The sequence below is a fragment of the Melanotaenia boesemani genome, chromosome 21, assembly GCF_017639745.1.
Source record: "Melanotaenia boesemani isolate fMelBoe1 chromosome 21, fMelBoe1.pri, whole genome shotgun sequence".
In the NCBI taxonomy this organism is placed as follows: domain Eukaryota; kingdom Metazoa; phylum Chordata; class Actinopteri; order Atheriniformes; family Melanotaeniidae; genus Melanotaenia; species Melanotaenia boesemani.
Window position 1 is genome coordinate 4201275 of NC_055702.1, and position 243793 is coordinate 4445067.

The following is a 243793-nucleotide window of genomic DNA, read 5'->3' on the forward strand; positions in this document are numbered from 1 at the left end:
GCGAGATGACCCTCTGCAGAGTCATTTCCTGTATCTGCGTCACATTTTCTCCTCTGGTGCACATTTTAGTTTAACAGCAGGTCCTGAAGATTCGTTCCAATCCGTGAAGTGAATGTGAGATTAGGGTGATGATGGTGGATTACCTTCAACGTCAAGGATCACTGGATCAGACGGGCGGGAGGCAACGTCTATCTAAAAACAAACACTTTATCATCAATGTCAGGAGAATTAAACACGAAAAAACATTTGAGCTAAAATAAGTAAATGAAACGCCGTCAGCACTGATGTATAAGAGGGTCACCTTTATTGTCACAAAACACAACAGGAATGTACAAAAGCAGCAACCTTTGTAGTCGGGTTGATTTTTCTGACACGAAGCAGCAACTTTTCCTCTTCGTGCACAAAGTTGTGCCGTGTTTTGCTGTTTAGTTGGTCTTTAGTTATACTGACGGAGTAGTTATCATTCTTCACAAATCACGAACAACACTTATCCCACACAGCAAGCATCACTTTCAGACTGAAGGAACGGCGTTAGTCGATACACAACATCGTTCAGAGATCTCTCTATAAATGTTAGAGATGTTTTTTCTTTATTCACACAGAAGGGGCTTCACCCACTTTTGAACATAATACAAAAATCTATGTTACTGTACATTTTTTGTTTACTCTATCATACACTCACAGGTATACACAGAATTATTGACAAGAAATTGAGACCTCTGTTGAGCCAGCGTGCAGATTTCCAGGAATGTATACAGTTTGCATGCCATGTCTTTTTTTTTTCGTCATATAAAAATTTCACATAAAATCAATTTTGTAATATGATTTGGGTTTATATACATGATTTGAACATCCACAAATATTTTAACAATCACACATTCATCAAGAAACCATCAATAAACAGTTTAAACTGTATATTCTGAGTAGTGTACGCACACCATTGGTTATAATAGAGGAAAACAGCTACGAATGAGGCGTCCCGTCAGTGAGGTGATTGTTTCATGTGCTTTTCAGAAATGTGGCACTATTTTACCGTCCGGTCGGTCACGAGCGCCTCCTGGTCTCTACAACTAAGTGTGATCATGGTTCGTTTCATGGTTAGCAGGAAAAATAAAAAAATCTTTAACGCAGAAAAATAATAATTTACAGGATAAATGTGTTACATGCTTATGAATCCTCTTCAAGTATAAAAATACAAAAAAAGCTTGATTATATAAAACATAGATGACACTTTCTTTTTTACATGTTTCTTTTTAAAACAAAACTAAATGATCATATAATATACAATATATCTGTGAAGTGGCTCAGGTTCAACTATAACTGTATTTTTCTACGTCTGCATTAGCTTATATGCTACGTCTGAGCCTACAAATACATTCCGTATATATGCATCCACTATAAACTCATTTTGTTTCCTCCTGCAGTATAAACACACTGACAGATTCCCTCCAGCATCATGTCACACTGGATCATTTCTTCCAGATTTGTTTCACACAGCAACAGTTTAAGGTTTCACTCTCAGTATTTGTGTGTTTTAGTCCAGCTCACTGGTCAGAGTCCAGGTTTCTTTAAACCTTTATGATTAAAATAACATGTTGCAGACAAGTAAAACATTATTTGTGTCCCAGCTTCACACTCTAAACTGAATTAATCAGGCTTACCTGAGAGACACCAGAGAAAAAACTTGATGCATTAATCAGACTAGATCTGCATGTATAGTGAGTGTTTAATTGGACTAACACAAAGATAAATAACTCCTGCATGTATTTGTTTAAATTCAGAGGAGCCTGTTTAATCTGCACACACTGCAATCTGTCTAAGTGCAGATCAATGCAGCTAAATAGCCAAAAAAGCCACTTTCATTCACAAGTTTGTTTCTAAATTTGCTTCTAAATGTCAAAAATCTGACTTTTAAAGCAACACTTTTAACTTTCCAACAATAAAACCTGTAGTTGCCCTGCAGCATCCCGAGGCTGAGAAACGGTACTTTAGAAGCGGTTTTTCCAGTCCGAAACGTTACATCACAGCTGTGTTTTGCTTTAGGGCACCATGTCACACATCGATATCGTGCACCATGACTCATTTAGCAAAAAAATCCATGAGGATATTGTTGGAGGAAGTGAGGAAAAGAGAGAGAGTGACAGAGCAAGAGATAAGAGTCAACATCGGACTGACTTTTACTGGCTGGAGGGAGCTCAGAGAAGAGACGGGGTGCATTACGGACGTTGAATTAGCCGTCGTTAGGAAGCGACCAATACACTGACATGACCATCAGCCACAGATAATAAACTTATATTTAGTTAAATATGCAGCTGTAACATGGAGAAAGTTGGTCCTAATTTCACCTTTACGTCCATACAAAGTCCAGCTGGATCGTCACTATTTAGGTTTATATAAAAACTGGTTTGCTATCTGAATGTTTAAAATTTTTTTCATTGTCAAAAACAATTATTAAAAATGTAAAATGTTCAGCTGTGAGTTAAAAGACAGACGATAAAAGCCTGAAGATATTTTTCCAAATTCATTCCACCAGTGGATAAAACGTACTTTCTGTTGCCAACAAGATGCTCTAAAGGGGACATTAAATACTTTAAAATAAATTTTTAATTTTGTTTTCAGCCCAAACTCAAAGAAAACTTACGAAAGCTGGTATATATGCTACAACCTACCCACAGCAGAGAGAATAATACCAGCAGTCGAGCAGATTCCCTGCTGTCAGTGATGTGAGACGCAGTTTTGTAGCTACTATTCACTTTGTTCATGCTGCTGATTCTTGTCAAGTTTTGGCTGAATGTAAATTAACTTTAAAACATTCATTCTTAACTTGACTCAAATACAGACCTTTAAACTTCTTACAGATGTCTTTAAACACCTGCTAAGTGGGTCAAGATCATCCAGATGAGCAGGATGTAAATAATGAATAATTACTATTTAACTGATGTTAAGATCACAGCAGGAAAAGATTCCTCCGGTTTTATAGACGACATTAAAGCCTGTAAATCGAGGATGTGGATGTGGTGACAGTTGCTGCTCTGCCGCCACCTGTCTCCCTGGTCCTGCATCTATTCCAGTACCGTTCGTTTCTGACGACGTGCACAGCGCTCAAAGCAGGTTTATGCTCAGCTTTACGTGCAGTTTATGTTCATTTATGTTAAAAGAATTGTTTTCCAGATTCATTTTCACCAGGAGACCAAAAGATTCAACTTTCTCAGCTTAGAAAACTTTATAATTCATGGAGCTCATTAATATTTTTCTTTTTTATTTATCATTCTGGGTTATAAGGGATCTTTAGGTTTTGATTACCATGGTAACAGTCTAAGCCAGAGATGTCCTGGTGGGCTGATGTCCTGCAGGTTTTAGACGCTTCTGCACACCTGAATTAAATTACCAGGCCGTTAACAGGTTTGTGCAGAACTTGTCAGAAGTTTAAGTTGTGGAATCTGAATAACTTAAAGCAGCATATTTTCTAAAAGCAGCACAAACAGGAACAGATTTTAGTGTAAATTACATGAATGTGGCTTGAAAATCTCTTTATGTCCTCTTTGTTCCAACCTCCAACAGCAGCATGAATTTACATTTATTTTCTTCTGTCAGCTTGTTTTCATTTATTTAGTCTTTTCTGGCTCAAAAAACTAACAAAACAAAACAAACAAAAAAAAATCTTTAATCAACATTTCTGCATGAATCTGGTGTGAAACTGGAACACAGATATTGTTTGGTTGTTAGTCATGTTGGAAGATGGATTCACATGTTAGAGGTGACACGCTGCTACTACAGAGTGTAGGAATCCAACCCTTTTACACTACTACCCCACCCCCTTCCAGTTTAATATAATTTAGTGACCTCTAGCTGATAAAGTCAAAGACAAAATCTCACACCTTTGAGGTCTGAATAGGGATTTAGAAGTCCAAAACCGGAATGATCCAAGTACTCACTCCTCACGTAATTAGTCCAGATGAGACCTGAGAAGCAGAGAATGACAAAAGGCAAAGCAAGGGGGGAGAAAGGAAAGACTGGCCCACAGAGCAAAAAGATGTCAGAAGAAGCAGCGAAGGAAAACGTCAGCCAAACTGATGATCGGCTGGATCAATGGGTGGCGTGTCTGCTGTGACAAAAGCTCAGCGCTGCCCCGAAAAGCAAGCAGGGGGAGGATTTAAGAGCAAAGAAGGAAACAAAAAATTCAATGGAGACATGAAGCGGTGAAAGGGAGGGGGGAAAGAAAAAAAGATAAATCAAAATTTACTAACAGACAAATGTATTTCAAGTTTTTGTTAAATCTTTCATCTGAGTGAGTCACTGAAGCTGAACGCTGTCTCCCTGCACTACCGCTGCTCTGCGCTGCAACCTGATTGGCCGGCGGGGACGCTGGCTTTTGGTGCATCAGCGTGACTGTCGCTGAGCTGCAAACAGGCAATGATGCAGAGCTGTGCTGCTGTCAGAAAATCTGCCTTTATTCAGCTCCTCTTCCTCCTCCGTGTGACGCAGTGAAAACAGCAGAGGAGGAAGAGAACTAAATGACAGAGCAGGAAAAGAGGGAAGAAAAAAGAAAGATGAGAAAACAAGGAGATAAAAGGCGGTGACAAGGAATGGAGGAGGCAAGGAACAGAGGGATGATTAAAAAGAAATATAGAGAGAAAATGATTAAACAAGGAGATGAGAGCAGGAAAATGATGGGAGGAAGGAAACAAGAAGAGGTAACAGAACAGATGAGGAGAAAAGAAACCGAGGACGAAGAAGGTGAGGAACAAGGAGAGGAAAAAGCAAGATTATGGGAAGGGAAAGGAAACGAGTGGAGGAAAATAAAAACGATCAAAGTGCAAACCAAAAACAAATCGAGAAGAAACAAGAAGAAAAGGAACAGGTGAGGAGGAAAGGAAAGGATGAGGTGATGAGAAAGTCTGAAAAACAAACAGGAGTAAAAAGGAAAAGAGGAAACGAGGAGGAAGGAGGAGGGTTTTCTCTGAATGAGACTTTCTGACCGGATCTTTCTTCAAACTCGTCACCAGCAGCAGCAGCTGGAGTCTCTGCTGCTCCTCGCTGCACCAAATGATACCAAGTACAAATAAAGCAAATGGAAAAACAGCAAAGCCCGAGCGGCTGTTGCTCCTCTCTGCTGCCACCGCTGATGAGCGGCTGTGAACACAAGCAGGACCTTTCCTCCCTTCAAACTTCTAGAGTCTCTAATGGCTGCAGACGGTTTGCTGACACGGTGGCATCGCGGAGGTCAGCCGTGTTAATGTCTTTCTGTGCTTACAAACATGATCACAGCTGCATGTGTAAAACGTTCATTTATCTGATTGAGTCTTTTTACTGAAATGGGTCCAGATGTGTAAAATGTGGCGAGGATGATGGGTGGCCATGGATGTGTTTGTAGGAGCTCCACTCAGCAGCTCGGAGCGTCTGCAGGAGCAGACGAGACGAGTGCTGCTCCTCGTTTAACTCTGCTGGTTCGGGTTCACACGGGCAGCCTCTCGTGCTAAACCACATTTCCTGCTCTGATTGGACAGTTTATTTCTTAATAAATGTTCTGATGCAGAGGACAGGGTCAGAGATGAGGATTAAACAAATGGCCAGTGGGGAAAAAATCAGACTGTATGGAGCTTCTGAAGTTGAGTCTTTAAGATTAACCTGCTCAGATTGGGGTCGAGAACATCTGTTTTTATAAACCACCATCACTGGATGGATCATTTGCTTCTATTTTGTGAAAATTAACTACACTGTAATACACCTATTAGCTGATATTTCATTATCTTTGTCTAAAACACACGTTGGGGACGCCAACATATGTTATCTTGGGGTTCGTGGCTCAAAGTTTAGGAACCACTGGGCTAAGTGCTCCAGATAAAGCAGTGAGGGCTTGAATTCCTCCTGCAGCTGGACACAAACCAGCCAGATGTTTGGCATATGTTTCTGCTTTAACCTCAAACAGAAGATGCTGCTACATAGAAGAACTGCATTTCATTTGAGCCTGCAAAGCTGTTCAATTTACAACTTTGTGCCAGCTTGAAGTCAGATTTGTTGTTTGTCAATTGTTTTATTATTCAGTCAAAAATAGCTGAAGAGTCCATCATCATCCATCAGAGCAGACTTCCTTCTCCAACGTGCTCTTAGAAGCCATTTTGCCACATTTTTGCTGCCTTTCTCAGCTCCAGGTTTTTGTGCTATTTTGAGACATCCAGTCTGAAAATCTAATCCAGGATGTTGTTAAAGGCGTTTTTAGACCAAATAAGAAAATAATACACAGATTAAATGCTGAAGGAAAGCAGTACCTGGACAGATTATAAAAACCTTAAATAAAACGTATAAATCTCCTTCAGATAAAGTCAAACAGATGAGCTGCTACACACAGAGGTGCTAATAAATTTATATCCTTGCTGCCTTTCTTTGCTTTCAGTTTCTGCTCCACTTCATGCCTCTTTTTACCTTCTAACATCTTCAGGTAACCTTCCTCCTCCACCTCACTCTCTTCATCTTGCATATAAAGTTGTAGCATCATAGCTGTTAAAAGGCAGGTAAGCTAGCTTAACAGACTGGCCTTTTGGCTGGAATGTGATCTCTGGCTTCTCCACCGTACTAAAACTGTGACCGCTGCCTGCTAACCTTCATGTCTGAGGATGGGTGATGAGGAAGCAGCGTGCTGTAATTACTGGATGAACAGACAGAGATGAGGACGAGGATACATGGTTGGATCAGGGTGAAACATCATCGCTTTGACCTTGATATAAAGTCAATCCGTGGCTTTACTGAAGTCCATGTTGCACAGCGGGAGCAAAGGTCGTCTGAACAGGTCGAATAGTTATAATAAAGCTAGTTTTATTAGCCACAAGCACCACCGAGGCCTTAACCAGGAAATCAAAACATCAACAGACTTGTACGACAGAAATCTCTAAGTAAGCTAGGTTTGATCCAGTAACTCAAATGTTAAAGCACACATCAAGAACTGGTAAAATATTTCTGCAGGAAGCTCCCTCATCGTGTCTGCACAGTTTATCATCCTGCAGAAGCCGCGGGGAGGCGGAGCTTCCTTTGGAGTGACAGGAAAGAGGAGAGGCAGAGGCAAGCCGAGCGCTTTTAGAAGTGGAATACCTGCTGCTGGCCCTGGACTTTGGGGAAATCCTCTTTCTGCTTGCGGGTCTTGGGCCTCTCCAGGCTGCCCTGCTGAAGGTGCTTCAGTCGGGCTGCCACCGTCGGACCCTTTGTCGGTCCCGGAGAGTTGCTGCTGTTCTGTGGTAGCAAAGACAGACGTTTTACCAGGACTACAAAACATCTGAAACACAGTCAACATGTTGGTATAATCTGTTTGTCCATGTGCCTGGATAAAAAGCTGAACGAAGTGCATAAACCCATCAGATTTACACAAGCAAACCTAAAATTCACAGCCTGAAGGAAGCGTCAGATGTCTGGCAGGTTAACAAAATCACTTCACTGGATTTTTATGCATCTCGGACGTTTCCAGTCACATCCTAAAATCTGATATTTCAAACACATTTTGACTCAATTTGCAACTTTTTTCCCCACAGAGATTTAAAACGGTTTAAAAACAATATAAATAAGTTTCCATTGTTTTTTCAGATGTTGATTCTTTCAGAAAATCAGCAGTTATCTGTTGGATTAGAGAGAAATCCTCTGGTTTTCCATTTTAAGCAGAAAACTGACTTTCCTTTTTAGACCTGCTGCGACGACTCGTCGTTCTGCTGCTTGATTTGTTTGTAAAGTCTTTCCTACGATTTTCATTTATCCATTTACAACTTTAACAGGGACAAATGCACAAAAAAAGAATGTTTGTAATAAAATCCAAGGTGTTGAAAGCAGGAAGGAGCACAAACAACTATTATCTGTTTTCTCCAGTTAGAAACGTGGACGTAAAATTCAGTTTAATAAAGTTTTCTTTGTTTCTGCTCGTGCTGCATTTTCATTTACAGGAGTTTTACTTTCATCACTTATAAAGAAAGTCAGGGAGGTAAATATTTAAATGAATCCCACAGAGTGATTACAGTCTGATCGCTGGATGGAGGATGAACACAGGCTGGAAGATCGGTGGCCGTAGAGTCACAAGTCGGACAAACGGTGGAAGGATATTACTGATGCTGTGCCTCATTTCCTCATTAAAGACATCAATACTGTCTGTGATATCATTAGAGATATTTAAGAGGAAAATCATGATATCATGTGACCCACCTCTAATTACCACAACTAACTGTCAAACTGTGTGAAAGCCTCCAACTTATCAAGGTAGAGCAGGTACCATTACTGCATGAAAAACTTACATTTACCACAGATTTACTACAACTACTGCAGTTTTTTACCACTTCTCCTCCTGAATACAGTCCTGGCTGTGGAGCAAGAGGTTTTTCAATCAAAAGATAGAAGAAATCATGTTTCCTCACCCCCAGCAGGATCACAGTTGTTTATATGAGCATGCCATCCCAGAACCAAAACCACAGAGATGCTCGGAAAATATAGAACATCTGAGCAGAAAACTTTTATTAAAAAAAAGAAAATCTTTGTGAATAAGATGAGAAAAGAATTCATGAAAATGAGGATTTTGTCACACCTGGTTCAGGAAAAACAAACTGGAGCAGGATGCTTTCAGCTCGTTTGCTTCGATGTTTGTTTTCTTCCTTCAGCCTTTGATCCCTTACTGTCAGATGTATTTACATCCAGCCCCTGCTGCTGAATTTATCCTCCTACGAGGTTTTTACCTACAAACCTGACTCTCTTATGTTTTAGCCAGATTATCTCATCCTCTTCTAATTCTTTAAATGTGGAAATAAACAAGCAAAGTCCAAGGTATGTTGATTTTCACTGCTGGGATCCCCGTTCACCACTGCTCTGTGCTCTAAAAACAGGACTTGAATTTAAAACATCTGCATGTGAGGAAATGGATGCTTTCTGCCTGTAGCTCTGAACCTGAAACCCCCTCCTCCTGCTCCTCCATCTCCCTGCTGGTTATTCTGACATCTACCTGCATGGTGGCGTCATGTGACAATCCAGCAAAAACAAGACCTCTTTACTTTGCTGTATGTGTCAGATCACAGCCTGCAAATCAAAAGTAAAACCCTGTCAGCTTCAGTCTACACATCGCAGCAGCTCAGGTTAGCTTAGGCTTATTTTATGTTGAACAAAAACAGGCTGCAGGTAAAAGTGGCCAAAGCCTGAATTTTTTTTGCTCATGTCTGACTTTTGGAACCAGGCAATTTTAACATGTGTTCCTAAACCAGACACGAGTCATGTTTTATTAAAAAAAAAAAGAAAAAACATGGGTGAAATCCTCTTCTATATGTGGGTCACTTCAGGCCCGGAGACTGTTCATGCTTTAGTCACAAAAGTATTCTGTTCTCTGGAAAGGAAAGAAATCTGGTTTAACTGATCATTAAAACCTGCAGTGTGAACATATTCAGAGCTCAGAGAAGACGAAGTGAGAGGAGAGAAGCTGTTAAAAAGTTCTGCTCAGCATCTATGACAGCAGCTGCACAGCTCAAACATTTAAATTCTGTAAAGTTTTTACTTTTTTAAAAAGAAAAGACTGAAACATGAAATCTACACAAATATATCTGATCCCACCGGCTCGGTGCAGCTTTACTTTGGAAGTAAAGAGACATTCAACCTCATTTTCATCCAGTTACTCTGCAGGACTCGGGTCCAGACTCTCACCAGTCACTCCAAACTTTCACAGTTTTCCTGAAGCCACTCCTGCTTTCTGGAATAAAAACAGGTCCAGAACATTTTACATGACTCACGGTATTTCCTCTCAGAGGTTCCGGTGAAGAGATGAATGACTTATACATTAAACAACGTTTCCTCATATTTTTAAATCACTTTTTGAATACTTAAGACTTTATTACTGTGGTGAAATATTTTTTATTTACATTAAAAATAATGTTTCCACATCTTTTCCTTTATTTAAAAGGATCAGTAGAATAAACAGAGGATGTAAATAATAAAAAGTCGGCAGGACAGGAAGATTATTTCTGTTATGTAATATTTAAATGAGTTAGATTGTTTTAGCTTCATTTATTTATTTAATTCTTGCATGTTTAACCATTAAAACTGGAGGCTAGTTTTTGCTGTTTGCTTGTAAAATCTCAATCCTTTTAATCCCAGTCAGCAGCAGACATGTTTCAAGCCTCAGCTTCACATTCTGAGGCTAAAATGATGTAAAATGAATGTATGAATAGATATAGCAGCATAAAGGCCGACCAGAAGAAGAAAGCAGAATTTATTACTAACAGAACTTTGTAGAAATAACACACAGATCAACAGCGACCAAACCTTTTCTCATCTCATCGTTCTCTCAAGTCGAAACAAACACACAACAGAAACTATTTCCATGTTTACACTTTTCCTTATTTCCAGTCATCTCTGCTATTTTTTATCTACTATCCTCAGTTTATGTTCAGCTGTTGTAAAGTGCTTTATGAATAAAGTTAAGTTAGATTTACCAACTCAGCTGGTTTTTGGCACCACTGCGCATCACATTCTTGGTTTAATTCCAGCCATACGGGACCTTTATTATGAGCTTTTTCCTGATGTGGCCTCTAAACTCTGCACGTAAGACAACCTCCCTCAGTTCATGTTGTTACATCTCTTCTGAAAACACACTTTTATTCTTTGGCTTTCAGCCCAGTGTGAGACTGACTTTGCTTTTACTGTTTACTCTGATTGTATATTATTTAATTCCTCTCTGTTTTTAGTGTTTATATGGTTTATAGTTTGGTCAAGCATGTGTTGTACTATATGAATAAACTGTGGTATAATTTTCGTTCTTTCAGACACACATAGAACTTTCTGCTCACTGGTTGATCTTTGGCTGCTCCTGATTGGACGTTACCGTCAATCTAAGCTCTCTGATTGGTGGAAAGTTTGACAGGAAGTGGCTTCATCATCATTTCCAGGTCTAAATAGAGGTCTCTTAGCAACAGTGTTGACAGTGTTTTTTTATCATGTAGATGTGATAAATAATGCTGTTATCACGGATAGTTGTGGATTTATCATATAGTCTCTAAATAAACAACATTTTGCTGGATTTTAAACCTCCTGGACGGGATATAAAGGTAAGCTATGCATCACAATTTACCCCACACAGTTACACCACCGATCCTCACAAACTGTTTGCAATATAAGTGATAGCAGCGTCGTGGAGTTTTAAGGGTTAAATCTGATTTATGCCGACTATTTCAGCTTTACATCTGCTGTGACAAATACATCACAAATATTAGCTAATAAAGAACAATGCAAATGTTTAGCTTCTCATGTCATTAATGAAGCTTCTGTGTTTCCGTCGTACTATTTGGCAGCTGGAATCAATCTCATTTTTCTCAGAAGTGCATTTTTAAATGAGATTTTACTCTGATTTTCTTCAGAGTAAACCTGACAGGCAGTTTTCTCTCAGTACGTTTAAACTGCTGAACATAAACGTGTAAAAAAGATGATGAAAGCTGGTCTCTGAAATGATGCTGAGAAACTGCAGATTTATTTCTGTCTGGGAATAAAATGACTCATTTTTACAGCTGTGTTCCTTCTGCAGCACATCGTGAGGGTTTTATTTTCACTTCCAAGTTTCCGGTGTTCACACTCTTCATGTTAGTCGTTAGGAAAGTTTGAGCAGGAAGTAAACAGTAGTAAATAAAAAGGGAAAAGCCAGCGGAAGAAGAAGAAGTCCAGATTTGTGGCAGCAGGTTTTAAATTTACCTTTCTGCCGGAGGAGCCAAAAACACAGGGAGGGGTGGCCTTTGGTCGGCTGCTGTACTCTTTACTACGAGGGGGATCTTTTACTGGCGTTCTCTGAAATAACTGTGTGTGTTGAGGAGACGTTACAACAAAAACACACGAAAACAGAAATCTGCAGCTACACAGCCAACCATCCACCCCAACTCACCTGCAGCTCCGCTATGATCTTCTCCTCGTCGTCGTCTTGAACGGCTGAAGCTGCGATCACCGGGGGAGTTGAGGCAGGTCGGGGGGTGTCGGAGGGGGTCCGCCTCAGTTTCACCAGTGTTTTGGGCATGTCACCATCTTCTTCCATCTACAAAAGGCAAAACAGAAACAGTGAAACCTCAACAGCCTGAACAGAACGGCTGCTACATCATCAGATAACACTGTGGTTTCCAACCTGGGGTCTGGGACCCCCCAAGAGGGTCCCCTAAAAAGCATAGGGGGTATCCCAAGGCTTTGAACATTCAGAGCCTTTGTGATTATTGTCCACACATCGTCCCTATTTTAAGAAAAAAAAGTAAGGCTATATGTTGATAACTTAACTGTGGCTCTATTGAAGGACAGAATACAGAATTTATGGTGAAAATCTCACTTTTGAAGCATTAAACCAGGTGTGGTTTCAGTGCAGGGTGGGGCAGGGGTCTCAGTATTTGCATGAAGGGGGTCCTCAAGGAAAATAGGTTGTGAACCACTGAGATCACAGATTACACACCCGGATTTACTTAAAAACTATCAGAAAATTCAGCCGCAAGTATATTTTCACTGTTAAGTTGACTGAAATAAACCTTTTTTTATTGAACCCTTAAGCCGTTTTTTTGTGTAGTTCTGAGATGCATTCTTGCTTGGACCTGGTTCAGGTCTCTGCTGGATTTGTTCCCATTTCTTCAGGGCGTCTCTTTCGGTTCCTGCTCATCTGCTGTACACAGTTTTTTAGCCCTAACATATTTCAGGATGTACTTCACATGAACTAACTCCAAGTACAGTTCCCACAGGTTAAAATGAATAGTTCATGTTCAGAGTTCAAGTATGAACTTCATTTTATTTTTGAACTGGTTCAGTTCATTTCTGCTCTTTTTAGGTTAGAAGTGAAAACAAAAGACTGAACTTGATAGTGTTGTTTTAATAATAAAATAAATTTCAATCAACTCCATCATATAAACACATAAAGCTTCTAAGTGTTTAATGTAAAGCAGATCCACTAACTTCATGTCACGTTAAGTGTCTGATGCTGTTGTTTGTGTTAGTGGCTCCACAGTTCAGTCGCAGCTCGGAAACATGACCAGCGTTTTTCTGAAGCAACATAATCTGGGATCACATCCAAAGATGCTGTGGCACCTGTGGATAAACATCCTGAAAGAGCCTCACCTTCAGATTCTTGGTGGTGACGATAACTTCTCCGGTGCGGTTGGTGGTGAGACCGTGTGCTGATGGGAAGCTTCGCCGAGGGGGAGGTGGAGGCGGGGACTTGGAGGGTTTTTCTGTTCTGTACCTGGCTACGTTCAGGTCCACTGTACCAACAGATCACATGTTTAATCATGTTAAACGGAGCTTTTCTGCATGGATGATAACCAAATGTAGATCACTCACCCGACCCTCGATGAGAAGCAGCCCCCTCCATGCTGTTCAGTTTCTGGGCAGCCAGCTGCACTTTGCCAGGCTGCTGGTCCCCGCTGGGTGTGGTGGTGGCTGTGGTCCCAGTGCTTCCAGCTGCAGGAGAAGTAGCTGTGGTGGAGGTTACTGGGATGGTGATCTGGGGCTTGGGGGGTACCACCGGTTTGTTTATGTGCTTGGCAGCGAAGTCGAGGTCCGGGATGGCCTTCATCAGCTCAGCCTGGGTCTCCTCCAGCAGGCGGTTGATGTCCTGGGCGCTGAACTGGGTCAAGCTGGCACGTTTCTCCTCCCAGTCCCGCTCAGCCGCCTGACATGCACACAGATGTGGATAAATAAGATGCTGCAGAGAAGTACAGGGTGGTTTTAATATTATGGATGCATGGAACAATAAACCATCTGCTGGTGCGTGAAAAGCGGATTACCAGTCTAACTTCAGCAGACACGGACTTGTCAGCAGGACGCCGACTAGGCAGCTCATCCAGAACGCGATTTCTGAAGGTCATGGAGGGCGGGATGTCCTGCTCAGGGCCTGAGGCGTCTGCGTCTCCGGCAGACACGGGCATCCAGTTGGCCAGGCCGGAGCTGGAGCTCAGGTCGGTGAGGCTGAGAGGAGGACTGTTCAGGATGTCCAGGTCAGAGCTGCGACTCAGATCCTCGGCCTTCTTCTGGGGCTGGTTGGAGAGCTCTTCAGGGCCCTTCCACACACCCTCAGTGACTTGCCTGGATGAAAATAGAAGAATCGAAAGGCTACAACACAGACAGGACACTTTTAATATCCTGGACTGTCAGAAAGAATCAGGACGGGTTATGAAGCTTTTATAAAGATTTTCTTACGATTCTGCTAAAAATGCAGACTCATCACTAGTCCCATGGCATTGAAAACAGAAAAAATACATCAACATGTGTCATGAATCATAACATGGCTTTGTTGGAGGCTGGATGTGTGGTGTTTATAAAATTAACAACAAACCATTTTCCCACAGAGAACCAAAGGAGTCTGCAGAAAGTGAGAAAACAAAACCCTTTTAGGATTTACAGTAAAAACAATCAAACGAGTGACAAGTAGAGAGACTTCTGCTGACTCAGTCTGTATTTTTATATATTTTAAGGTTTTTTTTGCCACAACTTTAACCCTTTAATGCTGTTTCTGAGACCTTTTAGATCACTTTATGGTAAAAACTTTTAGTTTTTTTACATTTTGTTAAAGGGCCAAATAAAATAAAAAAAATCTTCCCGTGTCGGGCTTTAAAGGGTTAAGTTTATGACTTTTGGAAATTTATTAATGGAACACTGATGTATTCTGCACTAGTTTTGACTCTGTAAAAGAACATATTTAGAAAGTTTTTACTTTCATGCCCACATTTTTTCCTCTACATGCACAATTCATACATGAACACATCAGCATTTTGGTCTTTTTGTTTTTACACGTTTTTGTTCTTCAGTCAATATTTAATAGCTGGAAATTTTGCTCATTTGCTAAATGAATAAAAATTGCTGCTGTCAGTGGTCTAACTCAGGTGCTGCTGTGGCAGCTGAAGAGGAACATTTTGAAGCTTGTGAGGAGTCTTGTTAAGAACATGCTTTGATGGGAGAATCGTCTCTGAGGCTCGCTGTCTGGTGCAATCACCGACCGGGACATTTCACCGTGGAGCGCTTCAGAATATAAACGCTGGGAAGGAGACGTTAATGCTCCAGTCAGACATTATTGGGTTGACTTTCATACGATGTTACATTAATAAACCAGCTTTAATCACTTGGCAATAAGAGTTAAAATATTAAAACAAAAATGGTCAAATCTATTTGTCTTTTCAAGGTAAGAAAACAGTAATTTCTGAGTTTTCAGGGAGGTCCTGATATGTGGGTAGAAATGTGTTTTATATGCAGCTGCAGCAGCTTCAGCTCTGAGGCTACGTCGGCCAACTCCTCTCTACAACAAAGTAGGACTGAACTGTTTTTAAATTAAATTTGCAACTTAAAATGTTGGAATTAGAAAGTTTAAAGAGAGCGATTATTTTCATGTTACATGGCGCCTGATCAGGTTTCAAACCTCCACGGTTTTACAAATCCTCCAGCTTCAGCTGTAATTCCTGCTGCATTTCTTTTTCATAATTTTCACGTGACAGCTGCACTCAGCCGTGAAGTCAAACCTCATCATGGAAAAACTTTCCACAAATGACTGAAATGCTGTGACAAAACAAACTAAAGGCAGAAAACAGTCCAATTTCTGAAATGTCCTGATGAAGAAAGAAGAAGAAGAAAAAAAAAAAATCACGGTTTTGTAACGGTCCAATCGAAGTCCAGGACCTGAACCTGATTGCCAGGCTGTGGTGGGACCTTGAGCAACATTGTAAAGAAGTGGACTAAAAGTCCTCCAAAGCCACGTCACACTGACAATGACTCATAACGTCATACAGAAAAAGATCAGTTCAAGCTGCTGTTAGAGGTGCTTCTACTGGCTGTTTCAAACACAGCGTCTGCATTTTTACTTCGTTTTGAATAAATAATGACAATAAAATGTCATCTGTTTCTCTTCTGAATTTGTATTTATTTCATTTTAAGTATGATCCCAAATATTTTTTACATAACTATAACTAGAAAGTGAAAATGAGCAAATGATGGGCTATTTAAACATCACTCAGTCATTCAGCATGTACTTTAAATGTATACAGTTTTAAATCTTCAGGAGGGCTTTCCAGTACATAAAAAGAGCTGTGGACGTGTTGCATGAGTCAGGCTGGTTTAATCCCAACATGAGGTATTATCTGATAAAAGTGGGGGGCGTTTGATTTGAGTACCTGCGCAGCATGCTGAGGGCATCAGTCATAGTGTTGCAGCGCTTAAGCAAAGCTTCCAGGCGGTGAGGCTCCTCTTTCAGGAACTTGACAGCCTCCACCTCCACCCTCAGCACCACCCGCATCTTGCTCTGCAGGCTGGGGAACTGATCTGAGTTGGAGGGGAGGATACAGAGGGAAAGACACATGAGCCAACACACAATGTGTCAGAGGGAGGAGAGTATGAGGAAGAATGGAGGATGGAGAGTAATGGAGGCAAAGAGGATGGTGAAGGATATTACATGTGAGGAAACTTCTTAATTTTGGAAATAATATCTCAAATTAGTTCATAAGACTCACCTTTACAACTTGCAATCTACCTCACATCTAATTTAACATCTAAATATTAAAACTACAGAATAAAGTCCAGCAGCTGCTTCCTTCAAAAGTTCTTTATGAATCCAGAAAACCCTTAAAGAACAACTTCTTCATCCTCGCTGGGAAATGACAACATGCTTAATTCTCTTAGCGGCTCACAGCAGTGTTTCCCTCGTAGGATCCACTGGACATGGTATCTACAACTGTTCGGTCCACATTATAATGAGCCCCGCAGAGCCTCACATTCACTCATTAACATTCAGTGTATGGAGGGAAGGACAAAGGTCACAGCAGCAGGACAAGAGGCCAAAACTGAAACTTCATGAACAGCAAGTAAAGTGCAAGAGGACTCATAAATATTCATCTGTCATTCTGCATTACATTAATTAAACGGACATTCATGTGGTAGTTAAGCCGTTCTTGTACTGAACCATGACCTGAAACTACAGCAAAGAACTTTTACACAGTAATTAACACCTTTTCTTTGTAATTGTAGAATAGACTATCTAATTTAGTAATATTAAAATAAATATATATTCACAGCATCCTGCAGTGAGTGAGAGGTGCTTAAAAAGGCCTGAAGACAAAGAATACTCGATAAAAATGAAAAAAAGCACTATTATTGCTCTGTTGAGTAGAATATAAAAACAATTTTTGCTCCACTAACAAGGTATTCAGTGCCAAGTTAGGTCTGTAAATAATAAAAATTTTAAATATTATTTTTTAGATTAAAGTTCTAAAAATTTCAGAGGTGCTTTTTCAAAAAACAAAGTATAAAATCAAATGACTTATTTTGTGGATTCCTTTACCTTTTTAAGAACCTCAGCTGTGAAACAGCACAGCTTCTTATCAGGAAAATGAATTAAAAATACATTTTAGGAAAAAAATAACAACTGTTTTCAGACAGTTTAGCCAGTTGACATTTATTTGCTGTAAACTTTGCATCTCAGGTGGATTATTATCAGATCATCAGGCCTAATTCTTTGTTTATCTAATGCAGGCCTACAGCTGAGGTCGAGTAGCAGAGCTGCAGTGATTTAGTTTAGACAGAGAAGACTGATAACAGCTGAACAAATGAGTAAAAAGGAGCCACAGATAAGTTCAGAGGAAACTAAATCAAAGCTCTTGCGTGGACTACGGCAGTACCTACTTTTGAGCTCGGTGAGCGTCTCTCCCAGCATCCTCAGCTCTTTGCTCTTCTGCTCCACGTCGTGCTCCGTCACCAGCCCGTGGTTAACAGACGAGTTCCTCTGCAGCTCCTCCACAGACTTCTCCAGGTCGCTGTGCAGGACAAACATCATGATATGTTAACATTACGCCACAAAGCCTAATTTTCACCGCATATTTCTGTCAAGTCACAACAACTCTCCTCTCAGGCCCTAAACTGTAACATTAGATTTTACACAGCAGAACAGCTGATGAGGATGAGGAAGAACAGCCACTGTTGCACAACCATGCAGCTCTGTCTCTGAGGTGTGCCTTCTTATTTTTTGTTATGTTCTTTGGTGTGTGAAGGCTTTTAAATTTTGTTTTTAATGTGCATAATTTGCCTTCATCACGTACAGCCCTTTGTGTTGCTTTGTGCATGAAAAGTGCTCTATAAATAAAATTTGATTTGAATCAGCAATGCAACATAAATACATCTGCAACAAATAAATTCAAGTAGAAGTTTACAGCATATTACAATAAATGCTCACATCTGTGCTTTACCTGTTCCCCAGATCTCAACCTCAGACTAACCCTGAACCTGGACGCATGAGCATCCAGATCCAGCTTCATTAACTGGTATTTATAAAGACTGCTTCAAAACACACAATGTACTTGTATATAATTATCATCATCATCAGTTCATTTTAGAGTTCCTAACCCTGAGAACAGCCACAGCTGAGCAAAGTGCTGTACATCTAAGTTAGTAAAAGCAGTAAAATGTATAAAAATGAAGCATAAAACAATTAAAATAAATAAAATGTAATATGCCATAAAATAAAGAGATGAGTGTAAATAGATAACATATTAAAAACAATTCAAATGCAGTTAAAATTGGGCGCCTACATATTAAACCCCTTAAATCATTTAGTTTACAGAATTAGAAATTTCCTTCGCATTCGTCTTCTTTCTCGTCTACAAGATCTGCAACAGATTATTCTGGATTTACAGCACTGAGCTCTGAACTCACTGCAGCTGCTGGATGAGCAGCTCCTCCTGGTTCAGGTACTTGAGTCGCTCCTCCTCCACCAGGAGGCGCTGCCTCTGGAGCGGGTCCTCCTGCGTGCGCATGGCGTCCAGCATCATGAGGCTCAGCTCGGACTCCGTCTGCCTCAGCAGGGAGAGAACCGAGTCCTGGTTCTCCAGCTGGGAAACAAACTCGCGTCATTTTCAGCTCATGTTAATGCTAAAAACAAGAGGAACAACATCTGTCTGGTGGGAGGCTGAGAGGCTCCAGCTTTCTCAAGTCATCAGTCTTTAAAACTGGCAGAACACCTGAAATGTGCCCAGAGTGGTGCTGATGTGTTGGGGGCTCAGGACTGAAATCATGACGATAACGTAAACAGCTGATTACATAAAAACAATCTTTGCTATACAAAATGCAGCTTTAACTGCTTTGCATGAAGTCATATCCACTTCTGCTATTTGAATGTATGTGGCAGCCCTGTTCTGCGTGGAAATGGTGTCCTTCTCTCTGAGATGTTGCAGGAGTTGCTGTGATTGGTTAATTGCTTACAGCACATGAAGCCTGGGAAGACTGGACATTTAGCTCCGGTGTTCCAGGCTGCTCATTCTCTACTCCACCAGGACCTTGTTTTGTTTGGCTTTAAGCACAACTCTGGATCCCCCCATGCTTGCTCATCCACCTCGACACACCATAGAATTTCTTTTTATATAATTTACTTTTATAAGATTTATTTATTTGGCTTTTCCCCATGTTTGTTGTAAAAATGAGCCCTGTATTGAGAATGCATGCATGAGTAATATTTACTTTTACTTTCCCCATTAAGAATTTTATGAGCCTGTATTATTGCCTGTGTATTTAATATAAAGACAATATAAAAACTGTTTGTACTTAAGGTGGGTTGAGCTGTGTATATATGGGATCAATGTCTGTCTGATTTTTACTAATTACTAATTATTTTGTCATTATTATGCATGTTAATGCAGTTTTTTTTTTCTTCTTCAAAGTTGTTGCTCACTGGCTCTGAACACATAAAAACCACATGCAGAGGCTTGCAGTCCAATGTTTAGGTCCCCGAGCCGGATCTAAGACCTCTTCCTCCATGTCTCGTCCTGCTGCAGCGGTAAACACTAACAACAGAGCTAGTTTATTAAAATGAAGAGAAGTTTTCTGTCTGGCACTTAAAGAAGAAAAAGAACCAAGATTTCTATTTGTCCAATCAAACCCAGCTGGGTAGTAGTGAATATGAGTTTGGAGGTAAGACAGCAAAGGTAAGACATTTTATAAATATGTTTTTACAAACGTGAAGCATAAATCGGGCCTTTATTTGCCTCTGGTTCGGTGAATCTTGGTCACAGCGAAATTAAACTTATGGTTTTAGAATCTGTGAGATGAGAGCTTTCAGTAGAGGACTCGTTTCTCCGTGCTCATGCCATCGGGTGGACAAGAGGAGCCATCATCTGTGTTTACAAATTTTTTTCGGACTTTGTGTACCTGGTCTTTTAATTCTTTGTTGTCTTAACTGTGTTCGGTGAGATTCTGGACTTTCTGAGGACACCACACATGTTTATATTTACATTTACAGATCTGACGCTACACCCGTAAAACCAGATCTTTGCCCTTTAACTTCCGGTAGAGGAGGCTGCAGGTGCAGAGGTGAAGCTGAACAGTCAAGCTAAGAATAAGTTAGAGAATTTATAGGTCAGAAATCTGGATAATGAAGCAGTGAAGGTGCATGGATGGAAGTTATTGTGCATATTGTGAATATTTCTCTCTCCTCACCATCTAGAAGCTGTGAGATTCTCATCCTGCTTTCTGTCTGTTCACCTGATGCTGATATTCATCACATATTGTTCCTTCTGTGTTTAGAAGGAAGCAGCTTCACAGCTTTAAATTCATCCTGCTGACTTTTTACCTTTTAGTTAGTAAATCCTGAACATTTCATCCTTCTTTCTTATGAATATGTGATTTCATTATATTAATATTTAAGATGAGATTTACAAGAAATATTTTAAGTTACTGCGTAAAGAGGAAACTGCTGCTAAAAGCTTTCTGTTTAGTGTTTATAAACCAAAGGTTGGTGCATTTTCTTCACATAGCAGTGATGCTTTTCCTGATTTTCATTATTTGCCTCGCTAATGTCCAGTGAAATGGCTGATTTGCAAATACACCATCCACACCTGTGCATATAGTAGAAAACTAGAGTTTAAATTTCTTTTGTTAACATGGCAGCTTCCATATATGTGGAGCCGTGACAAGTAGACACAAATGGCTCATTTTAAGAAATAAAATAAACTATTTTAATAAAGTGATTAGATACCAATAGACACAGGTTTTAATGATATATTACATTTTTCTGTCATAAATCCACAAACAACATGCACCAGTTGCTTTCAGTTCCTGTTCATACACACCTGCATGTTGCGCAGCTGTGACAGCTGTTTGCGCAGGGCGTTGGTGTTCTGCTGCAGGCCCTGAAGGTGGAGCTGCATCTGCAGACGAGAAACTGCCACGGGCTGGTGGGGCCCTGAGGACGGAGGTGGCATCAGGGCCAGCGGAGCAGATGGTGTCAGAGCTGCCCGGCAGAGAATTTACAAGTCAGTGAACTCTTCGTTGGTTTTTCTTACAGGATGCATTTAGAGCAGATAGAAAATGTCCCAAAACATTTTAAACCAAGGTTTAAAATGAAGACTGTGACCTCCAGATGTTTGATCTGAAACATTCATCTGGGAGAAAACAAAGTGAATGGTGGAATGTTCATAGATTTGAATGGAGGACAAGTTCTTGCAGTGCTGAAGGTCAGGAGGAGAGATTACAGTAAACTTAATGATAAACAGCATGAGGGGGGGCAAACAGTCAGTAATGAAAAACTGCAGTATCTCATTATAACAAAGTCTCTAGACAACCAAAATGTATGAGAGCTTCCAAGTCAGATCATCCTCTGAGATGACGATGAGCTGTGCTCGGACAGTAATCAGGGTGTTAGGTCACACACATCATGCACAACAACACAAAGGAAACCAGTCAATAACAGAGAGGGTTTTAAGAGTTGCATTTCAAAATTCGTTTTATCCACTAAAAGTAAGGAGAGCAGTGAGACCTGGACTCATGCAACACCAACACACTGCAGACTAATGTGACCGCAGTACATCTCCTAGAAGCTCTAACAAGGAGAGCTGCAGCCACTGTGACGGCATCTGTGAACGGACAGTTTAATAAACAGCTGATCGAGGTGGTGTGGAAGTAAAAAAAATATATACAACAAATGTGGTAGATAAAGACACGGATACAGGTGCATGCACAACACCGCCCTGCCACGGACGCAGTTTCTCGTTAAGAATAAAACCACCGGGCCAAATGTGCCTAAAAACAAACACCCCTTCACAATTCGTGCAGAATGAACTGATCAGACTAAAACTAACTTTTTTCTTGTTCTTGTGGCCTCAGGAACAAACTTCTCACAGAGTATGTAACAGTCCTTAACAATTCTATTGCAACCGTTAGCGAGTATCAGACCCTTCTACAGACTGAAAAAAAAACAAACAAAAAAACAACTAGAACCTAAAAATCTGGCAACTTTTTTGGGTATTATTGGAGACTTGTGGAGACTGATGTCAAAGCATATATAGTTCATATTATTGTAAATGAGCAGAATATCCAGAGTGATGTGCTGTTATAGGCCTCCTGGATCCCCAAGCACTGACAGGAGGCCTGGTGTGATGAAAGAAGTACCCATGCTGTGAAACTGTGAAACGCATCCTTTTGGCAGAAGTGCTCATTTCAACACAACACCAGCCCTGCCAGCAATCCCTCAACAGCTATGCTTTTTTTTCTTTCTACAAAAGTATCAGTATTTTAGAAACAATATCGCAATATAATTTTTTGGCAATATCGCCCACCCGTAGCCCCCTAAACTCTGAATGACTCAGCATTTAATCTTTACATAAAAACTATGTTTCAGGCTTGAAACATGACTCATATCTTCTAGGATGTTTTGAGCTCTTCATGTCCTTCAGATCAGATTTCCTTTCTGGCCCAAGAGTAGAAAAAAACATCAATGAATTGCTTTGAGTTTTTATGCACAATAGATGAACTCAAGGAGCAAAACAGGTCAGCTGAAACCAACTTCTTTTAAATCAATTCCCAGCTTTGCTGTCTGCCGGCGCATTGGGCTGATTGAACTGAAGGACGTCAACGTCTCACTGCACTCATTGCCTCTCACTTTCTGCACTTTACTGTACAATTTATATTTTCTGTCAAGCACAAGGCCTATATATATATATATATATATATATATATATATATATATATATAGGCCTTTTCTTACAAATCTGTTTAAAATTAGTTGGGTTAACTACTGGTAAATAGATATTTTGCTAAACAAATGTCAATGTCATGGAAATTATCAGTGGAAATAGTCATGTTAATTGTTTAATAATTCAATGATTTACTCCCAATTAATTTAATAGTATGTAAAAATGTAATTTTTCTAATTTCCCCCTGGAATTATTCAGGGTTTTGTTTTATGTCATTCATCGACTTAAAAAAAAAAAAAAAAAAAAAAAAAAAAAAAACTTGTTACCAACGTTACCATGGCCAGGTTTTAAAGCAGCACTACATAATTCTGAGCTTGAAACTCTGTTTCTGACTCGCTTTTTCTGCTCTGTCCCTCCCCACATTCTGCCCTGCCTGAAGCATCTTGAACCATGGATCTGATCAGCTGGTCTCTCAATGCACTTCACCAAATTTAGTCAAACCGAAAAACGGGCGTAGGGGAGCCCGCTTGTGCTGGAGGAAATTTCGCGGCTGTATATGTGATGGATTCCTGGGGGGTGTGGAAAGTCATGTGTCTGTCGATTCTTTCCGTTGAGGATGCCGAGGACATCTGTACATTTGGATTCATGATATCTGGGTTTCTGCTGTTTGGAGCGGGCGGTTTTCTGGTGTATCGCAAAATTCGGACGCTGTCGGCAGCCACTGGCAAGCTGCTGGATTTCTGTGCCGGTGTGTGTTGAGGTACGAACAATCAGACTATAACGTTGCAGGAGCTTAATCATAAACTGGATGCTATTCTAGACCAGAACGGTAAGCTGGTTGCGGTTCCGGAGCTCGTACGCGGGGTGGACACCAACGTGGAGAAGTTGTCGGCTCGGCTAGGTGGAAATTGGAGGAATTAAGCAAAAGAAAAAGAGCAAAAGGCGAGTGAAAATGAGACTTTTACTGGCTGGAGAGCGCTCAGACAAGAGACAGGATGCCAGATCGAAGCTGAAATTAGCTGAAATTGTTAGGGGGCACCAAAATACAAATATTTGCCAAGGTTTTGCCACTTTAAAACCCAAAAGAACAGAAGCCCAAACTGGGGATTTATGATGAAAATTAAGCTTTACATTCAGGTTTTAAAACATCTATTTTCAGCACTAAATAGTGCAATAAATCAAACATAAAAATCTAATATGAAATACCCAATCCACCACCTTAATGCAACTCATTGATTCTTATTGGAAAAACACAGAACAGGGAAAAATGAAGGACAGCAGCTCTTCAAAATGGCACACACAGAGAGAGGAACATGGGGCTACAAATAAAGACCATGAGGGAGTTGGGTTTGGGCAGACAGGGGAACAGATAACCAAACACAGTAGCTACCTTTCTTTTTTTTAGTTCGTCCAGCTAAAACAAGAAGCATGAGCACCAGTTACACACAGCAAAGAGCAAAAGCCAGCATGTATGGTGTGAAGCAGCTCGCAAGGTCAGCCATTACGTTCACGAGGCACGTTAAAAATTATGCAGATAACAGCTGCTCTGCGAGAGGAAGAAGAGCCAATTTATGTGGCTATCAAACAGGCAGAGGGGTGGGGGTGACAGGCCATGAAAAGGAAGAGGCTTTTTCTTGGGGGGTGAGTGCTTACCATCAGTTCCTGAGCAGTCACTGGCCGACTCAATCTTCTCCCTGGAAGAGGCAAATGTTTAAGTACACCATCGACTTAGCTACCGAGGAGTTACTGATGTGTAGAGAAAAACGTAGAAATGTGGAGTTTATGCTCGTGTGTGTACCAAGGTGTCTGAAATTACTCGCTTGATAATTGAAAATCCATCTTCACTGACTGAAGCTGTTACATACAAATCCTCTTTTAAGATATTTCCTGAACAAGTTTCTTTTCTTCACCCAGATGGCAAAAACTACCCAAAATGCAATGCACCTTGATATTGCTGCTCTTTTTCCATTTCCATGTTTAGGTCATCTTTAATGGTTTCTACCAGGGATACACCAATTGTGAGATTCTGGACTGATAATCTGGTTAAAGGCTGAACAATTTTAAACTATTCTTGCTCTTTATCACACCCTCTTTGATTAAATGTAATTAGATTTTTTTTTGTTTAAAGTAGAACTGCTTGTAGAAACTCAAGCCTTTGAATCCCAGTCAGCGTCAGACATGATGTTTCCAGCCTCAGTTGTCAGATTATGAGGCTAAAATGATGTAAAATGAATGTATGAATAGATATAGCAGCATAAAGGCCAAACAGAAGAAGAAAGCAGAATTTATTACTACCAGAACCCTCAGGTCATCTGGATCCAGTTTCTTATCAGTTCCCAGAGTCAGAACCAGACATGGAGAAGCTGCATTCAGCTTCTATGCTCCACATGTCTGGAACAAACTCCCAGAAAACCTCAGAAACCTCAGATCAGCTGAAACACTCAGTTTATTTAAATCCAGGTTAAAGACCCACCTGTTCTCTGCTGCATTTCACTAGTTTTTATTTAGAGTCCAGATCTGCATCTGGTTCTTTTAAGCTGGAATTTTAAACTTGTTTTAATGCTGTTTTTATCCAGTGTTTTTCCTTTTTCCTTTTTCCAGCAGCCTTCAGGCTTCCCAGCAACAGGTTAGTTGGTTGGCTGCAGGTTTTGGTTCCTTGTGTTTCTAGCAGTAGATGGGGAGGTAGAGCATCCAGATATCAGGCTCCTCTTCGATGGAACCAGCTCTCTTTCAGTGTTTGGGATGCAGGCTGTCTTTCCTTTTTAAGAAAGTCTATAGTTTAGCTTAGCCTGTGTAAAGTCTGTCATATTTCTTTGCAGCATGTTGTAATCAGTTTTATTCTTTCAGCCTTTCTTTCTACTGCAGTTCTGCCATGTGACCATTATTATTAACCTCATTATTTCAGATGCAACCCTAGTGGAGTTAAACAGACTTTGGAACAAGTCAAGAACATAAAACATACTTTAAAGCGTTCAGTGACGAGGCTTTATTTCTTCATCAAAGGGATGCATCTATCCCTAAAAACAATTCCTAAAAACAATTTTCTCTCATGATTTGCACACCAACGTCGACAGAATGGACATTTTCCAAGAGAACTGGTTGGTGAGGAGGTGGTGCTTTTGTACTCGATCTCTTAACCAGGACATAACCGGCTCCGGATCAGGTTAGCCGTTCAGCCACGTTACCATGGTGATTTACCCCGGCAAGAAGTAAACCAGTGTTGTAGGTTGGAAAACCTCGTGTTAACCCCGAAGTTACCTCGATAAGAGGAAATCAAGCATCGTAGGGCATCTGGTGTGTTCTTCAATAAGACTTTATGCAGTTTTCAAGCTTTTTAAGTCAACCATTTATTACCTGCTTGATTTTTTTATTGCAGTTTGCCTCTTTATTCTTCTGTGTTAGGTTAATGTGATAAGGTTTTTTTCATTTTCATAATAATGGTCTTGTTTCTTTTTAATAGTTTAATATTTACATCCAAGCCTCAGACATGTACTCATCATTTGTGTTTGTGTGTCCATCTGTATCTGTTTACCTGAACTTCTCACCACCTGGTGACAAATTCATTCATTTCAGTTCATTTAGGACTCCCAGCTACACCAGCCAGCAGAGTTTGCTGCAGGTCTGAAGTTTTTCTGTTTTTGTTTATCTTTATTTTTTTTCCCGGTAAAATGTTCGAGAACCAACTCTCATTTATAAACATGATCTGGACATTGACAAGTTTTTAAATAAAACATCATGTACAGAACACTGAGCGACAAACTTTAACACTGTGTTTTTATGAATGAGTGTTTTTAGGTGCAGTATTTGTGTGTGTGTTTTATCTTACGGGCTTTCTGCTTCAGGTGCTCTGCTCAGAACTCTCTGCAGCAGTCCGGTCAGGCTGGCTATCTGCTTCTCCATGGCCTCCATACGCTCCCTGGATTCACACCAACGACGCATGAAAACACTGCGACTCATTTCACACAAATGTCACATAAAGCAAAACTGCTTCACTTAAAATTTTCTTTTCAGGTTAAAATAAAAGTTTAATTTCTCAGGTTTTGTGTGGGAAAAAACCTGCACACGTGTGAATGAGTGACACAGATGGAAGATGTTGTTTAGAGATTAACTGCTGACTCCCACTAACACGGATACAACCCTCCCAGCTTCTGCTGCAAAGACCACTTTTCCCGACGTCTAACAAGCATTGAGATTTGGTTAAAACGTGAAAGATGAAAAGACGTCTTTTTCATGACATGGAAAAGACAAGTGCAAGTTCATTGTCTATACGGGTGTTTCTTAATTCCAGTCCTCAAGCACTGCCCTGCATGTTTAAGATGTAAACGAATGGCTCATTTACAGGCTTGCAAAGAACTCAAGGAAGTTAATGAATATGATTCAGGTGTGTTAGATCACACACAAACAGTCTAACTTTTATATTTAGGCAAGTAGGATGCTTAAGCAGTATAAATAAATGTTTATATTATTAGGCTTTAAAATAACAAGTAACAAATGAAAATAATAACTATGAAAATACATCAAAGATTTATTAAAGTTATTAGTTTATCTCGCAATATGGAAATCCAGCCGAACACAGAGAAACAGCTGTTAAACACAAACTTAAGGGTAGGATGGATTTATAGGCAAGTTCTTAACCAATAAAATTTTTTAAATTACGTTTTCTAAAAATACCCTAAATATACAGAACTCCAACTACCCTGAATATAGAAACAATCATATAAAGCAATACGTTTCTTTTCTGGGAAAAGAAAAGAAAAAAAAACAAAAAACAAAAAAACAAAAAAACAGGAAATCATTACACGTCTTCTTACGTAAAATAAGCCTGGATTGTTGTCACACACTGTACTTAAAAACTGTTGCTCATTAAAAGATTACCAGCCGTTAACTTTTTCGTGTTGTTGGACAGAAAGGCAGGACGTCTCGATGGGTGGGATGAGATATTAGAAATAATTTCACATAAAAGGCTGTTTCTGTCTGTTCTGTAACTGTGCCAATTATTCTCCACAGCTGTCTTTAAAGGTAAAAAACTAAAAGTGACTGTGTATTGTGTTATTGGACCACAGTATTGGTTCAGTTGATGAAATGACTGTAATAGACTGTAATTAGAGTACAGAGTAAATCTACCATAAATGAGGTTAAGCTGAACGTTGTTGTATCAGGAACAGTAATTTCTCTGTTTTCTTCTGGACATTTACTGTGACCGACATATCTGGAGCTAAATCTAATCACTGCAATAGTAAATGTACATGAAACAGCTCCTACTGTACACAGATGATCAGAATTTTAATGTGCTGTTCAGTCCTACCTGGTTTCCGTTTCATTCCCCAGCAGAGGTGAGCCGAAGCCTCCTGCTCCTCCTCCTTCCCCTCCGGCCATCAGACAGAGCTGCTCTGCAGTCAGACCCAGTCCCGGGCCCTGGCCCCTGGCTTTAGGACTGTCTCCAAACACAGAGGAGGTGATGGAGTCCCTTCTCAAATTCTGCCTCCCGGGCGAGCCCCGAGTGGGCATGGTTCCTCCGTATGAATCCCTCAGGTCGGGTATCTTCTGTGGGGAGGAGGGTGGTGGCACCCGCAGCCCCATGGCCAACATAGAAGCAGCGTAGGCGTCGTTATAAAGTGGTCCCCCAGGCCTGTAGAGGGCGCCACTTTCCATCAGCTCTCCCTGTAAAGCAGCTGCAGAATAGGAGGTGAGAGTACGCACTGATCCAGGGCCACCACCTCCCCCGCCTCCACCTCTGCGGTATAAGGAGCCATACGGGTCGGCTCTGGCTGGCAGAGGAGAGTGAGGACCTCCAGCAAGACTCAGCCGACTCGGGTCCGGGCCCAGAGAATACGGATCCGCGTAGATCCCACCTCCCATCCGGTCATCTCCCCGCAGCAGCACCATGCTTCTGTGCCCCCCCACTTCATCATCGGGCTTCACATCCCTCCGCTCCAGGATGGCGCTAGAGGAGGTGGAGAAGGCCGGCTGGGTGTGATGGGGCTGGTGGAGCTGAGGCTGCTGGTGGGGAGAGGAGTGGTGGGACTGGGAGTGTGGGTGTGGCAGGGAGTGGGTGTGGTGGGGTGGCCCTGCGTAGGAAGAGGGTCTGCCGGTGCTGTAGAGCAGACGGGCACGGGACGGCGAGCCATGAGGAGGCGAGGCAGATGAGGACGAATGCTGGGAAGACATGGGAGGGTTGCTGAGGCGACGGCTAGGTGAAGAGTCCTGCGGAGCATACACCATCTCCCTCTGTCACAACAAGAAAGCACAGACACAGAGATGGACGTGAGTCTGTCAGCAGTCAGCAAACAGAAAATCACAGTGATGCATTTGAGGCCCTCAGGAAACAATAATTGTCCTTAAAAGGTGTTAGTACATTTGTTTAAAACCAACAAATTTAAGACAACTTCAACTTTTTCACACACTAAGAGAGAATACATGTAGGTCAAACAAGCATTTTAAGCACTTTTCCCTGTTTTTTTCTTTTTTATTAGCAAATTCTGGCTTTAAAATGAACTTCCCATGAGTTAAAATCAACCTAGATTGCAACTTAGATAAAAATTTAACTATTGTCAAAAAATATATATACATAACCTATAAAATATTATATACAACTCTACGGTGAGCTAATTATTAAATTAAGTCTTTACCTGTGTCTTTTATACATCATGATGAGATGTTTTCTGTCAAGATGATCAAACCTGCATGAATTCTATTGACACATATCACAAAGCCTGTTTGTCGGCTCACATAATCACCCAACAAACCCACTCATGATGCTGCAGCGTAGAAATCTGAGTTTATGTCCTTCAACTTTGTGATTTTCAAGGGCAAAACTGGGACCTTTGCAAGATTGTTGCCATGGCGATGGCTGTGGTCTGGGTTTGCGTTGGGTGTTAGTGTGAGTATTCTTTTCAATTTGCAAACATTGGTTAGCACTTTGTGCTAGTTGTGTATGAAAAGTGCTTCATAAATAAAATTGGATTAGAAGAGTTGTTTACTGCATCTTTAGTATCAGTGTGGGAAGTTTGAACAGGAAGTCAGGCTCGGAGGTTTGCCGGTTCCTACAAGCAACGACTGAATGCTGGATAATCGCAGCTGTTTTAACATCATGCTGCATTCCTCAGCTTTGCTTTTGAAAAAATCATAAATTTCTTACATTTTTAAAGTCTTTAATGTGCTCACAAAAAAAAAAAAAAACTGAAAAGGAGATTTTGTAAAAAGTAAAACATGTGAGAAGGTGCTGTTTCATGCAGCTTTCAGACGTTCATGGAGGCTGCTTCATGATTGACAGGAAAGACTCTAAACTGCCTCCTTAAGTGCGGTTTCAGTTGCACTTGATGGCTTATTGATGGTCTAAGCTTGAGGAATTATCTCTTGGCATCAGTCCTAAATGTCAGAGAGGAAGGCAACACAAAGCAGAACACAAGCAGAAATCAGCAGCAGAATCAGTTGGAGGCGGCCAGACGAGTCATAGATTAAACCGGAGAACACAAAGAAACACAACACTGTAATTGCTCATGACGCATGAGGCTTTCTCCCAGAGACGATGCAAATTGAAAAGCCAATATCTCCACATAATAACCCTGAAGACTCTTGCAACAACACCCTATGGACATCCTCTCAGCAGACCCTGGTGCCATAATTTTCCATTGTGTATCTTAGCAACAGCCTTGCATCAGCACCATCTTTAAACCACTCTGACAACACACAGACATTCCATTAATCCTCCAAGATCCCCTGAAGTCATGAGACGTCTAAAGCATGTGCACGAAAAGTTTATCCGACGTCATCGTTCACAACTGGCTCTTCTCCTGCTGAGGAAAATCTGCCAATCAATCTCACCCTCCACCATCTCCTGTCCTTCAGACACACTCTTAGATTGGTCTCAGCAGTCCTGGTCATGCTTTTGTGCTCTGCAATCAGGGAATAATCTTGGCTGTGCTGGCAAAAGTTCAAACCCCTCCTCCCTCACTGTGCACACACACACACCAACACTCACCTTGACAATAAAAGAAGCAGCCAAAGTACCTTACACACATAAAACGGTATGCTCCCGGTTCAATAAGGCTGTAAAACGCTCAGAAGATTTCAGAACATAACTGGAGAGTGTGACGGATCCCGTGGGAACAGCTGACCTCCAAAACATTAGCGGGCAGCTGAAAATCATTCACAGCGGCAGGCAGAGATGCAATCACACACAGGCATGTAAACAAAAAGCCTGAGGCTGTCTGACTGCAACAAACACCAAAGGTGTCAAAAAAAAGAAGGAAACCTTCGCTGTCGACAGCACTCACTTCATCTCAGCTGTTTAACATGTAGATTCAATTACACTGAACAACATATGTCTGTGTGCATGTGTGTAACATGATTTATCTAGTTTACTATCCATTCTGTTATGCTTCTTGCTGATTTCTCATTTTTATATTCCGTGTGATTAACTAAATCCAAGGTTATTAACATGAAAACTGACTGCTAAAGTTTATTTTACTGCAGCTGTAATTAAATTCATAAAACATTTAGAAGTTTACTAATCAAGCGTATAGCACATTTATTCTTCCAGCCGCTGAAATATTTCTGTAGCTCATCAGTAAGACAGCAACTGCTGTTACTCTGACAAAAAATATACATAATCTAAAAATTACCTTTTCATATACTTAAAAAAAACAAACTCTTAACATCTGGGTTTTGAACACAGTGAAAAAATAAATTCCAGTCACTTTATTGGTACCAGCTCCGATCAGCGTTGATGGGGACATAACATCCGGGTGCTTATGCCAATTTTCACTCAGGGTGAGCTGATTAGGATCAGCTCATCTTAAATAAGCCTGTTTACCAACCACAACGTCAAACAATGAACAAAAATAAACACACAGCTGTCAGCTCAACCTAAAACAACTAATGAGCCTAATTTACTCAGCTAGTCATCACCAGAACGTGTCCAAACATTCATTTTCATAACTTTATAAATTGTAAATTAGCCTGTTTCATATACAAAGTTCTCCATGGGCTTGCTCCTCCTCTTTTGAGCTTTAGGAGTGTGTTCATAGGAATTTTTGACCATTCCTTAAGAAGGACATTTATGAGGTCAGACACTGATGTTGGACGAGACGGCCTGGCTCTCAGCCTCACTCTAATTCATCCCAAAGGTCTTCTGTCGGGTTAAGGTCAGGACTAGTCAAGTTCATCCACACCAGACTCGCTCATTCATGTCTTTATGGACCTGCTTTGTGCACAGTCGTGGTGGAACAGGAAAGGGTCATTCCCAAACTGTTCCCACAAAGTCGGAAGCATGGAATTGTGCAAAATCTGTTGGTATGCTGAAGCATTCAGAGTTCCTTTCACTGGGACTAAGCCCAGCTCCTAACCCCCCCCCCAAAAAAATACCCAGCCATAATCCTCCTCCACCAAACTTTACACTTGGCACAATGCAGTCAGACAAGTACCGTTGTCCTGCCAACTGCTATACCCAGACTCTTCATCAGATCGCTGGATGGTGACTCCAGAGAACACGTCTCCACTGATCCAGTGCTGGTGTGCTCTACACTGCATCCCATGCTTTGCATTACTTTTGGTTATGTCTGGCTTGGATGCAGCTGCTCCACTGTGGAAACCCAATCCATGAAGCTCTGTTCACACTGTTCACGAGCAGATCTGAAGGCCACAGTTTGGAGGTCTGTAGCAATTGGCTCTGCAGAAAGTCTGCATGCCTCAGTGTTTGATTGTTATACACCTGTGGCCATTGAAGTAATTGGAACACCTGATTTAAATTATTTGGATGGGTGGGTGAATAATTTTGGCAATATAGTGTACCATAAGAATAAATAAAAATTTATGAAAAAAGAATCTCTGTTCTGGATCACAATGTTCATAACTGACGCCAAAAACTTTGATGTCTAAATTATCTGCTGTTATAAAAAAAAAACAAAACAGTGAATCTATGAAACAAATGTGCCAATATCACATTAACTTTGAACAACAGCTTCTAAACAACGCAAAGCTCTGAGGCACATTAAAAACACAACCGGACTTTTTGTACGCTAATATAACGGCTCAGAAACAAGAATGGCTCAAAATAAGAAAGTAAAATAAAACAGATGTCCGACTTACTTAAGACTGCTGTGCACAGAGAGGGTATGTCTAAGAGACTTTGGTTTCAGGCTACTTCATCTTTCTTCTAAATGCACCTAAAAACACTAAATGACAATAAAGACCTGCTATTTATTCTTAGCTGCCACCCCCCCACCTGAAAACACTCCCTCCCTCATTAGTTCCCGCGAGACTCGGGTCTCAATGCTACACTTTTGAATGATTTTTTTTTTTTTTAAAAAGAGATCCGATGGTGGTATCAGGGTGAAAGGAGAGTGAAAGGAGGTAGGATGCATTCAACAAGCAGTCATCAGCAGGTCCTTCGTGTCCATTTTAACATCTCTAAGCAGCATTTTAAGTTAGACTTCTGCTGCAACATTAAAAGTGAGCAACCATGACCTCAAGCCCCAACAAACTGGAGCACCAGCCTGTCATCTCACTCCAGTGTTTCCTGTTTCAGTCTGCTGGCATCCAGCCGACTCAGCAGTGAAGATGTGAAACGCTGGCGCTGGTCCAGGAGTGTTGGAAAAAGGTCACATGACTCAGAATAAGAACTGAGTCACATCACCTCATTCCTAGAGAGCAACTTGAGCTTGGAAGCATTAGAAAAAACGAACCAGTGTTTGTAAACTGATGAGGCGTTTAATGGGAATTAAATAAACGACGCAGACATGCACACACACTTACCCGCAGGTCTCCGTTTGCCAGGTGGGGGTTGTGGTGTCCAGGGTAGGTGCCATAGATTGGCTCTTTGCAGTAAATTTTAATTACGCAGCGGTCCTGAACGTCTCGCGGGTCCTCCAGCTCATAGAAGACGTTGCGGGTTTCATCTTTGATCAGCAGAGCCGTGCTGGGGGACCTGTACATCAACATTAACAGAAAAACAATCAAACAAAAACACTGATAAACAGTCTGTGCAAAGGGAATTTCAGCTGCTAATAGACTGTGATGTATATTCACTTATGGAGTGGGAGGAGAACTTGGAGGTCTTTTACTGAGATGCTGTAATGAGGTGATCGAGTGGACGTGGTTTGATATTGAACTCATCAGAAATGTAATAATCAGTGTAAAGAGCTGAGAGAGTCTGGCTGATTAGAACAATGTGAAGAGCAGATTTCATCAGGCAGTTTCAGAGTAGACTTTACAGATAACCTGTAATTAACATCTAAATGAAAATACTTAATCATTTTTTTACCCAACAGTTAGAAAATAGCTAGATAAAAGCCACAGCAGGATAAAAAGGGCATAGGTAAACCAGGAATAACACACCAAACTGACTGAAACCGACTGGAAGACACAGAGGACTAGGAGGACAAGGAAAGAAAACAAGGAGGAGGAGCAGAAGAAACCAAGTCGTATCTATACAGAGCGAGTAATAAGCAAAATGAACAGGTGCTCATCAGCAAACAGAAACCAGGTGGACAGAAAGTAAACTGAACTAAATACACAACAGGACAATCTCTACAACTCTTTCTCAATCCTGGTCCTCACAGACCCTGACCCTGCATGTTTTAGATCTTTCCATACTTTAACACACCTGACTGAAATGAATGGCGCATTAGCAGGTTTGCAAAGAAGTTGAACATTTCAATTAATCTGAATCGTGTGCTGGAGTTGGAAACATCTACAATATGCAGGGCAGGTGTTTCTGAGGACCAGGATTGAGGTAAAAACAAATAAAGAAATGGGGAAAAAGGTTGGAAGATTGAGAAATGAGGAAAGAATAAATGCATTTAAGAATGATCTTATCAAAGAAAATTGGAACAGTGTTTACAGCACAAGTGATGTAAATAAGGCCTATGAATGTTTTTTACAAAAATATCTATGGTTATATAATAAAAATTGCCCAAAAAAGATATGGGAGGATAATGATAATGCAAGATGCAACAATAAACCCTGGATCACAAAAGGAATATTAAAATCTTGTAAGAAGAAGAATAAACTTTACAGGGATTTTGTAAAATACCGGACAGAAAATACAGAAAAGCGATATAAGGCCTATAAAAATAAGTTAACAACTATAATGAGATATGCAAAGAAAGATTATTATACCAAAATGTTAATGGAAAATAAGAATAATATTAAAGGAATGTGGAAAGTGTTAAGGAATGTTATAGGTAGTAAAATGGTTCGTAGTCATCCTGCCTATTTAATTAATGAGCAGAATCAAGAAATAAGTGTTGCACAAATAGCAGATGAATTTAATTCATTTTTTGTTAATGTTGGCCCAAATCTTGCCAAAACGATATCACCACATAATGATAATGAAAAGGAAAGTTTGAAATGTGAAAGCAAAGTCATGCAATCAATATACCTTGGTAGGGTAAGTGAGAATGAAATTATTTCTGTTGTATCCAAATTACAAAGTAAACGTTCATGTGACAGTGATGGCTTAGATATGTTTATTGTTAAAGAGAGTGTACACTGCATTAGCAGACCATTAGTATATATATTTAATTTGTCCTTCAATACTGGTGTCTTTCCAGAAAAAATGAAGGTGGCTAAAATTATTCCACTTTTTAAATCAGGCAACAGGCAAAGCATCACAAATTATAGACCTATATCTTTACTTTCGCAGTTTTCAAAAATTTTGGAGAAGCTTTTTGTTAAAAAGTTGGACGCTTTTATTGAAAAACATTCTTTGATATATGACAATCAGTTTGGTTTTCGTAGTAATCGTTCAACAGCTTTGGCAATAATGAAAATTACAGAGGACATAACCACAGAACTGGACAACAAAAATCACACAGTGGGAGTTTTCATTGACCTTAAAAAGGCTTTCGACACTTTGGACCATCGTATACTGATTTCCAAATTACAGTCATATGGAATTAGAGGTATAGTGTTAAACTGGGTTATTAGTTATTTAGAAAACAGACAACAATATGTGGAGTATCTTGACCATAAATCTATGGTGAAAACAATTCTCTGTGGAGTCCCTCAAGGCTCTGTGCTTGGACCTAAACTTTTTACATTATATATTAATGACCTTTGTGATGTATCAAAAATTTTACGTTTTATTCTATTCGCAGATGATACAAATTTTTTTGTGTCAGGAAAGAACTTAAAACTACTAATGAAAATAATAGAACAAGAAATGGTACTACTTCAGAAATGGTTCAGTGAAAATAAATTGTCTTTAAATTTAAGTAAAACAAGGTTTATGCTGTTTACAAATCAAAAATGCCCTGAAAATATTGATTTAAGTTTAAATGGAATCAGTATAAAGAGGGTGTCTGAATTTAGATTTTTAGGAGTAGTTATTGATGAAAAATTAAAATGGAAGTCACACATAGCATTCGTTAAAAAGAAAATTTGTAAAAACATTGCTGTGTTGAGTAAGGTCAAGTTTATGTTAAATTATAAGGCAATGCGAATTCTCTACTGTTCTCTTATTTTGCCATACTTGATGTACTGTTTGGAAGTGTGGGGTAATTCCTATAGCACCAATCTAAGCCCTCTAATTGTCTTACAAAAGAGGGCAATACGAATAATTAATAAAACTGCTCCTAAAGAGTCGACAACAGGATTGTTTCTGAAGTCAGGACTGTTAAAATTGCAAGACTTGGTTGTGATGAAAACATTATTAGTAATATATAAAGCTAGACATTTCTTGTTGCCACTTGGACTACAAACGCTTTTTATCCTAAATGATGAATCAAGTAGACGATATTGTGACTTTCAACATCCTTTTGCAAGAACTACACTCAAACAAATGAGTGTTTCAGTGGTTGGTGTAAAACAATGGAACTCACTTAAAACAGATCTTAAATGTTGTTCAAATATTCTCCAATTTAAATATAAATATAAAGAGTACATAATTAAAATGTATGAAAAGAATTGTCTGAATGGTTAAGAAAATAGAGGCATCTGCTGGATGTATTTGTGTTTTAAGAATCTACTGTTGATGAGGCTGTCCTGTTCGTTTAGAAATGAGGATGGGGTAGGAGTTAATAAGATTAATTCTTCTTCCTACTCCAATTCTCTCTGTTTTTTGTTTTTTTGTGTTTTTTTTTTTTTTTCTCTCTTTCTATGGAATGTATTACAATTGTTGTATTTAAATTATTGTAATTATGAAATGTTTTGTTTTGAATTTGATGCATTAACGTGGGAAGAGGGGAAAGGAGAAGGGGGAAAGAAAGGAAAAAAAAAAAGGAGAAAAAAAAAGAAGAGAGAATAAATAAATAAAAGAAAAAAAAAAAAAAAAAAGAAAATACTGCTCTACAGAATAGAATAAGTATTTGGGAACTCAGATGAGAGGAGGTATGGTCTGCAGGGCCCTGCATAAGAACAACAGCAAGAGCCATTCTTGGCCTGGGCCCTGGACCCAGCCTGGCCCAGGGATGGAATGCAGGCTGCAAAGATAAACTGGGAACCGGCATGGGACGCAGGGTGGGGGGTGGTCTTGGAACTGCCATAAGGAGCTGGAGCTCCAAAGACCAATGCAGAACCAGATAATGGCTGTGGTCCAGGAGACGAAGGCCGTGGCCATGGAGCCAAAGACCACGGTCTTGGAGACCAAAGCCGTGGCCCCGAAGATGAAGCTAGGCCTTTATGAACCTTGCCTACTAACACTGAAGTGTATCCTCTTTTGTGATGAGTGTGGTGAGTCAGAATTAAGGCAAGATGGGATGACCCCTGGACGCCTCCCTGATGAGGTGTTCCAGGCACATCCCACCAGGAACAGCTGGAAAAAAAGGGCTGCAGCCCTGCAAACCGATCCCAGATAAGCATTAAAAAATGGATGGATGGTGATGAGAGGTCAACAGGCACTGACATCAAGATCAAAGACAAGTGTTCTAGACCTGCTCAAGGACTTCTAGATATGCCACCTTGTTGATCATCACATAAACTGAAACTGACTGGTGGGATGCTTTCTAGCAAGTCTTAAAGCTGAACAAAAGCCCACAATAAAATGTTCTTCATGGAAGAAGTATTCTTAGATAAGACAAGCAGGGGAAAAAAGGCTGAGGAGGAGTGGGAACAGGTCAGATGGAGGAATGAATCCTCTGAGCAAAGACCTCAACATTATGATGCAGTGCGGGATTATCTTAATAGAAAACAGAACAAAGAGCAGCCAACATCCAAAAATGGGCTTTGGAAAGTCCTTCAAGAAGTTTGGAGTACTATTCCTGAAGACTTCTTAAAGAAAAGACAAGAAAATTTTCTAAAGGCCCATTTATGCTTGATGCAAGAGATGGATACGCAGACGGACGGACAGTTTCACCCGTCTTCTGAGTCAGATATGCATGTAATCTGGTCCGTTTTCAGGCAGCTTAGCCAGCTTGACACAGAAGCCGGAGCATTACCACCAGAAATCACGGGGGCAGTGTTGAGCAGAATAGCCGACATGCAACCAGAGAAGAAGAGAAGCAGGAAGGAAACAAAAAAGCAGAAGAATGAAGGTGAGCACCAAAACTGTGTAAATTGAGTGAGCTTTTGAAGAAAGACTATGCGAGTGTTTAAGGCGTGTCGGGGGGTTGGAAACAACTTTATAGCGACGCATTACCGCTGCCAAACGGTGTCTGAAACTGACGTTGGTTCGCGGGAGTGAACTCTGAACTCAGCACTGCCCACTAGAAGAACTGACTTAACAACTCAAAAGTATGAGGACTGCCACGTATGACGTTTGAAACTGACCTCCCTAAGGAAGCATAAAAAGGCCTTAAGAGGGTTCAGACTGTGATGAAGAATAATGTTCACTTTCTATTCTATTAAAAAGGGTTGGAAATTGGAAAAATTTACAGAAACAAGGGGTGAGCCAAGACTTTTCGCACAGTGACTTACCTCCTTTGGGTTTTTCTCTTTATGTTTTTATTTTTATCCACATTCATTCTCGATGTTTACAGAGATTATCCTTTAATGTCTTTTAGTCTGGAGAGCTGTGCATTACTTAAAACACCCACACTGTGATTTACAATGCATGTTTTAAATGTTTTTAAATGTAAAAACTACTACTATTAATAACTGGTGTGCATGGACGTCAGTCATCTGTCGTCATACCTGAGCATGGCCATGGTGAGCCTCTGGGGGAACATGTGCACAATGAGGGCCCTCAGGGTGTCCAGGCTGGTCAGCTCATGGGTCAGATGCACCCGGCGAGTCTCCTCCCCAAGCTGGAGGAACAAGATCCCTGCATTTATGGATGGGGAGGAGCAATGAGGGAGATCCATGATGGCAGAAGGTGGGATGATGAAGTTAAAAGCATTAATGGGGGCAGAGTGCAGGGACAGATTTTACCTCAGAATATCATGTTTTTATGAGAAACAACTAAATGGTAGCTTCCTTTTTAATGATCCTCTTTAGTTTCATATAAAATGTTTAAGTGCAGTCGGCAAGAGTTCAAGATGTTTCACTGCTTTCCTCAAAACAATTGTAAACATTTGCAATTATACTAGAAATGCAATATAATTAATGTTTGACAGTACAACACTGTTCTGTTTGTGTCCTTTCAGCTGCAGACAAATTGCTGGGGCACGTAGAGCAGCAGAAAAGGCTGAAGTACAGAACAAAACAGCACCAATGACAACATACATGACACTGATTCATCAAGTCACAGTTTAAAATAAGGAGCTGGGCTGGAAAATAGTTTAAATAGAGCTTAATAAATAGAGAGTTTCACCAGGTAGAAGACAATTAGCTGAGTGTTTGGACAACGTGGGCTGGAAACAAAAGGAAAAACAAAAGGTTTAGTTTAGTTTGGTTCTATAGAACAAACTAATTCTTTCCAGAAAACACAATTAAGAAAAATGAAGGATACATTACAAAAACAGACGAAATAATTTAAAAAGTAATTTATGAGAAGCGACCTGTACATTCTTTAGCTCATCGTCCCCCAAAATAACACATTGGACTTTAAGAACTTTTAGTACTAAAGTCTTTTTTGCTGCAGTAAAAGTCCGACACAGTGCCAAGTATTCACTCTGTTTGAAACTTTCCCAAATCAGCTTCTTTAAAATAAGTTTTCTGTGGGTTTTGTGCGATTTGATCAAACATTTCGAAGCAGCATTGCACAGCATGATGCTGACACCGCCATGCTTCACTGTGGGGGTGTTAGGATGATGTGTTGGGTTTGTGAAGAAAAACACTCGTTTTAATCTCATCTGACCCAAAGTACCTTCGTTTATATTTCAAAAGTCTCCCAACACATCTATTGTTTCTCTTTTCTTTATGCAATGTCTTTTTTCCGTCCTTTCTTTCATAAAACCCAGTTTTATGGAGTCTGAGGCTGAAAATATAGTTGCTGTTAACTACATGTACGTGTTTCTCATGGCTGGCTCACATGTTTTGTGTTTGTTTGAAGCATCATTTGTGCATGTCTGATATTTAATATGCGAGTAACTGATAGGGGCAGACTCGGGAGCCATATGACTGTATTTGTAAATATGGCGGAAAGTTTCAGAGCTTTGTGTGTCAGTCATGGCTGGTGTTAAAGCGCTTTATAAACAAATTGATGATGATGATGTTATATGGTTGTAGTGGAATTTTATTCATCAAAGATCACACACTAAGTGAGAATCAAACAAAGTATTTTATTTTAAGAGCCGATCAGCAATGAGAATCCCACAGTCAAAGAGGTTTTGACTGCACGAGTCTGAACAGATACATTTGGGTTTGGTTTATATGAGCTGATCACATCAAGACAAATCATTAGTCCTCTGTTTCAAAGGAATGTTATCAGAAGATTGGAAGGGGAGGTAAATGGAGCTCACTCAGTTCTTATCTGGGTACAAGTCATCCTCCTTCCTTAGTAAATCACAAAACAAGACTTTGTAACAATACAAAGTGCAGACATGTATAAAATTTTCCATTACATGGTACATAACAATAAATCTTAAATGCTGAATCTTGGTAATAATAGTTCCAGAGAACATGTGAAACAGTCCTCACCTAAATACGTCCTAAGAAACAACACCTATCATCTTCACTTAAGCTACAAAAAAAGCAGCTTTAAGCTATTTCATGATGCTAAAAACCCAAACATGAGCTAACAACGGTTTGCAGCATCTTAAATTGTCATGATTGTTTTAACACTGGCTTGGAGAATGCGCCTGATGTGCTGGTTGCCATTTGTCCCGTTTATACCGTCTCTGTCCCCTCTGTCTCTGTCCCCTGCAGATGCATCGTCCTCCTCCACATATGCTGGAACGATGCAGTGGGGACGGAGATGATTTTGCTTCCTGACAAAGCCATTAATCTGAGATGACACATAGCTTGACAAGTCTATTAGGAAGAATTAGACAGCTATGTTTACATTCTATGCTCAACTCAGATGAGTAAAGTCCTGTAGAAGGACGCTGCTTAACGGCCAGAAAATCACTGATAGGTCGCCATTATCAAAGTGACGTTAACTCGAGACGGTGAAAACGTAGGCCTGTGATCATACAGGAGTCTTCACTAGAAGCAAACATGGAAGCTAAACTTTTACCGACTTCAGCTCATCTCAGAATGATCTACCTGCAGATTTTAGTGATGGGAAAGTTTAGACTATTTTTGATGAATCAGTGTGACTCAGATGCTGACATGACTACTAACAGTGAAGCCTAACATGCATGTGCTGCATCAGTCCCTTATTAATGCTCCACACTGTCGCTATAGAAGTTAAACATGTTCATAGTTTAAATTAATCTCTCATAAATTTTGTCCTCTCAGGCAGCAGTACAGACAACATAGATGCTGATTCCTGGTCTTAGACTCAGAAACAGAAAGTTTGAGCTAGAATCACAGCAGGGCCTCAACGATTGTCTGACAAAATTATCTGTAGTTTTGTTAAACAACGTTAATATTTAACTAACCTAAAACTGACATTAAATCTTGTGTAGTTTGCTTTTTTGTAATTATGTATGACCCCGGTTGGGTTCACAGCAACGTGACACGTTCAGTGAACGCAGCCTTAAAAAAAACCCCAAAACATGTCTTTGTTGACATTTAGTTTCGACTCGGCGTGAGGTCGATCCTTTTTAGTCGTCAGTGTGCAACTGTAGAGGAAACAGCCTTCAATTTCAGATTTTCTTTTATTTCCGCCGTTCCAGTATTATTTGTGTGTCAAACAGCAGCTATTCTAGTAAAAAACAGCTGGAAATCAAAGCTAGCCACATGTTTTCCTGAGTTTCTGAAATCTTTGAAATTCAAAAGAAATGTTCAGAACCATTTTTATAATGTAGTTTCCAGAAAGACGCCTCTTAAGTCCAGGTGGAAGTCCTGTAGCCCTTTAATCTGTTTTCTCTGAGAGAAATCCAGAGATAATATGTAGGATTTATTTATTCTTTACAGAGCAGAGGGGATGTAGTCAGAATGAGGCTTCTTGGTTACTTTACTTTGTCTCTACATTATTTTGTTATGTTGGCATCAAAATAAAGAAAAATGTAAAACTTAGACCTAAAAGGAGTGTTGATGTGATTTTAAACATATAAAATATTTGTAATGTAAAATCATTGTGATAATTGTAAAATGGTACCACGAAAACCCGTAATCGTGACCTCCCAAGCTACATCATCATTTTTCTCTCGTACATGAGATGAAAACCTGATTTTTGTGACTGTTTACGAGATGCAGTGATGGCTAGGGCTGCAACGGTTAGTCAACATTGTCGGCAATAGTTGACAATCAAAATAGTTGACAATGAATTTATCTGTCAAAAGAAAAAGAAAAACTACAGAGTGAGACATCGTCTTCTTTTTTCTATTTTTTTTAACTCTGCCTGGAGTTGCACATGCGCAATAAAGTCCGCCGGGGGAAAAATATGGCGGCAGACCAGGGAGCAAAAGGGCGGCAGAGAACGTCAAAAGTCTGAAATAACTTCACATTAAACTAAATAAATTAAATACATGTGAGATTTGTAAAATAGACCTTGTGTACCACGGAAGTATGTCTGCAACGCTCCAACATTTAAAGAGGAGGAACGTCGGACTTACTTAACAACCTCATGCAAGATTTCAAAGCTGAAATTGAAATAGGAGCCATTTAATAATTACGAGATCCATAATCCGATTGGTCAACTAGTTGTTTAAATAATCGACCATCAGAATAGTCATTAGTTTCAGCCCTACTGATGCCGTTTATTCTTTATTAATCCCAAATGGGAAATTAGCCGCTACATTTATCCCATCTCTAGTCACTTGAGAATGTAGGACTGAAACATGAATCTGGGCCCGGGGTGAAGTTGGGGGTTAAGCCCACAGTGGGCCACCTGTGTCGCCAGTCTGGAGACTTAATGGTTAGCTGTTAACATAATAATAAGTTAAAGCTGATTTAACCTCTTAAAGTCTTACTGTATTCGCCTGAAATGGGTTTTTATGGATGAAAGATGTGCTGTGGAACAACTATCTTACTGGACTACTTTCACTGGACCCTTGCTGATGTAACAGGAGTGTTTTTGTTGGAGTATCAACTGCTGCTAGAGTACAAAATGGCTTTAAAGATAAATAGGTAGGTACTTAGAAGGGAGACTGAGTAAAATACTTTGGTCATGTCCAGCCCACTGGGAGTGGTCTGGTACCTGGTGGAGCCATAAAAAAATCTTACTGGTGGCCAAACAGAGTGAAGCTCATGCTGATGATTGTTCTGAGGGGTCTGACCTGGCGCCCTTAGCTTGGCTTGGCTGGACGAGCGGGCCAGTGGCAGACTCTGACGCAGCCGGTTCATCCGGTTGAAGCCGATGGGGATGTCGGGCTCGGACATGGTCTCCAGATTTTCAGCAGAGGCGAAGGAAACCCTGCTGGCCTGGTCAGCGAGTGCCGGCTGTGTCGGGCTGAGTCGGGTCACACGTGGTGTTCGAGTCTGAGAAACAGAGCAAGAAAACAGTGCAGATTATGAGTCAATAAGATCTGTAGAAAAAACAAATAAGCTCAGAAATCAAACAGCGACTGATCCTCTGTTTCAGACAAAACCTTCACCTCCGACAGAGCAGCCTTTCCATCGCCATCTAAAAGGAGCTGAATCCTGAGGATAAAATTAGAGCAGCTCTGTCAGTCAGGTTAAATGAACCGAGTCAACTCAATGCTGCAGTCTCCTGCCTCAGAATCACCCAGCCCGAAACCTACTGGAACATTTTAAATTAAATGTTGGAAAGAAGAAGCTGATGAAAGAGACAAAAGTTACAAGAAAATAATAAAAGGTGCACATGTGAAATTATTCTGTTCAAAAGATAAAATAAGTGGATGTAAATCAACAAAGCGCTCTGGACTCAGGCAAAGACGACGTTCAGTTACTGACTCGGCCAACTTGAGCAATGCGACATTAACAACAAGGACAAAGCCGAACTCAGCCTCCACCTGTAACGCAGATTCCCACTGATAGTTCACCTGTCCAGTCAGAGCTGCCAGGGAGCCCAAACTGTGAAGGACCTCCCGTTTCCAGCAGAGCCGGGCGCTGCTGCAGCAGGTTGGCTTTTAATGAATCCTTACTGACAGACATTTTCCAGCCCAAAGAATACAGTAATGAGCTCCCTCAGTGAAGCCAGCTCCGATTGTCTTATGCATCTGTGGTCTTCACACACACACACACTTTGTGGATCCAGTTTGAGTTCTTGAGGTTACAGCAAGCTGTGAACATGCAGCCATGCATGTGTGTGTGCAAACATAAGGAAAGCACAAACAATCATGTCAAAACGCATTAAAGAGAAGGCAAACTGCAGTCTGCTGCACTGAAACGCCTCTCAGGGGGGGTTCTCTTTCTACTTTAATAAAGATGTTTTAAACGTGGAAACCATACACATGTTTAAACACTGAGAACAGCCTGACTGTGTACATGTGCTGCCTCTTCTGTTTGGAGAGTTATGGTCTCAGAGCGGACTCGTCAGCCAGACACACACCTTCTGCTTTCAACAACAAACTACTGAAGAGAAAAAAAATGCAGCAACTGGGAATCTTAAGTTTGTGTTCAGCCAGCTGTGACAAAAGAATGAGGGAAGATGAGTTAGAAACAGAGCACCCACTGGAGAAATGAAAGAAACAGAGTAAAGAAGGAATAAAATAAAATATGATGCACTCCCCTCTTCTCCTAACTTACATGCTTTTTCTTTTTAGATTTGCTGCCAATGTCTTTAAATTGAAGTTAAGAAGAAGAGGACGAGCTTGGCTCGAGGTTTAGTGTTGTTTATTTTCCACACAGACAGTAAATAAACTCTCCCACATGATCCCAGCCAACATCCTCCCTCTCATGCTCTCCCAGAAGACACTTGTGAGACATTTAAGTGCCTTTGCCTGCGATAAGAAATGCCAGCAAGCTGTGCGCGACCGTCACTGCAGTTGTTCCTGAACAGTGACTTTGTTCTTAAATTTCATGCAGATCTGAATCCAAGACGAGCCCCTCCCTGTTTGTCACAGCCCCAACATCATAAAACAGAGACTGTGCCAGGAGATGATAGCAGGAAAAGGTTTGCTGTCTGTCTAGAGGTTTCAAAGGTAAGCATGCTCAGCTGCAGGAGAATCCCCTCCTGCATCCTTCATTAGGCATCCCTCATATCTCAACCTTCACAGCTAATTAACACAATGAAACCAATGCAGCATCCAAAACCTACACTGCCAGGTCCACAATGATCCAGGTGCACAATGATGCACGTCCACAATGATGCAGGTGCACAATGATGCAGGTGCACAATGATGCAGGTCCACAATGATCCAGGTCCACAATGATGCAGGTGCACAATGATCCAGGTGCACAATGATGCAGGTCCACAATGATGCAGGTGCACAATGATGCAGGTCCACAATGATGCAGGTGCACAATGATCCAGGTCCACAATGATGCAGGTCCACAATGATCCAGGTGCACAATGATGCAGGTCCACAATGATGCAGGTGCACAATGATGCAGGTGCACAATGATGCAGGTCCACAATGATGCAGGTCCACAATGATGCAGGACCACAATGATGCAGGACCACAATGATGCAGGTCCACAATGATGCAGGTCCACAATGATGCAGGTCCACAATGATGCAGGTCCACAATGATGCAGGACCACAATGATGCAGGTCCACAATGATGCAGGTCCACAATGATGCAGGTGCACAATGATGCAGGTGCACAATGATGCAGGTCCACAATGATGCAGGTCCACAATGATGCACGTCCACAATGATGCAGGTGCACAATGATGCAGGTGCACAATGATGCAGGTCCACAATGATGCAGGTGCACAATGATGCAGGTGCACAATGATGCAGGTGCACAATGATGCAGGTCCACAATGATGCAGGTCCACAATGATGCACGTCCACAATGATGCAGGTGCACAATGATGCAGGTGCACAATGATGCAGGTCCACAATGATGCAGGTGCACAATGATGCAGGTGCACAATGATGCAGGTCCACAATGACGCAGGTCCACAATGACGCAGGTCCACAATGATGCACGTCCACAATGATGCAGGTCCACAATGATGCAGGACCACAATGATGCACGTCCACAATGATGCAGGTCCACAATGATGCAGGTGCACAATGATGCAGGTCCACAATGATGCAGGTGCACAATGATCCAGGTCCACAATGATGCAGGTCCACAATGATCCAGGTGCACAATGATGCAGGTGCACAATGATGCAGGTGCACAATGATGCAGGTGCACAATGATGCAGGTCCACAATGATGCAGGTCCACAATGATGCAGGTCCACAATGATGCAGGACCACAATGATGCAGGTCCACAATGATGCAGGTCCACAATGATGCAGGTGCACAATGATGCAGGTGCACAATGATGCAGGTCCACAATGATGCAGGTCCACAATGATGCACGTCCACAATGATGCAGGTGCACAATGATGCAGGTGCACAATGATGCAGGTCCACAATGATGCAGGTGCACAATGATGCAGGTGCACAATGATGCAGGTCCACAATGACGCAGGTCCACAATGACGCAGGGCCACAATGATGCACGTCCACAATGATGCAGGTCCACAATGATGCAGGACCACAATGATGCACGTCCACAATGATGCAGGTCCACAATGATGCAGGTGCACAATGATGCAGGTGCACAATGATGCAGGTCCACAATGATGCAGGTGCACAATGATGTAGGACCACAATGATGCAGGTGCACAATGATGCAGGTCCACAATGATGCAGGACCACAATGATGCAGGGCCACAATGATGCAGGTCCACAATGATGCAGGTCCACAATGATGCAGGTGCACAATGATGCAGGTCCACAATGATGCACGTGTACAATGATGCAGGTCCACAATGATCCAGGTGCACAATGATGCAGGTGCACAATGATGCAGGTGCACAATGATGCAGATCCGTAATGATGCAGGTCCACAATGATGCAGGTCCACAATGATGCAGGTCCACAATGATCCAGGTCCACAATGATGCAGGTCCACAATGATCCAGGTCCACAATGATAGATTTTTTAAATACCAGCCTTGAGTAATTTTTAAATGTCAAAAACAAACCCAGTTTACAGATTTTAAAAAGTATCGTGCGATATTATGGTATCGCAAACATGCAAAGTTCTTTATCTCTCAGAGGAAAGTCAGGCTTTAAGCAGTCCTCATGAAGCACAGCAAACACACAAAGACCAACGATCAACAAGCAGCAACACAATAAACACAACAGCAGCTCAATCCCCAGCTAACCCAGGAACATGTCCCCCATATTTCATTCCCTGGTTAACCACATATAACGTCGGCTCTATTGTACACTGAACTCTTAACATTTGGTGTCACCTTCTGTCATTAATTCAGAAAACACAGATTTATGTTTCATAACATTTAACTCAACTAAATTTATATCAAATGCATAAGAGAAACCCAAAGTGTTATACGGAGCCAGGAAAATCATTAAAGTACACAAGTAAAACAACTGAAATAAAACAGTTTAAAATATGAATAAAAATGGAAAATTATAAAAGCAAGTTGCAAATCACGATAAAATCTACATAAAAGGAAGACAGTAGGCATTAAGCCTACTTTGGATTCCAAGTTAATAAACTTGACAAGCGACTAATCAGAACTGGGGTGGCCAATGAAATGCCCCCACCCAAAAAATCGCCATTGATTGATTCACCTCAGTAGTCCACTGTTACCAGATTTCTTCTATAACTGTGATGTACAAAGAAAAAAAAACTGTAGCATCTATGTTTCTTAAATTTGTATTGGTCAATGATTAATTTCCTCTCAGATTAGTGGATCAACTACTTCTCTAATTGGTAACAAACACAACAGTTTAAGATTGAAACCTTTTAAAAGCACCTGCAGCTCATTATATGTTAGCTTTAGCATGCTTAGCTTTGCTTGGATTTCAGGACAGAGTGGAAATGTAGTTCTGCTGCATCATAGCTAAATGTACAGTTCTCCGGGGGATTGATCATGTGTATCCTTCTTCTTGGAGATTAAGTCTGACTGGATCGCCTCCTATCTCATTCTGCCTTTCCACACAACTGAATCAGGTCTAATCGCATCTCATCTCTGCTGAATACGTCTCATTTTGATTCGTTGACCAAAGCATCAACCACATTTCATCATATATTTTGTCTTTTTGGTTTAGTTTTTAATTTACTTGACCACGCCACCCGACCAGACTTAGTTTTACTTTAAGGTGCATCAGCGTGACTTAAAAAATATTTTTGTTTTGTTTTTTTTAAGACGAACTACTGAATCTTTGCCATTTTCTTGGTGATGTGCCCCCTATTTAGCAGCTAATTTAGCATCCATCTTGCATCCTGTATGGTGAGTTTACTCCTGGCTTGTCTCAAGTTGTCTCTTTCAATCCTTATTTTCCTCTCTTCCTCTGATAATGTCTTCTGTCATTTCTTTGCTGAATCAGCCACAGTGCACGCTCAAAACGAAATACGGCTGCAACGTAATGCAACTTGATGAAAGTGTTAGAGCGGTTTCTCAATGCACATAATGTACATGCACATCAAACGAGTCCTGAACATCAAGTTTGAAGGTCAGGAAGTTACGTAGTGTGCCTTTAAAATAATGTTGATCTCAAAGGTGTGCACGCATGTGGGAGATTTTACACAAGCCTGTTGTCAAATCATTGAACAGGAACAAAGCTGTGCAGATTTATTATCATCTACCTGTAATTTCGCTCCATTCAGACACTCTTCTTACACATCAAAAAACTACAGTCCCACATTTATTACACAGCACGTGGTTTTAATTCAGCTAAAATTGCTGCACAGAAAACACCGTATATTAAATTTTTTACATATTTGTTAGAAGACTAGTCCACAAACTTGATTCAACTTGAAGCATTTAGAACTTATGAAATAAAGTACTGAAACTATAAAATAATAATTTAGTGCATAACAAAACACTGGATCAAGCTGATTAAAGAAAACTGAGTTCAGATCTGGACTGGAGGATGTAAAACATAAAAACTAGTAAACATGAAACTCATCTTATTATTACAGAAATGTTTAAGAAATAAACTCACATTTTACCGTGTAGAAAGGAGAGGATTAATAAGTTTTTTAGCTAACAGCATCAGAAACACAACAACCTAGAAGCACTCAGGGAGCGCAGAACTCCGCCAGTTTCTGTGTTTTTGCTAATGATCGAGGGCATTATTTAAGCCAGTACATTAAAATACGGGGCAGATATTAGAAGAGTGATTTAATTCTGGTGGTTTGATATGCCGCAAGGTAAACCTGGTGAACTAACTTCCAGTCTGGAATAATGCAGAACCAGAAACCTCCTGATGGTAATTATACCAAAATAATAAGATATTCATTTCCTTTATGAAATAATTCCTTTGGTCCATTTTTTAAAATTATTATTATAATAACTTATTATAATCATTTAAACACACTCATTTTAAGAACTGAGTTATTTGTGTATCTAACAAAGCAATTTAAACATGAGATGGAGACAAAATGAATGTCCCTCCATTCCTGCAACACCGTCACAATCACCTCCACAAGAAGAGCAAAAGGTTAAATATCTGAAAGAATAAAATGAAATGAAAATAAATCCTGTAAGTTAAATTAAACAGAGTTGGAAAAGAGCTTTGATGCAGAAGAAGAAACGTGAAAACTGTATTACAATATTTTTAATAACAGTTAAAATCTTATTTAATTAAAATGGCCGTGAGTGTTTCAGCAACTACAAACTAGATTTAAAATTAGTCTTAACTTTTAAATAGAAAGCAATAAGAAACAAACAATGCCTTCCATATCTGAACGCTGCTTGTCGAACTAAAAGCTGCACAGTGAAAACATCTGAGTGCAGGTTCTTCTTGATCGTTGCTGAGATATTCGCTCTAAAACTTTTCCTTAGTACATCCGAAAGCAGTCTCAATAAGTTGATCAAAATAAATGAGTGGATTCCTCCTGTCTGCCGCAGGATAAGATTAGCTATAATCACCATCCTTGCAAGTGATTTAGTTTAATCCAGAACAAAAGTGAGTTATTTAAGCCAGGTTTCTGCAGGTGATTGAGTTAAATCAGCTATAACAGGCATTTTAGTCTAGGCATAGCATTTAGCTCTGTCTCTGAAAACCGACCCGTCTTCACTTCATTCTGAAATTTTTCCTTAAACTGATAAATAATTTATAACCAAATCATTAAGGAAAAGTATGAAAAGTGTGACATGAAAGTCTATAAAATCTGTTCTCCTAAAACTCTTCTTTGTGAGTTGTAGTCCGACTTGTGGAAAAGTTCACAGCCCTTTAGACCTGCTTGGCAGCTGAGAAACTGATAAAAAAAAGCAACAGGAATGAATCCGAAACAGCAGAAAATGTAAAAACGTGGATTTTAAAGTAAATTTAAAAAGTGAAAGCTGTTTCAAAGTTAAACATTTCTCCGCCACTTCGACCTTCTCGTTTTGCTGCTTTGTTATAACACAAGCAGCTTGTTGCCACGTTTAGAAAGTTTTCAGACAAACTTCTTAAGAAAAATAAAATGAACATACTAACTTACTTTCCTGTCTTCCAGCAACATGTTAAAACTTTCCATCTCATCAGACTAACATCACAACAGGTCAAACACCGGAGCTGAAACCTGATCCGGAGTAAAACCCGACCTTTATGATCTCACACTGGAGCCCTTTATTTGTGTGAGTCATTTTAAATCAACAAAAACAAAGAAAAGGTGCATCTTCAGTGGAGGAAAAGCGAAAGTTCACAAGCATGATAAACACAGCCTTTTCTGGACGGTGAAAACAAAAAGCTTGAGAGCAGGCAGAGGGAAAGAAGCTGCACGTGCTGGCAGCAAACAGCCCCTCATGAAGTAATGATGTAGAGAACGTGAGTGATGCATGCTGGGATAGGAACACCACCTTGTATGGATTTTGCTCTGTTACATCTGCTTTCTGTTGTTGTTGCATGTTCAGTTTTTGTTTGGTTAAGAAATGATGAAGTAAGACAAAGAAGAAGGACTTCATCAGGATAAAGAGGAATCTGCTAATAAATCTTTAAACTTGGATGGGACAGATGTGTTTAGTGTTTGGCTACCAGAAGCAGAGGTAGATAGAGACTGGTCTTGTTGGAGCATAGAAACACATCCTGAAGTTAAAGGTCAGGGTCTCTGAAGACAACAGGAACACAAAATGATATCTAAACAATTATTCTTCCCATTCTTAGAGCTGTAAGTAGGACTTGGAATCAACATGCTGGTCCTTACCTCTCCTTACAGCTTCATCTTCAGACTGCTAGAAAAACGTCCTCTGCTCTTTATGTAAGTTCAGCTCACAGCTTTAACTCCACCTCATAAACACCGAGCTGCTTCTCAGACACAGGTTTCCCACCAGCTAATATGCAGAGTCTTGATTGATAAAGCAGCTGTGCACAGCTGTATGGTGCCCCTCTGCCCACAGCTGACACACCCCCTGACTCTGAGATTTCACGGGCATTAGCGCTGTTTACCGTGGCATTCCTTTCCAATGAGACTGATAACTGAGAGCATCTGAATCTTAAACCGTGTACCAGCTTATTGTGTGGACGAATCCTGTCACGTAATCTGAGACTGTGTTCATAGCGAAGCGTTTTCTGAGCAATGCGAGGCGACAGGCCGCGCTTCTTTACAACAGCCAGAAGGGATGAAGCAAGAGGAGGCGAAGGAGGCGAGCAACATTTCACCTTCACATGTGAGCTGCTTCTGGTTCCTGCAGAGCAGCTCCGGCAGCAGCTGGGGGTTAACTGCCTTGCTGAAAGGTCGTTGTTTTAAAGCCAGAGGAAGGAATCAAGCTGATAAGGCTTTAACGTTGGAATGTGTTGGTTCCCGAACCGAATTCTGAACCGTTGCTCCGACCCGTCCATCACACTGTGTTGCCCCTGCTATAAACAACCAATTACAACCTAAGTTTGATGATTTCAGCATTTATATTTTAAAAGGTAACAACTAAGCAAATAATTAGTAAAATAATTAGTAAAAAGAGTAGCTTGGAATCATTATATTTTAATATAATTTTCACAAAAAAATTGCATACAAATAAAAACAAACCATTATAAAGCTTTTTTTTTTAATTATTTATTTATTTGTACATCACAGGCATCTGGGTAGGATGCCTCCTGGACGCCTCCCTGGTGAGGTGTTCCAGGCAAGTCCCACCGGAAAGAGTCTCCGGGGAAGACCCAGGACATGCTGGATGGACTACATCTCGAGCTGGCCTGGGAACACCTCGGGATCCCCCCCCCGTCACATCTCCAGGCCTACAGCCTGTGAATGTGTATGTAAATTCTGCTGCTTGGTTGCAACATAGTGATTGGCTGCAGATCCGGCTGGAACCACCCCCTTCTTTTACTACTGGGATTGGTCCCTGCCAGTTCAGCTCTACCTACGTCGGAACCAACCTTGTCGGCCACCTCCGTGATTGGACGCTGTCAGCTCCAAGTTTCCGTTGAAAGGGACCAATCAGAAAGACGCCGGGTCCTTAAGAAGGAGGAACTGCAATCATTCGATGCAGCTGTTCCATCGACTCAGTTTGCCAATGTGGGATTGAGAAAGACGCTGGTTGTGGTTTGTGAATACCCTTTGTGGTTTTGTAAGCTTTAGATTCCCTTTTTGTTGTTTGCACGGTTGTGCTAGTGGTTTAAGAATTGAGACGAGACACTCTCATTTTGAGTAGTGATTTGAGTTTATATAGAGTTTTGGTTTTCTCAATAAGAGACGTTTTGCTGTATTTTGTTTTGTAGAGACTTCCTAGTTACGTTCTTGTTAGGAAACGTTTAGTCTTTGTTTGTATAGAAAGCTTTAATTTTTAGTTGTAATTGTAGGACTCTGTTTTGTGAATAAGTAACAGGGGCTGTTTATTTTTATATAGTGTTAATTGTTAATTGTTACCTAAATAAGGACACCCTTTGTTTCTCTTTCTTTTTTACTTTACCGGACTTGATATATTAACTGAAATAGGACACCTTTTGTTGGTATTATACAATTTGTTTGAACCCTGGTTTTGTTTAATAAATTATTGTTATATATATATCATTCTGTGGGTCCGGTTTGTTTTGTTATCAACTCCGTTTCCCCTAGTTTTCAAAAGGGGTCGTAACTCCCCCGGATGGGCTGGTGAATGTGGCCAGGGAGAGGGCAGTCTGGGTTTCCCTTCTTAAGTAGCTGCCCCCGTGACCCGACTCCGGATAAGCAGCAGAAGATGGATGGATGGAGTGTTTGTTACTGTTAGTGATGTAAGTTTGTTGAGAATATTAACACGAAGAGAGACGGGGCTTTAACAGAGTGGGAGGGGGAACAGATCTTGATGGGGAAACTGTCCTTGATACAGCACCAGCACAGTTGGTTTGGAACCTGGTTCCCCACAGGCAGCAAAAACAGGGGTTCTCAATCACAAACCGTTGTGTCACTGGCAGGTAAAGGCTGGCTTCACCAGACCGCCAGACCACTGGATCACCGAGGCCCAAGCCAGACCAATGCTGCTTGTCAGAGTTCACACCACTGCTGTGTTGCATGTTGTTTCAATAAAGTTTGAGGAAAAATTAAAAATGAATATCAAACCAAAAAAAGCAATCAGCTTCAGAATGTGAAGAAGCAACACCGAAACAGAAAAGACTTGGATGTGGTGTTATATGAATCAGCTGCTAGACAGCCACCACAGAAGAAGAAGAAGCAGCCAACCAGGTCCCGTCGTCCCCGCCTGGTCTTCCTCAGATGAAGACAGTATAATGATTGTTGAAAAAGTTCAGATCAGCTAATTAAGATCAATAAAACACTGAAATCATTAGATGACGTCTGGTGTCGCAAATTTACAACAATTAACCTCCTTTGTTAATTTTTTTTAAAACTTACTAATTTATTTTATGTATTTGCTTTTATTCCCTCTTTTATTTTCATATTTGTTATTTATTATCTTTGCTATTAATTTATTTATTGTAGTTTATTTTATTTCTGTCCTCATGAGTTTTTCCTGTATTTATATTGTGTATATATATATATATAACTAAATAAATTCAGGCATTAAGACGTTCAGAATAAAACCTTAATGTTGCTACGTAGCTATGTTGCCTGGCAACCAATTAAAATTTTGGCAGCATATTTATTTAAGCTCATGTTGACATCATAACATCTCATTAAATTCACTCGGTTGTTTGAATGTCTTGTTTATTTTGGGAACCGTAGGTCATAATGGAATCTGATGACTTAGCCATCAACCTTCAGGACTGACTCTCTAAGCCTTCCTTCTGGAGTAAAGTCCTCCCACTCTGGTTCTGGTTAAACTGGTGTGAATGTGGGTCGGTTCACCAGAAAGCATGGAGGTTCTGAGACTCCAGAATAAAACTGGTGCCAAAACCAGAAACCAGAACTGTGTTTGTGTGAAAACATCCTTAGATTTTGCTTTCCTCCAAACGAAAGAAAAGTCAGGACTGGTGCACTTTGGTTACAGCTTTGACACATTTTATGTTGTGACCTTGAATTGTTTGTTTAAAACAAACACTGATATGAACTGTGCATCAGAGTGTAAACAGCATCTATCCCTGACTCATCTCTACATTACCCCAGTTCCACGGCCTAAGCTGAAGAATAAATTTCTTTAACAAAAAAATCTAGAGGGACCTTTTCATCCTGTTATAGCTTTCCACAAAGTTCAGCTTTTTAATGTGCAGCCTGCAACACAAACCTTACAGTCTTGGCAGATGGTGGTAAAGTGCCAATAAGTGATTCTGGCCACGTGCCTCAGCACAGAGCCAGTCGGGGAACACTGCAGCAGTCGGCTCCCTAAGCCTTTTAGTGGCGGAAAACACTCGTCCTATTCTCTGAGTCAGATCTGGGAATAGCGATTTTCCGCCAAGCATCATATCAACAGCCGAACAGGACGAGGGCCACGGAGACAGTTGTCTGAATGGGTTAGAGATGAGCCGGCTCACTGGGAGAAATATGGCAGGGGTAGACCTGGGAATGCAAACTGCTCTCTGTATGTTAACAGCCTGGGTCACATTCCCTACACGACCCCACAACGGTCTGCTAAGCTTCCAGTGGTGGCAAAAAATAAGTAATTTTATCACAAAAAAGAAAAAAAAAAATAGTAAGCATTTGCTTTGTTTTCTCTACTTAAATGATATGAGAGACTGCCGAGGTAACCACCATGTTTATCTGTCTAAGCAACAAAATCCATGAACAGCTGTGGTGTTACAGATCATCAACAGGTCGGCATTTAAATTACAGTAAGATAAAACATGTCATAAGACTACACAAGAAAATGAAGACAAAGATCATCAAGAAGCAGAGGAATAACATGAGTACACCCCGGGAAGCTGCACTAACATCCAGAGATACCAACATGCTGGTGGATAATCCAGTAAAAACATCTGAAAGAGCCAGTACTGTATAAATGTTAGCAGCAACCAGGGTTCAAATTACGGGGGAGCTAAAGGGAGCTTGGCTCCCCTGAAAGGCAAAGGAGCTCCCCTAAAGACATTCAACTGATACATTGAGAGGGAGCCCTAAAAATAGTTCACTTTCAGGTTACATTTAATTTTTCAGAAATGTTCCTGACGTGTATTGAAAAGAAAAGCAGTAATTTGTCAGCTTTTTGTTTTATGTATTTATTTAATTAATTAGATCCTCCAAATGTGATCATTTCTGCTTCCTTCAGCACAGCAGACAGCAGCGTTATTTGTTTGTAGCGTGATGTGAGCGTCCATACAAAAAAGACTTCATATGCTTTCTTAGGGGGTTATTAAAAGAACTTTCCTTCCCTGATTCTGATTAAACAAGCTGCATACAGTAGCAGCAAAGGGTTTTTTCCTGTAGTAACCATATTTTTTATATATATGTCGGTGCACATTATGTGCAAAGTCAAGGTGCACGCCTGACAAAGGCTCTCTCAAAAGCTGGGGTGTAATTTGAGCCCTGACAGCAACACACACACACACACACACACCAAAAACAACATTGTTTTCATTTGAATTTGTAAAGATCATGACAACCATCCATCATTAAAACACAGTAAATGTTAGCAAGAAAGGATGTGATGCTGGTTGGAGAAACTCCTCCTACTTCCATGTGATTTTGGAGGCCCTGATGATGGAAAATATGAAAGCTAAGATTCATCTTTTGTTGGAGAAGCGGGGAAAACCACTTGAACTTTTGGAATTGCTTACAATCTGGATCTATATAGATAACATGGATACTTCTGGATTGGGAACAAGGTGCATGGATCTGAGCCAGAGAGCTACATAAAACTGGACTATTGTTCTAGTCTTGTAAATCAAATTAAACTTTTATAAAGCTCTTTTCATGCCAAAGGCAATACAAAGTGCTTTACATGATTAAGAAATTTAAGCACAATTCAATTCATGCATGTTTTAAAAAGCAGGTATAAAATATTAAAATAAATACCTGGCTTGATGCTGCTTTGAGGAAACGATATTATGGGGATCCATCCACACCAGAAGCCAGACCACCCATGTCCTACATGAGCCGCCGCCGCAGCAGCCACCCCGATCAGGGCAGACAAGGGGCCCGTACCACAGCCATAAGGTTGCAGTGCAGGGCCCCAGCCAACCAGACAAGGGCAATCAACGCGACAACAACAACCCCCAGACCGAGCCGGTAAAACCCCCAGCGTGGAGCAGCCTCTTTGTAATAAAGTGATTTTTTTGTCCTTGTTCAGTTTATTGTATGTTGTTCAATTTATCCATCCATCCATCCATCATTCATCCATCCATCCATCATCAATTTGATGGGTGCTGCAACTGAAAGCCAGTGAAGAGCGATAAGCAGCGGAGCGACATGAGCTCTTTTGGGCTGGTTGAAGACCAGACGTGCCGCTGTATTCTGAATCATCTGCAGAGGTTTAACTGAGCCTTTCAATCCAATCGAACGTCCAATCAGAATGAAAATACGTCATGTAAACAAGTCAGGCGATCCGATCAACCTCGATCAGAAAGAATTTTCAATCCGACTAAGAGGGGTGGTTCCAATCAGCAGGAAATAATGTCTACATTCATTCCCATCGTTTTGTGGTGGATGTTTTTTCTGCACATCCTTGAACCACATGGTGGTTACGTGACATAATGACTTTCAGGGAAGACTTGAAAAATGGTGGCAGAAAAACAGAACACGTTTGTTAGAAACTGGAAGGGTTAAGGATTATTGAGCAAGTTTCAAATTATATTATAAATTATCATATTAAATCTGTCCACCATGTAAATTCAACTGATCGGATCACTTTATCCAGCATCCATGTAAACAGGGGCGGATCTACCGGGGATGGCATGGGGTGGCAATTACCACCCTAACACAAAGCCTTGCCACTCAGCTGGCAACCCAAAAATCAAGAAGTAGTTATCACATCGATCGGAAACTTCCGAGTGTGAAGCTCAGATCTCCTATGGTCTTGAATGCAGCATGATGATGTAATTCACAGCAGCCCGAGACTGCTTTTTTTCCAGTGGCGCAAAGCAAGGCAGAGGCTACTTGGACAGAAGAGAGAGGTTGTTTAGATTACTTTATAAGGACGAAAAATTAGCACTATTTCTCTACTTGTAATGTTACTGTGGGTCTGAAGTTAATCTGTGTAGGATATAAAAGCAAATATGATTAAACGTTTGTCAAGGAAAGCGTTTTAATGTTGCTTTAAATCGTATGGAAACTGAGCTCCCTTGCCACCCCATCAATATTTTTCTAGGTCCGCCCCTGCATGTTAACATATCGGCTAGAATCACCAATCAGATTGATTTCAATGGGATGGATGGATTATTTGTCCATATAAGCTGTTGTTTAACGTAACAGTGTACATCATTATAACCTTTAACATGTATTTTAACTGTTAATGCAAATCATTCATGCGTGAGAGCAATTCCAAAATAAATGAGAGCTGCATTTTTTAGCCTCCATTGTGAATACATCTTTGAACCATCAGGGCTAACTCATGATCTGTGATGAGGCTGGTTTGGATGAAGCCAGGTCTCTGCTCAGATGTGGTCTCATTTCTCGCTGCAGCAGCTCAGATCTCGTTTATCCTCCTGTGACTAAACATCTGCCTGAAAAAGGCTGTTAAGAGGAACTGTCTAAGATGGCTTATTTTCTGGTTTTCTTCTCTCATTTGTGGATTAATTGCTTTTCCAGGATGGCTGATCAGGAAAAATAAAAGAAAACAGAAGAAATATTTTGATGGTTTGCTGCACCTAATTCAATCCCTGATCCATCTTTACAAACATCTTTCAAAGGTAATCACAACCGTGTGCTTCATTAAAAAGATCTGCATCAGCCATCAGCGTTATGTAGAAACGTTTAAAGAATTAATGTTTTAATTGTAAATTTAGAAACTACTGGTCGAGATATTAAGAAAAAAAAAACCTTAAGTCTGAAACCCTACTGGTGGCTCTGGTACTTTGAGGTTTGGGTCCAAATGTCCTATTTATCTCATTGAATCAAATCTGGATTTCTAGTGTCTCTTCAGTTTGGTTCTCTTATCCATACTGCACAAACAGAAGTAGTATATGGTTTCTCTGTTACTCCCGTTTTACTGTTAAAACTTGACCTTTCTGGAGTAGTCTATGAAAAGGATCCACATTTTCATTTGAACCTCATCTCATCTGGACCACTCGTGTGATTTACAGCCAGGAGTTTACAGAGAAGCTTCAGATTCTCTCTGCTGCTCCCATCTCTTACTTCCTGCTCGTCCCATCTGCTGTGCAGCTTCTGACGGTAAGAGACTCATGCTGGGTGAAGCAGGGAGGAGAGGCACTGCTCGGATCCTTAAACAAGCTCAAGTTTAGTCTTAAACCCATGGTGTCATAGCTGTAAAATGACCTGTGCTGTGATCGGACCCCCAGTGGATTAAAGAGTCTTAGGAAATCAATACAAAGCTGTCAAGCAGTCACCTTTGTTCTGTGATAAAACATTTCTGCCCTGATGCAAGAAGCTCTTCCATTTACAAAGCACTCAGTCCCTAAATGGGCAAAGTTTGTAAACTACTTCAACTATTTTCTATGGACTCAACTGGACACGTGGAAGATTTGGAGCCATGACTTTGATAATGAGGAATGATGTTTGACTGACGGCTCTGAGGCTGTTCTGGGACCATGTGGTGGTCCAACGCTACCAAGATTAAATATTATGAGGCTCTTTTTACCTCAGGTGTTGCATCTGCTTGCCTACAGCAGATTTATGAAAACTAAAATCATGTAAGCTTAATTTATGTTGGGACTCATTATTAGTCTGACACTTGCATCTTATCAAAACGGCATATTTACCCTCCCAAAAAAGAAAAGGAATAAAATAGTCTTAAACATTTCCTCTTTGGAGCCCCCCTGAACTGAATCGGACTCAGTTTGGTCAGATGAGAAGTGGTTATTGACTCAGTTTGAGTTGCACTTTTAATTTACCTTAGACAGAAGCATTTGTTGGAAGCTTGCAATCTGCTGTGAATCTGTTGTGTTGAGGTAAATGTTTACAAGACAACATCAATGTTTATCACTGATTATCTCTGGCTTTCAGTTTTTTCTACAAACTGATTCGTTGCTTTTTTCTACAGTTTATAGGAGCCACAGACATGGCTGAATGCTGAACTGTGAGAAATTTCTTTAAACGTTGAAAGGAACCAGATAGCAGAGACGGATGTAAACTAGCAAGGCCTACTCTCATCCGTTTCCATGTGAAACTTAACAGACTCCTGTCTTAAGATGCAGTTTCCACAGATTTCCATGTGATTCATTAAAGTAAACAGAGTTAAAACAACGCTGAGCCTGTCTATATGCACACAAAAAGTCTGTTTATTACCAGGTTTCTGGGGTTATAAAATAATCCATGCAGACATGATCTGATAACTTTTTTTAAGGTAATTGCCATTGTCTTTTTGAGAAATCAGATTAACTAGATTTTGTGCATCTATGTGGATGTAGATCAGTATATCTGATTTATTGAATCTTTTTATATCTACACTTGCAAAAAAAGAAAAAAAAAAACTGCTTTATTGCTGTCTTTTCAACGTCTTCCATCAAAAAGAAGTAAGCCTCACTGTTATCCTTAAACATGATAGCGTGCAGCAACAGGCTGTTAGCGTATAAATGAAAAATAATTTTCAGTCTATTTTGCAGCTTATTACCATGGGCCACCATGTTCACCAAAGACCTGAAGCTTTGAAAATGACAGGAAGTTACGTCACCACATACGTATTTAAATATGAAAGACATCTGATATACGAAAACTCTTGTTTACATTTTCCAGTCTATTGTATTTGAGAAGTGCATGTTGACATGTCCGATTATTAAAATGATCCAATTACTTCCAGATGTCTGGTTCTGATGGTCATGTCAACGGGATTACTGATATCAAAGCGCAGAGATCTCATATTTCCATATATTCCCAACAGAGCACTTCATTCTCAGACTGCAGGTTAACTTGTGGTTCCCAGAGTCTCTAAGACTACAATGGCAGGCGGAGCCTTTGGCTATCAGATGATATCTATTGAGATGACGCTATCACAAGTCCAATTCCTATGATTATGGTAAAAGTGCTTATTATGCAAAGTACGCATCGTTTCAATGCTCTCAGGTCCAGTAGAGGTGGAGATGTGAGCTGAACTGGTTCTGATTTTAAGCAAACTAAGAACCCAAAGCATCTGTAATCTTTTCAAAGTCCTGGTCATGATTAGGGCTGCAACGATTAGTCGACATTGTCGACAATAGTCGACAATGAAAATAGTCGACAACGAATTTAGCCGTCGACTATTGTCAGCCAAAAAAAAAACAACAAAAAAAAAAAAAAAACTACAGAGTGAGACATCGTCTTCTAATCCTATCTCCGCTGAGAGTTGCACAATGCACATGCGCAAAGAGGGGGAAAAAAACTACAGAGTGAGACATCGTCTCCTTTTTTTTAATCTCTGCTGAGAGTTGCACATGCCCAATAAAGTCCACCAGTGGAAAAATATGGTGGCTGACTAGGGAGCAAAATGGCAGCAGAGGACATCAAAAGTCTGGGCTAACTTTACGTTAAACTTATAAAATAAATTAAATGCATGTGAGATTTGTCAAGCGGACCTTGCGTACCACGGAAGTGTGTCTGCAATGCTCGAACATTTAAAGAGGAGGCACGGTGGACTTTCATAACAACCTCATGCAAGATTTCAAAGCCGAAAGTGAAATAAGATCCATATATAATAATCATGAGATACATAATCCGATTGGTCGACTACTCGTTTTAATAGTTGGTGACTAATCGACCATCAGAATAGTCATTAGTTGCAGCCCTAGTCACGATTATGAGATGATCCAGCTCCTGAATTAGAAATCTGCTTGAAAACTACCGACGTTCATAGAAAGTTGTAACTGTGGGGCTGGACAACATAATGATCTCAAAATAAGATCATGTTTAAATTTAGATTGATTTTGGTGATGAGCATGAGACATTTTCTGATTCTCCCTCAGCACCATCCAGTTAGTATCACTTAGTACAATGTGCAAATTTAGTTGTTGGTTAGCTTCAAAACAGAAAAAAAACTGATTTGTTTTGACCACTTGAAAGCATCACCCCGAAATGACTCGGCCTAAAACGTTGCAGCCTCCCCATTTAAAAACCAGAAAGGTTTAAAATTTCAGAAAGGCAATAGGTTACAACAACACTAACCCTCCTTCTTAAATATTTAACCATATTTATTTGTTTTAAATATACTTTTGAAATTGAAAGAATGAACTCATTTTATATCACAAGATACACAGAATATAACATTTTTAATATTACTACTAACTGTATGAAACTCCCTCATTGTGACTGCTGCTTGAGTAGAATCAGATTCTATTTTTGCCGTTTCTATGAGATTAACTTTCCTCTTTCCCTGCAGCCTTGGGTAAATCTTCCTGTGCAGCGGAGATGTTATTAAAAATATTAAAGAACACACAGCTCTGAAGGGAACCTGTAACCAGCTGCATCAACATGTTTTACAGCATAAAGCCAAACTATCATTTTGTTCCCCTTTTAAAGTAAAAAAAAATGTTTTATGGGGGAAAAATAATAACTTTCTAACATTTTTTATAGTTAACTGAGAAATATAACAATATAATGCAATCAGATGTTAATATCTTTAACATTTTTGTTTTTTTATGATAGTTACTTTATCAAGCATTAAAAAAAAGAAAAAAAATATCGATCCCACTAGCCAAAGGCTTCATTCTGATTCCTCATAAATGATGATAAACGATAATAAGAGTAATACTGAAGACAGCTTCAATAGAATTCCTTCTCTCCATCTCAGCCTACAGTATGGTCTCTCCTTCCAAACTGAACACTGAGGCGAAGACAGAAGACAATAGGCAGTGATTACTTTGGCCACTTCAGACAGAAAGACAAGAGATGCAAAATGGAGCACTAATGTTTGTCTAAGTGAGGCTGGGAGCGATGAAAAGGAGAGAATTATGCAGCTCTCTGCTCCATTGTGTCTTTCACAGTGTCAGCAGCAGTTGCAGGCTGCTGCGTGAAGCCGTTCACCCCCGTGGACAAGCTGACAATCCCCACCGTTTGCTTGAGGATGTAGAAGAACACGTGAGAGCGAGTCTTAAAATGTCTGTATAATATTTGCATAATCCATCTACAGTCACAGTTTCCATGACCACTGCAGGTCCATACATGCATTAAAATGTGTGTGTGTGTGCATTTATTACAACATAATTGCTTGGTAATCTGTGTTGCAGGAGGACTACCAACACTGTTTGTGTGCATTTAGTGAGCTGGAAAAGCAGAGGAACATCAAAGTGGAATAACTGGGGACTATTAAACACATACACATGAGCACAGCAGTGCACTGCTGCAGGGGTTTCTATTGCATCAGAAGAGGAGGCGAGACTCCCCGAGTCCCTGAGAAGAAGGGGAGCGATAACCAATCCTGAATGGGCTGCAGACCAGCATCAAATGGGGGGGGGGACTGAAATAAAGCCAGCAGTTACTAAACGGACAAACTACTGCTTCTGTACTTGACAAAAAGGATGGTTTTAAAATAGTCGAGAATCTAGTGCTTTACACCAAAATATACAGAATTAAATAAATTTACAGCCTGACTCACCAGCAAGGTCAACGGCTGGTAAATGAGCATTTACAGACAGCAGCACTGTGGTTCTGGTTTTTCATTGTTGGCTGTAGAAAAATGTTTGTGCTTCTCGACCCAAAGCTTGTTGATTTCTACTATAAATTTATTTTAAAACATCTTTAATCTATTAATCAAACAGGAGGAAATAGTCTTTTTTTTTATTGGGATTACATTTAGCTGCCGATTATTCTGCATTTTGTGTGTCGATGTTATTTGTTACCCAACTGAAGACCGTCCACAACTCATAAACCTGTTTAAACTGACATTCTGTTCATCTTTATGGACATCTAAAGGATAATTTAATTTATTTCAACCTGCTTTATTTCCCCTTAATAGTGCTTTTGTGGCTCTATAATCAGCAGCTGTTAAATCAAACGACCGACTTCTCACTCAAGCCCAGCCAGACTAACTTATTGTGTAGTTTCGTAACACTTCCAGGTCTAAACTGTTCAAACGTGACGATGCAAAAGAGCTTCATCTGAACAGCTAGTCAGCTGAGATGTTGCGTCCTGCTGAGCTGAGCAGATTAAGGTCTGTACAGCAGGAGATGCCACACTCTCAGTGTGTTATATGCTGCTGTCCTCAAAATTATCTGCTATCAAACACGACCACACCTGTAGTAATCTCAACCCATGTCATCCAAAAATTCACATCGATAAAGAAATGCTAAACCTTCCCGAGACTCAGCTATTGATCTCTCCATCCATCACGTCAATAAAAAAATCATCTTTTATTCTTTCTCCAACCAAGGCTGGAAAAAGCTTCTGTGTTATGATTGATAACCATGTTGCATCTCACTCTCTCGGTTGTAAGAAAGATCAGTTCATATCTGATTCTGTGTGCTGCCCTGTTGTTACAGGCCATGGTTATCTTTCACCTCCACTCCTGCAATGCTCCTCTAGCAGCCCGTCCAGCATCCACAGTGAAACCCTTCCCAGGTGTTTGGTGTTAGATAAATACATGTTTATAGTTATCAAACATTTTATTGAACTCCACTGACTACACATAGCTGCTTGAATCAAGTAATGACTTCATACTTCACACAGAAAAAGTCACATGACTGCACTCAGGCACCCAAACACCGTTATGTTCTTCCTCGACCACCGCAGATATGTTTAAGTTGATAGATATGATGCATATTAATAAATATAAAACGTAAATATGCAAAATCCTAGCAAGGCAAATTTCCATTCTTTTGTCCCTTCGCAGGCCAACCCAATACAACAACAAAATAAAAACAGAAGGAGATTAAAGTGAACAATAATGGCCAGAATGATAAGAAATAAATAGAGTATTGTTGATTTCAGTCCAGACGGAGTACCCCATCGACCAGGATTTAGAGACGTTAAAGTGCCAAGTGTGTTACATGAGTGTATTAATCAAGATTGAAAGTTGGAGGTTTGAAGATCATCAGATACCATCGTAGGTACATAAATAATTCCAACTGGTGATCCAGCAGTGATATTCCCATTTTTTTTCCTGGCAGCTTATAGCAAACCACCAGCAGGAGTGGAGCCTGTAGGATCTGTGCTGTCTGGTTAATTCAACTCACAGGAAACCTCAACCAGCCCGGACATGAAAAGGATTAACAAACTGATTACTTTCTCGTATCTCTGGGTTGTGGTGCATGGCCGTTTTAAATACCAGTAACCAACAAGACTCCAGCATGCTAACTAGTTACGTGGCACCATGCGGCTGGTGTCTACCTTCTGAGAAGGGCATACAGCTACACGAGACCGAACAACAGGTCTGTGATGCCCTCAGATGTCCGGGGCTGCACATGCACCACACTGAGCAGATCACCGTGTGTCTACCCTTCGCTGAGATTCATGGGAGCCTGTTGAAGCCCGCTTGTGAGAGGCTGGAAAATTGCATTTATTTGCCATGAAAGCTCTGTTTTTGTTACATATGCTTGGGACTTGAGCTGCTTCGCAATGCTTGGTAAAGTGTTTCAGCCGAGATTGTCCTGAGATTTTGTTATGTTACATGTTAGGATTGGTGCTTCCCACTGCATGCAAAAATCCTCAGTACTGCACGAATCTCATGCTGCCGCCTGTACAGGGGCTCTCAAGAAAGGGTTAAATATGGCACATTAGCATCACTTGTTGGGACAGATATCTTTTGAGTGGCATGGTCATCGTTAGTGAGTTATTTCATCACCATGTGAAATGAAAAATACTTCATTAATCCCAAAATTGTAATGTCGTAGTAAAACAAAACTATAAAGATTAGAGGATAGTACTGCCTTGTTTCTTGAATGAAAATATGTGAACTTGTGGACAAAAATAATGCAATGCACCACTTAATCTATCTAAATTGATTCATTTGTAACTGCAACATGTGCTTCAGCTAATCCAGCACATGTTTTAGAAAGCATGATGGCGTTTTTAGTGCTGCTAGGTCTGCAATGCCCTCAGACCCTGTCCTTTTTTTTACATTTAAAACAGCACGAAACGCAAGAATTAGGCATGATGGTGCGTCAGCAGGACAGAGGAAAGTTAAGCGACTATCAGTGAGTAGGTCGGACATGATCAGTCAGGTGATCTAGATCGCTGGCTCCGATACTGCTGCTTGAAAAGCTGAACTCAACTTTTCACCTCATATATTCAAAGAAAGCAAAGAAATCACTGACCCAGAATTCAATGAAGCATGAATCCTGCCTTATTGATGTGGATCCACGGTTCTGCTCCAGTAAAAATAAGCAGTTAACTCTGGACTGACCCAGCGTCAGCCCTGCGACCAACAGTTGACCCCCCTGCCAGTCAGAGACTCTCCAACTAATATAGATGCTCTACATCATGTACTGAACCATTTCCAAAATTAATATGATCAGGTTCCTTCCTGGCTTTTCGTCTCCTTTTCTCATCCTTGTAGAAACTCTCAGCTGACCATCAGACTGAAATGAATTTAAAGACATTGGTCTACATTCTGGTCCAGACCAAACTTTGCCTAAATGCATGGATCTACAGGTGGTCCAGTTCAACACTGCTGAATTCTGCTTCTGCAGTCAGACTGCAAACAGTGAAACAGATAAACCATTAACTTTTTGGGGGGTTACAGCAGAACATATAATAAACAGCAGGTTATTATACAGAACCAGAAGATCTCATTCACTCATCGTTGGCCTTGGATTTACCCACTCAAGCTTTTCTTTAGACATTTTAATGTTTGAAAACAGCAAACATTTTACAAGCCATCTGATCTTAGAGCAGCAGTATTTCTATTGTTCTGTTGCAGAAAATCCTTCAGCAGAGCTTATATACACCATGTCAGCAGAAAGTGTGCAGGGAGCCGTTCAGATGATCAAGTTATTTTATGGTGAAGATGCCGATAGCTGCAGCAAGTGCTTACGTTAGCAGGAGCTCCACAATCTCAAAGTACGGTTCAGAAGAGTCGCTTCAATAAGCAACATTTATTCAAGGTGCAGGTGGAACTAATTATCACAGCTTTTTGTTGATCCTTCAACTTTGACTTCAGAACATTAAAATCTGACTCTCAAAACTTTACAAACACACAGTCCTACAGGTAACATGGATCTGTTCCAGTAATTAACTGGCTTTTAACTCCAGAGAGCACCATCATTAGGCCGGGCTTTCCTCTTTTGTTTATTTTATTGCTGTTTGATGTTTTATTTTGTGTTATTACTTTACCTGTGCAGCACTTTGAGAACCAACTGGTATGTGAAAGCGCTACATAAATAAAGACTGATTTGAATAATTAATAAGAAAAGCCACAGGGCATCTGAACCATGTTCACCAGCAGGTTTTGACTTATTCATTTACACCCAGATTTAAATGGCACCATGCTCACATGAACAAACACTTTAAAAGGTGCAAACAGCCTCGACTTTAATTAATCTGGTCTAAAAATGCTGGTTAAATTCATTTGTTTGCAACGTTGGAAACAGTCAAAGCTACAAATAAGCAGGAAAGATGGCATGAAGCTGACTCAGGCAAACACTGAAAGCCACGAACATTTCACACCATTCACACGCCAACTTGGTCGTGCTTACTATGGTTTCATACAAGTTCTGTCGGTAGGATTCAGTTAGTGCGAGCTCTCAGATGCGAGTGGTTCAGGAATCCTGGACTCACCCTGTGTGTTTGTAACAACGTGGGCTGGAATTTGGCTTCATGTCAACTCATCTCCCATATTACTGTCATTAAGTAAACAGTGTAATTGACTCCAGATTACATTACCATTACCACAGAAAAGAAGAGGGCATGAATAAATCTTTCCCTACTGACTCGCACCACCTTCACAGCCGTCTCCATCGTTGCACTCGAGGCTGCTCAGAGCTCGTCTTCAGCTTATCACGAGAATCAAGCAAGGCTGAAAGCTGTCGAAGCCGCAGGTGAGACACATTTAGAGCAGTTTACACATATAAAGTGTTTAAATCGTGTTAGGAAAAAAAAAACTGCATGAGAAATCAGAAATCTTAAGAGACTTGGTTTTGTGACGAAAACTTGTGTCTTTGTTCAAAAATGTATTTAGCTGCATTATTATTTATCTGAAGAAAAACTGAATTATTGTTATATGGCTGTAATTACACAGTAAATTTTGTGATACTTGAAGGTTGTCTTGAATTATTTTTTCAGCCTCTCCAGCAACACAGCTGGCCCAAAGTTATTTTTAGTAAACATGGAAGCTAATTAAAGAGAAAATTAAATGATTAGGTTGTTTTTAAATACAACTCAGGCTACAGAGCCAAGGTAGTTTTATTTATGCCTGCTGCTATTTGTATGCTTTTGTGTTGCCACTGCAGGAAAATGCTTATAAAATTGTTTCTTGTGATTCTTAACCTGTTTATTCATTTATTTTAGAACATAAACAACATGCATCAACAAAAGCCCCCCAACCTCATCTAAAACTCAGAAGAGTTGTGTGCATTGCAGCAATCTGCAGGTCTGTGCAGAGGGAGGATCCTGAAAGCTTTCTGCACAACTGGACAACCTCAGGCTTTTCACACAGCAGCTAATTTCATCTTTTCTTAAGAAACAGTCGTACTGTGTTCACTAATTTTAACAACCTTTTTAAAGCTACTACACTCAGAAAAAAAGCTCAACCAAAGCACTTTGCCTCCGATCAATCATTTCTAATCAAGTTTCTCCCCACACAGAGGAAGAAATGTCACAGCATGCAGCACAAGAGTTAAGAGTTAACAAAAAACAAAATAAAGTGTGCACCAACATGTGACCGACACTAAGAAAATGCAAGCAAGCATGCAAACACACAATGGTGTTATCCTATTAGAGCCAAATCCACACAGAGGCACAGATTTATGCTGAAGCACAAAAAACGCTGGCACTGACCTTGAAGCTCCAGTAGTTTGGTTGTTGCTAAGTGGGGAGAAAAACAGAGGAGACAGAAGGGACAGGGAGGGTAAGGAGGGGAGAAACAGGATCGAGGGTGAGACTTTGTCTTCATGTATCAAGCTGCAGAATACCAAACAAAAGGCTGAGAAAAACATCAGGTGATGTGCGGGTGAGTCAACCTGTGACTTCAAGTTTAAAAAGCATAATATTTATATTCATTCTGCTCGAAGGTGAAACAAACAGATAAATAACTGGGTTTTATACATCAGAGCTGGTGGGAAATGATGAGATGATTATTGCCATGACTGGCAGATTAGCTGGCGTTGTCCTTCACTGCCATCATAATAGGACTTTAATTGCTTCTAATTGCTTCTCAGCAATTAATCAAATGTTTACAGTGACTTTGTGCGTGCACATACACACTAATGATGAAGGGGCAGCAGCTTCTATTAAAAAAGGGCTTCCCTGTAGATGCAGAACTGGCTGGACGCTGCAGCAGGATTAAAGCAAAAAGAAGCTGCTGTTTTTGCTTTAAATCGGAAGGAGACGACACTTCGGTCAATGTTCTGACTCCATAAGACTCACAGATGCTGCATGTGCACTGAACTGTGCTCTCATCTGATGAACACTAATTACTGTCTTTATTCAGTCATCTACATGATACGGGTGAAGTATGTGGCCAACCCCACAATCAATACTCTTCAGCTGAATGACTCGATCAAACGTTTGCCTTCCAATGAATAAATCATTATTATTCATTAAAATGAAGAAAATCCTTATACTCTTTATTTATTCATAATCAAACCTCAAATAAATCTATTTTCTGTTATTGAAAGTAAATCCTAAAACAAATATTAACTTTTCAGCTTCAGGTCCAGAGCAGAGCCGCGATTCTACCAGCCCTCTGAATCAGGTCGGACGTCTTCTTACAGCTTCATATTTTTTCCTGTCATGTCCCTCAATCATCTATCCTCCTTCTTCCTCATCATCTTCCCTTCCTCACCCACCCATCCTCCTCCTATCTTCCTCACCTATCCATCTAGCCTTCATCCATCTTCCTCAACCAAAACAATCATCTATCCCTCTTCCTCACCTATCCAGCTTCCTTCTTCCACATTCATCTGTCTATCCTCCCTTCCTCTACCTCCTCAGGATTCCATCCAGCCTCCCTCCATCACTTCACCATCCATCCATCCATCCTCTTCATATTTCCCTTCATCTACCTTAACCAACAAACCATCCCTCCATTCTTCCATGCTCATCTGTCCATCCTCTCTTCCTCCTCAGCCATCACTTCACCATCCATCCATCTTTCCTAAATCTTCCTCATCTTCATCTTCCTCAATCAACTACTCATCCCTACCTTTCTCAATTTTCCTCACATACATACCTATCATCCCTTCATCTTCCTCAACCAGCCATTCTATCTCTCATCTAGGTTACCTCCCTCTTCCTCATCTAACCATCCATCCCGCCTCCCTCTTCATCATCCACTCCCCTCATTTCTCCATCCATTCACCCTCGATTTTTGTCTTCATCCATCCAACCATCCACTAGTTCTCTTATTCATCCGTCCTCATTCTCTCATTCCCTCTATCTGCTCGTAGATCCATCCTATACTGTCATCCATCCATCCATCCATCCATCCTTTCTTCTCTTCCTTCATCTATTAATCCTATCTTCTCCTTTTCTCCTCTTTCAGGCATCTTCTGGGTGGTCCACAGTCAGTTTGGGTCAATGACCTCCTGAGATAAAACCCGCTACTCACGTCGAGTCGTGTCCTCCCAAACCATCAATCATAACATGTTCCAGTTGAGTCTAAAAATAGGACCTACACATTCACTGACACCCTCGCTTCAACCTCTTCTTCCTAACATCTAATGAAATGATTAAAACAGTAATCTGTCTGTCTTGTGGTGTGACAATAAATTTTAATCCCATAAAAAGGTCTTTAAACATCTAAAGACTAAAGCAACTTTTTAAAATGTTAAAAACTGTTAAATGATGTGGATCACAAAGGTGCACTTTCTAGAGATCCAAGTTTCTTATAAATATCAGAGGATGAGAGCAACGCTCTCTGTGAATGTCTACATACTTGATTTGTGTAGCACCAGCAGAGGAAACCGTTAACGATCTTTATGTCTTCATCCAAGAGGCCATCGAGCATGAAGCTATAATAACTGTGGGTCTGTCAGGCCCGTGTGCACATCCACGGCCTGGTTTGTCAGCACTAAAGCAACTGATCATCGTCAACCACCAAAACTCAATCATGTCACCAATTTATGTTCTAATGCCTCCAAAAATGTGGTTCCCAGTGCTGAGGTTACTGGTTTACAGAACAGATCCAGAAATACTTTTTAAAGCTATTTCTTAAAGTTAAACAGTCACATGAAGAGGCAGAGACTAAACACAATCTCAAAAACCTCCAGTAAGCTTTTGATAATTATTTTACTGTTTACTGCTTTTAAGAAAATTAAATCTACCTTCATTTAAAAACAATGACCTGCAAACAAACCACTGAAACTTAATTTACATATAAAATATATCCATTTTCTGAAATGTGTTTTAGCAAGTAGATTCACATTTTTGTGTTCCCATTGAAAACAAAAATGTCAGTGTGCATATAAATCTATATTCCTTAGCCTCTGAAGAGGCTATAAATATTGAATCAAAATTCACAATTTTTTAAGTTATTGGCAAAGAATTAACACCACCATGGTCCATCTATCTTTTCTGGGTTGATTAGGTCAAGTGAAGGGAACAAGAACACTGATTACACCTGATACAGTTCCATATAGGGATATCACAACAACAGATTTTTTATTTTTTGTATGATTATTGTAAAAAAACAAACAAACAAAAAAAAAACTAATAACAAATTACAATTATCGCTATTATTACTGGTTATATTATTTCCCAACACTATAAACATGTTAAATCACACAAACACTCCTTATAGGTCTTTTAAGTTTTAATTAGGGATATCAATAATAATGCGTTAATACAAAGAGATTAAAATGTGGAATTAATGTAGTTCCTTTTTCTTTCACGTTAATCCATAAACAACATTTTTACTCATGTCACACTAAAAAGCTTAATTTGACATCATGTCGGTGAGTGAAGCTAATTTTGGGTGTTGATGAACAAAACCCACCAAAAATCATTTTATCCTCCTGGCAGTTTTTTAAGCCTCATATTTAGATCAGGGCTACGCAATTCGGTCCTACGCGGGCCTCAATCCAGCAGGTATCCCTGCTCCAACACACCGGATTTAAATGAATGAATAATTGTGATAGCCTGTTCGATCCACTTCATTTGAGTCAGGTGTGTTGGAGCAGGGAAACATGGAAAACCTGCTGGACTGTGGCACTGATTTTGAGGATGGCCACAGGGTAACCCATGTGATATGTCAAATAACTTTGTTTTCAATCTATGCGCCATTTGCACAGTTTAGTGATGTTTACTGATGATATGGAGTAATCTTTATGATTAATTAACCATGGCGTTTATACTGTAATTAATTGTGAAATCATATAATCAGGACATCTCTAGTTCCACGTCAGTTTTACGGAATTATTGAATACTTTGACTTTTTTTTTAATGTCATAGGAGATTGTCTTATAGGAACAAAATCATTTGAAAAAATAAATTAATAATAATAATAACAATCATATTGCCTATTTTCTGCAATGGTATCATCAAAAGCAACTATTTCATATATAATTTACAGCATAATCTTTGATAATTAAGAAACTGAACTGATCCAAACAGTTTGTAATTTGTCATTCATCTATTTCTTTTCTTCTCTAAGATACCTGAGAACAGGTGTAGCTTAGATTTCAGTACTTGATTATAAAATCTTCTCTAAATAGTTTTAAGTAGATTTTTTATCTCTTCCACACTGATGTGCCGATTTTTGGTTTTAACCAATCTCATCCCTCAGAATCTGAGCAGTCTTTAAAACCATCATTTGACATCCTGACTCACTGATCAGCTTCCTCTAAAATTACAGACATGCCCTGTGCTTGGTTCAGATTATATCCTTTAGAAATACCAAATTATAATCCATCTGAGGTACTGGCGGCATACCTCAGGGTTCTGTTGTTGGCCCATTCTTTTTCATCAATTATCTTGTACCTCTTAGGGCATTTTTCAGGAACTTCACATTTGTTTTACTAGCTCACAAGTGACACCTGTGAAATTTATTCCAAATTTATTCAAGGATAAAACAGAGGTTCTATTCATTGGTGCCAAAACTGCTCAGAACAGGACATTTCCTCAGTTTCCATCATTATAGTCTCTCCTACCCACCATGTTTACAGTCTGTCATCATTGACAAATTATCCCTTGTAGCACTTATAAATAATCTCAATCTGTCTGCATGCTTCCTACAAATATTATTCTCTTACCAGGCACTGCCCTGATTACAGCCTACACTGATTATTACAGCTCTGTCCTTTCTGTTCTTCTATAATCTTGCTTTGCTCCAGCCTTCCTTCCTGTCAGAGCACATTGCAGCTGTTCTGCAGATTTCATGGCCTCCAGTAAAATAACTTCTTGACTTCAAGAGTTCGCCCTCACCTTTAAAACCTTGTGTAACCTCAGTCTTATTTTTCTCTAAATAGATTTACACAGCAACCCACACTTGCTGACTCTCCCATCTCATTCTTCTCACAACTCCTATCCATTTCATCTGCATGGGGTTTATCCAGTCTGAAGGTCGATGCTTTGATCTCCAGCTTCCAAAGTGTCCTTGCTCTAAACCCCACAGTACCCCTTCTCCATGTCCTGGAATGTTCAACAAGAAAAGTGTATAAATGCAGTCAGTTTACACTATGTTTTATTTATAAATATACACTGCTGATTGTTTTATTGTCTAAAAATAGGACGTTAGCCAAAAACTCTTTCAGCTGCACATCAATACATTTCTAGCGCTTCAGTATTTGTGGCTACAATGACTCAAAAAATAAACTACAAAGTGTGTTTTGTTTTGCTTTTTTATTTTGGTTTAGGAGCAATTAGAAGCTTTTACATTACCATCACTTTACTAAGCATGAAGAGGACTAAAGCTGTTTGAACAGCTTTATTTATTCAGTGGGAAACTGCTCAGGCTCCACTAAGATAGTTGTAGTTATGTGTTTAGAATAATTTCTTTTAGTCTATTCTTCAGCAGCTTGACAAAAAAATTGTGACATTTTTTCATTTTCAAAAGCCACCCGTTAACAACTGCAGCTACTAAATAATAGAGGGACTGCTGGAATATACAGTACAATGGACTTCAGTAATGAAATATCTGAATTATTTTACTTTGTCCTGCTTTACCTCTGTGCACACTGAAAACTATTCAGAGTTTGAACTGTCAAACTGTTAAACCTGTCTAAATAAAGTCCCATTAAACACCTGGGGATGAACTGGAACAGATTAGGAGCCAGAACATATCACTAAAAGTGACTGCTTGACCTCATTCCTAGAGCCTTGTTTACAAACTGCATGCACATGGAGCAAGACTACATCCACCAGCTTCCACACATAGAATGCCATGTTTAAAAGTAAAAGTGACCAAAGTGTGTGGGTGGAGCTACAAAGCCTTTAAAATGCTCGGTTTCACTCTTGTCAGGGTCCTCTCTGTTAGAAAGGCACGGTCTCTTCCTCGAAGTCATGAAATATTTCCACTCCAGGGACTGATATCTATGAGAAATCATATCAGCAGTTGAAAAACCAAATGTTAAACTAAATCTTTACTAAGTGTCGGAGAGGCCAAACATGCCGGGCATCATTGTTTACAGATTTATTTCCACAACTTGTTTGAGTACATTGGACATATTATGTCAGCCAAGAAGTTTGATTGACAGGAGGCGAGGGAGACAGCTCTATCTCCCCTGAGAGAAACAGGATGATGTGATACAAAGACATTTAAAACATGACATGGATATTTTTTTAACCAGTTACTTAAATGAACAAGTCATGTCTCCAAGCAGCATTGTCGTTTTTCTGTAACTTATTCACAAGCTCGTATTCTGTTCTGCGAGAACCAGACCATGTTGAGCCCCCACAGCCAGAACTAGAGGTGCAGCGGGTTTCCACGGGATGGAGCAGCCAGCTGTCATGGAGACGCTGGATGCATGCTGATGGTCTTTAATTTTCTCTGAGTCTGCTCGACTCTGACAAACTCACGGCGGCATCCCCCTGGCACCGAATTCCCTGGATGCTGTTTTATAATCTATGACAGGAATTCTCATTACATTACACTACCGAGTCCAGCCTGTTTACTGAGTGTTAGACTGTTTACTGGTAACATAGCAGCCATCCTGGCTCCATGTGTGCCACCACCAGTCACAGCTCTCCTGAACATCAGCGTGCATCAACCACACTCTCTACAATAACCCTTTTCTGTACATCTACATTAATGTCAAAAACATTGTCAGTAGTCTGAGCATCTCTCTGAGGCTGCTGCATTAACTCTGATGATGCCATTGCTCCAGAAAATAGATCAACATACATGCATGCATACATACAAACATACATACACACACACACGGACATGTTCGTTTTCATGTTGATTACAAGACATGTGCACGGTTTTGCACATCTGGATATTTCTTGTTGTTTATACAACTTTTAAATTTAGTGACCAAGTCCTCTTTCAGCATAAAAGAGGCTCATGAGGCTGACATTTTACTGCAACAGGTTCAACATCAGCTGGACAGTCTAAAACCAGGAGAATGGATGATAAATGTTTGTTTATAAACTTATTTTGCAGTTCCAGGTACAAACTCATGACTGGTATATAAGCCACTTATCTCTCATATCTCATGAATGAGCAGTAAAGCCGTAAAAAAAGGTATACTTTTACACTGAAAAACCTAATATCTTTAAACTTATGACAAAGAGGAGTCGAAACTCAAAATCTCTATTCTGTGTTAAGTACCTGGAAGTAAGGATAATGTGCACACTGCAGGAACCTTTACATAGTTCTCATCAACTGTTGGAGGAACATCCTTGTTCTTTGTCTTTTCAATGTAGGAACTATGGACAATCAAATTTCAATGAAATGTTTAACAACAGAATGGCCACCAGCAGTAATTTTGAACACTACATTTAAACTTCAACTAATTCTCTTTATAAGTTGGCTATAACTTCAACTTCTGTAGCCTAAATATTTGTAACAAACAAAAACAGAATGGGGATGGATAGGCCTGCAGTGCTGGAGAAGACATGTACAACAGGACTAGGGTAAGATTTGGGCTGGAACAAGGCAAGAATATTCATACTGTCATAACAATCTACACTATTTAACTTGAGCTAAAACAACTTTAGAAGTCACAGCCAGCGTGGATCACGTGTCTGCTCCTGCAGCAGCAGCTGCATACGTCTTTGCAGCTTGTGCTGCCAAATTTATTTCTTTTATTTTTCCCCAGCTTCTCCGTACCTGGCAACGCCCTCTTGTAGGATTCTGCTGCAGCCCACTTTGTTCACCTGCCCTGAATGTTTTCAGTCATAAACTAGACATTCCTCTGCAGAAACCCCCTTCAGCTGTTTGGGTTTCAGTTCACTTCTTAAAGATGATGTGGACATTTATTCCTACAAGGCCTTGTATGTTTGTGTCCAACTCTCCATACCACCCAGAATACGCCCATATCACCTGATCCAGAACGTCGAGAAGATAGATAAGATAGATACATAGATAGACAGAATGTCCCAAGTGGTCCCCTGACTGGCTCAAGGGACCACGTTTAAAATATTTAAAACAAATACAGCATTCAAATTTACAAAGAGAAGGATAAGAGAAGATTATTGAGCCCACAGAGACATTAAAGGCGACTTCAGACTCCATTAGTGATTTGTACACCACAGTTAAAATGTCTCTGCCTACAGAAAAATAGAAAATAGAACAATACAAAATCCTGCGCAGTTAAAATGACGCCTTTGGCTGAAATAGGTAGAAATCTTCTCTGTTCTTTACATACTAAACATTAAAACTACTTGTGATGAAACTTGATGTAGTTTTAGGTAAAGTCAGGGACCACCAAGGCTTTATGATTTTATTTGAGAAAGTTATTAAATATACCAATTTAAAAATGGTCAAAATGACCATTTTGGCAGTTCTAGTGTTAATTTTTACCTCCTGTTTAAAAGTAGGAACTTTCTAGTATGAGAGGAGCCATCTGTGACAGCTGTTCAGTGGTCGGTTGTCAATGTGTCATCACTAAGAAGCTTTTTCTTAAAGCAACATGACTGAACTTTGGCAGGTTTTCCACACTGTGGCACCACTCAACAGTTAATTCAGCATCCGTTTTGCATCCTGTCTCTTCTCTGAGCTTTTTCCAGCCAGTAAAAGTCAGTTGGATGTTGACTTTTGTCTCATTTCTTGCTCTGTCCCACCTCTGAAAATGTCCTCTCTCACTGATGAATCAGCCATGGTGCACAACCAAAATGGCCAGTGTGTTAATCCAGTAGCTGGTGTGATGCGGAGCCGTAAAGCCAAACACAGCTGTCACGTCATGCTTCAGGTTTTCTGCAGGGCAGCAACGGCTCCAGGATGTTGCATGAGGACTGGGATATACAGGCTGTTAGTGACACGTCGCCGTATGTTTTAATGGCTGCCAAGCATTCCTAGCGCTCGTTTGGCATGTAGGCTGCTTGTGATGACGTGAGGTAATGCGTCACATGCACGAGTTGCAATATTGATTTGAGTCCTAGAGGCACTCATGCAAAGAAGAGTATGAACATGACCGATGTAAACACATTGTCTGCAACTACCAGCTCGTACTCATACCTTAACAGTTAAAAAATTGGAAGCATTATGAGGGCTGATAGCCCGAAAATAAAAATGACCGGTAGATTGACCTTTTCACTATTTCAGACGCTGTGTACTGCCCCTATCGGTGATCTCCAGTACTGAGTGTTTTAGCCGTGCCATGCTTCCATTGTTTGTAGCAACTTTATACACAAACGTTCACAGCAAGTATCCCTAATGAATATCAGTTACATCAAAATGAGTCAGAAGCAGAGAGTTTAAAGTTGCATTAAGCTGATCCTCTAAAACAAAGCAACAGTGAATTTAAAGGCTCTACTGAGCCGATACGAGATGAAGGAATTACAACGTGACTTCAGTGGTCTGTCACCCACCTCAGTGTTCCTGTGTTCAGTGCAAATTCAGCCAGAGAAAAGTACATGAAGGTAGTCATTGTTCCACTCCGACCTCACAAGCTGCATGTTTTCAAACAGCATTAATCTGAAATAAAGTGGCTAAAAATGAAGTTGTAATCTAAGCTCACAAAGCAAATCATATCAGATACTTGAGTTTTCTTGTTGCAGTGAAGTGGGCTGTAGATTACCAGAAGGCACAACCACATGAGGTAAAAAAAGAAACCATTCAACATTTTAAAACATTTAACATTTTACCCTCCTTCCCTGACAGCCAATGTTCAAGAGTCTTTTTAGATTCCTGCTTTGATCCATTCCTGATTTATGCTGCTGTAAATATTAATATGGAGATTAAAAGGTTTGGGACTACTAAGAATATATCTTTTCCCCTTTTTTCTCAACAGATCAACACGAAGGCTTATATAAAGTTTAATCAACCTCATGCTGACACCTCTAAAGTTGAAAATATTCAATGTGGCAAGCGACATATTAACGTACAGAATGTACTATTAAAGTGTTAACAGCTACTATGAAAGTACAGACTTAGAATCTTATCAACAGTAAGTCAACATTCATTGATGTGCAGACATCACAGCAAACACTCGTTTGCCAAGTTTGTTATAAATAAAATTTTGAAATAAATAAAAAAAAAAAATTTTAAAGAGCTGAAAATAAAGCACCATCTTGCAGAACTAAGACTCATCTGAGTTGAAGGAGGAAGGAGTTTCAGCTTCCAACTCCTCTGACTTTGCTTTACAGAAATACTGATTACTACAGTCTGGAGCTACAAAGGACACTTACGTGGCAGCCAAAAAAATAAATGATATGAAGCAAACACCACTTGTAGCCGTTCCCAGTTCAGTTACCTTAGAGAGCTTCCAAACACAGCCACAGTGGATCGAGTTGCACATTTGCAAGCTACTTTCTAACTCTTAGATTTAGGCTTTCAGTGCGTTAAACACAGAAGTCTGCGAATTTACAAAAAGCTGTCAGAGCAAACAATTTGAAACTATTTCAGCCATAAGTATCACTTTTTTACTGAAGCATCAAATATTCATGACTTTAGGAAGAACAGCTAAAAAAACCCAAATAATTCAGAATTTTTGCTTAATGTGAAAAACTTCAAAACTTTCATCAGTTTAATTTCCTTGTAGTTTGTAGTTTAGTTGTTAAATTTACCACAAATGCAGCAAGAACTTTAAGAACAATAAAACTAATTTCTTCAATGATTAAGCTGAAGTGAAGGTGGAACCTAATTGATGTTTGAGCAGCTGTTCTGGGATCAGCGTGAATCTCCTGAGTTTTTCTTTCCTGGAGAAAAAAAATCATCTCACTTTCTCTTGATAATGGAGTCTGTGAAAGAAGCAGGACAGACGAAACTGGCTCTGGGAAACAAAGCCCTCCACGGGCCTTTGGGCTACTGTGACCCAGATTCCTGGGCTCTGCATGGCTTCCAGGCCACGGTCCAGGCCTGGAGACCAGAATGGGGGTAGTACACCTGATCCCATGCCACCTGGACAAACCAACATGTTTCAAGTCCAAGTGCTGTCATGTCATCAGACTTCAGTTATCTTTAAGACAAAGAATCTAATATAAGTGTATGACTCTTTCCTCCATTTCCATCATTGTATTCTTAGTGTGGATCATACAGTCAGGCAATTTTAATGACTCAGCAAAATTTGTTTTCAGAAAACTCTGGTCTGACAGTTTCAAACCTGATCAGAAATAAATTTTAAACCCGTTCTTCCTTTTTAGATTTAGAAAACATGGGAAGGTACTAGAATATCACAACCAGTAGTGGCTTCCAGAAACAGATTTATTACAGTGTGTAGTTTATTTAAATCAGAAGAAACTTAAACTTTTATTTCTCTTACTATTCAGTATTTAAATATCAGCTCTTGGTTTATTGTTAGATCATCATTTAGTATTTATGAAAGTCACTTGCAACACTTCATGTGTTTTACTGTAATCGTCAAGTTAATTTAAAACTTAAGTTTTACCCCTACAGGGAAAATGCTTGTGCATGAGTAAACCTGGTAATGTTATGGCTGCAATTAGCAGAATCAAGACCACTAAACAAGAAACATGACCTTCAGGAAGAAGGCATAAACAGAGCCAGTGCCGTATTTGGAGCCACATGTAAACAGGAATAATTCCCTGTGTTAAAACTTTATTTATATACTGAACAGTGACTGTGGTAATAAAACAACAGCAGGAAAATGAACACTGTGGTTCATGGAGGAGTCAAACTGTGTCCTTAACCTGTGATCTTCAGAGTACACCAGAGGGAGCTTCAGACAAACAGACCAGTGTAGGTTTATGGTGATATTAATAGCAAGGAGCTCTGCAGAAGTCCTCTTGCTCATAGAAACACAACCTGCTCTTAGCAGGTTCAAAGGCTAAAGTGATTGAGCTGCTACTAAACCAGCCTATGTCAATCAAAATGAGGGTCTGAGATGACTTTTGAGAGTCTGACTTCAATCACCTCATGATAAACAAAACTAGTCTGACAAGATGCCTCCGGGCTTCCTGAACTCAAAATAAGCTTCAGTGTCCAAACTTCTGCCAAATCCTTAAAATATAAACGCAATAATTACATAAGCTTAACAAAAACAACACGATGATGCTGAGAAGCTGCAGTTTAATCTGAATATCTCTTCTTGCCTGGAAACTCTTTAATATTTATGAGTTGAGGATGAATCTGCTGTAAACTGTTAATCTGCTGATAAAGCTGAGTCATTTTTTACTCTCGTTAAAAAGGATCAATGTACAACCAGAATGTCACATTAGATCCTCAGAATCTCAGTTCAAAACAAAAAGAGTCAAAACTTAAAAAGGTAAATTTAACTAGATCTCACAATCCAAGAAAAAAAAAAGAAAAAAGCATTCGCATAAATTCAGGTGATGCAGCTCCTTCCCATGAGTGTGTGCAGGAAAAACTATCAGAAAATTAGGTTTTATTCCTGGTCTTTGTTAGTGACCACTTGGAGGAGAGGTCAAGTTTAAATGGAGCCTCTTAGTGGATTTTTAACATCTATCTAACCTTTACATGCGGCTTTCTTTGCAGAACAAAATGTCATATCCAGCTTCATGATATACTGGAAATGAAGCATAAATTCTGTTCAATAAATAGATCCCAGTGTAGCTCATATAAAACCCGTTCACTCTGATTTTTTCTTTAGAACGAATCATAATCCTGTCATTGACTTTTCTCAATATATAGAGCCAAGTATCCAAGCATCCCCCAGCTTTCAACCTTGAAGCAGTTCCACCCTGTAGTTTCTGGGAACTGGAAAATGGGCATTAATATTATCAGACTTCTTCCAGATTCATGTCAGAATTATTGCAACAGAAACAAACAGCTTATAATTGTGAAGTCATGCACCCATTGTATTATATTCCCTAATAAACCAGCAGTCACACGGAGCTGGGTTCAGTTTATCCACCTTAAATTGAAAAGAATCTGCTGCCAAGTCACTCCACAGATAATTTAGTGCAGCAACAAGCGGACATTTTTTGGAACATAAAACCTGTCTCATCAAACACAAACGGGCCCCCTATGCACTGTGACTCAGTGATTACTGCCTGCAATATTTCTCAACCACTTGAGCTGAAATCCTGAGGCGCACAGAGACAGACAGGACTCAGGGATGAAGATGGGAAAGGAAGACAGAGGGATGAGGAGGGAGACGTGCATGCCTGACCTGCATGCCAAGTAGCCATCTTTATGCCCACACCCCCTTCACTGACCAGCCCAAACACACCAACACATGTGCGCTCACTCACACAGTGCGTTGGCACACATGTGCATGCCTGCACTCCCACTCAGACATGAATACACATCACTGCGGCAGCTCTAACACACCTGACCCTCACCTGCCTGCCTGCATTGATGCAAACACACCCTCCTCTAAAACACACACACACATTTAACACAACAGTATGAAGGAGATGTGTGTGTTCTTCAGGTCTGATTCATCATACATACACGAAGACGCTGGTACACACATACACACATTCATGCAGCAACACAACCATCACACACTACCACAGAGGAACACTCAACATCTCATCATATGATGCAAAGATGGGGTTAGAGTTACCGTTTCTACTTAGTGACGGTGCATCCTCAAGCTCCTCACGCCTCCCTCTTCCTCCTCCCCCCTCTCCATTTTTCCCCCACTGCGGCTCTGTGTATTTCCCGCGCCCAGTGATCTTCCAGAGTCCCCCCTCGTTGGTACCCGTAGTAGCGCCTAAGAGGCAGTTAGTATGTCTTCCTGCCCCTCCTCCTCCTACTGTGCCCTCTCTAGCTCTCCTCCTGTCTGTCACTCTCTCTTCCCCCCCATCCCTGACAGAAACGATAAAAACCCTCCCTCCTTCCTTCAGCGTCTCTCCCCCGCTGCCGTTTCCTCACATTCAGTACAGCGTGTGCCTCCTTCCAAAGCTCAGGCATTGCCAGCCATATGATATCACTCAGTTGCCTTATATGGGAAACGGTGGGTTGCCATGACGACAGCAGACTCCACCTGTTTCTCCACCTCTCTTTGCTTCAGTTTGAGTCTACCTTTTTCCATCAGGAGAGATGGGTGGTGTAGTGTGGCTGAATGGTCGCAGCACATGGAGAGTGGGAGGAGTGGAAGGAGGAGCTGGACGTGAGGAAGAGGAAGCAGACCGAGACGTGATGGGCAGGAGTTGGAGAAGTAATACAGGAGGCAGAATGTTAGGAAATATCTACCTGCCTTCAATCCTAGACGATAGATGCAATGCTCTACAGAATATAGACATGTAAAGTTTCTAAGAAGTAAACAGAGTGGAAAAACAGGCTTCCACATGTAGAAAATGTGTACTCTCCTCTAAAGAACACATTTTCTGATGGACATTTAAGGTCATGTTCTTAGGGCAATAAACTAATGATGTTAACACTGATTAACTGTTTTGAAATTGCACAAGAAGTCGGATACATCAACCTCCTTAGGCTGTGAACATACTTGCTTTTATGTCGCTTGGAAGCCAAGCTCGATTAGTACTCTTCTTTTAATCGGCATTTCGAAATATGAGTTAATTTTCTTATTACTTCGAGATTACGAGAGCTGTTTTCTTGTGATAACGGGATAATTTATCTAGTTATCTCGAGAAAAAGTTTTGTCAATTTTGAGAAGATTAAGCTGGGCTTAAAACTAAGTGTGTTACATCTGATTTCATCGATCTGAATAGACCCCATGACAGTTGGGAGGGGCTATAAATCATGACACGTAAATATGTAATTATGTTACTTTCCTGAATGATAAAACTTAATTGTTTTACATCACAATTTCAGCCTTTGACAGACTTGACACAAATCGGATGTATTGATCAGTGATGGATGTTCCTCTGACATATTCAGCTTACATCCATCCATTGCTGGTTTCACTGTACTGGTAGAAGAACATCCCTGGATAAAGCTGTACTGTACCGGGATGCCCCTTGGACCCAGATAAGGTGGTGGGCCAGAGAAGAATGATGGTTAAGTTCTCATCCCCACTGAAAACAGCTTCCCTCGCCTCACCTTCCTCCTGAACACTAAGACCCGCAGAGCTCCTTCAGTGACAGACTGCTTCACCCACACAAAAGGTATCTAGGGATAACCTGTGTGGAGTCAGCATGTGTTCTCTACCCATATTCCAAAGACACGTATGTTAAGTTGATCTGAGTGTCTAAATTCTGGGTAGGAATGAGTGTGTACCTCCCTCCTACCCATGATGTTTGTGTCTATGTTGGTCATATGATGGACTAGTAGCTGCTAGGATATGCTCCACCCACCCCGCGACCCTGCACTGAAATAATCTGTTATTTCAAGAAAATTAACATTACTGAGATAACCATCTCTTTATCTCAAGAAATCGAGCATGACTACTCTAAGTAACCTGCTACGCCATGAACATAACTGCTCACATCCTTGCCTGTGTACTACGTGTGGTACCGGAGGATTCCACTAGGGGCACGTTAGAGAACTCCAAATGGATCAAGTTGCCAAAATTATAGGGTGTAAACAAAACAACAAACATGGCGACAATAAAGGGGGTAAGCCAGGGGTGTCAAACTCATCGTGTCCCTGATCTAACACACCTGAATAAAATCAAATGGATCTAACAGCCTCTTGTCAGCATCTTCACAATAACCCATCAATTTCAGTCAGGTGTGTTAGATCAGGGAAACGGTGAAAACCTGCAGGACACCGGCCCTCGAGGACCGGAGTTTGACACCTCAAAGGTAAGCATTTGGTTTATTTTCCGATTACAACAGACAAAAAGTGCAACAGTGGTGTTGTAGATCAGTGGTTTCCAATCTGGGGTCCAAGACCCCCCAAGGGGGTCCCCCAAAGAGCACAGGGGGTCCCTGAGGCTTTGAACATTAAGAGCCATTGTGATTAATGTCCACATATTGTCCCTATTTTAAGAAAATAAAGTAAGGCTAGATGTTAACTTTGGCTTTATTGAAGGACAGGACTCAGCCAGACAGTATTTATGGTGAGAATCTCACATTTGAAAGTATAAAATAAAGTATGTTTTCAGCACTGGGTGGGGCACTGGGTCCATGGCTTTTTAATAAATGCATGAAGAGGGTCACTGGGAAAAATAGGTTGGGAACCACTGTTGTAGATTATAATGTAAGGCCCCTAAACCTTTGTTTTTTCTCATTTTTATTGCTGTCAGTGGTCTTACCTTACTTCCACTCAAATTGTTCTCAACACTGCCCCCAGTGGTTACTCGTATATTGCAGCTTCTAATCATGTAGCTCTAATTTCTGAGGACCTGCACCAACAACACTTCCAACAATTACAAAATATGACAGAAAGCTATGATAAACAGGCATACATATAATTAAAAGCAACTGTAGTCAAGTTAGCTGTTTTACAGCTTTTGTTTAGCAACTCCAGCATCTGAAGGCAAATCTGATGGAGTGATTATTAAATTTCATATTGCATACTTTTAGAAATTAATAAGAACGTAACATATTAGTGACCTCAACACATCAAACTGATTACCAGTGGAGTGTCTTCAGACAGAGGCTTCAACAACAGTTTGTTTTATTTTTTTTTTATTACAGCAATACCATCTCCCTTCAGGAATTTAAATCTATATTGAAGTTGCTCCATCACAGTGAGGTATTGAGAGACCTTCCACCTGTTTGGTATCCATAGAAACCAAACGTAAGCCAAATCATTGTTATGGTCCTGGAAAAAGCATCTCATGAATCCCAAACGCACTGAGATCCATGAAGTTCCTTACATGAAAAATGCTGGAGATAGGAATATCCTGTATAATGGGAAATTTTTAACTCTTATAATGCCGGTAAGTTCTGCAAAGCGTTCACATCCTGGCATTGTTAAAGACTCCAGACTTTGGTTTTTCCTCAGAAGCCAATAATGAGTATCACATGTCTCTCCATGTGCAGGTTTATTATCTCTAAACGCCCATTTCCAGTGTCCTTTTTTCAGCATAACCTCACCTCTAGTTCTGTTTCACTCTATTTGAGGGTCACAGTTAGATTTAATCAAACTCATTTAATCATTTTCTTCTCCCGGAGCTGCTGACATGTTACCAAATGAGCAAACTCTCAGTGGCCTCCAAAATATTTCAGCACTTGTTTGAGAAAGTGGCTCATTCTTCTGTGGTAGCAACACACTGAAATTATTCTACTAGTCATACTGGAGATACTGGGAAACGGTGTAGCAAGGCAGTGCAGAATTAAGTTCACATACAACTACAGGAATAAAAGAAAAAAATCTTGACAGGATTTAAATTTAGTTGGAATAATAGATGAAAAAAACAAACAAAAAAAAAAACTGTTGACTCGACGTCAGCAGGTATGAGCTGGACTCGGTAAGCTGTCGTACAGGCTGGTAGGATGGATCTGATACATCTATCCTTGCTGCTGTCGACATCAGAGGATTTTAAAAGAGGACCAAAAGCTATAACACAAACACTGTTAGAGAATCTGGGATGAAAGGACAGATCTTAACGTTATTTGTAGAGCTTAAAGGCAGCCATCAGATCTGCACACAGATGTGGGACAGAGTTTTATTGCCAACACACTGTCAAGTTTAAGGCCTGTTACGTTACCATTATCACAGCAGCTGTGTTTCTCAATAAAACTTACAACATTCCCGAATGCTAATAGGAACTTCAATAGCCCATAACATGAGCTGGATGCTGCATACATGTAGGAATGTCATGATTATATAATTTCACAATTATTACCAACTTCCACAGGTAAATAAAAAAAAATGAATAACTGCACGTTGCTGCTTGTGTTGCTTTGTTTTCGTTCTGCATGAGCTGCAGAAGAGGCGTTAGAGCGGGACAGAACAGCAGAGAAAGAGTTGTTCCCTCCAAACAGATTAAAATCATCCTTGTCAGACGTTTTTGGATATGAGGAAAGAAAAAGACAAGCTGTGATTGGCTCTGTTCACACTGCAGCTCAACTCTAATATTCTGGCCCAAGTGATTCATATTGGATTTTTATTGACAGTCTGAACAACACAAATACGATTCAGTCCACTTTCATATGTGGTACTAGATCAGAAACGTATCCGATCTGTGACGAAGCGACCTCTGTCTGAACGGCCATGACGCATTTCATCAGACTTTGACGTCACAGAAGTGAGACAAATGGCACAATTCTGCGCCGGTGGAAGGGGGACGTGGCAATATCAAATCATGGCAATATCTAATCATTTCATTCATCAATTGGGCATAGTTTGTTGGTTCAGACCGTGCAAGTACTTCCAAATGGATACATAAACATGTGAGGCATTACTTCTGTAAACACTACACACAGCATGAAGTTGTGTTTCCTCTGGTCACTTCAGGGCCACATACTGTTCACACTCATTTGTGATGAAGGTCACATTGAAATTGGTCGTTTGAACGACCATGCAATAAATAAATAAATAAATCCGATTTGAGCATTAAGACCTGCAGTGTGAACGTACTCACTGTGTGGGACGACACACCAGCCTGAAACGCGGAACATAACGTTGCAGTGAAAGAGGAAATACATCGAACACGCTTCACCACCTGCAGGATAATCACCAGCTTTTTACACTTCAGGTAAATGTTCCGTAGTTTGGTAAACATCAGTGTATTACCAAACGTAATATTTAAAGAAAATATCATGGCATTTTCAATTTTTTAATTACTGAATTATGATTTATATCAACATGATACGTTCTGCAGCTTTTACTGAAAGTTAAATTATTCAGAAGAAAAAAACAGAAGAAAACAGGTTTTTTTGACGGATGGTTTTGTTGTTCAAACGTAACCGAACTGGCGTGAGGTCGATCCCTTTTAGTCGTCAGAGTGCAACGGTCTGTAGAAGAAACAGCCTTCAGTTTCAGATGTACAATTTTATTTTATTTATTTAATTTATTTATTTCCACTGTTCCAGTAATATTAATGTGTCAAACAACAGCTATTCTACTAAAGGACAGCTGGAAGTCAAAGCTAACTAGATGCTTTTTCCTGTGTTTCTAAATTTTCTACTCAGCTTAAACAAAAATTTAAAACCATTTTTATACAGTAGTTTCCAGAAAGAAGCATCCCAGGTTCATGTAGGGGTCCTGTAGGCTTTCCATCTGTTTTCTCTGAGAAAAATCCAGAGTTAACATGTGTGACTTATTTATTCTTTACAGAGCAGAGGTGAATTAACTGGAATTAGAATTTGTTTCCAAATTATTTTGTTATCTTGGCATCAAAAGATGTAAATAAACTTTAAGACTTATAAGGATGGTTCATGTGATTTTACACATTTATAGTGTTGGGAAATTAATCAACATAATTACTGTAATAATCTTTTGACAATGATCATACCAAGGAAATCTATAATTGTGACATCACTACTTCGAACATACGGGAAGGATGCAAACAAATGTATAATGGAAAAGCAGACAAATAAAAAGCTACCAGGGGCTTTCAGCTAAAAAAAAAAAAAAAAAAAGTGCAGTCCTAAAACCATCATCGTGTAACAGAGAGCTTTATGCTGCTGAGTCGTCAATGTTTAACATTCAGAGTTGCTGTATAGTTTTAGCTGCCTGGCTATGTGATGCACTTATGCCCTGAAGTGAGCACATAAACTCTTCCTTTTATATGTTAAAAAACCAAGTTTTTACTGGAACGCCTCACGGTAGGTATACCTTCTACCCCCTCACTCTGGAAGCTCAGTCTCTGGTAGACATGCTGCACAAATTAGTCACAATAACAGAAATAAAGTTTTGAATGAATTGAGAAATTTAAATCGTGAAGAAAAAAACTCATTGTGGTTTAAACTTTATTCCTTTCAAGCTAATTAACTGAATTTGCCATAAGGAGAGAGAGTGAGCTAAGAGAGTCTATTACAGTTATTCTAATTCAGGCCAATTCCCAGACACCCACCCACTTGGCTCTGTCCGGGTGGATGTCGCTTAGCGCCTGCTTTTCAGTCCTGGTGGCTAACGGCTAACACCTGATTGTTCAGCCTGCAGAGCAGCAGCTAGCCACCGCTATTCCCTAGCTAACTTCTTCTAATAGCTTTTGCTAAATTCTCAATTCATCTATGCCTCACAGCACGAGCTAAATAAATAGTTTTTTTTTTCTTTAAGTACAAAACTTACGGTACTTGTAAACTGGCCACAGTGGATAATGTGCACACTTTAGCTGGGCAAAAGGCCTGGAGAATTTGACCATACAAGAAATTCTGGGCCAGGCTGCAAACATTTGATGCTACAGGAGAAATCAAGTTCCAACTGTATAAAACTACTAAAATATCGTACTTTTTTTTTTTTTTTACTGTAGGGAATGTCTAGGGTGACACATTGTTTAATACTGCAGGTGAGCCAGAAAAAAAAAAGGAAAAACCACAACATGAACCCTCTGACAATAAAAAGAAAAGATAAAAATTCAACTATGAGGTCATGATGTGAGGAAATAACACGAGAAAATATGAATCATGTGGTTCTGTTTATCGCAGGTATCAGGTACATGTGGTGATTGATGGCACACTAAAACAGAGAGAGGAGGATGGACATATTCTCACTTTAATCCTTTACTTAATCTTTTATTCCCAACTCTTTCAGATAATATAAACTCAAAACGTGGCCATCACTGACCCAGCAAGCAAGCCATAAAGATGCGTCTGTGTGTGTCTAAAGCTCCAGAGGCATCTCGCCACATAATGCACTTGTGTGGGTTTCCAGGCCTGCCGATGAGCTGCCATTATCTCTCAGGAAGAAAATGCTCATATGTGGAAACAGACAGCACTCAGCAAGAGCTCATCCTCCCCTGAGGCTGCTCTCTCCTCTGCACTGGTATGTGGAAATGCATCGAAACAAAGCATTTCCAGGATTGTAAAGCTGGAGAGTGAATTTCGTTATAATCTGCTGACTAATTAAAATGACAAAAGGACCTGAGAGGAGTTAAGTGGGCGTTATAGATGACATTTTGTGTGTCATTTTACAGTGATGAGATGAGGCTTTTGGTAATAGCCCATTAAAACCAAAATGACATAAAAATAAATAATTTAAAATCTCCACAATGTGACATTTGTAGTGAACTGTACAATAGTGGGACCAAAAACCACAGTGGGCATTTAGCATTTCACGTCCAAACCCTCACTGCGTCATGATTTTAACTCGCCTGCATGAAAACTCTGAGGAGAGACTTTGGGTCAACAACAGTTTTGAATTTATTTTACTGTCTTGTGTGGATTGATACTGAAATGGATACCACCGATACCAGCTACTGATGTTCTAAAATCGATTTTCATGTTAAAATGTAGAAATTTTTGTAATTTGGCGTAAATACTTCATCACTAACTGGAATACAGTGGGAAGTAACTAGACTGTCAGGATCGAAATTATACCCAGTTGGTAAGAACTACTTTTTCTTCCGCCAGCCAAAGCCATATGTGAAATAAGGCAGAGAGCTGTTGAGTAGTAACTTGGTCGAAGAACAGCAACAGTGCTGTACGATGTGTGTGAGAGACAACAGAGGTACTGCAGCAACAACACAAACCTCCTTAAACATCTGAGAATTAGTCATAACTCAGAATATAAAGAGGTTATGATGAGGCGAACAGATGGAGGAGGAGAGGAGGAGTAAAGGTGCTGCTAAAGTGACAGATGTCACTCTTGTAGTCTTTTGATACTGCAAGCAGGCAGCGTCAGGCAGCATCAGGTAGCATCAGGCAGCGTCAGGCAGCGTCAGGCAGCATCAGGTAGCATCAGGCAGCATCAGGCAGCATCAGGCAGCATCAGGCAGCATCAGGCAGCATCAGGCAGCATCAGGCAGCATCAGGTAGCATCAGGCAGCATCAGGCAGCATCAGGTAGCATCAGGCAGCATCAGGTAGCATCAGGTAGCATCAGGTAGCATCAGGCAGCATCAGGCAGCATCAGGTAGCATCAGGCAGCATCAGGTAGCATCAGGCAGCATCAGGTAGCATCAGGCAGCATCAGGCAGCATCAGGTAGCATCAGGCAGCATCAGGCAGCATCAGGCAGCTTCAGGCAGCATCAGGTAGCATCAAGCAGCATCAGGTAGAATCAGGCAGCATCAGGCAGCTTCAGGCAGCATCAGGCAGCATCAGGCAGCATCAGGCAGCATCAGGCAGCATCAGGCAGCATCAGGCAGCTTCAGGCAGCATCAGGCAGCATCAGGCAGCATCAGGCAGCATCAGGTAGCATCAGGTAGCATCAGGCAGCATCAGGCAGCATCAGGCAGCATCAGGCAGCATCAGGCAGCATCAGGCAGCATCAGGTAGCATCAGGCAGCATCAGGCAGCATCAGGCAGCATCAGGCAGCATCAGGTAGCATCAGGCAGCATCAGGCAGCTTCAGGCAGCGTCAGGCAGCGTCAGGCAGCATCAGGTACAGAGGGAGAAAAGGTGGAGCTGTGTAGCACTGATGCTGAATTTTGGGAAAGTGATTTTCTTTTGTCTGCTGTAGGTTTTTGTGTTGATGTTCAAACAACAGGAGTCCACTTCATTCTTAAAACTAAGACCAGTTATCTTCAGATGTGAGGTACTAAATATTGTCATGAAATAAGTAAATGCTAAAATGAATATCTGTATTAGTTCAACTTGGGGGTGATATGTGTCCCTGAGATCAGCTCACATCAATTCAACAGGCCTAGATTTAGTTGCTAAGGATGCTGAAGTGGCCGGTGTTGTTGTCCGGTCCTGGGAATAAAACAGCTATTCTGGGGTTTCAGAGAATAAAAATATGGCTAAAAATATTCCATAAATAGGATAGATAGATAATATTAATCCCTCATTGTTTTGACTGATGGTTAAGTAAATATTTTAATATAGAAGTGTTGACAAACATATTCAATTAATGTGGCATTTAATTTATTTTAGTAGTCATTTCAGTTTGAGAAGCATTTTATGTAAATATAAACTATCAGTTTTCCCCTTTAGTGCAGGCTGTTTTGAAAGAGATTTTCCAAACACAAAGTTTCTGGACAAAGTAGCTGATCAGAATCGCAGATACTGGCTTGAATTTACTTGGTATGAGACTGGAAAGAAATCGATGGTATCACACATCACTAGCCACAACACAAAAACCTGTGAGGCTAAATTAATGCTTTAATTAACAGCATAGTTTTTCCATTTCAGAGCAGGCTTCCTTGTTTTCATGCTCAGACATCGTACTGTTTTTTCTTAAAACAAAATATGTTCAAAACAGTGTCACATGTTTAAACATCCTGCGCTCAAGCATCGAGTTTTCCTCCTCGCAGACTGAGCTCTCACCAAACCTCTGCTCCAGGATTTCTTCCTGCATTTTGTTTCTTGGGTTGCTGTGAGAGGATCCTATTAAAACGTGTTTACCTCACAGACTGAACGCGAGAAGACAGCTTATTAACTGATTTCTGTTACCTCAAGGCTACTTATTTATTATGCATTTAATGCTTTTCCTCTTCAACTTTAAAGGTAGATACACTATGATGCAGTAAAATGGCCTAAGATAAGACTATTAGGCACCTAGCAGATGTAAAATACATGTATTAGGAGGTTATCTCCATCACAAAGATGGCTCCCGATTGGATTAATAATAAACCTACACTGGTAACCGAGCAGCCCGTAGTAGCAAACAAGAGATTTTACCTGGGCAGCGATTCCTGCATTTAACACAGCTGCTTATGGAATCGACCCCTATGCAGTGTGGAGAGAAGAGCTCAATCGTGGTCGGAGAACATCTGTACACGCAACACTAAACTTAAGGAGCAGAGATTTTAAACATATCTGCATGAAAGCAGGTACTTCTGGAGTGTGTAGTCCGTGTCTTGATGGAGAGCAGTACAACACTTGAGTTTGAAAACAACCAAGTCTGTTCTCAAAAAGAAAAACTACTTCATTAACAGCACTAATACAGCCCATAAATAACCAGGTAAAAGGTTAAGAGAGTAAAACCTGCAGCCTAGCATTTACATGCGCTGCTATATATCTTTACAGACCTGACACCCACACTCGTGTCCTCCTCCAGACAGCAACAGCCACACACACATAGCTTAGGGAAGCTTTAAACAACACAACGTAAGGTCTGAGGTGCCTCACTGCCCTTCAAACTCAGACACCAATCAGACAGCATCTGGTGGTATTTTTAATGATCAAGCCCAGTGCAAAAACCCCCCACCCCACAGTCCACAGGACTCAAATGCCCCAGTTAGATTCCAGGACGCTCAGATGTCGTCCATCTACACCCTGTATGAACATTAACGCAACCTACTTAATATTAGATGACTGGCTGATCAGTGTATATTGATATAACAGTAATATCTATTTTAAAAAGCAGTAAAAATAGACGAGTTGACATAATTAGTCTCCTCATTTCATCTGTTCAATAGTTTCTCTGAGCTTAAAAAACAGTTTTATACAAGCCTGCTATACACATGCCATTCAGCTGTATGAGGGTTCACATATCCATCTCTGCATCTGTGTTTCAGGCTACGCTGGCCTGAAAAATCCTGAGGAGCCCTGCTATACAGTAAAGAAGTGTATGGAAAGTAAATAAATATAAAACAAGTGGATGTGTGAAACATACTGTTCCTTCTCTGTCACATTAAAACATGAGCTCCCCGAAGGAGGCCTCAGTATTTCACTTCCATGAACTCATATTACAGTATTTGCTTTAATCATCTGTATCTCTGATATTAGAAGGAAACAAACAGCTGATAGGATGTCTTCTGCCTGCTGCAAGCTCAGACAGACATTAATGACCTGTTAAAAAGCAGCATCATTTCAGTTTAATAATTACCAGTCAGCGTGGTATTTTCTCTGTATTCTCCAGCTGAACAGAAATATCTACTGCAGATGATTCATGAACTTTAGCATCTAATTTTTAATGGAAACTGAGTGAGTGGGAGACACTCGATGTGTCAGGTTAGTGCTCGTTGTTCTGACTGGTCGTGTGAATCTACCTGTCGGCCGACGGCAGCAGAACCCTGCGACATGCTGCCGGGGCTGTTGGTGTACTTGTTCTTTTGGAGGTCCATCAGGGCGTCTCGCTGACGTTCGATGTCCGCTTTGTGGATGCTGTTCAGGGCCTCCAGGCTTTTGGCGGCCACGGAGTTGTGTCGGCGATCCAGCGAGGATGTCGTGAACCCTCCGTTGGAGTTGTTGGGGAAGCGTCGCACCCCGCGGCCGCCAGTGGCAGCCAGGGTGTGGTAATCCCGCGGGAACTCGGCATCACCAGCAGAGATCATGGGACCCTTTCTCTTCTCTCGACCTGCAGACGGGGAGAGGTTTGAAATGACAGCGTAAGAGTTTCTGGTACAACTTCACCTACTCAGAAGGTACTTGGAAAATAAACAAAAAAACTCCAGCAACACTTACAGTAAACAAATATTTTAGATTTTGGCCTTTAGAGTCATCATAAAACATCCAACCAATCAGATGCATCCTCATTCATATATTTTAAGGCCAATAATGACTTTAAATGGACATAATTATCTATAATTAATTGATGACCAGACACCTCTATCTGCTGATCAAGTTCCTCTGGTCAAATTTGGTCAAAAAAATAATTAAAAACACTTTAAAAACTGGTCTTTAAAAAAATAAATAATTGGTGGAAAAACATAACTGAGAATTTTATATTTCCATCAGACATCTTTGTTTAAAGCAGGTATAAGCAGAACAGGTTCTATAAACATTTTGCTGGGGGTTTGATAAGTTATGCTCCACATGGATAAATACCCAGAAAAGAAAAGATAGCAGCGTTATGTGAAGCTCTGACTCCTTCTGCTGTTGGAAATGAGCTCTTTGTTTATGTAATGATGGCTGGAAAGAGGATCTGTGTGTGTCGATGCTCCCTGACGAGTTATTGATCCAGAAAGTTTGAATGAAAATCATGAGTGTGCAGAGAGCTTCATGCTTTACAAAGAAGCTGCTCTGCATTCGTTTTGCAGGAATTGTCGATAATTTATTGTTGTTGTTATTTTTTTTTTTTGTCTGATCAACAAATCTGGCTAATGCAGGAAGGAGTGCTGCATATCTGGGGCGGAAAGGACGGCCAAAGTCGTGGTCAGTGAAGCTGAAAACATGCCGACCAGCTGATCGATTCTTCTCTGCTCAACAACATTTTAAAGCAAGTTTTCATTCATATTAATCAAAGTGATGCTGTAAAGAATGTAAATTAATCTCAGCCTCCGTTTATGTTCTAGATAAGTGACGACACATCTTTAATTAGGATTCAACATCATTAAACTTCCACAGCCATGACAGGCGTGTGGACCGAACCCACAGGTGTGTTCTGTGTTTACCATAACACTTTATTTATAAAGCACTTTTTAAACAACAACAACGCTGACAAAGTGCTGCACAGTAAAATAAAAAATTTAAAGCATTATGAGAAGGCATGTCAGGGGTAAAGTATAGCAAAAAACAGGATAAAATAGTCCCACTCTGGGTTGACAGACAGGCACTAAAGGTGTGTTTTTAAATAAGATTTAAAATTAGTGAGTAAAGAAGCCCGTCTAGGTGTAAAAATCATTCCAGAGATGCAGCAGTTCTGACAAATAAAATGGAACAGCGCCATAAAATAAATTTCAAACAACTGAAATTCAGTTAAAATTTAACTGAAAGCCAGTGAAGTGACACCAAAACTACAGTGATGTGCTTTCACTTTCTTGCTCCGGTTAAACATCTGGCTGCAGCATTTTGCACGTGCTGTAGGGAACAAAGGATTCCTGACTGATCCCGAACAGGAAACATCACAGTATCAAGTCTAGAAGTCAGAAAACATGGACCACGGTTTCTTTTTGTAGACAGTTACTACCGCAGTATGAACTTGTGTGAATAGATTCAAGTGGTTCGTCCAGTTGTCAGAAAAAAAGACCTCAATCAATCAAATATTTACAGCTGCAACTTTAAGTCTATCACTGTTTTTTCACTGTTTTATCACTCTATTGATAAAACTCATTTTGTTCTTGCCTGAAAATAATAATAACCTGGTTTAGCAAATGAAAATGATCTGGTTTTCCCAGTCTGCCACAGTAAACCCAACTTCACTTTTGGTCTGCGAGTCAATCAGACATCACTTTGAAAAGTGAAAGTTTTTCAATATTTTCTGGTATTTTACAGCTGCAATTCTATATAAGAATTTAAGTTTAAATTTAATAGATCTATTATTAAAAATATATATATATATATATATATATATACATATATAAAAAAAAACTTGCTGCTGCAGCCCAACTCTGAAATTTTCACAGGCAAATCTTGCGTGAAAATGGCTGATTCAGCCAACTCAACTATGAAAAACTTTAAAATATGTCAAGAAAATAATTAGAATTAATTCTAATGACCATCCATCCATCTTCTATCGCTTATCCAGGGTCGGGTCACGGGGGCAGGAAAGCCCAGGCTTTCCTCTCCCCGGCCATATTTGCCAGCTCGTCTGGGGGCATCCCAAGGTTTTCCCTGGCCAACCAAAGATGTAGTCCATCCAGCATGTCCTGGGTCTTCCCAGGGGCCTCCACCCGGGTAACACCTCACCAGGAAAAACCACAGCAGGCATCCTAACCAGATGCCCGAGCCACCTCATCTGGCTCCTCTCAATGTCATTAATTTTAACAACAAATTCAAAGAAAAGAAAACCATCAGTTATCAGTGTTGGTGCAGATCAGCTCTGATCTCTGAGCCGACTCATCTCTGGTGCTGTGGTTTGGAAAAAAACTAGTAAGAGTTGATTGTTTTTGTACCAATTAAAATTAAAATTGTATTACCTAGACAAAGTCTGATAAAAGTCATGTTTGAACCTCCTTACCGGGGCTGATTAAGTATCAATATTTTTGCAATATAAAATCAATATTTGGTCATTTGTCATTATAATGAAGTCATAATGTAAAGTTAGAGCTGTGGGCAGGAATGACCTGCAATGTTCTGTGTTGCAGCAGAGCTGAAGAAGCCTCTGACTGAACAACACCATCTGGCTCTGTGCTGGGAACTGTTCTGGAGCTCCTGGTGCTGAACCAACCGAGTCTACAGAAGATACACACCAACACTGAAAGGTCCAAGCTTCACTAAAAATTAAAATTTTCTCTGATCTTTGTCCAGTTTCAGTGTTGCATTTCCAATGTTCAAGAGAACATCCTAGTATCTGTAGTCTTCCCACTACCTCCCTCCCCCATAAGATGTTTAAATTATCTCTAAAGTACCAGCACTTCAATTTGAAAAAATTCTCCCAAACACTCAACACGAATAAAACAGGATGTATGCGGAATAGATCTCCAATGAGCAACATAAGAAGACTATCATACAGCTCCAAATCTATCCTGGACCCATGTGTTGCAGCGTCATTCAACAGAAACAGTGTTTGATCGTATAAAATAGGAATACCTTGAGACAATGGAAAGATTTAACACAGGCCTCGATTTTACTCAGTTGGTTAAATCGCTATGTAAACACCCAAAGGCACAAATACAGACATGCTAGCAGGCCTGGAGAGTCTGAGATGTCGCTCTTGGGATTTCTGCAGTTTCTCTGCATGGTCTGACCTTCGGCTAAACCTGCTGGACGTCCATTTCTGGGAGGATTAGCCGCCATCCTGAATTTTTTCTGCTCATTAATAATCATTATCACTGTAGAATGATGGACTCCAAATTATTTGGAAGTTGCCATAATAATTCTTTCCAGATTGCTGAGCAGCAACAATAGCGGGCTTAGTTTTTAATAAATAATTGCATAGTATAATATGTCATATGTTGCTATTTAGTCCATAATCTAAAAATCTGTTTAAGATTCAATGGTTTTCTTTTCTTGTATTATGAAAAAAAATAACATTTCGTTATTTAATAAGTGCTAAAATCTAGCTCCACCACATCTCTCACCTCTTTTACATTCATTTTTATCAGTTAAGACTCCAGATTTGTTGTCTGGATGTAACATATGTTACAGCCAGACATTAAATCCACTCCTAAAACATCTGAAAGTGCCTGCTCAAGTCATCAGCCAAAGCATCCCTCACACTGGACAATAGAGGCAGTTTTACCAGCTTCTAATTCACAAATTGTTGGACCTACTTTGCAGACGTTCAGCAACCAGGCTGAGACGAATAGAGAATTGAATGGAGGCAAACTGCACCTTTTCTATCACTCTTTTTGTTTCCACTTAGTTTAGTAGCTAGGCAATTTTGAGAAGGCCCTAAAAGGCTGCTATTCTGTCTTCGGTGTTGCCTCAGGAGCAGCGTACCAGAACTAGAAGAGCCTGGATCACAGTTTAAAAGAGATCGATTAGATCTGCACCTAAAATGCAATTTTTCTTATGGAAACTTATAAATCAAGTGTTAATTTCAGCCATCTAATTTCTCTTTAATCTAGCTGAAAGGAATTGAACAGATAGTTAGAATAATTGCAGATTATAATTTCTTACCCAATTAGAATACACTGCTTAAAAAAAATAAAGGGAACACTAAAATAACACATCCTAGATCTGAATGAATGAAATATTCTTATTAAACACTCTTTATTTTATTTTTAAACACGATGTTAGGCTGTAAGCACAACCCCCACCTGTGGACGTCGGGCCCTCATACCTCCCTCATGGAGTCTGTTTCTGACCATTTGAGCAGACGCATGCACATTTGTTGCCAGCTCCTCCACGTCTCCTGATGTACTGGCTTGTCTCCTGGTAGCGTCTCCATGCTCTGGGCACTACGCTGACAGACACAGCAAACCTTCTTGCCACAGCTCTCATTGATGTGCCATCCTGGATGAGCTGCACTACCTGAGCCACTTGTGTGGGTTGTAGACTCCGTCTCATGCTACCACTAGAGTGAAAGCACCGCCAGCATTCAAAAGTGATCAAAACATCTGGCATAAAGCAAAGGAACTGAGAAGTGGTCTGTGGTCACCACCTGCAGAACTACTCTATTATTATTATTAATTATTAATTATTATTATTATTATCATTATTATTAGGTGAGGTGGATGGAGGAAGAGGATCTGAGGGAACGGACTGGTATGGAGACATGGAGGAGGTCAGAAAGGTAGGGAGGAGCGAGGTTATGGATTTTGTAGTGGATGCGGTAGGTGACGGGGAGCCAGTGGAGCTGCTGCAGGACAGGGGTGATGTGATGGGAGGATGCAGTTCTTGTGATGACCCGGGCTGCTGCATTCTGAACCAGTTGAAGTTTATGAAGTGTTTTTTGGGGAAGACCGAACAGAAGGGAGTTACAGTAGTCGAGACGGGAGGTGACAAGACTGAACGAGTATGGCGGCGGTGTGAGGGGTGAGGGAGGGGCGAAGGTGAAAATATGCTGACTGGGATATGTTATTGATATGTGATGTGAAAGACAGAGTGCTGTCAAGGATGGCACCCAGACTCTTTACCTGAGTGGAGGGGGAAATGGAAGAATCATCAGTGGGAATGGAGAAACTGTCAGATTTGGAGAGAGTGGATTTGGTGCCTACTAATGACATTTCTGTTTGTTGCTGTTTAATTTAAGAAAGTTTGAGGTGAACCAGGACTTAATCTCTTGAAGACAATCTGTGAGGGAGGATGGTGGGAGAGTAGAGTTAGGCTTGGTGGAGAGGTAGAGCTGGGTGTCATCCACATAGCAATGAAAATGTATGTGGTGTTTTCTAAAAATATAACCGAGGGGGAGGAGGTAGATGATGAACAGCAGGGGCCCAAGGACAGAGCCCTGGGGCACACCAGTGGTGACTGGGAGTGACTGGGAAGTAAATGTTTTCAACTAGATGAACTGAGTCCGGCCAGATAGGTATGATTTGAACCAGCTGAGGGGGGTGTGGGTGATGCTGATGGAGGAGAGTCTAGCCAGGAAGATGGAGTGGGAAATGGTGTCAAAGGCCGCACTCAGATCAAGGAGAATGAGAATAGATAAGAGACCGGAATCGGCTGCCAGGAGGAGGTCATTAGTGATTTTAAGTAATGCGGATTCGGTGCTGTGGAGTGGGCGGAACCCGGATTGAAAGTGTTCATACAGATTGTTGTGGGATAAATGCTATGCTATGCTATGCCCTTGGAGCTGAGAGGAAACTGCTTTTTCCAGGATTTTTTAAATAAATGGGAGATTGGAAATGAGACAGAGGTTGTTGAGATTGTTCCAAACCAGGTTTCTTAAGTGTTGGGGTGATGGCAGCTGTTTTTAACAGTGAGGGAACTAGTCCAGTTGTGAGGGAGGCATGAATGATGTGGGTAAGTAGAGGTGCCAGTGAGGACGCAGATGCTTTGACAAGGATGGTTGGGAGGGGGTCTAATCGACGTGTGGATGATTTGGATTTTCTTATTAATTCGGAAATGGCAGAGACGGGGAGAAGAGTGAAAGCAGAAAGGGAAAGGGAAGGAGGAAGAGGGAAATATTGGTGGTGGATTGCAGGAGATCTTCGGAACAAGCTGTTGATGAATATTCAGAATTTTGGAGGTGAAGAATGAAATCAAGCTGTTACAGAATGCAGAGGAGGCTATGTTTGGAGGAAGGGAGTCAGGTGGTTGGGTGATAGTTTTCAGGACAGAGAATAGGGCTTTGGTGTTGCCTTCATTGGAACTGATTAAACTGGCATAGTAGGTGGATTTGGTGTGTTTGCAGCAGTCCTTGTAGTGGGTCATATGGTTTTGATACATTTGTTGGTGAACAGTTAAACCAGATTTCCTGAAGAAGCGTTCCAGCTGGCGTCCTTTGGCTTTGAGTTGTCTGAGGGTGGGGTAAACAAAGGTGAAAAGCGAGTAATAGTGACAGATCTGGTTTTCAGGGGAGCTAGGTTGTTGAGAAGATTCTGGAGATTATTGCTGTAATATGAAACAAGTTCGTCAGGGCTGGAGAGACTGTCAGGGTGGGGTAGAGAGTTAATACCGGTTGAGAGATTGTCCAGGTTAATGTCCTTAATATTGCGAAAAGATATATCACGAGAGGGCTTGTTTTTTTGAGAGAACCAGATTAACATCAAAAGACATTAACATGTGATCAGAAAAGGAAAGTACATCAACTTTGCAACCTGTGGGAATTACACCTGAACAACAAAATAAATCAAGAGTATGTCCTTTTGAATGAGTTGGAACGGTAATAAACTGTTGCAAGACAAGACTGTTAAGACAAAATGTAAAATCCCTGGTGAGAGTATTATTTACATTATCCATGTGTATATTAAAGTCACCAAGAATTATTATATTGGGTGAGCGTAAAGAGAGCTCAGCCAGAAACACAGAAAATTCATTTATGAACTTAGGCTTAGGTGGACGGTAAACTGCTGCCACAATTGTGGGAACAGGGCCAGGTAGCACTGAGACCATAGACTCAAACGATAGAACAAAACTCACTGTTCATTTCTACTTTGTTCCACATTTCATATTAAATAAAAAGATGAAGTGAGCAGGGTGTCTCGAGCAAATATATTGCCATTATGTTGCAATGACAAAACACACTGTGATCTGTTACTAACTTAAACGGGCTTTATTATGGTAATTTCAGGCTAATTTATTTTAATATGTGAGTCCACAAGGGCAGGAATCAATCCAGAATTTTTCACAATCCCTTTAATTATTTCATATCAACCAACTCCATAGGCCCTCAGACCAGCCTCTGCAAGAAACAAAAAGAATGAGACTCTTCGCCCTAAGCCCCGCCTCCCCCTGATGTAGGCTGCATCTGATTGGTCAACTGCCAGGAGTAGTTGTTAGGAGCGCGCACGGATTTCGTCATAGACACACCGGCAGAACTCGTAAACACACTAAAGTATTATGAATAGTCTGTAAACAATGTCAATACAAAACATACAGCCATACATGTTCAAGTCAGAATCAGACCCCGAAAATAAGATCGAACAACTCAGCAACCCGGAACGACTCAGCAAACCGCAGCCACTCAGCAACATGCAGCCACTCAGCAACATGCAGCCACTCAGCAACATGCAGCCACTCAGCAACATGCAGCCACTCAGCAACCCGCAGCCACTCAGCAACCCGCAGCCACTCAGCAACCCGTAGCCACTCAGCAACATGCAGCCACTCAGCAACCCGCAGCCACTCAGCAACCCTCAGCGACTCAGCAACCTGCAGCGACCCGTAGCCACTCAGCAACCCGCAGCCACTCAGCAACCTGCAGCCACTCAGCAACCCGCAGCCACTCAGCAAACCGTAGCCACTCAGCAAACCGTAGCCACTCAGCAACCCGCAGCCCCTCAGCAACATGCAGCCACTCAGCAACATGCAGCCACTCAGCAACATGCAGCCACTCAGCAACCCGTAGCCACTCAGCAACATGCAGCCACTCAGCAACCCGCAGCCACTCAGCAACCCTCAGCGACTCAGCAACCTGCAGCGACCCGCAGCCACTCAGCAACCCGTAGCCACTCAGCAACCCGCAGCGACTCAGCAACCCTCAGCGACTCAGCAACCTGCAGCGACCTGCAGCCACTCAGCAACCCGTAGCCACTCAGCAACCCGCAGCGACTCAGCAACATGCAGCCACTCAGCAACCCGTAGCCACTCAGCAACATGCAGCCACTCAGCAACCCGCAGCCACTCAGCAACCCTCAGCGACTCAGCAACCTGCAGCGACCTGCAGCCACTCAGCAACCCGCAGCCACTCAGCAACCCGCAGCCACTCAGCAACCCGCAGCCACTCAGCAATCCGCAGCCACTCAGCAACCCGCAGCCACTCAGCAACCCTCACCGACCTGCAGCCACTCAGCAACCAGCAGAAATTCAGCAACTCACAGCAAGGATGCAGCATAGCTGTTTGGTAAATACTCTATACTCAACTTAGCGATTACAACTTCCTGAATCTGCTGCTGCAAGTCACAAATGTGCTCTCGCAAGTCACAGCGTGATAAAACTGTGGCCTGACTTTTGGCTCATTCCTTGCGAGATATTTGTGCCAAAACTAACTTGTGTCTGAAGATGTGAGAGCAGAGGAGGGGGGGTGGGGTTCGGGGCTTAACCAATCAGAGTGAATGGTTCTGAGCCCAACGTGGGTCATCAATCGCTAAGTTGAGGTTGTAAAGCAAAAGGAACACTTGAAAAAAATTTTTATTACAAGTAAACTATGGAAGATAATTTGTCAGATGGACTTTTTTTCTCTGTAACTTCAAATTCAGTTCACGTGTGTGTGAGTTTTCTTTAGAGCAGAAAATTTTGACATACAAGTTCAGATTTTTGATGCGCAACTTCTCACATTGTATTCTACAAGTTTTCACATCAAATCTACAAGTTTGTTCATTTTGGCACATTTTTACCTTCATAGAATGGTGACTAATCAATCTGTCCAATCAGAGAGCAGACACCTTCCTGTCTTCGCATCGCTGTTCTTGTTCAAGTTCCTTCTGGAATTGGAACAAATGCAGCTTTTCCTCACAACCGAAGAAGCATTTCCTGTGTCACATGTTGACACTGAAAATGTTGCGGTGTCCACGGCGGTGTCTTCCACGGTTTCTTCTACCTTACACTGAGCAGTGAACGTGGGTGTGTCTTTCTTCTCATGAACATGCAAAACTTGGAGAAGATGACCAATCACTGAGTCCCCCTCCCCAACCCCCTCCCCCTGACTGGATGTAGAGACACTGGAGAACTCAAACATGCGTTTGTGAGGAAAAAGCATTCAGCACTATAACACTGTAGAAAGCTCAGAAAAGTCTAAATAGCATAATAGGGCCCCTTTAATAATTTCTTAGACTGAATAAATCTGTTGCATTTTTAATGATGTCTCGAAATCTTTCCAGAAATGTTTCCTGGAAATCACATATCCTTATAGACAGACATGACATAAAGACTGCACTACTAACAAACTTTAAATTACATGACCTCGAGTGTTTGGACAGAGTTTCTATGCATTATTGATCCCTCCCTGAAGGTAGTTTTGTCTACTGAGCAGCTGAGATGCACTGAGGCAAGACCTTTAACTTCATTAGCTTGCAGTTAAGAAAGCGAGTTGAACAGCTCGAAGCTGCAGAAAACTCTGCACACACGTTACACTCATTCTACAAGAGAAATATCAATGCTGCCCTGTACTAGCAGCACATTTAGAAAACATTTTGTTGTTGCTGAGAAAGTTCTCCAGGCATTTATGTGCTTAGATTTATCGAGTTGAAAACTGTTGCAGTCATCAATCATTGCCGTTCAGACCTGAAAAGTTCCGCGTCTGTGGATTCAGCCTGACAACAGCAATGCTTGTTGCTGTGAAACGTCTCAGAAAAGAGTCTGAGTTGGTCACAGATGGAAGTTTTCTGATAGGAGTGCAGCAGCATGCCGGTGTGTCTCCATGGTAAGAAAGAAGAAAAAAAAAGAGGGTTATAAAACCGAGGGAGTCTGGCAGAGACGGAGGGAACATCTAGACAAGGCCTTGTCGCTACAATTTATGTGAAGCCTTGAGCAAACTCCTGTGTGTGTGTCTGTGTGTGTGGGTTGGGCAGTATGTGTGTGAGACAAAGAGATGCTATATTCCATCATGAATGCCACTGCAAAAAGCTGCTGGGATTTACTGCACACGTCGTCCTAGAAACATCCAACATGTTGCAGATGAAGCATCATCCACTTTACATTGTTAAAGGTAATTCATCCTTTAATGGAAACATGCTCACATTAGTATATGTAGGATGTTTGGCTTTATTCAGTGTAAAAAGTTCAAGAGAATGAATTTAATATGTATTAAAAATTAATTACATTCTCCTTACTGGGATCTTAAGATTAAACTATACAAATCTCAACATTTGGATCAAGTGTTTTAAAATACCTTGACAACAGGAAGCTGTTGAACTCTCTTCACCTCGATCTTGACCTCAGTCTTTAACCTGCTCCATTTGCACCTCAGCCCTGAATCAAGCTGCGCTACATAAAAAACGTCTTCCACCTTAAGTCCTCACATACAGGAAAAGAATCATCCAAATGTTATCAGCTGGGCCAGGACTCCTTTTCATGAGCACAAGTGTTTGTTAAGGCTAACCCCAACTGCATCCGGCCATGTTAGAGGTTTGTTCCTTCTTATTTCTTATTTCCTTTCTATTTTATGACAATAACGCAAATTAAAATCAGATCAAGTGGAAGCAGTGGAGATCGCCTTCCCAGAATGCTTTGCTTTGAACTGAGTGATATTGTTTAACATGCTGGAAATGTGACGAATCACAACGCTCTACACAGCATTAACACTGGTTATACTGATCCACACTGTACAGATAAAATGAAAACAGTTTCTCTTTAGATTAATTGCTCGTCGATGTGTAAACCCAGCTACAGCCCTGCTGTATTTTCCTGACCCCACCCTGTTATTACTGGTCATGGTGGCAGTTAATGTGCAGCCACCTCCTCTCAGCTTCCTCCAGGCACTGCCACCGTTATTACAGCTCTGCTGATGCTTACTGTGCTGGCAGTCTAACAGATGAACTGCTCTTTAATTGTCTTTCTCCATCACACTGTTGCAACTTTCAAACTGAATCATAGCCAATGGGAAGAAATCACATTTCAGCTTTACTCACATCCATACAGGTATTTTACACAACTGTTAGAATCATCCATAAATCCTCAAAAGATGACGTTGATTGGTATGTAGTATAAAATCAGGCTGGATTATCTTCATCTCATACAGAGATGACCATTTCAGACCATTTCTGTCTCTAGGTGGTTATAACTCAGACACTATAAAAAAGTGCCCTCTCATTGGCTCCACGTGATTCATTATTCTGTCTTCATTATAGTTGAGGGGAAACTAAAAACCAAGTGAGTGATTGTCATTGTGCCACTGACACCATATTTCAGTGGTCTTGGACTCAAAAGGCTGCTCAAGGCCGCAGTCGAATATTTCTCATTACATGGCTGAAAGTGTGCGAGCGCATGCGTCAGCTGAACAACCTTGGCCACAACTGGCCATGGTCTGACAGAGGCCATTTGTAAGTTTTATGTTTCATTGGGCCGAGGTTTAATCATTTGTACTCGTCTGTGCTTCACTTAAATTTACTTCAAATTATTTTCTTCTTGACAGTTTGATTTGGAAGCTGTGATTTGTTGGAGTTTGCCTACAGCAGCAGAGTGCTTCCTGGTAATGGCCATACACGTGGAACATGACTGATACTGTACTGAATATACTGTCTTGTAAACACTGTGGGGGGGTCCCTGCTTGGACCATGAGACAGCAGCAGCAGCTTCTGTTAGTACATGTACCTGCAGTACCGGTGGGGAAAATATCCCTAAATGCATCAAGGTGCAAACGTCAAAAATATCAACTGATGATGTTAACTGTTTGCAAAGAGGGTCGTTTGGAAAAGCAGAGGTGAAGCACCTGCACAGAATCTGCCGTGCACAAGATGGCTGAAGGGGAAATCTGACCAGCTGCATTTACAGCTAGGATATTAAACCCTGGGCAAAAATGATGGAACCGCCACTCTTTTCATTCAGCTGTTTAATTTAGTAGAAAAGACGCTGACCACAGAAACTGAAGGCATTTAAAATGGAAACTGTTTAAGAAACACTAAGAGAAATAAAAATAAATAAAATTGTGGTTGTTAATAATTGTTTTAGATCAATCTGAAAAAAATAGAATCACTCAATTCTGAGAAAAAAAATTTAAAAAAGTATGGAATCATGAAAAATAAACAAGCCAGGGAAGTAAAAGCACACCGTCTCTCCCAAACATAGACTGTAAATGATAAAAAGGTTAAAGTCATGATTTCAACCTTTGGTTTGTTGTCTGCTGCTTTGAAGCTTCTGTCTGTTCTGCCGTTATCTTGTTGGTTACTGAGATCCTGGAGTTTTATTTAGGAAATAAGCATTGAGCCCAGAAGTGATTTCTGAAAGCTGCCTGAACAAACATGAGGGCAGATACCTAAAGGACCACCAACACAATGAAGGAGAGAATCCAGCCAACAACACCATGAGTTGCAGGGAAAATTTATGCACTTCAGGAGGGAGGTAGGGTCTTTTGTACAGGATTGTCCTGGAGTCCCAGACATTTTGGAGCTGGCGCCTAGCTGCCATGAGGAATGAACGTTGAGGCATTTGCACATTAGCTTCTGCAGCAGGTGACTAATCACTGTTTTCAGGGTTTGGACAGGCCATGGCTAACCCTAGCTAAGCTTGGAACCTAAACCCAAATGATTGCATCCTATAGTGAGTCCTGTCCAGTACCGGTTCAAATATTATTATAAATGCTGCTTGTCCTTGCTGTCATGGGCTTGTAAGGGTGATCGGTGACTTAATCGGTGACAAATATCCCACAAAATTGTCTAATATTATTCCTAAAATGTGTTTTTCCCTTCTGACCCCGCTTCTTTTTACAACTCATTTATTCACTCATCACTCATCCCACTGGCTGGAAATAAGTAGACTCTTAACTCTGTCTCTGTCTACATCTTCGTCTTTCTCTCCATCATAAATTCACAATTCATCAGAGACCATTAAGCAAGAAGACACTGTGGCAGAATGAAGTGCACGATTATTTAAAAAAAAAAAGTACATAATATCCAGCTCTCCAGAGCTTTTGCAAATTGAACTAAAACTCAAAACAAGACAGGAGTGTAAATGCTAAGCAGGCTGTGTTTAGAGCCAAGTCTGCTTTCACCGAACAGAAAATGTATCTAACTTTCCTCCACCAGATTCAGATCATAGCTAGTAGTTATGGATAAAAATAACTATATAAAAACAGTCATGGCCTCATACTCCTCACCCAGTCTTGATGTTCTTAAGGTTGTACAGTCGCAGTGGCTCCAGCATTTATTAGCTGTAAGAGCAGTAGTATTCATGGGGGAAGAAAGAAATACTTGTCAAAGAAGTCTTGCACAGTGAGTTTTTTTTTTTTAGCTTTATTTCAAATTCTCTGCAGTTTATTCCCCTCTGTCATTTCTTCTGACATTAATTTCAATTCAGCCATTTAAAGCTCATCTGCAGACAGATTTAAAAAAGAAAAAGAGTGCTTTTTCTTTAAACAATAGATAAGATATCTCTCAATATCAAAGTCCCCAATTAGTCCTGGTTTGTTCCAATTCCTGCATATAAGAAAAAAGAAAAAAAAAGGAGCCTGAAGGACAACCCGTGTCTCTAAAGCCTTGGACGACATGGCTGAATCTGTGAGAAGCGCAGATCCAAGTAACCAGACCGAAGACAATAAATCAGATCTGGGGATTAAAGAAAACATACACTTAAAGGCCACATCATCAAGGATATGATGTGGCCTTTAAGCCTTTCAGATTAAAAAAAAAATTTCGGTAAAGACGAAATGATTTCAAGAAATGTGCGCGTCCACACAAAACCACTGAAAACGCTGCAGTACATATGCCAGGCCTGTGAGTGGCGCTGTAACCCTGCCACAGAAATACACCAAAAACAGAGAAGGAGACCTGGAGCATAAACCTGTGCCATGTAAACACACCCATGAAGAAGATGATGGGAGAGAATCAATCTAAAAAGGACACATTGTGGGAATTTCTCTTTTCTTTTATCTGAACAGATTTTGCCACATCATGTTCAGGTGCTCCTGCATGTGGGATGAGCGAGAGGTGGAGCTGTGCTGTCATCGGTTCAGGAAAGATGTTTACGAGTTCTAATAAAGGAAATGAAAACAGTGGCATTTTCTGATTTATTCACTTTGGGACCAGTTTTTAAAAAATGAGCATTTAATTCCCAAAATACTAGATCTATGTGGACAAAATTTAAAATTTCTAAAGTTTTTAGCAGATACACCTGGAGTCGTCTCTGTGACATGGCCTTGGTCCCAAACCTTTCCTCTTTATGCAGGGTTTGGTTCTAGAGGTGAAACCTTGGTGCAGATCAGATATTTACCCTGTCATCCTGCAGTTCAGGCCTGCAAATGTTATTTTTCATGCTGTTTAATATGCAGATTAATTTTTAATGAATCCATAATGTTGTACATTAAATGTCATTTCTGTTCAAACATTCAGTTTAAATCTAAAATTGGCTGCATATTAGTTTTAAAAACAAAAAGACTCAGGATAATTTAATACGTTTAGTGTTTCACTGCAGTCATTACATTAACGAGACTTTAAACTGGATAAGTGGCTGAAAATGGACGTGGGAGGCTAAAGTCAATTTAAAATTATGTATTTATTTAGATCTCAAACCTGCATTCAATAACAGAATCCAGCTCCATTTATCTTTTTATGCCTTTCTTATTTAATAACATTCAGGTATTGGATTCAACGCTCCAGGGTTTGCAGGAATGCAGCTGTAATTATCGTTTGTTTATCTGCATAAATCAGACTGTTGATCTCTTAGCTGATGAAAGTCTATGACACTTGTTTCTCACCTATTAGCCAATAACGATTTTATCCAAACTTATGATCTAAAAAAAAAACTAATCCTTAAATGGCTGCCAGTGTGGCCGTTTATCTTCAACATGAAGCCTCCTCCACCTGCTGACCTTATGTCTTCTAAAGATTGCTCTGATAATCTTTGTTATTTCCCTACATAAAGTATTTTTTATTTCATCATCTTTCTGCCCTTTTTCCCACATCAGAACCTGATTTCTACTCATCAACATCCCTCCTCTTTTTTCTATCAGCAAACAAGGTAAAAAAAGTGACCAGGTTTTACTAAACTTTATATCAAAAGATTTCTAACGATGTTATTAAACGTTGTTAAACATTAAACAACATTATTAAACATTACACAGATCCACCCAGAAGTTTAAATACATGAATTATCTATATAAACTAGGATTTTATAGGTATCTGTCATTTTTCTGAAGTGGATCTATTGTAAGATCATAAAATCTAATGCCTTCAGTAAAAAAAAAAAGTCTAATCTACACAGAATCCCTTTAACTTCCACATTGCTGTGTGTTTGCCATTATATTACCTGCTGTTAAATAAATTATGCTAGTTCAGACGAGCTGCAGCTACACTCAGTCATGATGTTTTACATGACGTTCAGAGGTCCCACCATCAAATTACATTATTATACTGGCTATATGTGAGTGTTTATGAGCCAGTTTTTTTTTTCTTATCTAGATGTAGATTTTAAATTGTTCTGCCAAGAAAACACCCACGACGTGAGAATAAGTCTCTGACCCAACGGCTTAGTGAATCAAATGAGTGAATGAAGCATCAGAGCAGTTGTAGAAGAGGCGTAAAAGTTCTCCTGAGCTCTTCTGGCTCTGATGGGACGCCATGACTCAGTGATCTCTGATGCCTGGTACCTGAACAGGAACAAAACCGCTGCAGGACTTTCTAGTTTCTGATATTTCTAAATGTTGATGGTTTAGTGTCCAAAGACTTAAAAAGCTGTAGAAAACACAGATCTGTGCTTCAGAGAACCTAGAGAAGATCTAACAGCAGTGTATGAAACCATCTCATATCCAACAAAAAAAACAGTTAAAGCATAAACCATGCTGCATCTTAGCTTAGTGTGATCTAAACTGGACCTGTAGAACAAATAGAAAAAGAAAAGAAATCTCTATTTTTATTACAATAAAACAACAAAGTCAGATTTAGTGTTTTCTGCTGTTCTGTTCGCTAAAATAAAATAATAAAATAATAAATTACAATAATAATTGTCAGATTTTTAATGACTTTTGGGAATTTAAGGAGCATTTTGTTATTTTAGAATAGTAAGAAATTCCAAATCATGTTCAAACTTTATAATTTTCCCCTGAGGAAAATTAAACTATATTTTAGTCATTCATTCAAGAACAAGTCACAGTGAAGATGGAATTTATTCTATTTCTGGTCTTCCTAACAAGGTTGGTGCAAAAGACTCTACACGTGCATTAAAACACATGCCGGATAATAAAGTTTGTTCAACTGCAAGAACACTGCTCCATAAATGTCCAAGTCACCTGCTGATCCACCTGCTGAATGCGGCTTAATAATTAAGATTTAAAGCAATGTCTTTTTTTATATATAATGATTATTTTTATTAGGTGATGAAAGTCATGCCCTGGCTGCCTGGTTAATAACACCACTTTCATCTGGACACACTCCATCGCTGCACTGCACCTTAAAATGAAGCCACATTTTACACACTGCAGAAGGTACAGCACACATTTATTCTATGGTGAACCTTTTCCCCTTCAACTATGACACCACGACGATATTTGTCCTCGTGGAACCAGACGCAGGCTGCTGTCCAACTCCTGGAGTAATTAATTACCCATTTCTTTTTACATAAATTTAATCTAAAACGGATTTTAATCTCACTGTGTGTCATTTATCACAAAGTCATCACAATCAGGTTTCAGTTCATATCGTCATTATCATTTTTTGTTTTCATTTCCTTCTTTTGCAGTTCTGTTATTTTTCCTCATCTAGCTCACCGCTGTCTGTATCTGTCTGCACACAGACAATAAGACCTTTTTGGGGGGCATTTACAGATGTAAAGTAGGGCCAGCTGGTCCATCCTTTCAACTTACAAGGGATTGGCATTCACCAATCTAAGAGGAAAATGTAGAAAACTTTGTAGGAAACGTCTTAAGTATAACTGAAGAACAAATTTAAGAAGACATGTAAAAAGATTTTGGTAAAAGGGGCCCATTGTCCTTTGCACAGACTAGACCAAAATGGACATGTTTGGTCATGTTGCACAGCAGCATGTTTGACACACCCCATAACAGCTGTCGAGCATGGTGGTGGAGGGATAATGATTTGGGCTGGTTTTGCAGCCACAGCACCTGGACACCTTGCAGTCATCGCGTGGACCATGAATGCATCTGTATGGCAAAGTATTTTTGAGTCAAACATCAGGACCAAATGACATTTTAAGTCCTGCCATGTAAAACCTCAGAGTCGAAAGATGATGCACTTTTTTACGACTATATTAATGTAAAAGGTGAAATGTATGTAAAGAAGATCCAACAACTGCTGATATTAACTATTTACAGTGGTGATTAAGAATTTAAACTTGTTTTCCACATTTTTAAAAAGAATTCATTGGTTTTGAACCACAGAAGGCGCCCCCTGCTGGAGTTACAATTTATGATTCAACATTCATAGAAAAAGTGCAAAGCTACTGTATCAACAACGCTGCGTCTAAAATGCTCTGAATCGACTTGTAAAGGTTTCTTTTCTGGGTTTTTTGTTTTGTTTTTTTTCCACATTACAGGGAGCCAGCATGTTTTTTTTTTATCTGCTGCCAAAACTCCAGCAACCACTCTGCTCTTTTCTGCTGAGACACATGGTGCCCATCAGAGCCTCCTCATGCCTGGACCACCAGCAGCAGCCATGCTAAACGCAATTCATCCTGCACAGTCTCCACACCAGTCATTATACAGTATGTCCTTAAAACACGTTAGAAAGCAGAGAAAGAGCTGCTCATACAAGCTGATGAATGCTTACCCCAATGAAGTGTGGATACAGGACTTTAATAAGGTCAGGCATATTTATAGCTCAAATAATCACAATGCTTCTGTGTGACATTTATCCACCACTGATGCAGCTACACGGTCAGCAAACACTGACATTTATTACTGTTTCAACATTAGCCACATCCATCTGACAACTCTCTTTGCGAATCAGAGCCAATCAGTTCGTTTGGTATACTGAGAGCAAACCATTGGGCTGATTTTCCAAGATTACTCATGGCAGATCTTAAATTTGATGATCCATCTTCAAAGAGAATTCTAATCTAGCATGGTCTAATGGGGGGGAATGGGGACCCTAACTGTCATTCACTGGATCTACTCTGCATGCTCAGTGAATATGAGCTCCATCTGCTACTTTTAGATAAATATTTCAGGTCATCCTGGTCCAAGTATCAAGCTCTGGGACACTCAGTGCATCAATTTCCCAACACTCAGGATGTGGACCATCCCTGGTGCCATTAATCTAAGATGAGAGGCTGCATGATTAGGGTGTCAGATGAAAGAAGGACGAGTGAGTGCAGGTTTGAGACGGAGGTTATCAAGCAGACACCTTTCATCACTGATGTTTGATTGAATTCAGTCCCTGAGAAACTGTCGGCAAACACACATGCTGTTTTTTATATCTCCAAGATGCTGCATCCACAACACTCAAACTTACCTTTTCCACAATTCTCACCCAATTATAGGAAAAAAACCTGGTCTGATGCCAGATTTCTAACTCAGAGAAGAAGTCCTGGTAATTAGAAAGTGATATTTTTGGCTGGTCTGAGCCCAGGAGACGTTGTGAAGGTGAGTAATTGGTGTCATTGAGTGAACAGTGGGACAGGATGAGTCAGGGATCGAGATCTATTAGTGGCCACTAATCAGCGTCTCAAACTGGGCTCTGGGAAGCAGCCAGCTGGACGGGCTCGGCTTTGAGCCATGCAGCGTCACGAATGTACATTAAAAATTTGTGAGGTTTGATCACAAATGCCTGGAAATGTGAGACACGTGTGGCTCAGTGGTCCCATAACGGTGCTATTTTTGTGCATCTAATCACTTCATTTGACTGTCAGTCCTCTCAACATGCAGGAATCTCATTTCAAAAAGAATCTCTTCAGTATTAATACATGCGATACAAAACATCTGAGCAGCAACTAGGGCAATGCTGAGTCTTTGAAATCTGACTAGAATGATTCATTTATTAAATAAACACAGAACATAAGGAACTTCTTGTATAAATATCAATGACAAAGCCAAATTACTGAGATACAGCTGAGATGAAATGAACAAAAAAGGGTCGTTTTAAGTTAGACAAAACATCTGCATGCTTTCCTTTCAGACACTTCATAGCAAAGAGCACAGATCACTGGGATGACAGAATTTAGAAAAGGGTATATAGTACCAAACTTAATACAGGTTAACATAGCTGCTTTTTAAAATAATTAATCTCACTAAAAATCCTGTTAGAAATTCAGGTACAAGAGACATAAAATAACTTTAAACTGAAGGTTTAGTCCATATGAGTGTAAAAGAAAATGCAACAAATCATTTCTTAAAATAGAAAAATTATTTTCTAAAAGAATGAAAAAATTTTTTATAATGTCAGATTATCTGTGTAACTTTGAGGGACTAAAAGGTACATTTACGTCCCCAAATACTAATGTGTATACAGGATGTGTCTCCTACATGCGGTAGTACAATATCAGGAAATGGTCTGTGTAAGTATTTACTAAAGAAACAACAAAAAAAAGAGATGGTTCAACTAGATTTATTCACATCTGAAGGCTTTAAAGTTCCTTTATAAATTCAAAGCAGATTTTTAAAAATGACTATAGTCGTTTAACTTTGAGGGAAAAATCTTATGTATTTATTTGTGCATTTTGATCTATGTGTTTTTATTATTATTTACTATCATTTTTTTTAACCTTGTTTCACTTATTTTTCATGGGTGTAGCTCATGAGGAAGAGTGGTGATCTGCCAGTAAGGTCGGTGTTTTAGGCCCAGATTTCCCCACATGTCAAAGAGACCTTAGTTAGGTCATTAATAATAATAATAATAATAATAATAATGGATTAGATTTATATAGCGCTTTTCAAGGCACCCAAAGCGCTTTACATTGTGTGAATCCATTATTCATCCACTCCTCACTCATACCTGGTGATGGTAAGCTACGTGCGTAGCCACAGCTGCCCTGGGGCAAGCTGACGGAAACGTGGCTGCCAGTCTGCGCCTACGGCCTCTCCGACCATCACCGAACATTCATCCACACATTCATACACCAGCGATGCCAACACTGGAGGCAAGGAGGGTTAAGTGTCTTGCCCAAGGACACAACGACAGATGACTGCGGGAGCGGGAATCGAACCGCCGACCTTCCGATCATTGGACGACCTGCTCTACCGCCTGAGCCACTGCCGCCCCTAAAAAAACCTAAATAAAACCAATGTTTTAATGTCACTGGCATGGGAATGTGTTTATGATAGAGAAAAAGCATTAAACACATAGATATTGTCTACTATTATAGTAGGGTACAAGATGTACCCAAGGCACAACCTAAGACAGGGTTGAGGGCCGCTGACCTGCAGGTTTTGGATGTTTCCTGCTGCAGCACAGCTAAATCAGATTGATGGGTCAACATGTTTGGGCAGCACCTAGGCCTTGTCATTGGAATCTGGTGTGCTGGAGCAGGAAAACTTCTAAAACCTGCAGGATTCTGGTCAAATTTAAAAATTACAGTTCTACAAATAAGGGCCACAAGTCTTTATACCCCTAAAGGTCCAGTTAGGTACTTTTATTTGTGAGTGTGTGGCTTCTGGAAACTTCTGTTGCAACTGTAGCAGTGTTTTAAGTCTGCTATAGACTTGAAAAGGTCATGAAGCCTCAACCGTCTCCTCAGGGACTCGAATAGCATTTGCACTGAAAACCAGAAAGTCCAACCCTAAATGTGGGTTCTGGGAGGACATTATGGTTTTATCAGCACTTCTTTGATTAGCTACAGAAGTTCAAAGGCAAACCATATACAGTGACCATATCATATGCTTCTTTACCAGCATCCTGCACACTCTTTAACATTAATGGACACAAGTCAGCCAGTACTGGGAATAAAGTGAGCCATGCAATTAACAAGGCTGATGTGCTCAAAGGAAATCTAAACCAAGAGGGAAATCCACTCGGCTGAGACAGTTTAAAGCAGTGAGTTAGTCTGTGTTTGTGTTGCAGTGCATGCCTCTTCCTGTTTATCTGTGCAGAATTGGCTATCAAAGCTTACAGCTAATAATGAGACTTCAACACAATGTCTTGAAACTAGGTATACACTACTCAAATCCAGAGGCAACCATGTGCCCTGACATAAGAAGCCCATCCTGTGCCTGGCATGTTAAAAAGTATTTCATCTGTCAACCCAAAGGAAAAGTTTAGTAATGTCACAGTGTATGCAGAACTTCCTTATATCTCCAACAAGTTCTTCACAGTTTTATATGTGAGCTGAAAAGTCTGAACTATCCTCATTTTACCATCTGAGATCCAGAGAATGATTCAGTTCAGTGCCTCCACAGCTCCTTCCAGCATCACTAATAGAGGCAGACTCAGTCAGACTGCAGTCTACTTCCGTCTCTGCTTGTTATCCCTGATCTCCCGCGTACTGCTCCTGTCCCCCATCTCCTCTTAGCCCTTGGCAGCATGTGAGGCTGACAGTTCAATGGGCTCCGAGCCAGGGCTGGTACTAGTGTCTGTGCTGGTCAGCCTCCCTCTGGGGAGGAGAGCAAACACACAATCACAACACGTTTAACGTTGTGCCCTTGTGGCTCGGCAGGTCATATTCCTGCAGTTATCTGGGTGTCGTTCTCTCCCTCGTTATACTATGAAGCAATCAGCTGCTATGCTAAAACCACACGGCTAATGTTACACTGAACACAAGAGTTCTGTTCGTGTCCTCTGGTGTCTGCCACTGTTTGGGTTGGTGCTTGAATCCTTAACCAAATCAGGCTTGTCCATGCACATCTAGGGAGAGTGAAGATGTGTATGTATGTATGTATATGTATATTATTTATTCCTATTCCCCCTATTTATGCACTAAATCCAGAGGAATAGCTGGCTAGTAGCTAATCTATTGCTTACAATTTTAATTTTAGAAACAGTTTTGTTTTGTTTCTAAAACTTCCAAACTAAACCAATGGTTGTAGGAGGAAATGGATGCAAAACAAAAAAAAAAAGCTAATTATTATGGAGGAAATCAATGTTAAAACCATGAAATGCAAAGTGTTTTTTAGGATTTTCGGATTGCTTTATAAATACACTTAATCCTTTCTATGGATCACATATATATGTTTTGCTTGTTTGGTCAATGAAATGTGCCATTTTATTCCATAACTGTGTGTGTATTTCTAGTATTTCTAAATACTTTAATGATGCAGTACAATTCAGTTTAGTAATGATTTTGCATGCTTTGGAACAAGCGTTAGAAAAACCACATGTACAATGTTCACGATACAGAAAAGAGACTCTAAAATGTAATCATGCAATAATCACGGCTCAATCAATGGCGTGTAATGTGCACAGACGAGGTTTATGCTGGCCTTCGGTAGGGCTTCTCACAGCTCTGCCTAGTGTTTCCCAGCAGACCTGATAACCCAACGTCATGAACTTCTGTCAGTGGTTTCATTGTTGTTGCTGATCTGTGTGCAGGTAACAAATCAAAGACTACAGATGGCTGTTTTCTAGACTGCGAACAAGGCTGCTAAATGTGCACAGGAGGAACGGAAAGCTTAACGTGTTGAGAAAGAGACGACAGCTCGTTTAAACTGCAGCTTTCTTTTCAAGAGACCACAATTTTAAAAGGTGTGTGGAAGTCTGAATTTACAGGGTACCGTGTACATTAACAAGAAACCTGCTCATGATGTTGGTACAGCGGGTTTTAGCTGTGAGCTACTGACTAGTTACCTCACAGCTAACATCTGTAACATCTGTTCCTGCTGTTTGCTGAAAAAAAGAGGCTTAATTTTTAAGGAGACTTTAATATTTTCCTGTCATTAAAGAGCTAATTCTACTCAACCAGTAGTGAAAGGGTGTTCATTGGAGAGTACTTTCAGCTATAGATTTCACTTTTTTGGTTTACTAATATTCTAACTACAGGGTCTAAAACAAACTGAGGACATTGATGCATTTTTACCAGATTTTATGGCCCCATTTTAAAAGGAATCCGATAAAAACAGCTTTGAAGAAATTTTTTTTGAAGAAAGTTTATGAGATTTCAGAAGAAAACAGATGTGAATTTTCTTCTTTTCCATGTGTTTGTTAAACAAATGAACAATTAAAGATGTGGAAACTTAACAGGGAACATTGGAGATTATAACACACACGGAGAAGCTGCAGGTTGTCGCTTATCAAGCTGCCAACCCAGTCTGCCAATCAACTACGAGCTGGGAATCCGTCCTGTCTTACATGAGAGTACAAATGGCCAAAGAAATCCTAACAATTTTATTTATTTAAAATTTAGATAACTGTTAATTTTCTATCACTGTAATGAAATGGATATCTGTTCATGGCATGGGAGGTTAAACATTGGTTCTAACTTACGAGCAATACCAAAAAAAGTTAGAGATATTCAACTTTTAGGCAAGATTTCCAAAAAATAAAAAAGATCATATCATCAATCACGGACATTAAAAGTCCATCTGTCTCATTAACTCGCCTGCGTCAGAAAATTAACAGTATGATGAAGAGGATAGAAGTTGTCATTAAATAAACCAGAACATTCAGTGGTAGATTCATGGTTTAGACACTTCTTTTGCTTGTTTTGTTATTTTTTATTTTATTTTTTTAAGATAATCATCTTGTTGGAGAACAGCATGGTGCACAATAACTGCTTAAACTCGGAACAGCTGTGCACATGCAATCAAGAGTTTAGAGAAAGTCAAATTAAGTTCACCTGTAAAGGCTATAGTAGATTTTAGTAGAGCTTTAGTAGAGATTCTAGTAGATTCTATCATACAAAAAGCCAAATACCCCTACATGTTTTCCAGCAGTGTATCAGCATACATGCGTACATAAATATTTCATTTTCCGTAAAGAAAAACACTTTTAGAAGCCGCCTTTATACACGCGACTGATTCTGATGTTCTGTACAAGCATGCAGCCTCCTCTAAGGAGGCTCAGCTCAGTGCATCATCCTTCTCTATGTTTCATTTCAAATGTAAAATCATTATGTTTTCCATGCACCATGGTCATTTATTAACCTCCAAAAAACTTAAGCTAAAATCACTCACATCATTAATGATTTTAAGTGTATCATAAAGAACGCAGTGATGGAGGAGCGTCATCGCTTCTACTGAAAGAAACTGTATGAACAGCAGTTTTAATGTCATCTGTGTACCTTATGTTTTATATAACTTAGTCTTTGTTTTTTGTTTTTATATTCTTTTTAAATTGTTGAATTTGTATGGCTGCCATTTTTGGCCAGGTCTCTCTTTTTCATCCCAGTGGGACTACCTGGTTAACTAAAGGTAATAAAGGAAGTTTAATGCATAGCCTTTATTACTGGTCCAGATTTATCAAGAATTTATCAATAATGCATTTTAACTAGATAGATCAGCATAGGAATTGAAAATGAATCTTTCTTTGTTGATTTATCCCCCAGTGGGTGGTCCTAGCCGAAGCCTTATCACTTCCTAAAAATCCCATCTTTCTGCAGCTGGACGCGGTCTGACCAGGTAACTGATGTCAGGTGGATGGACTGTTAGCTAACGTAGTGAAGCAGCTCAGCATCTGAGCAACAGTAAAATCATTCTTTGTCATGAAGAAGCTGCTTTTATCTAAACTGACTCATAAGGCTCAACATTCAAGCTTCATGTTCCTGGAGTAAATATTAAACTCTAAATCTCTAAAAAAGAAAGAAAAAAAGGTGACTGAGTACAAAACATGTTTACAAGTAAACTAGTCAGAGAGCCAAACAGGATCATTCGACTTAATCTAGTTGCTCTATTTTTTATGTTTATTGGTCAGTTATTGTGGTTAATTTGGCATATTTCCTCCCTTTTCTAAACTCCAGTACGAACTGACGGCCGGATCACAGTCAAAGCTCAATGCAAGGTTGGAATAAATCAGCTCATCTGCAAGTTTCAGGTTTTGTTTTTCTCTTGAACTGAACTGCTTATGATCAGATTTGCTTTAAATCAGTTGATTGTTGAGTTTGCATGCTCTGCTGTTCAGGTGCAGATGGGTGGTGATTTTTGTTGCTTTACAATATTCCAGACTGCCATAAAACTGCATGTCTGACACATGGTGAGGTCATTCTGTGATTGCATGTAGCCAGTTTATTGCCGTTATAAACTGCTTTTCCATTACATGGTACCATACAGGACGGTTTTCTGTTGCAGGTTGTACCACAGAGCTGATACTATGCTAGTTTTTCTTTTTTGGTACTACCTCAGCTGTGGTTCCAAGCTGATACCAGACTGCTGCATTGATACACTTGACTGGTCAGAGTTATCAACTGTACACACACACACACTTCAGCTACACACACACACACCCAACACACTTTGTGTTTAATGGAATTCTTCAAAAGTTCGAAAGAAAATTTACAACATAAATTATAAATATCTGAATGTAATAATGATGAGTTTGGATTTACAGGTGGATTTTTTCATAAAACACACAGTGAGGTTGTGTGTGTGTTGTGCAGCTAGACACACACTGTGCTGATAAACAGCTGATCCCACCCACAGTGAGACAGTACCATCTAATGGAAAACCATGCAGAGCAAAGCTGACAGAGCCGTACCGTATGTTAACGTGTGAAAAAGGGGGCAGTAGAAGGTAAAGTAAGAGAAACCAGAAGAATGCACAACTTAAACAGTTAATCAAAGCAGCATAAGCTTCATATGTATGGTTGAGTTGTTTTTTGTTTTAGAAAAAAACCCACCATACATAGGTGTCACTTTTCAGTTTCTGTACTCGACGTGGGCTCATGGTTGTGAAAATCATACTTGTCCTAGATAAAATACGATGATAGACACCGAGTGTGTGACACGGAGTGTGTGACACGTTACCTTAGCTAACAGAATTAATTTACCACTGCTTCCTCTCTTCTTATGCACTCATTTGCCACACACACATAAAAGAGAACAGAAAAGAAAAACAAAATGAGCACTGATGGACATCCAATATGATTCCGCAGGATGAATTGTCTAAGACACCAACTATGGCTGGGCAATGAAACGATGTCAACGTTACACTGCAAATAAATCTACTTCAATGTCGGTGATCAGTACGACACATTTTTAATCTATCCATATATAGAGCCACCCATGTTCCTCAGCACACTCCAGTCCTCTAGCTGGTGGTAATGCACTTCTAAACTGGTTGCTAACTGCAAAGAAAATCCAAAAGGGGAGGGATAAAATAACAATAACCTGCCAGCAAACTGAAGAATGAAAATGATCAGATATGTAGAAGACTGAGCGTAGCTGAAGAGACTCTTGAAAAAGGGTCTGATACTGAAACTAAACTCACGTTATCTTTCTAAACCGTTCATGAAAAGGCTCCACTACATACAGTATAAGTAATAGAAGTGTTTTGGAATGAGTAAAAAATTAAACCAATGGTTTAATGATGAAAACCAAAACAGGAAATATGACTAAAAAGAAAACGTGACAATGTGGGCTGATGCAAGTCTGCACTGCAAGAACTGTGGCACAGAAACAGAAAAGCATATTCTCATCGTATAAAAAGCACCTAAAAAAAACAAAAAGTTTCATATTTTAAAGCAAAAGACACAATACTCATTGTGGTCATTATTAGCATACTTTTAAAAGTGATAACACAAAGTCTATATTGTGATAAAGATTTAGATTGGTAAATATAGAAAATGACATTGTGATCATTTTTGCCGTAATGGCTCAGCCCTAATACCAACAATGATGGCACACACTAAAAACAAACAAGTGTAAAGCCTCGTTTATACTCCCTTTACGTGCATAAATAGGTCCATATCAAACTTCACTGCCCATGTACTTCAGTGTATCCTTTCCGTGAGCATAGTGGTTGGGCAATACATCCACTAAAGGGCAGTGAAAGGCTCAGACTCCCTTCAGTTCCAACACCAGTTTTCATCAACAGCAAACACGATGATGGTGGAGATGATGATAATGTACACTCTCAGAAAGGGGCTCCAGTGGACTGTTGTGGTCTGTGCACATACTGAAAACACTGGCATGTTCTTTTTTGCTGATTCCATGCAAGCTATACTGCACAACACTGCCCCCATGGCTTCCAATGGAACTGCTCAGTTCTTTACACCTGGGTACGCTTCTCTGAAAACCAGCTGAAATACGACCTTAAAGGACACAGACGACAGAGACGGCTTTGTCTGTATGCATATTTAATGTGAAGCACAAGCTAGGCTTAATGTAGTGCTATGTAACTTTCTGACCTTAAAAATCTGTGTTAAATATATTAGTTTGATGGCACATCGACATCTATTATGAACATTTCTACAGCCATTGTTGCCCAGCAGCATCTGGAGGCTGAGAAACCACACTTCACAGCAGCGTTTCCCTTTACTCACCACGCCATGTGCTAGCAACTGGATATCAAAGAAACCCAAGATGACATTTTCTAAGAAAGGAAAAGAAAGAGAAAGGAACAGAACAACAGATAAGACAAAACTAAACAGACTGGCAGGAGAGAGCTCTGAGAAGAGACAGGATGCAAGACGGCCATGCCATTAACCATCGTTAGTGAGTCCGACTGAGAAAACCTACCAAGGTTCAAAAATACTTCTTTGAGACACTCAGTGATACGACCAATTTTTGGGTTGGTGTTTAAGACATTCAACAGCACGGGGTAGTTTAAATTATACTGTGTTGTAATTTTGGAATCAGGAACAAGTAAGAGAAAGAAAAAAAGATGCGCGAACAACATCAGATTTCATTTGGACCACTCAGCCGGTGTACCCAGGTTTTCACATCTTTAGGAAATCATTTTAATTCACACAATTATTTGGACAGACTGTCACAATATCAGCTTTGATATAATCATAGTCTGAATAACACTGCAACATAAAAGGAAAATTGGAGGTACTTTAAAGGCTCCATCAGAACAGAGGGATTCGTTTCTGATTTTGCAGCTCTTTCAGAAAGTACTTACTATTCTGTAAGCGCTAGATCAAAGAAGTAAGGGAAACATCAGCAGTGACTCATATTAAAACCTCTTTCGCTTTGCCTTCCTCTCCAGGCAGGACAACTTCATTCCAACATATTCCAAAAAGAGAAAAGACCCTGCAGTCTTCAGATGTAGGAGCCAATAGCAAGCCAGCATCAAAGTAAATTCTGAAGCCCAACGTACAGAACCAGATCCTCCAGAATAAATAAAATACATCCACTTCCTTTGCTCAAAGCTGACTGGGTGCCAGACGTGCTTCGTCAGGTTTGGTGCACAAACTTGACATACTTAAAAGCAAAGGAAGCATGTCAGATGAAGACTGAGACTGCAATGAAAGCATGTGTCACCAGCAGAGTGCAGAGCCACACTACTTTCCCCCAACATGCAGATTCTGTGACAAATACAAATTAATTTCACAAGAGTGAATAATCAGTTTACTTGGCCATTTGCATTTCAAGAAACTGCAGCGAGTCCCCTGAGCATGTTGGGAGCGTATGATTATTAATATGGCCCTCATGAGAGAAGATGATGTAAAGAGCTGGGGGTGCCAAATGTACCTTTCAAGAGCTGGTTAAGATCAGGGAAGTCTTAGTGGACAGGTCCAACATATTGTCCAGCTAGGATCACCCCTCTATCCATGCAGGCTGGCCCGGGTTAGCTGACTGCCTGCCGCATACTTTCCTTGCCCTACATGACAACCACTGCTATGGCTTTTCTGGTCTCTCTCGGTCCTCTCACCCCTCCTCCTCCATTTCCTCCTCTCTGGCTCTACTCCTCTTTTCCCCTATCTTTTCTTTTCTTTTTTTTCCCCTTTTTATGGGACGGGGGGTGGGGTGGGGGGGTCTCTTGGGACTATGCAAAGAAGCCGGATAATCTCAGTGCATGCTGCCTGTAAGAGTATTCTGCAGAGAGATCCAGAGAGTGGCTGGATCACCAAAGCAACAACCCAAAATGTGCTGGTGCATAATGTGGTAGTTTGAGCGGAAATGAAAGGATTGATGAATAAATGGATTGATGAATAAATGGATGGATGCATGGATGGATGATGCGTACCTGGCTCGTGGTCCTGAGTAGGTTGCTGTCCCCCTCTGGCTGAGATTCTACATGGCAGTGGTGTGTTTGTGCCTGCACTAGTGTGTGATGGAGGAAAGAGAAGTGAGTGCTGTTGAAGAGACAGGGAGATGGCACAGTGCTGTGTAGAAGATTGGAGGCAGGGTACTCAGTGTGTGCTAAGACAGAGCCTGTGGATCTCCCTCCCTCTCTGTGTGCGAGTATAATCCCTTCCACAGTCTACGGGGACGAGCTGAAAATGAACCAGCTCTATCTCTTCCTCCACTTCCCTCTTGTTCTGTATCTCAGCTCTGCACATGAGCCCCGAGCAGAATTACCCGCCCCATGCCTCCACCTTGCAGAAGATATAAGCCTGAACTGCAGAGAACAGTCTTGCCCTTAATGACTGCTACAACTATATCATGCCTTTTTCCCTCCGGTTGGGTCTTCATGACACTACTCTGCTCGTTTGAGTCGCAGTGATTCCTCAGAGATCACACCACCCCTCCAGCTGTGTCGTTTAGACATGCATGTTTACTGTAATGAGCATGAAGGACGTGATAACACCTTCCTGTCACTTGGTGCTGACACAGTGTGTTGAGTCAGGCTTGTATGTGAAGGGCTTCATCTGTATTTGAAGTTTTGTGTACTTGTTTCTGGAGAGGCTTCAACATACACTATGCAAATGTTGTCAGTGACTCAGACAATCCCATCTGGAAAAGTCTGGCAGGATATCTAAGCAGGCTGTACGCTGCATGTGTGAGAAGACAGATCTGCCTACAGTTGTTAATGTTACATAATAAACCTTTCATTTCTGACATTATACTGGGTTTCATAATGTGCTCTATATGCCGATCATTTTTAAAATTCTGAAACCACAGGTTCAACTAATTTAAAACAAAAGAAATTTGCTCCACATACACTTTGTTATAAAACAACCTCAACACAATCTCTGTTACAAAAAACAGCGCTGATCAGATGTAAAATACTAAAGCAGGGCTTCTCAATTCGAGGGCCACAATCCAACAGGTTTTCCATGTAAACTGCTTCAAAACACCTGAATCAAATTAAACGGACCTATTGAAATTTAAAAATGATAAAATAATAATTAAGTATAACAAAAAAGAAGATTTACAACAAGAGAAGGGAAAGACAAGCACACAATAGTACAAAAATAATTTGAATATTCCAGCTATAGGAGTTTTTCTATATCTGCCGTTTATGAAGTCTCCAAATGGTTTCCAAATTTTTTCATACAAACCAAATTTATTTTTTAACCTACAGTATATGTTATTCTTTCTACTGACATACACTGAGCCATATATTTAATCCAACCTCCTATTGTAGGTGCCACAACTAATTTTCAATTCAGAGCTTTTGCCTGTAATATAGCAAAATGTAAATATGAATACTCTGTGTGTGTGTGTGTATATATATATATATATATATATATATATATATATATATATATATATATATAAATGTAAGAAAATCATTCTGGGATTGAGTGGAACATTTATAAGACAGAATTTTTTAATTATATCAAATCACCTCCTTCCAAAATTTTAGAATCTTGTCATATTCCCTAATACAGTGTATATATGTACCTTTGACTTCACAGCATCTAAAGCATGTATCAGGTATTTCCTTGTTGTATCTACTGAGCTGCGTTTGCTTCTTAGGATTGAGCCTCTTCACAGGCTTTGGTCCAGTCATCATTAGAAATATCTGTTTTTAATTCTGCCCTCCGTGTGTCTAGTTTAGTCACTGATGTCTCGTCTGACCCAGATGCCAGATAATTATAAACTGATGAAATCCAAACTCCATTTCTGTCTTTGTTAAGGATTTCTTCCATAAAATGTTTGTTTCACGAGACTGACCCGACTCTCCTATAAACTGGTTTAGTCTGATACACACTGATCTACCAGTTAAGATTATTATTATTCCTGCAGTTAGTTAAAAGATTTCTTTACTCTTCATGCTTCACTGAGACTCACTGCAACAAGAGCAATCAGCAGCACACAGAGGAAACTGTAAAAAGATTGTTTTAAACCTGCACACTTTGAAACTGTGGCAGCTTCACCCATCCATGCATCTGTCTCAGAATCGTGTGTTTGTGCATGTTAAGACCGGTTTCCGCTTTCTCTCTGCCCACTCAAATGCTCCCGATTCCTATTTTAGCCTGAGTGTTTTCCCCACCCACCCACCCACTCGGCCTACCGTGTGTATCCACGAAGCTACAATGCACCATCTCGACAAACCACTCGCCTGCCTGTGATGGCTGTAGGGAAACCCGAGCCCAGCGGATTATGAGTGTGTGAAATTGGCAGAATGTATTAGCATCACACTGATCACAGTCACATTTCCCCTCACTGGTCAATTATCAAGACAGATAGCTCAAACAGATAATAGCTTCCAACAGCGCCTGGACCCATTTTCTGCTTAGTGGACAGAGCAAGACGAAGGGGGATGGAGAGGAAGGAGAGAAGACAGAAAATAAGCACAAGTGATGTTGTGATAGAAAGAAAATGCTACTTTCAGTACAGTTAAAATCAAATTGAATGGACAGAGATAGAGGAGGGAGGGGGCAGGAAAACAAAAAAGAGCCTCTGCCTTTAGATCCAAGCTGGGGACCCGGGTGGCAGAAATATGGAGGAAGAGGCACACTTGTCATCCCAATAACATCATCCTGCAAGGCTGCTGAAGAAAGCCAGGATGTTAGATCCAACAGTATGTGAATGCATGTGATCTGTGCAAGACGCAGAGAGAAAAGTTAAACTACAAATCTGATTATCCGGCAGAAGATTACAGGCTTATTTACTGTCACACTGAAGGAAAAATAATCTGTATTACAGCTAATTCTGCAAAAACTCTGACAGGATTGTTTCATGATAAAAAAGTAGCTGCTGATGTTCAGCAAAACTATTCAATAGTTCCTCAATAAATTTGAACAGCAAAACCCTGGACCGTCCCAGTAGTACGTATTGGGGATACAGCGGTAGCCATCCATGACATGGATGTAATAATAGAACTGAACAGAGTAACAAGATGGCAGCCAATTTGTTCCAGCTGAAGCACATATGCCAAAAAGATAAAAACAGCTTCCTGAAGTGCAGCTGAGTTCCACATGAGCAGATCTGAAGTGTGAACGTTAGAGAAAATCTAGAAATTTTTCATCTTACACAGATGAAGTGATGCAGCCATCATGCCTAGTGCCTACTGTACAAGCCTGTGGGGGCAGTCTATGATCTGGGGTTGCTGCAGTTGGTCAGATCTAGGTTCAGGTCTAGGTTCAGCAATGTTATGTGTCCAAAGAATGAGGTCAGCTGATATGAATGAGCAAGTTATTCCATCTTCCCTTTTGGTACGGCCATATTCCAAGATGACAATGCCAGAGTTCACCAGGCTCAAATTGTCAAAGAGTAGTTCAGGGAACAGGAGACATAATTTTCACACATGGATTGCCAACCACAGAGTCCAGACCTGAACCCCATTGAGAATCTTTGGGATGTGCTGGAGGAGGCTTTGTGCAGTAGACTGTCCCATCATCAACACAAGATCATGGAGAAAAATTAATGCAATACTTGATGGAAATAAATGTGATGTTGCATAAGTTTCTGGAAATGATGCCACAGAGAACGCTGCTGTAATCTAAGATAAAGGCGTCCAACTAAATATTAGTGCGCCTCCTTTTTAGACATGCAGTATATGTTAGCTATCTTCACCCTGACTAAAGCTGGGCTTACACCAGAAGACTTTTAAACAATTTGCAAAAGACTATAGAAAACCACCAGCTCACATCTAAAGACAAATGTTTAGAGTTTTAAGTCTCAGCCTAGTCTCAGACTGAGATTTGACAAAGACTGTGAATCACAATTTACAAAACTACAACTAGATTCTTTTAGCATTGTTGTGATATGTCGGACAGTTGATATGGAACAGGGCTGATCTGCACACAGCAAAGCAAACAAGGAGAGTTTCCCTCCAGGAGGGAATTACACATCACCATTATTAAGTGTGGCTTTGCATCTCCACCAGGTGTTACACCGACTCATCAGAATCTGGAGGGATGAATGAGTTTCTATTCTTCTCTCATTTGTTAGATCATTATACTGTAACACATAAATGATCCACAGCAGACGTTTACTTCTTAATAACCATCCGTTCCTCTTTCTGGATTCCTGTTTCTGCTTTGTCAGAGCTCATCTATTGGTGGTTGATCGTGTTTCGTCACTGCGACTTACAATAATATAAAAACACGTTTGATACTGTCGCAGATCCAAGACTAGGGAAAGACTGACGTTAACCAGCACAGATTACCAGCTTACACCTAACGACCGAGATGACGGGAACGCGCTGTGACTCCAGTAAAACTCCTAAGATTTGCTAAAGACTTCCGTTTTTAGTCTGCGACCGTGAAAACCGTTTGGTGTTAGCCCAGCTTAAGGCACCTGCAGCCTCAAGAAAGATCTTTGGTAACTTACAGCAAAAACTGACTAACCCATCAGCTGCAGAAAACCCAGAAGTTCTTTAGCTATTAAAGATCCTAGATCTACTGTATGAGGGTTTACTTGAACTAAATCCCAGGTGAAGAACACGGAATAGAGCTAGCTGAGCAGCGCTGTGATCAGTGAACTTCAGTAACAATCAATCAGACTGTTACTGAAAAGATGCAGTTTTATAACTGTTGTCCTTCTGACAAAAGCACCCAATAAAAAGGATTCAGAACAATCAGCCTGTTTGTATTTAAAATAAAGAAAAGCTCAACAGTTATGCATTAACTTCTGTTCAAGAGAGTAAAAAAAAAAATAAAAAATTCTGTTCAAGAGCCTCTGTGTCTCATTGTTAAACCAATTATACCTACCAACCTACCAACCTACAAACATATGGTGAGGGGTAAATATAGTGCTGAACATCACAGGACAATACATTGCTTTTCATTATGTGGGTAATTAAGTACTTAATAACAGCCTGAATGACTTCATTATTTCTCCGATGTGGTGTTATTATGTGTGATATCGATACCGGCTGTCCTCAGGGAAACAAGTGATAACACTGTGATGAAATGCAGGCTGCAGGCCAGCCGATGTTATATGTGGACTCAACATACTGTAATTACAGTACCTGAAATTATATTAGTGTAAAATGCATTAAAAAAAGCTCAATAAGAACTGTTGGATGTTGTAAGAGGAAGTTAGTGATCATTAACTCACTTAATGACTTTCTATTACACAAATAATTCCCTCCCTAGCCGAGCCAGGGGACTTCCTGTTGGCTTCCCACACACATAAACGGAAAGCAGTTAACAATTTGTCTTATTTTGTGTGACGTATCAAAACCAGATCTCACCAAGAGTGTATATGAAAAACCAAGACGCCTGGAGCTCTCTCTACAGCAGATACGAGCAGACTGCCTCATCACCTAGAGCTCCTCCAGAGGCCTCAAACCATGATAGGAGAAAGAAAAACAAGAAGAATTCAATAAGCTGCACTACTTTCAAAAGATCGCAGTTTAGCTCCTGAGAAATGGTTTCAAGAATCTGGAGGGAAAAAAAGCTCCTTCAGAAGAAACTAAAAGCCTGAGAAGGCTTGTTTTTCTTCAACAACCTGAGAAACTAAGGAAAAATGATTTCAGTTTAAAAACAGCCCTAAATGTTAAACTTTACAGCAACACACATTAAAAGTTGACTGCCAACATAAACTCTGCCACCTTGTTTTTTTCCATCTAATATAACACAGTAAGCTTTCACTCTGACTGGCCGTGAAATCCCAGAAACAAGCAATTAGATCATCTGAAACAGCAACACTCTGCAGCGTTACATAAGCTGCTTCTTTCTAAAACAAAAACGTATACATGTCAGAATCTGGTGAGGATGTAAATAATCTGGTGATTATATTTAATGAGGCCAAACGGGATCCACCAACAAGAAACTTCGTGTTAGCTCGTCCATCCGCTGCTGCTTATCCGAGGTCACGCTGCTTCAGGCTTCCCTGTCTCCAGTCTGAGACCAGCTGAGAGACATAGCCCCTCCAGCATGTCCTGCTATTCCTCAGGACCTTCTCCAAGTGGGATGTGCCCAGAAAACCTCCCAAAAGAGGCTTCCAAACAAGAACCATCACATCTACCTTTTCTGCAATGGGGAGGAGCAGCGGTTTTACTTTGAGCCACTTCTGGATGACCGAGCTTCTCATTTTATCTCTAAGGAAGAGCCGTGGAGGAAACGCTGATACTGTCTGTGGTCAGATTTTTTTTTGGTCCCTACCCACAGCTCACGATCATAGCTGAGGGCAGGAAGTTAGACTGACCAGTAAAACGAGAGCCACAACTTTTGGCTCAGCTTGGGCGAACTCCATGGACCCTCCTGGTCCCTGCAGAGAGTGGAGGGAGGATCCACTGTTCCACCACCAGGAGGAAAACCACACTGCACCTCTTTCCTGTCCTCTATACCCCGAAAGCTCGAGGAGGAGGCCACCCTCCCTGAGCCGGGTTATAAACAGACTTGTATGAACACTGACTGAATGACAATGAACTGACTTGAAGTGATTTTTACTGTAAAGTGCCCTGAAATGACTTTGTTTTGAAGTGACACTATACAAATAAAGCTGTATTGAATTTGGTTGTGTTTACCCACACAGCCCTTTTGCATTGTTGTCCACTTCCTGTACATGATTCACCCACTCGCTGGACCAGAGTTGGACATTCGCACCTCCCCAAGCAAACCAGACTTTCGGAGCAAACGCTGCCACCCATAGAAGCAGAAGCACTTCCACACACTGGCTTTTAATGCAGATGGCACCGGATTTCACACTCAGCCATCGTGTTTTATGTACATCGCAGGTTCTGCTCTTTCACAGTTTCCAGATCTACACTTTTGCGTTTCTCAACATTGTCTAATTAACAGTTTAAAAAAAGTATTTTTAGAATTTGTACACTGGTCTGAATCATCTACGTCCGCATCATGACACATTTAAAAAAAACAGAACTTTTCCCACCCCTGGTGTCAACCAAGACAGCTCTACAACCGTCAGAACCCTGACGGATCTCATCCATCCCAGAGGTCCTGCCATCAAGGAGCTTTTTAACCACCTTGGTAAACTCAGCACTAATCTTCATCTATCAAATTAATTACTAACAATGAATTCTTATTATTGAATCTCAGGTTCAAGAGAAGCCAGAAGACATTCAGACAGCACTGCAGAACTTCACACTCATCAGCTGTTACGAAAGTCTTCCATACTGTGCACCCTCTCTGCAGTCATTCCCCCCTTTCTCTTTATGCATGCCACCTCCTCTCCATTCAGATAGCCCAATTTTCCAGAAAACAGAAGCTTTTTGTGAGTGTGTGGTTGCAGTTTCAGAAGGACCCTCCTGTTTAATTTCTAAATGAAAAGCTTGTTGAATGTTGTTCACTGTAATTTAGTCATCATGGCAGTCAAGCAGTGTTTGTTATGTTTGCTTTCAGAGGACACGAGTCAAAGTTGTCACGCTAGTTTAACAGCAGGCACAGATCTGAGCTGTCATTTAACACATGTAAACAACACACACCACAAACACGAGCAAGCTCAGTCTGGCAATCTGGTAAATCTGGCAAGTGACAAAAAGACTGAAACACCACAAAAGACCATCAGAGGTGAGGGAAAGAAATGATGGAGAAACCCCTCCTACTAAAGGGGGGAAGCTCACTTGATGCTTTAAGACCACACCATAGATACAGCATCTTAGCCCCGTGTGGTCTGCAGGAAACGGGCTGCAGACATATTGTTAACCAACTACGATATTGTAGGTTAGCAAGAAATGAGTTAAACTAATGCATACAATTTAAAAAAGATAAAAGATGGGGAGAGAAGGTCAGAGAAAAATAAAAGGCTAAAAATAACTTGTGATTGGTCCAGACAAAACACCCCAAACACACAAACTAAATAACACAGCTGGTTTACACAGCTTATAAAATATGAAGTCAAACTAGACTTTACGGTTACAAACATGCAATACATGATTTGCAGTGTAAATCACTTTATGGGCAACGTAAGGTTCTTGTGTATAAATTCACACCCAAAATATCAAGTAATTTAAAGGGTAAAACAACTTTACACATGCACTCATTAGAAACTGCACAAACATTAAGATTTTAGCAGCACCTGTACTTTGAGGATCCTCAGGAAAAAAAAAGAGAGGCTGCTGCTGTCGTCCTACAGAGCCACCATCCCGACTGCATTACAGTGTGAATGGTTGGGTGCTCTGCTGCAGACAAGAAGGCTGTTCGGAGCAGCAGAAAATATTCCCTCCATCACAGACATTGCTAATGGTCACATTCTCTCCAGAGCACACAGCATCATCAGGACTATTCCCACCCGGCTTTTTATCTGTTACCTTCTGGCAGACGTTACTGATTAAACAAAAACAGATAGCTCTGGTAGCTTTTACACTTTGCACTGTAAAAGTTGCACTTCATGTAATATCCTATCATTATTTTATCAGTAAGTTGTGTATTTATAGTTTCCCTTTTTTGTCTCTGTGCATCTTAAGAGGAGTAGAACTTCTAATTAGGTTATTACACAATATGCAATGACAAAGGCATTCCTAATGATTTCTTTCACACAGCCTCACAGATAATTTTCATGTTCAAAGACTACTGTGGATACAAATCTTTAAATGGATGTGCACACACCACTGATGCACACAGATCAGATTACATCTGTGCATAGATCAGCTTGTGCATGCATCCTTCCTACTTCAAACTGTGGAAGAAAATTACATTTGAAACCGACTGAAACCCAACTTTCCACCAGCACTTAAACACACCATGTATTTGATGAACTGAGAGGAGTAGGAGTCACAAAACAAACATGAGAACTATCACATCTGTAAGGTTAAGGGTAAAAATCTGTGTAAAATATTTAAATTTGTGCAGTTTGTAATGTGTGCATGTAGAATTATTTTATGTTACAACTCTGATATTTGTGTGTGGATTTGAACACATTTCTAAAAACACAAGGTTACTCATTCTTAATTTATAACTAATTAACCTCTTCATATGTAAACATCATGAGATCTTAGATTTTAAACTGCAGTATTTGTTTTGTTTTAATAGGTGCTAGAGCACCGTTTAGGATATGTAACGCCTTTAAAAAGCAACGTAGAAGACGACAGTACATGTGTACACAATGTTGAAGTAATTAGCTGCAGTGCAGTCATCGCTGCACCTGAGGCCACTGGATCCACTCACAGATGGAAACATGTTCATGTCTGATTTTTTTAAAATTATGAGCGCTGCATCCTGCAGGCTGAGAGAAGACAGGTCATGCAGCTTTTTTAAGGTGTTTAACTTAAAGAAGCAAGCTGATGTCAGACAGTATTTTCTCCAAAATCTGGATGTCAAACCGTCCTGCAGCAGTCCAGACCTGTAAATGTTTTGCGACCTGAGGAATGCATCTGGAAAGCTGGCACTGGAACATCCCCGATTTAGACCAATAAAAAATTAAATCATTATTTCACGATAATAAGATGAAATTTAAACTGTCTTTATCAGAAAAGTTTAGGTCGTGTGCAGAAGGTCCACATTCGTTTCGCTTAAGCAGTTTTTTCTAGTTCTGTCCTTCCTGGTCGGTCACAAACAGCCTGCAGGCACATCTGACTCCACCCAAAACTCATCCAACTGTGTGGACAGAAATGCAACAGATCTTAAACTCCTGAACGACAGACTGCAGAGAAAGATGACTTTACTACCTGATATTAAGCTGCTCTTTAACATAAATCATTTTCTAATCGTGGCATCTGAGCCAGATGTTATTATCCATTGTCCTGTCAGCTCCAGAGAGTCCAAAAGAAGACTTAACTTCATCTTTCAAATCCATCTGTGAGGGATTAAAGTTACAAACAGGAGCTCCTATTCCTGATTTATAATAATGTAATTAAGACAAATAAGACTTGATATCCCAAGTGCTGTCTGAGCTGCTCCGACTCATCTCGCCTCAACTTTCCATCTTAAAACAGACACTCGGACCATCTTGTTGAGATAAATCCAAACACACACACACGCTTTTTCTTCATTTACAGTCTTTGCTTGTGACTGTTTGCATGCATGTTGGGAGCAGCTCTGATGTGACACTAATGCGACCTGACTGGCTGTTTTCTACAGAGATGTCCCTAAAAAAGAAAAACCATCAAGGACTAAATAAATCTGGGGATGAATATCTGGGATTCAGTCTGTGACAGAGTGCCATCGAATTAGGCTCTGAACTTCCTGCTGTCCTGAAAGTTACCGACTCGCTTATGGCAACAGGAAGACCTTGAAGTAACCTCACACACATATGCACACACTTGACTTTATACTCCAAAACACGTATTCCCATGAGATTTGCCTCTGTGGTGAAAATAACAAGCTTTTATCTTCCTGAAGGGTCTTATACAAGACGTAGAGAATAAGGAAACTGACGATGGGCTGTACGAGCTCATGACCTGCTGTTCTTAAATTTCCCTACGACTGCTGGGTGGAAAAGCAAAGCTGCAGCCTGAGAAACTGACTGGCTGGGAATCTTCAACAAAGATACACAACTGGGAGATATAGACCCGCTTCAAAGGAGCCTTTTAAGTGTGACAGTCGACTGTCAGAGGGGCTTTTTCCTCCTCTGCAAGAAAAAAAAGAAAGGTGAACGTTTACAAAAAAAAGAAGGAAAAAAAAAACCTATTTGTACATTTTTTGTTGCAGCATAAACACCTTAAATGGAGCAAATGTAACAATAAATCTCACCACAACACAATTTTATCATTCGTTTTTACATTTTTTATTATGTAGTAATGTAGAAAATTTACTTACATTACATATATTAGTAAAATACTACAATGATATTTTTTTCATTCATTTATTTATGCTGTTTAATTCAAATTTATTTATTTTTTTTTTAAAACACACTATAGTGTTTGTTGGTATGTTTGAATCTTCAATCACTCAAAACCATTTGTAAGCTACATGTTTCTGGTCAGTTACTGACCTGAACATAAGAAAATACCATTCTGGGCTACATTTAAAGTACTTTACATTTGCATTAAAGTAAAAGTCTGTACATTACAATCTAAATATAAGGCCATTATAATTAAATGTTTTTATTCCTCACTAATAACATAAAGTGGGAGAACACCTTTCAAATCGACTGGTTATTGTCATTTTTAAAAAGAAGAAAAAAAGCTACACTATAATAAAAGCCTTTAAAAAATGTCATGACCCTGCAGAGGACGGACTCGAAGGTACAAACAAAGCTTTATTTAACAAAAGACAAAGGTTGAGGAAGTCCAAAAACACAGGTACCCGGAGTGGACTTAACACCACCGGGAGAGTTGTTACAACGGACTGGTGAAGAGAGACTGGTTAAACTGGGCTTTATGCTACAGTTTAATGGGTTGATGAGGTACAGGTGCAATCTAGCTGCAGGTACAGTAGGAGGAGAAACAAAGCAACACCAGGACGTGCAGGGGAAGCCAGAGCCTGACAAAAAAAAAAAAAAAAGTGAGCCAACATTTTTCAACCAGCATGAGAAACACTGATAACGTGCTGAAAATGACACCACTTCTACATTTTGTCTCGGTTTTTGTTAAATGAGTAAAAAATTTGTTACATTTTTATTCTGATTCATCTACCCTAGTTTTAAGAACTACTACTAAATTTCTATTATGGCCCAATTAAAACCTTGAAAACTGTTTGTTTTACCATTTCTGAATTTAAAAAAATAAAAGCTCAGGTAAAGCTCAAAAGCTTTAAAGGTTCTACCCCCTTTCACCTGCACATTACTACCGGCTCCTTTTGCAGGAATCAAACGCAGGCCTAACCTTGTTTTGCTGGAAGCCTCCAAAAGACATGAAAGCATCCAGGTACCACCGAGAATTCAGTGAAAAACCTCTGGATTCTTGGGACGATCTGGTTACGAAACAAACTCATTTCTTTCTAAGGAGCAGCAGTTCATTGCGAGGTTTTAGTGAATTTTCAATCAGGTTGCTGCACTCATCACCATGGCAACATCAACTGCCACTCAGACCTCTCAGATGATGGACATCTTGACGATCCACAGCTTCTTTTATCTCTGGTAAACTTACACGTCGACAAATTCATGATGGACGAAACCACTGAACTCTTTCAGGTATTATGTCATCTAGTTTCCTAAAATCAGAATACTGCTCATTAAATAACCCGACAGGGCCGGTTGTTCAAAAAATTTAATCTGGATAAAAGCTATCCGGATTTCGTAATCCATTTTTTCAGGATGGCGGATCACGTAATCCGGCTTACTTTTACCCCGGTTGTTCAAAGCAAAATAGGATTGGATCACACTGATCCAAAATCCTGTTTTTCAGGATCACATAATCCGGATTTCCAGCATGCAGATCAGTGTGTGCGGCCGGCCGTGTGAAGAACAGCAGGTAGACAGGAGCGAGCGGGACCACCGGGAGCATGTAATGTAATACGTGTTCCCGGTGTCCTCCATAACATTACAACCAGGTGGAATCTCCCCCTCTGTGACGTGTTAATGACGCCCCGTGTGGAGGTGCCGGCCAACCTCTGTCATTCTGTCAGAATGATGGACGGACGTGTAGAGAGGGATGCAATCGTTAGAAATGTACTTTTTGACAGGTTCTTTACTGCAGTGATGAATAACAGGACAACTGAATATTTTATTTGTGTTTGTTATTGGATTTGTTTGGGGGTTTATTTCATGGGGACAAGATAATGTCATGTTTTTATTTTTACTTTTTTTTAATCGTTTTATTTTACTACGCTGAAAGACTTAATCGGAGCCTGTCCCTATGTTAACTACTTTATCACTGTAACCATTAAGTCAGGTGTAAAATAAAAATATAAGCATATTTACCGAATAAAGAGTTCTATTATTTGATCAGCTGTTAGGTTGAACCACCTTGTAATCCTGCCCTTTGTTGGGATCAGGATAATCCTGTTTTTTTGGATCAAAGTTATCCGGATTCCACTCAAAAGTTTTAACAACCCAAACTGAGGGTTTTATCCAGATAACAACCAGGATTGGATTACGTGATCCAAGTGGATTTTGGAATCCGGATTTCCGTTTTGAACAACGCATTTTCAAGATTTGATCCTATCCGAAAACCGAAAACCGCAAGGATTGAGCCATTTCCAATGTTTTATTAATGTTACCTGTGATGGCAGACTCTCCATGTTCACCTTCAATTACCCATTCTCTCTGCCTAGTAAAGCATATAAATGATAATAAATCATATATTAAAAAGACTAAATGAAAAAAAACGTGTCACAATACTCCTCGAGTTGCCCCATTAATCGTCAATCCTGCTGCAGGAATCCGTTAAAAAGCTCAACATTTACATGCACACATAAAAGGTTATTTTAAATGTTAAGCCCTCAAAAATAACTATATCAGTAAAAGAAAAAAAAGTGAGATCTCATTTCAGTTTGAGCTTTCAGAGGTGCAAAGGAGCTTAAATAGAACACACTTCTGACAAAGCTTCAATATGAACGCTTCATCCACAGCCTGTCAGCTGGAGAAGGGACCGGACATGGCTGCCTGCTGAAACTGCCACACAGTACTACCCTGTTATGCTGATTTATTACAGAAAACAACCCCGGAAAGAGCTCTCTGCTTTTCTTCACGCAGCATCTGCAGGACAAAAAAAACAACCCTGCACTCAACAAAATTCATAAAAGCATTCTTTGTTTATCTCATTTTTCATTGTCAGTTTTTTGTGCTTCATCTAAGAAATCATTTGTCTTCACATACAGAAGTAAATTAGGATTTTTCTAAAGCACACATCGGTCATAATCAAGAAAAGCTCCGACAGCCAGCATGCAACAACATTCTCCTGCTGTCTTCTTTGAGCTCTCACATCTGTGTTCATATAAAAAATGAGACAAATATTCAAGCTATGAAGATCCAGTGTATGTCAGCAGTCTGAGGATGTCAAGAAAAGGTAAAAGGAAGATGCACCTTCAGGTTGGCTAAATAAAACCTGGTCTGGCAGTAACGTAATGCTCCCCTTATCATGACATCCTGCTAACATCTTGCACTTTCTGATCAGTTCTGTAAGTTTTGTTCAGTTCTGAATGAGATCAGGAGACACGTAGCCGGCTCATGTTGTCCTGGATCAGATTCAGAGTATTTCATCTAGAAGGGAAGGCCAAGGATATTTAATAATCAATATTTGCTAGCTAAAAAATGTATATTTTTCTGTTTGTGCACGTTTTCATCTTCCAGCACTCAAATGAAGCTACAAGATCCTCACTGGCAACAACTTGCCCATCCCTGGCTTAGACCACCATGGATAAAATCATCACGTAAATCATCAGATTTAAAGGCAGTCGTACTCAATAGTTACTATGCTGATAAAGCTGGTTCTCAATTTTAGGTTTGGTCTGTGGTAAAAAAAAATGCATCAAATATCTTGAATTTTCTGGACATTCGCATTTAAAAAAAAAACTTGTATAAGAGTAAACGACACATCTGTAAGAAGGTTTGTCTTCATGCATCAGATGTTTGCAGCAGACTAAGAAATAAGTTATTGAAACCATCAAGTCTTTGGTTTCCAAACCTGCAGAGTGGAAGTTTGAAACTTTTAATGCCACAAAAGACAAGAGTAAAAATAACCATCCTGAACAATGAAACAACTCATTCTGTGAAAAACAGACAAGAGTCTGTGTTACAGTTGGCCAACCATCACCTGGTAGTCCCGTGGTAAACCACTTCAACCAGTCCACTGAAACTGCTGTAGTTTCAGCTTTCCCAGTCTGTCCTGCACATCCTTCCAGATGTCAACAAGTTTGATCGGCTGATGTGGGATCTGACAGATCTTCAGCCTCTCCTCCTTTTCTGGTGCTTCCCAGTCACTCCCGACTGCACGCTTGATTGGCTACCAACCTCCACCCGCCCTCTCACGCCCTCCACAGGAGTTAGGGCGTGTGCTGCGATGTCACCGAGGTGACTTGACTCACGCAGTCTTGCGGTATAAAGAGATAAGTTTGAAACATTCAAGGGCGACGGTAAAGTCGTCATTTTAAAAAGCTCACTTCAGATTTAATCCTCTCAGATTTCTCAGTGAAGTGGTAAGAAGAAAGTGACAAGCCTCAAATCCACAGCTGAATTTTAAGATGGCTGTTTTTGTTTTTTGTATTTTTACCGTCTCCCAACATTTTCAAAAGACTAGCGTGTTCTCGTGCTGACATGGATTCGTGCAGAGAACAGGAGGGGAGAGGAGGGGATCATGTAAATCAATAGCGATTAAAGATAGTGCAGACCTCCATTTTGCTCTCTGCCCGCGTTCAGTCAGCAGCAGCTTGCGTCTCATGCATCACCATTAAATTTAAATCAAAAGGAGGGTTGTGTTTTTCTGAATGATAATCCTTGTCATCTTGGGAGATTTTTGCAGTCTTTAATTATTTTCAAATATTTTCCCCCTCAGTTGACTGTGATCTTTTCATTTTTTACCAGCTAATGATATAAAAGTTTACCGGTTTGGATGGTTATGATTATTTTTCCTTATTAAATCAGATTAACAACAAACATCAGGTCTGTTTAATGTGTATCTAAAGTCATAGCTTCTTCCTCTGTTCCTAAGGGCTCTATTCTGTCACCATCCTTGTCCCAGTATGTATATACCGGAGGGGAATAGACTTATTACAGTATGCTCGATGCCACAGTGCCGTAGACTGTGAACAGACATTTAAGTCATTCTGCAGCTTCTAACTTTCTCTGTGGGAGCTCAGCGACATGAAGGACCATGTTAAAGGGCCTGCGGCATAAAGATATATATAAATGGTTAATTCCTAATAGAACAAACTGATAATTAAAATTTAGGTTTTAGATTTGCCTCCACACTTTGCTTGTGCTGTTTCTGCCTTTTGCAAAGAGGAAACCATTTTTCTTTTTCTCCACCAGTGAAAGTCCACCGTTTGTTTCTGTTGTGAAAACTTCTGCTAATCTACAACAACCACATCCTCATGAGCTACTGTCCAGCAGGTTTTTGGATTTTTCCCTGATGCAGCACACCTGATTCAAATCACCAGGTCATTAACAGGCTTGTGCAGAGTTGTGTTTTAGTAGAAAAAATGTAAAATCTGCAGGACAGTAGCTCACAAGGACTGGAGTTGGAGATCCCTGAACTAAAGCGCACCCTAACAAGCCACCCTCTGTTTCCTAGCTAATTCCTTCTAAAACAAAGTGATGGAAATTAAATAAAAATGTATACTTTACTGTCTATTGAATGAACACATTAAATGACTTTAATTCAAGAGCACATTGTAAACCGTTGATCCGTTTTCTGTTAGAAGCAGCTTGGACGTCTGATGAAAATTGTGGTACACAGAATAGAGGAAAGCATCACTGAAATTTCACAGGAAGAAGGAATAAATCCTCGAGATTGAAAACAGTCATTTGGTGAGATCTGACATCGTGGCAGCTGTTAAGGCTGTTTCACGACTTTGAGAAGGATGTAATATTTCATGGTGAAGAGTGCGAGGAAGGAGATCAAACAACTGCCATCCAGAACAACTTGCTGCTAAATTTAATTTCAACATTAAAAACAGCCATTTTAGTCTTAAAGTTTTCCAAACCCTAAACAAATAGTCGACCACCAGCTAGAAGACATCACTCTGAACGTCAAATAATGTAAAAAACTAAGCTGAAATGATAAAAAAAGGACAACTTCTGTTACTTAGTTTGGACATATTTTAATTTTGAATCCATTTCATGACTTGCTTTGAGATGTGGTTGAATGTTTAGGTTTAGGACAATGTCATAGCAGCCATGTCGAAGCCTTGGTTAAGGGATAGTACCAGAGTACTGGTTACCTTTGCCATCTTAAATAACTACGGCCCAGACAGCTGGGATGTAAATATTTCTGCCATTACAATTTTTCTGTCTCAGGAAGATTGTTCAGCAACGGCAGTAAGTCAGGCAAATGCTGATGCAACTTGTTTGTGATCAACTCATTTAACAGATAAATAAAAAGCTGCTCTTTGTCCAAATATGTGCCTGTTATTGCATTTTCTAAAAACTGCTTCAAGTGGTGAATTTCATGTCCTGTAGACAAATTAAAACACCAGTGAAAGAGAGCAGTGTTTGTCATGCGGGTTAGTTTAGGTTAGTCTTAAACCTAACCTAACCTAGTGTATAAACCCACTGATTTGGGTTTATACATAAATATTAAAAAGGACCCACCAAAAGAATAAAACAGAAAAATATTTTCTTCCCAAATAGTCTTCTTGTTTTTTGCTGCTGTCTGAACAAAAGGACAGCTTCTGTAGTTCCAAACCACAGCATTAAGATTCTGCAATCTCCAGCTATCACAGTTTCCATCTCTTCCTGCCTGACCAACTGCAGTCCCTGTGAATCCATCAATAGCCCCCTTTCACACTGCCCCAGATCCCCGCCACAGAGCCAGAACATCAACAGTCTCCCATCCACACAGGCAGTAAATAAGCTTGCCAGACGCAACCCACGCTATTGCTCACACCCCCATCCTCTCAGATACTCAGTACCATCAATATCTGCTCTGGATGGCATTTCAAAGACACTTCTACTGTATTTCAAATCGACTGCAGCAGATTATTCAGGCTGCAGTCAGACAGAAGCTTAATCATTAATCAAACCACAGAAATGAGAACTTATTTAATGTTTCAGTACTGGCCCAAATTTTATATTCATGCCCTGCAGTGGGCACTGCTACAGAGGATTCCCAAAGTGCCAACTCAGTCAAGGCATATTGATTTGAACCTAATGAAAAAAAAAAAAAGCATGTGGAGCAAATAGAGAGCGACAGACTGAATGAGAGGGAGAGCAGAGGTAAACAGCAGTTGTTTCCCAGCACGTCAGAAAAGGCACTCAAGTTAGAAATACCTGCAACTACAGAATGGACGGAGAGAGAGGGGACATGCCTGGGAAGGAGGAATTGCCCATTCTCCACCTGGATGCAACTGTTTACAGTCCTTCACTGCGCCGTTACTTTATCTTCTTTTTCCCTTTAACCTCTTCTTTCTTTTCCATGCACTCTTCTTCTACTGTTGTTTCTTCTTTCGTTCCATCTGCTCATAGTCCAGTTTCATCCCTCCCTTCTGAGTGCATCCATACCTCAGCTTCTGGCAGAGCTTTGTCAGCATGTGGGAAGCGTTTGGCAGGACAGAGAAGCTCCGTCTGTGATGGGTATGAGAGCACGCTGGAGTGCAGAGGCGCTTTTAACCATGTACTACCATGGCCACTGAATAAACTCATCTTTTATGGATGCACAGCCCTCCCCATTCTGTCTCTCTTAAAGGGCCTGCACCCCACTCCCTCTGCCTTTGATCCAGTCATTATACACACTGGATTTAAATAATGTGCTCTCATGTGTCTGTGGAAAGAACCTGTGGTGTGTATTTGTAATTAGCATCACTATTTTAGTGCTTTCCCTTGCTTCCTTCCCTCAGCTGCATAATCAGTCGTAGAAAAGAAAACACAAACAGGTGAATGCAGACGCTCCTCAGACACTCAAACTAATGGTGGTGATAAATAATGAATACCAGTGAATAGCAGTGTACCAGCGAGGCACAGAAAACAGTGAGAACATGTGAACAGTGCTGAGTGTGCATGTGTGATGAAACACTGCAGACAGGCTCGTCTCCAAGGGTGTGTGTGCCTGCAGCAGAAAGATATTGTTAAAGTTAATTCAGCCTTAGCAGCAACTGTAATTCAATCCAGAGTTGAAGGCCATGAATTAATGAGACTAGAGTGTGTGTGTTCAGGGTCAGAAGGGCTGTATGTCATGCACAGTATGACACCTGATAACAGGATCTCTGGAGAGAGAAGTGAAGAAATGTTCAGCCACAAAAAAAAAAAAGTTCATGTAAATAAATAAGTCTACGTTCATGAGTGCAGACTCTGCATGCCGAGACAAAACGGTGACAGGTTTAGTCGTAAAATATAGACAAAAAGCAAAGCAACCAGTTAACTAGTGTGTTACAGTCTGTGACCTTCTCCCTTTCTGGTGTGATCTCTACCACTTTAACTGCCTCTCAGCTTTGTCCAGCCCTCGGCAGCCTGTAATTTCAGTCTGACTCACCTGTCACTGACGGTCAGGTCTGATTTAGTCTCAGCAGGCTGCCATTAATGGGCTGTGTGCCATTAACCTTAAGACAAGGTTGCTATTGTTCAAGCGTAGTATCAGTGTCTGGCCAAGTTTTGACTTTCCTATAGAAAGGAGGTCCAGATTCGAGATTTTAAATTACATAAAGCTCAGATACACTTACTGCCAAAAGGTATTCACTAACCCATCCAAATAATTGAAATCAGGTGTTCCAATCACTTTCATGGCCACAGGTGCTATAACATTCCAGCACCGAGGCATGCAGACTGTTTCTACAAACATTTGTGAAGGCAGGGGTCGCTCTCAGGAGCTCAGTGAATTCCAGCGTGGTATTGTGATAGGATGCACCTGTGCAACAAGTCCAGGCCGTGAACTTCTAAATATTCCCACAGTCAACTGTCAGTGGTATCATAACAAAGTGGAAGTGATTGAGAACGACAGCAACTCCGCCATGAAGTGTTATGCACCGTTAAAAGGACTGAGCGGGTCGGAAGATGCTGAGGAGCATAGTGCGCAAAGGTCGGCTAGTTTTCTGCAGAGTCGCTTACTGCAGACCTCTCTAAACTCCAAACTTGTTTTCCAGGAAGCTGGGTTTGGCGCCTTAGTTTCAGTGAAAGGAACTCTGATTGCTGTCAGGATACAAAGAGATTTTGCCCAATTCCATGCTCCCAAACTTTGTGGGAACAGTTGGGAATGACCCTTTTCCCGTTCTAACATGACTGTGCACCAGCACAAGCCAGGTCCATAAAGACATGGATGAACGAGTTTGGTGGGGATGAACTTGATTGGGATGAATTAGAGTGGAGGCTGACAGCCAGGCCCTCTCGTCCAACATCAATCTCACACAAGCGCTTCTGGAGGAATGGTCAAAAATTCCTACAAAGACACTCTAAACCTTGTGGAAAGCTTTCCCAGAAGAGATGAAGCTGTTATAGCTGCAAATAGTGGGCCCAGCGTCATATTGAGCTCATTTGATTAAGAATGGGATGTCTATTAAATCCATACGATAGTCAAAGCAGGTGAGCCGATGCTTTCGGCAATAAAGTGTATAAATGTGGGCAGAGGGCACATACAACCAGCTTCTTTTGAAGATGTGGTCCCTAGTTTTGTTTATTTGCATCATTTTTTAAATCACTAAATAATCTGCTTTACCTTAAATCTTTTCACTGGTTTGATGTTTTTACTCTTTTCCCTGGATGAGTAACAGCAACACTGAGGGATTAAAACCTAACTGAAACCCTCTTTTGAAGCTGGCAGATTATGTGGATCAAGACACTTCATTAGGCCAGTGTTGTAAGTTAAAGTAACACTTACTGAATAATTTCACACTTCGGCGTCCCGTAGCAACAGTTTAATGCAGCATCCATCTTGCATCCCGTCTCTTCTCTGAGCTGCTTTCCAGTCAACATAAGTCCAATGTTGACTGTTCTCATGCTCTGGGCAATTTCTTTCTTTCCTGCTTCTTCTTCAATAATGTCCCTCATGGGCTTCTTTAATGAATCAACACTGGTCTGACACAGCCAGTATATTGATCTCAGTTGCTGGTGTGGTGAGGTAGTGTTGTAAAGCAAAATGCAGCTGCCACTTGATGCTTCAGGCTGGAAAATAAAAGTTGTCAAGTGTGGTTTCTCAACCTCAGGACGCTGCAGGGCAACAACGGCACCAGGAATGTACATAAAAACAGGTCAGATACCCAGCTTCATGGTCAGAACGTTACTGCTGCTGTAAATAAGTCACAACTAGCTCTTTCTTTCTCACAACGTAGTCAAATTGAAAATACACCCAAATGTTTGCCTTCAGGAGGAACTGGTTTAATTTTTTGGCTTCATGTTATCAACTATCAGAGCTAACACAAGAATCTTCAGCACAATAAAGGAAAAAACTGTCTCTGAACAGTCTGACTACCTTCAGCAGCAACTAACTGCCATCTCAAAGCTTCCACAACAAGGTTAAAATGATCAAAACTGATACAGAAAAAGATGCAGAAAAAATAACTGCGGCAAATTTAATTAATTCACAACTCTGGAAGAAAACTCATTGTTAGTCGATTAAACTTATTTTTCCAGTAACACATTTAAGTGTAACATAAAACACTTTGCTTTTGTCTTCTATGCACACAGTAGATATTAAAATAAGTAACCTATTGTTCTGATAACTGAAATTTTACAGCTTTAAGAGTCCGTCTAACCCAAGAGGCCCACTGGTGCCGTCTTGGTCTGAAAGCACTTTATCTAGCCTCATCTAACATCATCATGTAGACCTGTTCCCCCCCTACGCTTCGCCCTGCTGGGAATGTCAACGGTTTACATTCTCATGCACGTATGCTTCGGCTAATACATTAATAACCACTGAGGGCGGATCTTCATAAAGTTACAGTAATGTCCAGTCAACTTTATAAAGCCCTTAATAAAAAACAAGTGTTTTGACCAAGTGCTGCGCTAGTTATAAACATTAAAAGTACATAAATGCAAAGAAAACAAGCAAAATAAAAGAAAATAAGAAAGGCAAACAACACCCCAGTCTGGTTTAAAAGCAAGAGAATAAAAATTGTTTTGAAAATTTTAACTCTTTTCTTAGGTCTTAATGTGGAATCAGAGGCTGTTTCACAGTTTGGAAGCCAACAACTAAAAAGGTTTGTCTCCTCTTTGCTTCAATAGTAGACCTCAGAAAAGCAAGAAGGAACTGACTCAGTTAATGGCTTTAACAAATAAAAAATAAGGTCTAGTTATTGTAAAAGTTACGATCAGGGTTACAGACTGTGTGGCCTAAAGCACATACCTTTACAAGTTAACCTTGATATGTAATAATGAATTAGTTTATATGATGGAATGGGAGCTTAACACGAGCCAAAGGCCACCCAGATCTGTTTTGTTAGAGAATATTTTCCTAGCAGTCTACCTTTTTATCCCCTTCTCGACTACTTCACATCCAGGTAGAAAAAAACAACCTGCAAATAGAACGAACCTAATGGTCCAAAATAAGTGACCTAGAAAAGAGGCCTGTAAAAGGATTTGCCACAAAATATACCTGTAAATGAAACCAGAGTCCTCGGTTTCTGACAGACAGGACACTGCCACACTGGCCAACAGCCTCGTTTGTCGCTCTGTGGCCTCAACAGACTTCCTGGTTAATAAAACATAGGGATAAATTAAAGATACAACTCACTGGGCCTTGAGAGGATGGATGCTCATGTGCTGGTCAATATGCTTAAGAACATCTTTCCTTCAACTATTTGCCATCATCTTGACACATGTACACACCTTTAACATGAGTATGTAATAGTAAAATATATCTGATGTATGCTCAGCCTTCGGTTCTCTGCCCTGAAGCGATGGTTTCTGAGAGTCATCCTCACCACCTTTCTATAATTAACAAACTAAGTCACATCTCAGCAGGACACAAACTGCTCCATGAAGAGAGAAAAACAGAGACGCCAGTAGGAAATGAAAATATATCTGGGTTTTTCATTCTAAAACATTGGATTTCATGACTACATTTGCTTTAAAGATGCAAAAGAAGCAGGAAAGGGGGAAACTATCTGCTTAGAAAATTTCCTCCTGCAGGGAAGAAAAGGACAGGAGATGGATGGACAAGCTGAATGAGTGACTGACTGAGCAGAATGATGGACAGATAAAAGACAGGAAGAATAAATACAGAGCAGGAACAGTAAAAGGGAAAAAACATGTAGACAGAGATGACAAGACAATTACACATTCATGGACTCCAGGCTGACCGGTGACAGGAGGAGCAGCTGCTGTGTTGCTACATCTGGGCAGTGGAGCTGAATAATGAATCACGATGTACCGTTACCCCACATACATCCACAGCAGGTGGAGAGAACTTCAAAAGGACTGATGAGCGTTCCCGTACACCACCGTATGTCAGGAAAGGGGACACTGCAGACAGGCGATGGCAGGGAGGAGCACAGATGCTCAAAGGTTCAGAGGCAAAAAATAAAGTGACACTTCCAGGACAGAAACTTCAGTTAGAAATGCACTGCTCAAGGTCCCTCAAGGGTTCTCCAAAACATGAAATAAGGCTAAATTCATACAGCTACGGACATATCCTGAATAAATGAAGTGGCCTTCCACTCACAACACATAAGAGAGAATGAGATCATGGACAAAGACCTTTTTAACAACCTCTTCCTTCCTTAACAGAGGTGGCACATCAGGAATTATTAAAGCATCAGACAAACAACAAAGAAGAAAACTCGCTCATCTGTTGGTTGATGCAGAGAAACTTCTGTTTCCACCACGTAAGACGCTGCATCATATCAAAGCAGTCGTAGGTTGACCAGATTTCTATCCAAACTTTTACCACGTTCCTCCACGTCTGTTAGCCATCAGCGGCCTACACGCACATATATTGTAGTTGTGTTTACCCATAATGCCCTGTGTTGAATCCACAACGCCCTGCACGTTGTGACCCGTTTCCTGTGTTTGTTTTGCTTGAAGCGCACTGGGACCTACATTTGTAGGCAGACCAGACTTTGCTTCTTTGACACGAATTAGTTTGTTTGTGCATTCACACCTCCCTAAACGTTCCAGACTTTCTGAGCAAACAAACGAGGATTTAAATGTTCAGGGCTGGTGTGAATGCGCCTCAATAAAGCAGGCGTCAGACAGGTTGTGGAACCTTCCAGATTCCATCGCCCAGCACGACACTGTAAAACAGGGCTTCTCAGTTTGGTCCTTTAAGGGTCGCGGTCCTGCAGGTTTTCAGTTTGTCCCTGCTCCAACACACCGAACTCAAATTAATGAGTTATTGTGAGGAACTTCATAGGCTGTTGGATCCATTTAGTTTGAGTCTGGTGTGCTGGAGCAGGGAAACATTGAAAACATGCAGGACTGCAGGTCTAAAGGAGTCGAACTGAGCAGCCCGGCTATAGCATTAAAAAGCAAACCTTTTCAAAGTTTCGAAGACAAGAGACAAGACAAGAGGTTTTGTTTAGGGGTCTTACATCTACAATAACGTCTTTTTTATGCTGTGATCTCAAAATTCATGCTCCTCCATTGTTGTCATGTTTGTTGTTTTGTTTACAACATGCAAATTCAGCAACCCGACTCCCAGTTTGAGAACCACTGCTGTCAAATACCTTCATTTGTTTTAAAAAGATGGGCTGAATAAACAAACAAAAGAGCAGGAAAATATAGAAAATAAAAACATGTTTCAGTCATGTCATTCACAGCTTGACGGGTTTCATTATTTTAACAATCATGAATCAAGTCTTGATCTTCTCGTTAAAAGTATGAAGGGAGACATAAGTACAGGTGCTTAATCACGACATTAAACTTAACCTTTAAACACGTAATTAAATATTTCTTAAAAACTGCTTAAAAGAACCAAGATGCTGACCTGGATTCTTTTGTTTAGTGGCTAAAAATCTCCTTTGTCATTGATTTGGTTTCAATTAAGTGGCTTTATTTTTAGTTTTGACGAATTCAGGCAGTCAGACACTTTGATCTTTGCCTGAACGGGAATTTTTAAGCCCAAAGTGGGTCAGGTAAACACCGCCTTCACCGTCTGCATGCAGCTCTGAGAGCAGACAGATTTGCAAGACATTATTTAAAGTAATGATTTAGAAAGAGACCTAAAGACTGCGGCGCAGTTTGCAGCCAAACACTGAAAGCTGTAACAGCAGAGAACTTCCTGACTCAATAAGCAGGATGGAAAAATATTCAAGCATAAATGAATAATGTTTTGCTTTTTCCATTCCTTTAAATCCTCTTAAGTCAAATCTGATAGAAGTTCTCAGTTGGCCTAAAAGATATAAATAAAAAAAAAATCAATATATTAAACCACTATTTTGATTTGGTTTGTTATTTAATATTTTAAAGTGTTCATGCAGAGGTATAATTTTTACATGAGATGATGTTAATACATGAACTAATCCAAAGACGCCAAGCTGACAAACAGCTTCACTTAACAGAAAGAAGCAAAGGTTATTTATCTTATTTACTCTGTAGCACCTCATTTCTTCTTCATGATTTCTGTATTACACACGCCGGCGCACACGGGCGTGCACACGCACACAGCCGTGCTCAAACTGGAACACGTCAGTAAATATGTGGCTTCAGGTGAAGATGGAAACTCCGTTAAGCTGAGAACTCCATGTCCATCACAGACACAGAACAAGCTGAAGCTGCCGTCATTGTGCTAATTTGAGTCGTATTACAGCTTAAAATTGATCCAATATTCTGTGTTTAATAACCAGGACATTTAAAATATTTTACTTTTTTATCTCCTGTGTTTCACATCACAGCGTTTCAGTCATTCATTTACAACCACGTGTAGTTTAAAATGATTTAGTCGTCATCAGATGTGTCATATTCCCAGTTTAAGGACAGAACAGGAAGGTTACCTGTTACAGCTGCAGAGTTTATTAATATGATTCGTAGAGCCGTTTTTAAGGTTGATGATACTTACAGCCAGTTTATGAAGCCTGTGCATAAATACGGGTAAGAAACTGACATACTAGTTATAATATAAGAGCACAGTGGGGTATCTGCAGCAGCCACCGTCATACTGTGGCAGAGTTTCACTGTTTGTGTCGGTAAACCAGGACCAGGTGTTAAGGTGGTCCCAGGTGATCCTGTGTAACTTCACATGTTCACTCACATTAATGACTACAACTAAATAATTCTGTATTTTAGAAATTTAAGAAATTGAAATTAAAAGCTTCCCTTTATTTTCACCAGTGGAATCTTTTTAAACATGGTGAGGTGACTTCTATACCAGTTTCTTCACTCGCCTCAACTGGCCAGTGGGTAAGTGGGTAATAAAAAGAGGTTTGGAGTGGGCCTACCTTCTGGATGTGTGAGGATAGGATGAGGCAGCAGGGTGTCGCTTTCAACTTGATTATCTTGGGCTCCATGTTTTCTCTCATCTTGGGTGGCATTTTGTTGTGTAGATGTTGATGAAATTACTAAAAGAAAACAATATTCATGAATGTACAGACAGAGAGGGGGATGCAATCAAATAAATGGGGCTGAAAGCAAAGGACAAATCTACCTTCCGGTTTTACATAAAAAGATGACGTGGATAAGTTCAGAAGCACAGGTAACCATTCATCTCACGCTGAGCATTTCATGTATCCATAATGTTGGCGACCATCTCTGTTTACTTGAGGTTGCCAGTTAAGGTCTGTTTGTGTTATTTTTAAACTTTTAGGTGTGATGTCTTTTGGCCATGATCACTCTTGGAAATAGGTTTCTAATCTCAATGAAGATTTTTCTGTTTAAATAAAAGTAAAAAAAGGTGAAAATGATAGATATAGGACATGCGCCAAAGTCCTGTTCTGAACTGAGACTGAGCCTCTTTCACACTTTAAGGAGGTTGAAGTCTCTACATTTATATACAAAACACAACCAGGTTGAACTGGTTCACAAAAACAGAAAAGCCTCTTGTCGTTATCAATGAGCCCTTTTTAGTTACACATACAAGTATTAAACTTTGGATTTTTTGTCCATCATCTCCAAGCTTCCCTTTGTCTCTTTAAAAGAAACACTGGGGAGGCTGCAGTGGAAGTCCAGCTATAATTACAACCTGAACCTGAGAGCACAGGAAATCCCCTGCTGCAACTACACAATAGGAAAATAATCAATTGCTGATGTTTAGTGAGATTATTCATGTTTTGGAGGCGAAAAAAGTGCTGGCATAAACAATAATATTAGCATAAACAAAACTATAATATGTCACTTACATATTTTAAACACCACCAGTCGCTTGCCGACAGTCAGTATTAAGCAGCCTGTGTAAATGTTCCTCTCCTTCATTACTGGTGACCAGACAGACTGGCTCTCTTAATTGCCCCACACCCCATTACTAAAAATCACTAACATTGAACTTATACTCGAGCTAATAGCTAGCTGTTCTAATTAAGAGTAATCAGCTGTCATAAGCTTGTCATGGCTCATGAAGGTCTCCTTAAAGGGTTGTTGGCGGCCCAGGAGCTTTTCAATGCCCGCAATGACTTGTATACTAATGAGGAGTGTTCAGGAAGATTTATAGTCGTTTTTGGAAACTGTTGCAAATTGAGCAGCTATTTTTCAATAAGCCTCCTCTTTTCTCAAGTTATTTGGAGGGCTGTCAAAGTAACACAACGGTGGTTGGATGAAACAAGCGGGATGATTTCAACAACCAAAGCAATGACACGTGGACTTTGTCTCTTTGCATTCACCCACGTGAGAACACTGAACTAAAAATCCATGGAACAGAAGAAAAAATGGAAAGAAATGGTTTAAAGCTTAGGTTGCATGAATAAAATAGAACTAATTATAAATGTTGCATAATTAAAATTCAAAAGCCAAAAGAAATAAATATCTTACAGAATTCTTGATATGCAGCCATTTGATAGATAAGAGGTTATTTTTATGTGAAGGCATGTTACTGGCAGAAGAAATAACAGTCAAACTGAGCTGTGCCTGAGACGGAGCTGTGCAACGTTCACACTTTATGACAGCCATGAATTCATGTGCAGCTCTTTTTTGTCCAGTCTGTACCTTCCAAGTCAAGGTCAGAGGCACTCAGAGGTTCCCCCAGTACACGCCGAGTAAAAGGTAAGACATTCCACCCTCAGTCTGAATAATATGCAGTTAATGTGGCCACATTTTTAGCCAAGGAACATTTCTGAATATCCACTTCCCTTCAGACCAGGGGTGTCACACTCGTGGGGGATGTGGCTGTTTTGACACCCACAACTTTTCATATTGAAAGGTAATAATGTAGCCAGATAGATCAGGTTAAAAAAATCTAGTGAGTCAAACAGCAGGAAGACACAAGGGGATGTCTTCTCTAAAGCATTGGTGCTGAGCCAGATGTTGGATAGACAGGGTAGAGGCCATGAATGTGGTGAGGGAAACAGAACTAGCTTCTGAATGCAGATCAGAGCAGGACTCTTTAACCAGGTGGTTGACAGGTAAGAGGAAGGATTTATATTTCAGGTTTGCAGGGACGAGTCTAGAAAAGCGCTTTGATCGGGAGGGGCCAGGCAGTGATGGCACAAATTAGACCCTTTTTTCTTCTTTTTTTTAAAGCTAAATAATCAGCTAATTATTACAATTCAAGTGATCAGATGTTAAATTTGTAAAAAAAAAAAACAGCCATGATATTTTTCCAGTGTTAATGTAGAACAACATATAGAAGTGTGTTACATGCTGCCTTCACTGACACTGTGCAGATACACAGCCATCGGATGGTAAAATGAGTGTTTTGTTAATTCATTATGGCCAAGCCACAGCTGTCCCTCAGAGGAAATCCTGACTTTGTTCAGCAGTGTAGCTGAAAACATCCAATCACCGCTGATGATGCTGATGAAAGGATTTAGCTCCTTCTGAGGAATTTACTGGTCTTTACCACCTCCCTGTGATGAACCACATCCACCTCTACCTGTACCACCTCTACCCAGGAAGCTATAGAGCCTGATAGAAACCACTGCAATAAAGAACGAGCAGCGTTCAGAAAAGTAAAAACTATTTTCAACTGAATACTGCTTCTGTATAGGCCAATTTGTTTAACTTTATTAAGTATTTAATGTTAAAATGACAGTTTGTTGATGGCCTTTTCTCCAAGAACTATTTTAAATACCAAAGATTTTCATTTTCAGAGGCTAGAACCAGAGGGACCAGTGTTCCAGCCAGACAATGCAGCGCCCCCAATAGGCACCCGCTATGATCCCAGCAGGGAAACAGCAAATAAAATAAAAATATAACCTTTGCTGCCTGCGTATTCCTGATTTTATTTGCCTAATTTTTTTGCCACGAAGCAAAAAACGTAATAGTAAACCAAGAAAGTGTATAATTACAAATATACAAATCTAGCCGGTACTATTTCAGTTAAAATAATATCAATATGCCTTGGTCTGTTTTAGGTTTTCTATCCATAATGATCTGACTGCACCTATAATGTTAGAATTCTGAGACACTTATTATGTAATTAATGTATTTTATCCTTTACTAAGTAGGACCATCCACATTTTCTAGAATAGTTCAAATTATATTGATAAACAATCCTGAAAAGCATCTGAATAGTAGCATCGTTCTGAGCTGACAGCTGCAACTGTTTCAGAGATGTTTAATTCATCCAGTGTCTGCTGGTGTTCCCTGTAAACGGACAGCTGTGGCCTCTCCAGCTCCTCAGCATTCAAGACTAAACTGTCAAGTTCCTGATGGTGTGAAATGCAGCAAGTTGAGATGTTGCATGTCCATCTGTGTCTTATCCCTCATTCTAGTCTTTGTCTTCCTGCGGTAAAGCTGAGACGAGATTGTGACGTGACTTTGAAGTTTATATTGTAGATCAGTTCCATCTTAAGTTCCTGAAATATCTCCCAAAATAAACAGATGTGCTGCATGTCTTTGCATCTTTGCATATAAATCTGGCTTCTGACTGTGTGACTAGCAGGGAGTCAGACAACATGACATCTGATACTGACTCACAGGTGGGGTCTCAGCATGTCACCCAGGTAAAGCAGCACACAGGTGAGTCTGCAGATTTCCCATCAATACAGATGAAAATCACCACTTGTACAAAATATGCAAGTTACCTTATTGTTAATTTTTATGTCATTTAAAGTATAAAATAGCTCTAAACACCATCTCTCAGATTATTTAGTGTTACTTTCCTCTAAGTATGGCTCTACTTGCAGAGGCAACGTAGCAAACAGTATATTTTACTGGAGGTTACCAGGGACATGCATTAACCCCAGCTGATAAGAGCGCCCTCTGCTGGATCACAAAACAAACTACTTCTAATAGTCTGATGTTTCCATCTAAACAGCCAACTAGAAGTACACCAATTTATCAAATGCTTGATTTATTTTTTTTTATTTATTTTTAATTTTTTTTTCCATTTGCCATCAACCAGCACCTGAACATACAAACCAATAAATAGATAGACATCTGTGGGCAGCTCCCAGTAAAAGAAACGAAAAAACTTTCCCTCTTGGATTAAAAAAATGTAACCATGTAATTCAGCCTTGTACCGATCAAAATGCTTTTGCTACCAATGTTACAGATCAGCATGTGTTTACATTAATAGGTGAACTTTAACTAAAAATGGTGGTGGTTATTCAAAACTACAAAGCCTTCCTCACCGATACAGCATTGTTTCTGTTATAAAGTTGACTGCTAGAAAACACAAAAAGCCACTGAGCCACTAAACACATCATGTATATACAAAACACGCATATGATGCTTGCAGCAGCCAATCAAAATAAAAGGAATAAAAATTCCGCTGAACATCGACCTCTAGAGCTGATGTAATTTCCTTTATTTGGATAAGCTGCCAACACTGAAATACACTGCATGGCCAAAATAAAAGTCACCACCTGGATTTAACTAAGCAAATAGGTAGGAGCCTCCTACTGGATAATTACTGCATGGGTAATGATCTTTCAGTTGGCATGAAGTTAAACCTCCATGTGGAAAGACACATCCCGTGGTCATGGAAAAGATGTTAGTCTGTTTAGGAAGGGTCAGATTACTGGCATCAAGTGATTCAGAAACTACTGAAACTGGGTTGAGAACGCATCATCAACAACTGGAAGGATAGTGGGGAACCATCATATTACAGGAAGAAATGTGGTCAGAAAAAAATCCTGGATGATGCTGATCGGTGATCACCTAAATGTTTGGTGAAATCAAAATCGAAGCCAAACAACAGTAGAACTCAGGGCTATGTTTATAGTGAACAGCCGTAGGAAAACCACTAATCAGTGAGGTTAACCAGAGGAAAAATGCTCCAGTTAGCTAGGGAGCATAAGGCTTGGACTCTGAAGCAATGGAAGAAGGTCATGTGGTCTGATGAGTCCAGATTTACCCTGATCCAGAGCCTTATGTACAAGCCTGTGGGGGCAGTCTATGATCTGGGGCTGCTACAGTTGGTCAGGTCTCTGTTCAGGTCTAGGTTCAGCAACATTATGTGTCCAAAGAATGAGGTCAGCTGATATGAATGAGCAGGTTATTCCATCTTCCCTGGTGACACGGCCATATTCCAAGATGACAATGCCAGAGCTCACCAGGCTCAAATAGTAAAAGAGTGGTTCAGGGAACAGGAGACATCATTTTCACACGTGGAATACCCACCACAGAGTCCAGACCTGAACCCCACTGAGAATCTTTGGGATGTGCTGGAGAAGGCTTTGTGCAGTGGTCAGACCCTTCATCATCAATACAAGATCTTGGAGAAACATTACTGCAACACTGGATGGAAATAAATGTGACTTTGCAGAAGCTTCTAGAAACAATGCCACAGAGAACGCTGCTGTAATCTAAGATAAAGGCGTCCAACTAAATATTAGAGTGTGGCCTTTTGTGAATTCTCAATGCATAATTAGGAAATAAACCTGAAAAAACTGGCTGTTCAGCAGCAATTCTGATTATCTGGTACAAGTGTAGAAAACTGCCAATAACAGCCTCTTCAATGCAACCGTTTCCAGCGTAAAACAGAGAAGAGCTAATTACACCCCAATTCCAATATCTTTTCTTGATAAATAACTTATTTTAATGTCTTCAGCATTATTTATTTTTACTTCAGTCTGAGAAGCATTTATTTGTTTTGACAATATTGCAAGTAATTATCTTTAATACAGGAAACTAAACATGATAAGCCAACAACATGCTATTGTCATCATTGCACTAAAAAGACATGGATGCCATTGAGAGGTTGTGATTTATTACTGTTCTGTCAACTCACTGATTTAGAAAATATTTAAGTCATTCCATATTGAAATTAGCTGTTTAATGTAGCTCCTGGAAATTATTTCTGCAGAGGTTAATCTGGGGATTATAATTTAGTTAATTACTACAGTACAGAGTCATTAATGAGGCTGCGTTCCTTTTAGTGTTCTAGCAAAGCTTTTTCATGAACCATAATGCAGAAAACGGGACCTTCCACCAAATGGAATGCGGCCATCATTGACCAGCCTGCGCTAAAATGTCTGCAGATTGTTTTTTAAATAACATGCAATAAGAAACTCTAAATATGCTTTAAACTGGAAAAGGAACGTTTTTACGGGGGAAATAACCTGGTCTTGTTTTGTTGTCAGTGTTTACATTCTGTGACCATTTCAGGCAAACATGACGGGCTAACTACGGCAGCCACGTGGCTAACAAACGAACTCACGTTAGATCCTCTTCATGCTTGTTTTTTCTCCCGCTCATTTCCTCACCAAACGACGAAAACAAACACAACGCCAACATCCATCTATTAAAAATAAATAAATAAACAATCTAAAAAAAATTGTTTTTTTTCTCTCTCCTCAGTCGTCCTGAACCTGCTCAGTTAATCATCGCACACCTGAGTTACTGCAGTTAGGTGTTAGATTTGCTTACCATGGTGGCCCAGCGGGGCGGGTGAAGCCCAGCAGCTTAACATTCAAAGTACCCCGTGTGGGCACATAAAGTACAAGTTCTGGAAAACTGTTATATTTAATAGCTAACAGTCCATGGATTCATAAAAACTAGATTCAAACAATTACCAAAGTCAATGTAGTTATTTAATTATGGATTCAACCAGTAGTGGAGAAATAAATAGAGTCATGATTAGAAAAACTAAAAACTTTCAGCTCCTCTAGATTTATTTTAAAGAAAATAATCTAAAAAAAAAATCTTGTTTGCTTTTCAAAATTTAAAAATAATTGTCAGTTGTCAATCAAAAACTCCCCTTAACTCTAACAACTCTGTAATTTCTGATATCCCAAACAGCCACAGAAAAGCAACTGAGTGGAAACATGAACAGTGTCTTAATCACCCGCAATCCCCTCTGATCTCCAAATATTATTTATTTATTTTGCCTTATTAAATGTGAAGCAACAAACTGAATATTTAACAAACTGTGGTTACTCTGAGCTATTTTCATGTTCAGTGAAATACAACAGAAAGCATGTCTGTGGAAATGAATCAATATAATAAAATTACCTGGCTATACTACACTTCATTAATATTTACTGTACAGAGGTCAGAAAAGTAGAACACGCCCTGCAAATTTAGATTGTTCTGATTGGTCAGGTTCTGTTACGCAATCAGGCCCCGCCCACCTCTCAGTATCAAAACTGCAGAAATATGAAATTTTAAAAAGAAGCTTTTCATTGGACAAAAAGTTAACATCACCCCTGAGTCCAGGTGTGAAGATGTGTTTTTTGTTTGTTTGAAGAAAGTAGACATTTAAATGTATAATTAGGAATACTTCTATAAAAACGATGTTGAGACACTGGTGTACACGTCATATACATAAAACCTTTAATATACAAACTTATTTCTGTACACCTCGCTGTCTTGTATACCTATGACCATTTTACAAAGAGGAATAAAACATGTAATTGCTCTGCAATGATTATTTAGCTGCTCTCTTAAAAGGCATATAGTAAAATATTTTCACATGGAATAAATGCCAATAACATCTCCATTTCAAGAATTAAACCAATTTGTATTCCGCATTTATTTCTTCATGCAAGTCATTTTATTTGCACATTGAAACCATGAATAAGACGTCTGTGAATTTAGCATGTTTGCACATTAAAGCCCAAAAAATAATCTGTGACATGACAGCTTAATGAAATCCGGCTTTAAATGTTTCACTCTTCATGGAATGTTAAAATAAGATAAATATCTCTTCCATCTCCTTTTGTTGTATTTATATCACTTTCTGCAGACCAAGGTCATATTCAGGAGCTCATTATTCCCCTCTTTCTGACAGAAATTAAATCAGTCATCATACATCCTTAATTGCACAGCACATTAGAAGAGTTCTCTTTGAAGCCTTCCTGACCCGTCTCTCCTTTTTTTCCATCTTTTTTTTTAACCCTCTAATTTACCTGCCCATCTAGGCCAACAGAGAAAAATTTGTTGCCATAGCAACCCCTCCACAGAGGGCTGCAGCACAGAGGAAGGGTTTGCCTGAGAGCACTGGTATTTAACCACACACACACGAACAGAAAGAGCAGGTCAGCAGAGAAGTGAGCTATTTAGCTTCTGCAGCCATCCAGCTGAGGATCTATGATCTGGTGACAAAAAAGCCCCCAAAAAGCTCCTGAGGTCACCTTTCATGTTGCTCCATTAGCAGCTTTCCAGGAACCCACTACCACTATCATTTTATTGTTTTTTTAAACCTAGTCTAGTTTTGGGTTGATAAAGGTTTTATGATAATCCAGCTCAGTTCTGACATGTAACTTTGCACATGACATAGTATTTAAGTTGAATATTTACAGTCGTGTGAAAGATAAAACACAGGTTTTCACCTCAGGACTTTAAAAAGAAGGAAGGTGTTCTCAGGTCTTAAAGTCTTAAAATGAGGTAAATGCACCTTCAAATGAACAAGACGTGACATATTATACCGTGTCATTATTCATTTAACACCCAGCCCAAAATACAGAAACACCTTGTAGAACCACCTTTTAGCACCAACAACTTAAAGTAAGACTTTTCTGTATGAAGTTATCGGTCTCTCACATTGTTGTGGAGGGTTTTTTAGTCTACTCTGTTTTACAATGTTACCTCAGTTCATTGCATTCATTTATGCAAAGCTCTCTTAAGAAGTTCCACCTCAGCATTTCAGTCCATTTCAGAAAAGTGAAATTTCCTCTTTTGCTTATTTTTCTTTCCCCTCAGTAACCAAGTTCATTTCTAAACATGGATTTTTTCACTAAAATACACTTATGATCATGTTTTGTCAACACTAGGGTCTAAATTTGAGCAACAGTTGAAAATCACCACCACTGTCCTGTTTTATTATTATTTTAATAGTAGGTGATCAATTTTATTGTCATTAAGCTTTAAGGGTTAATCAATCTAGAGCAGCTTAATGTTTTAAAAATAGAAGGAATGATGGTACAAAGGATTGGCAGATAAATCTGAGATGGTTTACAGGAAAGAAAGTCAAACATTTCTTCGGCATTCAGTCATTCTGATTTCGCCGAGTCGTTCTGCAGCAGATGTTTTACTTTTGATACTTGACAGATATTTTGCTGATGATCCCTCACTTATAGGATTTTACTTGTGAAGGAGCATCTTTAAATTGACTACTAGGTCTTCAGTAAAAGCTTTGAACCTTCTACTGACCCTGTTGTCTTTTGTTAATAACCAGACTTATGCCTGATATGAAGTTCTGGAAGAAGAGGTGGAGGAGGACTAAATATGCCTGAGAGTTCAGCTGGAAAACAGACCAGACTGGAAACAGAACACAGAAGCATGGACAAGAAAAGACAAAGCAGGCTTAACTTCTACTTCTAGCTTCTTAAGGAAGCTAAAATCATTTAATATCTGCACCAAGATGTTTTATATCTTCTATGAGTCTGTTGTGGAAGGTAAAATCAGCTTTGCAGCATCAGAGACTTCAAGAAACTGAACAAACGTGTTCGGTTAGGTGGTAACTCTGGAGCTACAGAGAAGAAGCTGCCCAACATAATGGATGACCCTTCACATCTTTTACGCAACACTTTTACGCGTGTGTTCAATCAGAGGCTTCTTCATGTAGCTGCAAGACAGAAAGGTAGGAGGTCATTCCTGCCATCCAAGACGATGACTGTGAAGTCATCATTTCTAATTAAAAATAATAATAAATAAAATAAAAAAATAAAAAAATGCAACTACAACATTACAAGTTTCCTTAGCGGATAAATAAAGTATTTTTCAAATTATTTATTCAGTGTAAATCAGGTCTGAAAAAGGAAGAAGAAGTTGCTAATAAAAGAAAAACCTGTGTGTTAATATAATCAACTGTTCATTGGGAAAGTCAGTTTCTAAAAATCTTTCTGATCCGATGCGAACAGTTCATGCACCAAACACGAGAACGGGAAGATGTTTTATTCTACAGACGCGGAATTCATTTCCCAATTTTCAAGTTAAAATTATTTTTTCACTTATATTAACAGCAAAATTCATAAAAGAGCTGTTCCATCCAAGCCCCGAATAATCATTATACCTGGATTTTTTTGTTTAAGATTATAATGCAAGAAATAAAGTATTTCTTTAAAAGAATTACAGACCTGCAAAGTAGTTTCTCCAGTATCTTTACTTGATTTCAACTTAGTAGCTTTAATATGTTACAATCTTCATTTTCACCCTCATAAACCCAAAGCAAGTTTTCCTTTACATGTAATCTCATAAAACCTGTTCACGCTGGCATTAAAATGTTGCAGCTTTGACACAGAAGACAATGCAGATCCCACTCACCGGAATTCGTGCAAATATAGCAGTGAATCACTTCTCAGTGTTTCGATGAATTAAAGCTGGATGCTTTTGAACAAATGCGGTCCAAATAAGAAAAATAACGTACAAAGAATTTTCTGGACATTTACATGCTACATGACTGCAAACTGGAGGCCAATACATGCTTTTCTTTCTTGTGTGGCAGGGCTGATAAATTCCCCACAGGCTCAGAGCGCCCTCTGGTGGCCACAGTCACTCACAACCTCTGATTCAGCTTCATCATAGGAAGCTTCTCCAGCCGGCTGCTGCATGTAAGGTTAACAGTCCTCCTTCCCCAAACATCCCCAAAGCGCTAAAAGCCCATCCAACAAGGCTAATTAACCCGTCTCTGAAGGGGACTGACGTGCGTTAATTAAGAATAAAAACCAGCCTCTGTCTGGAGCTGCACGTGTTGTGGAAAATAATTAAAAATACTGAAGAGAGGAGGAGCAGCTGATATGCTTCATGTCTGCTCGCACTTCCCAGGAGTGTTCATCTTGCAGCCCTGACAGCTTCATCATGGCATTGCTCTTCATCAGATTTCAGGAATCAATGCGACCAGCCGGGTGGAGGTGGGTCAGCGTGGGTCTACAGAGCCACACAGACGCAGGGGTGCTTGAGGCACACAGGGAGGATGCCTTGGTTGATTCGGTGAAACTCTACCAGCTGCAGGAGATCGATGAACAAGGTCACGCCGTCGTCTATGGTGAAATACTTCCTGCCTCCTTTCTCACACTGCCAAGACAAGGATAAAGCTGGTCAGCTGGGAGTTTTCCCAAACAGGATGAAGCTCCTAGATAAAAGGAACTCACCGGGATCACCAGGTAATGTTTGGTCTTCAGCTGGTAGCACAGCGACAGGACGAAGCACTGTTCATGCTGCTGGCTGTCACGGATCAGGAACATCCTATGCAGACACACCCAGGACGAGTCAAAGTAAACACGAATGCGTACTAACAACAATAAAAAGTCCGTCCTGCTTTTGTCCACTCACCCGTCAACCAGCCCCTGCTTCTCTATCAGCCTCTCTGCTTCTTTTCTAGACACGCCACCATGAAACCACGGCTGCGTCTTGTGGATGGCTGAAAACAGGCCAAACAGAGTGTTTTGTTTGAAATAAGTCGGCCACGGATTCGGAGCCAGTTTTCTCTCATGTGGACTTACAGGAAGGTTTGGCAGCCGAGCTTAAGTTGGGCAGGCTGCACCTCAGGGCTTCTCTCCTCTGTTGGTAAAGACAGAAACCAAGCAGCAGAAAAGGTCATTTAACATCAAAGTCTCTTTTCTCTCCTGACAATCATCATTCTAGTTTATTACATCCTGAATATATTTTATTATTTTTTCCTCTAAGGAGAGACAGTGATGAACATGGTACCAGAAAGAACCGAACCAGTGATCGTAAACAAGAAGATTGCAGTCTGGGTTGGTCTCATCAGTATTTCCTGTCATTTCTTTAAGAAATCTTCAGGAACAGTCCTCCAGGCTTCTTGAAGGACCTTCTAAATCTCTTCTTTGGATGTTTCTGCCTTTTGTTCTGTTCTCTGTCCAGATAATCCCACACTGCTTCAGTAATGTTGAGGTCCAGGTTCTGGGGAGGATCCGTCCTTCCATCAGTCCAGTTCTTGTGTCATGTGGCACACCTCAGCCTTTTCTTACCGTTTCCCTTCCTTAAGAATAGAACTTCCTTCTATGGAGAACATTTCTGATGAGGCTTCAGCCAACAGTTGAGGGATCAACTGAAGGTCTAGATGGATCTCTCAGGTCCTGGTTCAGGTCTTAGTTTGATTTGTCCCTGCTTCTTCAGGACATCACTTTCAGATCCAGTCCTGACTCTTCTTCTTTTGTCCTCCACATGTCCAGGTTCTTCAGGAATCAGCTTGTTGCAGCTAAAATAATTTTTCTGTCTTATTTTTGCTGTTTTTCATAGAAGAAACTAAAGAAATGTGAACAAATTATGCATTTTTCTGAAAAACTAAAAAAAAAAACCTAAAGATCCAAGTTTTCTGTTATGTCTCGACACAACACTGCTCATCCCTCGAGTTAGGTGCTTTTTTTATGCTTCAATAATTCATCAGTCAGAGTTAAATGGATGTGAAAATAGTCAAGTAGAAAAATGACTGGACTGAAAATGAATTACCAAAAACTTTTAACTACTTCCAGAAGACTGAAAAAAAGACTGCTTGGAAGAAAAACACAAATAAACATGTTAATGACAGGTGTAATAAAGAAGATCTAAAATATTTAAAAGACCAATTTTAATCTGACTCATACGGTGTGTATCATACACACATAACTTAACAAGCCCTCAAAAAACCATTTCTAATCAAATTAAATTAAAAAGTAGACCATAGTATTGTGTAGTGTAGTACAGCAAATTAAAATAAAGTTAATTTTAAACAAATATTTAATTTATTTATATCAAATCTGAATCAGATTTATTTGTCAAGTATATGTAAACACATACAAGGACATTTTTGTCGGCAGATGTTTTTAGTAAGAAGCAATAAGGAGACGGCAAAAACTCCCTTGTATGCGTTCACATACCTGGCCCACGCTGATGAAATGAAATGAAGTAAATTAAGTTAACACTGTTAAAAGCTACCGTTTTGAATTAATATTAATCTTATTACTGTCACTGGGAAAATTTTCAAAAATTTGAAATGTTTCAGATTTTTTCCTGAAATTTTTACAATTTTCCTTAAACCAAATGAAGTAATTTCCAAAACCGAGACACCAGTTCCTGTAATCACACTGTTGAGTGCAGGGATCGATATCATCCACTTCAGTGTGATCAGTCTCCAAACCCAGAGAAGGATCAACCAACCTCTGTGGCCTCAGTCTGTTCCCTTCATAAGTTTAAGCTGTTAACTACAGTAAGTATTAAATAGAGAAACAGCATTTTTAACATTTGACAAAAACTAAATATGGACTCATTCATGCTTTTATGTTACGACTGAGCTCAGACATTTTTTTCTTAAATTTTCACTTAACGCTGCAGTTTTCATCTTTGAGCTCTTTGTTTTGGCTTCATGGGCCTCAGATTTTCAACTCTGGTTCATTCTTGTTCAAATTTAAATTAAAGCTCCCACCGAATATCAGTCACAGGAGCTGAAGTAGGAACAATCTGAGGGTTAAACTGGACCTAAATCAGAGGTTTGCACATCACATTTCAGCCTCATAAGATGTTGTCAGGTCTTTCACTGTTTCTGTGTCTGATACAAAAACTATGATAACCCATTGAAAATGTGTTAAAAGCATGAAAGGCTGACCGTCCTCCCTCCCTCCACCCCCCATCCTCACCCTCCAAGCCTGTCCCTCCTCCCTCTCTGCGCTCTGGGCCTCCGTCGGGTTCTGGATGACCCGTCCTCCAGCCTTCCCTGAGAAGTCCATGGCCACCAGGCTAGCCTCTGACTTTGACTGCACACACCAGCACAAATACACTTCAGCAAAAAGTGCAGAGAGGTGAGACTAAACCACGTCTGAGGAACTCACTTTGCCATCTGTGAGGTTGGAGCCCTCCAAGCTTCTCAGAGCCGACATGGACAGCTGGTAGTTACTCTGAAGCTGCTTCCCATGCTGAGCAAACACACAATTAATCAGCCTGACAAAACAATGTATAAGATGGATGTAATTATCCTTATGCAACAAAAAACAAGTCAACACCTTAAACAGTCTGAAAGCAGATGTCCAACATGAGCGTATCCGTTCGTTCTCAGCACACAGGATCTTCAGGTCTTGAACGCGGGTGGGATTTCTGCAAGGCTGTGCAAACACACAGATGTCTAACGCAGCTCGTTGTGGAGTTTTAACTTTACTTATTACTGTAGACAATTACAGAGAACACCCAGAGTGAAGCTGGATGAAGATGCCACAATCTCAACTCAAGCCCAAAGCATGAGTCCATCCTCACGCCGGACAGCTGGACACGTTTTCATTCGTTTCTCTAAAAAACGTCACTTTGCCAACAGTTTGTTTTAACGTTATCAGGCTAAAAGCTTGTTTCATATAAGCATCTGGCTGGTTTGTAAATATTTGATGCTGCATTTGTGATGAGCCTGGAAAAGTTTTCTTCTCAAAATGTTCAATGAAAGTTGTATTTGCTCAAAGCAGTTTGCTAAATTTGAAGATTTTTTTAAAAGTCAGACTTTCATTTGCCTTTGATGGTTAGAGAGCCGTTCTTTTCTCCATTACAGCGGAAACCTAAAAAAAGTCCTCAGCTATGCTCATACAGGATCTGCTATATGAACCTTTAGTGGCTGGTTAGCTGCTTACAGGAGTCCATAGCTGCTGGCTGCTGGGGCAAAGTCTGAGGTGTCAGAGTATTAAAAACTCTTTGAAATATTAACAAACTGACCTTTCCTAACCGACTGTGAACACATAATTGTCCTCACAAGCTACTGAGACATTAAAAAACACCCCAAATCTCTCATTTTTCTTCTGAAGTTACACTAATCAACAACAGCAGCAGCACTCTGTCTGGTTGGGGAACATTTCCCTGCCTGGTGGTCACCTTGATACAGAAGGTGAAGTCTGTAGGTGCTCCATACAGTTTACGGCTGTTCACCACAGTGTACACGTTTAAATCCTCCAGGTCAGCTACGCACTGCAGATGCCGAGGCTCCTGAAACCCAAACACACAATGGAAACATGTTAAAGTAAAAAATGTTTATTACGTCCTTAAACTGGGCTGGAAGGATGTTGTGAAGGTTTTCAGAGGTAATAATAATAATTTTAATAAAAATGGTAACCTGCCCTTTCTGACCTTGGACGAGCCCTTGGTGGAGCTGTAGAGCCCGGAGCGTCTCAGGAAGAAGTACAACTTCTTCCAGGCCTTTCGACTGGGTTCTTTCACATGCAGGAAACCCTGGATCTCAGGACACGTCCCAGACCTCAGCAGGTTCTGCAGAACCAACAGGTGGACAGTCAAAGCCGTAACCAGTGAATGACTGCACCAGACTCCACAAAGAAACCAACCTCTGCAGTTAAACTGCATTTTATCACATTTTCAGACCAAATGATCTGAGGTGCGATTGGACTGAAAGACTGAAGAGAAAAAAGCTGGAAAATCCTCCAAACCCGACAACTATGACAAAACTTTGAGGGAAAATCAATCTGAAAATATTTGAAAATGTGAGGCGGCTGGATTTTTATGTTTCTTATTTTTGCAAAGTGCTGATCTTTGGGTTTTAGACACAACATCACCTTTGGCTCTGGGAAAAGTTTCTTTTACATTTTATAAACTTAATGTTTAATTACAGATAATGTCCTTGATAAAAGACAGTCTCACTATTACATACCTCCAAATTTCAAAAACCTTTGTCCTAACCTTTTTTGATTAATCTAAATATCTAAAATATTTAACTGAATTTAGGTTTTTCAATAAAAAGATAAAAGAAGAAGCAGATGTTTGGATAATAATTCCAAGCATTTGTGCTGATGCTGATAAGTCTGGACTAATTTTATGAGTTTAAAAATGTTGTTGCTCTAATGGAAGTGAAATTTTGATTGAGATTTTTTCCCACATTGTTTTTTCTGTGAAAATGGAAACTGCTGCTGGAATAACTTCTGCTGGCTCTTCTGGACCTTTTTAACATGTGTTATGATGTGTAACCGAGCCACCAGAAAAAATGCTTTCACGTGAAAGGAGCCGTTAGACTTGTTTAAAGTAGCTCTACATAACTTTCCAACTGTAAAACGCTGTGTTTCTGACTTTCAGTATGTACATCCCTGGAGCTGTCGCTGCCCTGAGGCGTCCTGAAGCTGAGAAACTGCACCTTTCAACAGGTTTTTCTCCATCTCTGCACGTCAATTTAAAGCAGCATTCTTGCTTTATGGGAACTGGTATCAACACACCAGCCGTTTTGAACGTGTGCAGTGGCCGACCAATCACAGCAACGCAAGATGACGTAATTGGAGAAGGAGAGAAAAAGAGAAATGAGGAACAGAGCAAGAGAGCAAGAGAGCAGACAAGAGTCAACACTGGACTGACTTTTAGTGGCTGGAAAGATCTCAGAGAAGAGACCGGATGTAAGACGTGAGGACGCGCCGGAGTGAGAGAATCTGCCAGAGTTCAGTCGTCGGGTTTTAATGCAACACTAGAAAAAGAAAAACCTTAAAACGATGCTCATTTCAAAGTCACCGTAATCAATATTCCCAGTTCTGCCACTGGGGGCCCTGGAATACCAAAACTTTACTTTTCAACCCAGCAAGTTTTGATTTAAGGTCGTGTTTTCAGTTGCTGCTAGTCTGCACACATTTCGCACAAAAACTTTACTTTTCAACCCAGCAAGTTTTGATTTAAGGTCGTGTTTTCAGTTGCTGCTAGTCTGCACACATTTCAGCATTTCAACCCGGAGGGTCAGCAGTGGGTCGTAGAGAGCCGCTGTCCTGCAGGGTTTAGATGTTTCCTGCTGCAGCATCTGAATCTGGTTAATGGGTCAACATGTTTGGGCAGAACGTGACAACAAGCGGTTGAGAAGAATCAAGTGTGTTGGAGCAGGAAACATCTAAAACCTGCAGGATGGTGGCCCTCGAGGACCGGAGCTGGACGCAGCCGTTTTTAACCCCTTGATGCCTTTTGTCCCAAACTTGTGACCAACTGTTTCTGGTGTTTTTGAGATTTTATTTATTTTAATCAAATTATTTCATATATCATTTATTTTATTTACTAATATTTAGGTATTCACTATTATTTATTTATTTAATTATTTATGGTTATTAGTTTAATATTTAATTGTATTTTATTTTATTCCAGTTTTTCTTTTATTCATCATTTCAATTTATTTTGCTTTTGTTATTTTGTGTTATTTTCTGTATTAATCTAGATTGCTGTTTGCTTTTAATATTTTTAATTTTGTTATTTAATATATTTAAATATGATTTTTGAACATTTTTAATTATGTCTTAACATGATTTGAATTGTTTTTGCTTTGTTTCTATTTTCTTTTTATTCTATAAATTACACTGAACTGCGTTTATGCATGAAATTTGCTTTACAAATAAACTTATCAGTATTACTGGTGAAGAATAAATGAAGATGAAAAAATGTCAAGGCCCATCTTAAAAGAAAAAAAAAAATCCAAAATTAGGAATGGTGCAGCTGTAGCTCTAAACCTCCTATGAGATCATAGATCAATGTTGTGAACATTATCTCTGCAAAGACCAACACTGATAAGACAGATTAAGATCTCCAAAATGGCCATTTTGGTGCAGTTCAGCACCATTTGTTCTCAGGTCTTAAAAGATTAATAAATGATCAATTTCAAACACATCAGCCCCTGGTTTACCTGAATGAGCTCTGATGATGTCATCCCTTTGCTGACATCAGCGCTGTCGGAGATCATGCTCTCTGGAAGAAGAGCTGCAGGAGGAGGGAGAGGTCCGTCGTTAAACTCATTTACAAAACAAAGAGGCTGAGTCTGCTGCAGACGCCTGAGCTTAGAGCTGCTCGGCCAGCCTGGACCACAGCCCTCATTAATGTGGAATTTGGAGCATTAAAACGAGCAAACAATGCAAATATTGTAAGAATAATTCTCTGTGTTTATGATGCACAGTGGGTGCAAAGGAAACACAAGTGTCTGATTTTCACAATTTACCCAGAGGGAGGACGCCTGCTGCTTGTCCGTGCTCATGTGCAAGTTTAAGTCAGCTTTCAGACTTTTTAAGAACATTGAAAATCTGAATTTACATACGATTCACCATTTTATTCTCCAGTGGGATGGCTGATAGCCACAGGACAGCAAATAAATAATATGATATACTATTAGAAGCTTTTGGAATCATTTATGGGTCCACGCTGATTATGAAATTAACTGGTACAAGTGATGACGCCCACCAGCATCTCCATCTCATTGTGATTATGACAATGTTAGTTTACAGCCTGAGGGTTTAATTTGAGTTTAACAGGAGAAAATTATGTTTAAATTCATACATCATCCTCAGAGAAGTCCTATAGTCATCAAGTCAGGGCTTTATCCGACTGCTTCCACCTGTGGAATGTGGAGTATGAGGAAATAAACTCTGGAAGGAGCGTCAGCGCAACCATAAAACACTTATCTGTGTCAGTTAAACCCTGCAGGTCCGACTGAGAGGAGGGAAGCTCGAAGGTGGACATACTGTCAGTGTGACGTGAGAAATGCTGGTGGGTTCCTGTCAAATGTGTGTAAGTTTGTATTTATGTTTCAGGTTTTAATGTTGGATAAAATAACTTAAACTTTTATCTGATTAAAAAAAAGTGGAAATTTTCTACCTTTTAATAATGAACAAAGAAATTAGAAAATGTATCCATTTTTAATACCTACATACTCATTTTAGGCAAAACTAATCAGGAAACACGATGTTCTCCGTTATGGTAAGTAAGTATGATAAAAGCCTGCTTATCTATTCGACTAAATCAGTGGTTCCCAACCTGAGGTCCCCCCCCATTTGAACATTAGTGTCATTGTGATTAAAATTATTCCTATTTTAAGGGGGAATAAAAGTAAGGCTGTATGTTGTTCATTTAACTTGGCTTTATCAAAGGACAGGACTCAACCAGAACACATTATTCATGGTGAGAATCTCACTTTGAAAGCCTAAAACCAGCATGGTTTCAGCACAGGGTGGAGCAGGGGGTCCACGGCATTTTAGTACATGCATGAAGGGGGTCCCAGAGAAAAAAAGGTTGGGAACCACTGAACAGGTCTACGTAAGTTACAGGCTCTGCTTCGTGGCCTTAGGGCTGCACGCCCTGTCATTTTTTCTTTAATTCAGGCGAAACTGAAGTCATTGTTTTTGGCCTAAAAGCACCTGTAGAGCCGGCAGTGACTCTGCAGCAGTCTTTCTCAGACGGGGTACATGCACCTCTTTGGGCTACTTGGAGACAACCCAGGAGGTATGTGGGGAAATAAAAATTAGAATAAGTTTTATCTTTTCTATCTTTCTTATTTAATAGAAGTGACTTCAGTTTTATGATGAGGTGAGTCAGGTCAGGTGCTCAGGATGACTACACGCATGTGGAAATGAACACGCATGCACATTTGAACTAACTTCTAGATCTGGAAAAGTTCCTCTGATCATGTGAAATACTGGATTTTTTGGGGGGGGGGCTCCAGATACCTGTGATGAATTTTCTTTTATTTATTTATTTAAAATCCTTGTGATCGTTGTAATGCACATAAAAATAAGTAAATATATAAATTTGTAAATATGTAAAATAAATCTATAAAAAATAAAAGAATAGATAAAATCTAAAATAGAAATACGTATATAACAAAGTATATATGAAGTTAATAACATGAATGAATGATACATGATGCGTGTGGTGGCTCCGATAATCTCAGCACAGAACACACACGTATTGAAGAAACTTTGTGTGATAAATGTGATCTAACAAGAACGAAGAAGAACCAACACCCAGCGCAGCAGAGGACATACATGATGAAGTTATGATGGTGGTCCTGAGACTGTTGTTAACAGAAAATCTAGAACTAAAACACAGCCCGGAGACGGCGTGAACACAGATGTTATCATTCCCTGCTCTCCAGTCAGCTCGCTCTCTGATTGGCTACGTTCCGTTTCACGTCACCATCCGCAGCCATAACTCAGGAGTCGTCGTCTTTTCTCACACCTGAAGACTTTTAGTCGTAAATACTGAACATGTTTGGGGGAAAAAACTGGACAAAACCTGCCGGATAGTCTTAATGTGTGTGGCCCACTTTAGTTTCCGGTACTATTTTAACTCATGTATCCCGCACGCATCCATCATATCCAGACTGGATTAATGGTATTCCAGCAGGGTGTCTAAACATTCCCAGTTCATTAAAAACGCTGCAACCAGCATGGAACTACCAAGAGAGACCACATTTCTCCCATCTTAACTTATCTACTATGGCTCTTGTTTTATTCTGTACGTTAATATTTGGATTTTTACTTTTATTATTGTTTATTTTTAAAACAAACTAATAAAGAAAATATATTAAGTATCAGTAATCTGTTATTATTTTACGTATTGTTCTATTATTTAAGAATAATCCATAAAAATCTGGATCTTCATATCAAATTCAACTAAAAACCAGCAGAAAATAAAAAACCAAAAAACTTCCGTTTTGCTTATTTGACATCAAAGTTTAGCTTGTAAAATATTTTTGGTTGTAGTGGCAAAAATAAAAATGTCTTTCTTTCTTTCTATAATCTATATAAATCCTGATCAAATTGACGTTTGTGCCGATTGGAGGCAGTGTAAACACACTTTAACAGAAATAGCACTGGGGGTTGGGGGAGGTTCTTCAAAACCAGTTTCAGGTGTCAACTGTCACCTCAATTTAACAACACAAGCGACAGACCAGAGCTAACGTAATGAAATATGTAAGGCATGAAGTCAGCGTGTCTGCAGCACGCAACCTGCCAGTCACTCAGGATCATTAATCACCTGAAACCAGGCTTCGCCAGCGTCTACTAAACCAACAACTTCAATAATTACTCATCCTGAGGTTCATGGCCGTGTCTTACGGTTTGTAGCGTTCGAGCTATTTTTTATTTTTAATGGGACAGTGCTTTTAATCGACACGAGGTTCACCATGTAAAAATGCCAGATTTAGCTCTTCAGGCTAACTTTCATCTGTAGTCCCATGGCAGGTCAAAGTAAGAAAAATCAACATTAAAGAATTTTTAGGATAAATAAACAGTTCATAAAAAATAAGCAAAAATAAAAGTCAGTCGTGTAATAAACAGACAAACATAATGTTAATATATACATGACACAGAGCACGTGGTTAAAAGATGTGGACAAGACGAAGTACAAATGTGTGTCCATGTTTCAGACGGCGAGCTGCGTACCGTTGGTTTCCTGAAGAACTCGTACTTGGCGTAGTTTTTGCAAAACATAAATCTCGTGTCACCTTTTACAGACCAGGTTGCCTGAACATCCAGCACAACCTCGTGGTCCTCCAGGCATCTCTCTGGGGAGACAGGGTAAAGATGTTAACGGTGTCATCTTGGTACGTGGTTGTGTTTTATGTCGGTGCGGAGTTTTACCCAGGCCCTGCGTGGGATGGTGCTCCAGAAGAGCCCAGTTCTCCTGGTCGCTGCAGTGAGCCGTCTGGACCAACATGTGGCACACCTGTCTGGCCGTGGCGCCGCGAGAGACCCACACCGACCTGCTGTTGCTGTCCTCTCCATACACCTTTATCAGCTGCGGAAACATTCACAGGCTTTACTTGAGGAAAAAGAAAGAAATAAATGTAATAAATAAAATTCCATCTAAAGAATAAATGTAAAACTGATGTAAAAATGAAGGAAAAAAGACTTAAACCTTAAAATCTTAATGTTTTTCTTTTTTTAAAGAGTAAAACAAGCTCAAATACACACCGTCATACACTCACCGGCCACTTTTTTAGGTCCACCTTGCTACTACCAGGTTGCACCACTTTTTTCTCCAACAACTTAATTCTGGTCTCATAGATTGAGGCATGTTTCCATCACCTCGTTTTTGCTCCATAGTGACATGACAGCATCACAGTTGCTGCAGATTTAATGGTCAGCAGTAATACTCAGGCAGGCTGTGGTGGTTAAACCAGGCCATGTTGGTACTAAGGGGACCAAAGTGGGCCAAGAAAATATCCCCCACACCATTACACCAGCAGCAGCCTGAAGCGTTGATCCAAGGCAGGATGGATCCATGTTTTCATGATGTTTCCACCAAATTAGCATCTAGCAACTGAATGTGGAGCTGAAATGGAGCCACATCAGACCAGCAACGTTTCTCCATCTTCTATTGTCCAGTGTTGGTGAGTGTGTTTGAATTGTAGCCTCAGTTTCCTGTTCTTAGCTGACAGGAGGCACCCGGTGTGTCTTCTGCTGCTGGAGCCACCTGCTTCAAGGCTGGACGTGTTGTGTGTTCAGAGATGCTGTTCTGCAGACCTTGGTAGGAACCAGTGTTTATTTTACTTCCTGTTGTCTTTCTATCATCTCCAGCCAGTCTGCTCATTCTCCTCTGACCTCAACAAAGCATTTTGCTCACTGGATATTTTCTCTTCTTCAGACCATTCTCTGGAAACCCTAGAGATGGTTGTGTGTGAAAATCCCAGTAAACACTCAGACCAACAACCATGTTCAAAGTCACTTAAATCTTCTTTCTTCCTCATTCTGATGCTCAGTTCGAACTCCAGCAGGTCGTCTTCACCACGTATTCAATTAAGATGCTGCCATGTGATTGGCTGATTAGTGTTAACAAGCGATTGAGCAGGTGGAGCTGATTAAGTGACCTGCGAGTCTATAAGAAAACTAATTCACCTAAGATAGTCCAATTCAGATTTTAATATTTTTCAGATATGCTGCAGACTTAAACCTAAAATTATGAAATCAAGTTGAGAAGAATTTACACTCTTCCATGAAATAAAAGTGAAGGTAGGAACCACTTTTTGTTTAGTTTGCTTCATACTTTCCCCAATTTTTCATGGGAATGTAAATATCCTGTAGATCAGTGATCCCCACACCTGGTGCTGAAGGCCCACTATCCTGCAGGTGTTAGATGTTTCCCTGCTGCAACACACCTGATTTAAATTAAATTGATCTCTGCCAACCCCTGCAAAAGTTTGCTATTGAGACATTAATTTGAGTCAGGTGCGCTGAAACAGGGAAACACTGAAGATCTGCAGGACAGGGGGCCTTGACCAGAGTCGGGGATCCCTGCTGTAGGTGAAAAACAAAAAGGAAGAAAAACTGAGGATTTGTAGTCTTTAAAGAGGTTAATGATCATCAGTAAGGAAAATGTACTGGAATTAAAAGTTTAATCTTAAAATCCTTTTTGGGTGCAGTACGGTGGTGAAAAGTGGTGAAATGGAAAGTAGATTACACTTAAACGCACTTTGTTAAATTCCACCCCGATTAAAAATTTAACAAATATTCTGCTGTGTCAAACACGGCACTATAAACGAGGTTTGGCACTTTTGTTCACATGCTAGCATCTTCTCTCTTCTGTTTGGGTGAGGGATCAGCCTGAGAAGCAGCCATGCATGTGCACGAGAGGTTAGCCGAGGTTATTCAACGGTCAGGTTCTTTCTCAGAGCCTGCTGCCGTCTGACACGAAGTCTGCATCCTGCAACCCGGTTTAAAGCAAAAGACGACAAACCTGCCTGACCGGGATCCGGCAGCAGTTAATTACAGAGTCCTGACTGGTTGGGCGAGTGTCGGCGTCAAGTCAGGAGAAGTAATGGTTACCTATTGACCAGAGAGAATTAGAGGGGAGGAGCATTCTTTCAGTGGAAACTGCACAGTTCACTTTAACTCACATCAGTTTGTCAAAACAAATTCAGCTTTTGTGCTCAGGATAGAGGTAACGATGCATGGCGACGGACCAGAGCTCATGTTCATGAACACTGAGCTGAAAAGCACAAACTAACACAGCGGTGCTGCTTTCATCTACTCAGTCATATGTCGTCTTTTAATCCACACTGATCTGGTTTCATTGTTATACACTGAGTCAGACATTTACAGTCAACTGTAGACTCACCTGCCACTTCATCAGGTTCACCTGTCACCAAATCTGCTCTGGTCTGACGAGTCTCCATTTCAGCTCCACATTCAGATGCTAGGCTCAGAATTCAACATGAAAACATGGATCCATCCTGCTTTGGATCAATGCTTCAGGCTGCTGGAGTTGTAATGGTGTGAGGGATATATTCTTGACCCACTTTGGTCCCCGTAGTACCCTCTATGACCACAGTGGAGCATCTTCTGATGCTACTTCCAGCAGGATAATGCACCATGTCACAAAGCTCAGATCACCTCCACCTGCTTTCTAGAACATGACAATGAGTTCACTGGACTCCAACGGCCACCCCAGTCACCAGATCTCAGTCCAGTAGAGCAGCTTTGGGATGTGGTGGAACGGGAGATTCTCATCATGGATGCAGCCGACAAACCTGCAGCAACTGTGTGATGCTGTCATGTTGATAAGGAGAAAAACCTCTGAGGAAGGTTTCCTACACCTTGTTGAATCTATGACATGATGAACTGAAGCAGTTCTGAATCAACACAAACAAACTGCAGACATAAAGGTGGGATTTTCAGAATATTCATATAAACAGTGATATTAAAGAACCCAGAATCCTCTGATGTGACACCTGCCCATGTGCAGCAAAGAAATATTTTTAGCAATCGTCAATCAAACTTTTATAATATAATAATAATAAAAAAAGTGGATAAATAATATTATAGTAGAAAGAGTAACTGAAATAAAATTTATTTTGATAATAGACAACAAATAAACCCCTAATTTCCCGGAGGGCTCTCCGAAGGGATTAATAAAGTATTTCTATTCTATTCTATTCTAAATTAAAATGAATCAACTAAATTATATCAAGTTAAAGTTTTCTAAATCAGAAGCAAAAACCTCCTGAATCAAGTGTCACTATCTACCTTCCTACTCGCAGACATGACCGTGTGTGTGTATCATAATTTCCCTCTGGGTTAAATAAAGTATTTTTCAATTCATCTTCATTTCACACACAAAGAAAGACATGAAACAAACAGATCCAATATACATCATTCAGCAAAAAAGCAATAATGTTTCTAAGTAATGCAGAGATTAGACAACCAACCAATATATATGAGACACAACAGAGTGAAAAAGTGATCCCTGCAGATGCTGCTTAAGGCTGTAGTAAGACGGTGACACTGGTGAAGTTATACAGTTTGTGTCTTGGCTTGTTCAGCCTCGTGTTACCACAACACACAGCCCGAGGCGGGTGTAGCATGCTGATATGCAGATGTAATTACAGACATGTTGACTCTGGCCATGATTCAAAACAAGACATGACAACACAGTCCTGCTTTCAGTCACAATTATCAACAGGTTTCACCTGAGCTGCAGGCAAACAAGTCAAAACACATCCAGAAGATCCTCTTGCTGATGCCACCTGTCCGACCCTGCAGATCTGAGCAGGCGTGGAGGGATTCACACAGCAGTTGCTAACTTTTTGTCCAAACAAACATGTCTTCAAGCAAAAGCCTGGGGTTATCTAACATCTGACAGTAATCCCTGTAAAGGCCAAAATCAACCAAGTATTACCTCATCACTCGGCAGTTTTTTCTGACTCGTCCACAACACTCAACCTCTTAAAAAACAGCTGAGGACTGAAGATTTCTTTCTTTCTTTCTTTCTTTCTTTCTTTTTTTTTTTTTACCAAAAGTCACTCAAACCAAAACAAAAGGATGCTGGGACTATTTTCTGTAGCAGAATAATATGGTGCGTGCACAGGACTTACATGTTTGTCACTTGACTGTGGTGGAAGTGAACCGAGGAGCACTGGCGAGTTGGCGGGGCTGCACAGCTCTGGAAAGGGGTTAGGTATGGAGGGCACCGAGGATGAAAACGCCTCCCTGCCCTTCATCCTGGAAAATGTCAATGAAATGAATAAAAAGACTCAGATGTTAATAAAAAAAAACCTCTCAGAGAAGCTTAGAGACACTCCAGAGGATCCATTAGAAAATAAAACTAACATCTTTCTCATTGATCAGATCTGACTTCAGTTAGTTTTATGAAGCAAGTCAGTTCAGGTGGTCAGGATTACTACACACATGTGGAAATGTACATATATGTGCATTTAATAACAATAACTTCAAGTTCTTGAAATGTTATTCTACAGTACTGGATTTTTCACTCCCAGATTCCTGTGATTAAAAGATTTTAGATTTTATCGTGATTTGTGAGCTGTGATGTCATACCACATCACTCATCTCTGGATTCATTTAATGTCTGAATATATCGCAAGAGAAAAAACCAACGCTCAAAAAAGAAGCACATGTCAGCCTTTGAAGAGACTTGGAATCCATTTATAACGTTTCTAAATTACAAAAAAAAAAGTTTAATTCACCTGCACACAAACACTATGATAAATCAAAAATAAATTAATTAAAATAACAAAAGAGAGGTCCACAACAACCACAAGTTGATGGAAAATGTAAGTAAAGCAATAATAAGCAACAGGAATGACAAATGACCTGTATGACCGACCTTTATTACACAAAGCCGGATTTAGTCACTGCCAGATGAGAAACATCAACTCAGCTGAATAAAGGATATTTCTCTTCCGAACCTTCGTAAAGCTAACAGACATGCTGCATTGTGTTTACTGAAAATATGTGTTGCAGTTGAAAATACTGTCATGATGAAATTATGGAGAAAATGATGGAGGAAAGGGTTTGAAGTGTTATTTATCCATCATCTGTATCTAATAGCATGACTCATCAGATTTCTATGAACAGCCGATGAACACACCGCTGCTGTCTGTTTATGTGACTCCAAACAGATGACTTACCTACAAACAGATTAAACTGAGTCTAAACAACTAAATATGTTGCCAAAATACCAAAAGAATCAACTGAAAGACACAAACTGAGAGGAACTGCAGAGGCTGAAGGAAACCTTTTGTTTTCTTTTAAACAAAAACTGATGGTTGCATCTTTATGACGTTACACCATCAGGAGGAATCAGTGGGGTTGGAGAGGCACAAAAGATCTAATTTGTTGGTTTTGGTCCATTTGATTTTGACAATAAGAAAATATACAAAACATTTCAACCTGACACTTTAAGCTTTGACTTGAACAAACTTCACCTCAGCTCTGAAAACTTCCTGGTTTTGTTTTTTTGACTAAATAGTGAGCGGCTGTGAGGAGAGTCATGCTTTCCGTTGCTAGGTAATGTGTAATTACAGCTTTAACGCCTAAATAGTGACAAGAAAACAATGCTGTCTTTGCCTCAATGCCTCTGTCAATTCATGACACGCACTAAGTAAAGAATGAAAATCTGCTCATTGACAGCTCCCAGCCCTCTCTGCATGCTGGGAGCATCAGACGTCAACATCCTCCACCTTCCCCCTTAAGTCCTATGACTCATGTCCGCTCCAAACATGAATCAGCACAACACAGTGTCTGCTGGTCGTACCTGTTTGAGGGGATGAGGATGGGCTGGGAGCGGCGGACGGACGGCGAGTCGGCTACCAGAGGAGCCAGCGTCAGAGTGGAGCTGCCCAGCATTTCCGTCCAGTTACCTGCCACCTCCATCATGTTACCTGAGAAAAAGAAACGCTGTTAGGGTTCGTCTCTAAAGACTACGCTCGTACCGCGAGCTCCACATGCAAACTAAGCCTGACCTTTATTACACAAAGAGCTGAAAGCCTCTGTACAGGGAGTGTCTGGAGATAAATAAGGAAATATTAACAATTTAAATAAATATGTAATAATAAAAAATATATATAAATATAAAAGTAATTTCTGAGAGGATTTGGCTAAATTTTCTGTAGATTAAATCAATTTTATTATCATTTTTACTTGAACCCATTAAAGTTTTATTACAAGTTATGATCAGCTGGTTTAATTCTAAATTATATTTGAGTTAAAAAAATGTCTGCAGTGAAATTCTGGACTGAAACTGAATACTGATGTTAAGATTAATAATTTGTCTTATAATACACTAGAAATGACACGAAGCAGGAAACCTTAACATCAGTGATCCGTTTACTTCACAATGTGGCACCATTTGAACAGATTTCTAGAGAAACTCCCTACGACTCACTAGGTTAGATGTCCACAACTTGGACATAAAGAGTGTCATTCTATTAAATGATAATCATCTGGAAATGGTTTTATTTCCCTAATCTGTAACAAACTGAAGGTACAAAACCTCCTCTGAAAAAATCAGAGCTGCCCGTGAAAAAGATCCTAAACTTAACATTTCTGTTCATTTTTTCTGTATGTGTTGATTATTATACATGGCAGGATGGCATTAAAGAGTTAATCTGGTCAATTCCTCACTGTTCTCACCATTCCCTGCTACAGTTTAAGGTTGTCCCACATGTCCAGAGCCAGGTTGTCCCAGATGCATCCAGACCTGGACGCATCCTGTAATAAATCTGACAGCCCTGAGGCCTCTTTCATATACGTTCTGCTTCAGTTTAGTAAAGGTCTGAAAATGAAAATCAAAGCATCATATGCAGTTTCTTTGCCTCTCTCCTGGTCGGGTGGGCAATATTACACAAAAAAAAAAAATAAAAAATAAAAATATTAGCCACCCCCACTCACATTCAGTGGCTCTTGATCGTCGTATCAAGATCTGTGACTCTGCTCAGGATCAGGGTGACAAATTTAATAAGATCTGGAGCCCCTTTTCAAACTATTTCTCTTACAGCTCAGTAAAGCCCCCCTACCCTCTATAATCTTTGACTGCTCACACACATATGTGAGTACGGATATGTGCATGTAGGTGTGTATACCTACATTCAGGTGTATTTTTGGGGACACCTGCATGGGTGTATTTGTCTTAGCCCAACTATCATTCCTTTATGGCTTCAGATTTTAGCACTGGTGTCAAATGACATCATTTCCAATTACATCAAGACACTTTTTTAGAGTGGAAAATATCAGAAATTAAAGGGTAGCAAGTGCAACCTTTATTAGATTATTTACTGCCCTAAGAGTCATGCAGCCAAGACAAATATATTTTATTTTTATCATATCCATCTATCTTTATTTGTTTTTCTTAAATTTGTTTAAATATTTAATTATTTATTCCTTATTTGTTCTGTGGGGACAGCCATGTTTCAATGTTTAAATAGCTGCTGAAAAGGAGGAAAACTGTTTGCTGCTGGTATTATATTTGTCATGCTTCAATAAAAGGAGAGAAATAAAAATCTGTTTCACAAACTACTTGACATTTGACTGTAGAGACGTTTAACTCTTCACTGTCTGCTAAGCTGTGACACTGGGCTACATGTCATGCAAGCTGGGAGGCCTGGAAATGATGAAAGTGGGGAAAAATTCTGATGAAACTCATTACAAAGTACATCAGAAAATTTTTCAAGCAGCATGTGTGCACAGACACAGTTTATCCACAACGGGATATTAGTCAATAACATCAGTCATATTCTAGTTCAAACAGATCTAAAAAAAAAAAAACACACAAAGTCACGAGGAATATAAATGAATGCAACTTTAATGGAAAAGTCAAACATGACCTCTTAGGTTCAACTAAAAACCTAATTACTGGAAATATAACTAGGGATGTGGTTTCAATACGATTAAACGATTTCAGATAAACAACTCAAATGTGAGAATTTGCAAATACGGGCTTGATTTACAATAATTTTCAGGGTTTTTGTCATTAAGCAATGATGTATAGTAAATAAGAAACATCAGGGCACAAAACTTCAGATTTTCTGACATTATAAACCACTGAAACAGCCCAACAACCAATGATTTTTTTTTTTTATCTGTCAGAAAATAGAAGAACATCCTCCCCAGTTTCTCTATGCTCTTTATTCAGTTCTGGGTCATAAAATCCAGAACATTTATTTCATACAAAGACAAATAAATGCAGAAGACCATCACAAGAACAACTAAAACCCCAATATGGGTGGAAAAAATTAACTTTAGCTGCTATAAAATATTGTTGCAGGACAAATTTTTAGATCGTAATGTTGTTGAACACCTAAAGAACAGATTCAGCTCATTTATATGTAAGTTGATGCTACATGAGGGCATAAACGATGCCAGGTTCTAAAGACGTGGTGTTTTTACAGTTACACTGCATGTACAGCTAACAACCATTTCTATTTTTCAAGTCAAACTGTAATAGTGATGACATTTTTAGATCTGCTGCTGATTGTTAAAAGCATATTTGTAATAAAGGAAATACCTGCAAAACATCGGATGCATAAACAAGTGACTACAAGAGCATGGCTAGGTTGTGTTTTCTTAAAATAGACGTATGTGGCTGTGAGCCAGAGAAAAATCTGAACCTGAATTTCCATAAACACTGCCAGACAACACTCACTGTGTGTGTCATCTGAATATGAAACACATTTTGTCCCCACAACAAAATATCTTCAATCTATGACGCAAAGTCATTTCCTCTCACTATATATATATATATATATATATATATATATATATATATATATATATATATATATATAATTTTTTTTTTTTACTATTATTGACTGCAGTGATGCAGCAGCTGAATAAAGTTGCTGAAATCTGCAGGTTCAGAAACAAACTTTGAGCTTTTAGCAGACAAGATGGTAGAATTGACTGAATTTACCTGAAATTTTCCTTTATTTTCCACACAGCAGCAGCAGCAGCTCAGCACCACTCCTATTCAAAACACCCAGTATGCAGGGGTTGCTGGTTTGAAATCTCTCCAGGATGAAAAGCCTGTGTGTGGACAGGTGTATGTAGAGACTAAAGGCACCAGTGCACCTGAAAAAAGCAAATATCAGTGGGGTTGTCATGATCACTTGTCATGTTAATAACTTAAAAGCATGATTTAAATAGTTTGTTTCAACGTTTATGCCACTACTATACAACAGACTAAATAATAATTTTATAAAAAATTCACCTAATCCTCACAGAGAATTCAATTTTTCATTCAAATTAAAACGCAAACATAAAAAATATGTAATAAAAAGTCTATTTGGGTTTTAGCACAAAAAGCATATGTCAGATTTGACATGTCCACAGCAGAGGACAGATGTGCAGGCAGATGATGCTGAAGAAAATGTTTTTTTCTTGCTCTGATAGTCCAAATTTAGAGTCGTCTTATTTATAAGAAGCAAATCATCACATTTGAGAAACTTGCTGTTTATTGATTAAAGTACCACTCCAGCAATAACAATTTATATGTCCCCATCTGCCTGAGAAAGCTCAAACATGAATTATACCTGCTTTCCTTTAAGGCTTTGGAAATAAATGCCAGGGGAAGCTCAGTAAAAGTTTTTTTATTCTAGAGAATATCATTCTTTATTTTCAATACAAATTTTCAGAAGTAAGTTTTTTCCTCATTATTCACACAGTTTATCAAGCTTTAGCTTTAAATGCTGGGTTTTCAGTTGTGTTGAACTGCTGCATTTTCTGGACTATAAACTACTTTACACTGTCAGCCAACAGCACCAACAGATTTTTTTATTTAGTCACATTTTTCAATCCTTTGAAACATTTCCTGAAAAGATTTTTACAATTTTTGAGCCTTACATTTAAAGGATGACCTTTTTGATATAACACAAATAACCACTCAGTTGTCGCCTCTGGCATTCTGGTCCACACTCCTTACCAGTAGGGCTGGGCGATTTATCGATAAAATCGATAAATCGAATCTTCCATTTCTGGAGATTTATTTTTATGAAAATCTGGATTTGTTTCCATAGTTAGTTAGCAGCAGACTTAGCCCTCCCTCCACACCAGAACGGTGTTTGTCTGTCAGATTTTCAATGAGTTGACCCTTCACTCTCGCCTGGGATTTAACTGTGCGTATAACTGCAGTGAGAAATGCTCTCTACAAGATGCCGAGGGTCATCTTTAGCCCACAAACCCTCGTTAAGACACAACCTTCATCAGGGGAATTATTTCTGCAGTGGATCCTGTATGATAAGGATCCAGATGGAAAGAGATCACGGATGCATTGTGTCGCATATTTCTATGTAAGATATGAAGTCGTTTATATGGTGGAAAAGCTATGACATTATATGCTTTATTTTGCCTGCATTCATTTAGCTAAACAAATAAATGTTTTTAATAAATTTATTTATGTTTTGTAAAAGAAAAGAAAAAAATCGATTAAAATCGGAAATAGGATTTGGTTATAAAAAAATCTGAGATTTTATTTTAGGACATTTCGCCCAGCCCTACTTACCAGTGAATTGTAATGAGATTTATTTATACTTATATTGGTGCTCTATATCAGCAAGTTCTCAAATGTACTTGAACTCGTACTTGATTTGAAAAAAAATGTGATTTGAGTGCATCCCTAGTGTAAATCCACAGCATCGATGGCTTATTTTTTTAATGATGTGCCACGTAACACCTAAAAAATAAGATATTTTAGTCGCAAAAAAGGTTAAATGTTTGACTTTTATCAAACAAAGAACTTTAAATCACTTCATATAACCATAGGCCTAATCTCCAACCCTAAATTCAATAAAGTTGGGATGCTGTTTAAAATGTAAATAAAAAGAAAATGCTATGATTTTCAATTCTCATAAACCCATATTTTCTTACAAAGATCAGCATGCCTGTTTTTAATGTAGTGCTACCTTTGGGCCCAAAGATCATAAGCATCTAGTTTTGACCTTCTGCCTCGTCCCCTGCACACAGAGATTCCTCTTGATTCTTTGAATGTTTTGATATTATGCACTGTAGCTGGTGGGATATTCAAACTCGTCACAATTTTACATTGAGGAACATTTTTCTGAAACTGCTCTACAATTTTTAGACTCAGTCACAGATTGGTGAACCTCTCTCCAGGGACTCTGCCTCTCTGAAACGCTCATTTTATACCCAGTCATGTTACTGACCTGTTGCCAGTTAACCTAATTTGTTGACAAATTCTTCTCCTGCTGTTTTATTTGTGCCAATAAGTTTTCCAGCCTTTTGTTGCACCTTTTACAATGTTTTTAGTATTTGCTCCAAGTATCCCAGACGTTTTTCTAGCAGTTCAGACATGCGGGGTGAGCAGAAAAAAGTCTGCTAAATCCTTTCTTTGTCAGAAAATGAGAGATATTCGATATGCAATGATATTTAGAATAAAAAGGCTGCAGGCCCTCATACCAGAGAAGCATAGAACTTAAAATTAACTTAAATTATTTAACAATAAACAGAAAGGCTTAATTTTAACATTTCAGCTCAGCATGATAACTTCTTAAATGCTCTATAAATATGAAGATCAGATCTTAATGGGTTAAATAAAAGTCACAGCCAGTACTGAAGCAGAATAAAATGGGTCAGTGATAAGGTTCCTTGTGTTTGTGGGTCACCTGGAACATATTCAAGTCAAAGCACTTGTTTTAAGGTTAACGCAGACCCCGCGTGCTGCTTGACCTCTCAAATAACAGTGAAGAAGTGAAACTAGTCCAGCTTAAACCTGTGCGGGTTATGTAAATAAATGTGATATTAATGTCGAAGCTAAAACAAAAACAAAGAGAGGCGTTCACAGCCTCAGAATAAAACTTTAGTCCAACAGACACGTTTACTGAGCTAAGTTCGGATAACTCCGTCCTTTAAGCATAAAAAGCAATGAAAGCCGTCTGCACCTGTCTGAACTACCTGGTTTGTTTGCATCTCACATGACTCACCTGTGAAGTTCAGGTGTGGCTAGTTGGCGGGATTCAGCTGTCAACCATCGCGCTAACGTCTCAATTTGTGCAGAGATTTTGTTTCCAGTCCAATGTGAAGCAAACGAAGCTGGATGCTGAGACACCAGAGAGCCAAACAACTGTCTCCTCAGACTGGGGGGGACGGTGTCTAAACGGTCCGTCAGGTGTGCACGGTAAGCCCCGCCCACTTTCTCCTCGACCTTGGTGGGGCCTTCCGGGTCCATGTAAAATTCTTCCTTGTTCTTCCTCGTCCTCTTCATGGCATTTTCTTTTTATTAGAACAGATAAATAAAAAGGAAATAATTCAGCATTTTAACTTTTGTCATGTCTGCTGTTTTACGTCCCTGAAGGGCTGTTTATTTGTTTACTTGTTGCTTGTATTTATTTTGGTGTTAAGCGTCACTTTTTTTTCTTTTTGTGGTTGTTTTGCATTTGCGTTTTATTTTTTTAAATTCTTTTTTATTAAAATTGTCATTATTATTCTTATATTTCTTAAATTGCATAATTTTCTGCTTCCCTGGCTTCCCAGTTTTTAGTTATTTCCACTTTATATTTACTATAAATTTCATTTTCATGTTTGTTGTTTTGTCTTTTCATCAACTTGTCATTTTTCATCCCTGTTCCTTATTTTTTATAACTTACATTTCCCTGTAACTCGTGCTCTTCTGTTGTTTTGCACCACTTTGTAGACATGACGTTGCCATTATTTTGTCTCACGGTTTTATTTTACATTTATTTCTGCTGTATGAAGCTCTAACAGACATGTTTTGTAACTTTCATCGTCATATTTAAACATGACTCTTTTAGTCTTTTTGTTTATTTTCTGTGTGTGTTGTCTTCTTTTCATGGAGTCATTTTCAACCTCTTTCCAACTTGAGTATTTAAACATTGTCGCATAAATTAAGCAGAAAAGATAAAGAAAACTAAAGTTATTCATTTTTACGCTTTGCTTGTACCAGATAAACATCAGGTTCTAATAGTAATGATGAAAATCAGTCATACAGCCGCTGAAACTGCTTCTTTAAAGGTGAGCTGCTGTCTCCACCTAGAGGTTACATCTGGATGGAAACAGGTTTTTCTTCCGTCCTCTCGAGTGTTCGTTATTTTCAAGTTAAACCAGAGTTTCAGTTTGAGTCACATTTAGGCTCCTCTTGTTTCCTGGTAAATGTTTAAGAGCTTCATTTCTAATGAAGTTATAAGGAAATATAACTGATCTTAAGAAATAAAAAGAAACTATACACCTGAGATGTAACTTCTGATCAAACACTGATGGAGCGTCAACATTTCTCGTGTTGCCACCACATGAATATAAAGAACTGACTCGACCTGCAGATTCACCAAGTCACATTTAAATCCAGTTTTATTATCTTTAACATAAAATGTCATCGAGCCAGAACCAGGACAAAACAAGTTATACGAGTTTAGATTTTACTTCTGCTCAATAATCATGATTTTTTTTGTCATTTATCTCTTTAACTGCCTGCAGTTTTATTCAGTGACAATAATGAATTTTATTAAAAATTTATGGAAGTAAACCTGTCTGAGCCATCTCTACCACTTGAATTGGGCATGTAATACCATAAGTATTTGTAATCCTATTAATGTCTAATTATTCTAAATTTCATTGCCGATGTGAAACACCTTTACCGTTACACTTTATTAGTTTGGGACATGAATAGATAAGGAAATGGCTTTCAGATGTCTAAATTTAGACCTTTGTTTTCTAACACCCTTCAGAAAATTTTAAAAATCTTTCTGACTGCAGAGAAGCAAACAATGCAAATGATATCAGAGCTCAACAGGCTGAGGAAGGAAAATTCAACAAGTCTCTCCAGCAGCTGTTGGATCAAATCATGTTTATTAATGTGTTCAGGAAATCCCCACGGAAACAGTTTACAGGGGAACTTACAGATTTACAATCATTCTTGACAGAAGTGCCAGCTTAACCCCCCCATGGTTCAACACTGAGGACGCCTGCTGAAACTCAGGACCAGGTAACTACACACCCATTCCCCTCGACAGGTCTCCAACCAAGTCCTTCCAGCTCGCCCCCAGAACTTGGTGGTCTTCTCGGTCACTAAGTATGCAGCGCTACAATGACAAGAAGTAGCCTGTAAAACACCCAGACATGCTAACCTTTTTTCTTTTCCCTCCTTTTCTTCTCGTCTGGACAGTTCACAGTTTAAGAGCCTTCATATTTGGTGCCCATTCTTCATCCCAACCACAAAAACCTCACAGCTGGATGCTTTTCAGATTTTAATGTACACCTGCCAACCGTTGGTGAGTGAAAATAAAACTCGTCGAAATCAGTTCAGGCCCTCGAAGATGCTCTTACTACTTCCATGTACAGGATTTGTCACACTGCTCGATGCATTTGGTTCAGCAGTCAAAGTACAAGTAGAAATGCTAAAACTAGTTACAGAAACAAAAAATAAACCCACATGTAACGTCTCATGTGAAGCTCGAGAATGTATCAGGACACCGGCTGATGTTTGACATACAGTAGGAACACTGTCAGAATGATTCAGTACACTGAAGGTCATCTCAAAAATATCCAATTTAATCCCGGGAATTAAAGGCCAGCAACCAAAAGACCTGGAAGAGACGAGAACTGCATACACACACTCGCAGGTTCTAATTTTAATTCTTCGTTTTGACGATTGTTGGCTTGCCTTGTGCTTCGTGATCTCAGAGTCGGGGAGGAAGGTAGTGTTCACTGCAGAACCATTTCTAAGAATAATCTGCTATATTCCAATATAATAATAATAAAACAAACAGCATGATTTTCAAATGACAGCAGAATGACCGAGGATGGGATTTTTTTTTCTTTTCTGCTTTTTGATTTGCTTTGACCTGATACAGGTTAAGATGCAATTTACTGAATCTCTTACTGGTGGGTTTGAGGTCTCAAAATCTAAGCAGTTAAAATGAACATCTAGCATTCAGTCTATACTGGGCGACCTTTTCTAGTTAACGTATATACTAAAGGGAGGAGGGAGAGCTTGCACCCTTGCTCTTTCTTTGCCGTATGAAAACCATGCTTCCTCTGGGGAGTAAGGGTGGGGAGAAGGGGGCCGTGCAAGACTGAGAGTGGGGGTAGGCTGAGCGGGGCAGAGGCTGAGTTTGGTGGATGGAGAAGGGGCTTGAAAACCAGACTGCTGATTCCACAGGAGGTGTGTAAAAGGCACGCCAGGGTTACTCCCAATCCCAGCCAACACACACAGAGACGCCTTCACACCCACACACACTCGCTGAACACACAAGGTACTCACTCACATGCGCACACACATACACGCCCGCGCACACACAAGCAGCACAGGCTAGAGCCCCGAGAGTACTGACGAGGGGAGAAAACAGGAAGAGGGAATGAAGGAAGGTCTCGAAAGTAAAGAGCTGGGGCAGGGAGCCGGGCAGATGGGGGAGCGGTGGGGCCTGGGTCCGGTGCTGCCGCTGTGTTGAAACAGAAAAAAATAAACAACAAACAAAAAAATAAATCAAAACGGGTGGAATGGATCATTTCTGGTTCTTCAGCTGGTTGGAGAGCCAGTCCAGGCCCTCGTACAAGCCGTCCCCGCTGGTGGCGCAGGTGGCCTGGATGTACCAGCTGCGCTGGCGGAGGGCGTGTAGGCCCAGCTTGTCTGTGATCTCTGCAGCATTCATAGCGTTGGGGAGATCCTGAGAGGAGAACATGCAGTGAGTACTGATGCAGGTTGTTACGCTCATGTTACCCTTTTTGGGTTTAATATGGCTTTTTAACATTTGTATTATTTTCCTATTCCATCATCATAAAGCCAATTTAAATATTGCTTCCATAGATATTTCCCTTTATCTGCTGTTGATGGATAAAAAACTGCCATGTTGCTGAGAAGTGCAGGACAAATAAACGACACATTTACACATAACGCAAAACAAATGAGCTTTATCGGTTTCGTTTTTCAGACAAAAGGTCGCCTGTCTTGGTTTTAAAGCTCAAATTACATGAGAAGATGCTCTGGGAAAAAAGCTGAGATCTCACCTGTTTATTTGCAAAAACAAGCAGCACAGCGTCTCTCAGTTCGTCCTCAGCGAGCATTCTGGACAGCTCCTCTCTCGCCTCGTTCACTCTCTCCCTGTCGTTGCTGTCCACCACAAAAATAAGCCCTAAAAACAAACACAGCTATTATTTATAACTCTGCTAATGATTGTAAATGATTATGTCAATATTTATTTATTAAATAAAACAACACAACTCAGCCATCAGGTCAGTGCAGCAGAATGAAGCTACAAAGATTTAATTACTCTCCCTGACTTGGCCACTACGAGTCCAACTGAACACAAAAGCTGATACGCACTGAAGTCATGTATTTAATAATTCAGAACAGATGAATTTCTTACGTAAGGTTGTCAAGTTCAAGCTGCAATACGGCATTAAAAAGCCCAATCTCGAGCAGCGACAGTCTTTCTGCTTTGTGTCATTCAGATTCGGACAGCACTTCAAGGCTTAAAGTGTTATTTTGGGATAAATGGACACTGAAACCAACAGTGACCAACGAGTCACCAGCTGGATTTCCTGTTGCTGGGAGTGTCTAGACAAACACTTAAACATAACACCAAAAATGTTTAAGTGATAACCAGTGTGTGTAATCTATGCCGGCCCGTCACAGAAGAGTAAGATGGTCTATAGCATTCAACAAAAGAAACTGAAAAACAGGAATGAAAATGTAAACAAAGCAGTGTTAGCTTTGTATGACACCGCTGTCATATGTCCACCCAAACATCCAGTTTGAAGAGAATTTGAGGACATGGTTAGTGAGAACTTGGTTGCAGAATCCGTCTGTTTGTTGTGGAAAAACAGAGGAAGAGGCCAACACAAAAAACTGCTCTAAGTGGGTGAAATCAGGTGGATCTGTCAGTGAACTGCTGAATCAACTGGGTCCAGCAGGTCATTACACCACAAAAAAAAGAGAAGTGAGACAGACTTTCACAGATGCCCCAGACGTTCGTGAGTGATTGTTAGGTTGGTGTATGGGGCCTTAAGCCAAAAGTGCTACTGGGATATTCAGGCTTTTGTCAATAAAGGGTTGGGCCACTTCCTGATGTGTGTGTGTGTGTGTGTCAGCATGTTAAGGAAATGTTTTACCTTGGAGGTTTTTTAATGTTAAATCAAGAAGTTTCTTTATCCTTTGCTTTCTGTTAAATCCCAGACCACCAAAATAAAACATAAAAACATGAATACTGAAACCAATAGTGTATTTAAAACAGTCATTTCTACAGGTTGCAAAGAGACCTAGAGATGAGTACAAAGGAATAATATTTCAGCGAAGGAGTCACACAACATGCCTTTGGAGAATTAAACAATGGCATATGAGTCACTGACAAGCCATTCACTGGGTTTAAGATCATCTTTTATGCACTAATGAGACCATCTATGGGCAGTGATGTATACCGATGCCACTGCCAGCTCAGATAAAGTCACCCCTCACCTTGAGTGTTCTGGAAGTAGTGGCGCCACAGCGGCCTGATTTTGTCCTGACCGCCCACATCCCACACTGTGAAGCTAATGTTCTTGTATTCTACTGTTTCAACATTAAAACCTGCACAGAAGAGGAGAAACATTAGTAAATCTGAAAAAAAAACTTTCATAGCAAGAACATGTGGAGAAAATCGGAACAATTTAAATTTAAAAATACAACACTGCAAGAAGCTTAGCATCATTATAAATTCAACTTAAACCTTATTCAAGTTTACTGAAGTTCCAGTTCAGTGTAACCGTTTCACGAGTATGCATCAAATGTAGGTATTGATCTTCAAACAAACAAACAACAGGATGTTTCCTAATTTTCCATGATGACATTTCCTGGTCTGAAGCTTAAGTTGTACTATGTTTGGTTTTTTGTCATGTTGTCAAAGCAATGTTTAGGAAGCATTAAAAAAATTAAAGAGGGATAAAAAGGTTGAGAAAAACATCATTCTATCATAAAAAAAAAAAAAAAAAAAACACAGAAACCCTGACACATCAGAGGGAAAGTAACAGAAATGCTCATCTCATTAAGATATAAAAACATTCATACCAATGGTGGGAATAGTGGTGACTATCTCTCCAAGCTTCAGTTTATATAGGATAGTTGTTTTTCCAGCAGCATCAAGCCCGACCATGAGAATTCTCATCTCTTTTTTGCCAAACAGGCCCTTGAATAAGTTTGCGAATACATTCCCCATGGTGACGAAGCTGTAAATGAAGCAAACTGTTGAGTGTAATGTCCTCAGTCTAGCACATACCAAAAGGAAAGGAGGAAATACAATTAAAATTATCTTCAAGGAAACAAAACTACCACTGAACAGGATATTTTATTTCACGTCAGCTGCATATGCCTTCTGCAATCAGCTGCATTTACAGGGTAAAAAAACATCAATGAAAGTATGGAGGTGCACATGTATGATATTTGAACTAATACTAATTAGTATAACTCATTAAAAATAAAATTTCCTCATGTTACATATTGCGAAATACAAATCGTAACATTATAAAAGAGGGAACTATAACAAAGTAACTGCTTAAGTGGATTCAAAAAGAAAGTAATAGTCATGTAATGACTGAGAAGGGTTTTGTAGGAAAAGGAAGCCGCATCAAGAGAAAAAAAAGATTCAAAAGTAATGATTTTCTACTGAGGAGTTTTGAGAGCCATCCTTTGTTCAACTTCAGTCCTAAATGACTTGAAAGACAAAAACAAAAGCAGGTGGGTACTGAAACAGTCCCTGTGAAGAGACTGAGGAGGGAAAATTAGGGGTGAAAAACTTTTGCCTCACTAAAACCTCACTGCATTCATGTTCTCTCTTCTTCAGATCCAGACTTATCTGAGAGATCTACTAGTTTTACTTATCTCACTCATGGTATACAGTTCTGTGGTGGTGATATAAATGATCACACAAATCACTGACAACATCAAGGCCCAATTAACACAGCAACTAATCCTGGGGACATGATTTCCTTTCACGTGCATAAACATCCTTATCCTTTGAGCTTTTCCCTTATCTTTGCCAACTTACAGTGCACAAAAAGTTTATTTCAATAGCAACGACGATTTAAAAAAAATAACTAATGGAAAAAAATGTGTCCATGAACCTTTATATCATATATGACTATCTCAGACTTCTGAGAGTTAGTCACGTAGAATGAGGACCATTTAAGTTTCCATTTGAGCCAAGAAGAACAAAAAAGAAAAAAGGAATTTTGAATAAATATGCCCCACTTTACAATACACGTCTCCCTGATATTATTACACATGCGCAGATCAAATTTACTTGCAATTTATTATCTTAACATAAATTTTTGGTTAAAGACAACATTTATGGCTTTTCCAAAGAGCAACCCCGACGTTAAATCGAATTTACCTTAAAACGATACAAATATTAAGTCCCCATCAATTATTCAAAACTCTTTACTGACCAGCTGAAAACTGTATCCTGCAGCAGGTACTTCGTTCAGCCGGATAAGCCGTAGGGCTAACTGATTACCCGATAAGAGAGGCCTGTTCCAGCTGGAAAACTGTCTTAGCGGCGGGGATAGCGTTGCCAACACACACCTCGACCTCAGACAGAGTCCGTCAATTCAGCTAAATTAAAAAGTCTGTTTTTGAGGGCAAAATTCAAACGAAAATACTGAATGCTCAAAAAAAGTCTAATGGTGACGGTTTTAGCTGTTACCATCACTCGAAACTGGTTACTGTTAGCTTCTGTAAGGGCGGATGCTTCGGCTAGCTAGTTAGCTTGCTAGCCTACGGGAGCTAGCTGCTAGCGGACTACACAATTCGTTTACGATCTTAAGAGAAGCGCTGTTTGCAAGACACGGCGACACTTTATGAAGACATAAGACGCCGACATACGATAACAACCGTCGAGGGAACCGAAGCCCGGCACGGTGTAACACCGGCAGTGATAGATCTGTGATCTTCGGTTACAGGAACTCTTAGTCGCGAGCTAGCCGCCGTTAGCTGCCGCGTCACAGTAAAGAGAGAACACCGTGACGTCATGTTAAACCCCATTTAAATCGAGCAGTTAGAGCAGAGCGACAATCATCACACACAATGTAAGACTAAATGAGAAAAATAAACGCGTTTCAGTGGGTTATTACCTCTAGAAAAAACAGCTTCTTGTTCTTTCCGTTATCTTTCACTGTCACTCCAAAATGGCGTCTTGCGCAACCAGGGAGACACCGGCGTTCGGGCACTTCCCACTATGAAGCTGCGACCAATCACAGTGCATATGGTGTAACTGATAACCCGCCCCGGTCACCCAGGAGTCCAATCAGCGCCCCAACAGTTCCGTGTGTGTGCATAGTGCACAAAATGTCGAGGAAGTGATCCGTACACAAGTTATTCAAGTTTCAGACAGGTTCTCGTGGAAGTTGATGATATGACGTTGATGACTGGCCAGAGTTTAACACTGGCTCTTCTGGTGCAGATGATTTCTTATTTATGAGCTCTAAGCTTTATATACAACAATAGCTGCTTAGGTTACTAAAAAACAAACAAACGAACAAAAAAAAAAACAGCCCTTTCAGGCTGAGTTTGTAGGATCTGAGGTTAGGAGGCCCCCAGAGGGAACTGTTAATATTTGCTTAAAACCACACACCTTGGTTAAAAAGTAAGAAAGCAATAACAGAAGATTGAAAACTGATTAAAAAAAAAAAAAGACCCAACAACCATGCAGATAGACAAAATGAATCAAGGTCGATGTACTAATGAGACGGGAATTATAGATGGAAAAGAACAAAAACACAAAACGTCTGATGTGATGGCATATTTGTTTATGAGCTTGGTTAAAAGACAAAAACTATCAAAATGAACTATTTCCATGGATTTGAGCTAATCAAAAACAGGAGATAAAACAATAACCAGAAAATGGCTCCAGTAATCATTGTGAGATCACCATTTAAAACTAATTATCAACAAAGTGATATAAAGCTTCCCTGCCACCCTTCATTGGACGAAGCGGTATAAATAATGGATGGATAGACAACAGCAGCATTCCCAAACTGAACAACACATAAAATGACAACAAAGATTGCTTATGTTTTTGTTGTCTCTTTACAATTTGATCTTTCTGCTTCTGGTTAGTTGGCACCCTACCCTACCCCTCACCTAGCCGCTGGGAGAGACTCCAGCCTCCCTGCAACCCTGCACTTGGACCGTAAGAGGTTAAACAGTTGCTGGGCAGATGCTTCTGCTTATGTTTGACATATTGTATGTTTTACTAATTTTATTATTATTTTGCTTCAATTTTTACATTTATTTGAGTCCATTTGTGGCCTATTTGAGTTTTGAGTGTTTTTTTTTTTATTTTGCAATTCTATGTAATCATAAGTTAGTCTCATGCTGTCATTGCTGTTTCAGTTTCAAATAAGAAATGTTAACAGGATACTCTGATAATTCTTAGGGTCCCTGAGCCTGCTTTCAAATAGCAAGTATATGGGAGTATTGTGGAGTGCAACTTGTCTACTTAAGGGCCCCAGTTTGGTTTAATCCACCCTTCCTTATAGGACCTCAGACCATAGATGGCCCCAAAAAGCAAACATTAACTTTTCATTTGGTCCTTGCAAATCTGACATTTGTATTCCTAAAGTTTATCTCACTCTCTTCTCTTAAAGAGACACTGCGTTGCAGCTGTAAACCTCCAATGTAAGATGTGCTTCTTAGTTTTAAATATGTCTGCCATCCTTCTGTGAAGGCCATGCTCACACATTTTAATGTTTTTATTTATCAATAATGCAAAGATATTTAGTTTATTTTTAAGTTACAAAAAGAATGTGTGAGCAAACACACAAGAGATGCAAATGGTAATTTTCTTTCACTGATCCTTGGATCATTAATCACTAATGAGGCTGGTATTCTGTGTAGCAGCAGCAGCAGGTGGCTCTGGGCTCGTGTGCATTAAGTATGACTTTGTTTGCTAAGGGAGGAGCTGCCTGTACAGCTCTGTTAGCGTGGACGTGAACCACGGGGCCTTTGCACCATCTGCATGAAGAATACATTTTTATCATATTGTATATTAAAAATAGGCAAAACAACAACAAATAATAGAAATAAATAGATAAAATAAAAAGTTGCTTATATTTAAAAGATGCAGAGACTGATCAACTTATGAATAAAAACATTTAATTAAGAATATAAATACATGAATGAACAAAAAGACAAATATAATAAGAAATAGAAGGACAAATACATATATAAACTACATAATTTTTATGCTTTTTTCTATTGATTAAATATTCCTACATTTAAAAATTAAATTCTCTTTGTATTTCCTCCCTGATTGCCTTATTTTTCACATTAATGAATCAATTTGAATACATCGTTCCTTTAAAAAATGGATCACTCTATAGAAATGAGCATAATGTAGTATAATTGTTAGTTCCAGAGAGGCTGGATGTCATGTTTCTGTAACAGCAGATCTCTTTGGGTTTCACCATCATCATCTGGAGTTTAAAACAAAAGACATCCAGTGAGCAGTAGTTCTGCTGATGAGAGAGGTCAGAGGTCACCTGACAAAGAGGCTGTTGTCCCTCAAATAACTTCTCTTCAAAGGTACTGATCAGACATGGAAAGAAACCCGGAACGCACAATGTGCCCAACTTTGTGCCAACAGCAAGAAGCCAAATTAGGTTTTATTTGAATTCTAAAGAGCAGGATTCAGAGGCTGCATTTATCAAAGTGATGGCTGGAAAATCCTGACCTGATTCGACAAATCTTCATTTCTGCTGAGTCTGCACATGGCAGGTCAGGATCAACAGCATGGATTCAGGCAGTCGACCTGCCTTGTGTCAATAGTCCAGGCTTGGTGCTGCTGCTCGTGGAGGTGCAACACTGTTAGGATTGTTTTGCTTCCAGCAACCACCACCTGAATCCAACAGCATTGAGTGATTGTTTATAACCACGTTCATCCCAGTTTTTCATCCCTTCATGGATTCTTCCAGGAGGATAATGCACCGTGTCACTAACATGAAGGAAGGCTATATCAGTCATATTATATTTTAAAATTAAGTAAATAAAACCTTTGGCCCACTCTCCTTTACGTTGTTTCAGTTTATTGAGGTTTGCTGCATTTGTTAATGCAGAGCTCTCTGAAGGTCCCACCCCAACTTTTAATCAGGTTAAGATCTGGACTTTAAAACATTACAACATCTTTATTCTTCTCCTTTTCAGAGATTATGTCATAGACCTGCTGCTGTGTTTGGGATCATTGTCCTGTTGTTTGGGGTAATTTCAGTTGTCAAACAGATGGCCTTACAGTTGACTCTAGAATACTTTGATATCCAGAGGAGTTCGTGGTCCACTCAGTGACTGCAAAGTGTCCAGGCCCTGTAGCTGCAAGACAAGCCCAAATTATCAGTCAGATGCAGCTTTTGGTATTGTTTTGCAGTTTTTGTGAACATTGTACGGTCTGATTTTGGTCTAATCTTGCAGGGATGTCCAAAACCCTTGCAGAGATATGGACATCCCTGCATCCCTGGACATCTCAGATTGATGAGCAGGAAAAATTGCTTCTTTAATACCATTGCTGATGTCTTTCCTCCTTGGCCAGGGGTGTCCAGCCAGGTCCTTGAGGGCTGGAGTCCTGCAGGTTTTGGATGTTTTCCTGCTCCAACACACCTGATTCCTCAACAGCTTGATGTCAAGTGCTGCCCAAACATGTTGATTAATTAATCGGATTCAGGTGTGTTGCAGCAAGAAACATCCAAAATGTGCAGGACAGTGGTCCTCGAGGACTGATTTTGGACACCCTAGTCCTTGGCATTGTGCTCTGTATGCTGCAAACTGTCAAAACGTCAGCTTTTATAGAGGAGCTCACACTGATGATGATCAGTTGAGTCCATTTGATCAGCAGCACCTGGCTGCTGCTCACCCTCTTAACTCCTATAGAAGCTGTGAGGGTGGACTTAGTTTTTCATACACTGTTTCTGCAGCTTGACTTAGTTAATGTTGAATAAATTGTGACACAACACATGTTGCTTTTCATCTGAGGTTATATTTACCTAATGCAGAGCCCACCCACCACCAGATAATAAAAACAGATTTAGTGCAAGTAACAGAAAACAGCAGCAAAAGTTTCAGTCTCTGAGTTCCAGCTTGCCATCTCTGACCCTCCACCTCCAGCGCTGACATCTGTCAGGAGCAGGAACACAGCGGAGCCACAGGCCCGACTGTTTGATCTCCTGTTCAAAGGACACAGGTTTTCTGTCCAGCATCTCCAGAGTGAAGCCTTTCCCAGAGACCTGAGTGAAAGATGGGATAATGTGGATTTTGTTTGGCTGCAGGCTGGATCCAAAAGATTGGATTCATCCTAATGGCCTGTTTCAATGTTTACAGTTGAACTGATTTCAAGTATGTGAATAGTTTCCTAATTTTATAGAATGATAATATGTAAATCATGCTACACAAAGTACTGATTCCAGTCTCAGAACTCAGTTTCAAATCTCATGAGTCATCCCTCCCATACCTGATCACTGATCCCTACAGCAACATGGCCCACGTTGACCCGTCGGCATTCTCGGATCCTCAAACATTCCCCCTGAACGTTTTCAATCCAGATGTCAACACCTTCAAATGTCAGAGATTTACGTTTCTTTTAATTAAAACATCCCATTATCGACCAACCAGTGACAGATTCCTGACATCTTACCCTCAAAGGAGCATGAGGATGGCCGATGAGCTGAAGCCAGCCACTCCAAGTGTCCCTCAGAGTGACTGTTACAGGAAGAAAAGACGCCAGAGCTCAGGTCATCAGACGAATGGTCCGAGTCCTTGAACATGGAAAGAAATATTTGGTTTTTGGGGCTCAGATTTTTGCATGTGCAGCATAAATGCACACCTGAATCTAACCTTGTCTAACACATCTATCTGTGATGTGTCAGAGCAGCTGAAACAGGACGGAGGGTCATCTCGCGGTTCTGGGGAGGGGGTCTGGATTCTGGTTCCTACAGGGACATCTAAAGACAACACATTCACTTTTGTTTGTATTAAGCAACACGATCTGCTTGGTTAATGCAGAACAGTATCACCATTACCTTCATACTTAATGATTTGTGGCATTTATATAAAATGTAATATTTTATTTATGTCATGAAATTATTTAGAAAAGTTCCTTAACTGACATTAATGCTTAATTGTATTTATTTATGAATAAATAAGAGCAATAGTTAAATTATTTCCATATTTATGGCAGTGGTTCTCAAAGCGGGATAACTAAAAAAATATAGCCTACATTTATTGAAAAAATTTGGAATTTTTTTCAGGGCTGTTAAAATTAAATTATAAATGAATATATAAATCTTTGACATTAGACCCTTAATTTTTTTTACCACATTAACACAGACGACAAAGTCAGAACAAATCCATATTAACAATCTGAATGTGATTTTCTGTCTGTGAGAGAGGCTGAATTTTGGCATGTAGGTGCCTTATCACAGCGGTAAATCACTAACAGCCACCTTATCCTTCTTATTTATGAAGACTTACACTGAGAGGATGCTGCAAGATGCCCCGAATCATACATCACACAACTGATCACTAAGTCGTCACAAACATCACCGTAGGTTAACTTGGGGGTCGTTTCTCAAAAAGTTTGAGAACCACTGATTTATGGTAACACACATATGTATACATACACACACACATATGTATACATACACATACACATACATACATACATACATATATACACACACACACACTTGACCGTTCAGACTATAATTCAGCCTCAGCAGATTAAATAAAATAATTATGTGAGTAAAGCCTTGATGATGCTCCTGCTGAGCCTTCCTCATGACGAAGATTTACTCTGACTCACCATCTCTAAGGTATTCCAGCTCTGTCTCTGATCCACACAAGCTGTCCTTTGTCCTTTGTCCCTTCTGCAGCAATGGGAAAAGGCCTCTGAGAGTACGAAGATACTCTGTAGACACAGAGGAATCACTCTCCTCGTCCTCCTCCTCTTCATCCTCCCCCTCCTCCCAATCTCCCTCATAGTCTTGTTCAGCTTTCAGCACCTTCTCCTGAATGTATTCTTCCTCTCCCATGTATATATCAACTTCTGACTCAGACCCGGTCTCCCACTCTGCTTCGTAATCATCCCGCAGTGACTTTGGATGGGAGTCCCATTCCCCGTTTAAAGAATCTGTCTCTGCTTCAGATTCTCGGTCTGAGTCTCCACCCGTCCAGTCATTGCTGTCCTCGTCCACTGCCATCATTCTCCAGGGGCTCACCCAGAGCACGCCTGGAGCCGAGGCAGCAGCTGATGATTTATTTAGGGCGGCAGGAGTTTCGGGGACTGAAAAACGGAGGCGATCTTTGTGCTGACTTCGGCCTTGAAGCAGCTTCTCACAGGCGGTCTCAGTGGAGGAAGGACTCAGACCTCCAACTGTGGAGGAAACACACAAATGATGCTGAAAGCAATGCAAAAGTTTTGAACTGCATCACCTGTTTATAGAGAGTTCATCTCAATATTGGTCAGATGTTTGTTAGGAGTGTGGTTTCATATGTAATCATTGATAAGTAGAGTTTATCGTTATTCTTTTTGGATAAATAGTATGATTACGTATGTGTGACTGACCTGCTCTGAGAGCTTTGGTGGTTTTCCTCCTGAGCTCCTTTGCTGTTGCTCGTCTATCTGGGTCCTTCTGGAGTCCGGCTCTAAACACTTTGGCTGTAAAGTTGTTACACTTGGACGGCACCTCCCACAGAGGTGGAGGCTCGTTGACAATCTGCCAAACAGAAACATGAGAATACCCCAGTCTAGATCTTTATTTTGACAGCAAAAAAGAGACATTCTGACCTGGAGACACAGTGGATGGGAATAATAACGTATCCATGGCTGGCATCCATTGAGCATGTGCAGTAACATGCAGCAGCTGCTCCACACATCTGCTTTGGCACAAAGCTGATCCCCTCGTGCTACCTCTGGGGCCATGTGGGTCTCTGTGCCAGGAAACCCAGCTCCTACAATCAAAAACACCAATTTCATATAATTTTTAGGGCCCAACCCATGACGTTAGAGTCACTTGTACAACAAATGACCCTCATGGAATAATAAAAGATTCCTTGAACCCTGAACCTTGAAGCCTCAAGAGAGTAAAATGTGGCTCAGATTAGGCTCATGTGTGTCTGCAATCTCATATATCTCATAGAATTATTGCAGTAAAAATAAATGTCCACCAGGGGGCAGAAGACAGGTATCAGCTTGTAAACTACAGGGTTTGGCACAAAGTTTTTCCCATACAGTGATGAAATAGGTCTCATAAAACTGGATGTATCAAATATGATGCACATCCTTTAAAGGGTTAACCTTGTGGATGTGCAATTTAATGCATAACCCTTTTTAGATGGTATGAGTTTAAACACAAATGCACTGCATGCTGAACTTAAATACTTTTAGAAACGCTCAAAATGGGCTGATGGAGAATCTTTAAAAATATTTGATCTGTATTTTATTGATATTAAACTAATGCTCTAAACTGCTATAAAAATAGATAATTTTACCATATTTTCCTGCAGACCTTTAAACTCACCTCTGAATGCTTTAGTGCTCCTTCCGCTGTCATCCAACGTCTCTGAGAGACCAAAGTCACAGAGGAATGTGTCTCTGCAGTCTGCAGACAGCAGCACATTGTCAACTGGAATAAAATCAACACACAGGATTTAGTGAGACAGCTTGTTTGCATTTGGTGCTCATTATGAAACAGTTGACTGAGAAACAGGAAGCTGTCAGAGGCTGTCAGTTTGACGGGCACAAGGGAGGGGGCGGTATGCAGCCTCTATTTTCATAGATGAACGTCCATCTCAAAGCACACAAATCTTTTCTTATCACCTCTACATAAAGATCTTATGGGATAAGAGTGGTCATTTGATGGATGTTTGTTGAGTGAAGTTTAAGATTTAAGCTGGGAACAAAATGGAGGGGCCCAACTTCAGAAAGCCCCGTTCTGCTCAATCCCATCAGCAAGGATTACCTAGGGTTTAGGAGTGAGGTGTCAGTTTAGGATTAGATGCCATCACCACATATGCTAGCTGACCCTGAGCTTGAGGCTTTACCGCTGATAATAAATGTACAATCACTGCACAGATTATATGCACTGCCTCTAGCACTACATGATGGTACCTGGGTCCAGCTGGACTCACAGCAGTCTGATCACCACTTAATGATGACGTCCCATCTTGTTTGAATTCTTGCTTGTGTTGTTCTTACTCTCAAATGTAAGTCGCTTTGGATAAAAGTGTCTGCTAAATGACTGTAGAATAGAATAGAATAGATGGGACCCTGTGTGTAAATTTAACTCAAGCATGTATCACAACACAACCTTCATTCCTTCATTAATGTTTGCTAATTAAAGAATCAGTCAATACAAAATTATTTACAACCATATTTTTACAAACTTGCTCATTTTAAAATTAGTGCTAGCTTTAAAAAACAAAGAATATATAACTAAAGGGAAAAAAATGACAAAATTTAAAAGCCAAGTAATAAAATAATCTTTTATGATGAGAGTTAAGAACAAGCAGCATCAGAGCAAAAAGAAAAAGTTAATGTCAAACGTTTGAGTCTATGGTTGCAAAGACCCGACCCACTGTGTGCAAAGGGTTCAAAAAGTTTTGAGTACTCATACTTGGTTTGGTGAAATGAAGTCACATGATCATTCCTGTACTTTAAAGGGATACTGCACCCCAAAGATAAGACAACATAGTACCAGGTAATTGTGATGAAAACATATACTGTTGATAAAATTAATACTTTTTAAATTTCTGTAACATGGAATTTTTTTAGCTCCTACAGGATAAAACTAGGTTTTGTTTTTCATGATGTAGAGCCGTACTAATGCTTCTCTACTTCACAAGAAAATTTTAAAAGCCTCACAGCCCCTCCCTCCAGATGCAAATAGGCGGGTCTTTGCCTTACAGGCGTAGAAAACCACGCCCACCAACACACGTGGACTTATATGATATAGATTTGCTAGTTTCAGACTTCTATTCTTTCACAGAGTTTCTGAAGAAATAATCCTGTAAAGGGACGGATTTGTGCTTGTGATTCTCATCTGGCGACAGATAGCAGCTCAAATCGTAGCAGCGGTAACTTCCAGTAGCACTTCCTGCTGCTGCCTCAACCTGCCGCGGGTCTCCACAGCTTTCCAGATCTGCTGGAGCTGCTGACAGGCCAGCGTAACAGCCCCAACGGCTCAGACTGATTCGCTTCAGGACCACCTGGTTCATGTGTAGCTGAGGAGATTCAGGGGGGGAAAGTCTTTCACCTCAAAGACGCTCTGTGGCGTAGCTGCTTTGTGAATCTCACTTTGTATCTTGCCAGAGAGCTGAGCTGCTGTCTGTCAATCATTTCTGCCTGGCATCCCGACCCGCCCACTCTCCCCTGATCACCCCACACCTCCCACCCCAACCCTTGCAGTTTCAGGCATTTCTCAAAATTTGGCAGTGGGTGGAGTTACACAAAAAGTATGGGGTGTAGTTACTTTCATTTCTAAAACAAGCTCTCACCAAAATATGAAATAGTTGTGCTTTGACATTATTTAGAAAGCAAAAAGGTCCAAATGTGGAGGATGGAAAGGGTTGAGAGGTCCTGCGAGAGGCTGCTACACACCTGATTGTCAGGTTGGCGTGTTAAAACTGAGTCCTGTCCAGACACCTTGCATCTTTCAAGACGTACAAAACTTTCCAACCTTAAAACTTTGCATTCCTGACTTGTTAGATGGCCCGTTGACAATCATCAAGTCCTGGGGATGAGAAACTGCGCTGTACTACCTTGCAGCAGAGTTTTGCTTTACACACCGACTCACATGCTAGCAAGTGGATATAAACACACCTGCCATTTTGAATGCGAACCATGGCAGATTCAGCAAAGAACCACAAGAAGCCATTATTGGAGGAAGAAAAGGAAAAAAAGAGAGAAAGGGACCGAACAAGAGTCCAGATAAGACTGTCTCTTACTGGCTGGAGACATCTTACAGCACGAGCAGGATGCAAGACGCATGCTAGATTAGTCTTGATGATGATGCTAGTACTAGAGATTATGGTGTGTTATAATATTTTACTGGTTTAATGCAGTTTCTTGAGCACTGTTTTTTCAATTTAATTAATTACTGGTCTAATTATTTCAATTTTAATTTAATAAAGATGTATTTTCATCCTATTTTTATTTAATTTACAAATTCATTCAAAATCATTTTATCATTAGTATTTCTTTCAAATATTTCTGCTCATGAGTTTTATTAATATTTCATATTCCCATTAATATAAAGATGTTAATGCTTTTGTGGCCAGTTTTATTATTACTTCCCACACATAACTAATGCATGGCTACGATTTTATTATCTGATCATTTCTGTTGCTGTCACCGGACAGACTCACATACACGAGCTATCCATCTGAGGAGAGATGAGAGTATTTCCCATCTAAAGTCACTAAAAATAAATAAAATAACACCAATACCAAATAACAAAAATCCTCCTTGAAACAACATGTGAAATCCAGAGTTTGAAGCTCAAACTAAACTTGATCACAGATCATGTCTGTAAACATGGACACACCTTTGACATCCAAGTGTAGCACCTTTCTGTGGTGCAAGTGTTCCAGCGCCTCCAGGGACTGATGGAGGTAGTGCAAAGCCAGATCCTCAGGGAGGCAGGTCATTTCCTTTAGAAGCTGGGCCAAGCAAGCTGGAGAGGTTTGGAGAGTCTGTTTTAATCACTCAGTGTTTTCACACAGTTTACATTTCACTTAATTTACCTGGCTTCAGGTCCATGAAGAGCACAATGTTCAGCCCATCCCGAACAGCCCCGAACAGCTCCACCACACGAGGGGAGTTCAGAGCACTCCACGTACCCACCTCCTCACTGCTGAAGTGGCTCAGGGGAATCTGGAATCAAAATAATTCAAAAGTCTGAATAAAATCAACATTAAATGGCTGAGAAGCAGCAGAAGGCTCAGGTGGAAGATGTCTGAGTGAATCTCTGGTTTACCCTCTTAGCAGCACATTTGAATCTGGTGGTTTTGTCCCGAACACAGAACACATCACCGTACGAGCCGTTCTGGATGTGATGAAGAACACAGTACTCCTCTCCCTCCCTGTACTGACAACTGTTGGGCTGCAGTAACTTAAAGACACAAAAGACATAAAATGAGAGGCAACTGAAGGAAAACTGAGAAGAGTTTGAGAATGAGAAAGTAAAGGATAATGCTGGGTTTCCATCCACATGCACAACGTCTTGACAGCTGTTTGTGATAATTAGAGAACAGTGCTTAGTAATTCCAATTTCTAAGCATTACATATATTGTAATGCACTATGTAAAATATTTGATAAAACCCTGAAAAAAAATTAAAGCTACATGTTATGTCTTAGCAGATAGATGCTAAACCCAGGGTTGGTTTTAGTGAGCAAGCGGCTGCACCTGCTAGCTGCTGGGACTGAACACCTGGACAAAGAAACAGCTGCCAGCATCTTGGACCTTCCAGAACTCTCTTGCTTGACTGTGGGAGTTGTTATGAACTCATCTAGAGTAAAATAAGATGATAGATTTAAATTTCCAATATTCATTATGGCTATCAGGAAGGATTGTTGAGCACAGTTTAAATGTAATATTGTTTGATATTAAAGATAAGAGGTTTATTATCTCCCACCTCACTGCTTCAGCCAGTAGCTGCTCGAGTAAAGTTAACTATGTAAAATGATCTGTTACTGCCAATAAAAGAAAAAACAAACATTCTTGATCTGAAACACTTGAGAATATTAAAGAAGAATTTTTTGAAGAAAACGAGCTGCTGCTGATGTCTGTACTGATTGTTAAATGTCTATGAGCTGTGAGCTCTGATTGGCAGTCACTGTTGCCATGGTGATGTTAACAGCGTCACTCTCTATGATTTAGGCTGATAATCCCCTGAATCTTAGTCTCAAACTGCTATTTAGAGGAAAGCCGTAACTCCTGATGACTTGGTTTGGCAGCTGTGAGGACCATGATGCTTTTCTGCACATGTCAGTGGTACATTTCAGTTTCTGGTGTAAAAAAATGTGAATATACAAGTGAGTTAAAGAGGGAATAAGCTGGTTTTTAGCTGTTGTTTTGGATATCATTAGGCAGTTGATTTCCTGTTGTTTGGAAACTTCCAGCATCAAGTCTGAGGAAAGAAAGGAGACATTTTCTGATATTTTAGTGAAAGTTAAAAGATTGTTGGTGCTATGGCTGGATTAAAGAAAAAAAAACTTTCAGTTTCCCTAAAACTACGATTTCCATTTTACACCAATTCTGAAAGTTTAGCCCATTCAGTCCTGTAGGGAGAAAAGTCAAAGCAGTTTTCACAAAAATTCTAATTCTGATGCTAAATATCTTTATAAATATATATATATATATATATATATATTCATATATAAAGTGATAAAGGTTTTCAGTCAGTGGAAGCAGTTTTTGTATCTCCTTAAAAGGGGTTTGTAGTGTAAGCATTGAAAAAAAAAATGAGATGTAAATTTCTTACATGATGAAATATGAGTCCTTCGTTGGCAGGTTTTGTGGTCTTCCAGTCTTCCAGAATGTGTTTTATCGAATCTCTGAGGAACGTGGAGACAAAGTGTTTTGATATCTGCGTCACTTTGCCTTTCAGCTCATCGAGTGCTGAGTCACTGGTGTCATCAAAGCCAAATTCACTCTGAGATGTGTTCGCAAAGCTCTCAGTATAATTAGAGTCAGAAATTTCCAGCAGGCTTTGCATGGACTCTGTGGAGGCAGAATCCCACTCTACATGAGAGGAAGAGTTATATCCCGACACCTGCATCAGCTCAAATGTACAACCAGATGTTTGTGCTTCGACTCCAAACTGATCTTGTGTCTCAGCATCACCACAGCAAGATGAGTCTGACTCACTTTCATGAGTTTTAATTGATTCACAGTCAGAGTCTGAGCCTCCTCGGTCGTCGCTGCTGGATGTGTCTTCTGTATCTGTCGATCTGCACAGCGACACTTCCTCTGACCCCTTGACGCAGTCAACGGGGCAGCTGCAAACTTCATACATGCAAGAGTGCAGCAGGTCACCATGGCAACAAGGAAGTGAGTCGGTAAACTGTGAAGGAGGTGGTATGACCTCAGCAGATGATGTCGTCTTTAGCCAATCAATCTCTTGCACCCAGAGACCCTGGATAACAGGAGGCTCCTCTCCTTCTTCCTGCCTCTTCTGTCTGTTTCTGGTTTTCCTTCGATGTTTTTTCTGAAAGTGGTGATACAAAAGTTTGGCTTCATCCATTTCTTCATCTTCTGTGTCAGTCATGAGGGTGGCGTCCTCATTAAAAAACCTGCAAAGGAGAGAAAGAGTGCTCAAAAAGATTCACTGATGCATGATTTATACCAGTCAGATTAAATTACTGAGCGCTGTTTTTAATTCTTCCATCTTTTTTTTGTTAATTAGAATTCTGCAGCTCTCTTTTCTCTTTAGGCTCCTCTGACACTTTGCTCTGAGAAAACATTTAGTTTATGAAGCTTTTTTGGTCATTTTTATGCTGAATCAATAAACACAAACTTAAACTTCAGTTGGGTTTTGAAAGTTTTTCTTTTGTATTTTTTATTTTCATGAATTCATTAAGCAGGGTCTTTTATAATTGGAAATCAACTTCAGCCCACCTTATTACAGGGTCTAACCTTGAAAAAAGAGATTTATTTAAAAGTTTGTCTATTCATTTTGAGTATTTACTCAGCAAAGTGGTGCAGCCTTTCATCAGTGGGTCAGAACCTTTTTACACTGGATTCTATGTGTTTTCAGCCACTAGGAGTCACTACAGTCAAACTTATGTAAATCCCACACAAAGTGAAATTTCTTTAAATCTCCCCCTGATCTCTGCAGCATGACATTCACCAGCTAATTTATTAAGTACATCTTGTTAGTACCAGGATGGACCTTTTTTCCCTCTAGAACTGCCTTATTTCTTGGTGTTATAGATTTTACAAAGTGTAGGAAACATTTCTCAGAGGTTTTCTCCTTATCAACATGACAGCATCACACAGTTGCTGCAGGTTTTCTCATCCATGATGAGAATCTCCCGTTCCACCACATCCCAAAGCTGCTCTACTGGACTGAGATCTGGTGGCTGTGGAGGCCGTTGGAGTCCAGTGAACTGATTCTCATGTTCAAGGAAGCAGCTGGAGATAATCTGAGCTTTGTGACATGGTGCATTATCCTGCTGGAAGTAGCATCAGAAGATGCTCCACTGTGGTCATAAAGGGATGGACATGGTCAGTAACAATACTCAGGTAGGCTGTGCTGGTTAAACCAGGCCACGTTGGTACTAAGGGGCCCAAAGTGGGCCAAGAAAATATTCCCCCACCATGACACCACCAGCAGCCTGAAGCGTAAATCCAAAGCACGACGGATCCATGTTTTCATGTTTCCACTAAATTCTGAGCCTAGCATTTGAATGTGGAGCTGAAATGGAGACTCATCAGACCAGCAACGTTTCTCCATCTTCTATTGTCCAGTATTGGTGAGTGTGTGTGAATTGTAGCCTCAGTTTCCTGTTCTTAGCTGACAGGAGACACCCGGTGTGTCTTCTGCTGCCGTAGCCCATCTGCTTCAAAGTTGGATGTGTTGTGTGTTCAGAGACGCTGTTCTGTAGACCTTGGTAGGAACCATTGCTTATTTGACTTCCTGTTGTCTTTCTATCATCTCCAGCCAGTCTGCTCATTCTCCTCTGACCTCAACAAAGCATTTTGCTCACTGGATATTTTCTCTTCTTCAGAACATTCTCTGGAAACCCTAGAGATGGTTGTGTGTGAAAATCCCAGTAAATACTCAGACCAACAACCACGTTCAAAGTCACTTAAATCTTCTTTCTTCCTCATTCTGATGCTCAGTTCGAACTTCAGCAAGTCGTCTTCACCACGTCTACATGACTACATGTGTTGAGTTGCTGCCATGTGATTGGCTGATCAGATTTGTGTTAACAATCAGTTGAACCTAGTATCTAATGGAGTGGCTGGTGAGAATACTTTACCACATCCAAACAGATTAAGTTCTGGGAAGCTTTTGCAGATGGGAGAAGGCCAGTGGATGTGCATACCTGTGCTTTTGGAGGAGCTGGGATCGTAAGTAGCGGCAGCGAATGCTGGTAGGGCTGAACTCCTGGAAATCTTCTCCTGAAAAGGGAAATGGATTTTTGTAGTGAAAAAAATCCCTCCACATTAATCTATTTAATGACCATTAGCTATAAACGGAAAGGTACAGTCAACAAGAAATTAGGTGCTTCATGAGTGAAAATGCTGCCATAATCTAAGTGGTTGTCAGAGTTACACAGAAAAACACAACTTTTATCTATTTCTCCCCTAGTGAATAATCTCTTTCCCATAATTTCCTACTTTTTAGAAGTAACTGATCTTGCATTACCTTTTAAATCTGTATTTTAAGTCATTTCCCAGCAGGACACAACAAAACCAAAGTGAACTGTAAATGTTTTTAAAGCACAGTGGGCATTTGTGCATCCTGAACCACTCTTACTCTCAGCCTGAGCGACTATGGACACACAGGGATTCTCCGCGAACCCCTCCGTGACCACTTGTTTGGCGGTGCCATGCTGCATCACATGGCTCAGATGGGGGGCAATGGCTTTGACCAGGGGGTCCGTCTCCTCCTCACAGCCTTGGCTGCTGTTGTCTTTGCCCAGAAATGAGAGTTCAGACCCACCGGTGACGATGATGAACGGTGTGTTGGAGTTAAACATGCGCGGTATGGCCATCTCTTTGTCACCGTCAGAAAGCATCTACCTGGTGAGAAGTTGGAGAGGAGATCAGGAGTTTAATTCCTGATTAGTTTGATCATGATTTGAACTGAGTATGATCTGGCTTTATTTTATGGGTGTATAAATGCAGGCCTAATGCTTTTATCCACATGGGAACATGGGAACATGTCTTGTCTGATGTTGAGGATGTTTTAGATTGTCCAGCTGTTCATTTCATGAAATTAATCAAGGTTAATTCAGGGTTTCTTATCAAGTCATGAAAAAAGGGAGAGCAAAACAAAGATTTTACAAAAACATGTCAAGAAAAGTGGCTGAAGGAATGAATGAATGAAATGAGTCTGTTGTTTAGGGTTTGTAAACCACTTTACTTCAGTTGTTAGGGTCTGTCTCTGTTAGCTTCTGCTGTGCCGTGTGTAAATTAAAGCTCACTGGGTGATAAAAGTCATAGCTGCTTTCTTGGTGGTTGCCGAGCAAGAGACCAAAAACAACATGTGAGTTGAGCTAATTTTAACTTGAGCCAATGTTTTGGCCTCTTTTCTTGGACAACGTATAAGAGTCTTTGCCATCTTATACTCAGTTTAGTTTTAAGGTATGTTAACTTTTCTTATATCAACTTATATATGAAGTTGCTAAAGTACGATCCACACCCATACATACATTTAAAAACAGACTTTACAGATGTGTCCACTGTAGTGGACACTATGATTCAAAGTAAAAGAAACAATCGTGTTGTAAAAAGAATGTGTTTTAGTACCAGCAATGACCCAAACTACATGCTGTTAATGACTAAATCCAACCAGGAAGTAAGAAAATAAAAGTTGTTGTGTTGCACTAAGGCAGCCAGGAAAATGGCATCAATAAGGGACATCTGTCTGGTTGAGAACAGCTGAGAAGCTGGAGCCAGATGTGGAGCCAGTGAAGAGACGCTAAGACTGGAACTGGATCCACTGGATCCAGTGGCCTGCATCGGTTACTTATGGCCCTTTCCCACTAGTAACCCTGTAGCCCAGCTCAACACCACCCCTCCCAGTTTCAGGCCCTGACAAGATGAACCCCTAGGGTATGAAAAATCGTTCATCTCAACAACAACATGGACAAACACCAAGCGTGTTCGCATAGTTAACATGAATAAATCTACATGAGTGGACCTCTCACCGTCATCATTATGCCAACAACTACGATGGACCGAATTCAGTTTGAAGACCGTCCAATGTTACAATCAGTACAAACATAAGCATGGATAAAAACGTGAATTTAGTTTGTTAGATAACCGAGTAAAAGTCATCTCCAATCAGGTCGACCCCTGGCTAGACGGTAAATAGACTCCAGTTCAGTTTTCAGCTGAACCTCCTGGTTTGGTGAAATGATTTTTGTCACTGCGATGATTAAAAATGGAACAAATCACAGTTTTATAAGTTCTGGTCTTTTAGCTGGTTTTTAAACCTTTGTTAAATTAAATGTTTTTAAATTACTTTGAAATATTTGATTAAGTTGATTCTGTTTGCTAATCTTTGTGAATTTGTTAGATTAAAAAAATATAATAAAATAAAAAACTGTCATATGTTAAAATATAGAAATGAAATCATTGTTTTTGCAGCATCAACATCAAACACCAGAGAAGTCTTATTTTAATGGAACTTCAATATTTTATTTTATTCTTAATTTAATGTAGAAATTTCAGATATTGATTCAGTCTTTATTTTTTTTTACTTTTACTTTATTTATTTTTTTGCTAACTGTATGTTTGATTTATTAATTTCTTTCCCAAAATTAATCTCATGATATCCTCTAGAAAGTTTTATTGATCTTAAAATATTTTTAGAGTTTTTCACTCCTGGGATCTTTTCTTCTTTCCCAAATGCGTCAGTGTTTCCTCAGTTTTTAACTCCCATGACCCCCACTGTTGTTTAAATTATAATCCGTTCAGTAAATTAGAGTTGGTGGAGGGAGAGGATGGTTGTTTGTCTTTATTTGTTTTTATTACTTTTTTTGTAAAGCACTTTATTTAGTTTTATATGGAACCAGTACAAATGAAGTCTTATTGATTCACTGGTTTGAACCTGTTAATAAAAACTGCTTTTCTTCAGTTTGAACCCTTGCCTGTGGCTCAGTGAGCATCAAACAGGTTTTACCCTTTTACTCTAAGGTAAGGCAGAATTCCCGTCATACTCCCATCAATTTAAGCATAGTGGAAACAGATTTGCAGTTGGCAGGCACTTTAATGTGGTGGTATTTGCCGTGGCAGGGCGTGAATGAACAGACACTGGTGGTGAGTATAAATAGCCTGCAGAGCTTTGACACGCAGGGAGGCGGCTGCATGCCTTCCACTGCTTCGTCCAGCTGTCAGAGTCTCTCTTCCTCAGCGCTCGCCATGTTGACAGCGAATGCTGGGAGATCAACACAGAGACACTCCTCTTTTATAATGACAGCTCTCGTCCTGGAGTCCTGAGACGGAGGCTTATGGAGGACACACAAGCGGGTATCTGAGGAACTGCAGTTTGATCATGTTTGGGTAGAAAACTCTGGAAACATTTAGGAGTCAATGGTAGTGTGATTTTTTACCAGAAGTCAAATAGTAAAGTAGAAAGTAATAAAAGTCATCAGGACATGCAAAATGTTAAAGATTAAAGATCCAAAGCAAAGTCAAGCAGCTTCTTAGCTCCATGAAACAGCCTCCTTCTGAGCTGAGTGAGCTGACAGTGAAGCTCAGGCAGACTGACAGCAGGCTTTAACCACAGCAGGACACATTACCTGTCAGCTGGGCGCCAGTTCTGGTGAAATCCAGCGATCCAGTTCAAAGTTCTCAGTCTGCCTCTCTGTCCGTCCTCTGTCAATGTGTATGTCAGCTTCCAAGTGTGACCTACCGGCTTTCTGCCCCGCAGGCCCTGCTGATTGGCCCACCATGTGCTTGAGTTATGAACTCTTACACCTTCACCACCCTGCCCCCACCCTCTCCCACCCATGACAGCCTCCAAACACTCTGGATGCATTCTGTAGATGTCCCCCAGCGACACTCGGATCTTATCTGATGTGCTGTTTTAGTCATAGCAGGAAAAATAGATGCTATCCTTTAGTCAGCGACTATTTGGGCCCATTTCCAGCAGATTTTACATTTCTGTTTAAATTATTTGATTCTGATCTTCAGTAACTTATATGATTTTCATTTAATATTTTATTCCATCCATCCATCCATTCATCCATCCATCCATCCATCCAACCTCTCATAAATCTCATAATTATATCAAGTGGAAGGTTTCTAAATCAGAGCCAAAAACCTGCTTAATCAAGCATCACACCCACACCCAGACATTTCAGTGTGGAAGTATGAGGAAACACATTAAAAATGAACACTGATCCAATATAATTTGTAGGTAATGCTGAGTTTAAGCAACCAAACAATTCCCAACTAAACTGAAAGCACTTAAAATGAAAAGGTTTATTTGACCTTAAAACAGCTTGATGTGCAGGGTAACTCGTCACAGAGCACCACCCAGTATCCAGGGGTTGTTTCAGCAGAGTAAACACGAACATGGTTTACGCCTATTTCTTTTATTTTATTTGACCTTGTTCTCTTTTATCATGTTGGAGAGAAAGGCTGCAGAAACAAAGAATCAGGGTGTTGCACATCAACCTAACAGGCTGTTTGATGTAGTTCGGTTTTGTCTGCAGTCAGTGGAACTGGGTTTAAATGAAGATAAAAGCAAACTTTAGTTTGTGTTCAGTAAATAAAGACGGTGTAATATGTTGTGTGTATGCTTTTCATTTTAACAGCTGATATGAGTCAAACATTTTAAACCAGTGTAATGATGATCCTAACAGTTAAAACATAAACAAATAAAGGAAACATGGTAACATCTGCTAACTTTGTCACAGCTCCATCCTCGCTTCCTCTGCGGTGACACATCTGCTGTCCGGAACAGAGTCGACTGGACTCTATTCGCTCCTGTGGGAATTAGCAGAATACCAGAGGAGGGAGAGTGTTCTGTGTGTGTGTGTGTGTGTGGGGGGGGGTTTAGTTGGGGGGTCTCTTTCCCTGGCAACATCTGAATGTGAACAGAAACGGACCAATAGTGAGGACGTGCAGACAGTTTGCGCCCACGTCAGCAGGTTTTTGTCACTTCGGCCTTCTCTGCTGTTGGTGGGTCAAGTCGGCTAAACTTAGAGCTTAAAATCCTCCCAGGGGTCATTTCAGCTTCTTCAGGTCTCATGCACATGATGGAATTTATAAATCAGCTCTGATAAGTTGTCTAATAAAACAACAATCAAACCAAGCTTTGTCATATATTCCCTAAACCTGTTCCGCCACGGTTAACTCATCAAAAAGAATTTACTTCTCCAAGTTCATCCTCACAAACTTAAAGAACTTTTCCTCAAGCCTTTCAGAGCTTTAATGTAGACTTTGCTTCTACTTTGGATTGATCATTAAAGAGTTTTTGACATTTAGGAAAGACAGAAATCTGCTTTGATTCCTCCTTGAATTGCATACGAGGTTGTTTTATAAACAGCCTACAAAAAACACCACAGCTGACCAAGAAGCTGTTAGCAGCTGTAAAACGTGATCTACTCTGAGAAAAAATGTTTTCATGGCTCAGTCTAATCTTACAGGAATTATTTAGATAAATATTATGAGTTATAGGTTTTGCTTAATGAATTCAGTGGCAGCCATCTTGGTTGTTAATTGAATCCACACCGGGTGCCAGATGTGTCCTTACACAGAAAATTAAGCGTGATCTCAGCTTTAACTGGATAATATTGCCATTTTCTGGAAGCTGGTCTGATTTGTGGGTTGACTGACGCAGTCTGGTGGTTTGTAGAGACGGGATGCTGCAGCTGTTGATGTGAACATGTTATTTCAGCTGTAGTTGTCCTGGCTGAGCTCATTTTATATATACCGCCGTTCAGTATTTATTTCATGATTATTTATCGAGTTTCATTTTTTTTAAATGCAAAAATGATCTTGGAATTTCCAGATGTTTTAAAATATGAAAATGAAAAATTGTTAAAGAAAAAAGTGAGAATATGTCAGTCTATGAGGGTCATACTAAGACACCACATGCATTAATATATTTGTTAGAAAACAAATGATACAAAACCCTTCTGCAGAAATCTGAGAAAATTAAATCTGAAAAAAAAAAATAAACAGTGCATCGTTATCGGTGATGCACAGGAGAAACCTGATGAATGGGATGATTAAAAAGAAGAACATTTATTTCCATCTTACATCCTTGATCCAAACTCATCCTCTAAGCATCAAACCTGGAGGTTAAAGTGCACACAGTGCTTCGGAGATCTGTGGGTTTGTCATCACTGGAGCTCAGTTATGAGCAAATTCAGTTATAATTTACATAAAACACAAAATGATGATAAAGAATCTGAACATCCTGATAAATGACGTAATTGGTTTTAACAGCGTTTAGAAAATATTTCCTGTCTGCTCTCATTTCTACTTGAATAAATTTAAAGTTTTCTTTTAGATGTATTAAATTTAAAACACATCTCTAATTTGGACCTGATCAGCTAAAATATCTGCAGCTGTCTGTGTTAAAGAGCTCTGACCCCAGTGACCCATCCATGGAGCTGCACAGTTGGAGCATCTGACCTCATTAACGGATCAGACCTCATTGTTTAAACTCCAGCCACTGAGACCACTAGAGGGCAGCAGATGAACCAGAGGCTGGCACAGCCCTGCTGGGCTGACAAACTGGGTCAGACCCCCCCTCTCCCACACACACACACACACTCCTACACAACTGCGTCTCCACTCAATTATCTTGCGTTTACTGCGGTCGTCATAACAACTTCCTGATGATGAGGAGGAGGTGGTAAGAGGATACAGCGAGAGGAGGCCAGAGGAAGTGTGTGGGCTGGTCGGTGCAGAGTGACCTCATGGAATTTAATTATCACATCGACCAAGGAGATATTTTGAAGAAATTTGCCCCTCAACCAGCTCTTTCTGTAAGGTGAGATCTTCTTTTAAAAGCTGCGAATGTGACATTTACAGCAGAAAAAACAGCCTTTAAAAGCAGCGTTGACACTACGAGGAGCAGATTTAAATGACCTGAAATGTTATAAAGTTAAATCAGAGTTTCATCTTACAAAACTTTTTTTAGCATCTACAAACCTCCATAAACAAAAACCTGACAGATTTAGTGACAATGTGTGACCATTTTTGTAGTTTCAAACACAAAAACAAACGTTTCCAGAACCTCCTCGGCTCCCAGCTCTGGTTGTGTTTAGAGAAAACTTCATTAGCCACCAGAGAGGCAACAGATTTTCTGATCAGACTCAAATAAAAACTAGATCTCCAAAACCAACTGAGCAAGAACTCAAAAAGTTATTTTTATGCTTAGTCACCGTTTTTCCTTCTTTCACTGAAGCAAAGAGGTAAAATCCTCACTACTGCTACACCAGAGATTAATCTCACCTAAAAAATAAAAACATTTCAAACACAGATGCAGGTAAGTCTCAGAAAATAACAGCCATACTTTCCACTCTCACATTGTTTTATTATTTAAACACTCAGCTATCAATCAAGAAAACAAGCATCATATAAACAGTCTGGTCTGGGTGGACTCATCGCCTCACACCGGTTTGACTAAATGAAATAATGAGGATAAACTCCAGGCTCTGGGTTCGTCATCCAGCCTCATGTTTGTTTCTGTGGAACGTTGCTCAGTAAGGCAGGAAGTACATTCATGCTGGTCTCCTTCCAGGCAGAACGGCGAGTGCAGCCACGTTGTACAGTAAAAAACCCACAAAAACATGGAGTCAGCTGGTTTTAGGTTTGTAGGAGTGCAACATCAACACATCGATTCAAAGTTCAATGAGCCAATAATAACGATTCAAACTGAAAATATGGACCAAACATTAATGCAGGAATAATTTGCAAGGACATGCGGAGGTGCTTGTTTTGTTTGGTTGTTGCCAAACAACAGATTGTTTCTCATTTTATTGTCTGACTGAGCTAAAACTAAAATTAGATTTGAATAACAGTTGCTTTTCGTGATTTGATTTGAATGGAACCAGCTGTGTTAAATCAGCTGTGAAATCGTCTCGAATCAATCGCGGGGAAAAACAGGATAATTCAGCTTTATTTCCCCTTAATGTGGCTCAAAACAACCACTTGAAGCAGGACTCGTCAACTCCAGTCCTCGAGGACCTGTCCTGCAGGTTTTAGATATTTTCCTGCCTCAACGGCTGTGTTGGAGCAGATAAGCATTTAAAGCCTGCAGCACAGCTGCAGGGAGCTGAAGAGCCCTGGATTAAAGGGAAATACGGGCCACTCTGCAGCAGATACAACCATGAGGAGCAGAAAAAAGGCTCCTGCACATGTTTAAATAAAGCTGTGAAGCCATACAATGATCTTTCTGTTAAGTGTTTCCTTCTGGATGCGACTATGGTGTGCACCCATTTCCTATTTCCACACTTATAAACAGAAAATTTCTAAAAAACAAAAACAAAATAGATAAAAATGTGGCAAACGCACGTCCGCAAAGTGCAACACGCCTTTGAGAAAAAGCCGTTCTGCAGAGAGACGACACGAGCTGTAGATGGATTCAAGGTCGCAGATCATTACCCCACCTCGGTGGAATTAAAGTCCATGTGGGACAAAGTCTTTCTTTCTGTCCCCCAAAAAAGTGTCCCAGGTGAGCTGGGTCTGGAGGGTGCATCCTCCGGCTTCCAGGTCACACGAGTATCCAGAAGGACAGCAGTGTTTGGAGTCATCGCAGCAGACAGCCTGGCAAAAAAAACAAAAAAAACAAAACAAAAACAGTTGATTTCATTTCCAAATGAAGAGTTTTTTATTTCTGGATGCTGATTTGTTCAGAGATGTTGATAACAAATCACTTCCTGTTAACTTCTTTAGATTCAGTTTAACTCAGATTAATGATGTTGAATTTTTTCCTTCCGGCTATCTGAAGTTTACAAGACGAAGATGAACAATGATGGAGCAAATACTGAGCGGTACCACAGAGAGAGATGGTACATCTCCAGGAAAAAAAAATCAATCGTGCTCGTCTGAGAAGACGATGGATGAACGTACCCCGGGGGAGGGGCAGCAGCTCCACTCGGTGGTGGAGATCTTACAGCAGGTGTCGTGTTTGGGACAGTGGAATTTCCCCGTGCCGTCACACGGCACGTCCACATCGTCCCCCGTGTCTCTCAGCTCGGACCGTACCACTTTACTCTGAGGAAGCGCATGCAGGAGCAGATCAGAAGCTGTCTTCTCGCATGTTCCCGTCTGCATGTTGCATGTGTAGCCCTGAGGACAGCAGTGCTCATGGTCGGCACAACAAACCGCCTAAAGAGACAAGAATTTCTCGTTATTCAGACGTGAAACAGTTTTATTAATAAAACCTTTCTGTCTGCTTGTAGAGGCCAGACAGCCGTAAATCGGGAATTAGCGTGGCATGCATGTAACGTCGGTGATGTTCAGACCTTGACCAGCGGGCAGCAGCCCCACTCTCCGGTCTGCAGCTTACAGCAGGTCGTTCCTGCAGGACAGCTGCTCTTGTTGTCACATTTAACATCTGTCACGGCCCCTGCCTCGGTCTGAGCGCTCAGTTTGGTGAACCATGGTATCACATGAGGACCCCTGGAGCAGGAAGACCGGTGGGGCTCACAGGTGTGGTCGCTGGGGCAGCAGTGGTCTCCATCTATGCAACATACTGCCTGAAGGACAACGAGTGTAACTGAGTGGACATCCCACTCACACACTTACCGACATAGTGACTAATTCTATCGTCAGAAATATGAAATTGTCACGGTTACCTTTGGCAGAGGGCAGCAGCCCCATTTCTTGGTGGTTTCCATGAAGCAGCAGGTTGTGTCTCTGGGACAGCTGGTCTGAGTGTCACACATGTTCTTGTCCGGCCGAGCCTGAATGGAGACGGTCTGGCTGGGCTCCTTCTGCCAGGCCGGCTCCTTCTGCAGCCAAGGCAGACTCAGGTCGCCGGGCTTGTCACAGGTCTGCTCCGCCATGTTGCACCTGTAGCCTTTGGGGCAGCAGTGTTCCTGATCGTTACAGCACACGGCCTGGAGGGGAGAGGATGAAACCCAGGAAATGATATAATACAGAAGTAGACAGCACATACACTCAGATTAGCTGTAAGGAAAGGAGATGCTGACCTGAGGTAAGGGGCAGCAGGCCCACTGTCCGGAGTTTTTCTTACAGCAGGTGGTGCCTCCCGGACACATAGTCTGCTTGTCGCATTTCTCGTCCTGCACCTCCGAGGTCAGAGAGGGGCCCTTCTTCAGCCAGGGGAGCGGCAGTGACAGACCAGACGGGTCATCGCAGGTTTCAGCCTCCAGGTTGCAGACTGTAGCGTGAGGGCAGCAGTGTTTGTGATCGTCACAGCAGACAGCCTGGACGGTGGAAACCATTTTTACCGAATCATTACAGGTAAAAGACGAGATAAAAACATGGTTTCTGAGCGTGTAAACGAACAATATGCTGCACAGTTGGTTCAAAACAATAAAATTATCTTATGTGACTGAATTGGGGCATGACCCAGATTTGGTGGCATAATTCATCTTGACAGTATGAGGGAGGAGGATCTTTTTTAGCCAGATTTGTGACCACAGAAGAATTGGCACCAGCACATTAGGTTGACCCTTCCACTACTTCATGAGACAGGTAACTGATGGACAGCGAATGTGTCCCCCGTGCAGTCCCAGCTTACCTGAGGCAGAGGACAACAGGCCCAGTCTCCGCTCGCCGTCTTACAGCAGGTGGCTTCTCCAGGACATGATGTAGACCCGTCACATTTGCTATTTTCCTCCAGTATGGGGAAGACGGGCGTTTTGGGAAGAAGGGGCATCGTGGCTCCACCTGACGGATCATCACAGGTGGAGGCTGCCAGGTTACAGACGGTGCCGTGGGGACAGCAGTGCAGGTGGTCCTTACAACACACAGCCTGCAGGAAAGAGGAGCAAAGCAGATGTTGATGAATCTGCATCTAAAAATGATTAAATAGGCAAAATGAAGCCAAAACATGTCTGTCTGCACAGGAAAGCAGGTCTCCTCCACCTCCAGACTGAAGTGTTAAAACAAAATTCCCCGAATTATGCAGAACCACATTTAAATGGCGTAGAGATTTTTTCCTCCTACGATCACAGCTGAAAAGTGCAGCCAAAGGTTGTGTGGTGAGTAATTCATGCAGCTGGAGGAAGAGAAACCGGTCGGCCCGCCAGCAGCACGTCAGTACCTTGGGTAAAGGACAACAGGCCCATTCTCCTTTTGAGGATTTACAGCAGGTGCTTCCATCGGCGCAGGCCACCGAGTCATTGCAGGGAACAGCCCAGACTGAAAGACAAACAGAAACATTATACTTCACCACGTATGCAAACTTTATTTAAGGCCGCTGTACTGATTAGATTACTACGGTACTGCTGGGCTGCACATCTTCTATAAAAATCAAGCAAAATGTTTTTCTTCTTATTATTTTATTCCTGCTCACTGTGGAATCAGACCACTCACACTTTAGGTCAGGCGTAGGAAAGTTCGGTCCTAGAGAGCCGTCCTGCAGGTTTTAGATGTTTCCCTGCTCCAACACACCTGATTCAAATTAAATGGATCCAACAGCTTATCAGGTTCTGCTCAGTCGCTCATTCATTTGAATCAGGTGTGTTGAAAAAAGGGAAACTAACATCTAAAACTTACAGTACTGAAGTTTTCTAGAACCGAACTATCTTGCCATCAACAGAAATCAGATGAAATTATTCTTTTAACTTTTGACTTTTTACTCCTAAAACTTTTTTCCCCACACAAGCAGAAGTGCTCAAAAACATCAAGAAATTAAATTTCCTATCAAATAAAGTCACTGTCAGAGTTGAAACGAACCTGCAGTGTTGAACTTCATTAAGTGACAGAAAAATAACCAATTTATCATTTCAATTACTTATAAATGCAAAAGTTGGTCTGGCTGTTGATACACCTCTGAGTCAGAAGGGGAGGTAGTAACAGAGGAAAAATGTGGGCAACACAGAACTCACCACTAAAATTAACAGTGCTGATGTCACTCAGCTGATTTTGCAATGGAAACTGAATGTGTGTAAACACACACCGATGCGGAGCTGAGCCGCCTCCGTTTGTGTGAGGATGAACAATGGTGGGCTAACAAGGATGTTTTTTTTCCACCAGTGAGGCAGGGCTTTTAAAGTAGCAGTACACTTTTCGCGCTTGTGCTTCTGACTCGCTTTGATGACTTTGATCACAGCCCTTCAGCATCCCGAAGCTGAGAAACCGCACTTTTTATTCACTTTAAGGTACTGCGTCACACGCTAGCATCAACATGCTGGACGTTTCGAATGCACACCGTGGCTGATTTAGCAAGAGGACATTACAAGAAATACAGAACAAGAAATAAGACAAGAGTCAACAGACTGACTTTTACTGACTGGAGAGCGCTCGGAGAAGAGACAGGATGCAAGACGGATGCTGAATTAGCTTTCGTTAGGGCGACTCAGTGAGAAAATATACCAAAGTTTAGTATTGCAGTAGTAGTTAAACTTTTGTGTTTGTATAATCTTTGGATTGAAAACATTAAATCAGCCTCTTCCTCTCTGTGACCTCTTGCACTGGGTTTGGTTGCACTTGTTATGAAAACAAATCAGTCTCCTATTTTTATTCAAGATCCCTGCTTGGATTAAAGAGGCCTCATGTAGCTATGACGACAGTGAAGTGGCATCTGTTGGGCTTCATTTCTGTTGCTGCAGCATCTTCACAGCAGCTTCAGGAACACACAGGAAGTGCTGCTAATTTTAACACGGCTGATGTCTAACTTAGTCTTTCTTTATTTTCCTGAAAATGAAACATTTTAGAGGAGGGGACAAATGGAAAACTAAAACAGGAAAAGGTGGAAGCATGATCAAAGCTGTGGTTCATAAACTGTCCATCAGCACTTTTTTCCACAGATGAACTCCAACTTTGTTAAACGTGGTTTAATAACTGAAGAACACAAGATAAATTTAGCAAATTCACCATCTTCATCTACATCAGCGCCATCTTTCAGGTAACCTCAGTATGATCAACAAAAACCCTAAAACTGCTCCATAAACCAGGATGGTGAGTATCAGCAATGCATTGAATAAAATAAAATAAAATAAAATAAAATAAAATAAAATTAAACAGTTGTGCAAGTTAAGTTTTCAGGGACGACGTCCAGCTTGCTCACCTTTGCTCTGCACTGCCACTGGATCTGCAGCAGCGAGTGTCTTCATGGACGTGGGAGTGTTTCCCTGAGTGGACATACAGGTGCTGTGGGACAGGTCACATGTGGTGTACGCAGGGCAGCAGTGGATGTGATCTGCACAACAGACAGCCTGCAAGAGAAAGGAAAGCAACCATTAGTTATAAGGGTGGTTACTGTTCTTATCATGGGCTTCAGCAGCTTTTTCACACATATGAAGTCAGAAATTTATCTTGTGTTACCACAACACATATAGTATAAACTTATTTGTGTATTTTAATTGGTATTTTGAATTTAATTGGTTTGCAGACAGAATAAAAAACACTGATGTGTGCAGATTAATGTCTCCCTGCACTGTTGTCCTCTACACATCTAAATAAACTGGACGGAGGCTCAAACACACACTGGAAGAGATGTTTAAAAAGACACGACATGATAGCAAATGACGGAAAAATTATTTTAAAAAGGGTATATTTAATTCATTATTGTAAGAAACTTGGTCTAACATTATTAGGTGGCAAACATATCCAGTTTATTCAGTCCACATTTGTTATGTGTAGCCAAACAAGCAAAAGAAATAAACAAACAGCACCAAAAACAAAAAAAAAAACTTTGATAAACACGCTGCATTAAACACAAAATTCTTATTTTATAGTATAAGCCGACATTTTGAGCCACCCCTCATTTTTTTATATTTTCTTTCCTTTAAAGTAAACTTCAGCAGTAATTATTTACTGCTCATTATCTATTTATATATCCTTTAATTTATATGGCTGCTTTTGCATATAAATATATTCAAAATAAATAAATAATTCTAACTAGGTGTTTTGTTTTTTATGCTTGAATGTTCGGTAGAACAGTGTTAACAGTTTTAGACAAACAAACAGGGTCTACATTTAACCTAATTAATCAAGCTACATGTTGCTCTGGCTCCAGCTGCGCTTGGATATCAGACTAATGATTAAATCTAAATGCAATAAAGAAAAGAGCCCGTGTTCATCAACAATCATTCGATAGATTTTCATCATTTCTTGTATCAACCCAAAACAAAAACACTTTGGAGGTGGAGGCAAATGTCAAAATATGTCTTATTCTGGTAAAACTGATCACATAACTAAGCGGTTTCTATCTGTACTGACATATTTGTAGTTCCAGTTTTAGCTTCATGACAGCGTGGACTACTTACGTTGGGCAGAGGACAGCAGCCGTATGTTCCATTGGTCATCTGGCAGCATGTGGTCTGATCAGGACAGACTGATTCCTTATCTGGACACACAACTGTCAGGAGGCACAAGGTTCAAGCACCAATTCCAGCTTCATCACTTCATTTAAAACATCTAATTACTTTTATCCTTCTTACTTTAATTAATTCTACCAGCAGGACCAGACCGAGTCAACTCAAATATGTCATGATAAATCAGCGCTTACTGTCACTGAGTGCAGCAGGGATCTTCTTCATTAGCGGCATGTGGCTCTCACCAGACTTGCAGGCTAAATGCTCCAGGTCACATTTTGTGTTGCTAGGGCAACAATGGAGATGGTCGCTGCAGCACGTGGCCTGCACATGATTCAGATATGAAAACCAAGAAGAATACATTCATCTTTTACAACTGCAAAAACAAACACGTTCACTTATTTTGTTGACAAATGCAACTCAGGACGGAATCCTTCCAGGAAGCTGCGAGCTGTAAATGATCTGATCCAAACTTCATTTTGCTGCAGCCTGTCAACATCTGAGCACCTCTGTGACCTACTGTGAAGTAATTTAATATACTATAATACATCTTACTCATGCCTGATTCCTGCTGGGATCCTGCCTTCAAGTTATGTTTCAAACATTGGTACACAGTTATAAAAATGAATGAAAAGAGCCTAAATTAGAGGGACACTGACTTTAGAAAACTAGGGGAAAGAAAAAACTTATCTTCTTGTGGAGGCAAATTATGCAACACTAAACTATAAAATGATCAAAACTGTTGATGCACCAGAATTTTTACACATGTTTTACAACAGACTGACAGTTAAACAAAAAACACTAAAACCCACAGGAAATCTTGCAACTTCCTGACTAAAGTTTTCATCAGTCGTACACACCTCTGGGTACGGGCAGCAGCCGTAGTCTCCGCTGGTTAACAGGCAGCACGTATAACTTTCTGGACAGCTGCTCTTCCCACCAGGACACTTCACTGAAGCAGAAGCTACAAAAGCAGCAAAAGAAAAAAAAAAAAAATCCATATCAGTGCTGCATCTTTTAAATGCTGCAACACGGACGGTTTACACCAACTTCTTCCACCCTGATCTGTGAAGCAGACCATAAATATAGCATTAAATTCACAGATTTTTTTTAGTAATTTCCCACCTGGTTTACTCTCAATCCTTTTAGCAGGCAGTTTCTGCAGCATGGGGAAGGATTCGAGTGCGCCAGACACACACTTCGAGTGGGCAATATCACACCGGGATCCCTCGGGGCAACAGTGACGCTTATCCTCACAACACACCGCCTGCAAGGAGAAGAAAACCACTTCTGACAATCAGGAACTCAGGACACAGCTTCCTGCACACACTGGAGAACTACTGGAGCAGAAGCAGAGGATGACAAATACACAGACACTTCGTTGGTAGTTTTATATATTTTTATATAGAAATGCTGAGATGGATTATCAAATTAAATGCTGCAAAAACAGAAACTAATACAGCTGAACTTGTGTTTTGTTTTTTTGCCTTGTTTGTTCATGCAGAGCAACATGTATTTTAAAGTTAATGTAAAGCTGCATTTTGTCCCCAGGAGGAGGGACTGGAAGAGCATCCAATCTTATTTCCATTTTATTATGTATTTATTCATTAAACAGAAAAGCTTCTTCTATTTCTGCCCCTACAGATTTCAATGCACCAAAATACTTTGAAGTTTCTTGGAAGCTTTGAGGTGAAGCTTGGAGTGCAAAATATTTCTTTTATTTCAGTCTTGTGTTCAGTCTTGGTTACTTCCAAAGGCAAAGATGCAACCAGTAAAAATGTGATGCTTTAACTGATTTGGCTTTAACTGAAGACAGCTGCCGTGTGCACGCTGTGTGACCGAGCAGTGGAGGGGGCAGCACATCGTAGTGGATCTGATTTGCCTCCTCTACCCTCCGTCTTAGGCCTCAGTGGGTTAAAATATGTCTTAATAGCTGGGTTCTAGGAACACTTTGCTTTCCACTTCTGTATTTCTTCCTGTCAAAGTTAAGGAAATAAAACATGTTACACTCAGTCTGAAACATTAATAGTAACAAGTGGCAAATTTAGGAATAAAACCAGCAACTCTGATTTACTTCTGATCCTGTATTTATCAAGATCTGCCAATACTCTGAGTCTAATTAGCTATTAATAGACCTCGTCATGCAAAGCGTCCTCTGATGTTCAGATTCTGTGACAGAAGTGTATGTTTTTAATTGCTGTTTGTTTTTTAATGAGTTTAAATATCAGAGACCAGAAGCAATATTTATCTCCCATCTACCCCGGCATGTTAATCCCACCCAGCTGGGGCTTCAGATAAAGCAGTTTCTTATAGACATGAGCTGCAGCACCAGAAACTTTCCACTTATCCACGTTAACATGCTCCTTGGTGTGTGTTGATTGTGTGATTTTCTTAGTTGTGTGCGGACATGGTAGCTCGTCACCTTGGGTAACGGACAGCAGCCCCAGGAGCCGTCAGGAAGCTGGCAGCACGTGGTGTCATCGGGACATTCGGACTGTTGATCCGGACAAACGACCGCCTTCACCCTCCCTCCAAACTGGAGCCAGCACAAAACACACAAAAGAAGAACACACAGAGCTCAGCCTTCTTTTCTTACAAACCTAATTACAGTAAATTAAATCAACTACCCGCATGCGTTTATTTCAGCCATGTAATTCATGAAAACGTAAGCCACATGACACTGCTGCATGGAAACCCACATCATCCACATAACGGAGGCAGCCATGACAGAGAAGCCGTTAACATCCCACCACCTGCAGGGTTACTGGTTGCTATGGTGATTCCCATCCCACTAAGGGATGAGAGGAGGGGCAAACAGCTTATCTGAAGATAGCAACAACATGACATTATAAAAACCGAAGCTCTGATTTTATCTGGATGGTTACAGAGATTCAGGCCCAAACACTCACCTTTCCACCAGGTGCCAGACTGCTGTTAGTTTAGGGCTGATTCAGCTGGACCGCCCTGTCACTACACACCTAACATGTCTGAACTTCCTACTATTGTATTCTGATTTCCTGTGCAGGGTCATAATACTGGACACAGTTCATCTACACAGATAATAGCTTTTGTCTCATTTTCCCTGCAAACTGCTTTTTTCTTGGCACCACTGCACTTTATAAATGTTGTTTTAAACAGTTATGTTTGTAAAAACTTGTTAATGGGATGCATGAAACACCAACTGGCGGTGTTTAAAACAAATACCTGATTAGGTTTCCATTTGTACTTACAAACATGTTTTTAGGATAATGTGACAAACTTTTTTTTTTTTGGTGACAAACCATTTCTGGCCTTTGTTCATTTTATTTCTTTATGTCTAATTTATTTATTTTAATCATTTATTTTCTTTATTCACTCATATTTGTAAAACATGTAAATGCAGATGTTTTATGTTATTTATCTTTATTAATTGTTGTCCATTTAAAAAAATATTTTAGTCTTTTTTGTTTTGTTATTTTTTCCCAGTGTTTATTTTGTTTATATATAATTGAAATTAAATATACTTAGAAATTTACCTTTGGGAGAAATAATGTAATAGTTTTTTTTTTTTATTGTAAATAACTTCAGAATAACAGGCACATTTAAGAGCGAGCTACACAAAGAGAGAGATGCACATCAGCTGGTCTGACACTCAGTCTGAGTGGGAGCCAGAGCAGAGAAAAGTTACCTGAGATGAACTTCTTGTTTAGTGGTGAACGACTAGTTTTTTGCCACAAGTCTTATCAATAAAGTCCACAGCTCTTCTAGTTACAGCAGAGTCCCGTGTCTGCTTCACCACAGCTGTGTAAAGTGAAGGCAGCTAACCACAGAGCTAGCTGCAGCTGCAGCTCATGCCTCAGAAATGGAGCAAAACCAGCAAACAGAGAGACGACAGAAAGTAACTACTGGCTTTGTTGTAGCTGAACGCTCCTGTGGAGGGGGTGTTTACTTCACCTGGTCTAACAGCCGCTCCGTGGAGGGAGGCCAGCCCAGGCTCAAATGTTGGCGTCTTACATAATAATTATCTTACATAAGAAATAAATAAATCTACAGAATCAGTAAATTAAAAGAAAATTTAGATCAGTAGCTTTTAAAAAAAGTCTAGATATGAACCATTAGGATTTTCCTCTGGACACAAAGAACACAAAATATGAAGATTCTCATCAGTTTTGACAGATTTGATGTCAACATGCTGAATTTCAGGTTTGTGGATGAAATTGTGAAACTTCTGTGAGTCCGAGTCGACTCAGGAAGCTCCTGATGCATTTAGAGACTTTTTTATTAAACACACCCCAGAGGACGCTGCACCAACTTCTCAGTAATCATCTCCTACAGACAATTTACACTCAGATCAAATTCTCTGTACTTCTGTGTGTGATAGACGATCATGTTTAACTCACTCAGAGCCGACGTGACCAGACTATCGCACACTGCAGCACGACAGGCTTCTTCCAGGATAACTGCTGCTTCAGGCCGTAAAAAGCCAACTACAACACTTCATGACCATAATGTGAAAAGTAATTTAGACCCTCCAGGATCACGAAGGCAGAGGTTCCTCCTCATGACGTATCTATTAAATGATAGAGGAGGCTGATACAACTATAATCAATAACACTCCTTTTGAAACTTTTGAAATAGTCAACATTTTCTCAGCAATGAAGGTTTGAGCTACTTGTACGATGAAAACAGAAGATACTGTGATTCTGTCCCACAGTGTGAACACGTTTTAATTTCCCTTTCCCCTGAACGGTCAGGGAAAATCTAAATAGCAGGTAAAACCAACAGGGGACTGCGATGGAGATGCACAAACTTTAAGAAACAGCCGTGGACGGACAGAAAACAGCAGTTTAAACTAAAATCACTGAAGTTCTGGGACAAAAGGCTCAATCAAGAAGGTAAAGACTGTAGCAGAGGAATGTGGCTTGTAGAAAGTACAGGAAGGTGGAGCCAAGTTTATTTACTTGTACTTTTAACAGCCACATATATGGAAACATTTTTACCAGACGTGAAGATTTCCACAGCTCATTCTCTGCATCACACTCAAGATAAAAAAATGGTAATATGAGCAGACATACAGTACAAGCAAATACTTGAACATATGACGCTGATCTCAGGTGTAATAACAGGAGGTACATGTTGGTTAGATGGAAAAAACCAAAGCATTCCTCTAACAGGAGCAGCAATATTAACTGTAGAAGGTGCAACTATTAACTTTGCACATGTTTATTGTGTATATAAAAAGAGCTGAACAAGGTCCAGATCATTCATAGCTAATCAGGAAGTTCCAGTTACATAACACATGATTTCAGACTGTCTACGGATGTTTACAGCCAGCATGCGTCGCTTGTTTTGTCTAAAAATGCAGCACAAAGAAAATCTGCTGCTTTAACATCAGATAAACACTGAAAACTTCATCTAAACAAACAAATGTTAAGGTCAGGTGTGCTACCTGACCTACAGACTACATTTACATGTAAAGGTTGAGGTCAGGAGAACGATGAGCTGGAGCTTAATGCTCGAGTCTGGGACAAACAGAGTAAAAACTTCTGTTACCTGAGGGATGAGCTGCATGTGATTGGTTGGGAGTCGCCTCATCCACGGCAGGGAAACGGTTTTATTAACACATTTCTCATGAACCAGATCGCACACGGTTCCCTCGTAGCAGCAGTGGAGGTGGTCTGAACAACATTCGGCCTACACATGGAAGAAAGATGTTTATTTTACCCAAACTCAAACATAAAATGTTAAAACCCCCAAAACTTAGGCTAACTACCTTCTTTTCTTTCCTTTCTTTTATTAAGACCGCCTTTAGTGGCAGCAAGAAGCTGCAGCTATTCTTCCATTTACACTTATCATTCATACAATAAAAGCAGATAATCCACCAACCATAACAAATTCATTTTATAATACAAAAGCACTGAATACAGGTGCTAGCTTGATATACAAACATATTAATATTGTAAGGCTTGTATGGATTACAATGAGCGATTAGAGCATCAAACTAAGGCTTTATTATTAAGTACATTTATATTTATGTTCCTCAAAATACTAAAAATCCATCTTTAACTAATATCTCTATATTATTATTATTATAATATTAAATTCCTATGCATTAAAGTGACATTTGTCCCATAATTAAGACCTAGTTTCTATGTTGAGTCAGACGAAGCACTGGACCAGGCTGCTGGGCAGGAGTTAAGGTTTGATAAGATCAATGCTTGGCTGGATTGTTTTGTTGCGTTAGATGTTAAAAAGACAGCATCTGACCAACATTTGTAAATGTAATCGTCTACAGAGAATTTCTATGCTATGAAATATTTTTAAAGTTTACATGAAGCAGCTTGCAGAATGTTAAGAGTGTTTCCTGTAATAACACAAGTTATGGAGGCAGTCGCCTCCTCAGAAAAGCACCCATGTCTACTCTTATTGGTCCACTCCAGTGGCCTGGTCAGGCTTCACCCAGCATTAATTTATTAAAAAAAAACTAACATATCATAAAGGATAACAAGGATACTTGTAGTGATTTAATTCAAGCCACATATAAAAATATTTAGTCAGATTTGATCTCATCAGGGTATATCCTCCGCACATGCGGATTTGAACACCAGCAGCACTTGTAGTTTAAACATCTGACAGGTCAGCAGCTCACATGTGGCAGCGGACAGCAGCTGTATCCTCCCTGGTTGTTCTCGCAGCAGGTGTTCTTGTCTGCACACATGCCTCCATCCGGACAAACCAGCGCTGCGCTCAGGCCCAGAAGAACCAGGCACACGATCCCCATCTGCAGAGTCTGAACACACGGAGCAGGAATGATGCAGCGTGACGCTATGCAGCCCAGCAACACACAAAACAGTCTTATCAGCTCTGTTTCTCTGTAAAGAACCGAGTTTGTGGAGCAGCTCTGCAAACATTTCAGCTGATAAACTGGATTTCCACACTAAATAAACCAAGACCTGAAGGTGGTCATGCTCCTTTAACGGACGTCATAACTTTACAACTACGTCCTAGATAGCAGAAATATAACACACAGTCACCGTGTTACAGGCTCATTGTTCGTGGGCTTTTCCCTCTGCAAACAAATATCTTTTGTAAAATCTACTGTAAAATCATTTTCACAGAAGCTGGTTATGTTTTAGTAAAAGTCTAATATGAACATTTCTTATTTTAAATTCTGTTTTTAAGGATATTTTATAGAATGAACATTGCTTTAAAAAAAACAACAACCCTGCAGCTGTAGTATATCTGCTCAGTCAGAGCAAGACATCCATTACCTGCTTCAAAGCCATTTTTAAAAAATCCTCATCATTCAAGAAGACAAACACGTCCAGATCATGTGCTGGAGAACTACAGGAAGCCCAATTTACAAAAACTCTGAATAAAAACTAAAACGTATAAAATGTGGGAGACTAGAAGAAGTTTGGGTATATAAACTTATCACTTCTGTACATCTGACATCCTGGCTATGGTTTTATTCTTTATCAGTCTGTTAGTGTGTTAAAATCAGGCCAAAATTTTAAATAGTAATTCCACTAATGTTTTATAAAAGCAATTTAAGGTTTAATTTGATAATCTCCGTGCATCCATGACTCTTTCCTCACACCTGCGTTGAGGGTGGATGAATCAAAGATGTCCAAAGAGATAAATAAACTAAATAAGACATTCATGCATCTAAACAGTTTATTTTTTTCTTAAAAAATAAATAAATAAACAAACATATTATAAGAAAGTGTCTCTCAAAACCCACTACTGTGCCTGTTTCAACAAACCTGATCCAATGAAATGGACCACAGGTCATTAAGTCTTTTAAACAAATCATCATTCAGGTGCGTTGAAGCAGGCGAACAAACGAAGGTACTAAAGATTTGCTGTCCTGCGGGTTTTAGATGTTTCCTGCTTCTACACACCCGATTCAGAATAATGGTTCATTAACAGGTTTGTTGCAGAACTTGGCACCAAGCATTTGAAGGTACATTTAATTTGAATAAAGCACGCTGGAGCAGGGAAACAAATAAAACCTGCAGGATAGTGGACCTGGGGGACCAGATTGGCTTATGGGGGGCAGTGTATCCTAAGACATGCTGTTATAAGTCATTGCTCAACAACATTTTAAGAAGCCACAAGTAAAAATGCATGTTTATCTTATAGAAACAGGTCTAATTTTAGTATTAATGGGAGGAGTGAAACATCTATAAGTTGTCACTTTCCTGAAACTGTGAAACTGGCATCTACAGTATTAAAGTGAATCTAAACTTTTTCCAAGCAGGAAAAGCACAGGTTAATTAACATTAGCAGCTGAACCGCTTATTAGCTGCCTTAATGGGGTTAAACTTAATGCTAATTAATGTGTTGTTGTCTCCTTCTTTGTACATTATAAGACTTTACATTCTAAATAAATATCGCATAAGCTTATCAATGACGGTTTTCTGTTGGTCGTGTGTTTACCATCATTAGCAGATTCTTTAGTCAGTTAAGCCGTTGTCAACAAAGATGACTGTGCTGCATACTCTTCTTAAACCTGAAAAACAAATAAATTAGTTAACGTGATTCTGCTGGAAAATATGAGAAAATAGGGAAAGATGTAAGAAGCAAAAGAATAACTTGACGTGAGACGGTGCCTGAATGCAGGGAGCTAACTAACGTTAGCCTTTTTATTCAAATAAAGTAATCAATGTAGCTTCGCAAGCTAGGTGGCTAACAGTGAAGCTAGCTGCTTTAAAAGCCTTTCAGCGGATCTTATTTATCCGCGAGGAAAACGGATGTATTGTTCTCACCTCGTAGGTCCGGTTAAACACGTCCAAACGGATAAAGTGTGTCTTCTTTAATGCATCTTTAGAAGCACAAAGCAACAATTGTCTGAGGCTAATTTCTAACTGTCAATTCATTAATCACATGACACGCTGACATGTGACTCTGCAGGTTGGAGGGGTTTTAAAGAGGCAAGCGACACCGTGTGAGGGGAAGTACGCACGTTTATGTTGCTTTACTTATTCACATTCATCATCAGTTAAATTGAAAAGAAAATTTAGTACTGTTCAACCCCACACAACTAATTTAGTTGCCAAACAGTTTAAGAAGATGGACAACAAAAGTGCAATGGTTATTAAATCTGATGCTTTGTTTTAACTGGTGCACTTTTGTAGTATTTACAACCAGGTGTGCATCAGTCACAGATGTATGACTGACACCTGATTGATAAACAGACAGTGATGATCAGGGTCTGACTCCATGACAAACACATCACCTCTCACCTCATGTCCCATGATCCAGAATGAGGTTATATTCATGTAGAAATAACAACAATCATGTTTCTGATAAACTGTGCAGCGGATGTGTCCAGGTCTGTCCTGATTTCCTTGATTATTCTTCATCCATCCAGCCATTTTCTATACTCATCCCAGCAGTAAAAAGGCGAGAGGCAGGGAACACATGGTCAGGTCACATTCAGGGCTTGATTATTCCTAATTTCTCTTATGTAAAACATATTTCTAATTGTATTGATTTTTATCAGATGACATTTACTTTTGTTTTCCCCTCCTTCAATATTGTTAACTAATGAGACATCATTGCCTGAAACACCCTCATTGTCACCTCATTTTAAACCTGATTTTAAAACTGATCACATCAGATGATCTCACATCTTTTCCAAAGAAAATCTCAAACACAAACTGTGGGAACAGATTTATTTCCATCTTGTGTCATGTACAGAAAGAAGAAATTTACAGTTTTACAAACAACTGACCAGATTTATGAAGGGAATGCTTTACTGCACAGGATGAAGGCCTACAGCTCAGTCCTCCTCACCCTCACAACCACCAGTAAAACCCAGCAAGGTGAGTTGCCAGATTCAAAGTGTCCCCCTCAGGGGATTCAGTCCTCTTGCTAAAACACTTGTGACTTTGAGTACTTTCTGAGACACAAGTTCACGAAACTGAGAAAAGCAGACCCGTCGTGTAAAACCAAAACAAGCAAAGCAAAAGCCACAACTTCACAACTTATAATTATTCCATAACTGGTCCAAAAAACTTTACACTTAGCAGCGGACATGAGAAAATTCAGCAGGATCAGTTTCTTGGCCGTTTTTGTTCTTCAGACTTTGATTTCATCACGTTTTCAGTTTGCACTGTAGGCGAGTGACACGGGCGTATGAACAGCAAGCGAATGAAGACACGTCAGCAGGAATTTCCTAATATTTTCACTTCGGAGGCAACTCATTACAAACAAGAAAAAAGCATCTTCTTCTTCAAGTTGCGGATGTGCCACAGGCAGTGATGCTAGTAGAAGTGGGAGCATGTTGGTCAGTATGTTATTGTTGTAAACATTTACGACCGGAAGTGGATTTCATCAGAGAGATATTAAGGGAAAGTCAGTGTATCTTTATACGACCGAGTTCATTTGGCAACGCAGTTCAATGCTTGTGTCATGTTTTGTGCCAAATGTCCACATTATTGTTAAAAAAAAGGTTTCATTAAAAACACCCTATTCTACATGTTACATGCACATTGTATACACATAATATCCCGTAGAATTCATCATAACATTTACAAATTTGGTGAAAAAGAGGATACAAGACTTTTTTTAGATAGCTAAGGATGGAACAGCCACAAGAAAAAGCTGTTGGTTTTGGCAGGCATGATCCCTGGAGTGATGCATGTTACCATAAAGCCTGCTGATCTGGACAGCGCAGCCTAGATGACGACTAACTGCATTTTAAAGGGCATGCCTATTACTCGATCATGTGTGGAAGAAGGCACTTACAGGAGAGAAGTGGTACAGGCCCCGTCTACAAACAACCACGTGGATCTTAGTGGCGAATCTTCAAGTAAAATGGTGGTTTTGCTGAGTTATCACATATTTCTTGGTGATTAGGGGAACCCAGAGAAATGTGAGAGTGGGGCTGCTTTTGGTGCCTTCTGCTAAATTTCATACATTCATGTGCATGCAACCTTCCTATAACAAATGGTGCTTAAATGTCTGGACGCCTATTTACACAAAGAAATGAGAGCTGGCTGAAAAGAAATTAAAATTGCAAGAGGAGAAAGACAAAAAAAGAAAAAAAAATCTAACTTTTGGCAGAACTGTACTGTGGATCGTTGTGTTTCATCAGTGAAAAAAAAAGGTCAACTCAAATTATGATAATCTCAATAAGAAAGTACAAGATGTTTTAACAGTACAGGAGAAAGAAATCAAAGTATATCCCTGAAGGAGCAAAATGCAAGCAACTGAGTCGTCCATTCACAGGGGCTCAATGAAAAACTCGTTTTCTAGTTATTCGGGCTTTAGGGAAGTGTTTCTTTTTAAGAAAATATTGTAAAGCTCCGTTTACACTGCAGCTCAGTTCCGACATCTTCCAGATTTCACTGGAAGATATCCGCAGGTCGGGTTTGGTAATCATCTGAACGGGTTCGGGTTCGGACAGAAGTAGGACCCACTGCTCCACAAAATGCCATTGTTAACATTTGTGCTCTCCTCTTCCTCAGGCTCCTCTTTTCATTTATCTAGTGAGCATAATTTTATCAGTTCAGAGTGGGCAAGTACTTCCAAACTGATAAACAGATGTGAAGCATCCATTATATCAGTAAATACTACCCACTGCGTGACATTGTGTTATCCTCTGCGCATGCATGTCACTTCAGGGCCACATACCATTCACACTTCAGTGGGATGAAGATTGCAGTGAAATGATAACGTGAATGACCACGCAAAAAAAAATGGATTTCACAAAGAACTCAGATTTGAGCATTAAGACCTGCAGTGTGAACGTAGTTTAAATTTAGGACAAAGGGAAGAAAATTTTGTGTAAGATTAATCGAGAAGAGAAAAAGGATTCGCCAGCATATCAGTCAATCCCATAAAAAATGTTATCCGTGTCCAAATGTTTAAGTATCAATAAGTTACCAAATTATTCATAAGTGCTCTGTTATATCTTGCTCTATAAAATGGCTATTTCCATAGTCTTTGTAAGCAATGGCTCAGAGGATGGTTCGGTGATGTGACGGGTTGACAGAATGCACAATAAACTGGACAGATTGAGTTTACGAGCGATCAAGTCAGCAGAAACCAGAGGGATTAACTGACAGTGACACGATGAGTCAAAGCACCTCAACAAAAAAAGTCAAACAACAACCTGAAATCGGACCAGTGACGCAGCCGTTGTGCTTAGTGTGATCTTTATCCGAGAAAAATTCCCTCATCTTTCCCCTCTGAACAGACTGTTAAAGGTCCAGTGTTCACTAAGTTAAAAAAGCTCACTTCCTGGGGTGGAAGACCATGAGAGGCCTGTCTTCGATCTTCTGCCAGGGGCTCTTCTTGTTCTCGTCTTTGTCGTCGGGATCGTCCTCAGGGCTGGTCATGGAATCGCGGCGGTTCTCGCTGTTGCTGCTGCGGCTGCTGTTAACACGGCTGCGTCCTCTTCTGGGGATGGTGGATCCTCGTGAGGAAGGGCCTTCGTCCAGAAGAGGGGTGAGGGAGTTCTCCTCTGGTGAAACCGGCCGTCCTTCACTGCTGCTAGGCTCGCTGTGGTCAGGGTAAGCTAGCTTGGAATAACTCTTCCCACCGCTGCTGCTGATGCCATGGCCCTTCCGTCCTCCTGTCCCCCAGCGCTCATCTCTTCCTTTCCGGTTGGCAGATAATTTTCGCTCTTGAGATTCTAGAGGGGGCTCAAGGTTGACGTCTCGTGCAGCGCTACTGGAACCCCCTCCAAACCCACCACCACCGCTGAGGTCATTCCCAACATCTATGTATGAGTGGCGCACATGAGCATTGGCGCGCCCATCCAGGGAGATGAACCACGCCCGTGGGTGCTGTTTAACACCCAGTTCTAGCAGCTTCTTCTCGGTCAGAGCCTGCAGCTCTCCGTTCATCTGAGCCATGGTGGAGTCATTGAAGAGCACAGGGATGGTCACAGCTCCACCAGAGGAGTCGGAGGCCCAGCTCGGCTCCTCAGAGTCGTCCCCTTGGGATCCACCTTGCTGCTGCTGTTGCTGTCCTTGTTTCTGGGAGTGGTGGTGATGCTGCTGGCCTCCTCCCAGTTGTGCTCCGTCTTTGTCCTGGTCCTTCTGGTCCTTGCCGTCTTTACCGGAAAACTCAGACGGCAGGCGCATGTAGTGTGCTGGGATAACCAGGGTTGGCACCATGCTCCGGTACATGTTCTCCTTCATCTGGTCAATGGAGCTGCAGAAGATGATCTGCCCTGGCTGGGTGTTGAGAGAGGTGGGCCTAGCAAGGCTGTCTGCTGCTGCTGCTGAATATTCTGGAGGTTTGTCGGACTGACTTGGCACGTAGCCCTGAAAGCGAGGTGGTGATGGGGGATCGGACGAGTATCCTCGATTGTCATTAGCGTTGTGGTGTCTGTGATACTCCGACTCCTTGCCCTCCTTGGGGCTGTAGCTCCGGTTGTAGTCTTCATGCAGCAAAGGATTGTCCAGGTTGTTGGTCTCTGTGGCACGTGTAACCTTCATTGGGAAGCTCTCGCCCCGTTGGGAACTGGAAGTGTTTTTTCCCTTTGCGTGTCGCAGCATGTGGGCCGGGACGTGCTTTGTCAAGTCCTCCCTAGAACTTTGATAGTCTCGAGAAGGGGACAAGTCGGATTTTTCATTGGAGGGGCCTGATTCGACATGACCTCCACAGATGAGATTGAGACGCGATGTAGATGTACCCTGGTCTCTTTTAGCTCCACTTAGGTTGGACGTGTGGGGTTTTCCTTGCTGTCGACGAGGTTTCAAACACTTTCGTCTGAAAGGTAAACGACACCAAAAAAAATCAGAATCTAAAATCACACATGTAACCTGCTTTGGGATTTCAAGAGGAAATAATCAAACAACCTAAACCTAGAGCAACATTAATACACAATTATATTAATCCATTCTGAACTTAATTAATCTCAATCTCTTAAAGCTGCCATAAATAAACCTAAAGCTGAGACCTGCTCCTATGCTCCCCACACCTGCAGTAGTAGAGCAGCACACAGAGCAAGATGAGCACCAGCAGAGCCAGCGAGCCCAGGATGGAGAGCAGGAACAGGGTGTGGTAGGTGGTGATGTCCCTCAGGCCTGGATGAGACAGACCGAAACCTGCAAAAGAAGTCATTTCATTGTTCAATGTGTGTTTACTGAACTCTGACACAACTGCATCAGCAAAAGCTACTGATGATGTGACTGAATCATGAGCTGATTCAAATCACATCTTATGCACCTTGGTCTCAAGTTTTTGACCTTTTCAACATGTTCCCATGATGCAATGACATTTTATCCCACACCATGGTATAGATCACAAACCCCAGACCTCTTGAGGGTCCTGCAGGTTTTAGAAGTTTCTCTACTGCAACACACCTGATTCAAATGAAACGGTTCTCCAACAGCTTGTTGTCAAATTCTGCTCAAGCCTCTTAATTTAAGTCAGGAGTGTTGCAGCAGGGAAACATTTAAAACCTGCAGGACACTAACCCAAGAGGTCCAGAGTTGGGTATTACCCATGACTGGGTATTACCACCAAGGTCAGCTTATAAATCACAGATTTATAAATCACAATTTCCTTCGTAACGAAGACAAGAAACCAGTTCAATAAACTTGTAGATTGTTCCAACTTTTTCATGCTTGGTAATCGGGAACAAGGCTTATCTAACGTTAGCATTTAGCCAAATGTTTTTCTGTGTGCAAATTTAGGCCCCATGGAAATGAGGATTCCATGCAAAACCCCAAATCTTTCCCTGTGTGTAATCGAAAAAAAAAGAAAAAAAAGAAAAAAAAAAAAGAAAAGAAAAAAGAAAAACGGCATTTACAAAACTACCTCCATGCAGACTGACAACGCAAACAAGACTGGAAATGATGTCGTGTGCATGCCAGGCCTGTAGTGGGCAGTGAAACTTTGCAACGACACATCCAGCACATTCTTATCAGACCCGAACAAAAAACAACCGCTTGTATTGAGGTACATGGGTGTAATCTTTGCAGTTTGGCTAACGGCATAAATGTTGCACAATATACAGGTTTAGCTTAGGTTTACCAAAATATTTTTTGTTCATTCAGCAGCACAGCAACAGAACGTGGCGGTCCACCTTTGTTTTTGTTTTTGTGCTGTTCGCGGGTGTAAACAGGGCCTGAGTAGGCAAATACAAGATGATACAAGTCTCTTCTTGAGTTCTTCTATTTTCCTCAAAATAAGTCCTAAACTGCAACTGTCTATATAAAATCCAATTTTCAAATGATAATTTCTGAGAAAAATGTTTTATGTAATTTTACTGAGCACAGATTCATATTTAGGGGTTTTATTAAGTGATGTAGGAAAAACCAGCAAATATTTACCGACCTTTTGCCACAGCAAATATTCATATTCATGACTTTTCTCCATATAAATATCTTGTACTATATATATATATGCGTGTGTGTGTGTGTGTATATAAATATATATACATGGTAGAAAGAGAAGAATTAAAGCTGTTCCACTAAGAGTCACTGGCACTGGACAAACTTTTAGGGACTGATTTTTCCAAAGAATTTGGAGGCTTTTAACTGGATAAAACAAAATTCCATGAATTTCCTTCCCTTTTCCTTTCTGACCTTTGACAGCTGCAACCAGTTTTGCCAAAATTAGTGTTTTCACCAGATTTAAGTTCTTTTCAGACACCCTCAGAGACTTATTTAAAAATTGCTTGCAATTTTAAAGAACCTTAACTCTTTTTTAGAGAAGAAACCAATCAGCAGCATTGCTCAGAGAGGACGGGATCTGGTTGTATGCAGGCAGAGGTAGTCGTAGTTTTAGTAAAACATTAAAGGTTTAGGAGGTTTTGTCAAGATCATGCTGACAATCCAGAAATAATTTTAATTGGCACACAACTGTACAGTTAATGTTGGCGTGCTGCTTCTCAGACATGATTTCAGGCTTTTTTGTTTTACCCTCTACTAACAAAAACAAAAAGAACCGGTAATGGGAATTCAGCTGTATTAAAATACAGTATAAATATACTTTATATACAACACATCCGACACAGTTGGCTGCAGCTGAAAATGAAAAAGCAGAAGGAGTAGAAGAGAGGATGAAGTCAGTCGCTGTACCTGAAGATGAAGGAAAAGCTGCTAACCAGTATCCCATCTGAGGAACCACGACGTTCCACACAAACTGTGAACCTTCCTTTTTAATGTAGCCCGTCCCGTTCCGAACCCACAGTCCTGGAGGAAGAAAACCTGATCGTCATCATCATGTATATTTAAAAACATAGCACATTCTAGTAACTGTGCTTTAAAACAGACCTTCTATTTCAGGAGAGTTATATAACCTCATGTCAGCTCTGCTGTTCCTCACCATCTATGATTTATGTTTTCCTTACCCGTCTTTGGCTGATACAGCCAAGCAGGAACACTAGTTGCCATCCTGTTGCGGGTATCTGAAGGTAGTGGCACGGAGATGTGGATCGGATCTGCTACCTTGATTGAGCTGCCATCTTTGTCAAAGAGTTGAATGCTGACCACAGCCAGTGCAGTCAGGTCTGTCCAGCCTGTTTCTGCACCTAAATGGAAAAAATAAGCAACATTAGCTTCGACTCTGCACAAATATTGTGCTTCTATAAAAGGAAAAACAACTGTTGTCATTATTAGGTGATTAAACCACATTCATTTGGCTGCTTGGCTTGTAAAACGTAAAAAAAAACAAAAAAAAAACAACAGAAAATGGCCCAAATTAAACATTTCCCACACAGAAGCATTTAAAAATAAGTTGGAACCACCTGATCTCGACTTTTTTGTTTCAAACTGAATATTTGTGGATCATTTGCCGCAATTTTTTAAGTCAGAGCTTGCACATAAAAGTGAGTAAACCATGTTTCACCGGAGCTGTTGGTCTCCTGGCCCAGGAGGAAGGGGAAACCACCGATCTCATACTGACTCCTGGCTGTGGTCAGTGAGGCAGACAGTGCTGTGTAGTTGGAGCTGGACGGCAGCTGAATGGACTTCCTCTGGAGCTGCACCAGCGGCTGGTTACGAGCCCCTGGAAAACAAACCGTTTGTGAATCTGACAAATCCCAAAAAGGTAAAAATATGCTGCTGAAGCTGCAAACTCAAATCCTCAAAGATGAATGATGACAGATATTTGGACAAAGCTGATACACCTTTTTCAGGATAAAAATGTAGAAATGAACATGCACTGCATATAAAACATCCAGCTGTTCTCACCTGGTGACCCAGACAGCACCTGCAGGACGTCATCATACAGGATGAGCGTTCCCGGCCTCTGGACGAGGAGGTACAGGCTGACCGACGCATACACTAAAACAGGGAGACATCAAATTACAGACTTCACAGGTGCAACAACACAACTGTGACAGATAAGAGAAATGAGGCGGTTGCAAATTCAGTCATTTTCATCTGAAAAAACAAACCTAAATTTATCGAGTATATGAGGCCAAAATGAACAAAGTTGGGTTTTGTGCATAAAAGGCAGTTTTGCAGCACGACAGTTGTGCTGCGATCAGAAAACTCCAGCAAAAATTCATCCTAAATCGTTTAAATTTATAGCATCAACAGCAGCTTCAGAGAGAATTCCCATGGATGTGCTGCATCAGCTCTTGACGGCTCAACATTTGGAACAATCCATCATGCAACATGGTCGGCTGACATTGCAGCAGTCTGGCTTGAAATGTGAAATGTACTAAACAAGAAAACAAGGCAATAGACCAGTTCAAATTAACAATTCTGAAATGCAGTGAGTCAGCGAGCTGCGTTGATACGTCTACAGATTTAACAAAAATGAGAATAAAGAGAGCACAACAGATCAATTTTATAGTGATTTTTAATCATAGTAGCAGACGGTCTGTTCAGCTGAGAGCCTCGGAGAAGAAATGTAATTGGATTTTTTTAAAATGGCGGCAGCAGAATGAGTGAAGACTTTGTAAAGTAAAAATATAATTATGGTATTTATCCCTCTGTCATGATCACTTAAGTATCATGAAGAAGCTGGTCTCGCTACATGCTTTCAAAATACCTTAAATTTATGGTCAAATTATGAATCGGGCAGAGGGCACAGCTAGATGTATGGAGGAGGAGGAGGATCTAAGGGAGTGAGATAGGGTGGCAATATGGATAATATCAGATAGATATGGAGGGGTGAGGTTACACCATATAGTCTATGAAAATAGGTGTAACCAGACTTTAAAATATATATATATAATAATAATAACAAAAAAAAGATTGAAACATGAATAACAAAATCCCATAGAAGGATCTTATTATACGATGCGTTTAATTGTGCTCAGTGTATCAGAAGAAAAGTGATGGTTGCTGACAGAAAGGTGAACTTACAAGGGATGCGGTTGGAGTGCCAGGGCACAGAGTTGGTGACGTAGTCTTGTTTGGAGGCAGTGATGATGACCCACGTTCCCGTGCGGTACGTGAAGCTCACCCTCACCACGCCATCGCTGCCGGCGCGACTAGACGCCAATAGTGTCTGATTACCATGGATTTCCACCTGAGCGTCTACCAGCGGTGACAGGTCGCTGTTATCGAACACCTGGACTTTTATTTGCACCTCTGAAAGTGAAGAACAAGACCATGGTCAAGTTATTATGAGACAAAACGAGCCAGTCCCTAGATAAAAATAACTATAAAATGACTTGGCCAAAACAAACACTTCATGTAGCCAACTGCTCAATTTCAGTCTCATACTACAGTAAACACAATAGTTTGTATTATAACCAAACTAAATATCATCAATGTATCTGTACTTTTAGATTTTCTAATATCCTCTTGATTAATCATTTCATCACGATAACATTGATATGACGATAATATCGCTATCAAAATATCAGCAGAAAACTAAAAAGCTATTCTGGTGTCAGTATTTGGTCTCTGTTTTCTGTAGAGGAATAACATACTTAAACTAGAAGGTAAAAAACTGTACAGAAGCCTCAGTCTCATTTTAGTAATGCTTTGATAATATGAGCTAAGATTAAATGACTTTATTACAATGTGATATCAATATTTAGTTCTTTTTCATGTAACAGCTGTGGTGATACTGGTATAGTTCAACACTCATTCAGTGGATGGCAATGAAATAGAAAGAAAGCTACAAATATCTATAAAGTTGCACAATAAATAACAATGTCTATATACAAACTCAACAAGAAAGAAATTAAATTAACAAATTAAAAAAATTCTTTTTGAAGAATTGGCAGCAGTTGTAATAAAGCTGTATTTTAAAGAGTCTCATATATTTAGGGATCAAGGCTTGCCAATCAGTGGTTGATGTGGAGATGTTTCAGTGTCTAACAATGCTTGTTTGGCTTTTTATGTCTACTGACGTCTATTTTCCTGGCAGAAACAGATGTAGAGAACAATGACATGAATGCAGTGACAGAAAAACAGTCACAAAAATGATGAAGTGGGAGTCCTCTGGCGTGGTAGCATTTCCCTGATCACTGATTACTATCCATACCTGTTATTTTGCCACTACATTGATTAATCTGCATGCTGATACACCGTGTGGTGTTGTGGGTTTAATCACCAACAACTACAGCTATGTTCATGTTTTTTCTTTGTGTAGCTGATGTTTTTGAGGTTGTGACACATGATTTTTTTTCCAGCTTGTTTGTCTGTTTGTGGGTGCTCCCGATGATTGTCAGCTTTGGTTTCTTGCAGATGTTGCAGGTTTTCTGTTTCCTTACAGGTCTGGTTGTCTGGTTTTTCCTGTTTAGATTGAACAGCTGATGCTGTTGCTTTCTATCTGGTGTATCTTTGTCTCCCTTTTCCTTTGTTTGCTCTCTTTTTCTCTTGTGTTTACCCTCCCCTTTCATTTCCCTTGTTAGGTCCTGCATTAATATGTAAATTCAGCAATAGACAAATCTAATAATAAAGAATAATACTTAAATTATCAAGAGGGGCCTTATAAACAAAAAGATCCTCTTGGCAAAGTAAACTTGTTCGGTATAACACCGCAGGCAGACCATCATTTTGCTTAATACGATGCTGGACAGGACAAGGTAAAAAAAATAAAAATAAAAATAACATAAAATAACAAATAAAAATCTATGTAAACTTATCTAAACGAGATGGTTTGAGTTTTATTCTTTGTGTCAGTTCTGGTGTTATTTTAAACACTTCCTGCACGTCCGGTAACTGTCATGATTGTTCACATCTGTGTTTTGCTTTTTGAAAATTTTCTCACAATAATAATAATAATAACAGATTACATATTAATGACAACAACAGCCACACACATGGAAGAAGGGAAAATTCCTTTCTTGTCCTAATCCATCTCCACAGACAAAGCCGACTTGATGTGGCTGAAGAAAGCTGGACCTCATACAGGAGATTTTTTAGTTGAACTTGGAGCTGTAATCTGATTAAGCTATACTTCTAACGCAGTAATTATACTTGAGCATGACTCAATTTATCAAGTCACCTTTGGCTGTCTTACAAGGTCTAAATCATTATGCAGCAGCATAATGACTTGGTCCCAAATGACCTACAAAGTGAGGGGAACCGTGTTGGCATGAAAAAATGATCCCACACGGTGGAGACCAGGGGATTTATTTAACAGAGCGAAGTCATCCACAGGCTACCAGTCACATTGACTAAATATTTATATAATTTCTTTGGGACTTCTGATGCTGTAATTTCCAGCAGAGAAGGATTACAGTCCCGAAGATGATGATGATGATGCTGTAGAAATCCCAAACACACCCTCCTCAAATCTCACAATCATGTTTTCAGCCTTCAGAACATTTTGTTTCTCATCCTGCCTCTTGGATGGCCTAGATGTGGGTCACGCTGGGGAGGTTTCCATGGATACGAGCTGACTCTCTAAAAAGCTGGCTCATTGTGCTTCACTTCCTGTGCCGCTCGTCTACAACCCTCCAGTGACAAACTCCTCCAGTTGACAGCAGTGGTCGCACTAATGGCTGCGCTCAGATAATAAGCAGCACATTTATGTGTGTGTGTGTGTTGGTGTGTGTCCATATCCACTGAGCATAGAGTAATGCTGTCATCCATTATCATAATTGATACGATAAAGGCGTCCTTGTATGTTTGAAGAGGATTTCCTCAGTCTGGGCTGCACTCTTGAAAAACTGTGGCAGAGCAGCTCTGTTGACAGAAACACTGAGTCGCTTTGTCACAGTGGGAATTTTCACTCTTTCAAAGTCCTTCAGCAGTTCTTCGGTGGAGTATAACCCTCTTGAAATTCACTGCAGCCACTTTACTGGACTGAGTTTGGTCTCTGTAACCTAAATAAATGGGAGAATGTGATTTATTAAAATTTGGCTGTAAGTTTCATGCTGTCAGGGTTTGTTCACAGACAGAAGCTTTCTAAACTTTTTGACAGGTGATATGCTAAATATCAGCTGCTCCAGTAAGTAAGCTCACCTGCTCAGATGTGGTTTAATGCATCTGTTTAGCTTCCTTTGAAGTTATTATGAACAGCTTGGCAGAAAAAGGGTGTGCACACTGCACATTGTATTCTAAAGAACTACTTACAAGCCCTTTGTATCACATAAATATTCAAACTGAATTAACTAGCAAAAACTGAAATAAAAAGTGTCATGGTTTCACCACTAGATTAGATTAGATTAGATTAGATTAGATTAGACTTCTCTTTCTTTAAATTTGGAAAGATTTTAAAAAATATTTGAGGCTGAAAAACTACCAACCTATTTCATAGCAACAGAAATGTTATGTTGGGGATAATCAATCTTAGCTTTTAATTAATTAATTTTAATTTAATAATTACCTTTTTTTTAAACCATTTTCGGGTTTTCCCAGACAACGGAAACCCTGTGCTTTTACAGTAATCTATTTAACATGTACCGCTTTATTATTTGAGACTTCTCCACCAAGTCACGAGTCATTTGTTCATACAAGCAAAAAGAGGCTTCTGATCTCTGGTATTTGTGGAAGCATCTGCCTGTGAAGCATAGAAATTGTGTCCATGAGGTTGGCGTGTTAGCAAAAAGAATGTATTTCAGTCCTTGTTATGATCCTTTTCTGACCAATTAATTTTGATTTCTGACGCTGACCAAGTGATGTTACTGCCTAAGCCAAACTGGGAAGTAAAAAAACTGTTTTACAGAAGTATTGTTGTTACTGACACAAAAAAAGAGTCTTGTCTGATTATTGAACCATACCATCCACCTCAGCTCCATTATTCTTAAGAAAACTTTGAAAAGTAACATTTGAGAGCAACGTTTCCTCTCATGTGGAAATTCTTGTGAATATGTAGTTTCTGTAGCTGCCTGTAGGGGTCAGTATTTTAAGGCTGCCTCAGTTATATTTAAGGAAATTAAAAAACGACCAAAGAGGCCATTTTGAGTGGCTGATATTTGTTGGTTTTTCTAAGTATTGATGGGTCTGTTGTCTAAAATCTAAATAACATGATAAACTGTTTGATTCACATTATTTCAGAAAGCAATAAAGTTTCCCAGAATTAAAATCGAATCCCCAAATTTCAATTTATTATCATAAATGTTTTAGCAAATTTGTCCAGAAACTTGAATTAAAAAGCATCTTTTAAAGCCATTTCAAAACTACATCATTAGGAGGCTAATTGTTTTGCCTAAATAAATAAATAATTAATATGCATCCTACCGCCAAATAAAATAGGCAGTTCTATTTACAGTAATTAACTCACAACATCTTGCAAATGTTTGCAAATTGGTAGAACTGCTTAGCTGTGCTAAAACAAATCTGAGGTATCAATTAATTGATCGTTTAGTCAGTCAGACAGCAGCTAAAATGCAAAGTCAATAAAAACATTTAAGCTGAATTAAAGTAAATTAAAATACATAAAAAGCTCCAAAAGAAGTTGTGGTGAGGAGTAAAAGAGACCTATTTGAGAGATATTTCTTGAATGTTGGTGGCTATTACACAATATGCATGTAGAAACATCCAAAAAGCCTTTTTAGGAACTTCTTTTAAAATGCTATTTTCACTCTCTGCATATAAATAACTTGGTTATAGTGAATATTTCCTTTTTCCAAAGCAGTGAATCATAAGGATAATGTGGGAAAATGTGGACCAAAACTGCAGCAGTTAAACGCTTTCAGCTGCATTCCTCCACGTTGTGTGACCATCCATGCATCTCAAAACAGCTCCAGGCATGCATAATACAAGGTAATTACACAATGTCCTTCAAAGATGCACAACATAAGCAGGGCAGGCTTTCACGTTGTCTGTGCATCATTATTTAACAGGATATTTTTTCTGTAAGTAAATACATTTTTAACTAATTAATTAAATGCATATAAATGCTATTTTGTGTGGTGAATGACACATTTCCTGGACCCCTGGTCGTCCTGGTCACACATCCTGGTCATTAATGCAAAAATAAACAATGCTGAAGGCCTGGGTGCCACCAGGCCTGGCTCTGAAGAAACAGTAGATTCAGGCCTGGGCTCATCAAAACCACCAATTTGTATATGAGCTCAATCACACCCTCCCCTATACTCCACTATGGCCTCTGTCATTTCAGCCCATGGATATAAAGAAATCTATGTAACAAAAAGCATTTTTATTTAAAGAACCGCCTACAAAACCATCAACTTTATCATATTTTCTTTAAGGCAACATGATATGACGACGCAGCGCTGCAGACATCGACGGTTTGTCGACAAAAGCCATAAAAATGCAACCACTCCCATCTCCTCATTGTGCTGCATCCCCCGTACGGCGAGCTTACCAAATGCTCCCTGATCTGGCAGAGATTTGGCCCGCGCCTCCCAAACCGCGCACAGCCACACGAGCAGGACCAAACGGGAGATGCAGTTGGGCGGCATCCTTGCAGCTACATCTCTAGTCCCAGATCCGCGGCCGTTGTGTCCATATTTCTCCCCGCCGTCCGCGAGTTTCCCCTCCTTCTGATGCCTGCCTTTGACTTGAGCTGAGATGCTGCCGACTGTGTGGGCTTCGCCTTGTTTTTATTGTCTGAGGTGGCAGGAAAGTGAACAACGTTTCCCTCTGCTGCCTTCAAGTGGAACAGCGACCCAGAAGCCTGGACGCTCGCGGCAAACAGGTCTTCATCCTGAGCTCATTTCATCAGGTTAGCTTTATTTACTGGACTTGGTGTGGGCTTTGGAAAGTCCTTCAAGAAGCCTGGAAAACTCCTGATATTACAAGAAAACTTATGGTTCAGATTGTATTGAAGACTAAAACTGGTCAGACAAAATATTTACTTTCAGGCTTGTAAAAATTGTACAAACCTTTGCTTTAATAGTTTATATCATTTATAAGTTTGATGTTTCTGATAATAGAACATTAATAAGTGTGTAAATATTTAGCAAACATTTTCATGTGTTTCAAGTCCCCATTAATTCAAATTTGAGCAGGTCTGTAAGCCACAAATGCACAGCACAACAATGACAAAATTATATTTTCTCATTTAAAAATAACATCAATTGCATTTTTTTTCATACAAAAAAATCTTTAATAATTTA

At 40.2% G+C, this 243793-nt stretch overlaps 6 protein-coding genes across 10 annotated transcripts; all 6 read right to left on the reverse strand.

The window, feature by feature from the left end:
• Window positions 1-2230: 2230 nt before the first annotated feature.
• Window positions 2231-155224, reverse strand: LOC121632222 (SRC kinase signaling inhibitor 1-like). 3 transcript variants are annotated; one of them, XM_041973482.1, is made up of 22 exons: window positions 155052-155224; window positions 148738-148857; window positions 93310-93617; window positions 68728-68754; window positions 43547-43748; window positions 38973-39102; window positions 33657-33828; window positions 28207-29129; window positions 26728-26817; window positions 24555-24595; window positions 21060-21220; window positions 18652-18827; window positions 17626-17756; window positions 16122-16269; window positions 14297-14323; window positions 13749-14046; window positions 13303-13666; window positions 13081-13223; window positions 11879-12025; window positions 11692-11793; window positions 7087-7224; window positions 2231-4124 (listed from the first exon to the last, which is right to left on the reverse strand). In XM_041973482.1, the coding sequence occupies exons 3-22, from the start codon at window positions 93592-93594 to the stop codon at window positions 4119-4121; spliced, it is 3711 nt and encodes a 1236-aa protein (XP_041829416.1). In that variant the 5' UTR covers window positions 93595-93617; window positions 148738-148857; window positions 155052-155224; the 3' UTR covers window positions 2231-4118. The 3 variants fall into 3 exon arrangements, with proteins under 3 accessions (XP_041829416.1, XP_041829417.1, XP_041829418.1); XM_041973483.1 differs by lacking the exon at window positions 2231-4124 and adding an exon at window positions 24292-24315 and having other exon boundaries at window positions 7072-7224; window positions 13303-13633; XM_041973484.1 differs by lacking the exon at window positions 2231-4124 and having other exon boundaries at window positions 7072-7224; window positions 13303-13633.
• Window positions 155225-158918: 3694 nt separating this feature from the next.
• Window positions 158919-182417, reverse strand: grb7 (growth factor receptor bound protein 7). The gene is made up of 16 exons (XM_041973505.1): window positions 182211-182417; window positions 179186-179343; window positions 176033-176159; window positions 174354-174480; window positions 170122-170278; window positions 169920-170045; window positions 166395-166468; window positions 163871-164008; window positions 163619-163729; window positions 162772-162870; window positions 162601-162684; window positions 162409-162525; window positions 160276-160333; window positions 160106-160193; window positions 159925-160018; window positions 158919-159847 (listed from the first exon to the last, which is right to left on the reverse strand). The coding sequence occupies exons 3-16, from the start codon at window positions 176152-176154 to the stop codon at window positions 159701-159703; spliced, it is 1542 nt and encodes a 513-aa protein (XP_041829439.1). The 5' UTR covers window positions 176155-176159; window positions 179186-179343; window positions 182211-182417; the 3' UTR covers window positions 158919-159700.
• Window positions 182418-184072: 1655 nt separating this feature from the next.
• Window positions 184073-190460, reverse strand: arf2b (ADP-ribosylation factor 2b). Of its 2 annotated transcripts, none has more exons than XM_041973503.1 (5): window positions 190342-190460; window positions 188282-188439; window positions 187694-187804; window positions 186247-186371; window positions 184073-185906 (listed from the first exon to the last, which is right to left on the reverse strand). In XM_041973503.1, the coding sequence occupies exons 2-5, from the start codon at window positions 188427-188429 to the stop codon at window positions 185745-185747; spliced, it is 546 nt and encodes a 181-aa protein (XP_041829437.1). In that variant the 5' UTR covers window positions 188430-188439; window positions 190342-190460; the 3' UTR covers window positions 184073-185744. The 2 variants fall into 2 exon arrangements, with proteins under 2 accessions (XP_041829437.1, XP_041829438.1); XM_041973504.1 differs by lacking the exon at window positions 190342-190460 and adding an exon at window positions 190094-190177.
• Window positions 190461-194222: 3762 nt separating this feature from the next.
• LOC121632225 lies at window positions 194223-208813 on the reverse strand. 2 transcript variants are annotated; one of them, XM_041973491.1, is made up of 15 exons: window positions 208732-208813; window positions 205740-206005; window positions 205306-205381; window positions 202737-203547; window positions 201229-201363; window positions 200996-201125; window positions 200797-200925; window positions 197773-197853; window positions 197040-197203; window positions 196818-196968; window positions 196056-196625; window positions 195089-195195; window positions 194889-195009; window positions 194706-194806; window positions 194223-194481 (listed from the first exon to the last, which is right to left on the reverse strand). In XM_041973491.1, exons 2-15 carry the CDS (start codon window positions 205999-206001, stop codon window positions 194317-194319), a joined length of 3003 nt encoding a protein of 1000 aa, XP_041829425.1. In that variant the 5' UTR covers window positions 206002-206005; window positions 208732-208813; the 3' UTR covers window positions 194223-194316. The 2 variants fall into 2 exon arrangements, with proteins under 2 accessions (XP_041829425.1, XP_041829424.1); XM_041973490.1 differs by having other exon boundaries at window positions 197773-197877.
• A 3652-nt stretch (window positions 208814-212465) lies between these two features.
• grnb (granulin b) lies at window positions 212466-228293 on the reverse strand. Its single transcript, XM_041973492.1, has 17 exons — window positions 228156-228293; window positions 227827-227899; window positions 226034-226174; window positions 224938-225078; window positions 221828-221941; window positions 220531-220672; window positions 220266-220369; window positions 219600-219729; window positions 219358-219449; window positions 218157-218304; window positions 216189-216286; window positions 215664-215897; window positions 215110-215346; window positions 214753-215016; window positions 214420-214653; window positions 214025-214282; window positions 212466-213718 (listed from the first exon to the last, which is right to left on the reverse strand). The coding sequence occupies exons 2-17, from the start codon at window positions 227830-227832 to the stop codon at window positions 213572-213574; spliced, it is 2490 nt and encodes an 829-aa protein (XP_041829426.1). The 5' UTR covers window positions 227833-227899; window positions 228156-228293; the 3' UTR covers window positions 212466-213571.
• Window positions 228294-229050: 757 nt separating this feature from the next.
• Window positions 229051-243299, reverse strand: LOC121632227 (protein FAM171A2). Its single transcript, XM_041973493.1, has 8 exons — window positions 243040-243299; window positions 237672-237899; window positions 236547-236639; window positions 236203-236361; window positions 235706-235885; window positions 235434-235547; window positions 233327-233453; window positions 229051-233115 (listed from the first exon to the last, which is right to left on the reverse strand). Exons 1-8 carry the CDS (start codon window positions 243134-243136, stop codon window positions 231630-231632), a joined length of 2484 nt encoding a protein of 827 aa, XP_041829427.1. The 5' UTR covers window positions 243137-243299; the 3' UTR covers window positions 229051-231629.
• Between the last annotated feature and the right edge of the window lie 494 nt (window positions 243300-243793).

Excerpts from the sequence above, each read along its gene's own strand:
- LOC121632222 (XM_041973482.1), bottom strand. The coding sequence starts at position 93,594 with ATGATCTCTGCTGGTGATGCCGAGTTCCCGCGGGATTACCACACCCTG. Across the intron at positions 26,818-28,206 it reads GGGAATGAAACGGAAACCAG|GGAGCGTATGGAGGCCATGG; the intron begins GTAGGACTGAAC and ends GTGTGAATCCAG. Across the intron at positions 18,828-21,059 it reads CACAGCTGCGCAACATGCAG|CTGGAGAACCAGGACTCGGT; the intron begins GTGTGTATGAAC and ends TTTGTTTCCCAG.
- grb7 (XM_041973505.1), bottom strand. The coding sequence starts at position 176,154 with ATGATGGAGGTGGCAGGTAACTGGACGGAAATGCTGGGCAGCTCCACT. Across the intron at positions 170,279-174,353 it reads CACAGTCAAGTGACAAACAT|CTGATAAAGGTGTATGGAGA; the intron begins GTAAGTCCTGTG and ends ATGTTTCCGCAG. Across the intron at positions 160,334-162,408 it reads AGGAGGGACAGGCTTGGAGG|AGGAGAGAAGCCCTGAGGTG; the intron begins GTGAGGATGGGG and ends CTTTACCAACAG.
- arf2b (XM_041973503.1), bottom strand. The coding sequence starts at position 188,429 with ATGGGGAATGTATTCGCAAACTTATTCAAGGGCCTGTTTGGCAAAAAA. Across the intron at positions 187,805-188,281 it reads CACCACTATTCCCACCATTG|GTTTTAATGTTGAAACAGTA; the intron begins GTATGAATGTTT and ends TCTTCTGTGCAG. Across the intron at positions 185,907-186,246 it reads TTGTTTTTGCAAATAAACAG|GATCTCCCCAACGCTATGAA; the intron begins GTGAGATCTCAG and ends TTCTCCTCTCAG.
- LOC121632225 (XM_041973490.1), bottom strand. The coding sequence starts at position 206,001 with ATGCTTTCTGACGGTGACAAAGAGATGGCCATACCGCGCATGTTTAAC. Across the intron at positions 197,878-200,796 it reads GCTACACTTGGATGTCAAAG|TTGACAATGTGCTGCTGTCT; the intron begins GTGTGTCCATGT and ends ATTTTATTCCAG. Across the intron at positions 196,969-197,039 it reads CCCATCCACTGTGTCTCCAG|ATTGTCAACGAGCCTCCACC; the intron begins GTCAGAATGTCT and ends TCTGTTTGGCAG.
- grnb (XM_041973492.1), bottom strand. Across the intron at positions 221,942-224,937 it reads ACATGCAGCTCATCCCTCAG|TTTGGAGGGAGGGTGAAGGC; the intron begins GTAACAGAAGTT and ends TGCTGGCTCCAG. Across the intron at positions 215,898-216,188 it reads CCTGTTGTCCTTTACCCAAG|GCTGTGTGTTGTAAGGACCA; the intron begins GTACTGACGTGC and ends TCTTTCCTGCAG.
- LOC121632227 (XM_041973493.1), bottom strand. The coding sequence starts at position 243,136 with ATGCCGCCCAACTGCATCTCCCGTTTGGTCCTGCTCGTGTGGCTGTGC. Across the intron at positions 237,900-243,039 it reads GCCAGATCAGGGAGCATTTG|AGGTGCAAATAAAAGTCCAG; the intron begins GTAAGCTCGCCG and ends CTTCACTTTCAG. Across the intron at positions 235,886-236,202 it reads CCAGGAGACCAACAGCTCCG|GTGCAGAAACAGGCTGGACA; the intron begins GTGAAACATGGT and ends TTTTCCATTTAG.